This window comes from Artemia sp. Qi Xiang Cuo, chromosome 9 (genome assembly GCF_049724085.1).
Source record: "Artemia sp. Qi Xiang Cuo chromosome 9, ASM4972408v1, whole genome shotgun sequence".
NCBI lineage: Eukaryota > Metazoa > Arthropoda > Branchiopoda > Anostraca > Artemiidae > Artemia > Artemia sp. Qi Xiang Cuo.
In genome coordinates, this window is record NC_142802.1 from 308,384 (window position 1) to 566,280 (window position 257,897).

General features: G+C 35.4%; 3 protein-coding genes across 8 annotated transcripts; 2 read left to right on the forward strand and 1 right to left on the reverse strand.

Moving 5' to 3' along the window:
• The first annotated feature begins 8,715 nt into the window (after positions 1–8,715).
• On the forward strand, positions 8,716–101,155 carry LOC148948194 (uncharacterized). The gene is made up of 10 exons (XM_089093809.1): positions 8,716–8,850; positions 19,184–20,179; positions 28,561–28,744; positions 33,052–33,198; positions 34,258–34,448; positions 38,402–38,527; positions 63,972–64,083; positions 93,835–93,948; positions 97,147–97,240; positions 100,991–101,155. The coding sequence occupies exons 2-10, from the start codon at positions 19,226–19,228 to the stop codon at positions 101,082–101,084; spliced, it is 2,016 nt and encodes a 671-aa protein (XP_088949935.1). The 5' UTR covers positions 8,716–8,850; positions 19,184–19,225; the 3' UTR covers positions 101,085–101,155.
• A 4,323-nt stretch (positions 101,156–105,478) lies between these two features.
• Positions 105,479–203,759, forward strand: LOC148948195 (GATA-binding factor 3-like). 3 transcript variants are annotated; one of them, XM_089093810.1, is made up of 5 exons: positions 105,479–105,559; positions 128,607–129,083; positions 177,407–177,570; positions 178,567–178,825; positions 199,727–203,759. In XM_089093810.1, the coding sequence occupies exons 2-5, from the start codon at positions 128,648–128,650 to the stop codon at positions 199,888–199,890; spliced, it is 1,023 nt and encodes a 340-aa protein (XP_088949936.1). In that variant the 5' UTR covers positions 105,479–105,559; positions 128,607–128,647; the 3' UTR covers positions 199,891–203,759. The 3 variants fall into 3 exon arrangements, with proteins under 3 accessions (XP_088949936.1, XP_088949937.1, XP_088949938.1); XM_089093811.1 differs by lacking the exon at positions 105,479–105,559 and adding an exon at positions 120,208–120,329; XM_089093812.1 differs by lacking the exon at positions 105,479–105,559 and adding an exon at positions 120,406–120,529.
• Positions 203,760–211,028: 7,269 nt separating this feature from the next.
• Positions 211,029–231,619, reverse strand: LOC148948196 (mitochondrial coenzyme A diphosphatase NUDT8-like). 4 transcript variants are annotated; one of them, XM_089094197.1, is made up of 3 exons: positions 231,566–231,588; positions 218,140–218,176; positions 211,029–211,860 (listed from the first exon to the last, which is right to left on the reverse strand). In XM_089094197.1, the coding sequence occupies exon 3, from the start codon at positions 211,851–211,853 to the stop codon at positions 211,161–211,163; it is 693 nt and encodes a 230-aa protein (XP_088950323.1). In that variant the 5' UTR covers positions 211,854–211,860; positions 218,140–218,176; positions 231,566–231,588; the 3' UTR covers positions 211,029–211,160. The 4 variants fall into 4 exon arrangements, with proteins under 4 accessions (XP_088950323.1, XP_088950321.1, XP_088950319.1 ...); XM_089094195.1 differs by lacking the exon at positions 218,140–218,176 and having other exon boundaries at positions 231,566–231,605; XM_089094193.1 differs by lacking the exon at positions 211,029–211,860 and having other exon boundaries at positions 216,678–218,176; positions 231,566–231,619.
• Between the last annotated feature and the right edge of the window lie 26,278 nt (positions 231,620–257,897).

Here is a 257,897-nt window from a genome sequence, read left to right on the forward strand (position 1 = left end):
TCGGTTTGAGAAGGGGGAAAGCGTTGCAGCCGTCATCGTTTTTCTGTACTTGAATCAATTCGCTCAAAGATTTTGGAAAAAAGCTGAAGGAATCTAAAAAGCGAATTTTATTCGTGTACTCAACGCCGTCTTCAACATATTTCCACATAAATTCCAAAACAAGCAATTTTTCCGATGACTTTGGTATGATTTTGTAGAAAAAGCTGTCTTCCACCCATGCATCATCTATAGCTCCATTTCTTTGAAGTTGTGACATTGCTGGTAGCACAAACTTCAGATCATAGTTGGAGTTGTGTATAAAAACCGGAAGAAAGAGGTGTTGTTTAATTTTTAAATTACAATTATTATGAGCCCACCCCCGAAAGTTACTTTTCCCTGTGGAATTAGCATCAATAAGATGATTGTGATCTCGTACTTGATCGTTCTTGGCAAGAGCACCCCTACAAACCCAACAAATTGATCCTATTTCTAGAGCACATTCTTCCTCATCTGTTAGTGACATGGGATAGTTGGTATGACGCAATCTTGATATAGACTTATTCGCGGTTTTGATTAGTGCTACAAGTGTTTTTTCCATGTTACCCTCCTCTCCCATAGTCTCAAAAAACTACCAGTTTCATTTTGTTGTTGTTGTGGTCTCGCTGAGCATGTGCATAGGACACGGCTACAAGTTTATGTTCTTTGACTATATTTGGCTTTGATGAGTCAGATACATCCAGCAATCTTGCTTCACAATCCAAAGCCACCTTATCACTCTGTAATAGGGAATTTTGAAAGTTTTTAAATTGTAAAATGGCTTTGTCTCCTGCCGGCATTTCTACTCTTTGATTGCCGTAAATATTGCAATATTTCATATGATCATTGAATGTTTTCTCAGTTTGAATTGAGGAAAGACACATGGGACAGTAAAAATTTTCCCCTTTCTGAACACGCTGAGATAACAATCTACTAACTGCAGTAATGGGGAAAAAATGACCATATGAATTTATATCTTTGGTAGACTCATATATGATCCAAACCAAATTTTTTATATTATCTACTGCCGGTGTCCTGACTGAATACAAAACTCCTTTTTTATTTGGTATCTTCCCCCCATCCACAAATTCTGTGTCATATTGAAGAACCACTGCTCCCAACCCAAGGTTTTTATTTGCTTTTTCAAACATAGTTATTTCTTTTAAGGACACCGGATACTTGCCCTCCAAACAATCAAAATTTACTTTTGGGAAATTTTCTCTACCATTATGTGCAAATTCATCCAGTTTTTTCATGCTAGCTTCCGCTGCAAGAGGTCTGTGTGCAGCAGCTAAAAATTCATATTTAAAACATTTCAAACCTGCGTCAAAATTTAAACCTTGAACTCTCCTTGTAGCCGACACATCTGGATGACATTTTATTCGTCGGTGTCCACCCGCCCCTCTTAAATTAAATTGTTTTTTCAATTTACTGAGTTTCAGATCCAGATGCTCCATGAATAAAATCGTGGACCCGCTACCCTTCTCATTAAATGTATTCAAAGTGGATATTAATTTATTTACCCAATTGAATAAATTATCATCAAAATTATTTAAGCCAGGGTAAAATGTGTGATTCCCGGTTGAAAAATAAAAATGAAAAATATCACATGACTGTCCTTTTAGCAAATATACTTTTTGACTAATTGAAGCTTTAATACCATCTCCTCCGCCCCAGCTCTGGATCTGACTCTCAATAAGTGCTCGAATTTTGTCGATGTATGTATGGAGAGTTTCAACAGGGTCGATTAAAATAATACCTCCGTCATTTAAACTCTCCTCGGGGGGATAAAAAACTACCCTTTGTGTTTCAATGTGACCTAGAGCAGATTCTAACAGACTAAATTCACGTAATACACTTTCTGGGGGCGTTACAATGTTTTCAAACCCTGCACCATTTTGCACAGGGACTATATCACTAATAGTATTAACATTGCCCCCAGAAACATCACTATCACTAATTTACATAAGCTTATTAAGATCTTCCATAGTGAACTGAAAATCAGGGGGGGTATTTTGCGACAAACCTTCACTAATATCCTCTTCTGATAGTTCGTCCTGTGAAATAGGATTTTTTTTTCTTGGGTCCTTTCTACTTCTGCACCATGGAAGTCACATTCACCTGAAACTAAAAGAAATGAATTTAGTTTTTCCCTTTGACTGGATATCTCTTCAAATACACACACATACACACACACACTATACAATTGTAATTGAGAGAGAGAGAGGATAAAATTAATTCTTTCTCTGAATGGATTGTTGTTTTTTGTTTTTATAGAGGTTTTGGGGGGGGGGGGTGTTGGGCTTATCATACACACACACGCACATTCTCCCCTCCCCTTTTTTTAGATACAATTTGTACTAATCCTATTTAAGTAACAAAAGTATAATAAGAGGCTTATGTTCAAACATACACATGAAAGAGAGAGAGATTTTCTTACGTTTTCGTTAGAAGAGCTGATCATAGCTTGTGGAGAGTCCATTTTCGTTGTCAGGAGATCTTGTGTCATCCGAGAACTAGGGATGGTTTCCACTATATTCAAAAGTGTGTCCATAACTGTACAATCAACATGACCGGGAGACTGACTTTCATCTTTGTCTTCCACTGAATGTATTTCGTGTGACATAGATTTCCTAGGACTTGGGATGGTCTCAATCAGCCTCAATAAACTATTCATAACAGAAGGATCAACATGTCCTGGTGATTGATTTTCTTCTTCATTTTCCCTCCGATTGACTGTACGTGGAACCTCTTTCAATTCAACAATTCTTATATTTTTTGTTCTCCTCTTCTTGGCATCGGTCTAGAAAATAATAGCAAAATCAAATTATTTGCTACAAATATGTAATGTCTTTTTAATCCTGAGAAAAAAAGTATCAGTTTTAATTTCTAAGTCATGGAATGCTAACAAACAATTGTTTCTTGTAGCTGATTTTTTTTTGTATAAGAATGGGGGGAGGTCTTATCATACACAAACATATTTATTAAATTCCCCTATTATTATTATTATATTTTTTAATGCATTTTTTACTAAATCTATTTAAAAAACAAATGCATAATAAGAGGCTTGTGTTCAAACACGCACATGAAAGAGAGAGAGAGAGGATAAATTAAATTTCTCTTACGTTTTTGATAGAAGAGCTGATCGTAGCTTGTGAAGAGTCCACGTTTGTTATCGGGAGTTCTTCTGCTATTCTAGGACTAGGGATGGGCTCAATTAGGTTCAATAAACTATCCATAACAGAAGGATCAACATGTCCTGGCGACTGATTCTCTTCTTCATTTTCCCACTGATTGACTGCTCGTGGAACCTCTTTCAATTCAACAAGTCTTATCTTTTTTGGCCTCTTTTTGGCATCGGTCTAGAAAAAAATATAGCAAAATCAAATTATTTGCTACAAATATATATAGTCTTTTCAATCCTGAGAAAAAAACAGTCTATGTTTTAATTTCTAGAGGCTTGTGTTCAAACATACACATGAAAGAGAGAGAGGATAAAGAAATCTTAAAGAAAATATTTACATAAGTAAAGAAACAGTTCCTATGAGGTAATAAATAGAAGCTCTTTACCATTACATAACAAACAGCTTTATTATAATATTGCATGCGATCCTGGTATGCGTAATAAAGTCTTTAGGGGGTAGTAGCTCTAATAGTATGCCCCTCCCTATGGGTAACGTGGAACTCAGTGGACCCTCACTACTTTTACCTTTTTTTTTGGGGGGGGGGGCATGAGACTGATTTATTATAGCAGAGTGAAACACAAAGCTAAAAAAAATGTCTTGTCTCTTCGAAATAAAGAAGTCCTTTTTAAATCTGCATGGTTATGATTTAGAGTTGGCTCCATGTTATTTAAATGAAGTTAGAAAAAAGTCTCCCCCCTCCCCCCTACTATAGTGTTGCACAAGACTCAGGTACGTGTATTAGTCTTTAGGGACTAGTGGTTAGATTTTCCATACAAACTGTTCCTATTGTTTTTTTTTGGAAAATATATGTAATGTTCAAAAGCAAATCTACAATACTATTTTGCTTTGTTTCAATTAGTATGTCAATAAATTGAGTGAATGCATTGGGACCACGATGTAAAAGCCTCATACAATAATCCAAGGTTGGAGAGTCCCGTTTCATGATGTCATTAACCATTCTTTGACTGAAGATTCTCCTCTGCACCAACAATCTCTTAAACTGATCATTTAGATTCAAACATTTTTCCAAAGTGACAAGGTTCTGCATGATTGTTTCTTTCTCAAATACATTCATTTTTTTTTACTCTTGATGTTTACCCTGTTGAATACATACTAACTAACAAATATTGAAGAAAGAAAATAGTCTGTTTCAAATAATCTCTCATTAGCTATTGGTTTTTCTGGAAAGAGTAAACAACTCGGAAAAATGTTTAACTACAAAAAAAAGAAAATGATCATCAATATATTTGTTCAGCCAATTTATATATAAATATATAACACAATATTATGGCTTTTTCAGTAAATGACTCAGTCCATTTTTCTCTATATGCCCAACAATTGCATTCAAACCTGTTTGTAAGGTAGATATATTCATTATATTCACTTTGGCCGCAAAACATAACTGTCCATCCATCTTGAATCGACTCAGAGATTTTACATATCTACTGAACATCTCATCCCACTCGAAAGTTAATCTGCTCCCTGGTGCTATTTCTACTGCAACATTTGCAGCTCTTATCTTCACTTCATCACTATTCTCTTCCTCCTGTCTCTTAATGTTCAATACAGTGAAATTACTCATTTTTGTAATACTCCAAAGAAAACAAAATAATATTCACAATAAAACTATCGAACAAAATCTAACTCAGAACTGTGGCCCTAACTAACTCTTTCCCACTTTATAAAGAGTATTTTCCAAGGCTATGGGTTTTTTCCTCAAATCCTGTTGACAAATCAGTTAAGTAACTAGGTTTTCCCTTGTTGAGAAACTAATTAGGTTTTCCCAAAATTGTTCACAAACATGTTATGTAATTAGGGTTTTTCCCAAGGCCTCTGTTGACAAAAACATTTCTGGGTTTTCCCCTGTGACCTTGACCTCAGGGTTCAGGGACTTCGGACTCCCTAGCAAACGTGTATAGCAGCAAGTATTATAGTACCTCATATACTACTATTACGTCTCTCGTTGGGGTATGGATTTAGTGATCTACTCAGAATGTCATTGCATACCATGGAGTGGATGACCTCTATTCCCTTTGAATCAAAATACTTGACCGAATACCTTCCTGGGACATGTGTTGAAAAATGAGAGCATCACATATACAATAACAGTGAAATTATCTGAAAGTGGTCGTAAAGAAGGGAGAAGACCACGATTGAAAAAAAAACAAGCAAGAGTTGAACGCAAGCCACTCTAATTCGAAATCGAATGTAAACCAACAAAACAACACCTCTAATAATCTAATTTGGTATATTAGTGCTTGTACCTTAATTGCGTAGCTTAATAAGGGAGCTTGGATGAGAAAAATACGGGAGGTGCTCTTGCAAACTTCCGGTTAAGAGTTTTGGACCATAATTATTACAATTATGATATCGTTTTATACTTCCAAGTTTTTCTACTTAAGAAAGGGCATCAAAAGTGTTGTTTTTAGTGCTATATTACATTTACGGATGGTATATTTGATAAACATCATATAGATATGAACCATAGCTTTAAAATGGTCTATTTAATATCACTGTAAAAAGTTCTAGTTGCCCATTTGTCCCAGCTTTAACCCTTGAGACATGGGACGAAAGGTGCTGTGTTTAGTGCCACTTGAAATTTCTGATGGTGAAATTTATAGGAAGGACGTATAAAGGGGCGTAAAATGTTATAAAGCAGGGGATAACTGCCCCCTCCAGACCCAAGTTTGCCCCCTCAGACCTCATTTTGCCCCCCCCCCCTCCCCAGCCGAAATTCAATCTCTGTAAAAAGAATTGTCCAAAATAAGATAAGCCTGCATAATTCAAGTATTCAGAAACACTGATCAAGTTTTCTTAAGAATATATTTGCCTTTATGGTAATATATGGCTAATATTTCACTTTTCATGCTCATTTGCACTTGATTTGAGACAATTGGCCCCAACTTTGCCCCACCCCCTTCCCCCAGGATTTTGACGAAATTACGCCACTGGTCGTATATATATGAGAAATATCTTTCATATGAGCTATTAAAAATTTGTCTAGATACCTGCGATACCAATACGCCCAATAACAATACACTCACATTGATACACATGATATAAATTCGTCCAATACCGATACAGAGTGCAGCCCTTTCCCCAGGGAGTACGGAGGGCATATCATCACCAAAACCAAAGATATTTGACCTTTGAACTATGTTGAACAAAAAGGGCTATCTTAAAATTGTGATTGGATGACTTTGGGGGGAGAGGGCCTTTAGGGAGTTCTAGTTGCCCTTCAATCTTATTGGTCACTTAAAAAAGAAGCACCAGAAAATTTAATTTCAATTCAAATGCTCTATTATACATCTCTCTATGATGTTCTGGTAACCCCCTAACCCTGCTAGAAAAAAAAAAAACAAAAAAGAAAAAGAAACGGTATAGATCAGTGCTACCCATGCAAAAAAGTCATTTTCCTTGTTGTTCTAGGAGGGGGTTTTAATTTCCCCTTACTAGGTTTTCAACCGTGCTGATTCCAATGGTAGACTTTTCGTTCTGATCTGGTACCGTTTTCGAGGGGTTTCATATTTTTCTTCGAAATAACCATAATTTTTTTTTCAATAAACTTTTTTTTTGAAGACTAACCGAAATAATGGTTATCATTCCTGAATCATTGTCAGATGGCAATTTTTTCACCAGGTTGTTTTCTTTTCTAAACACTTTTTTTAACTTTTCGTTACTATGGACTATGGTTCGCTCTTTATTAGGTTGCAGCTCCCGCTGCAACAATTATTATATATGACAAGCTGGAAAAAGTATTTCGATTTTTTGTAGCTGGATCTAGTAAAGAACAAACCCCAATGTGACATCATTTTCTGTTTGAGGATACAATTTTGTAAAAAAAAAATAATATTTTTAATATTATGATTTTTATTTACAAAACAAAACACATAGATAAAGCAATTTCCTTTCAAATGAGCCCTGTAATAGCGTTCTATGGTGCTCCAGGGCCACGCTAGTGGCATAAAAAAATAATAAAAAAGAGAACGTGTTAGTGCTACCCATGCACAAAAATTCCCTAGTTATATGTTTTTTTACTATGGACATTCCAATGGTGCATTATTCATATCAATCAAGCGCCATTTTGAGGTTTTTTGGTTATCCTTTGAAATCCCTATAAATTGTTTTGGCAATAAACTTTTGCCATTAAATTTAAATTAAATCATAGTCGCTGTTCATGAATCAGCTTCAAATGGCAGTGTCTTCTCACCTGAAATTATTTTTCAAAAAGGGCTTTTAAATTCTTGGTTACTATGGGCTGAACTTCGCCCCAGCTAAGAAAAGGCCCAAGTATTTTTTTTCTGGGTATTTCTAGTAAATAGTGTAAGAAATGATGTAATAAGATCTTTCTATATATGTTGCAAATTAATGCAGGTTTTGGGGAACAAGTTTAACCTTATCATATACAATCTAATCAAAACACCATAAAAAGCAGATTCTTTTGGTGCATACATTGTTATCAATTGTTTTTTTCTAGTTTTTCGGTTACTATTAGCAGGAGTTGCTCCTTGTTTACATACGTATTCACGAATCGTTTGATTTGCAACAATCATACGACTGCTCTTTTCATATCATTCTGTATAACTAAAACAAGTGCTCAGGTCTAAATGTGTTTCACTTTTCATTTTTGCGATTTCATTTTCAAGGATAATGGAATTAAGCGGTACTGGTGCGTTATATGGACACTTTTATATATTGTACAAGGAAACCAGTCACGAATTTCCCGTCAAATAGGCTATTCTCAAGAGACCGATAAACTCACTAGACTGGTTATTTTCAAGAGACCGTTATTCGCTATTGAGAAATAATTGAGAGTAGTTTTCGTAGCGTTTACGATATTTAAACTGTTTTTTTTGGGTGGGGTTAAGGGGGGAAAATGTACCTAGGCTAGGTTAGGTTACGTATTTAATATATGCTATGCTTTACCCCTCGCCCCCCACCCCCTTCTAATGTGCAAATATATAGCCCAAATTTGTTTAAAAACTATTATATATTCATCTTATTTTATTTTATTTCATTAGCATTAATCAAACTTGACTTTTCAGAAGTGTTCATATAATGCACCAGCACCAATTAAACTCGCGTAAAAAGCAAATAGCCCCTGTCCAGGATTAATAATGTTTGAGGAATTTGTTTCGGGTTGAGTGAAGCCTAAAAATTTTTGACAAATGAGCAAAAACACTTAAAAAATAGTAGGTGAATTCATAAAAGATTAAGGATTTTGGGTGGAGGAACCTTCCCCTCTTTGTTCTTGTTTTACGACAGCGCAAGTGGCCATGTTTCAGACGAAAATATAGCAAACCCATTATTTCTACTGAACAATTAAATCATTTCGAGACAAATGTTTATCTGAGTCATATACATGGATTGCCAAAATTTCTCCTTCTTTTTCTACCAAAAGCCTGATCTTATGACTATAGAAAAGTAATGATCTCATTACTGTGTCCTAGTTTACTAGGAATCATAGTCAACTTGAGGCTGGCAATTTTAGTTGCTTTTTATTGGCTGACGGCTTATGAGTTCCAAGGTAAAACTGAGAAGGATTCGGTCCGAATTTACGTAAGCACACAAACGCTTAGTGGGGACTTATCAGTAATGTAAAAGATATTATCAGTTAATGTTCTATATCTGACTCTGGAGTTAAGGAAAAGTTAGTATCTTTTCGTTTTGATAATAATTTTTCTTTTGATTAAAGTTATCAGCCTAACTGATTATCAATATTATTTGAGTATGTGTGAACTGATTAGGGTATAATGATAACTTATCAAGTGAAAAGGTTCACATTACGATAAATCTTGTTTGATGACGGCCTTGTATCTGTACAAAGATTTATTCAATCACTTACCAATTTTTGTACATAAAATTGCTTTTATGCTAATAGATTATGCAATATGCATCTTCCTGCCAAAGGAAGATGCACATTAAAGTAAGAAAAATAAGTAAAATACTGGATCCTTCGGTGTTTTATTTTCCTGAGTCAGTCGAGGTGTCTAGAAGAGGGACCCTACGCAAGAGAAAGAGGGTATTGAGCCCCCCTGAAATAATAAATTCTCTAGAAATTGTGCGTATTTACCTAACCCAGGCCATTGGGATGGTCCGGGCTCATAATGTCCATTAAGTTAATTTTAGCCTCTTTTAAATTTTTTTTTTGCTTCTAATGCTTTTCTTTATAAATTACTTTGCACATTGGTTAGTAAGTTTGTTTAGTTTGTTACTGTTTTTATGAACTAAAAAGCAACAATAAAAATTTTAACAGCCCGGTCCCCACCCGCGGTTTTGATTGAATCGCCACCTGCAGTTTGTCTCAGTAGTTTGTTTTTGAGGTACCTCTGTTTTCCTAAAAAAAGTGAATCTTTTTTAAACCTTAATAATGTCTAAAGATGCATCACCAACAAATACCCAAATCATCGTGCCTTACTTTAGGTAGGTTTCTAGGAGTGCAAAACGCAAAGCAAGGGCTTATAAATTGCAAGTTTATAAGATGGTAATACAAGGATGTCATTTGAGGACGGCCAGTTCGGACATGAGTCACCTAGACGTAAAATTGATAACCTATTTAAAAGCGAAAATATTATTGGAAAGAGATTAAACATGGATGTTTTCTAGCAGCACTGCCCTCCCCCATCCAGGTACGTCCGCTATAGAAAGGGGGAGGGACTTGCCTTCTAATGAGATTCTAAAATCTTTACGAGTTTAACATAATTCCTATATCTTTCATTGATTCTGTCTCTTTCAATACGGTCTTTCAGATTGGCATTCTCCCCCGCCAGTTTCGTTGGCTCCGACAAAATCGATTCCTCTTTACTCAAACGAATCACAATCAAACTTCTTGGCTCTTATCATTTTCCCCTCCAGAAATCTATTGAGAAGGCTAACAAAAGTAGAAGAAGAAGGAAAGCAAGTGACACAATACAAAGGATCAAATCTTTAGTAAATTTTGGGCAAATTTTGAACAACCCAGTCCCCTATTTATTATGAACTTCTTTCTAGATATTTCTAAGAAAAGAGCTGGCTAAATGAGTGCACCCTTAAATCTCAATTTCAAAGGCATATCCCAAAACCTTTGAAAAGTATTTAACCATGACCTGATTTTGTGGAAATCAGGTCATATATTTGTTGTGATAGTTCAGAAAACTAGGCCCCACAGTACAACTTCAAAATGATACCTATTATTGCTAAACGTCTATGACTACAGGCTGGCACATGTAAATTAATTTGAAGAGAGGGGAAGGGCAGAGGTTGGAAAGAAACAACAGATTTACTATATGAATTATATTGGTAATCATGTGTAAAATCTTGGAAAATCAGTGGAAACCATTTGCTGTAATTGTTGAGTGGTGGATCCAGGGGGCGAGGGCCCCCCCAACGTAGTTTAAAGTAGTGTAAGTTACTTAATTAACGCAATTTGCGTTAATTAAACTTGATAATACACCCCTAACGGAGAGCTCAGCCCGCACATGTTGGGCACAATAATTTAACTTTTCAACCTGAATGAAAATCTAAATAACGAAGTAAAAAAAAAATAGAAAAGGAAAAACTCAACAAGAAATGTAATCCTGGGAGAACTATGCACAAAAGATAACCTCGATATGGTTGACCTTCATGGGTGAAATAAAAACATAAATATTTTGCAAATGAAAGGAAAGAGCAAAATTAAAACTTAAATCGAACAAAAATTATATTTTATAAGAGCCTTTATATTGTTTATCTTAACGAAATAAGTTCCTGACATAGAAAATTTGAAAACATGGTACTAAAATCACTTTTTGTAGGCCTTCGGTACCCCTTTCCCCACAATGGAATCTGCTGGCCTCCATTCTGACAGGTGGTGCTATTAGAAGTTAAATATATAAAAACAATTTTCTAACTGAAAGTAAGGAGCATCATTAAAACTTAAAACGAACAGAAATTATTAAAGAGGGTTGCCTCTTCCTCAACATCTCACTCTTTACGCTAAAGTAAAGAGCCTGGTGTTAAGGAGGAGGCAGCCCCCTTCATATACGTAATAATTTCTGTTCGTTTTAAGTTTTAATATTGCTCCTTGCTTTCAGTTGAAAAAACTTATTTCTTATTTAATTTCTGATCGTTTTTTTTAATAGTCTAAGGAAATCTGGCCCCATCTTCACGGATAAATACACTCCCTAAGGAAATATTTTTTGGACAATTCGATCCCGGTGAAAATTTACCCAGGACAATTACCCTTAACAACTCCACGCGCAAAATTGAGACGAAAAAGAGAAAGTAAGACTTATAAAAATAATTTTATATAGGAATTCATGCAAATTCCCCTCAGTGTATAAATTTCCCTGAGAATTTCCCCCCCCCCCCCGAAAACTTCCCTTCCATGTAAAATTCCCCCGCAGAAAAAAAAACCTGCAGAAAATTCGCTCCCCACCCTAAAATGTATGCATGTTTCCCAATAACAAATACTATGCGTAAACAATGGGCAAATTTTATAACTTAAAGACCTTCACCCTGGGGCTGTGGGGGGAGTATGTTATATACAAAGGCATAGTTATTGAACCTTTCAACTATGATGAACAAAATGTCTATCTCAAAATTTCGTTCGGACGATTTTGGGAAAAAGGTTAGGGGAGGGGCCCTTGTTGCCCTCCAATCTTTTTTAGTCACCTAAAAAGGCACTAAAACTTTTCATTTTCGTTTGAATGAGCCATAAGACGATACTCTAGAACCACTGCGTCGAACCGGGCAACCCTGGGGGAAAAAAAACAAAAAAAAATAAAATAAAAAAGCATCCGTGATGTTTCTTCTGGAAAAAAAAATCCACATTTGTGCAGATAGGAGCTTGAAACTTCTACCGTAAGGTTTTCTGATACGCGGAATCTGATGGTGTGATTTTCATTGAGATTCTATCATATTTAAGGAGTGATTCACATTTCTTCGAAAATCAGGTGAATTTTCTCAGGCTCGTAGCCGTTAATGGGTGAAAATAAACTTAATAACACTTATATATTTGAAATCAGTATAATAAGTTTATGCTTTTGATATATCTATTGGTATCAACATTTTTTAGTTTTGGTTACTATTGAGCCGGGTCACTCCCTACTTACAGTTCGTTACCATAAACTGTTCGACTCTGTGGTACTCTATAACCGTTAGTTTTATTGGATAAACAGTGTCTAATAACAGTACGTAATTATGGCTCCGTGCATGTTTAGGGACGAGGGTCATACTCCGCACCCAGGTACACATGAGAGACTGTTCGGCCATATAAAAGCCCATGCAGCAATTCTTAGACTTTTCTTAGGATTAATTAAAAAAGCTTTTCCACAAAATAAGTTTTTCAAAGAAAAGTAAAGAACTCTATTAAACAAAAATGAGCAAAAATAAAATCAAATAATCTACGAAGCGTGAAACCAACTCAAATCAGCAATGATTAATAAATGAAACCCAAAACAAACGGTAATTACAATAAATAAACGAGTCAAACTCAAAACGAGCAGATATTAACATAAGTAGGGCTCAAAACCCCTATGCCTTCCCAAGGCCAGAACATAATTTGCACTTTACTGAAAAAAATATAAATGTTCTTACTTTTATAACTTTAATAAATCAAATAATATTAACATTTTGATTACTAAATATCAGTATATGTATATTAAACTGACAATGCACATTCATTTGTATTTTTTCAGTAAAGTGCAAGTTATGTTATCTAAGTAAAGGGCAAAAATGGTTATCTAAAAATTTTTATTCGATGTGTTTGGGGAAAATATGGGCATGAGAGGGGCGTTAATTGTCTTCAAATCACTTTCGACTATTAAAAAGGGCACTAGTCCTTTGCATATCCAATCAAATGATCCCTTTCAAGTTTCTATGGCAAATATTTCAATAAAATCTTATAACTTATAACCCTTGCCCTGAAGACTGTGGGGGGGGGGTGTCCTGCTCAAAGGTATAATTCTCTGATCTTTAAACTGCATGAAACACAATGGCTATCTCAAAATTTTGATTGGATGTATTTGGGGAAGTAGTGGGCGTGGAAGGGGTATTAGTTGCCCTCCAATCACTTTCTACTATTAAGAATGGCACTAGCCATTTAAATTTACAATCGAATGTGCCATTTTTGAAGTTTCTACGACAACGCTTTCTATAAAAACCTTATATGCCCCCAGGGCATAACTTACAACCCTTTCCCTGAGGGCTGTTGGGAAGTTCCTTCCTCAAAAACATAATTTCTATCTGGAAATCAAATACGCTGAACAAAATGGCTATCTAAAAATTTTGATTAGATGTGTTTGGGGATTAGATGTGTTGTAAGTTATGCCCCCGCGGCATAACTTACAACCCTTGCCCTGAGTCTATTGGGGGGTTGTCATCCTCAAAGACCTAATTTCCAGAACTTAAAACTACGTTGAACAAAATGGCTGTCTCAAAATTTTGCTTGGATGTGTTTGGGGAAATGGTCGGCGTGAGAGGAGGGTTAGTTGCCCTCCAATCACTTCCGACTATTAAAAAGGACACTAGCCCTTTGCATTTCCAATCGAATTAGCCATTTTTGAAGTTTCTACGACAACGCCTTCTACAAAAATCTTATATGCCCCCAGGGCATAACTTACAACCCTTGCCCTGAAGGTCCTGGGAGAGTGTCATCCTCAAAAACATAACTTCTATCTGGAAATCAACTACGCTGAACATAACGGCTATCTCAAAATTTTAATTGGATGGGCTTCGGGAAATGGTGGGCCTGGAAGAGGTGTTAGTTGCCTTCCAATCACTTTCGACTATTAAAAAGGGTACAAGCCACTCCAATTTCCAATTGAATGAACCCCTTTTCGAAGTTTCTACGACAACTTCTTCCATATGAAGGGCCCTGCTCTAAAAGAAAAAAAAAACAAATAATGTATTGTGCCAACATCGTTCTTATATGCCCTCAGGGCATAACTTAAAACCCTTGCCCTGAAGGTTGTGGGGGAGGGTTATCCTCATAAACGTATTTTCTATCTTGAAATCAACTACTCTGAACAAAATTTTGATTGGATGCATTTGGGGGAACGATAGGCGTGGGGGGCGCTAGTTGCACTCCAATCACTTTCGACTATTAAAAAGGGCACTAGCCGCTCCAATTTCCAATCGAATGAGCCCTTTTCTAAGTTTCTACGACAACTCCTTCGATACAAAGAGCCCGGGAATTGAAACAAAAACAAAAAAATAAATAATTATTTTTTATAAAATAACATAAGTTGGGCTCAAAACTCCCTACGCCTTCCCAAGGTCAGAACATGTTTTGCACTTTACTGAAAAAATATAAATGTTTTTACTTTTATAACTTGAATAAATAAAATAATATTAGTATTTTGATTACTAAATATCAGTATATGTATATTAAACTGACAATGCACATTCATATGTATCAAAATCTAAAATTTTGATTGGATGTGTTTGGGGAAAAGGTGGGCGTGAGAGGGGGGTTAGTTGCCCTGAAATCACTTTTGACAATTAAAAAGGGTATTAGCCCTTTGAATTTCCAATCGAATGAGCCCTTTTTCAAGTTTCTACGACAAAGATTTCAATAGAAACCTTATATTCCCCCAGGGCATAACTTATAATCCTTGCCATGAAGACTGTGGGAGGGAATGTCCTGCTCAAAGGTATAATTTCCTGAACTTTGAACTGTGTGGAACAAAATGGCTATCTCAAAAGTTTTATTGGATGTGTTTGGGGAAATGGTGGGCGTCGGAGGGGTGTTAGTTGCCTTCTAATCCCTTTCGACTATTAAAAAGGGCACTAGCCATTTCAATCTCCAATCGAATGAGGCCGTTTTGAAGTATCTACGACAACGCGTTCTATAAAAACCTTATATGCCCCCATGGCATAACTTATAACCCTTGCCCTGAGGGCTGTTGGGGGGAGGGGTTGTATTCCTCAAAGACCTAATTTCCAGAACTTAAAACTACGTTGAATAAAATGGGTATCTCAAAATTTTGACTGAATGTGTTCGGGGAAAAAAGGGCGTGAGAAGGGAGTTAGTTGTCCTCCAATCACTTGCGACTATTAAAAAGGGCACTAGCCCTTTGAATTTCCAATCGAATGATCTTTTTTGAAGTTTCTACGACAACGCCTTCTATAAAAACCTTATATACCCCCAGGGAATAACTTAGATCCCTTGCCCTGACGGCTGTGGGGGAGTGTCCTCCTCAAAAGCATAAGTTCTATCTGGAAATCAACTACGCTGAACAAATTGGCTATCTCAAAATTTTTTTCGATGTGTTTCGGGAAATGGTGGGTGTGGAAGGGGTGTTAGTTGCCTTCCAATCACTTTCGACTATTAAAAAGGGCACAAGCCACTCCAATTTCCAATTGTGTGAGCCCTTTTCGAAGTTTCTACGACAACTTCTTCGATACGAAGTGCCCTGCTCTAAAGGAAAAAATAATAAATAATACATTTTTCCAGCATCTTTCTTATACGCCCCCAGGGCATAACTTAAAAATCCTTGCCTTGAGGGTTGTGGGGGAGTGTCCTCCTCAAAAACCTATTTTCTATCTGGAAATCAACTACGCTAAACAAAATGGCTATTTTGAAATTTTGATTGGATGTGTTTGGGGGAATGATGGGCGTGGGGGGCTAGTTGCCCTCAAATCACTTTCAACTTTTAAAAAGGGTACTAGCCACTCCAATTTCCAATCGAATGAGCCCCTTTCGAAGTTTCTACGACAACTCCTTCGATATGAAGTGCCCTGGTATGGAAAAAAAAAACAAAAAGATAAATAATACATTGTGCCAATATCGTTCTTTACTTAGGCAGCGCAATTGCGCTGCCTATTATAATATTTTGGCCCTGATCGGGCTAAAATAATTATTTTTACTAACTACCACATCTTTAAACCCCTTTTCTAAACTTGTACACATTTTTGTATACTATTTTTTATTCCTTTCGGAAATTTAAAATTGATCAAATTTTTTACGTATTTAGAATAAGGATCAATGGTAGATTCGGCTGATGTGTATATTCTAATGTAAACTAGATTTTTTAGAGTTCTGTTAACAAGAGCCACTCTAATTACAGTTTGCTTCTACAAACTATTTGATTTGGTGCTATCTTAAATTTGGGGTAGACTTTGACCCCACTCGTTAGCTCCTTTTCTAAAATTCAATTTTGCATTCATTACCACCCTTGAAAAAATGCACTTTCTAAAGTATTTCTAATTCTAAGAATTTTATTCTAAGTAAGATTTTAAGCAAGACTTTAGCAAGATTCTAAGTCTGAAGATTTTACTTCAGCCCTTTCAGAAAATATTTTCAATCTCCCAGACCATTTCATTTTGTTCGAGAATGTCGATTTGATTTTTAGGGATCGGGGTTTAAAGCAAAAATTTTCGTTATACTCTTAAAATAAAGAAAATCTTATTCAAGAATATTGTTTTTGAATTTGGGCTGAATTCTATCTGTGATAATTTATTAAAATCTGACAGAGTAAAATTCAATTCACCCAATTTAGTTGACCTCTGTCCAAATGTTATACCATTGAACGCTAATGAACTGAATCCAAGAAGGTCAAAGAAGCTAGCTTTTGCCTTTGCTTTGAAAAGAATTAGAAAATTAAACAATATGTAGTTTTATTTGATTTCGTATACAAACGTTTGTTTTAAATTATTATAGTTTAGTTTTACTACTGATGACAGCCACTGTATATCTGACCGATATATCTGGTATTTTTTGAGAATTTCTATACACTGGCTATTAAAAAGTATTTTATCCCTATTTTTAAATTCTAGTTTATCGAACTGAAACCACAAGGACGGCTGCCATTGTTGACGCATTTGCACCAACGACCATGGTGGCTTCCCTCAGTTCAGTATGTGGTTCTATTGGTATTTGGTCATGCTTTAACCAATAAAATCAAATTTCTGAAAATTAATCAATTAGAAGACTTTCAAGTAAAAATAAATAATAAAATACGGGGTATTGCAGGGTATGTATATACGAGGGCTATTCAGAAACTAGGGAACGTTCCCGTCCGACGCCGTTAGGCGCGAGGCGATCACATACGTTTTGGTGTGCGCGTGCTCGTAGCTTCAGTCGGCATCCGGCCGTAAGAACGAAAATATTTCTGCGCTGCCCGTTTGCCCCATATTCCAATTTAAAAGGTGCGATGCAATTTCAAATCTCGCCAGTTGTGAAGTGCGGTCCGTAATACGGTTTTTGTTAGCAAAAACCAATAGAAATTCATCGACAACTGTGCGAAGTGTATGGCAACGACGTCAAGAATAAAAGTTCAGTGCGAAAATGGTGCATCCGGTTTAAAAATGGTCGAACCAACGTGCATGATGAAGAGAGGAGTGGACTTCCGAGCATTGGGAAGACGATCTTCTCGCCAAAGTTGATGAGAAGATTCGTGAAAACCATCGCTTCACAATAACGGAGCTTTCGCTTTGATTCCTACAAGTTTCACGGACTTTGTTGTTTGAAATCGTGACTCTCAAGCTTGACTATCATAAATTTTGTGCAAGATGGTTGCCAAAAATGCTTACAGACCTCCATAAGGGTCACCGAATGGGAGCAGCCTTAACATGTCTTGACGCTTACCACACACATGGTGATTCTTTACTGGATTGAATCGTAACGGGTGATGAGACATGGGTTTAGCACGTCAATTGCGAAAAAAAATTGCAGTCCTGGAGTGGGGGCACACGAATTCCCCCCAAAAACCAAAAAAAAATCGCAAATCTTGTCAGCGAGGAAGATTATGGCTACTGTTTTTCGGGATAGGCAAGCTGTGCTGCTTATTGACTTTCTTGAGCATGGTGCAACAATCAACTCTGATCGGTACTGCTAAACATTGAACAAGATTAGACGAGCATAGCAAAAAAAGCGCAAAGGAAATTTATCATCCAATATTTTGTTTTTTTCATGAGAATATCTTATCTCACACAGAAAATCAAACTGCAGAGCTTCTTGTCTCATTTAAATGGAGAATTTCCTCACATCTAGCCTACAATACGGACTTACCACAGAGTCGTTTTCACTTGTTCCCAAAGAAGACGAACTGGCTAGCGACACAGCGTTTTGATGACGACGACGAGCTCCGGACGTGCGTCACTGAGTGCCTGAGATCCCAGGCGGCGGATTTCTATGACGAAGGAATTTTGAAGCTTGTCCACCGCTATGATAAGTGCCTTAAATTGTTTGGTGACTATGTATAAAAGTAGCATTTTAGTTACTCTTTCAGATTTATATAATAAAATATTTTTCCTGAACCTAGTTTTTGTTATATTACAAAAAGTTCCCTAGTTTCTGAATCGCCCTCGAACTATGAGTATATGTGAGTATACGTTGCTTGATTTCACGACACCATAATTGACTAAAACTTGGTGCTCCTTTGAGCATATTAAAGTATGTATTCCCTCTGAAATAAATGATTTTGTGACAAGTCTGTAGTTGTAACTTTCACAAAAAGGACAAGATGCTTATACCATCAGATTCGTTCGTTTTTTAACGATTAAAAAACAATCATTTTTAATCTAAAAACTCTGTATTAAAATGCCAAGAATTTAATTCCGTTGACAGATATAACTGAAAATCAGCTATAAGGTGATTGGCAAGCTTTTGTCTCTCGTTGATATATTTAGACCAAAGGAGAACAAAAATAACATACCAGAATTATCATACATACCAAAATTTAAATAGCATACCAAAATTATCATACATACCCCAAAAAACCTAACATACCAAAATTTGGGGAACTAAAACTTAAAGGGTAGTAGTGAAAGTTAGAGTGATGGTTAGTAAGCCAGTTATCTAAACAGACTGCCCTTGTAAAAGAGCCTTAAAGCGTCATAAATTTTGAAGTGGGGTTTTTTAGGGTTTTGAATTCGATGGCTTCCTTTGGATGGTAGTATTTACAGAAATAGTGTTTATTATTGGATGTTTGATCGATCTAAAAATATTCCTGAATGATTTTATAAAACAAACGTACTCGAATTGACAGAAAGTCAAAATTTAATGATTTTGTCTATTTTAGATACACTTCTTGATTTCTTCTGTCATTTACTCATAAGACTAAATGGAAGATCAAACCAAGCCCGAAAATGATCATGTTCTGGCTGAGAAGAAAGAAAGATTTGAAAATCCTGACACTGAAGATGTGCTATCAGCTCATCAATTAACCCCAACAAAAGTTGAACCTGGAATCAACAGTGATATCCAGAGTCAGAACGAAAGTGTATCAATTAATGAAAAAAGAAGTGATGAATGGACGTCTCCAGCCCCTTTAGAAGACCAGAAAGAATTAAGAACAAGTCCTGTTGAGAGAAAATTTATTGATCGTAGTTCTTGCCAAATCAAAAGTATAAATTGTGGCCCTTACACTGAGCAAAGCTCTTCTCACTTAAATTTTCAGCAAAGAGATAATATTCCAGAATCTGTGAAAGCCTACCTTCCAACTGAAAACGATATACCACCAACACCAAGGCCAGTTACGCCAGAAACAGCAGTCCATAACCTTCACTACCCCAATACAATGCGTGCAGAAGACGAACATGAATATATAGAAAGATTTAGCAATAGTGATGTAAGGGGTAGGGTGTACGAGAGTAAAGATGAAAATGATTACTATGAAGGCTCTGTTGTTGTCAGTAGTGGAGGGCGACTTGAAAACTTTAAACTCACACTAGCTCAACATCTCGACCCAGTACTTATGGACGAACAGTACCAATCACAGTTTTCTGATAATACTTATACCAACCAAGGAGAGGATGATATGCGATTATTACGTCATCCCGAAAATTTTCAATATGATAATCTGGACAATATGCACACAATGCCATATTATGATCAGAATTCGTCCTTGTCAGTATTACCGGAGATATCATATTTGACAGATGAAAATTTTATGCAATCACAATTTTCGGCATCACAATACTATAAGGATAATCCAAAAATCGATATATACTCATTTAAGCATCAGACAGCTCATGTATATAGTGTCCCATCCCCTCCAAGGACGACTGATTGTCAGGTAAGTTGGCCTCTAAATTTGAAGTTTTTCTGAAGACATTAATTATGATATATTTTCTTATTCTTACTAGACAAAGAAGGAAGCCACTTCACAAGCTCTCTGTTTATTAAAATTTCTAGAGCAAAATCAGTGGTGTCAATTAAAAGGCAGGGGGAAGGGGATGGGTGACATGTAACTCCCTATATCGTCCCTACCCCCTGGGGTGTGTCATTCCGAACTTGCAAAGATTCTAATGCGCCTAAAGTTAACAAGATCTGTGCGCTAGAAGTTAGAAACGTTCAAATTCAGCAGAATTTATCAACCATATCTTGAAGTAGGTGGGGGAGTTCAGTGTGTGTGAACTGATGTCTGCAAGTATACAGAAATGAAAAAACCAACGGGATTAGTCTGCCCAAGAATTTCTTAAGGACCCTCTCCCGCATCTTAAAAATATAAAAATAATACAAGAGTATCGTCGAGCAAAGAAAAATTATCTTAGACATTGGAGTCCTGCTCGCTCTACCCACAAATCTCAACATCTGTCTCTGTAGAGGTATAATTAGCCGAAATTTTTAAGTACCTCTGGCTTATACTTGTCTCATAATGCAAACGCTTAGCTCAAAATTGAGGATCAACATCTGTTACGGCATATTTAGCTCTTGAAGATTCTTCCCACAGTTGTCAATTTTGTGATAAACAGGCTTTCTCGAGCCCATCTCCTTCCATGTTGCCTGATACAACTACGAAGACTAATTTTGGACTTTATAGTTGGTAACCGGTTTTTTTTTGTTTTTTTTAATACCACAAAAATTTTTCTTGTAAAACTATAATGAGATTCAAAATAAAAACGTTCGTGGAAATAAACTTTACTTAAGTATCGACCCGGCTCTATAGTAACCGAGATTCTAAAAAACAGGTATTTTGATACCAATAGATACATCAAAAGAATCTTATTTTTATGCTGATTTTCAATATATAAGTTTCATCAAGTTTAGTCTTACCCATCAAAAATTGTGAGCCTGAGAATATTTGCCTTAATTTCAAAAAAGGGGGAAATATCCCCTAAAAGTCATAGAATCTTAATGAAAATCACACCGTCAGATTCAGCGTATCAGAGAACACTACTGCAGAAATTTCAAGCTCCTATCAGCAAAAATGTCGAATTTTGTATTTTTTTTTTTTTTTGCCAGAATAAGTATAACGGTTGCGTAGTTATTTGTTTGTTTTTTGTTTTCCCCAGGGGTGATAGTACCGATCGATTAGTCGAAGAATATAGCAAAATGGCTCATTAAGACGAAAATGAAAAGTTATAGTATCCTTTTTAAGTCACCAAAAAACGGGAGGGGAATTAGGCCCCCTCCAACGCTCATGTTTTTCCAAAGTCACCCAATCAAAACTTTGAGATAACCACTTTGTTTAGCATAGTCGAAAAATCTAGTAACTATGTATTTGAGGATGGCTTAGTCCCCCCATAGTCCCAGGGAAAGGAAAGCAAGTTGTGAACTTCGTCCATTGTTTACATATAGTATTGGTTATTGGGAAGTATACAGACGTTTTCAGGGTTTTTTTTCTGGTGGGGGGGGGGGGGGGTCGAGTGGAGAAGGTTACGTGGGAGGATCTTTCCATGGAGGAATTTTTCATGGGGGAAGGGCATTTTCCATGAAGGGGGCGCCAGATTTCCCAGCATTAATTAAAAAACTAGCAGAAATTAAATAAAAAAACAAGTTTTTTCAACTGAAAGTAAGAAGTAACATTAAAACTTAAACGAAAAAATTTATGTATATGAGGGGGGTTGCCTCTCCTCAATAGCTCGCTCTTACGCTAAAGTGTTTTTTTAACTTCAAAGAGGTTATTATTCTAATTAAACAGCCTTTATGATTCAGGAGTCATTCTTAAATGACTAGAACAGAAAATCAAACTTAGGTTATTATAAAGTTATTGTTAGTTAAAAAAAAGTAAAATTGATATGCAAATTTCGTTTTAATTATTCATGTACGGTAATAAATCTTCAAAACCTACATTAATTCAAAAACGTTCAGAAATTAAATAAAAAAAAAGTTTTTTTTAACTGAAAGTAAGGAGGGACATTAAAACTTAAGATGAACTTAAATGACTCCGTATATGGGGCTCTCCCCTACTTGGCACCCCGCTCTTTACGCTAAGGTGTGACTATTTCTCACAACTATTCTTTTTAAAACAATAAAAAACTTTAGCGTAAAGAGCGAGGCGTTGAGGAGGGAACATCCCCTTTCATATATGGAATAGTTTTGTTCGTTTTAAGTTTTAATGTCGCTCCTTACTTTCAGTTAAAAAAAACTTTTTTTTTATTTAATTAACAATAAAGGGTGACAATTGAGCTAAAATCTTTGTGCTGCAATTTAGAAGACTAATAAATTTTTACCGATTGAATGAACATATTTAGGAGGGGATAACTTTTCCTCTTATCCCCTATGTGAATGTTTATGCTTCTATATCACTTGAACACTCTGTTTAAATGGTATAGCTAATCATTTTCTTTAATCGTGGAATAGTATGGATTGTCTTGCTCTGTCTAAGGCTAATGAATCTTTTTTTTTATATTATCTCCTTAATAAGACTGCTCTAATTACTTCCAGTTTTCTAAAAGTATACCCAAAAACATAAAACTAAAGACTTCAACTTTCGACATTTCAACACGGGTATTTTATAAGTTTAAAAGAAATAGCACCACACGTAGTACATTGGTACTCAGTAGCACTGCCAAAGCAAAAACAAGCTTAAATTAAGTATATCTTCAACTTATTAAAATTTAGATTTGTGTTAAAAATTCGAAAGTCAAAGTAATAAGAAAAACATTAAAGTAAAAAAAATACTGTCAATCAGCAAGGTAACACCCGTCAACAGTTGGTAAAGGCTACACAAATATAAACCTTCAATTATATACTTGTTTAGGGTTTAAAAGTAAAAATAACAATTTTAGTTCTGTGTTTCACTTCCACGCTTTTGAACACCCAGATCATTAAGAAGATAATTTCTTAAACCACATTGGCTTGACATAACATAAAGAAAGAAAAACGAGAAAAAATGGGGTTTTAAAGGCCAAATGATAGTACTAACAGAATACAACAAAGCAATTGTTTTAAGGAGAGGAACTCCTCTCTTCTTCAGCGCGAAACGAAAAAGTATAATCAATGAGAGGGCCGAAGAAAAAAAACAGCAAAATAAAACGCGGAAAGTCAATGTAAAAAAAAACTATATTCACTTATTGAATATATTTTTTTGTTTCGCACTGAAGAAGAGAGGCGTTTGTCCTCTCTTCAGAATCATCTTTTCTCTTCTTTACAGTTTCCTAACAAAAAAACGTTATTTTCTTTCCTTGTTTACTGAGGGTGGCTTAGCGAAAGACTTTGCTGAAATATCAGCTTTGTCCTTTCATTTTATAAATTAAAAAAAACTTTCCGAAAAATAAGTTTTTAAAATAAAAGTAAAGGCAATTTTAAAATTAAGCTCAGTAGATATGAATACCTTTTAAAATTCAAACTCAAAACGACCAGAAATTACTATTAAAGAATAAATGAAACCCAAAAAGAACAGAAATTAAATAAATAATCATAGCAAAAAACATACAACAAGTAATAATATAATTGAATAAATCGATCTTAAAGCGAGTAATGCTTAGATTGAATATGCAAATCAAGTTTGAATCTAATAAAAATAACTACAAACAAGAGTTTGGGTATCGTCTCACTGCAGAAGCCTAAAACCTACTGCGTCATTGGCACTTTACTGAAAACTATATAAGTCTTGAACAGTCTTGGAAAGTATAAACAAGGTCAAATTCAATATTAAATATAGAATGATATTAATTGTTGAAAGATCCATCAGTTCAAGATTTTTTTTCACTGTAATTTTTATTTTCATTTTCAATACTGTAAGAACTGGAAAAGAATAAATTTGTAATATAAGAGTAATTCATTTTCAGTGAAGCGCCAATGACGCAGAAGGCTTTAGGTTTTTGCAGTTAAAGAAAGGGGCAGTATCCAAATTTTGTTTGTAGTGAAACTATATTTGTCTTGACCAATCATGGAAAGAACTAATAAATTAAACTGAATATTTGATTTATAATGATATTAATTGCTGAAAGCTCATCAGTTCAAAATTTTACAGTAATTTTAATATTTATTTTCAATATTAAGTACAAAAGAAAACATTTGTAATATAATTCGTTTTCAGTAAAGCGCCAATGACGCAGTGGGTTTTAGGCTTCTGCAGTGAGGCGATACCCAAACTCTTGTTTGTAGTTATTTTAATTCGATTCAAACTTGATTTGCATATTCAATTCAAGTTTCACTCGTTTTAAGATTTATTTATTCATTTACATTAATATATATTGTACGTTGGTTCGCATTGATTGATGTTTGTTCGCATTGATTAAGTTTTTTTTAAATTAATTTTTGTTCGGTTTTGATGGCAAAAAGTTTCAAGTTTTTATTGCATGGGGGGGGGGTTGCTTACTGTCCGATTATTATTGATTTTAAAAAACGGATCTAGAACTTTCATTTTAAATCGAATGAGGCTTTTTTCAAAGTCTATACGATTAAATCTTTGATAAAAAACTTACATATGAACAATAGACAGCATGCATAACTTATGGACAGCGATTTGCAACACTGGACGGATTGAAAAAATAGCTCCAATAAGGATGTTTTGACCATCTCACTTGCTGACACAAAGGGATAACTATTGTTTAGAATTGATCTTAACAGGATTTTGTGTGCCAAAGCAATTTTGCATCTATCACAGAGTATGTATTTTAACCTTATAATTGGATAATTATAATAGATTTACTAAGTGTTCTTCCCATACAAAACTTTACCTTATTAAAGTCTTTGGGGTGAGGGCGGCGTAGTTGGCAGAAGGAAGAAAACTTTAGTGTAGACAGTAGGAGATGGGGAGGGCGATATTGGAGACTCATCCAATACGGGGCGGAACTTCACTTATCTCCTCCGATCCCGATTTAGGAGATTAGACAGACTCTTTGGGCTGTAGAATGTTGGAACGTTTGAGTTGTGGAAGTCGTTAAAATACTCAAAAATACTTTATATTTTCAGTTATTGCAGGATTGATTTCATAGATTGTGGAATGGTGAGCCCCCTGGTCCATCATTTGGGTGAGCCTCAACTCATAATATGCAATTTTGATTAATTGTTCCGTGTTATGTGCATATATTATTCTATACATGTTATTTTGAGTTATACTTTTATCGCATTGCGTTCATTTTTAAGGAAAGAGATAAAAACTGAAACCTTAGCGGAGACAGGGGGGGAGCGGGAAGTCTCCCCCCTCACATGCATAATTGAGCAGCCACAGAGAAAGTAAAACAAATGAAATTAATCTGTCTTTTGAAAATGTCTTTTTTCAAAAGACACGAACAAAATCGTCTAAAGGAACCTGAATTGCTATCTCTAACATTTCCATTGATTCTTTATTCCCGTTACTTTCAAATGTAAAATTTAGAATATTATCGAATGGGTTTAGTCGTCCCCTCCCTGAATAATTCACATTTGGAAAACTCACCCCCTGGGAAATTCCTCCCCCCTCCAAGAACATTTTCTTTTCCTGCTGACAATTCCCCCGCGTTAAATTCCACCCAGCAGAAATTTCCCAGCCGTGGAATATGCTCCCCAAACATATTCCCATAAGATAATTTCAGATATTCATAAAAATGGAAGCTGAAATTTCTACTCAACTTTTTAGGTCAGAAGCCATGCTACATCGTTACCTAAGTAAAGAGCCATAAGGGTTCAATGAATTAATACTTATTTATTTTTCCAGGGGAACTTTATGTAGAAGAGGTGGTCGCATAAACTTTGGAACGGGGTTCAGTGAATTACAAATTAAAATGTATAGTGCCCTTACACCAGGGGCAGATCCAGGATGGTTTAGGGGGGGCGCAAAAAGGTTGATCCGATAAACTTGCGTTAGGAGCAAGTTTGATTGACGCAGTCTTGCGTTAATTAAGTTAATTTCATTACTTTAGACTAGGTAAGGTGGGGGGGCGCCCCCCTCGCCCCTCCCCTGGATCCTCCACTGCCTTACACTCTCTGTTTCTTTCCTTGTTAGGGAGGAGAGCAGACGCCTAATAAGTGTGTGTTAATACCAAATAATTCTAAATCTCATTGGGCCTTCAGGTATAAACACAATTAGTTCAAAGGGCGGGGTGGGGAAAGTGGGTGTGGGGGGGGTATTTGCCCTTTGATCGATTTTTACTCGTAAGAGATGGACTAGAACTGCCAATTTCCAATCAAATGAGCCCTCTCTGAAGTTTATACGAGAATCCCTTCCTGCCCCCGGGCCCGGGGGGTTTTGTCGACGCCAGAGTTTTGTTACTTAACCTTTCAACTATTTTTAACAAAATTTTTATCTAATACATTTAGGGCGTGGAGGAGGTGGGGGGGCTAATTGCCCTCCAATCTCTTTTGACTCTTAAAAAGTGAACAAGAACTTTCAATTTCCAATCAAATGAGCCCTCTCTAAAGTTTATACGAGTATCCATATAAAATAATATGAAGGATTCGGAGAATCCTTAAATTACAACCCTTGCCCTAAGGGCTGTGGGGAGTTGTCATCCTCAAAGACCTAATTTCTAGACCTTAAAACTACGTTTAATAAAATGGCTGTCTCAAAATTTTGATTGGATGTGTTTGGGGAAAAGGTGGGCGTGAGAAGGGGGTTAGTTGCCCTCAAATCACTTTCGACTATTAAAAAGGGCACTAGCCCTTTGAATTTCCCATGGAATGATCCTTTTTTGAAGTTTCTACGACACCTATAAAACTTCTATAAAAACCTTATATGTCCCCAGGGTATAACTTAAAACCCTTGCCTTGAGGGTGGTGGGGAAGTGTCCTCCTCAAAAACATATTTTCTATCTGAAAATCAACTACGTTGAACAAAATGGCTATCCAAAAATTTGTATTGGTTTTGTTTGGGGGAATGATAGGCGTGGGGGGGGGCTAGTTGCCCTCCAATCACTTTCGACTATTAAAAAGGGCACTCGCCCTTTGAATTTCCGATCGAATGAGCCTTTTTTGAAGTTTCTACGACAACGCCTTCTACAAAAACCTTATATGCCCCCACGGCATAACTTAAAATCTTTGCCCTAAGGGTTCTGGGGGAGTGCCCTCCTCAAAAAACATATTTTCTATGTCAGAATCAACTACGCTGAACAAAATGGCTATCTCAAAATTTTGATTGGTTGTGTTTGGGGAAATGATGGGCATGGGGGGGGGGGGGCCTAGATGCCCTCCAATCACTTTCGACTATTAAAAACGTCACTAGCCCTTTAATTTCCAATCGAATGAGCCTTTTTTGAAGTTTCTACGACAACGCCTTCTACAAAAACCTTATATGCCCCCACGGCATAACTGAAAACCTTTACCCTACGGGTTCTGGGGGGGTGTCCTCCTCAAAAAACATATTTTCTATGCGAGAATCAACTACGCTGAACAAAATGGCTATCTCAAAATTTTGATTGGTTATTTTTGGGGAAATAATGGGCTGGGGGGGGGGGGGCTGGTTGCCCTCCAATCACTTTCGACTATTAAAAAGGTCCCTAGCCCTTTTAATTTCAAATCGAATGAGCCTTTTTTGAAATTTCTATGACAACACCTTCTTTAAAAAAAAAACGTATATGCCCCCAGGGCATAACTTAAAACCCTTGCCCTGAGGGTTGTGGGGGAGTTTCCTCCTCAAAAACATAATTTCTATCTGGAAATCAACTACGCTGAACAAAATGGCTATCTCAAAATTTTGATTGGATGTGTTTGGTGGAATGATGGGCAGGGGGGGGGGCTAGTTGCCCTGCAATCACTTTCGACTATTAAAAAGGGCACTAGAACTCTCGATTTACAGTCGAATGAGCCCCCTTTGAAGTTTTTACGAAGACCCCTTCCATATGAAGTGCCTCTGGAAAAAACATAAAAACATTGGAGCCGTATGGCCTTTACTATAGGCAACGCTACAGCGTTGCCTCTGATACCCTGGCTGAAAATAACTGATTTGATTTTATCTTTTTATATTTTTTTTCCTTCGTTTCTTGTCGCGTTAAAGTGAAGAAAAAACTGAAAAGGTATAAATACAACAAAAAATAAATACACAAGTGTAAAAATATTTCTCTTGTTTCCTATTAGATTGAATTCTAGATTAAATTCTTTATCTTCCTTCCAAAACTATATTTTCTGTCTTAAGCCCTAACAAAAATAATAGTTTTATTCAAGTTCCTATTCTCAGCTTTATTGTTATTCTAGATTGATCTAGATGGAATTAATTGTTGATTTTCGGGGGAATCGAAAATTTTCCCTTTTATCAGTTTCATCTACCCTTTGAAATATACAGCAACTCACGGTAACATACCTCTTTTGCAGGGGTTACCTGCCCCATCTGGAACTTTTGACTCAGCATCAAACTATACCACGCTTTCATCAGCTGCGGGTTCAAAAATAGTCGAAGAAGCATGGTCCTCCGCAGCTCTGGACACTCACTTACCAGCATTCGGTACTTATGGAAGAAATCCTATTGGACATCATTATTTGGATGTTGACGTAAAAGGTAAGACAATAAATAGGGATACAAAAGAATGCAAAATTTGAATTTTGCTCTTTTTTGATCCGTTGATTTTTGAATTAAAATAAAGTTGCTAAAATCCACCCATGACTAATTGGAGAAAAATCCAAGACAGATAGTCTGAGTAGAGAGGGACAGCTGGCATAAGCGTTTTTCAGGAAAGTATTAAATGATGTCATTTTCCTTTGTTGATAGATAGTGTATCATCCATCCATCCATCTTGGGGGAGAACTAAGGCAGATAGTCATAGAACTTTAGGGATGTTTAACATTTCTGGGTTGACTCATAACAGACAATGTTGACTGGACTTGTATGACTGAATTGCTTGGAATCAAAGGCGAACAAATGAACTAAGCCTAATAGGCCTAAGCCTATTAGAGTCTCAGGTAGACTACCATGTCCCTTGGGGTCCCAAATGTCCCCTGGACTCGCAGGCAAACGGATAAACTGAAATAATCGCAAGTAGGCTTCAGATTGTATATAGTTTACAGGAATGGGGCATATTCCTTAGGAATGAACCTAATCTTTTATTTAAAGGGAATGCTTTATTTTTCCTTTCTTTTATTTAACATCAGCGACAAAACGACTCAAAATCCCTTATTGTAAATATTGACGATATTCTCATGATTTCCAAAAGCTGAAAACTATTTTACCAATAATATTTGACTTCTTCTTCGAAAAAAGCGTTTCTCTAAAAGTGAGTTTATAAGAATTAATTTACAACACTGTGGCTCTCAAAAAAAGGAAATGATCCTTGGAGTTGCATACAATTTATGCATCATAATGGTAAAGAAGATGGTGCGAGGACAACTGGGTGGAGGCAAAAGGGGCAAAGCCACACAAAATACTCGAGCTCAATGAAAAATTATGTGAAAGATCAAAAGAATCTGATTCAAATCCTTATTTGTATTTGAGCTTGAGAATGCCATTCAAGGAGAAACAGAAAGTTGTGGCATCTATTTGCAAGGAATATTCCTAAATTATATTATATTTTATTAATATAAATATTATATTTCAATGTACATAAAACGAAAAATTGTTATAAAAGAATGTTTGGCGAAACACTAAACATCTAGTGATTCAACTCTCCATCAGAAAAGATTATGAAATTCAGGAAACTGCATAAATACCTCCCAAAATACTTACTTATATCACTTCTAAAAATGCTTAGTTTTGCTTGACATCCCCTCCCCCCTAATGAACAGATAATAAACAAAATTACATATAGATACATACTACAAAATTGAATATACACCACACTACCTTTCCGTCATCAAATCTGGAAGCTTTTAATAACGGGAAAAAATAGAGACAAGAGAAATTACTTAACTTAAACAAAAAATAAAAAAAGAAAAACACAGAAACGTTTTTAAAATATAAAAACAAAACTAAAAAGAAAAAAACCAAAAGAGCAATCTTACATATATAACTAATTTATTCGATTTTAATTAAATTTCACTTGAGTTTTTCATTTCTGATTCAAGGTTATTTCAGTCTTTCTGAAAGCACCAACTAAAAGGGAAATTTTAAGAATTAACTATTCAATCTTTCATATGTTCTAGACTATAGCACCATCTATATTCGCTGCTCTTAGTTGGTTTCTTGCAACGGGAGTTAAAGTTGTTCGGAAAGTTCACTTACTTTAAGCAAAACTTTATAGGCTCAGTCTTAAAACAGCTTGTCATGCGTAAGGTTTCTTAAAACTTATAATCTTAGAAACTTGACTATTAGTATTAGCTTAAAATAAAGCATCAAAAATAAGGTGGCAATAGCTCCATAACGTCAATAACAGCATAACGTCAATAACTGCATAACGTGACAATAACAGTCTAACGTCATTTTGCACTGGCATAAATTAAAACAAAATATTTTGTTGAAAAAGAAAAGACAATTATAAGTTCTCTTTTCATAATTAAATATATACAAGATACCTAATCAATAAGTTAGAAATAGTATTTAAACTTAGAACTTAGGACTTAAAAATTCATGGTGTAGATTTAATCGTATTTTATAATCAAGTCCGCCAATTAAAGTTATGGCAAAGAGAAGGGCCAGTGAAATAAGGTAAAACAGTATTTTCAAAATCTTCCTGATGTTTTGAATTGAATGCATTTAGACCGCCAAAATCTTTTGGTACCAGAAAAGATGAAGATAATTTTCAAAATTTCCTGCCTGTTTTTCATTGAAAAAACAATTTATCCAATGAAAAGTAAAGGGCGATTACCCCGTGTGTACTGGATGGTTATTAATACTTCAATGAAAACTAAATCCATTGTTTTATTCAATACCAATTGTTTCTTGAAGTTTTATTAAAATAAAATAAGATAAGATATTTATTTCGAAAGTGTCTATTACGAAGCAAGATGAGCCAAATTCGCATTTTTGGCTTACAATGAGAAACACAATGAGAAAGAAAAAAAAAGAAGAAAAGGCAGATACAGCAAAAATGCCTGCAAACTAAAAGAAATTAGAAAACTTTGCATCAAATCAATTAAATCGTTTCAATTTATTAATTTATTATAAATTTAAGAAGTGAACATTGAAAACGGAAAAAAGACCCAGAAAATTAAGCACATTTTAAAACAGCAAATCTTTATCTAATAAATAGAAAATTAATCTCATAGCCTTTGTTATTCCCGTTACGTTTGCTTGTAAGAACTTAAAAGCTTAATATAGCTTTTCATCTGCTACTTCTTTTCATTAACGCTTAATTTCCAACAAATTTCAGACAAAATGAATCTCAGCCCAGCAACACTGGACAAACAGTCTCGTACGCTTTGAAAAGACATTTCGAAAAGATTTCAATAAATAATCGATTGTTTTTTTTCTTTATTCTTAAACATCTATTATACCTTATCATCCCATTTCTTAAACTATATGTTCACTGAAATGAAGATCATTTAGCTTAGTATCATAAATTAATTTGACCTATATGAGAGAACGTTCCTGAAAGGAACAAAAAACAGTTGAGATGATAATAGAAAGAAGCTAACCTTTCCTCTTTTTAAAGTAACATCTCTTGATGCAGTAGTTGATAAGCAGAAACTTAAAAAAAAATTTGTCTTCAAAAATTGACCTTTCATACTTCAACATAGTTAATTGTAACAAAAAGTAAAGACGCTCTAATTTTTAAACTGTAAAAGTCTGTGAAAAAACTACGAATTTAAAAGTTAATCAAAAGTGCCGAAAATTGACTCGGACAAGCTTAAGATTTGAAGCTTTTCAGGCAAATCATAGGATAGAATTTTGACAGAGACCTAACCGGCAGAGTACTAACATGATGAACGGAGAGGAAAAAAGACAATATTAGAATAAATATATTTTAAAAAAATCTTAATTTTTATTTAAAGTCTATAGACCTTTAATGATCCAGTGATTTTTATTTATTTGCTTATTTTATCTTCAACGAATATAGAACATTATTGAATACTTTAATCTTTGATAGAAATATAAAACTGACTTGTCTGTTTGTTATCGTACCAAATGCAGCGCCGCTATAAACTGAGTCAATGGAAGCGCTGAGTCTCTAGTGAAAACACTGACGAGCATCATAATTAGTAGTTAAGGTCTTTAGATAGAGCATTGTAAACTAATTTTGATTTATTCAGTTATCTTTTCGTCAAGGAAGATAGAAAATTATCAAGTATTCCAGTTTTAATGTTAATATGAAGTTAGTTTAACTGTTAGGCATCGTACAAGATGCAGTGCTATCATGGACTGATTTATGGAAGTGCTGAGTTTGTGGCAAAACTTCAGTAAAAATGGAGATGTAAATATTAATCACTACTTAAGATCTCCAGACATGGTATACTTAATCAATTTTTATTTATTTACTTCGTTTACATTTCAGAAACATCAAGTTTTCCCATTTTTGATGATATGTAACTGACTTTGGCATTATTGCAGATATAGCTCTGCCACGGACTGAGTCTGTGGCAGTATCGAATATGCGTAAATTTCAGTTAGAAATGTAGAAGTAAATCTTAATTACAATTTAAAGTATTTAAATACTGCAAAATCAGTTAATTTTTAACTATTTACCGGCTTTGGCTTCAAAGAACATCAAACATTGCCGAGTACTCCAATCTTCAGCTGAAACTTGAAATCACAAATTCATCAGTCGCTTAGGTACCATATTCGATGTAGAACTGCCACGGCCTGAGTCTGTACCAGTACGGAATGTGTGTTTAAACATCAGTTACAAGCACAGAGGTTTATCTTAACTATTATGTAAGGTGTTTAAACATAGAATAATGAATCATTTTTGTTTATTTGATTCTTTCATCTTTTAGGAGCATCAAACATTACCGAGTACTCCAGTCTAAACTCTTTAAGTCAATATCCAGAGCCATGTCAATATATTCAAGACAGCTCAGCAGTCTGGTACCAGGAAAGCCCAGGAAGTTGTGAAGGACAGTCAATGAGGTATCTAGCCGATGGTAAGTAATCATCCTTTTAACTTGGGCCGAATTTAATTTTCTGTAATTTTATTTACATGTATAGGAATCTTACGTTCACCAATGGGGAGATCCACCCTCCTATGAATTGAGTGAAGTTTCAATTTGTACAGTTTTTATTTAAAACATCAATCTGGCGACAAAAGAAGTAAGAAAATTGGTCAACCCACCACCAACAAGCCACCGCAGCGCCAAGCCACCTGAAGCCAACACAGCTATGCACGATCTCCCTCCATCCCAATCTATCCAAGGCCATACTCTTTAAACCCTCCGAGGAAGATTCTATTTCCCTTAAATCTTTTTTATGACTTCCTCCCACCCCGACCGCGGACGACATGCTTTCCGTTTAGCCCTAGAAAGTTGGCTGAAAAGGACAATCTTTGGCAATCTGTCATCCTTAATCCGCAGAACGTGCCCTAGCCATCTCAATCTTTCTCTCATTAGCCCTAGAAAGTGGGATTGAACCAAAGAGAAGAAAACTGGTCACCGAAAATTTCAGCTAGAGCATCAAAACGGGTCATCATAACTTATCTTCAAAACTTATCTTCAAGTATATAAAACAGTAGAGAACTTGAAATAACTGAAAGTATAACGCAAACATTACAGAGGAGGTATAAGAGATAATCTGGCATAATCGATAAAATCTATAGCAGCCTTTCCATTTATTCAGAAAAGTTGTAACTTGCTTTCGAACGCCAAACACCATTTGTTATTGAATGGTTGAGATTAAATATTTAGTAAAAATGATAGCTTCATATTCATCAAAACAGTTTTTGGAAACAGTAACATTAATTTTTTGGTTGCAAAATGGGCAAAGATAGATAGAAAAGTATAGAGAATGAGTAAAAATAAGACAAATTAATTATACGAAAAATACGGAAGTGACGGGAAAAATTGTTTCATAAAGGAGTTGAACTCTCCCCCCCCCACCTAAAAAAAATGTCTTCTACCTAATTTTAATGGCATTGTGTTATTCTGTCATGTTTTGACAAAAAATATGTTCTTTAATACCTAAATAAAATATTATTTTCATTTTATTAGAAAGTCAGAACAGCCTAGAAGGAAAAGAATGTGTCAATTGTGGGAACATATCCACCAGTCTCTGGCGCAAGGATGTATCTGGTCATTATCTGTGCAACGCCTGCGGCCTCTACAACAAAGTAAATGGAGTAAACAGACCACTGCCAAGAAGTCAATCATCAAGTAAACGACCTCCAATGAACTCCATAGTGGTATGTATTTCAATTTGGTGACTTAATCTGTAAAAATACTTTTGGCCCTAATTTTTTTTATGTTGGGAAGATATTTTTGCAAAAATAGGAAGAAGTCGGAAAATATCTTAAAATCACTGAAAAACAATATTTTAAAACCTCAGGAGATCGAAGGGAGAATATGACCCTTCGCAAGTTCTTAAACAGTATCACAAAAGCTTTAAAAGGACTTACTTCAATTAAAAATAGAAGATCTTTTAGACATACTTTAAGCTTATACTGGTTTTGTTTTCTTGTAGGCTATGAAAGGAGTTATGAATGCTGAAAAATAAGTGAACAGTGTTTTTTTGTCTCTTTTTTTATGGGAGGGGTCTTATAAATATAAAGATTTACACTTTTAGGGGGGGCTTCAATAAAAGTTCTAAGCGTCGACAGATGAAAGAGAAGTAGCAGGGATAATAAATTCTTTCAGAACAAAATTACAGATTCTAAAATCTCTGCATATTTGTATACAGGCTTTTTTCTCTGGTGCAAGAACCCTTTTTAAAAGGAATAAAGAAATAAAAATCAGAGAGAAGTAATCAAATTAATTCAACAGAAGATTCCGCACTGTCTGTTTTTTTTCTTTTTGATAACAACCAAATGGCGCTTCAACTGTCAGTTTAATCTGTTGATCGACTTTCGTTGAATGTATAACTTCCAAAAAAAACTTCAGTTTCTGGAAAAGATACAATTTGAAATGGTGTTTAGCAGGAAGTTCTACAGTTTGGACCACAAGACTCATACTAAAGGGTATGGGAACCTTACAAGAATGAAAACTGGCACTTCAAAAGAAAAGTCATCAATGTCATCTAGCTTTTAGCAAATTATTCCCTCTTTTGCTTTGTCTAAATTCATGCTCGCCTTTTCAGGTATTTTAAAATTCACGGGGGGGGGGGACAATCACAGGAGTTATCAACAGTAGGCCCACTATTTTCCCAAGCTGACCTACTTTCTATAGATAGGATTTTGTTTAAATTAGATTTTGGAAACAAAAAAGCGATTAATTATTTCTTATAAGGATTTTTGCTGGATAAATTGGGGCTGGGGGGACTCCGGGCTTCCCCTAAGATTTTTCTGGCATCCTCATTCCTTGTTTTTTTTCACCCTTTTTTTTAAAAATACATTTGTCAATTTGGTCAATTATTGGCGCCCTTGTCAAAAAGCCCCCCCCCCTTCCAGAATTTTCTTATTGGTATCCTTGTCACATTGGCCTCCCAAAGATTTTTCTCAAGATCCACCCCCGTTCTGGCTTTAGTCTTAAAACATAGCAGATTAATTTTTATCGAATATCCAATTTTGTTTTATGTTGTTAAATTTAGTATTATATTCGCTAAGTCATCAGATGGTACATGCCAATGGTGCTGGTTGTTTTTAATCTTTATTTACAACGCTGAATTGTCGAATATACAACTCTCGTAAGTTTCATAGATTTCCGCAAGCAAATGTAGACAATATAGATGGCAGTATCGGCACGATTTCCATTGAGCGCTAGTTCCAAGTTTTGTGCTTAAAATCTTATTTAAAGTAATGACCATATTCATTGAAGGGGGATGGGGTGAAGTCTCTGTCCTGAAACGATTTTTGAAATAAATTTTTTTACATATAACAAAGCAATAAGAGTGTTTTTTTTTCCTTTTTTTTGTTGCATTTTGCTGTTAAACACAGAAAGTCAAGCTGCCTCACTGCTGTTTCAGTTGACACTATCTAAAGACCATTAGATATGTTCTCACCTATCTATTATGAATAAAATGCAGAATTACAAAAGAATATTCTTATAATCTAGATATTTAGCTTTAGATTTGCTGTCTATTTGAATTTCGCCTTTAATTTGGTTTGATAATAGAAAGGAAATAGGGTTATAGTGATAGCGAATTAAAGAAAGAAATTTAAAAAAAAAGGAAAATCTAACTGCGATAGGTTCTTTTTTGGGGATTAGAAACAACCCAAAAGAATTAGCATGAACACTCAAGTTCGTTTTTGCACGAAAAATCCAACAGAAAGCAACATAAATATGATTTCAAATTTAAAAAAACTAGTATGTGAAGCACACTTTTATTAAGGATTTAATGAGTTAGAACGCATAGAGATAGAGAGCGTTTTCAAAAAAATGTTGAAAAGAACAGGCTATTTGATCTTCAGTCTAGGATAGGCCATACATTTGTGAAACTAATACTATTACTGACAACTCGCCGCAGCACCAAGCCACCTGAGGTCTATTGAAAGCCTCCCTTTTTATACCCCCTCCCCGCCCTGGAAGTTCCCATTTCCCTTAAATATTTCTTCACAACGTCCGCCCACACCAACAGCGGACGACCTTCTATCCGTTTAGCCCTAGACGGTTGGACGAAAGGACGATTTGTGAGAAGCATACATACATTTAGAGGGTTTACACTCACCAACATAACTGAAGGTTTGGAGCCTTCCAAGTGATCCGAAATTACTATGTTCTATTCTTATAAAAGAAACATTAAATAATTTATAATATCATGAGACTGCGGTAGATGCAGGGGGAAAGCTATCCTCTTAATGCATGGGCAGCATGCTTTTACATTATGTTTATAAAATGGAAAAAAGATACAAAGAAAAAAGGGAAGTCGAAACTCTTTCTAGATTCTACTCCCTGTGATTATGAAGAACCAAAAACTAAAAAAAAAAATACCCCCCCCCCTAACTACTAAATCCTTGATGTCCCAGTGAATGTGCATCCATGGGCGTAGGGAGGGGGGTTTGGCAGGTGTGTGGCAGCTGCTTCCCTAGAATTTCAAACTTATACTAGATGTGACTAAAAAAGCAGAAGGTAGATGGCTGAAAATTCAATTGACAAAATGTAAATGGTTGAAAAAGCGAGAAATAAACAGCTAGAATGACATAACAAAAGTCAAACAAGAAGCATTTGGAAATTTTTAGCTCTAATCCAAGAAGATTAAACTGAAGCCTATTGATGATTTGTGATTTTGGTGACTACTTATTAATAAATATTTCATAGGTATTATAGGACTTGCTGGTAATGTAAGGTTTTGTGAACTGCCAATACAACTTCAGCTCCTCCCCTCCCCTCATCACAGAATAGGCTGACCCCCCCCCCTAGACAAGAAGCTACGTACGTCCATGTGTGCATCATACCAATCCTTTTTTTTTTTTTTATATAGTTGAATGATTCAATTTTAGCAATATTAGACTAAGAAATAAAAAAAAATATATTTGGGCTTAAGATAAGCTAAAATTTAAGACTTCATGCGCCTAGTACTGAGCCTTTAAGTAGTTTAATAGCGAAAATTTTTCCCTAGTAGTTCCTTTACTGATATTAATGGAAAATGATCTCTTCTCAGATAATGATTAAAAGTAAGCCTTTATATTTCACTATCCAGGTTCAATCTTTTCCAAAACAATAATTTGCTTGAGCCCAAATTTTAAAATCTAAGCCATTGTCATGCTTTATCCAAAATAAGTTTTTTACTAAAAAAAAAATGAAATGGAAGAGGCCTTATTTTTTCCTAACATTCTTGATTCAATCCTCAAAATATATCGGAACAAACCCACACTATCCAGCAGCCTTATAAAGCATTTTTTTTCTTTAAATAAAACAAACATGCTCAATAACTTCGTCAAATTACAAAAATAAAAACCACAGCCTTTGGTTTTTGATACGAAGCTACGTATTTATTGAAACTACATCATTCCTGTCATGCTGTCACTGTTAATCTTACACTTTTGAGATAATTGAAAAAATTGTTCACTAAGCTGTTCTCAGAGGGAGGATGACCAGGGGTAATATAGCTCAGGAGCTTTAAGGCGTGATTGAGCATTTATTGCCCTATTGATCCTCCCTAAAGATTTTGGCAATTTTCTCAAAAGTGTGAAAATGTCTGACAGAGAATCTCAAATTTCAAACTGTATTTGTTTCTTAACATGCATGCTGTCTTGCTTTTTAGCCAATCAGCAGAAGAAATGGCCTCACTTGTAGTAATTGTTCAACACAAGTCACAACATTATGGAGGAGAAATGCGCATGGTGAGCCGGTTTGCAATGCATGTGGCTTATATTTTAAATTGCATGGTGTAAGTACATTATTTAGCTTATTAACCCCTCTTTGCTCAGTCTTGCTTGTTCTTATAAAATAGGAATTACTAATTTGTTTAGAAAGCAAAATAAAAAAGAGGACATAGTATCTTCAAAATTTTAGTTTAGACTTTCCTGAAGGAGAGATAAAGTAAGGTAAACATATAATAAAAATTACTTAGACTAATGATAAATTTAAGCTCGATTCTTTCTGACATTAATTAGATATAATATCTTAATAGTTTCAATTTAAATCAAAAATGCAAAAAAAGGCACATGCAAAAAATCAACATCGTACAATATCATTGTATTCAGAGGCTCAGTGGCTGACCTTGGTTAGGGGGGGGCAAAAAAGGGAGTGGTACAGTCATAAATAAATGTTTACTTTACTCAGGATCAGAGGCAATGCTATAGCGTTGCCTATAGTAAAGGCCATACGGCTCCAATGTTTATCATTATTATTATTATTTTTCCCCAGAGGCACTTCATATAGAAGGGATCGTCATAGAAACTTCAAAGGGGGCTCATTTGAAGGGAAATCGAGAGTTCTAGTGCTCTTTTTAAGGGTTAAAAGTGATTGAAGCAACTAGCCCCCCCACCTCCCAACGCCCATCATTCCCCAAACATATCCAATTAAAATTTTGAGATAGCCATTTTGTTCAGCGTAGTTGATTTCTAGATAGAAAATATGTTTCTGAGGAGGACACTCCCCAAAAACCCTCAAGGCAAGGGTTTTAAGTTATACCCTGGGAGCATATAAAGTTTTTATAGAAGGCGTTGTCGTTTTAGTGCGTCATCTTTTCGTCCAATATTTTTAAAATCTCTTCAATCTAAATCTTGACATATAACTAGCACGGCCCTCACCCTCAGCACTGTAATTCAGATTAAAAACATATAATTTCCTCGAAAATCCTATTACATTTCTAATTTAGAATTGTTCAGACTAATTATAATCATAAAAAACACATAAAAACACAAAAAAATTATCTCGTAAACACAATAAATGAGACCGTACCAACATAAGAAACCTAGGATATTATGCACTGTCCCTCTCATGGGAATCCAGACCTCCAGCTCTGTGTTCTTTTCACCAAGCCTGTATTTGGGCCCAAATCCTTGCATCTGTTCCAGCCTCACTGTTATCTTCCTTCCAGTAAATGAAAATTGACCTATTACAAGACCCCCGTCCTTGAATGCAAAATCTTCGTAATGATAAAAGAGGTTAGCGTTTCTAACTTACATTTAATTTTCTAAATATATTTAAGTCATGAAAAACGATGCTACAAAGACTAAATTACTCAGAATAGGAATAAATGAGAACGAACAGGTGTTGCTAGGGAACAAGAAAATTGATCAAGTGAATAGCTTCACTTAATGTTACTATCTACTACTAAAAGCTCATTACATGCCTGGGATTATTACAGCTGCGTGCGCTGCTCCTTCATCCCAATCTATTCAAAGCCTTCCATTTTACCCCCTCAGAAGAAATTCCAGTTCCTCTTAAATCTTTCCTTACCACCTTTTCTCACCCAATTCAGGTCGAAGTCCTTTTCGTTTGACCCTTGATGAGTTGCCGAAAAAGATGATCTTTGACATTCTGTCGTCCTTCATCTGCAAAACATGTCCTAGACATTTTAACTTTTCTCTAATTATAGCAAAGTAGGATAGAACCACCTTTTCCTAGAGGCTCATGTTTGAAATTATGTCAGTCAAACAGATATCCAAAAATGTCCGTTGGCAGTTCCTCTGGAAAACATCTGAAAAAATCCACCTCCGTCTTTCGCATCTATGCTTCAGATCCATACATGATCACAGTCATCACTATAGCTTCTAATATTCTATTCTTCGTTCGCAGACTTATCTTCCTTTTGTTTGAAACTTTTTTCCACTTCGAAAAAAAAACCTGAACTTTGGCTATTCTATTTTTATGGCCTCACTGCATCCACCATCCTTACTAATCATATTGCCGAGGTAAGTAAAGCTATCTCCTTGATCCATCTTCTCGTTCCAAACATCACCTCTTTGCCTTCATTAATCCCAATTCTAAGCAACTTAGTCTACTGACATTAATTTTAAAACATAATTCTTGCACCCCAAAATATCAAAACCTCCAAAAAATTATTCAAATAGTTAATATTTAATATTCACCAAAATCATTCATATTCATTTGGTCAAAGACACTCAAATCATCTGCAAAATCTAAATATAGGAGAGTTTTATCTTCCTATTTGATTCTTTGTTCCTACTTCATTAATAATTGCATTTCCTATCTTAACCAAAGCAATGCAATATTGTTTTCGTTCATAGTACTAATTACTTTAATGTATGCGCCTGGTGTACCACACAAAGAAAGAACCCTCTTGAAAGCTCTTCTACTGGCTGAGTCAAACATTTGTCCAAAATCTATAAGACAGAGAGGCTCATAGGGGTCTTATGATTCAGACATTTCTCAATTATTAACCTAAGAGTAGAAATTTGGTCAACGCATCCTTTTCCTTTCCTAAAACCACACTTCACTTACCTGAGTAGTAAAGAGTAGAAATTTGGTCAACGCATCCTTTTCCCTTCCTAAGGAAAAGAAATTTTTCCTTTCCTAAGAGTAGAAATTTGGTCAACGCATCCTTTTCCTTTCCTAAAACCACACTTCACTTACCTGAGTAGTAAAAATAGTGGATACAGTCAAGATATACAAAATGGATTAGCCAGGTCACAGTTGATTTTTCATAGTTGAACAAAGTTTGGAACAATAGGAAGATAATTCTGCAAACTAAGATCGTAACATTGACATCCGCAGTAACGACAATAGTCAAGTATGGCTCTGAATCGTGGGCATTTTGAAAGGTTAAAGGAGACGCTTTCCAGAAGAATCGTCTAAAGACAGTTGTAGGTAATCGTTTGACCGACAAAATATGAAACAATAAACTGTGTGAAAAATGTGGTTTTATCCCGCTTTCAAGGGCTATAACGAAGGAAAGGGCAAGATGGCTAGGTCACGTTTCAAACAGTTCGTGGTAACAAACTAAAAGGAGCGACCCGGCTCAATAGTAACCGAAACAAAACGGAATTCTGATTCCAATAGATACATCAAAAGAATCAGATTTTCATGCTGGTTTAAAATATATAAGTTTCATCAGGTTTAGTTCTACCTATCAAAAGCTACGAGCCTGAGAAAATTTTCCTTATTTTCGAAAAAAGCCGGAAACAGCCCCTAAAGGTTAATTGATCTCTATGAAAACCACACCATCAGATTCAGCGTACCAGAGAACCATACTGTAGAGGTTACAAGTTCCTATCTGCACCAATGTGGAATTTTGTATTTTTTTGCCAGAAGAAATATCACGGATACGTGTTTATTTTTATTTTTTTCTTCCCCAGGGGTAATCGTATCAATCCAGTGGTCATATATTTTACGAGAGGGTTCATTCGAATGGAAATTAAAAGCTCTAGTGCCGTTTTTAAGTGACCAAAAATTCGAGGGCAACTAGGCCCCCTCCCACGCTCATTTTTTTCCCGTGAACGGATCAAAATTTTGAGATAGCCATTTTGTTGAGCATAGTCGAAATATATAATAACTATTTATTTGAGTACGATTTAATCCCCCACAGTCCCCGGGGGAAGGGCTGCAAAGACGTTTTCAGGGTTTTTTTTCTAGTGGGGGGGGGGGGGTCGGGTGGATTGGGTTACGTGGGAGGATTTCTCCATGGGGAATTTTTCATGAGGAAGATCCTGGATATCCCACCATTAATTAAAAATAGATCAGAAATTAAATAGAAAAAAACAAGTTTTTTCAACTGAAAGTAAGGAGTAGCATTAAAACTTAAAACGAACAGAAATTATTACGTATATGAGGCTGTTCGTCCCATCGTCAATATCTGGCTTTTTACGCTAAAGTATTTCTAGTAACTTCAAAAGTGCTATTTGTTCTAATTAAACGGCCTTTGTGATTCAGGGGTCTTTTAACTTAAAACGAACAGAAATTATTCCGTATATGGAAGAGGCTGTCCCCTCCTCAACGCCTCGCTCTTTACGCTAAAGTTTTTTATTTTTTAAAAAAATAGACTTGTGAGAAAGTCAAACTTTAGCGTAAAGAGCGAGGCGTTGAGGAGGGGACAGGCTCTTTCATATACGGAATAATTTCCGTTCGTTTTAAGTTTTAACGTCGTTCCTTACTTTCAGTTAAAAAAACTTGTTTTTTTATTTAATTTTTTAACGTTTTTCAATTAATGCAGGTTTTGATTTTGGCTCACCGTATATGAATAATTAAAACAAAATTTGCATATCAATTTTACTTTTATTTGGTTAAATGGCTTTCTCTAAACTTGTTTAATTTTATTTACGAACGTTTTTATTTGTAATAAATATACGTAACTTACGAATTACCTTACGTCACGCACTTCTATATTCATATATATTTTTTATACGTATATTAGGGGGTTTCGCCCTTTAGTCAATACCTTGCTCTTTAAGCTAAAGTTCCAATTTTGTTCCAATTCTTTAAAAATGACCCCTTAATCACAAAGGCCGTTAATCAAACAGTTCGTGGTAACGAACTGTAAGTAAGGAGCGACCCGGCTCAATGGTAACCGAAACTCTAGAAAACGGCATTTTGATACAAATAGATACATTAAACGAATCACATTTTAATGCTGATTTCAAATATATAAGTTTCATCAAGTTTAATCCTACCCATCAAAAGTTAGGTGCCTGAGAAAATTTGGCTGATTTTCGAAAAAAGGGGAAAAGACCCCATAAAACTTATAGCATCTTAATGAAAATCATACCATCATATTTCGCGTATCAGAGAATCCTATTGTAGAGGTTTTAAGCTCCTATCTACAAAAAGGTGGAATTTTGCATTTTTTGCCATAATAAAGAACACGGTTGTATTTGCATTTGTTTGTTTGTTTGTTTGTTTTTTTTTGTTTTTTTTTCCCCAGGGGTGATTGTATCGAACCAGCGGTCCTAGAATATCGTGGAAGGGCTCAATGGAATGAAAATTAAAAGTTCTAGTGCCCTTTTTAAGTGACCGAAAAAAATAGAGGGCAACTAGGCCCCCTCCCACGCTCAGTTTTTTCCCAGAGTCACCTGATGAAAATTTTGAGATAGCCATTTTGTTCAGCATGATCGAAAATATTATAAGTATGTCTTTTAGGATGACTTAATCCCCCTAAGTTCCCGGGGGGAGGGCTGAAAGTAATGAACTTTACCCAATGTTAACATATAGTATTGGTTATTTGGAAGTATACAGACGTTTTCAGGGGAGATTTTTCCTGGTAGTGGGGGGGGGGTCAGGGGTTATATGAGAGGATCTTTCCATGAAGGAAGTTTTCATGGGGGAAGGGACATTGCTATGAAGGGGACGCCGTACTTCCAGCATTATTTAAAAAAAGATCATAAATTTAATATAAAAAAACAAGTATTTAAACTGCAACAGCAGCAACATCGAAACTTTAAACGAACAGAAAATATTACATATATAATTGGGTTCACCCCGTAGTCAATGCCTCGCTCTTTAAGCCAAAGATTTCTTAGTACTTTCATATGAGCTATTTATTCTAATTAACGGCCTTTGTGATTAAGCGGTCATTTCTATAGAATTGGAACAAAATTTGAACTTTCACTTAAAGAGCAAGGTATTGACTAGGGGGCGAACCCCCTAATAAACGTATTAAAAATACATGAATATAGAAGTTCGTTACGTAAGCTAATTCGTAAGTTACGTATATTTACTACTAATAAAAACGTTCGCAAATAAAATTAAACAAGTTTCAAGAAAGCCATTTAACTAAATAAAAGTAAATTAGTATGACAATTTTGTTGTAATTATTCATAAACGGTGAGCCAAGATCAAAACCTGTATTTATTCACAAACGATCAAAAATTAAATAAAAAAACACGTTTTTTAAACTGAAAGTAAGGAGCGACATTAAAACTTAAAACGAACAGAAATTATTCTTTATATGAAAGAGACTGTCTCCTCCTCAACGCCTCGCTCTTTACGCTAAAGTTTGACTCTGTCTCACAACTTTATTTTTTAAAATAATAAAAAACTTTAGCGTAAAGAGCGAGGCGTTGAGGAGGGGACAGTCTCTTTCATATACAGAATAATTTCTGTTCGTTTTAAGTTTTAATGTCGCTCCTTACTTTCAGTTAAAAAACTTGTTTTTTCTATTTAATTAGAATAAATAGCTCTTATGAAAGTAATAAAAAATCTTTGGCTTGAAGAGCGAGGTATTGACTAGGGGGTGAACCCATTCATATACGTAATATTTTCTGTTCGTTTTAAGTTTTGATGTTGCTCCTTACTTCCAGTTGAAAAACTTGTTGTTTTTTATTTAATTTCTGATCTTTTTTTTAAATAATGCTTGGAAATCTGGCCACCCCCTTCATAGCTATGTCCCTTCCCCCATGAAAACCTCCTTCATGGAAAGATCCTCCCACATAATCCCCGACCCCAACTACCAGAAAAATCCCCCTGAAAACGTTTGTATACTTCCCAATAACCAATACTATATGTCAACATTGGGTAAAGTTCATAACTTTCAGCCCTCCCCCTGAGGACTTCGGGGACCCCCTGAGGATTACGTCATCCTAAAAGACATATTTATCATATTTTCGATTATACTGAATAAAATTGCTATCTAAAAATTTTGATTGGGTGACTTTGGGAAAAAAATTAGCGTGGGAGGGGGCCTAGTTGCCCTCCATTTTTTGTCACTTAATACGGGCACTAAAACTTTTAATTTTCGTTCCAATGAGCCCTCCCACAATATTCTAGGACCAATGGGTCGATACGATCACCCCTTGGGGAAAAAAAACCACAAAAAAAACAAATAAACACGCATCCGTGATCTTTCTTTTGGCAAAAATGCAAAATTCCACATTTTTGTAGATAGGAGCTTGAAACCTCTACAGTAGGGTTTATCTGATACGCTAAATATTATGGTGTGATTTTCATTAAGGTTCATAGCTTTTAGGGGGTCTTTCCCCCTTTTTTCAAAAATCAGCCAAATTTTCTCAGGAGCGTAACTTTTGATGGGTAGGATTAAACTTAATAAAACTTGTATTTTTCAAATCAGCATTAAAATCTGATTCTTTTGATGTATCTATTGGTATCAAAACCCCGTTTTCTAGAGTTTTGATTACCATTGAGCCAGGTCGCTCCTACTTACAGTTCGTTACCACGAACTGTTTGATAATTTTTATGTGATAATAAATAAAAGATATTGTATGTCTTCGGCTTGTGGTTCTTACCCAATAAAAAAAAACATTTTTTTTTTCCAATTGGATGTAAGGAATAACATTAATACACAAAAGGAATAACATAAATTATTTCTAATATCTTTTAAAAATCTTTTCTTTCATTCATTTCAGTCATTTGAAAATTGCTCAACTTGTGACTTTCATTTTCATCAAAATAGTTTCGACCTCTTTGGCCGTTTCGTTACTATGCCTCACAAAATTAGTTCCGCAAATGTTGCTAATTTAAGGTACGTGAGAGAATCTTTCCATCGAGAAATGTCTCGTGGGGGACTGAAATTTTCAATGGAGGGGAACTGGATTTCCCAAAATTATTAAAAAAAGATCAGCAATTAAATAAAAAACAAGTTTTTTCAACTGAAAGTAAAAGGCAGCATCAAAACTTAAAACGAACAGAAAATATTACGTATATGAGATGGGTTGGCTCCCCTCAGTAGCTCACTCTTACGCTAAAGTTTCTTTTTTAACTTTTAAAAGAGGTTATTATTCTAATTAAACAGCCTTTGTGATTCGAGAGTCCTTGTTAAACAACTGGAACAAAAATCAAACTTGTTTTACTATAAGCTTATTATTAGTTTAAAAAAGTAAAATTAATATGCCAATTTCGTTTTAATTATTCATGTACGGTGAGCCAAATTCAAAACCTGCACTAATTCCAAAAAACTCAGAAATTAAATAAAAAAAACAAGTTTGTTTTAACTGAAAGTAAGGAGCAACATTAAAACTCAAACCGAACAGAAATTATTTGGTATGTGAAAGGGGCTGTCCCCTCCTCAACGCCCGCTCTTTACGCTAAAGTTTTTTTATTGTTTTATAAAGTGGAGTTGTGAGAAAGAGTCAAACTTTAGCGTAACGAGCAAAGAATTGAGGAGGGGACATCCTCTTTCATATACGGAATAATTTCTGTTCGTTTTAAGTTTTGATGGTACTCCTTACTTTCATTAAAAAAAACTTGTTTTTTTATTCAGTAAAACAGTTCGTGGTAACGAACTGTAAGTAAGGAGCGACCCGGCTGAATAGTAACCGAAACTCTAAAAAACAGAATTTTGATACAAATAGTTATATTCAAAGAATCGAATTTGTATGCTGATTTCAAATATATAAGTTTCATCAAGTTTAATTATACCAATAATAAGTTACGAGCCTGAACAAATGTGCCTTATTTTTGAAAAAAAGAGGGAAACGCCCCCTAAAACAAGGGCACCGGTAGAAAAGATTCCAGAGGGGGGCTAAAGGCCAAAATATCAATGATGGTTGGGTGACAGTTTTAGTGGCTTAGGGTTCCAAACTGCTACTTTACCCCGAAGAGAACGAATTTCCAATAAATTTAAAATTCTGAGAAGCTAATTGATATAAAAGCATCAACAGCTATATTTTAGGCTTCCCACCTGTAGAAAAGTAATGCCAAACGGTGGCAGTACTGGACTCAACCAAGTTGATTCACTTTATTTGTAATGAATTTAGGCTACGTTTGGTGATATATAATTGCATATCAGCTATAATGAAGGGGGGTCAGTCATTGTCTTGGTGGGAGTAGGGTAGATTCCTATAAAAGTACATTTTAATGGACAAACTGCTTACTCTGTCTGAGGCTTCAGATAGATGTTGAAAGAGTTAGGGGGGAGTAGGAATTAATTAGAATGTTTCTCTATACAGCTAAAATTTTGCATTCCCATATCTAAAAGCACATAGGTGGAAAAGGCAAGGCAGATTATTATCATCCCCGTCAGGAAATTTCTTTGGGGGGGGGCAAATACTGCTAGGAACCTAGTTTTCAGCAATTTTAAATGGTAATATTTTTCTTTTTCAATTTAGATGAAGTACTTCACTGTATTTAAACGGATGTATGTAATTTATTTACCGATAAGAAAATCCTATTCTAGAGGCATTGATGGCTTCAGTTATGTAGAAGATGGAAAGTCTCACAGAATTTTTATCCACAGTCATACAAACAATAATACTCCTTTTCATCCAACCGAAATTCTTTAGTAGTAATATTAACAAGGACTTTTCACCAAAATTACTATTCATCGCCAATTTTTTAAGTATATTCAAATTTCATCCAAAATTGAAATTGCAAATTTCAACATAGGGCGGTACTAATCAATGTACAATTATTGATTTACACGTTTTAAAAGCAATTAACCCGGGATTTAAGGGACTGGTACCTCAAATTATATCATGGTTAGGCCTGGGTATGATTTGGATAATAATCAGAAATTAAATAAAAAAGAGTTTTTATCAAGTGAAAGGAAGGAACAGATTTGGAACCTAGGTGAACAGAATAATTTTTGTACGAAAAGGGTTGTCTGCTCATACTCTTTACAATGAAGTTTGGCTTTTATCCAAATTTTAAAGAAAACATGCAAGTGGAAGAAAAGATTTTTCAAAGCACTAAAAACTTTTGTTTAATGAACAAAGTGTTGATAAGGCGCAGTCCCCCTTACATACAGAGTAATTAATATTTATTTTAAGTTTTAAACTTGCTCCTTACTTTAGTTGAAAAACCTTTTCTATTTGTGTAATTACATTTCATGAACATGTAAAGTTTTATGAATACAATGCTTTTGGTTGCGCAGAAAAAAAAACTGTCAATATTTCAATGCTCTCTATTCGGATTTTGATGGATAACCAAACAGTTCGTGGTAGCGAACTGTAAGTAAGGAGCGACCCGGCTCAATAGTAAGTGAAACTCTAAAAACGGAATTTTGATACAAATAGTAATTAGATCGAAAGCATTGGCTTTTTAAACAGATTCTAAATAAATAGGTTTCATCAAGTTTAGTGTTGCCGATCCTACGGAACGAGCCTGAGAAAATTTGTCTGATTTTTGAAAAAGGGGAGTCATAGAATTTTGATGAAAAACACATCATCAGACCCTGCGTATCAAAAGAACCCTACTGTAGAGGTTTCAAGCTCATATCTGCAAAAATGTGTAATTTTGTAATTTTTTCCAGAAGAAAGATCATCGATGCGCGTTTATTTGTTGTTTCTTTTTTGTCTATTTTTTTTTTCAGGGGTGATCGCACTGATCCAGTGGGCCTGGAACCTCGGGAGGTGGTTCATTCTAGTTCTAGTGCCTTTTTTAAGTGACCAAAAATTGGAGGGCAACTAAGCCCCCTCCCGCGCCACTTTTTTCCAAAATCGTCCGATCAAAATTTTGAGATAGTTTTTTTGTTCAGCATAGTTGAAATGCCCAGTAGCTGCGTCTTTGGAAATAAAATGACCCCCTAAAGCCCCTAGGGAAAGGTTTGTAAGTTATTGGGAAGTATGCACATATTTTTTGGGTGGGAGGGTTGGACGAATTTTATGCTTGGAGAATTTTTCATAGAGAGGGAAGTTTCCAGGGGGTGAATATTTTAGGGGAAATTTTTATACTGGGTGAATTTTCAAAAATTCCTATACGAATTTTCTTTATATGCCTTGCTTTCTCGTTAGCGATTCAAATTATACGCGTGGAGATGTTAAGGGAAACTGTCCAAGGTAAATTTCACCAGAATTTAATTGTCCAAGGGATATTTCTATAGGGAGGGGGATTTTTCCGTGGAGGTGGAGCCAGATATCCTGACGATCAGAAATTAAACAAAAAAACGAGTTGTTTCAACTGAAAATAAGAAGCAACATTAAAACTTAAAACGAACAGAAATTATTACGTATATGAGGGGGGTTGTCCCCTCCTCAACACCACGCTTTTTACGCTAAAGTTTAATGTTTGTCCGAATTCATTAAAAACGACTCGTGAAACTTAAGGGTCGTTTAATTAAAAGAATAAGGAACTTCTTTTTAAAGGGCCGAAAAACTGTAGCATGAATAGCGAAGTGTTGAAGAGGGGGCAACCCCCTCATATACATAATAATTTCTGTTCATTTTAAGTTTTAATGTTGCTTCTTATTTTCAGTTGAAAAAACTTGTTTTTTCTTTGTTTCATGAAGCGTAGAGACTAACATTTTTCTAAGACAATGGAAAAAGTATGTCAATTAAAGTAAAAGTATATAAAAATGAAAAAAGTAAGAAATTACAAAAAATACACAAACAATAGCCTACTCAAAAAAAACTGAGATATAAACTCCTAGCATTCAGTTCTGTTGAGCAATGTTGAAGTGTTGGACGGATATTTTTTTTTAACAATATTGACAATTTTTAACTTAGTTATCAAACACCAAAATATTTAATGCCCTTAGACTCAGTGTTTATTAAAAGTAACGCATTATCAAAGTAGTTTGTTCAAAGTAAAACATTAAAACTAAAATAAAGAAAATCAGCTAAAATTTTTTAAGTCAATGTTTTAAATTTAATTTTAAATACCAAAATCTCATATATTTGCACCTTTTACTTTATAACTTTAAAAAGTTAAATCTATTTCAAAGTGACAACTAGATAAATATAATCACTCCCGGAAAAAAAATGATAATAAAACACAAAAAACGTGTCCATTCAGGGGGATTATACAGAAATTCCCAGCATTCCGTTCAGGGGAAACATTTCTAATTATAGTGGCTTCATATATCAGCTCATGGGTACTTTTGCAATGCAAGCTTAAGTTGACGGCAGATTTTTACCGAAATTGACCCTAATTAAGTTGTTTTTTTTGTGTGTTTTCTATAAGTAAACGAACTTTCTTGTGTACTAATAACTGCACTAATTACTAATAAACAAATACATTTTTAGGATCACCATGAAAAGCTGATTCTTCAATTGAATGTTATCAATAGTTAGGCTCTTATACTTTCGTTATTGACAAGGATCGTTATTTACTTACCATTCATTACTAAGAAGAAACTGAATTTTTTTGTTGCTCCAACCAAATTATAGAGAAACAATGTTTGTGGAAAACTCTAAAGGGGTCACTCAGTCACAAGTTAGAACTTTTATTTTCCTTATTAATGGTCAAAATCTATTGGCAGGCAGCTAACTATGGGGCAACACACATTTTTTTCCATTTTCCTTGTAATTACTGTATAGTCCCAAATTTCCAGGGGGGTCATGGCCCCCTGCCCCCCTGCCGGAGCCCATGCCCTAAAAGTGATAGAATCTTAATTAAAAATCAACCCATCAGATTCAGCATAAAAGAAAACCGTATCGTACATGTTTAAAGCTCCTATCTGCAAAAATGGGGAATTTTGTAGTTTTTGTCAGAAGAAAGATAACGGATGCGTGTTTATTTGTTTGTTGTTTTTTTTCCCTGGGGTGATCGTATAGATCCAGTAGTCCTAGAATATGGTGAGAGGGCTCATTCGAACGGGATTAAAAGTTCTAGTGCCCATTTTAAGTGACCAAAAAAATTGGAGGGCAACTGGCCCCCTCCCACGCTAATGTTTTTTTTCCAAAGTTACCGAATCAAAATTTTGAGATAGCCATTTTGTTCAGCATATTCGAAAATCTAATAAATATGTCTTTGAGGATGACTTAATCCCCCACAGTTCCCGGGGGAAGGGCTGCAAGTTATGAACTTTTTCCATAGTTTACATATAGCATTGGTATACAGAAATTTTCAGTTTTTTTTTCTAGTGGGGGGGGGGGGGGTTGGAGGAGGGAGTGACGTGGGAGGATCTTTCCATGGAGGATGTTTTCTTGGGGGACGGGACATTTCTATGAAGGGGCGCCGGATTTTCCAGCATTATTTGAAAACAATGAGAAATGAGAAAGTTTTTTTTCAACTGAAAGTAAGGGGCAACATTAAAACTTAAAACGAACAGAAATTATTACGTATATGAGAGGTTCGCCCCCTAGTCAATACCTAGCTCTTTACGCTAAAGTTTTTTTTTGCTTTCAACAGAGCTATCTATTCTAATTAAACAGCCTTTGTGATTCAGGGGTTTGTCATTTGAACGAAATTCGAACTTTAGCGCAAAAATCGAGCTATTGACTAGGGGGTGAACCCCCTCATATATGTAATAGTATATGCGTAAAAAAAAACAAGTGATACGGCTAAATAGTAATCGAAACTTTAAAAAACGGAATTTTGATGTCAATAAATATATAAAAAGTCTGGGTTTATAATGCTGATTTAGCATGAAAATGAAATAACCTTCTCATTGTTCCAATTAAACGAACATAGTGTTTCAGAAGTTGTTCTTAAAGAATTGGGAGAGAATTCGTAAATTATGTATATTTATTACTAATAAAAACGTTCGTAAATAAAATTAGAAGTTCTAGTGCCCTTTTTAAGTAACCAAAAAATTGGAGGTAAACCAGGCATCCTCCCCCGCCCTTTTTTCTTAAATTTGTACGATTAAAATTTTGAGAAAGCCATACAGCCAAAAAAAGTAAAATTAATATGCAAGTTACGTTTTAATTATTCATATACGGTTAGCTATTTCAAAGCCTGCATTACTTCAAAAATGTTCAGAAATTAAATAAAAAAAACAATTTTTTTTAACAGAAAGTAAGTAGCGACAATAAAACTTAAAACTAACAGAAATTATTCCGTATCTGAAGGGGTTTGCATCCTCCTCAACACTTCGCTCTTTACGCTAAAGTTTAAATTTTTTCCCAATTCTCCAAGAACGACTTCTGAAATATTATGTTCCTTTAATTGGACCAATGAGATGCTTTTTTCAAGAGTAATAGAAAACTTTAGCTCAAAGAGCGAGGTGTCGAGGAGGAGGTAAACCCCTTCATAGGTCACAGAACTAGATGAAAAGAGGTAATAAAGAAGTGTTTAAAAGAAGCTAGAACTTTATTGGAGGGGGTAAAGAATGAGTTTTCAATAGATTAGGGTCAATAAGGAGCGTGTGTTGCTATGCTGGCCTCAGGTGGCTGGGTGCTGCAATGAACCGTTATTGTTAGCAGTGGTAACAGCGGTGCTTATACTGCTATCAACGGCTCAGTTTCAATGAATAATTTACAAGCCAAGTGATTAATTTAGAGATTATTAATCTGATTAAAATCCGATTATGAATCTGAAATAATCTGATTAGAAATAATCAGACAATTCAATGCAAAAAAGAAAATGTTTTCAAGATCTTATTCTCTTTAGCATAAAAGTAGACATGTAAATGCATTAAAGTCTTCATCTTGTATTACCTGACTGACTTGGCACTACTAATCATTGCAATTAATAATTATTTCTTATTTGAATTGCAGAAGAAAAATGAGCATTTTAGTGCAAAAAAGGGTTACTAATTTTCCTTCTATAACATAAAAGCACGTAATTATAATTACTTTCGTCAGTTAAATATGGATCATGTTTTCGCTGTCCCTTGAAAAAATTTCGGCTACAATTTCAACAATAAAAGCACTCCTGCTTAAATTCAAGGAAGTATCCAGGAGGGAAATGGGGGCTTGACCCCCCCCCCCGAAATCTTTGTCTATCTTGTAAAAAGGTAACAAAAATGAATACAAACAAATTTTGATACATTTTTAAAAATTTTTGTAAGCACCCCTAAAAAAATCCTTTTGTACCCCCCCCTAAGAAAACATGGATATGACCCTAATCAAATTGCCACCGATACTTGCTTGCGAATCTCTTTAGAATAATGAAACATTGCTGGAGACAAGTGTTGATTGAAGTAGCACATGGGATTAAAATTTTCGAAGCATGAGAATAACAATTGTAAATAGCTTCTTTGAGAAATAATTGTTGACTGCTTTTGTGTTTTAATGGTTTGTATTTTAGTTGTATGCTTCTTTGTGCTTTAAAAACTATTAGAAGTTTTTTTGTTTTTGTTTTTTTATTTTAGGCTCTATTTATAAACTTTACTGTAAACCATTTGTTTCTCCATTTTTTTTTTTTTTTTTTTTTTTTTTTTTTTTTTTTTTTTTGGTAAGAAATATTTTCGACAACTCTTATGTTTTTCGGCTATCTACAAAAAGCTCTTGCTAACAATTTTTACTTGCAATCAGAGTCATGGAAACATGTCTTTAGTCTAGGAAAACTGTGAAAAAGGGGTCAACCTAAAACAAATTGCTATACAAATGATTCATTCATCACCTGACCAATAAATATGTGCTAATTCTGAATTCGAAAAGTTTGCCGCTCTAGCTCTGTCACAAATTTGAGTTTTTTGAGATTGAGGCAAAAAATGTTTACTGAGCAAATACCAGCAAATGTGATTAGATCTGTCATATCTATATACGCTCTTTTTTTTACTGATGAACATGAAACTGAATTTTTAAAGTCACAAGGATTGTTTGGGGCTTAAAGCTTTGAGAGAGAGTGAGGTTGGGGGAGAGGTTCAGCCTGCAGGTGTATATTCAATTTGGCCTATGGCAAAACATTTGTAGCCTCGCGCCTGGGTAACAACCAGAACTGGGTCCAGGTAAAGTTCAGTGTGCCTGAAACCTTAGTTTTGTGAAAGTGAGTAAGAATGAGGAGGAGGAGGAGGGGAAGTTTAAACGCATATGATATAATCTGTATTTTAAAAAAAGCCTTTTAAATCCATATACAAAAAACACAAATACTAAAGAAAAATTACACTCCATTTGACATCCTTCCCATCAGTACAAAGATTCCTACTGCCACAATATAACGGGGAGTCCTAGACCTCATTAACTGACGAAGTAGCCTATCTTTCCCATCCTGGATAATTGATCCCCTTAAATGAGAGAGTTGCTTACACCAGAGTAGGAAATGGCCCAGCCCATAATCATTGTCCCCACATCTCAAGAAACTGCACCCGGCCTCCAGACCTTCCCTCATTTTTCTTACAACCTTATTATAAATTGGAAGACAATTTGCTCGAATCTGAATCCAAATCCTCAGATATTTAATGGGCAATCCCAGCTTGAAATAAAAATCCTGACCAAAATTCTCTTTTACTTCTCTATACAAAGTAATACTCGGAGATTTATCCACAGCTGATTGCCACAGTTGCACTTCTTGGTCTTCAAGTCTTGCACTAAATTCCTTGAAGAACTTTTCATGATCTTCTGGCCCTTTTCTCCTCTCCCACGAACTTGAAAATCCATTCTCATCTAATATCCTTTTGATTTGTGCTGTCCATGATGTTTTGTAACACTGAAGGAGAAGATCTTCATATGCTGCTCGGGGGAGTCTAGTCTGGGGAAGTTCGAGGAGTCTTAACCAAAATTTGATGATTTGGGTACATCTTTTCAATTTCAGGTTAAATATACCAAGATCACCATTTAATACTAACGTATGTGCTGCATTGTGTAGGCCAAAAACTCGTTTATAGTAATGAAGTTGAAGGGTTTCTAGTTGCTTTGTCGGCTGATACCCCTATATTTCTGATCCGTGATGTAGGATAGGCATAACTTTAGTATTAAATATATATTTTTGGAGGCTTAATTCACTTATTTCTGATGTTAGTGTGTTTCTATATATACCAAATAATGCATTTCTTCCTTTCTGTGTCATTGTTGAAATATGACTTGCCCATTTTCCATTTCGACAAAGGATGAAACCTAAATGTTTGGCTTTTTCCACCACTTCCAGCATTTTTCCATTCAGTAAAAATTGTGGTACTGATTCCAAGGGTTTTTTGCTAAAAGTCATGATTTGGGATTTCGTGACATTCACCTCTAGTTTCTTCCCTTGCATATATTTTTCAAGGAGATTCAAGAGAGTTTGTAAATCATATTTGACAACAACAAAAAAAAAACATTATGGAAAAGAGCTTTCCTTAGCTGAGACGAAACACTAGTTCCAAATAAGAAATCAAAACGCTCAGATATAATGCAGCACAGAGATCAATTACATAAGGCAGATAAAAGTCGCAGTAACACTGAGATTCATTGGATAGTGGCAAAGCGATTCAAATATTCGGTTTCCTTCTTTGCTGCTATCGTCTTCAAGGTTTCCGGCATCAACTGTTTCGCAGTAAGAACAGTTTGTTTCTTTATAATTGCCACAAGTCCAGGTATATTTTAAGCCATGCTTTCTGCAAGAAAATTGCAGCGTCGAACACTCGCTCTTGCAATTCCAGTGACACAGTTAGAGAAGAGAAGGCGGTGCCAGTGATCTGTCTGAAAACACAGGTCGTAATTCTCCTTTCCTCACAATCCAGCCAAACTCCAAAGGATCCAGTCGACACTCAATATTTTTCCACACTTCTACTTGGAAGTATGCTCAAAGCGAATTATACTTGCAAACATCGCTTGTTGGTGGGAGCGTTTTTGCCTCTACATACTTCCCAGAACTTCTAACTTTTTCTAGGAATTTCCTGTAGCGGACCTGGTCAAGACTTGTTCCGTTTTCTGCACCCTTAAATAAAATAAGCATAGCCTTCTCTCCAGCTTTTCTAATGTCGTCTTTTGTAGAAGCTGAATCTAGAAATAGTCCAGCGATATCCTGGAAGTTTTCTTCTTTTTCGGGTGGTTCAGTGGTGTAGATTCTCCTATGCCATAAACTCGCGAAGTCGAATCATATCCGAGAAAGGCATAGAGGAAAAGAATTTGGTCGCAAAGGGTGTCGCCAAATTTCAGTTTAGGTGCCAATATATCCCACGGACGGCCTCCAGTTTTCAGTAACTTTGAATATGAATGATAAAATATCGGTTTACAGTATCGCTTCGTGTGGTGCAGTAAAAGGACTAGTAATTCCGTATATTCTCCTATTGAGACAGTGGGCCGGCGTTGTGCCGACTCGACCGCAGTCATCACAATCAGCAGGTCAGCATCGGCTGGTGACTGGTACACTTTACATCCCGCATCATTAAGGTGGCCAGACAGCATGCTGAGGATTGCCAGCTTGTTTTCTGCGTTGCTAAGGAAATCATCGTTTTTTTTTACTAAACAAGGCATCTGCGGCTGAATGCTGATCTTAGGGCAGCCTTTAAACTTGCTCCTCCTTACATGTGTCACGTCTTTGATTAAGGGTCCAAATAAATACCCGTCAAACGCTATGAAAGCGCATCCATATCTTCACTTCACATAGTCGACGTATGTGGTGCAGATATCCGCGTACGTGCTGCATTTCTCCCAAGGCAAACGATGTATGATTTACAACAGCTCAGAATGACTTGTGAAAACAATCCCCCACAACAGCCAGCCGTCACATCAGTTCGTTTTTGCTTTTACTTGATTCGTTTATGCTTCACGCTCCTTCTTCAGTCACAGTTTTACAGTTTGCATAATAACCTTAGCGATTCGGTTAAAATTTTCAGGAATTATTCTAGTTTCAATTGACAAATCAGACCTTATGTTAAACCCTAAAAAAATTACTGCGTTTGCTTTTTATAATGTTGAAAATCCTATTTTGATCTTCGCATGCGAGATTATTTGCTACTTCAGAGTTGAACAAAAAGTTTAGAGTGGACGATGACGATTTTCGAAAAAGTCAGACTTTTACGTACCTCAGATTGGCCTCAGAGACTACCTCACCCTCTCCCTCCTCACTTCAAGTTGCTGTAATATTCTAATGTATGTAGGGATGTTAAATAAAACCACTTCCTAAATTAGGATTTGTCTTTTCAGGAAGGCATTCTTTGCGTTAAAAGAATTCACCCTCAACATCAGCCTAAAAAATACTCAAATTTATGAAAGAGCTGCAGCGGCAAACTTTTTGGATTTGGAATCAACACATATTTTTTAGTCGGGAAGTGAAAGAATCATTTGTATAGCAATTTGTTTTAGGTCAAACCATATTTTTACTAGACTATTTTTGCTGTGAACTAAATGATAATTTTGTTGTAATATATAATTCTCAGAAGCACAAAGAAGCTTGGAATGGCCTGTCAGCTCGATTTTAGGCATGGCACTATATACATATAATATACAAATCAATTGGAAAAAGAGGTGCTTTAGACCAAGCAGTTAATCCACTTAAGAGATTCCTGAAAATATGACACTTTCCTGAGAAAAAGACGTTTTTCAAGCCCTTGCCCCTTGGAATAAAAATTGCCCAAAAAATTTAAAAAAAGGAGGACAATTTCTGTGCTATTCCAAAAATTTGTCAATTTTCTTATAAACGATATACCACAACGAAAAAAATGTCAAAGAGTATGAAAGTTTTCTGGGAAAAGACTTTTCTAAACCCTCGCCCCACAGAACTACCAAAAAAAAAAAACTACTGTGATTGAAAACTTCTATATTCAAATAAAATATTTCACTATTAAGAGAAAATAGACCACGACGGTAAAAGAATGACAGTTTTCTGAATTTTTTTTTTCAACCCTTTTCCTCTTGTTTTTTTTTAAATCTTTTTACCCTCCTCTCTCCTCCGGTAAAACTTATAAAGACATATATGCATATATACATTAAATTCATTTAATGAATTCCTTATTTCAATGCTCATTATGTCCATTAATTTTTTTTTTCATTGGAAACAGCGAACAAGAATTCCCACAGAAAATTGAAATAACATTTTCGCTCATAGTACCAAAGTATGTGCTCTATCTTTGTCCCTTGAATATAAGGTACTCAGTGGATGTGCAAATGCAAGTCCAAAGTATTAAGATTTTTGAAATTTTAATTTTAGTTTATCATATTTTTATGTGCCTTTTGTATTCGAATCCCCATTAATTTTCTACATAAAGAAATAAATTGGTGTATATACGCCCAGGAATACACTTAGGGAGAAGGGCTCAGGACTTCCCCCTCCAAAATCCTAGATTTCTCCAATTTTCTGGGCACTTCAACTTGAGATCATAAAAACTATTTTTGTTTGTTATTATGCCCATGACAAAAAATTAACATAAAAATTACAAAAGGTTTACAAAAAATTGCTGCTAATTACGTGGAAAACTCTCCCTCTCTAAAAAAAATCGAAATAGTTTTATATCATGTTTTCTAGTTACATTCTTGAACCTTATGTATAATCATTTATTTTAGTGGATTGCTTTCAACATGTTTCTGTAGATCAAACGCACTCGCGGGGAGGGGATTGGGGCCTCCCCCTATAAAATCCTCTTGGTTCCATTTCCACGCATCTGAAAACAACTCTTACTATTAATTGGCATGCAGATTGTGCTCACGCAATCTTTGGTTAAAATAAATGTTCCAAATATTGAAAGCGTAAATATTTTATTCATAACATATCATTGTGATACTACTGCTACTATCAGGGCCGTATCCAGGATTGTTTTGATGGGAGTGGGATTACGAAAAAAACTATAAAAACGCATCAAAAATTGGTTTGTATGAATTTTTGTAATGGTTTTACGAGTAGGATAGAAATTTCGGAGAGGAGGTGGTTAAACCCCTACCAACAAACTCCCCCATTGGATGCAGCCATGGCCACTGCACACACATAAGCAAAATCAGGTTTAAAAATTAGGCAAATATATTTTAGTTCAAAGAAATAAAATCTTTTCATTAGTGAAGGATATTTGAGATAGGTTGTGTTTTGTTGCTGCATTTGAGAGTAACAACTTTGATGAATTCGAGAAAAAAAATATGCAAGTAGTTGAAATTTGCCCCTTTTCTAAACATAATTACTTATTAGTATTTCTTTATCTATATTTCAATATATAAAAGATATCAAACTTTCTCTAATCGAACCTAAATTGACTATGGAAATTCCATTTGTATAGAAAAACTGCCATGAATATAAAAAGCAATGTTAAAATCTAAATAAATATAAATTAAGACAAACAGTTTGATAGCACTTATTCTGGGCTAACTAGTACCCGCTCCATAGGGACTTAGGTTTAACTTGAGAAATTCAAATTGTGATTACTACTACAACTACTACCAACAACCCACCGCAGCACCAAGCCACCTGAGGTACGCACGCTAATCTTCCATCCCAATATATTCAAAGCCTCTCTCTTTACATTTGTCTAGGAAGCTCCCATTTCCCTTAAATCTTTCTTTACGGCATCCTCCCACCCGAACCGCAAACGACCTGCTCTCCGTTTACCCCTAGACGGTTAGCTGAAAAAGACAATATGTGATATATACTAAAGTGTCACATTGTGACACTTTAGAATATTTGCATATTTGAATTGTACACACCTAAAACCACTGGATCAGTTTAATGTTGCAAACGCCGAAAGCTTGCTCATACATAAACAAAAACAGGTTCAAAAATTTGGCCAAAAAATAAAATTAAAAAAAGAAATCTATTCAGTCATCAAGGAGCCATAGACTGATCGCATTTTGTTGTAACATTTAAGATTGACACAGTTGATTAACACAGTCTTGCTTTATAGTAAAAGGTCGTTAAATTGACTAGTTTCCAATCGAGATGAAAGGTATCTAATGTTCTGGTAAAAAGGATTGACTAGACGAAAGTAACAGGTTTTTTTTTACTGAGGTATGTAATTGATGTGCGTATAAACACGTTTTTTTTTTTTTTTAGAGATAAATCACAAGCTACTAAAATGCTAAGGGAGCTATTTTTCGGGTTAATTAGAAGAAGAAGAGAAGGTGCATATGGGCAATAATTTAAAATCGCAAGAAATTAAGCGCTATTTAGTGCTTGCGTAGGAAAAAAAAACTAACATCTTTAAAATTTGAAGCCGTAAAAAGAAAAAGAAAGTAAAACCTGACCAAACAATTTTATATGCATACACTGAAAATTGTTAACTATCTAAAGGTGTGGAAAAAGCACTAACATTCAAACTAAAAATGTACTACTAAAAAATGGTGTAGACTTTTAAATCTACTTAAAAAAAACTCTATTCGCATCAAGAGTCCTTGAACTGACCGAAATTTGTTGCAACATTTAGAGATGGTTACTATGCACCGAGGCATTCGGCTTTTCAGTAAAAGTTCGTTTAATCGGCCAAGTTCTAATTGGAATGAAGGGGATGCAGTTTATTGGCAAACCAAATTTGTTAAACGGAAAGAACAAGTCTGTTACTATTATGGCTAATTTCCGACATCAGGGAAATACACAGAAAGCACCTTTTTGGAATTAACCCCCCCCCCTTCCCAAACAAAAACTAAAGATACAGCCCTATCTGGCATGTAGTCAAATTAAAAAAAAAAACCTGCTGTAATGTTTATCTCTATGCTCTGTTTGAGCATTCACTATCAGACCAAAAAGTCTATATTGATTCTTCTTCCTCGATTATAGGGTCTGTATAAAGAGAAAAAGAGCAGTGACCCTACTATATTTTAGTAATGAAACTGTGCTTGAACTCTGTTGGTTTATATTTGTGACGTAATTTCGCAAGCCAATCATACTATTCCATTAAGGCCCATTCATTATGATATTTTACTATACCAAGATTTAGCTAGTACTCATATTGGGAATGAGCCGAAACCAAGACCATTCACAATAGAGGTTAGCTAACGATCAGAACTGTGTCAAGCCCAAACCAAGGTTCAATCGGCTTGAACTTAGTTAAGGGCGAGGCAATTAAAATTTTTCATAGATATTACAACCCAAACCAGATAGAAAAAAAACTGCAAGCAAAAAGCATAGCATATTTTAAATACGTAACCTAACCTAACATAGATACCTTTTCCCCCTTAAAACCCAAAAACCAATCGTTTAAATATGGTAATTCATTGTGAAACCACGGCTTTGCAGTCATTTATGTATAGCGGTCTCTTGAGAATAGCCTGTTTGATGGGTTTTTCGTGGCTGGTTTCCTTGTACAATATATAAAAGTGTCCATATGACGCACCAGTACCCAAATTTGTATAGCAATAGCTTGAATTAATAAGACATAGAGGTAAGAAAACCGTCTTCCTAAGCATTGTTTTCTTTAAATAAGTTGTTTTTTTTGTATGAAAGGGGTTTATAATACTTATATCAAAACGTTTTTTAGTCTGACCCCTATATTTTTTTTTATCGAGAAAAAGGTTAAAACAAGTGTAGACAACATATTATATATGTAGACAAACATGATCATATTACATAAATCCAAGACCGTAACTAGGATTTTTTTTTTCGGAGGGGTTTTACTCAAAGATTTTTTTCGGAGGGGGGGGGGGTTACACACAAAAAACCCTCAAAAACGCATGCAAAATTTGTTTATTACCATTTTTGTTACGTTTTTACGAGTCAAACAAACATTTTTTTTTTGGGGGGGGGGGGGTTCAAACCCTCCTGGCCCCCCCTCTGGGTACGGACTTGCATAAATCTGGTTGATTTCCCAAATGAGTAAGTGTCCAGCTTCAAGATCTAATAGTTTCTAGTAACCCATTTGAAATTTTTCTGAAGTCCTCTGCTATCGGCTAAACATTCCTTACTTTTTTGAAAAAATTTATTAAGGTTCAGTTTTATTCCGACTGCAGTAAAGCCAACAGTCAATTGAGGAAAAGGGGTTAATAGCTTTGCGGATCGCTTTATCAGGTTTATTGACGATGTAGGAGTCATCTATAAATAACATCGTAATTTTTTACCTATGCTATGTTTACCAGCAGTGGCGTAATTTCATCAAAATCCCGGGGGGGGGGAAAGAAGCTGGATCCAATTTTCCCAAATCAAGTGAAAATGACAGTGAAAAACGAAAAATGAGTCATATAGCACCATAAAGGCAAAGATACATTAAAGGAAAGTGACTTGTTTCTCTGAATGCTTGAATTATGCAGGCTTATCTTAGTTTTGACAAGATTTTTTTTGCAGAAATTATATTTCAGCTGGGGGCGGAGGGAAAGTGGAGCCTATAGGGGGAATGGGGTCTGAAGGGAGTAGTTGCCACCCTACCTCATAGCAATCTGCGCCTCTGTTTACTCGTTTTTTTGCCGTGTCAATTTTTCAGCCAGTTGAAAAGAATTAAAAACATGATTTTTTTTTATGGAATTTTTAGCCAGTAAAAAGAACGGTTTTTTATGGTATTTTTAGCCAGTAAAAAGAACATTTTTCTTATGAGATTTTTAGCCAGTAAAAAGAACGTTTTTCTTATGAGATTTTTAGCCAGTAAAAAGAACGCATTTTTTTTATTTGATAAACATTTATTTTGTATTTTTAAAAGTAAACTTTCTGTTTCTCTGTGGTCTACGGCTGCATATTTAGGCAGTCGTCTTCATGTCTTGTGCACCAAAAAATGAGTTTCTTTTTATGAATGTGAATAGTGACATTAAAACTTTATTTAAAACAAAATTGTTGTAAATATAAGAGGAACTGCCGTCCCCTCAGCGTCTTGCTATTTCTGTTAGAGTTTAACCGGCACTTCAGAAGAAATTTTAACAATTAAGGTCAATTTCAGAAAAATATACGTTTTCAAACGTGTTTTCTATGTCGAGATATTTAATTTAAGTGCATTTTATTTAGAATGGAAAATATTCAAGAAGAATGTAAAGGGAAAAGTTTTTTTTAAGAATAATAGGTAAATAAAACCTTAGTAAAAGAGCAAGGAGTTGAAAGGGGTGGAGGCCCTCCTTACATTTCGGAGAATTTCTATTTGTTTTGAGTTTTAACGTCGCTCTTTACGTTCATGTGAGTTTTTTATGTTCATTTCCTGTTCGTTTTTCATTAATACGTTGATAATACGCCTTACTCAAACTAGCTTCATAGCAAAATTTACAGTCACGTGAAAGTGTATTCTTTGGGACTAGGACTTTTCGAACAATGGCCCTCTTGTCATTTTTGGTCCAAAACCTTAGGCCCAACTTGGGCTAAAATTGTTCCCTTGCCATCGGGAACAGTTTTTTCGGAAAATTCGAAGTTCTTGGGAGATGTACCAAGTTTTGACCTGAAAAACTACGTCTAAAAATGCTCTAAGCGAAGTTTTAGATTCCCCCTCCTGTTGAAGATAAAAATAGAGCCATTTCTCAAAGAACATACAAAAAATTTAAATTAGAATATAGTGAGAGGGCAAAAATGTGAAGGAGGCCATATACCACCTTCACTGTGGTAGATGTTTCCTGGATCTAGGCAGAGTTTTCCTAATTCTTTTTCCTTTAAATTTTCTTCTGAAGGACAAAAAAAAACTTTCAAACTGAGTTACGAAATTTTTTTAAAAACCTTTAATCCTCACCTGATTGAGACTCTAGCAGCACTGCGGTCCCTCCTCTTCTGGACTAAACAATGAAAAAATGATACTTCTATAAACCAAGAAAATTTCTATTCATTGGATTTTAAGAGGCGCTTCAGAACCTTCAAAAGGTTTGGTGGGAAAAAAAGTTGAAAAAAGAAAAAGGAAAAACAACACATGAATGGGTGACTTTAATATGTTTGTGGCTTTCGTGATTACTTCTCTAGCTTTGTGATTCTTAGCCGATTGGGTCAGAGAACTCTCTTATAAGTCAGTGACCACGCTGCGTGCAATTATTGAGGCAAACTTGACTTAGGCGTCCATTCTAGACTTCCTGTTTATAATTTGTGGTTCATGGCTTCATTTGTTTATTTATGATAAAATTTGTTAAAGTAAAAATTGATATTAGGTAAATCAGCCGATAACGATGAAGAAAGAAGGGATACAAACTCGAAAAAGAAAACCGAAGAGAGAGTCACAAAGTGAACGATTGAAAAGTAGTTCGAGTGGTAAAACGTGGAGTAAGTCAACTAGTCAATATGCTTGTGTTTTGTAATTTACCAATAAATGTTTATCTATTTTTTCTATTTTGTTTAGTACTTTGTCTTGCTTCCTGTGGAAGGAGTGTTAGCAGTCGAAGGAATGGTCTGTGCAGTTTAGAAAACAGAATGGAAAAATACTACTCCTAATGTTCTGTTATTGAGATGCTCAATTTTTACTACCCCCCTCCCCTGTTCTTGTTTTACTTAATACATGCTTCCTAATTTCGTAAGCCACATTAAACTTTAGCCTTTTAAAACCCCGTTCTCGCTCTTCTTTCTCTGTTTTTTATTCTTGTTACGTTCTTTAACTAGGACAAATAGATTTTTTGGTAATGCCAGAAGCCCTAAGAAGGTATAAGGCACAATCTTTGGCTTTGGATGAGACGTATTTTTCTTCATACCAGGTAAATTGCCGACCATTTAAATCCACACCAGCAAAATCAACTCTACACACTTCACCCCATTCAATTCAACATTTGTTTAGTTCAAACCCTAGGTAGCCCAAACCTTGTTCAACTCGATCTCGTGCATTTCCCGCTCTGTTCAACTTGCAGCAACTCGGCTCAATTCCGTGCCGCTGAATCCTATTCAAGTCAACCTCATAAAAAGGGAGCCTCATTCAGCTCACGTTCATTAAGTTTCAGTTCATTAAGTTTGCTAGTCTAATCAACTCATATGTGGTAACAAAATATGCATCCCAAACTGATTCCTCAAAGGGGAGTTGTATTTTTAGGTGTTCATAAAACGCTAAAAATTTTCGGAACTGTTCTATTATCTGTAACACACACGCGAAGTGAAGTTTGGTTAATGCTAATGAAATAAAACAAAATAGGATGAAAATATAATAGTTCAGAAACAAATTTGGGCTATATATTTGTACATTAGGGGGGGGGGGGGTAAATCATAGCATATATTAAACACGTAACCTAACGTAACCTAGGTGCCTTTTCCCCCACTAAACCCCAAAAAAACAATAGTTTAAATATTGTAAACGCAATGACAAACCACGCTTTGCAATCCATTTCTTTATTGACAGATACCCGTTTGACTAGTTTCCTTTAGCATTCTCCTATGACGTGTTACATATAATAGAACAGTACCAAATTTTCTCTACTTGATTCCCTTAAAAGTATTATACCTAAGTCAATCAAAGTACCATAAAATAGGAAACAATAATTAACTAACAAATCAAAACAATTGCATTCAAGTCAGACTTGTATTACCAGTAGCAAAAAATACATTGTTTAATTTTATTGTTCAGTAAATTAGAGTTAATTTAAGTGGAAGTCAAGCTGCGCCAGTAAGGGTTGGCTTGATGGGTACTTTGAGTTGAAAGAAGTTGAGTTAAACGGGTTGTTTGGTAGAATGGGTTTATTTTGTGTCAGGGTTATACTGAAAATGGGATGAGTTGCATAAAGGTTAAGTTGAATGGGTTTGATATAAATTGGGTCGAATTAAACGGGATTGAAATGAATGAGACGAATTAAATGTGGGTCGAGTTGAATAGAGGGTTACATGCACCAGGATTATATGAGTTCCATAAAGTTTGAATTGAATGGAATTGACTTAATTGGAGCTCAAGTAAACGGCGTTGAACCAGAGTTTGAGTTGAATGAATTAAAGCTGAGTGGGATTCACTTACAAAGGAACCAATGTATGTGCCTAACAGATCTTTAGGACTTTTTAAAGTTGTTTCCTGGAAATAAGCAATTCAATTTGTTATTGTGCTTTTGGTAGGCTGTGTAAATAAAATAACAATAACTTAGAGTGGGGAGCGTTGGAGTGCTTTCGGTAAGGGAAAGGGGGCTTACGGGGACTTCTTGCTTATGAGAGTTTACTTTGTGTCTGAAACCAAAGCAGCTTGAAATAATTCTGCAGAATCGACAGAGGCCTATATTTTAAAATAAAATTAAAAAAAATGTTTCAAATAGAAGCAAAGAGTGAAGTTGAAACTTAAAAAAATTATTGATTCGCAGTTTATTCAACAAATTTTGGCGGAACTAGCAGAAATAAACTGACTCGTGATATTTCCTTACATTTGAAGGATTCTGAACAACTAGCTCTTTCATGAATTAAACAAAAAAAACAAGTTTCATTCTCAATTGTAAGTAAGGAGCAATATCAAAACTTTAAACAAACAGAAATTATTCGGCATAGGAGGAAGGTGCCCTTTCCTCGGTTCCCGCTCTTTACGCTAAAAACTTGAAGTTATTTAAAAACTCTTCTCATTGAAATTCAAGGGTTTTTGAAGTGTTTCAGAAGTCGTTCTTAAAGAATTGGGATGGAAATTCAAACTTTAGCGTAAAGACTTGAGGAAGGCTTAGGTGGAGGGTGAGTGAGCCCTCTACCGTCATATACGGAATAGTCTATTTTCGTTTTATATTTTAATGTTGTTCGTTACTTTCAGTTGAAAAAAACTTCTTGATATTTAATTCCTGACAGTTTAACAAATCTGTCCAGGGAATCCCCCTCTGGATAAAATTACCCCCAGAAATTTTTTTACCCCACCAAGAATTTATCCCGTAGAAAATACCCCTCCCCCATGAACAATGCCCGTGTATTTTCCGGTGACAAACACTATGCGTAAGCAATAGACAAATTACTTATCTTAAAGCCCTTTCAAAAGGGTCTTTGATGGGTCATGTAATCCCCAGATGATTAGCTATTGAACCTATCAATTATCCTGAACCAAATGATTAACTAAAATTTTTGATCGGATGTCTTTGGGGAAAACAGCAAGAGAGAAGGGCTAGTTGCCCTTCAATGCTTTCGGTCATCTAAAAAGGGTACTAGAACTTTTAATTTCTGTTCTAATGAGCCATCTCCCGATTTTCTAGGGCCACTCGTTGAATAGGATCACCCCTGGAACAACAAACAAATAAACACACATCCATTATCTTTTTTCTGGCTAAAAATACAAAATTCCACAGTTTAGTAGATACGATGTTTGGAATCTCTACAGTAGTGTTCGTTGATATATTGAATCTGATGGTGTTTTCATTAAAATCGCTTTTCTGTTTTGGGGTTTTCCCCCCTCCCTTTTCCGAAAATTAAGCAAATTTTCTAAGGCTCGTAGCTTTTGATGGGTAATATTTAACGTCAAAATTTTATATATTTTGAATCAGTATAAAAATTAAATTGCTTTTGATGCATTAATATTAAAATTCATATTTTTAGAGTTTCAATTAGAATTGGGTCCAGTGGCTCCTTACTTACAGTTTGCTACCTAAAACTGTTTGAAACATGAAATTGACTAAAAAACAGGATGCTAGGAGCAGAAAGTCTTTAAGTAACCTGCAGAAAATAAAGACTAATTTATAAGACTCTCAATAGCCCTTTACCGCTCATGATGATCAAAAAATTATTCTGTATATGAAAGGGGCTGTAACCTCCTCAACGCCTCGCTCTTTACGCTAGAGTTTTTTGTTGTTTTTAAAAGAATAGGGTTATGAGAAAGAGTCAAACTTTAGCGTAAAGAGTGTGGCGTTGTGGAGGCATAGAGTGAGGCAAACAGTTCGTGGTAATGAAGTGTAAGTAATAAGCGACCCGGCTCAATAGTAACCGAAACTCTAAAAACGGAACTTTTATACCAATAGATACATCAAAAGAATCATATTTTTATGCTTATTTCAAATATATAAGTTTAACCCCGTTTAATCTTACCCATTAAAAGTAATGCGCCTGAGAAAATTTGCCTTATTTTCGAAAAAAGGGAGAAACACCCCCTAAAAGTCAAAGAACCTTATTGAAAACTACACCATCAGATTCAGCGTATCAGAAAACCCTACTGTAGAGGTTTGAAGCTCCTATCTGGAAAAATGTGGAATTTTGTATTTTTTGCCAGAATAAAAATATACGAATATAAAAGTTCGTTACGTAAGTTAATGCGTACGCTACGTATGTTCATTACTAATAAAAACGTTCATAAATAAAATTAAACAACTTTCGAGAAAGCCATTTAACCAAAAAAAGTAAAATGATATGCAAATTTTGTTTTAATTGTTCATGTACGGTGAGCCCAAATCAAAACCTGCATTAATTCAAGACGTTCAGAAATTAAATAAAAAAACAAACAAGTTGTTTAACTGAAAGTAAGGAGTGATATTGAAACTTAAAACGAACAGAAATTTTTCCTTATATGAATGTGGCTGTCTTTTTCTCAACGCCTCGCTCTTGACGCCAAAGTTAGACTCTTTATTACACGTCTATTTTTAAAACAATAAAAAACTTTAGCATACAGAGCGCGGCATTGAGGAGGGGACAGCCCCTTTCATATATGGAATAATTTCTGTTCGATTTAAGTTATAATGTCGCTCCTTACTTTCAGTTAAAAAAAAAACTTGTTTTCTTATTTAATAAGTTTCAGGAGTCAGTTTCTTTTGGCTAGTTTTACATACAAGTCCGTGTCCAGGAGGGTTTAATGGTTTGGACCTTCCCCCACCCGCCGAAATATTTGTGTGACTTTTAAATATGTAAAAAAAATATAAACAAATTTTTGATGTGTTTTGAGGTTTATTTTTGTAGCCTCCCGAAAAATCGTTTTATACCCCCCCCCCCCCGAAAAAACCTTAAATATGACCATGGCTACATACTTCTACTGCCCAAACTGTGAGGCCTAAACAATAATTACAAAGGCCCAAATGACCTGCCTGTGTGTTATGTAAAAATCAGTCACCAACTCACACTGAAAAACTAAAGAAAACTCAGTTTGAGTTTTTGTTAAAATAGGGCATTAAATATAGGTTGATCCCTCTTCCTGTCCCCAGATGGTGAGCCTTTGTGTAACTTAAAAACCATTTGGATTAGGATATTTGGATTTTGATGTGTGTTTGTGTGTTTTTTTTCTCTATCTTTTTGTTACTTTAGTGATTACTCCGTCTATGTACCTTTTTTTTTGACGGGCAATAAATGGATAATAATAATAATAATAATAACCAATTCACACACATCCGGTATAAGTGAAGCAAAACCCTGGTTGCAAAAATTTCAATGGGTTACCCATTTCAACACCCCAATGAGGTACCAGCACTCTGCCAGCGACGGATAAAAAAAAAGAAACAAAAAATCGACATATTAGGGTTTCAAGCTCTTTTACAGATTTTCTTGAATATGTGTTTTGTTATTAACTTTAACTGTTTGGATAAACATATACAACCCATAAGAGTACTATCATCCTTGTTGTTGTTGATATCCCTGTGAATTTTCTGGGATGATATGTCTCCGCAAATAACTATTTGCTGTTGCTGTTTGTATGCAGGTAACAACAATTATACGCAGCACAGCAACAATACTGACAACCTGGTAGTGCGAATGTTGATATAAGGTTATGAAGATACAACGCAGGTAAAACCCAGCTTAAAAATATGAAAAAAAATATGTTGCAAGTTATTATCATCCCTGAATCAACCTTGAGCTTGAGCGAAGACAATTTTCGACTATACATCCTTCTTTCTCTAACCTCATTTTTATATTTTTACTTCCTAAGGGAACTGAGAGAACGAATAATTAAGAGGGGAGTTTTAAGCATTCGGTTAAGGATTTTTGACCATGGAGATATCCATGGTGCACTGTTTCTGTGTAGAAGCCTATCCACTCCGAAAATGATACAAGTCCAGTTTTCAGTGTCATATGCCACGTTAAAATGGTGTTGTTAGACAAATTTATATTAAGTATATAGATCTGAGAAATTGGCTTTCAAACTAGTTCTTAAAAGCTCTCAAAGAATTTTCAGTTTCTAGCCAAAGCAAAAAGGAGGCGCACATCATTGTCTCATTCTTTTCCAAAATTCCTAAAAATTTTCTTTTGTAATTACCTTTTACTGTTAAGATAAAAATAAAAACATTTGTTATTACTAAATTAGATTTAAATGGATTCTTTTTCATCAGAAAGTTTTTTCAAAACACTTTTTAGTTTTCGCTTAATAAGATGGCTGGGGGAGGGGGGCATAAAAGATGGGAATTGTGATTCTCTGGTTAAAGAATTGTGACCATGGAGATATGCTTCCCAGCTTTTCAACTTTAAAATTGACTCCAAAAAGGAACATTTTTGTGCCACTTTACTGTGACGTTATCAAAACGAATTTACAAAAAGCACGTATATACGATTAATAACCTTTAAATGAGCCGTTAAACATCTCTCGATGATCTTGCGGTAGCCTCCTAGCCCTGGTAGAAAAAAAGGAGATGCATCACTGCCATCCAAGTAGAAAGGCGGTTATCCTCTTTCCTTAAGATGGGGGTCTCAAAACATCTATGAATAGTTTTGACCTATGGTGATTCCAATAGTGAACTTTTCAAGTCAATCCCCCAGAATTTCTTAGGGGTTTGAAGCTCTTACCTTTCTGTGGTGGACTTTGTTTTATTGAGATGACTTGCTTAGACCTGGTTTCTCCAACGCCTAGTGGTTCATAGGGCAGCAACGATTGATTTCCACGTTCAACGATTCTGAATTAATGACCACAGCTCGTTGAGGGAAGTTCACTCGTCGAGTGAACTCTTCACTCGACTTGAAGGGAACGACCAATATGTCATTCGTTGTCTACCACTCTGCTCAAAGCCCGAAGGAGTTAAGCACTACACGCTGTAGAAAAATTGTCCTTCTTTCATTCACGTCGGGTGAGCCCAGTGTCACCACCTTCCCGATTTACCTTTAAATGGAAAATTATACTGGAAAGTTTTTTGAAAAATACATTTTTAAAATTTCTGTTGTCACCAGTAGTAAGGCCATAGGCACTTGAAAACATACCCGCAAACCTACGCCTGAGGCATAGATATGTGTGTAGGTTTTCAACGAATTGCGTTCCTTCCGGTTTTTCTGGTAGGTAATTCTAATCTAGAGGTCAATACATCTTTCAAAGAGGAACGAGTACGCAATACCGGTCCTAGTGTGATTGATTTTTTGGACAATTGCCTTTAGTCAAGAATAGTTTGTTATGAATGTGTCGTTGCTAAAGCTAACTCTCATTGGAAAAAAGGGGTATAAAGCTTTTTGTTTTTGATAAGAATTGCACAATGAACGTATCGTTTGACGTGGACGTTTTTTATGAGCCAATCAGAGGTTGTTCAATATACGATAACTTGATTTGTGGTTGAGATTTGAATAAAAGAAATGGTTATGTTATTTGCTTGCATGTATAGGAATTCCCATGTTATTTGCTTGCAGGTATAGAAATTCCCTTGTTATTTGCTAGCATGTATAGGAATTCACATGATATTTGCTTGCGTGTATAGGAATTCCCATGTTATTTGATAGATGTTCTCGAAATTCACAGGTTCTTTGCTTGCGTGTATAGGAATTCCCAGGTTATTTGCTTGCATGTATAGGAATTCCCATGTTATGTGCGTGCATGTATAGTAATTCCCATGTTATTTGCTTGCATGTATAAGAATTCCTATGTTATTTGCTTGCGTGTATATGAATTCAAATGTTATTTGGTTGCTTGTATAGGAATTCCCTTGGTATTTTATTGATTGTATAGGAATTCCCAAGTCATTTGCTTGCGTGTATAGGAATTCCCATGTTATTTGCTTACTTGTATAGGAATTCCCCTGTTATTTGCTTGCTTGAATAGGAATTCCCATGTTATTTGCTTGCATGTATAGGAATTCCCATGTTATTTGCTTGTGTGTATAGGAATTCCCAGGTTATTTTCTTGCATGTATAGGAACTCCCATTTTATTTGCTTGCATGTATAGGAATTGCAACGTTATTTTGCTTGCGTGTATAGGAATTCCAATGTTATTTGCTTGCGTGTATAGGAATTCACATGTTATTTGCTTGCTTGTATAGGAATTCCCATGTTATTTGCTTGCGTGTATAGGAATTCCTATGTTATTTGCTTGCGTTTATAGGAATTCCCATGTTATTTGCTTGATTGAATATGAATAACCTTGTTATATGCTTGCATGTATAGGAATTCCCATGTTTTTTGCTTGCATGTATAGGAATTCCCAGGTTATTTGCTTGCATGTATAGGAATTCCCATGTTATTTGCTAGAATGTATAGGAATTCCAATTTTATATGCTAGCGAGTATAGGAATTCCCATGTTATTTGCTTGCGTGTATAGGAATTCCCATGTTATTTGCTTTGCATGTATAGGAATTCCCAAGTTATTTGCTTGCGTGTATAGGAATTCCCTTGTTATTTGCTTGCATGTATAGGAATTCCCATGTTATTTGCTTGCTTGTATAGGAATTCCCACGTTATTTTCTTGCTTGTATAGTAATTCAGATTTTATTTGCTTGCTTGTATAGGAATTCCCATGTTATTTGCTTGCATGTATAGGAACTCCCATGTTATTTGCTTTCATGTATATGAATTTCCACGGTATTTTGCTTGCTTGTATAGGAATTCCCATGTTATTTGGTTTCTTGCATAGGAATTCCCATGTTATTTTCTTGCATGTATAGGAATTCCCTTGTTATTTGCTTGCGTGTATAGGAAACCCCAGGTTATTTGCTTGCACGTATAGGAATTCCCAAGTTATTTTGATTGCGTGTATAGGAATTCCCCTGTTATTTTCTTGCGTGTATAGGAATTCCCATGTTATTTGATTGCGTGTATAGGAATTCCCACGTTATTTGCTTGCGTGTATAGGACTTCCCATGCTATTTTAAGGGCTTATGTGCCTCCTTCCTATGCTATTCCAGGAGCTTATGTTCCTTTCTATGCTATTATAAGGACTTTTCCGTGTGGTTTTTCTTTACTTGGCCCCGAAGGAACCCCCCGGTCCTCAAAGGTTCTCTAGGCTCCCAAAGGAGCCGTGGTTTACCTTGTAACTTTTACATCCTCTTCATTTTCAAAGTTCCGTTTGAAGCACTCAGTTGTTTTAAGCCAGTGTTATTTTTTCTTTACATGGTGTTCGTTCAAAAAAGCAAGAATTTCTGTTAAATAAATAATTCTTATATTTTTTCCGTTCAATTGAAGGCGAGGATTTCTGTTAAATAAATAATTGTTATACCTTTTAAAATGACTTCACGGGGGTTTGAGGGGGCTCTGTTGTTTAGAAGGACTAATGTTTTTGAAAAGGGTAATTACTTCTTTAGTTTACGAGATTTGCGAATTTTTTGCGAAAAGATATTTGCGTAAAGGTATTGCGATGGTTAAGAATGCCTCACGGGTAATTAAAGAATGGGATGCTTGCATCAACAATACAAAGAATATGCTATTATACTTAATAGATTTGACGCTTACAAGAGACATTGCTAAAAGGTATTCAATAGCTTAATTGAAAAGTAACGATAGAATGACAGTGTGACTTGACCTAGCTTTACCTCGCCGATGTGGTCTGTATAATACATAAGTAACGTTTGAAAAGTATTATCAATTTAAAAAGAAATGGCTGAAAAGTGTTTTGAGGGGGATGGGTTGCATGGAGGGTTAAGTTGCCCGAGGGTTCAGTTAAAGGGGAGCCAGGTGCCCGGGGGGTTCGGTTATCCAGGGGTTCAGGTACAAGGGGGATTCAGTTGCACGGGGGTTGAGTTAAATGGGAATTGAGTTCCACGAGAGTAGTGCTTTGTCGTGGTTTAGCCGTGAGGTCCCTTACCACAACCCCAAAGGGCTCCGCTGGCCCCCCCCCACCCCCGAAGGACCCCCCCGGGCCTCAAGGATTCCGTGGGGTTTGTCTTTACTTGGTGTTCATTAAAAACGAAATTTTTGTTGTAAATAAGTAGTTCTTGTATCTTTTAAAATAACTTTACGGGGTTTAAGAGACTCTGTTGCCTGATTCCATGTGGTTTTTCTTCTTTTCAGTAAATAAACTCAATATCCTAAAAGTGTTTAATTCAAAATTTTTTAAAACTTCGAAATTTTTAGACTTTATTTATTTTTTTCTTTTTTTAAATAACTTAAAATTTCAAAATATGCTTACAGTTCTAACAATTGCGCTCTGTGATTGGTCAGAGACACGATGTGACTTTCCCACTGGTATTCTATGACCGGTTATTGACACTACCTAATCGATTGCATGTATTAAATCAGTATTTTTTACGCAGTGGAACGATAAACACACAAGTCATATCTTTAAAAAAAAAGTGAAGATGGAGCATTTTAATAAAGTGTGTTTACATAACAAGGTTATTGTAGCATTGAGTGCTGACAAAGAGAAGTATTTAAACTTTGAAACAAGTACAGGCGGTAGCACTATTGGAAATGTATGCATGCATTGTCATGACAGTAAGGAATTAAATTTCTTTGGAATACCGAAAAAATTCAACTCTTATGTTGGTGGTTATGCGAGATTGAGATCTCCAGTGATGATTGCACTCAAAGAGAATGCCAACATAAAAATAATCATTGATGATAGAGGTCAACTCCTTGCTACTGTTGCAGGTAACACATTACCTACTGATACATCCAATCGTCACCTTTCGGGTATTAGCATTCAACTTAATGTCAACAAAAGAAAGGCCTACTATTCTACTAATATCTTAAACCATATCTTATCTACGTGCATAAACTGTTACCTGTGTAATAATAATGTGATAATAGACAGTGAAATTGCCAGAAAAATAAAAATGGCATTGTCAGAAAATATAACTATGGAATATAAAGATGAATCGATGAAAAACAAAGCACCAGCAAACGTTACTGCCATTGATCAAACAGTCATTGAACCAAATAATACCAAAGACGAAAAGCATATTGAGCCTGTTGATGTGACACCGGTAAAAATTGTGTATGACGCAAAATGGAATAATGATTATTCTACTGATTACGAACTAAGAGAAGACAATAGCTATAAAATCAAGAGAGAACATGGTGAACTATTTTATGGAACAGATTCAAAATGTCCAAAGTTAATCATTGATATTAATAATGTATCATAATATATTTTTTGTATTAATATTCTACATAGCATTATTTCATTAAAAATATATTATGCATTACATTGTTATGTGTTCATTATTTTTAGAGTAAGCTAGCATATTAAACGTTTAGAATGTCTAATAAAACGTCGGAGATGTAAGAAAAGGAATTTGGATACATCTATTGTCAGACACATGGGAACAAATTCTTTCTTGAATTCGCCTCCTGGATAAATAAGAAAAAGACATTTCATTCAAGAAATTATGACGAAACTCTAAGTAATCAACAAACTCTTTCTTGAAGTTACCTAATGGATACACAATGCAGAAATTTCATTTAAGAAATTATCAAAAATTGTAAGTAAGTAGCAAATTCTTTCAAAAATATGTTAATACGTTTAAGCAATAAATATCTTTAAGCTTAACCCGTCTTTATTCTTTAGAATAGTTTTATTCATCTCATTAAATTATGAAGAAATTGTAAGTAACAATAGCTTTCTTGAATTCGCTTCCTGGACACAATACAGATATTTAATTCAAGAAATCATAATAAAATCGCAAGTAAGTAATAAAGTCTTTATTGTTTTCACCTATTGGATACACAATACTGAAATTTCATTCTAGAAATTAGGAAGGAATTGTAAATAGGTAACACACTCATGTTACCTCATGGATACACAATGCAGAAATTTCATTTAAGAAATTATCAAAATTTTTAAGTAAGTAGCAAATTCTTTCTTGAATTCGCCTCCTGGGTAAATAAAAAAGACAGTTCATTAAAAAATTTATGAAAAAATTGTAAGTAAGTAGCAAATTCTTTCTTGAATTCACCTGCTGGATAAACAAAAAAGACATTTCGTTCTAGAAATTACGACGAAATTCCAAGTAAGTAACAAAATCTTTATTGTTTTCATGACTTAGATACATGATGTAGAAATTTAATTCAAGAAATTATGAAAAAATTTCTCAGTAAGTAACAATTTCTTTCTTGAAGTCAACTCTTGGATACACAATACGGAAATTTCATTCAAGAAATTATGAAAATATTTGTAAGTAAGTAACAAACTCTTTTTGTTTTCACCTCTTGGATATACAGTACAGATACTTCATTCAAGAAATTATGAAAAAATCGCAAGTAAGTACCTTTTTTTTCTCTTTATCAAAAACAATTTTCACTTAGCTACACGATGTAGAAATTTAATTCAAGAAATTGGGAAAAAATTCTCAGTAAGTAACAATTTCTTTCTTGAAGTCAACTCATGGATACACAATACGGAAATTTCATTCAAGAATTTCATGACTTAGATACACGATGTAGAAATTTGATTCAAGAAATTATGAAAAAATTCTCCGTAAGTAACAATTTCTTTCTTGAAGTCATCTCTTGGATACACAATACGGAAATTTCATTCAAGAAATTATGAAAATATTTGTAAGTAAGTAACAAACTCTATTGATTTCACCTCTTGGATATACAGTACAGATACTTCATTCAAGAAATTATTAAAAAATCGTAAGTAAGTAACTTTTTTTTTCTCTTTATCACAAACAATTTTCACTGAGCTAAATGATGTAGAAACTTAGTTCAAGAAATTATCGAAAAATTCTCAGTAAGTAACAATTTCTTTCTTGAAGTCAACTCTTGGATACGCAATACATAAATTTCATTTATGAAATTATGAAAAAATTGTAACTAATTAGAAAATTCTTTCTTGAATTTAGCTGTTGGACAAACAAAAAAGACATTTCGTTCAAGAAATTATGACATAATTCTACGTAAGTAACAAACTCTTTATTGTTTTCACAAGTTAGATATACGACATAGAAATTAAATTCAAGAAATTATGGAAAAATTCTCAGTCTAAGTAGCAAATTCTTTCTTGAATTCACCTGTTGGATAAACAAAAAAAAAACATTTCGTTAACGAAATTATGACAAAATTCTAAGTAAGTAACAAACTTTATTGTTTTCACGAGTTAGATATTTCACCTCTTGGATATACAGTACAGATACTTCATTCAAGAAATTATGAAAAAATCGCAAGTAAGTAGCTTTTTTTTTCTCTTTATCAAAAACAATTTTCACTTAGCTGCACGATGTAGAAATTTAATTCAAGAAATTATGAAAAAATTCTCAGTAAGTAACCATTTCTTTCTTGAAGTCAACTCTTGGACACATACAATACGGAAATTTCATTCAAGAAATTATAAAAAATATTTGTAAGTAAGTAACAAGCTCTTTATTGATTTCACCTCTTGAATATACAGTACAGATACTTCATTCAAGAAACGTGATTAAACACGTTTTGAAACTACATGCTATTTGTATGCCTTTCCTTGGCACCTTTCCAAACGAGCGGGGATTCCCCACTGGTTCCTACACATTGCAAAAAAGTGAGCAGTATGAAAACTCCACGTTTTCAACCAGACTGGTTTTTTAGGGACCAATCAGGAGAGATATTCAAAGTCGACATAGCTTTATTTCATTTTCTTTAAGGTTCAGTTAGACGAGGTTACGTGCGCGCACGTAACTACGTCTAAATGAACCTTAAAGAAAATCAAATAAAGCTATGTCGACTTTGCATATCTCTCCTGATTGGTCCCTAAAAAACCAGTCTGGTTGAAAACGTGGAGTTTTCGTACTGCTCACTTTTTTGCACTGTGGAGGAACCAGTGGGGAATCCCCGCTCGTTTGGAAAGGTGTCCAGGAAAGGCATCCAAAGAGCATGTAGTTTCAAAACGTGTTTAATCACGTTTCTTGAATGAAGTATCTGTACTGTATATTCAAGAGGTGAAATCAATAAAGAGCTTGTTACTTACTTACATATATTTTTTATAATTTCTTGAATGAAATTTCCGTATTGTGTGTATCCAAGAGTTGACTTCAAGAAAGAAATTGTTACTTACTGAGAATTTTTTCATAATTTCTCGAATTAAATTTCTACATCCTGTAGCTAAGTGAAAATTGTTTGTGATAAAGAGAAAAAAAAGCTACTTACTTGCGATTTTTTCATAATTTCTTGAATGAAGTATCTGTACTGTATATCCAAGAGGTGAAATATCTAACTCGTGAAAACAATAAAATTTGTTACTTACTTAGAATTTTGTCATAATTTCTTGAACGAAATGTTTTTTTTGTTTATCAAACAGGTGAATTCAAGAAAGAATTTGCTATTTAGACTGATAATTTTACCATTATCTCTTGAATTTAATTTCTATGTCGTATATCTAAATCGTGAAAACAATAAAGAGTTTGTTACTTAATTAGAATTTTGTCATAATTTCTTGAACGAAATTTCTTTTTTGTTTGTCCAACAGCTAAATTCAAGAAAGAATTTGCTAATTAGTTAAAATTTTTTCATAATTTCTTGAATTAAATTTCCGTATTGCGTATCCAAGAGTTGACTTCAAGAAAGAAATTGTTACTTACTGAGAATTTTTCAATAATTTCTTGAATTAAATTTCTACATCATTTAGCTAAGTGAAAATTGTTTGTGATAAAGAGAAAAAAAGTTAGTTACTTACGATTTTTTAATAATTTCTTGAATGAAGTATCTGTACTGTATATCCAAGAGGTGAAATCAATAAAGAGTTTGTTACTTACTTACAGATATTTTCATAATTTCTTGAATTAAATTTCAGCATTGTGTATCCAAGAGATGAGTTAAAGAAAGAAATTGTTACTTACTTAGAATTTTTTCATAATTTCTTGAATCAAATTTCTACATCGTGTATCTAAGTCATGAAATTCTTGAATGAAATTTCCATATTGTATATCCATGAGTTGACTTCAAGAAAGAAATTGTTACTTACTGAGATTTTTTTCCTAATTTCTTGAATTAAATTTCTACATCGTGTATCTAAGTGAAAATTGTTTTTGATAAAGAGAAAAAAAAAGTTACTTACTTGCGGTTTTTTCATAATTTATTGAATGAAGTATCTGTAATGTATATCCAAGAGGTGAAAACAAAAAGAGTTTGTTACTTACTTACAAATATTTTCATAATTTCTTGAATGAAATTTCCGTATTGTGTATCCAAGAGTTGACTTCAAGAAAGAAATTGTTTTTTTTTCATAATTTCTTAAATGAAATTTCCGCATTGTGTATCCAAGAGTTGACTTCAAGAAAGAAATTGTTACTTACTGAGAATTTTTTTCATAATTTCTTGAATTAAATTTCTACATCATGTATCTAAGTCATGAAAACAATAAAGAGTTTGTTACTTACTTGGAATTTTGTCATAATTTCTAGAACGAAATGTCTTTTTTGTTTATCCAGCAGGTGAATTCAAGAAGGAATTTGCTACTTACTTACAATTTTTTCATAATTTCTTTAATGAACTGTCTTTTTTATTTACCCAGGAGGCGAATTCAAGAAAGAATTTGCTACTTACTTAAAATTTTTGATAATTTCTTAAATAAAATTTCTGCATTGTGTATCCATGAGGTAACATGAGTGTGTTACCTATTTACAATTCCTTCATAATTTCTAGAATGAAATTTCAGTATTGTGTATCCAATAGGTGAAAAAGATAAAGACTTTATTACTTACTTGCGATTTTATTATGATTTCTTGAATTAAATATCTGAATTGTGTCCAGGAAGCGAATTCAAGAAAGCTAGTGTTACTTACTTACAATTTCTTCATAATTTAATGAGATGAATAAAACTATTCTAAAGAATAAAGACGGGTTAAGCTTAAAGATATTTATTGCTTAAACGTATTAACATATTTTTGAAAGAATTTGATACTTACTTAAAATTTTTTTTAATTCATTAAATGAAATTTATGAATTGTGTATACATGAGTTAACTTCAAGACAGATTTTGTTGCTTACTAAGAGTTTCGTCATAACTTCTTGAATGAAATGTCTTTTTTTATTTATCCAGGAGGCGAATTCAAGAAAGAACTTGTTCCCATGTGTCTGACAATAGATGTATGCAAATTCCTTTTCTTACATCTCCGACGTTTTATTAGACATTCTAAACGTTTAATATGCTAGCTTACTCTAAAAATAATGAACACATAACAATGTAATGCGTAATATATTTTTAATGAAATAATGCTATGTAGAATATTAATACAAAAAATATATTATGATACATTATTAATATCAATGATTAACTTTTGACATTTTGAATCTGATCCATAAAATATTTCACCATTTTATCACTTGATATTGTAGATATTTTATTATCTTAGTTAGTAATCATTATAATAATAATTATAAAATTTTTTGTAATACAAAAATTTTACTTTTGTATCATAAAAAGGCTCAATATGATTTTCTTCTTTGGTATTATTTGGTTCAATGACGGTTTGATCAATGGCAGTAACGTTTGCTGGTGCTTTGTTTTTCATCGATTCATCTTTATATTCTATCGTGATATTTTCTGACAATGCCCTTTTTATTTTTCTGGCAATTTAAATGTCTATTATCACATTATTTTTACACAGTTAACAGTTTCGGCACGTAGATAAGATATGGTTTACGATATTAGTAGAAGAGTAGGCCTTTCTTTTATTGATCTTCCGTTGAATGCTAATACCCGAAAGGTGACGATTGGATGTATCAGGAGGTAATGTGTTACCTGCAACAGTAGCAAAGAGTTGTCCTCTATCATCAATGATTATTTTTATGTTGGAATTCTCTTTTAGCGCAATCATATCTGGAGATCTAAATCTATCATAACAAACAACATGATAATTGAATTTTTTATTTATTACAAAGAAATTTAATTCCTTACTGTCATGACAATGCATGCATACATTTCCAATAGTGCTACCGCCTGTACTTGTTTCAAAGTTTAAATACTTCTCTTTGTCAGCATTCAATGCTACAATAACCTTGTTATGTAAACACACTTTATTAAAATGCTCCATCTTCACTTTTTTTTTTTTAAAGATATGACTTATGTGTTTATCGTTCCACTGCGTACAAAAATACTGATTTAATACATGCAATAGATTAGGTAGTGTCAATAACCGGTCATAGAATACCAGTGGGAAAGTCACATCGTGTCTCTGACCAATCACAGAGCGCAATTGTTAGAACTGTAAGCATATTTTGACATTTTAAGTTATGTACAAAAAGAAAAAAATAAATAAAGTCGAAAAATTTCGAAGTTTTAAAAAATTTTTAATTAAACACTTTTAGAATATCGTTTGTATCTCATTATAATAATAAAAACGACACGAAATCAGGTAACAGAATCTCTCAAGTCCCATAAAGTTATTTTAAAGGATAAAAGAACTACTTATTTAAAACAAAAATTTTGTTTTTAATGAACACCACGTAAAGACAAACCACACGGAATCCTTGAGGGCCGGGGGGTTCCTGGGGGGGTAGAGTGGGGGGATCGGAGCCCTTTGGGGTTGTGGTAAGGGACCTCACGGCTAACCCACGACAAAGCCCTACTCTTGTGGACTTCACTTCCCATTTAATTCAAATCCCGTGCAACTAAAGACTCATTGGACCAGAACCACGGTAAGCACAAAACCTCCGTACAACAGTATCCCCGGGAACTGGCCTCGCGTGCACCAGCACCCTCCAAGCCACACCAATTATTCCAAAAACATATCAACAATTTCATTTTAAATTGACAATACTTTTCAAACGTTACTTATGTATTATACAGACCACATCGGTGAGGTAAAGCTAGGTCAAGTCACAATGTCATTCTATCGTTATTTTTCAATTAAGCTATTGAATACTTTCTAGCAATGTCTCTTGTAAGCGTCAAATCTATTAAGTATAATAGCATATTCTTTGTATTGTTGATGCAAGCATCCCATTCTTTAATTACCCGTGAGGCATTCTTAACCATCGAAATACGTTTACGCAAATATATTTTCGCAAAAAATTCGCAAATCTCGTAAACTAAAGGAGTAATTGCCCTTTTCAAAAAAATTAGTCATTCTAAACAACAGAGCCCCCTCAAACCCCCGTGAAGTCATTTTAAAAGGTATAACAATTATTTATTTAAAAGAAATTCTCGCCTTCAATTGAACGGAAAAAATATAAGAATTATTTATTTAACTGAAATTCTCGCTTTTTTGAACGAACACCATGTAATGAAAAAATCACACTGGTTTAAAACAACAGAGTCCTTCAAACGGAACTTTGAAAATCAAGAGAATGTAAAAGTTACAAGGTAAACCACGGCCCCTTTGGGAGCCTAGAGAACCTTTGAGGACCGGGGGGTTCCTTCGGGGCCAAGTAAAGAAAAACCACACGGAAAAGCCCTTATAATAGCATAGGAAGGAACATAAGCTCCTGGAATAGCATAGGAAGGAGACACATAAGCCCTTAAAATAGCATGGGAAGTCCTATACACGCAAGCAAATAACATGGGAATTCCTATACATGCAAGCAAATAACATGGGAATTCCTATACACTCAATCAAATAACAGTGGAATTCCTATACACGCAATCAAAAAAACGTGGGAATTCCTATACATGCAAGCAAATAACATGGGAGTTCCTATACATGCAAGCAAATAACATGGGAATTCCTATACATGCAAGCAAATAACATGGGAATTCCTATACACGCAAGCAAATAACATGGGACTTCCTATACACGCAAGCAAAATAACGTGGCAATTCCTATACATGCAAGCAAATAACATGGGAGTTCCTATACATGCAAGCAAATAACATGGGAATTCCTATAGACGCAAGCAAATAACATGGGAATTCCTATACAAGCAAGCAAATAACATGGGAATTCCTATACACGCAAGCAAATAACATGGGAATTCCTATACATGCAAGAAAATAACAAGGGAATAACTATACACGCAAGCAAATAACATGGGAATTCCTATACATGCAAGAAAATAACATGGGAATTCCTATACACGCAAGCAAATAACATGTAAATTCCTATACACGCAAGCAATAAACATGGGAATTCCTATACATGCAAGAAAATAACAAGGGAATTCCTATACATGCAAGAAAATAGCATGGGAATTCCTATACACGAAAGCAAATAACAAATGAATTCCTATACAAGAAAGCAAATAACTAGGTAATTCCTATACATGCAAGAAAATAAAAAGGGAGTTCCTATAAAGGCAAGCAAATAAGTTGGGAATTACTATACACGCAACCAAATAACATTGGTATTACTATAAAAGCAATCAAAATAACTTGGGAATTCCTATACATGCAAGCAAATAACATGGGATTTCCTATACATGCAAGAAAATAACATGGGAATTCCTATACAGGCAACCAAATAACCTGGGAATTCCTATACATGCAAGCAAATAACAAGGTAATTCCTATACACGCAAGCAAATCACCTGGGGATTCCTATACATGCAAGCAAATAACAAGGGAATTCCTATACACGCAAGCAAATAACATGGGAATTCCTAAAAATGCACTCAAAGAACAATGGACTTCATATACACTCACTCAAATAAAATGGGAATTACTATAAACGCAAGCAAATAACATAGGAATTCCTATACATGCAAGCAAATAACATGGGCTCATTGACCTTCCACCGCCAGAAAGCGTTACGTGCGTTGCATTAATTTTACCTTGTATTTGCCGGATTTGAAGAGGGTTTTTAAGTTTCAATTCGGATAATCCCTGATGTCCTCCAGCAAATATTCTTTTAACCTATCCTTATCTTGACTGAGAGGGTGATACCTGCGGTAAGTGTTCTTAACGAAGCGCAACATATTACTACCCAATTTGGGTTGGAGTTGCAATTTTTTGTTTGACTCTTTTGAAATTGTTTTTTTTTCTGTGTCAACTCACTAAATTCTGTGTTTTTTTGTTTGTCGTATAAATTTGTTAGTTTTGAGAACCATATTTTTACCCCTTTTGAATGTTCAATTTATTGCTATATGCCATTCATATGACAGTGGAATAATGGAACATCAAAATTAACCCATCTCGTATACCCCTCTTTCCAGCCCCCTTAGGACATAAAGGTGGGATTGGGCAGAGTAAAAAGTCTAAAAAGATATTGTCATAGGACAACTGTTGGCGAAGCGGTAAGGACACTTGCCTGTGGCAGGGCTAACATATGTTTTAATCTTATATGGGACAATTTTTCCCATATATGGGGCAAATTGTCCCATATATGGGACAATTTTTTTACACATTCTCTTTCAAGTGTCCATTCATTTATAATACTCAATTCTCCTAAAATAAAAGAGAACAAAATATAATAATAGTTTTTTCAATGCAATTTTCTTCCTCTATAGGGGAATAAAACCACTTGTCTATTCACTTCAACAATCAGGGGTCAACATTTCTATTCTCCCAATTATTAATCTATTTAACATTACTTATTATGAAAAATCTACTTAGAAGCTTTATCAACTGGACGAGTTTTCTGAAATAAGACTTTTTCCTTCTCGTGTCGATTTCTTTTGAAGATATCTTAACTCTTTCTAATTCATAGCACTTTGATTTTATCAGCCTACACAACATAGAATTCTTTTTGTTATTATCATTTTAGGTAAAGTGGGTCACAAAATCAAACAGTTCGTGGCAACGAACTGTAAGTAAGGAGCGACCCGGCTTAATAGTAACCGAAACCGTAAAAAACGGGATTTTGATACCAATAGATACATCAAAAGAATCAGATTTTAAAAAGATCACGTTTAGTCCTACCTATCAAAAGTTACGCTGAGAAAATGTGGCATATTTTCGAAAAAAGGGGGAAAGACCCCCTAAAAGCTATAGGACCTAAATCAAAATCACACCATCAGATTCAGAATTCCTATACATGCAAGCAAATAGCATGGGAATTCCTATACATGCCAGAATAGAACAAGGGAATTACTAGTCATGCAAGCAAATACCTAGGAAAGTCCTTTACACGCAAGCAAATACAGAGGGGATTCCTATACATGCAAGCAAATAACATGGAAATTCCTATACATGCAAAGAAATAACAATGGAATATCTATACCTGCAAGCAAATAACTCGGGAATTCCTATACGTGCAAGCAAATAACATAACCATTTCTTTTATTTAAATCCCAACCACAAATCAAGTTATCATATATTAAACAACCTCTGATTGGCTCATAAAAAAATGCCCACGTCAAACGATACATTCATTGTGCAATTATTATCAAAAACAACAAGCTTTAGACCCCTTTTTCCCAATTACAGTTAGCTTTAGCAACGACAAATTCCTAACAAACTTGTCTTGACTAACGGCAATTCTCAAAAAAATCAATCACACTAGGACCGGTAATGCATACTCGGTCCTCTCTGAAAGATGTATTGACCTCTAGATTAGAATTACCTACCAGAGAAACCGGAAGGAACGCAATTCGTTGAAAACCTACACACATATCCATGCCTCAGGCGTAGGTTTGCGTGTAGGTTTTCAAGTGCCTATGGCCTTACTACTGTCACCCTTTACTAAGTTGCAGCTATTCTGTAACAATGGTATCGAAATTTTATTAGATTCAAAAATGTGTATTCAAGCCCCCTTTGAAAAAAAAATGAAAACTTGGTGCCCATATATGAAATAAGAATTTAACATTAAACGTTGAGTAATAAATAAAGGTTTATTGCTGATCAAATTGGAAGATTTTAGTATTTGTCTATCAGTACAATTATAATGGTTTGTCAAAAATAGCATTTTGTTGAAAAAACATGACACGTGGGAGGGAATAACATGCATAAATAATTATTGGTAACAATGTTCATATTCTGAGCACGGAGCCCGATGTATTGTACAAGACAACCTGTGAAAAAGAGAGAGAGAGAGCGCGAGAGCAGAGAGTGAAAGAAAGAGAGAGAGAGTGAGGGAGAGACAGAGAGAGTGAGAGAGAGAGAGAGAGAGAGAGTTTAGATGCTTAACGAATTGGGAAGAGAACAATAAAAAACCGGTGAAATAAAGCAATTTTGGTCTCAACTATAATACTGCGCAAAATTGGCAATTTTATGGATAATATAAACCCTGGGGTCCAACAACTGTGTTTTTTGTTCAAAAAAGAGAGAGAGAGAGAGACTAAACCAAGAAAGAGATGAAAAGTATTAGATTGTTTTGAAATGTAAGGGGGGGGGCAAAATGGTCTAGTAGGAAATTGCCTCCTGTCCTCCTCAAATTGGTGCCTCTGGATCATGATTATATTCTAGTCTCCCCCCCCCCTCCTTGGTCCGAACCTAATAAAGAACTAGAGGACAAGTTCCACGGAAAACGGAAAATTGCACTCTCTTAAGATTCTTTTCAGTTTTGAATTTTTATAATCCGATTTCTTTATGGAAGAAGAAACTTTGATGCAACTAGGGTAAGTACAATTTGCAGTTCCTTATCCTTCTGGGTGACGTCGAGAATTAAACGTAATCTATTTTCAGTATTTTCGAATTTCACTGCGAGGAGAGGAGAGACAATCATTGGCGTAAATTCAAAAAAAAAATCCTGGAGGGAAAAAAGTATTTTCCAATAAACAGGTTAAACCGGGGGAACAGTAAAACCCAACAAAGAGGTATAGTTAAGACAAAAGGACTGTTAGACAATTTGTACTTTGTTGATATTAAGGTATATAAAAACGGGGGCACACTCAGATCTGGTTGGAGCAAAATATACTCCCCGGGAGTTAACTGTTCCCTTTCCTCCAATGCAATTTATGCCCCTGCGAGCAATTCAAAGAAAAGGGATAGATTTTTTGTCCCAATTCTTTGAAATAAGAATTCTAAGAATAACAATTCCCAATTCTTGAAATAAGAAGCTTTTTCAAAAGAATAAAACAAACTTAAGTCTGAACGTCGAATGGGAAATCCCCCAATATACGGAATAATTTCTGTTCGTTTTAAGTTTTATTATTGCCCCTTAATTTCAAGTGAGAAAAATGCGTTGCTGTTATCATAGGCATAGGCAGTGCGCTAGCGCTGCCTAAGTAAAGAACGATGTGGGCACAATGTGTTATTTTTTGGTTCTCCATGCCCGGGCACTTCGTATCGAAGGAGTTGTCGTAGAAACTTCAAAAAGGGATCATTCAATTGGAAATTGGAGTGGCTAGTACCCTTTTCCATAATTGAAAGTGATTAGAAGGCAACTGGCCCCCCCCCCACGCCCATCATTCCCCCAAATACATCCAATCAAAATTTTGATATAGCCATTTTGTTCAACGTAGTTGATTTCCACATAGAAAATATCTTTTTGAGGAAGACACTCCCCCACAACCCACGGGGCAGAGGGTTTAAAGTTATGCTCTGGGGACATATAACGTTTTTATAGTAGGCGTTGTCGTAAAAACTTCAAAAAAGGCTCATTCGATTGGAAATTCAAAGGGCTAGTGCCTTTTTGCATAGTTGAAAGTGATTGGGGGGCAATTAGCCCCCCCCCCCCGCCCAACATTCCCCCAAACACATCCAATCAAAATTTTGATATAGCCATTTTGTTCAACGTAGTTGATTTCCAGATATAAAATATCTTTTGAGGAGGACACTCCCCCACAATCCTCGTGGCAAGGGTTTTAAGTTACGCCCTGGACGCATATAAGGTTCTTATAGAAGGCGTTGTCGTAGAAACTTCAAAAAAGGCTCATTCGATTGGAAATTCAAAGGGCTAGTGCCCTTTTTAATAGTCGAAAGTGGTTGGAGGGCAACTCGCCCCCCCCCCCCACACCCATCATTCCCCCGAACACATCCAATCAAAATGAGATAGCCATTTTGTTCAGTGTAGTTGATTTCCAGATAGAAATATGTTTTTGAGGAGGACACTCCCCCACAACCATCGGTGCGAGGGTTGTAAGCTATGCCCTGGGGGCATATAAGGTTTTTATAAAAGGCGTTGTCATAGAAACTTCAAAAAAAGCTCATTCAATTGGAAATTCAAAGGGCTAGTGCCATTTTTAATAGTTAAATTGTGATTGGACGGTAACAAACCCCCCTCTCACGCCCACCTTTTCCCCAAACACATCCAATCAAAATTTTGAGATAGCCATTTTGTTCAACATAGTTTAAAGTTCTGGAAATTAGGCCTTTGAGGATGACAACCCCCTCACAGCCCTCAGGACAAGGATTTTAAGTTGTACCCTGGGGGCATATAAAGTTCTTATAGAAAGCGTTGTCGTAGAAACTTAAAAAAGGGCTCAATCGATTAGAAATGGAAATGGCTTGTGCCCTTTTTAATAGTCGAAAGTAATTGGAAGACAACTAACACCCCTTCCACGCCCACCATTTCCCCAAACACATCGCATAAAGATTGTTTCGTTGCCAGTTTAGCATGTACTCTTAAAGTGGACGACAGTATTCCATATATCAAAGCATCCTGTCCATCTTCTTTATGGCAAAGGGTTATAAACCATACCCTGGAGACTTACATGTTTTTATTGAAATCTTTGTTGTATATTATAGAGACAGGGTTCATTCAATTTGAAATTAAAGGATGTAGTGATCTTTGAAGTAGTTAAAAGGGATTTGACGTTAACTAACCCCCCTCTGTCGCCCACCTTTTTCTCAAACGCATCCAATAAAAATTTTTAGATAGCCATTTTGGTCAGTGTTGTGGATTTCCAGATAGAAATTATGTTTTTGAGGAGAACACCCCCACAGCCCTCACGGCAAGGGTTGTAAGTAATGCCCTGGGGGCATATAAGGTTTTTACTGAACGCGTCGTCGTAGAAACTTCAAAAAGGGTCCATTCGATTGGAAATTTAAATGGCTAGTGCCCTTTCTAATAGTCGAAAGTGATTGGAAGGCAACTAACACCCCTTCTTAACCCACCATTTTCCACAACATATCCAATCAAAATTTTTAGATAGCCATTTTATTACACGCAGTTTAAAGTTCAGGAAATTATACCTTTTAGCAGGAGACTCCCCGCACAGTCTTCAGGGCAAGGGTTGCAAGTTATGCCCTTGGGGCATATAAGGTTTTAATTGAAATCTTTTGCGTAAAAACTTGAAAAATGTTTCATTCGATTGGAACTTTAAAGGTTTAATACTCTTTTTAATATTCAAAAATTAGTGAAGGGCAATTAACCCCCCTCTCACGCCCACCTTTTCCGCAACACATCCAAACTAAGTTTTGATATAGCCATTTTATTCAACGCAGTTGGAATTTTTGGACATTAGATCTTTAAGGATGACAACCCATCCCCCCCCACAACACTCAGGGTAAGGGTTTTAAGTTATGCCCTGGGAGCCATGGGCGCCAATTCAGCTCTTTACGCTAAAGTTTGACTCTGTCTCATAACTTTATTTTTTAAAACAATAAAAAACTTTAGCGTAAAGAGCGAAGCGTTGAGGAAGGGACAGCCCCTTTCATATACGGAATAATTTCTTTTCATTTTAAGTTTTAATATCGCTCCTTACTTTCAGTTTAAAAAACTGTTTTTTTTTTATTTAATTATAGTAAAGATCGATGTGGGTATAGTGAAGTTTTGACTTCAAAACCTAGAAGTTTTGAAGTTTTTTGAAAGATTTTATAACGGGTGCGTGTTTATTTCCTGTTTTTTTTCCTGAGGTGCTAATCACATCGAAATAGTGGTCGTAGGATAATGGTTGAGGGGTCATTCAAACGGAGGCACTGTCTTTCTTAAATAATAAAAGAGATGGTGCTGCAGGAAACTGCTTGTTTATGCCATATTTTGCTGCAAATCCAAATGTTGACCTAAAGAGGGATACAATGCTATCCATAAAATTTGTTATTATTGGTGATCGATACTAAGGGTGATTTGATTCCCTACTATTACAAAGATCTTTGTAAAGTGAAGTAAGAATTAAATGTACATGATACAATCAAGGGACTGGGAAGCCCCCTCAGAGTAACTACGGAGCACGTTGAAAATTCACGGACGTCGAAGGCTAGAATTTACGTAAATCTATTTTTATTGGTAAGACTTTCATTTATTATTTGATTTTCATTATATTGTGCGTTCCGATATCGTGTTGGTCTTTTTCGTAAAATTAAATTAAGAAGCTTTTTCCACAAAATAAGTTTTTCAACAAAAAATAACTACTCCATTAAACCAGAAATGAACAGAAATAGAATCGAATAATCTACCAAGCGTAAAACTATCACAAATCACCGTCAATAAACAAATGAAACCCAAAAAGAACAGAAATTACAATAAACAACCGAGTCAAACTCAAAACTAGCCAAAATTAACAAGAGTAAGGCCGACAAACTCCATGCCTTCTCAAGACCAGAACATAATTTGCCCTTTACTGAAAAAATGTGCATTAATACCAATAAATTCCTTAAAGTCTTAATAATTTTCGATTTATTAAAGTTCAAAAAGTTAAAAAAAATTAAAATATGCCCTCAAATTTGCCCTCATATGTTCTCTCGAATTCTCAACTTCATAGACTTAGTTTTAATAGTAACAGTATCAAAGTAGTTGTGGTGATAGCGGGAGAAGTAGTAGTAGTATTAGTGTTGTGTTTCTGGTAGTGGTAACAGTAGTAGTAGCAGTATTAATACCAATAGTAGCATGTACATGTTGCCTCTTAGTCATTTGAACACCCCCCTCATGATGCCCTGGAAGTCTGACCTTGATATGGCAAGCCTTTCCAGATATATTGTTGATGTGCTCTTTTTACCCTCTTTTGACACCCCTTTTTCATCTCTTACAAGTTTCAAGTCTTACAAGCTTTTGCAATTGAAGTAGTAGTTGTAGTAGTTTAGTAGCAATAGTGTAGTAGTAGGCTACTATTAATAAAAGTGAATGAATGAATGAATAGTTTTTATTGCCCATTATCAAGTAGAAAATTACAAAGATGGAGTAGAAAATATATATAAGGAAAGAAAACTCACACACACATAAACAAAAGAAAAGAGAGACGTCTAACAACACTGTACAATAAACTGAGAGCGCCACTAGTCAGGTACCATGGCGTGACACATAGTGTGGTATGGATCTAATGTGTGCTTGAACCGGCTAACTCGGTCTTTAACCCCTGCAAAGGTATCTGCTATTTTATACTTTTCTGAAACTTGCGAGTTTTTTGTCCACGAGGGCAGATTCAGTAGATATTTTCCATATTTGAAAAACGTTAAACAGATCGTGCGTTTATCCTTATCAGACATAATTGTCCAGAAAGGGGAAACCCCAAGAACATATGGCAAGTACAATAGAACCTTGCTAGGACAAGGCGATTGTACATACGTTTACACCGTACCAGCATATCCTACTCCTTACAAACTTCCCCGGAGAAACTAGAGATATGTAGTCTGTGCATAGACTCAATATCTGACGTAAACAGTAGGCCAAGCTATATTAGTTGTTAGGAAGAAGCCCCCTCTGTATCACCAAAAACGAGCGGTAACCGAACGAGGCTCCATAACTTTACGGCTAAATACTATAATATCGCTTTTCGATGGGTAGAAGGCTAAGACTATCTTCTCATATTGCACGCTCGGAATACGATAATTATTTTCAATCTACGACACGTGCCTGCTAATATTAAAAATGTCATCAGCAAAGTTGACAAGTGAAATGTCGATACCATCATAAATGCAACATATTAAGGATGGCTGCTGAGGTTCAATAATTCTGTTATTATACAGTGGGGGCAATGTGATTGCTCCCTGTTGGATACTTTTCCGTACAGGAATTACTTCATTGGAGACTTTTGGACAATGATGACCCTGCAGCACCTTAATTTTAACTTTCAGATTACTGAACAATTTCCCAAAAACATCAATAATAGAGCGATTAACACCACGCTTAGAAGCAGAAAGCAAAATTTGTGCGTGAATACCCGAGCAGAAAGCTTGTCGGACATCATGTCCCGCAAAATATAGTGTTTCATCAGACTCATGGGAATCAAGCAGAAGGTTTGCAATTAGACAATGTACATGTTCAGACTAACTCTTTTAAAATCCGAACTGAGAATCTGGGGAACTACTTAATCGATTAATCTGGTCAATGAGGAGGAGCTCAAGTATTTTGTAAAGAACCAGAGCGACAACTATTGGCCGAAATGAAGAGCAACTTCTTGGATATTTTTCCTTTTTAATCACGGGGGTTATAAGGCCAACACAGGAGATATCGGACAATAAACCACAGGTGAAACATGGTGAAATAATAACTCACTACCGAAAACCATGTTCATGCCGCAAATATGATCAGCACCTATTGAGTACTTCTTTTTTAATTTTCGCACCAAATACAGAATCTGTGAAACCGACACAACAAGGCCAATATTATTCAAAGTGCACCGTAAATGGGAATCTAGTTCTTGTTCAAATTTAATTTCCAGATCAGGGACGGGCGGAGAAAATTCAAAGCTAAAGTACGAGTTCCACTCAGTTTCCGAGGGTTGGGTTTTTTCGTGGTTGCACTTCTCACTTTTTTTTTACAACCTTCCAAACCCTCTGTGGGTTGTCTTTAAGTGATTCAGAATGCTTATCTATAAGATCAGCTCAATTGTTTTGATAAGCACTTTCCAAATTTGCGCTTAGTTTCCAGTCTGATAGCAGTAACAATACCAACACGGGGGCGTCCACATTCGTTCCAAATCTGGCACCAGAGCTAAAGAGGAGTGGTAGTAGTGTTAGCAGTGGCATACACTCATTACCTTTTTGTTAATTCATCTTCGCCTTTCAGTATTCTCTGAAAGTTTCAACTTAATACCAAAATAAATCCTCGAGATACGCCCTTTTGACAATCTGCATGCACATAGTGTGCTTTGATTTAGTTCAAATTCCCCCTCAATATTCTGTCAAAGTTTCACCTTTGCACGCGTAGCCTTAATATTTATTAGAATCCTAGTGATAGTGGCAGCAGTAGGAATAGTAGTAGGAGCAGTATTAATAACAGTACTAGCAGGTGCAAGTTGCCTTTTGGTCAGTTGAAGATCCCACTCATGATGCCCCAGAAGTTTACTCTCGATACGGTAAGCCGTTCCAAAAACATTGCTGATATGCCTGTATCAGCAATCTGTATGTATTGAGGAGGGGGCAGTCCCCCTCATATACGGAATAGTTTTTTTTTTTTTTATTTATTTTCCGATCGTTATCCAAATAATTCCACGAAATCAGTCCCTCCGTGGAAAATCGTTTATTATGAACAATTCCACCTTAGAAAATTCCTCCCGGTAAAATTCTTTTGCTGGGAAATTACCACCCGGAAATTCCATCCTCGCTGCAAATTCACCCCCCCCCCCCTCCCAAAAAAAATCCTTGCTCCCGATTCCACTCGAAAAATACTCCTTAGCATACTTTCCTTTGAAGAAATACTTATTTTATTTAATTTTTGGTCCTTTCTAAGGACATGGGGGAATCCTCCCTGTGAGGAAAATATTTCCCAGAACCCTCTCCCCCCACCAATGGAAAGTTTCTCCCGTAGAAAATTTACCGATGGAGAATTTCTCCAGGTGATATTTCCCCCATGGAGAATTTCTCCCTTGGGAAATCCCCCGGTTAAAAAAGGCATAGAACTTTAAATCTCTGTTCGAATGAGCCCTCTCCCGGTATTATAGGACCATTGGTTTGATACGATTACCCCTGGGGGAAAAATAACAAATAAATAAGCATCCGTGATCACTCTTCTGTCAAAAAAGAATACAATATTCCATGTTTTTTCATATAGGAACCTGAAAATTCTAGAATATGGTTCTCTGATACGCTGAACCTGATGGTGTCATTTTTATTAAGATTGTGTTTACTTTTAGGGGTGTTTCTGCTCTTTTTCGAAAATCAGGCAAATTTTATCAGGCTCATAGCCTTTGATTGGTAACAATAAACTTAATGAATATTATATATTTTGAATCAGAATAATAAGCCATTTTTTGTATGTCCATTGATATCAAAGTTCCGTCTTTTAGAGTTTCGGTTACTACTGAGCCGCGTCGCTCCTTGCTTACAGTTCAATACCACGAACTGTTTCATAAAAGATCAAAAGATAATATCCTTCTCCACAATAAAAAGGTTTGACAAGTTATCTGCCATCTGATTCAGACAGTTTGTTTTCTAATCTAGGTGTGAGATTACCAACCACTCAATATGAGCTGCCGTCATTGCCTCTCGAATTCGCTGTCGAAAACGGAAAGATTATGAGCATCAGTGGGGAGCATTCCTCCGACAGTTCACATGGTAAGGTTTTCAACAAACAGTTTTTATCCCTTAAACCCCCCTGCCCTTCCCCTCCCCTAACACGCAAAATTAACGAAAAGTATTATAATAAGCTTAGTGCATAACAAGGTTTAGCCGCAGGGAAACAGTCTACTTGTACTGCTTTGCAGGCCATTGAGCCTTTGTGGGAATCAGTGCGTTATATTCTAGTGTATACTGTAGCGTCTTCTTTTCTCGAATATGATTTATATAATACAAATTGCATACCACGCGTACTTGCTCTGAGCAAATACGTCACAACCTTAGTTTAGTTGGTAGTGGTCGGACAAAAAAAAAGAAGGTTTTTTCCCAGGCTTCTCGTGGTGTGTTCATCGAAATCGCGCGTGCGCGAAGGCGAAGTATGAATCTTGTGTGGTTTTAATGTGTCTCACTTTTATTTAGCGGAGACGGAGAGTATAGCCTTTGTCGATACTGTATTATTTCTCTCTACTAAAGTAATATTTGTTTGATGTTTTCTTTTTTGGAAATACTTTATATCTTGTCAAAAATGTTCTAACTCAAATAATTTTGCTCCATTTACTGAACTAATATTTCTCACAAATGAATCCGACAAGTTTTGAAAAAGTGGTTGTTTGTCTCTCCAGAAATTACATTTCCTTGCCTGCCTATATTTGTCGCTCAGGGTATGTTGAATCGAGGCAGTAGTTTAATAAGGTGGGGCTAATTTTCTCTCTAGAAATAAGGAAAAATGTGGTTAAAAGACATCTAAAAAATATAATTTTAACATAGAATTACAAGAACGTAATCACTCTTTGGTTTATTTTGAGGATAGAGGGTAGAGAAAAGAGAAAATTTCCTTTTTGGACAAAATTTTCTTTGGCAAATATTTTTGTCACAAAGATAAAATAGTCGCAGAGCACTCTTAAAGTGAATTGATCCTTGCAGTACAGAAACCCCATTAAATGCTGAAATGGGATGTCATATGCCTGCCCCTAGGACATATAACGCGTTACATCCGAAGGAAAAAAATATACATATTAAATAAAAAATAAACAAGTTTTTTTCACCAGTATCAAATTGTGGATATTTCAAAGAAACTTGATTTATAACAGTTGCTGTTTTATTCTACACAAAACAAGTTTAGCAATTTTTTTTCAACAACACGGTGTCAAACAGAGGTTAAAGTATAAAGTAAAAATTATTGAATTTAGGGCTTTAGATATACATAAGAAGGTGTATTTTTTAAACTGATTCAGAAACTACAAAAAATCTTTGACACAAAAAATATAAAGTTAGTTAATTTACTGGGGCAGATCTTTAAGACTAAACACATTTCAATAGAATACTCTCATCCAGCAGAAACAGGTTAAACGAAAAAAAGAAAAAAAAAAGAAACACAGAAAAATATGATAAATCGTTACATAAGAAAATTTAGAATTCAGAAGCTTATTCTTACTTTAACAAAAAATGTGTTTCATCAGTTTCTACGTTCCAGAGAGGTATTAATAGCATTTTACAGAATGTCGCGTAACTTTCATTTAATTCATCAAGCAAAAAACCTTAATTTTGTTTTAATTGATCAGGTACCCCAGGATTGGTGGAAATACCCCCCTTGAAGCTTTGGGTAGATACTGCACTTTCAGCGTGCTACGGAATCAATGACAAAATTTTTGAATTATTAATAATGCCTGGGATGTATGTTAAATGCCGAAGTGATAATTAGGGAACTAGAAATAAAGTCCAAGTGACAGGATTCATAGCGATTGATCATTTTAAATGTTCTTCAGTAATCAGTTTCCATTGCAAATCATATAAAATGTGTATAGCCCATGTGTTTTTTTGTTGATATTCCTCCATAGCATTTGTAACATTTTATTTCGAAGCGTTAAAACTCAAATATGGATAGAAAATTTTTTTTTCTTAGCTAAATATGTATTGACGACTAGATTTTGGCATGTTGGTACGTACGACAACGTATGAGATTATGAAACAAGACCAAAAAATACAAAAATATTGCAGACATAAAATAAAATGTGCAATATTTGTTTTCTGTAAAATTAAAATTTATTGACCGTCCCATCAAAATTACAATTTGCTGGAGGGCAATGTCTTTTCTCCTATTCTACTTAGTTCGAAAAATATTTAGATTTTTTTCTCAAACACGTTATATACTCTTTTCCCAGCTACAGAACTAGTTTATAAATGGAGCTTTTGATATTAATTTTCTTGCCATAGCTTGGATTCCTGATTGTTGTTCCTTGTTTTGAAATAACAAGATTAATTTATCATCTATACGAGAGTCCCCACTAGACCCTTGGCAATAGATGTTATGTAAGGTTCAGAAAATCCAAATTCCAAGTCAAAATAGGAAAACAAAAACAAAATGCAGCAAATAACTTTGCACTTATCCGGTTTTATTCTGTGACAATTAGGGCACTGTAAACCCAAGGATATTTGGCAATGCGTACGGCGTATCTTTGGGTGTTACTGCGGCAGACAACCGTACAACGATAGGGCGGGGCAGGCGAAATTACAATTTATATTAGAGTTCAGTTTTGCGCTTGCTTTTGAGTTTTTCTTATAAGGGGTAATGATTTGGAGAGAGAGTGTACTAAGCATACGTAATTCTATGCCTAGGGTATTAGCCCCTCCTCCCAATATAGGACTTGCGCATCATAAGTGTTCCTTTTTTTAACTCGATATTTTGTTAACCTCAATTGTCTAGTTTGCTTTATGATATAATAAACACAGTACTTATGCATTATATATAACACAGCGCTATAGACTGTACTAGGAAATACAAAAGGAAACTCGCCAAACGAGTGTTTGTAAGACATAAATGGATTGAAAAGCGTGATTGCTTATTGCGTTTACAATATTTAAATTGTTGTTTTTTGGGGTTTAGGGGGAAAAGGTACCTAGGCTAGGTCAGGTTACGTATTTAATATATGCCAGGCATTACCCCCTACCCCCCTAATGTGAAAATATATAGCCTAAATTTGTTTCTAAACTGTTATATATGCATCCTATTTTATTTTATTTAATTAGCATTAACCAAACCTGACTTCTTTCGTGTATAGCGCTGTGTTATATATAATACATAAGTACCATAAACACTTATAACTGTGAATTTGTTGCTTACGACCATTTGATTTTCTTTCAAATTCTCAATTTCAAATTTCAGCTGAATATATTTTATGATCCCTAATTTTTTTTCAGGACGATTCGGACAAGTAATCCCTTACTGTGATACGAGCAGTGGCTCATCCCCGGTACTGCCTTCAACTGCCACACTGAATAAACAAATTAGCAGGTACACTGAAAAAGAATAATGATGATTCCGGCTAAAGTTTACACAACCAAATTGTTCTAGTAAACAGCGTAACTATACTTTTTACCATTAATGAGAAATGAGTTGTAGTCCACTTCTTGTTTATCTATTTAAATACGTGTTTGATCAATCAATCGACATATCACAATCGCAGCTGAAGACTGGGCTAGGAAGCTTCTATATTATCTTACCTTAAATATTAGATCCTACTGTACTGTCACAGGTGGCCAGAGCGTCAAAGCGAAGCTTCCAGTCATCTCTGCAGCTTGCAGCATCTACTATGTCTTTCCACTTCGGTCGCAAAAAGATGTGAAAGCGTCGTAGATCATTTTTGTAGGGACGATGGAACAAATTGGGTCTTCCTCTGCAGCTGATGCCTTCTAGTAGCCAAAAGGATATTTACTTGGGGGAATCATCCCTTTGCAGTTATCCGATTTGCATATACCCCTACTTCTAGTTTTCGTATTTGTTCGTATAAAACAACTATGACACTTATCTTTCAAAAGCTTAGCAATTACCTCTGCTGGAAGGTTCTTCCAATTCGTAACTTAAAATGGATGGAAACCTTTAGATAGACTTCCCCGTTTTATACATTTGTTAGTCCAACTAATTGGTAGGAATTAAGTTACAAGACGCTATGACCGGCGTAAAAACTCTATCATGGATTCCTCTGAAGAGGGACTACTTATCTCCCCAGTAGGAGGGCATATATATATGATATATATATATATATATATATATATATATATATATATATATATATACATATATATATATATATATATATATATATATTTTTTTTTTTTTTTTTTTTTATATATATATTTATATATATATATATATATATATATATATATTTATATATATATATATATATATATATATATATATATATATATATATATATATATATATATATATATATATATATATATATATATATATATATATATATATATATATATATATATATATATATATATATATATATATATATATATATATATATATATATATATATATATTTATGTTTTTTTTTTTTTTTTATATATATATATATATATATATATATATGTATATATATATATATATATATATATATATATATATATATATATATATATATATATATATATATATATATATATATATATATATATATATATATATATATATATATATATATATATATATATATATATATATATATATATATATATATATATATATATATATATATATATATATATATATATATATATATATATATATATATATATATATATATATATATATATATATATATATATATATATATATATATATATATATATATATATATATATATATATATATATATATATATATATATATATATATATATATATATATATATATATATATATATATATATATATATATATATATATATATATATATATATATATATATATATATATATATATATATATATATATATATATATATATATATATATATATGTGATATTTTTATATCCAAATATGTCTTATATAAGACTAGGTCCAACTTGATTCAGGTAGCTGAGTTTGCAGCCAGAACCAGGTGGGGATGGGACAATTTATTGATTTTTATAAAAAAAATCCTTCCCCGACTACTCTAGGCTAACGCTTCGCTGTTTCATTTTTGATTCTCTCGTTAAAAAAAAAAAAAAAAAAAAAAAAAAAAAAAAAAAAAAAAACTAGGAAAATTTAAACTTTTTATTTATTCAAGCAAGATTTTTCATTTCAAAAGGCAGTGCATTACATGACACAATTCCATAGGAGAGTCGAAAAAAAAATGTCGGCTTTTCCGATCGTCGCTGATGACCAGTTTCAACAAGGAACGTTTTTTTAAGCCGTTGAATTAAAAAAAATCACTTAAAACTTAACAAAAACAATAAAACGCAATCTTTTGTCAAACAAACTCTTCAGCAGGTTTCAAAAGAAGTTTCAGGTTTCAAAAGAAATTGTCGAAAATTTAATTTTTGTAGCGTGAACGTATCTTTCAAGTTGATGAACCTTTATTGATAAATATGTGAACAAAATAATAAAATATTGCTTTAGCTCATTTTATGCTTTTGTTTTTACTTAATTTCAACTTATCTACAATGTTTGCTCAATTTCATCTAAATATAATGTTAGCTTTCTGAACTAAATTCCGGGAAGTAATTTTTCATATTCTGTTTATTCTAACACTTGGATTATGGTATATACATTTAAGGGTTCATCTTTAAATAGTTTGTTGTTAAAAACAATGATCGTAAAAGCGTTTTTCTTTTCTACTACAAAGTGAAGACTATTTAGTACTTGATCGACAGGTAATTTAATGTGACTTATGCAGGCATATCATTCCCAAATTTCTCAGTTTTAGTGCTGTTACTAGCTTTTGTTATTTTTTTAGACATAGATAGATTGGAATATAAGTTTTACGAAAATTTTAATATCTTGCGATTTACGAATTCTAGTAAATTTTTCTTTAAATTAGTAATAAAATCATTGGCTATTTTGCTGTAAATTTATTTTAAGAAAGTTTGTTAAACTTACAAAATTATTTGTTGTGATTTTACAGATCTTGCTAAATTTTAATTTATTTGTTTTTTTTCTGGATATTTAGAATGTTACGAAGCAAACTTCGTATATCTAATAATGTTTTGTATATCTACCGATTTTTTTAAATCTATTATTATTAAGTCTGCAGTAAGATTAAATGTTGTAAGTGAGTTTACACAAAATTTGGGGTCAGTGGCTGCACCGATCTTTTTTCACCAAAACTCTTTTTTTGTGCCCATTAAATAGCCTAGCACTGATAGTTTTTAAAAATTTTCAGTGACTCTTAAACAATTTTTGAAGTTTTTAATTAATAGTAATATTTGACCATGTAGTAGTTTTATTCCATAGTTTCAATTGCAATTCAATGTTTAATTGCTTTAAAAGTTTCGATAAAGAAGATGGATTTGAAGTTGAACTATAGTCAACAATAACTAAACTTAATTAAAACAACAAGGAAAATAAAAAAAAATCGAGAGACTTGCAACTTTGTGAACGAACACTATATTATAATCTTAGGCAATTTTTAAATCTTTAATCTTTCTATAACGGGATCGAGGCCTAAGGCCTCGACCGAGTCCGTTGATTTTGAATTGAAGTTATCAAGTATTTTGCAGTAGGTTGCATAGGTTGCATCAACGCATGGCTAATTGTAGACAGAGAAAAGCCAAGACAGATAGTCCAAGTAATTGAGAGGCAAATGTTTAAATGGCTGGGGGACGGGTAAATGGCGGGAGTATGCATGACTCTCTTATTGGACAGATACTTGTTTGTTAGTTATATTTCACTTGTTTGGTGAAATATACAAATTTAGTGAGCTTGTGAATCCGTCTTTCTCTCTTTAGGAGAAGCTAAAATGAAACCTTCTTTTCACATCTTTTGGACTTCCTTCATGGAGCAAAGCAAGCACTGAAAGGTTAAGGCCAGAATTGTGTTTAGTTTGCCCCGTTGATTTTGAATTGAAGTTATCAAGTATTTTGCAGTAGGTTGCATCAAGACATGGCTAATTGTAGACAGAGAAAAGCCCAAACAGATGTAATTATTGAATTGAAGTTATCAAGTATTTTGCAGTAGGTTAGGTCAGCATGGTACTAACTGCTTTTTTTTTTTTTTTTTTTTGTCTTAAAATGAAATAGGAATTGTAATTATTGTTTTTTTCTTCTAGCTTCCCAACTTTAGATTCTGCTTCTCTGTTGTCAGAAGAAATGGACAAAGAAGCAGAAAATAAGAGAGATTTAGAAAGCAGCTCTTTTTCCTAGACATGTAAATAATTATAATCAGATATATTATTATATTTTTGAATATTCTACAGAGTTAATAAAGTTTAGTTAACAAATTTCATAGCACAGTGAAAATTTGTAGTGATTATGGCTTTCTCGTTGCGTTAATTGGGGGGGGGGGGGTCGGGATTTAAATTTGTCAAACATCATATATTGGTGGAATAACCAAGAGATAAGAAAATACGTAAGAAATGAGAGAGTTTTGAGGACATGAGGCCAGAACCCTTCTGGAAACATGCCTTGAAGACTCACCTTTGTACCACGATATCCAAATTTGTAACGATTACTGTTTCTAGCAAAAGCTGAGGCTAAAGTGCAAGTTTCCTTCCTGTTGGAAGAGTAAGGAGTTGATATCCTAGATATATCACTTGGTTCATCATCTTTCCTTTTTTAATGCCTCCTCATTCTACGGTCCGGCTGCCACAAAGGATCAGCTGTTCAAATGTAAGGATAACATTAATTTATTTTTAACCACCTACAAAATTTTAATGCGGAATAAAAAAATAAAACTTTTCAATAATGAACAAAAACAAAAAACTAAATCAGACTAGTAAGAGCACAAACAAGGAAGACAGACTTAAATGTGGACTGAAGAACTAAAACAAGCTCCGTAGATTTCAAGGTAATTATATGTAAGTCCACTAAGGGACGTCAATTTTCAATTTTTACATCACAAATTTCGATTTTTGATTTTTACATCATCAAATAAAAATAAAAAAACAAAAAATAAAAATATACGATTGTTGTTATTGCCGAAAAGCTTAAACTGAGGATTATTAAGAGAGAGTTCATTTAAACGGAAATAGGAGGTTCGAGGCCCTTTTAAAGTAAGGGAAAAGATGGGGCCACTGAAAATTGTTTTATATGCCAGGTTGTACCACAAAACATAATATTTTAACCAAAGAGGGACAAAAGCCTTGGAAATTTGAAATCTAAGACAGTCAATCAATTTTTCATGGTCTAAACCCCTTAATTGGAGGTTGCATTTCATCATCTTTAAAATTGAGGATAACCAGATTTTAATATGGGTGGTATAACTGCTGGTTCTCCTCATTTTCTTTTTTTTCCCAGAGGGGATTCTACTGGACCTTCTGCCACAGATAATTGTGGCCAGTAGCAGATCCAGGGAGGGGGGGGGTGCCCCCCTAACGTAGTCTAAAATAGTGTAATTTACTTAATTAACGCAATTTTATGTTAAATAAACTTGCTCCTAACGCAGGTTTATCGAATTAACCTATTTTGCCCCCCTCCCCTTAAAAAAGTCATGGATCCGCCCTTGATTGTGAGGTGGCTCATTTGAACGGAAATTAATATTTATAGCGTACTTTTAAGTACGCTAAAAAAAGAGATAGCAACATAAAGAAATAGCAGCATAACAGACTGCCCTTTTTGGGCCAGAGACCACAGCGTCAGTGAGCAAAATTCTGAGATAGCCAATCAAATAAAAAAGGCTTAAAAACTCTCCATAAAGTCAACCCTTCTCCTAAATACACCCTATCTGAAATCTCAAGCTTCTCTTACAGTTTGTTTATAGTTTATCATCCCATGAATTCTCCAGACGATACTCCCCAAACCGTACTTCAGTTTTCAGAAGATCTATCACCACCCCTTCTCCCTTCAAAGTGCATTGGGCCATTCTGGAGTTTGTCACTGAATTTGGTCGGCCATATCTGGAGCAGATAGGCTCGGAAGAGTAAATGAAGGACACCATCATAATCTCCCTGGCTCCAACTCTTGACTGGAGGTTCATAATCCCCTTCTGATATAGCCTCTCCTTTTTAGTAAGTAAAAAGCAAGAAATATGTTTTGAAAAAAATTCTTATTGAAAAAAAAACTTTCAATTAAAGTTGTTTCAGAAATAACAACCTTTACTTGTGATTATATCTTAGTAGTAAAAGTTAGTTACAAAAAGAATTTTTTCCGAAATTTTGACAAAGAACTGGAAACGCTGATGGGTGTAATCTTCTTCTCCTTCTTTTACTTCTTTTAGAGCTTATTTGAAAGCCAAATCCAGTTCATTGATTCAACCTTATCAAGGGATGCATGAATTGATTAATTGTATTTATTTATTATTTATTTTTTTATTTATTTATTTATTGAAAAACCCGTCAGATCAACACACAACAAGACGGAGCACACAAACTACGACATATATCACAACAAACCCTTCATTTTGGCATAGGGAGAGGGCAATGCCCCCGTCCTTGTTTTTTTTATTATGTTAGTGTTGTATTCTTTGTAGTAATACATTTTAAGTGATCAGTTTTCCTATAATGTCAAAGTCTAAGGAACAAAAGTAACGAAAGTATGCATTCTTATGAAAAGGTCAGAAGTATTTGTAGCACAAGGCCGTATCCAGGGGGGTTAGGGGGTTTGGCCCTCCCGACCCCCACCCGAAATGTTTGTCCGACTCGTAAAAACGTAACAAAAATGGATATAAACAAATTTTTTATGCGTTTATTGAGTTTTTTTTTTTTGTAAATCCCCCGAAAAAAATCCTTGTACAAAACATCCCCCGAAAAAGAATCTTGGATACGGCCCTGTTGTTGGGCAGGAAAGTTCAGTGTTACCGATTTTCCTCCCTCACGTAGTCTTGCAATATTTTGTGATGATGCCATATTTTAAGCAAGGCCGTATCCAGGGGGGGGTTTACCCGGTTTGAACCCCCCTCCCCCTGAAATTTTTGACCGAGTCGAGAGTAAGTCGAAAATTAGTAAAACCTAGGTAAAAATCAGTAAAATTAGTCGAAAACTGAGTCAAAAATTAGTAAACCCCCCTCCCCCGAAAAAATCCTGGATCCGCCCTTGATTTGAAGCATTAGAATTAGCTTCTAATTTTTGTAGGTTTGTAATTGTCTGCTGCTAAGAGAAAATTCTGTTTTTTCTTCGGTTTTCAGTAAGCTCTAGCTTTATTTCCTTAAATAAATGTCACGAGTCAGTTTAATTGTGTTAATTTTTAGATGCACTTTGTATAAACTGGGAGGCAATACTTTTCGTTCGTTTCATTTTTCAATGTAGCTGTTTCCATTCATTTGATTTTTTATTCATTTGCAGTAAAGAATCTAAGGTTAACGAAGGTTGCGCCGCTTTGCCTTGTGCCGGGTCTTAGAGGAAAGCAAAAGAGAACTTTGTAAAAAACGTAATATTAAAACTTATTTCAAATCTGTTTAGTCTTTTTTCAAATTCTGAGAAACATAAAATTCATCACAATTTAGGTGAACTGATTGCATTTTGAATTCTTGCGGTAGAGTTTACGATGTCCAAACTTATCAGCCATTAAGGGAAGGATTTGTTGAAAACCACTAGAAAAAACTTTCCTTTTTAAAAAGTCTCTCGACTCTTTCGATTTGGCTTTGGTTGAGGATTTTTCTTAGAACTTGTGAATACTTCATTTATTTCTAGGGACAGGGAACAAGAAAGGCCATACAATATTTTCCCAGGTTCGGCAAGAAATTGAAATAATAGAATTCTAAATAGTGATTTAATCGATTTAATTGTGTGTTAATTACGACAATTGACACACAAAACCCCCAAGAGAATCAACTAGATAATTAAAAGACAAGTTGTTGTAGATGGCAACAATAAGATTATTTCTCAACAAACTAATAAGTATTTGTTTCCTTTCAACTTTCGCTACTTTCTAGATCTAACGGAAGTAACTTAATTTGTATATTTTGTTATTGACTAGATTTTTCCATGGGGTAACTATTAAATATTTGTTTTATTATATTTGGCACTTTACTCATTTTTAGCTTTAAGGTTTTTGGCTCCTCTTGTTGATTTGGTTCCCCCTTTTTTGGCCTTCTGCAGTTCCAGTTCTATGTTTTCATCCACACAGAAGATATGCTGTCACAGGCAAAATACTTGCGCTGCTTTTTCTCTTGACTTGTCTTTTTTCAATAGCCTCTATTTTGCCATGAATATTTTTTTTTTTCGGTTGAGGACCTTAGTCATCTGCCAATGGCCATGGTGGTTACTAAAATATTCTATTAAAGCTACTCATCATACTTACCTCGCTTAGCAAAACTTGGAATTATCCATTTACTATCCGGAAACGAATCAAATAATGTTTTACCATTAAAAGCTTAGGTTCAGGTCATATAAAAAAACTGAGTATATTAAGATCGCCGCTTTTACAAAGTGTACCTGGTTTTTCGTAGACTAAAAGCCTAGGCGCCGAATAAATCATTTTAAGACCTCACATACTCATTTAGTGTTCCTTCATTATTCTTGTCAGATACCTTGATGACGTCATAGAAAAAGAGGTGGAGCTTTGGTTTCTGATTGGTTGGAACCTAACGATGTTGGGTTTTGGTTTGATAATAGAATCTCTAAGAGATTAGAAGTACCTTTAGTTTAGAAATTAAGGATACGCTGGAAAGTTGCTAATTGGTATAGATAAAGATAGGAAAAAATTGGAGCTTTGAGTGAGCAAAAAGTTGGAAAACTGAGGAAGTAAGAATTAGTTTTTTCCGTACAATTTTCTTATTGCCAACTTAAAGATGATGACAAATTTTAAAATAAAGCTGCTTATGCCAAAGATTGCGGAAAAAGTGGAAAAAATACATTAAAGTTTGAGTTTTAGTCAACATTTTCTGTGCTTGTGCTATAAATTATAATTCTATTTAAGAGTAAATCCAGGATAAGGGGGGGACATATCAACGACGAGATATCAATGATACTAATATAAAGGGTCTCTCTAAATGCTAGAGCACCCGAAGCTAATATCCTTAGATATTGTTTAAATCTTTTGCTTTGAACACTAACTGCAAAATCATCAGAGATTTCCAATCATTTTCTTCTAAGGCTACCCTAGTCCAATATACCCTAGGCCTCTCTCTCCATTTTCCTCCTTTGTTTCTTTCCTTCTCTCATCTCTTTCCCTCTCTTATGAGAGGGAATTTAATTCTAACTTGTTAAAATTCTCATGCGATAAAGGGGGAAATAGTAAGTTGCAAAAAGCCATTAAGGCGACAAAAAACAACCCATATTGCAAATTTTTTTAGCTCAAAATTCACCACAATTTTCAAGGGCCTACAGGTTACCTGCAACATTTATCAAAGGTGGATTTATTTCTAAAAAGTGATTTGCATAAGAACATTCACTCGGCTTCGTAAAACCGGAGGAGGGGAGGTATGAACACTCTCAAAATAAACAATGTAATATCCATAAATGTAATATATCAGTATAATTTAAATCAGGGTTGTGAGAGCCTCACACTCAATACTTCAATGACATCTCTAACAGAGTGATAACCTTTATGTTCTTTGTACATCGTACAAAATTCTAAATAGTCAATCGATTCAGAAGTATTGAAAACGTTAGTATGATATACCACAGTTTTAGTAATACAGGGCTGCATGTTAGAGCGTAATATCCTTAGACATTCAAACAAAATACATAAAAATGAAGGAAGAGAGACATAGGAGGGAGGCAAAAACATTTGTTAGGATTGATCTTTGTCTTATGCAGAGGGAAGATATGGAACTGCGACATAGAAAACAAAAAACTTTTGATGTTTCCAATACCAAAATTTATAGCTCAATCTCTTAAAGGCCAAACACTATATCGATTGGTTCAGTTCGTTTTTCTGTATCGTAATCGGTCCTCTGGAAATATAGTAGTTTCTATTTAGAGAGGAGAGGGAAACAAGCCGCCTAAACTCCCCTATTTAGATACAAATACAGATTGGGGTCTCTTAATTTTAAAGAGAAGACTGACACCCTTCGCTTGATGTTTCATTTAAGCCTTTTGGAAATACAGAATATATCTTTTTTTTCTTCAGGGCCAATGCAGATGCGGTAATATGACTACGACCGATTAACATCAACACTTTATCGATAATTTTGAAGGCAAAATACCTCACCCTTGACATATCAAGCAGTTTGTGGTAACGAACTGTAAGTAAGGAGCGATGAGGTTCAATTGTAACCGAAACACTAAGAAACAGCGTCTTGATAAAATTAGATACACCAATAGAAGTTCATTAGTACCCATCCAAAGTTACGAACCTAAGAAAATTTGCCAAGTTTTTGAAAAAGAGGGGAGAGGGGGAAATCCCCTAACCATCAAGTAATCTTAATATGAAAATAACACTATCAGATTCAGCATATCAGAGAACCCTACTGTGGAGGTTTCAAGCTCCTATATACAAAAATGCGGAAATTTGTATTTTTTTTCCCCAAAAGAAAGATCACGGATGCGTTTTATTTGTTTTGTTTTGTTTTGTTTGTCAGGAGTGATCTTATCGAACCATTGATCCCTTACGATCGGGAGAGGGCTCGTTTGATTGGAAATCGAAAGTTCTAGTTCCTTTTTTAGGTGACTAAAAATATTAGAGGTCAGCTACCTCCTCTCCTTCGCTCTTTTTCCCCAAAAGTCACTGGATGATCAAAATTTTGAGATAGCCATTTTGTTGAGGATAGTCGAAAAATTCAATAACTTTGTCTTTGAGGATGACTTGCCCCCTAAAGTCCCCAGCAGAAAGACTGCAAGCTATGAACTTTTCCCATTATTTAATATAGTATTGGTTAGTGGGAAGTATACAGACATATTTCAGGAGTGGTAAATAATTTCTCAGACCACACTGGCTAATCATGATAAAACATAAAATCGCGAAGATAGGAAGAAAACAAGGACAATTATATATCAAATAAAATCCTTGATAATAATCTAACTGGAAAGCGATTGGTCTTTAAGAGTGCTTTACGTAAAATAAAATTGTGAAATGCCATTTAGACTTGTGTTTTTTATTCAGTTACCCTTTCACCGTTACTAAGAAAGGGTCGTCCAATTTTAGTTTTTTGTTTTTATTTTAAGGTTTGGTTTTTTATATTTCTGCCAGTTTTATTTTGCACTGAGGACGGTCAAGCGGAGGTCTTGACCGAAATATTTGCATAATTTTTCGATTTTTTCACTGGCTGTTAATTGTCCTCGTTTTCTTCCTTTCTTCGCGAGTTTATGTTTTATTCAGGAGTGGGAGATTTTTCTGGCAGGGAAGGGTTACGCAGGAGGATCTTTCCATGGAGGAGTTTTTCGTAGGAAAAGGGAAATTCCCATGGAGGGGAGCCGGATTTCCCGTTATTATTTAAAAAACGATCAGTAATTTTAAAAAAACAAGGTTTTTCAACTAAAAGTAAGCAGCAACATTAAAATTTAAAGCGGACAGAAATTATCATGCATATGAGGGTCTTTTCTCCTCAATTCTTCGCTCTATACTGTAAAGTTTTTTTTTGAACTTCTAAAAGAGCTTATTATTCTAAGTAATCGGCTCTTGTCTTTCAGAAGTAAATCTTAAAGAATTGGAACAAAAATTTAAACTTTAGCGTAAAAAGCGAGGTGTGAAGGAAGGGGCGAACCCCCTCATATATGTAATAAGTTCTGTTGGTTGTAAGTTTTAATGTTGCTCCTTGCTTCCACTTGAAAAAACTTGTCTTTTTATTTAATAAATAGGATTGGGCCTGGAACCTAGCAGCGTCGACCTGCTTGTAGCCACAACAAGCTTTTCAAGTATCTGGTTTCAAATTCTAGCTAACCAAATGTGATCTTATTTCCATGCACTTCGATTATTTCTATAAATCATAGTTTCACTGCAAACCTGAACCAAACCGTGTTCCGGTATGAATTATTATACTTCTACTTTTGGAGGTCATACTACCACGCGGTGTTGCATTAGCTCCCATAAAACATATATTCCATACAAAATGAAGGGTAGTGTGAAATAAAAGTCAAATTTATATACTTACCTGCATTAAAGTGGAAGAAAAGCGGGACAACCCACAGTACCAGTTGTTGTCCAATTAAGCCTATACCTTCAAAAAATTGGCATTAAAAAATCTTTTTTGGCGCTTCAGATCCCCACCCCCTCAAAAAATTTTAAGGGTGCATTTTTTAAGAGGGCTTTTATTTTAGAAGTGCCATAATTAAAAATTTGAACTTTAGCAAAAACACTGGGAGTTGAGGGGACAACAGTATTCTCCTTATAGTCAGTAAGGAGAATGGTATAGGCTACCCAAAAATCAAAAGTACATTTTTAAAATTATTTTCAAATGCATAAGTTATGTCATTTGACGCTGATTCAGGAATGGTAGCTAAAATTTTGAAATTTTGTGCATTTATACTTAGGAGCAAAGTAGGCCCAAAAACGTTGTATTCTCTTGGTTACGTTATTTCTTTCTTTTTTGTGAATGAATGTTTTGAACGTTTTATACAACCAACAAGGACAATTTATACATATTAACTTGTAAAAAGGCAGACAGATACGTCGAACCCGATGCGTCAATTTACCACAAGATGGAAAACAACAAGAGGAACAAATAATGCAAACTTCTCAAAAAGAGAAAGAAGAGAGAAGAAACAATCTTCTTTTAAAAATAACTGAAGAAAGAGAATATATTCACCAAATAGTTTACAAAGTATTAGAATAAATTATTACTGTAAGCTGAAGGAACCATCTTCTTTAAATAATTTTTAAATGTGGGGAGCGGTGGTTATTCACTTGCTAAATCAGATACTTTTTATTTATTCGCAATGAAAGGAAGTTGATATTTTGCACTTAATCTTTGTTCTTCATTCGTGAAAATCAACTTGCCCCTAGGTCTTGACAACACTGTTGATTTTCATCAAAAGTTTTGGTCCATTCAAAAAGTGATCTTCGAGTTGGACATTCAGAAACCTACATTTTAAAAATATATATTCCTAATTTAAAATAGTAAATTTGTCCTAGATTAAGAATTTTAAAAATCAATAAAGATGTTTTAGTTTTAGATAATTTTTCAGTTTTCCTACAAAGTAAAATGGACAACATATAATATGAACTGCTAAATGAGGGTTAGTCATTTGACAAGTCAGTATCGAATAAGGCAAAACTTGGACCAAATTAGAACCGGTTGCTTAAATGTAAAACATGTTTTCTTATAGTTTAAAAAAAAGCTGAAAATTACATATTACATCTCTTTTTCGACGGATTTGGTTTGTACAAATGGAGCTATTATTATTACTACTACAACAACTAACAACCCAATGCAGTATCAAGTCACCTAAGGTGGACATAACTGCGCACGCTCATTCTCCAACCCAATCTCATGAAGCTCAAATTTTCTTCAACTCTTTCTTATGACCTGTATACGCTCAATTCGGGGACGATCTACGGTTCGATTAGTCCCAGATAGATTTCCAAAAAGCGATACGACGTGACCTAGACATCTTAAACTTTTTTTTTAAATTCTAACCCTAGAAAGTAGGATCAACCACTATTTTCCGTACAACTTATTGATTGATATAGGGTCTGGTTAGCGAGCAACTAAAGGGAAGGGAATTAGCCTATCTTTTGCAACCTTTACAATCAGCGCCATGTTCCTAGACAAAGCTTGACCACTGTCATCACCATGGCTTCCAATATCCTAATCTCAGTTCGAAGCAGGCAAATCGAGAGGGTTGAATGCTAAAAAAAAAAATCTAAGCGAGATACGCCCAGAAATTTGAAAAAATAGGATTCCAGGGTATGAATACTTACCTGATATCCTTTAACCCCACTTTTTAACTCCAATAAAATCACCCTCCCCCTTTCACTATTCTACCTTTAGATTTTTACTGCACCCACCATCTGTTAATAATGGCTAATCAATTCGTTTTTCTTATAATTTAAGGATTCAAACAATCAAACAAGTCTTGGTAACGAACTGTAAGTAAGGAGCGATCCGGCTCAACAGTAACCGAAACTCTAAAAACCGGGATTTTGATACCCATAGATACATCAATAGAATCAAATTTTTAAGCTGAATTCAAATATATAAGTTTCATTAAGTTTAATTTTACCCATCAAAAGTTACGCACCTGAGAAAATTTGCCTTATTTTCAAAAAAAGGGGGAAACACCCCAAAGAGTCATATAACTTTAATGAAAATCACACCATCGGATTCACCGTATCCAAAAACCCTATTGCGGAAATTTCAAGCTCCTATCTGCAAAAATGTGGAATTTTGTATTTTTTGTCGAACAGTTCGTGGTACGAACTGTAAGTAAGGAGCGACCCAACTCAATAGTAACCGAAACTTTAGAAACAGGATTCTTTAAACCCATAGATAAATCAGTAAAATAAAGTTTCTATGCTGATTTCAAATAGATAAGTTTCATTAAGTTTAGTTTTATCCATCAAAAATTACACGCCTGACAAAATTTGCTTTATTTTCGGAAAAAATGGGAAAAACACCCAAAAAGTCATAGAACTTTAATGAAAATCACATCATCCGATTCAGCGTATCAGAAAGCCCTGCTGCAGAAGTTTCAAGCTCTTATCTACAAAAATGTGGAATTTTGTATTTTTTGTCGAAAGAAAGATCACGGATAGGCTAAGTGTTTATTTATTTATTTTTTTTTTCCCAGGGGTGATCGTATCGATCCAGTAGTCCTAGAATTTCGTAAGAGGGCTCATTTGAACAGAAATTAAAAGTTCTAGTGACCTTTTAAGTGACCAAAATAATTGGAGGGCAACTTAGCCCCCTCCCATGCTCATGTTTTCCCAAAGTAACCCAATCAAAATTTTGAGATAGCCATTTTGTTCAGCATAGTTGAAAATCTAATAACTATGTCTTTGAAGATGACTTAATCCCCAACAGTTCCCGGGGGAAAGGCTGGAAGTTATGAACTTTGCCCATTGTTTGGTTATACATAGGCCAATAGTATTGGTTAATGGGAAGTATAAAGACGTTTCAGGAGGGATTTTTGTCTGATAGGAGGGGGGGTCGGAGAAGGGGGTTACGGGGAGGATCCTTTCATGGAGGATGTTTTCTTGGGGGAAGGGATATTTCTATGAAAAGGGCGCCGGGTTTCCCAGCATTATTTAAAAAACGATCAGAAATTAAATAAAAAAAACTAGTTTTTTTAACTGAAAGTAAGGAGCAACATTAAAACTTAAAACAAAGTCTTTCGTGAATGGAATTTTCCCTGAATCACTCAAGCGAGCTAAGGTTATAGTACTGTATAAAGGTGGGTCCCGGAGTGATCCTGCTAATTATAGGACAATTTCTCTTCTATCTGTTTTCAGGAAAATTTTTGAGAAGGCTATGCTATCCAGGCTTCTTAGTTTTCTGGATGTCAAAAATTTTTTCCATGATTTCCAGTTTGGATTCCGAGCGAATCACTCTACAGAGCATGCTTTTGCATCTCTCTTGAATTTCATTCATTCGGCAATAGATTTTGGTCTTATCCCGGCAGCTTTATTTTTGGATGTTCGTAAAGCTTTTGATTCTTTGACTCATCAGATTCTTCTTTGGAAATTATTGCATATTGGTATAAGATCAAATGTTTTCTCTTGGTTTGAATCATATCTTTCTGGTAGACTTATTTCAATTGATCCGCTTTTCCAGAGCCCTTCTGAAGTAGAATATGGTGTCCCCCAGGGATCTGTTCTTGGCCCCGTTTTATTTCTGATTTATGTCAATGATCTTATTTCAGCAGTCAAGAACACCAGTCCTCTAGTATGCTGCAATCTTTGTCATCCGGATGTTCCTTTGTTTCCCAATGCTACTTCTAATGGAGATTGCCTCGTTGCTTTTGCTGACGACAGCACTTTTGGAACTTTAGGGAGGACGGAATGTGATGTCAGATCTAATCTGGTGGCAATATTTGAGAGAGTAGTTTCATGGTTTGAGGCGAATTACTTGGCCTTGAATGTTACCAAGTCATATTTTTCTTATTTTTCTCGAATTGATGTAGCTTTCCCTCAACTGACACAGCTTCAGGTGTCACAAGGCTCCTTTTGCAGACCAAAGAATCGGTTGGTCCGGTTTCTTGGTATCCTGCTTGATGAGAACCTTTCGTTTAGACACCATATAGCCATGATTAGGGTTAAGGTTTCACGGAGTTTGGGCGTCATTCGAAAACTCAAACACACCTTTCCTGGATCTATACTGAAGCTTCTTTTTTCTGCCTTGTCCAGTCATATGTCTCTTATTGCCCCATAGTATGGATGTCTACTTTTCCTTCTACACTGCGGTCGCTTTTTGTGATTTATGATAAAAAACCGCGGCTGGTTATTGAAACCAACCGTTCTTAACCAATACCGCGTCTAAATATACAGTCTATCTACATTCTTTCTTGTGCTTATTTTGTTTTTCATCAGCTTCATGGCAATCTTCCAAAATCTCTTCAAAAAACTCCTCAGTCTATTTCTGATTCAGCTCCATATAACCTTCGTTCGTCACATAATATCTGCATTCCTCCTACTCCCACTGTGCGGTCAGATTTCAATCCCCTCCTCGCTTGTCATCAGGTTTGGAACTCCCGGCCTTATTAATTAAAGAAATGCCCCACTTTTGGCACTTTAAAGTGTTTTATTAATTACAATTTTTTTAAGAAAAAAAATTAATAATTTTTTTTTTTTTTTTTTTTTTTTTTTTTTTTTTTTTTTTTTTGTGGAGTTGATGTCCCCTGAATGTTTAGTTTTGTTTTATGGTGGTCTTCTCTGCGCTATTACTCCCTGACCTCAGGTATGACTATCAATATTTATTGCTGAAACTTGTATAGTTCACTAAGGAGTAGCATTCATGAAGACGGGTTAAATTTTATTGCTTTCGCACCATTTTATTACAGTCCAATAATTATAAGCCTTATGACTGAAATAACCCATAAACGTCAATTTTGCTACCTAGCCTCAGAAATAAGCAGAGCTGATTGAATTGGAATTTATATAGTTTTAAATACAAGTTAAAAGGGCTGTACATGGCTTAAGTTTTGATTTTTTAATATTTTGGATAAGAGTTATGAATAATATCGTAACAGCTATTATGATGTTAGTTTTACCTGACAATACAAATAATTCTGTTTCGACGATAGGGATTCGCTTATAGTAATAATAATATTTTTTTTTTTTTTTTTTTTTTTTTTTTTTTTTTTTTTTTTGAGTCTATTTAATATAATTAATAAATTTGGTTTATTTATTCTAATTTTTTCTATAGTTTCCAGTTTATCTATATTTTCTTTTCTTCTCCTTCATATGTGAGTAAGTGATCATTTTAAATTTTCTTTTGTTTTTTATCTCTGAGTATGTAATTCATATGTCGTCCCTCTTTGTACAGGCCAATGAGCCTTTGAGGGATTAATATCATGTAATATTATATGTGTATTTCATGAAGAATAAAACTTATCTTATCTTATCTTATCTTATCTTATTACGTGTATGAGGGGGTTCGCCCCCTAGTCAATACCTCGCCCTTTTCGCTAAAGTTTTTTTTAGTACTTTCAAAAGAGCTATCTATTCTAATTAACCGGCCTTTGTGATTCAGGGGTTTGTGATTCAAACAAAATTTGAACTTTAGCGTAAAGAGCAAGTTATCGACTAGGGGGAAACTCCCCAATATACGTAATAAAACATACGAGTATAAAATTTCTCTGCATAAGTTAATTTGTAAGTTACGTCAGAACAAAATTTCCGGAAAGATATTTAACCAAAAAAGTAAAACTAACATGTACACTTTATTGCATTTATCAATGCAAGGAGAACCAGAATCAAAACCGCATTAATTCAAAAACGTTCAGAATCTAAATAAAAAAAAAACTTTTTTAACTGAAAGTATGAAGCGACATTAAAACTTAAAAAGAACAAAAATTGTTTCGTATATGAAAGCGGCTGTCCCTTCCTCAATGCCTCGCTCTTTAAGCTAAAGTTTGAATCTGTCACACAACTTTATTTTTTAAAACCATAAAAAACTTTAGCGTAAAGACCAAGGTATTGAGGAGGGGACAGCCCCTTTCATATATGGAAATGTTTGTTCGTTTTAAGTTTTAATGTCGCTCCTTACTTTCAGTTAAAAAAACTTGTTTTTTTTTATTTAATCAAGTACTAGATCATATTCTGCTTCCGCTGAATTCTAGTGATATTTTAAAATATGACATTCAGGTTATCTTCATTCACTTGTTCAGTATTTTTTTTTTTTTTGCGAAACAGAATAGCCTATATATTGTATATGATAATATACATCAAAATAAGGCGAATTTTTCTGCAAATGACTATGTTTGCAAAATACTTAGGGAAATTGAAGAATCATTTGATGTTAGTCAAGTTAAGTAATTCAGATGGAGAAAAAGGAAAATTTCAACAAAAAGTTTTCAAAATTAGTTACAGTTTATGCCCTCTTGCTAAATTTGTACCTTAATAGTAAATTTTTACTTCACTGCATTCATAAAGCTTCTATGTATTCCCGTCTGAGTGTTTCACAGTCCTTTCCCCCTTATGCCTGGATGTAGTCCTAGGCTATATATGAAAGTTTTTTTTAATAACAAATTATTAATATATTATACCTAGTATATTATTGGTATATTATACCTGTGGGGTGTGAAATATCAAAAGTCGATTCTAGGACTCTTAATTTCGAAGGTTTTTGAGCTCAGTTCTTCAAAGATAACTTTTTGTATTGACGTCCCCATTTACACCGTCAGGGTGACCAGGGGGGCAATTCTCTCTAGTAAACGATGTACAGGTATATTATTAACATATATACCTGGCGTTATGAACCAACTATCGACGAGAAATTAGTACAAAAAATAGTGAAAACCTTAAAAACAAATCTTAAGAAAATCTTAAAACTTGTATGCAGGGCCTAAGGCCATGGGCACCCATATGGGGGGGGGGGGCAGGGGGGGCACTGCCCTCCCCCCCCGGCTGAATGATGCTGCCTTATTTTTATACTTTTGTTCTGAGATTTTTATTATATAGCAATAAAAGTAGCAATTAGACGAAGTTTGCCCCCCCCTAGAATTCAGCTTATGGGCGCCCATGCCTAAGGCTATATTTAGGCATGTAATGGGAGGGGTGGGGTCGTGTTAGAATTTAGTTAAACTGAAAACAACTCAATAATTTGATAATATAAAATTTATGAATGCAATGAAGTGTGAATTTTGTAATTATTATTTGAGAAAAGGTGATATCAAGACTATCACCATAAATCATATGACAAAACAAGGCCGTATCCAGGGAGGGGGGGGGGTTACCCCGTTTCAACCCCCCCGAAATTTTTGACCGAGTCAAAAATAAGTCGAAAATTAGTAAAACCTTAGTAAAAATTAGTCGAAAACCGAGTCAAAAATTAGTACCCCCCCCCCCGAACAAAAATCCTGGATGCGCTCTTGTGACAAGAACATATTTTTATGATCTTTCAGTTATGTTATACAACCCTACTTGAAGACTGTTGTGTGCGCGTTCGGGAAGTTCATTTAGGGTGATTCCAGTTTATTGAACAGTTTGGTCACATTCTTTCCTTGATTAGGTCGATAGCCATTACTCAATGTCAGGGTATGTTAGGTTGTTAAGGAAAGATGTTTCACACATGTCCATGAAAAGAGGACGTGTCAAATTTTTGCTAAATATATGCTCCTAAGCTGACAAAAAAGCGTAAGACAAAAAATAGAACATCAGTGTTAGGGTACTCGGCTAGAAGACCCCCGCTTCACTTTCCAAGCTATTGGTGAAATAACAAATATCAGGGATTTTGAGTGGGATTTCCAGCACAAGGGATAACTTTTAGTTTATTTTTGTATAGCTTAGGAGGTATTTTGGCAAAACAAAGGTAGTGTGGTAAGCTGACAATTCTAGTCAGGATTTGATTTTAATAAAATAAGTTAAAAGACAAAAAATCCAAGTTACTAAATCTGAAATAGCTAGTTAATTATTTGTAACTCACAGTTCCATATAATAGCTAAATTTTAGTTTCCTTCTTACCAGCAAAACTTCATTAAATGTTCAGTAATAGGCCTCTCAAATTTAATTCAAGATTCATCTGTTTATGGCTAAACTCTTTAAAATTTTCAAATGAATTTCAATGAATTTTCCCCATACAGTCAACGGCAGCAGAATTTTTTTTTTTAACAATGGCTGCAGACATTTTTCAGAAATTTTTAGTACCAAAATATCTGAAAATAAATGAAAAAAGACAGTTTTAACCGCCTAAACATAGTCAGTTTTCAGTAGGTTTGAAGCACATTCACAAGAACATCAAATGAAGTTCGTCATGCAGGTAAGGATTTGGTTGCTATCATGGCCGTATCCGGGGGGGGGGGGGGTTACCCGGTTTGAACCCCCCACCCCGAAATTTTTTGACCGACTCGAAAATAAGTCGAAAATTAGTAAAACCTAGGTAAAAATCAGTAAAATTAGTCAAAACTGAGTCAAAAATTAGTAAACCCCCTCCCCCAAAAAAAGTCAAAAATTAGTAAAAAAAAAAACCTGAACAAAAATCCTGGATACGGCCCTGGTTGCTATTGTCATTTTTTGGGGACTGGAAGTTACCAAGGGTACCAGTTCACAAAAATAAAAGAGGCGGGGTAGGGGAAAGGCTGTATCCAGGGGTTTAGGGGGTTTGACCCCCCCCCCCCGAAATTTTTGTCTGACTCGTAAAAACGTAACAAAAATGGAACCCCCTCCCCTGAAAAAATACTTTTATAAATCCTGCCTCCTCGAAAAAAAGTCCTGGATGCGGCCCTGGGTAGGGACTTTTCGTCGGCTTTTTCTAAAGAAGATAAATAAAAAAAAATATTTTTCATAATCCACGGAGTAGGGAGAGGGAGGTAATTTTCTAATTTTTTCAAATGAAAATGCAGCTTAAAACAGGTATTTTCAATCTCTAGGGTGCTTGGTGGCAGCGGACCCTAATTGGTATCCCCTGAAAGTGACAAACAACGATTAAAGTGGAAAAAAGTGCTCAAGATGATAATATTAATTAAATATATAAGATAATTTTATTAAATAAAAAAGATATATTAATATTAAATATTAAATTATTAAATATGAAATATTAAAGATAATAAGATTAATGAAATTTAAAGTAGCCGTTTTTGTAATGCTCAAGAAAAAAAAAACACACACACAGATTGGGCTATTTGGGTATGTAGTTGGGTGACAGACTGAAAAGTCGGGTGCCAAACGGTTATTAATTACTTCAATCTTCACGAAGAAATAGCAGCGGCAAAATTTTTATCGTTTGAAATATGCTGAAATTGCCGCTGATAATTCACAAGTGGATTTGATTTTTTTTTGGATATGGACAAATCCGCCATGGTTTCTTCCTATAGTCATATAACGAAAATATTAATATGTGCATTAATTTCCCTGAGCAATACTAACTTAGACAAGACATACATATCAAGGAGCAAGTGAAGTGAGGATGTGTTCACTATAGTCCCCCCTTTTTTCCTCAATTCCTTTAAATTGGCTTAGTATAGGATATGCCTGTTTCTTAATTGGTTTTAATCATGGTTGGCAGGTTGGAAATTGCTTGTGACTTTTTTTTCACACATTTCAAGGGCTCTCCCTTGAAAACAATTTTGAAAGAAGGGGAGAGGCGTGTTGACCAGTGACTTAATTGCCAGTTAAGTGTTACATACTTACAAATATCACAGAATCTGGCAACTATTACTTTATTTTTGGTTCTAAAAGTGGAGGGGGAGGCAAGTTCCCACCCTCACATTTATTCATAGTCGAAGTCACAAATTCTGAAAACTTAATATTTTGGGATTGTAGTTAACTTTTCTTCTGAAAGATCAGGTTATCGAAAAAAAGGAAATATATGTTTTATTATATTTAACCTGTTGCTTTAATGTAATAGAATGATTTATTTTTGTTAAATGACGTTACATTGTGACAATACTATATATTAACAACACGATTATTATATGCAGATATTTCCGCTCTTACGTATTGCTTTCTTATAGTCTTATTTCTCACTCGCAATTATTTCAACCTTAGAAATAATTCTAAATAGCCCCACTGAAAAAAATAGCTCTGGCCGGATTTATGTCATGAAATAAAATGCATAGTAAGAAATGCTGCCAGGATTTTACTTGCAAAGGGAGTGGCGGGATCTTTGTAAAAGGTCAAGGACGTATCCATGATTTTTGTTCAGAAGGGGGACGTTTCTTTGGGAGAGGGGGTTACCGGAAACCCCTTTCCCCTCTGGATACGGCTTTGTAAAGGTTGCAATTGCGCATGACTATTCATGTGTGTTATACAAATAAAAATTATAATTTTAAAACTATATAAAAATTATAATAACCATTAACGCGAGATCAGCAAGTAATGCTTGTACATTTCAATAGATTAGTTAATATCATCTAATGATGCTCCTATACGAAACTCAATGATGTTTTTCCGCAATTTAATCGAAAAAAGTAAACAGTGAAACTTTAAATAAAAGGTAGTGAAATCAAACGTATAAAAATAGTAAATAAGAAACGCTCCCCAGTAAAACCCTAAATGAAAGGCCCTGAAATCACACCTTCTTGGCCCAAGCACGTTTTGGGTGGTGAAGGGGGATAGGACCTCCTTAAAGTCGTGGGATTTGTATAATAGCTGCCGTGTCTTCACACGCACTTCCCTTACAATAAACTATGACGCATTTGACTTTTCAAAGGTATTAAAGTTCGATAGCCTAATCTTATCTGTTCCAAAATTTTGTCCTCGCCAAAAAATTCTGTTTCATCTAATTCTAATAACCTTGCGTAGGTGGTAGCATTTTTGCGATTCGTTAACAAGCATAACATCAAGTTTTGTCTTTTTAAACACACTTTTATAGCTAAATTATATAGATAAAAAACAATACCATCTATCATGATAATTTGTTCCTAGCGAGTTTTGCCATGATACCATAATATCTTCTTGACTTTTTTAAGTCGCTCGTATCTTTTCCCCCCAAAACCTGATTGAGTATCTTCAAATTACGTCCTGATCATTTGGCACTAATCACTTAAATCAATCACACCTGCCTACCTGAATTTTGATCATATACACTTGTCATCAATGATAAATACTGATCGCTTATTGGCCAGTTAAACAGGTAAGGGAGGGGCTTCTCTTTCCTGCCTTGGGCAAAAATATGCGCACGAGACAAGAATACGAGATAAGGATAATGAAAAATGGGATGAGGAAATCATAAGTGGTAGATAAGAAAGATGATTTGGTTTGGTGATTGCGGCCAAAAAGTTGGGAAGTAATGTTCCGTAGCCTTGTTGACTTTTTGACAGGTTTCCTATGATGAATGTGACAATATAACAAGAAAATAGTATCTTAAAATAGAGTTTGGATGCTCCTTCTTAAAGACAGGAATATCAAATGGGGAAACTACAGCTCATGCCAAAGTCCAACAGTGGCTCTACTATTATATTTTTTTCTTCTGAAAAGTGGCCATCGACGCATTTGAGTACAACGTAAATAAAAAAGAAGTGAACTAGATCCACGGTATTTTCATAGTATATATTATATTTGATAAACTGGTGGTTGTCGGGAATGATAAATTAATTGAACAAGAAATGGAATTAAATCTTCATCTCCACAAAAAAACTACGTTATTTTTAATTCTGGCGATTTTTCTAGTGTGGGCAAAATATTTTGTAGGGTAGGCACTGCCCACCCGTGCCCTCCACTAGCTGCACCCATCGGTATATTCTCATGGTTATAAGAATAGATTTATACGCAAGCAAAGTTAATAGGAGGTGTAGTGCATATATATACAATATATAAAATATATATATATATATATATATATATATATATATATATATATATATATATATATATATATATATATATATATATATATATATATATATATATATATATATATATAAAAGGTAATATTAGTGCTGAAAACCGATTTTACTTCAGGTTTTCAGAGTATTAAATTTTATGCTAAAATTTACTGGTTTCTTGGCCCCTGAAAGACTGTTGAGAACCTTATAAATTAGTCTTTTATTTTTTGCGGGATACTTAAGGACTTTTCTACTCCCGATCGTGTTTTTTCGGCGATTGTGGGTCAGTTTATTTGAATATTGCGAGTCAGTTTATTTGACGCTATCTTGCAGATAAATGTTCCATGAACCACGAAGCAAAAAATTAGTTTTTCCTAAGTAGCATCTTCACTCTTTAAATCCATAAGAAAAACTATGTTTTCTTTGATTGATTTTTGTTCCTTTTAAATGTTAAAAAAAAAACAAAAAAAAAAACAGTAAACCTTACATAAATATTTTTGTTTTGAGGTGCCGAATTAAAGAAGTAACATGAGTTTTTATTTGAAAAGGGCGGTGTATATTATATAAAAAATATATATATATATATATATATATATATATATATATATATATATATATATATATATATATATATATATATATATATATATATATATATATATATATATATATATATATATATATATATATATATATATATGTGTGTGTGTGTGTGTGTGTGTGTGTGTGTGTATATGTGTGTGTGTGTGTGTGTGTGTGTGTGTGTGTGTGTGTGTGTGTGTGTGTGTGTGTGTGTGTGTGTGTGTGTGATAGTGTGTGTAGGTAGTGTGTGTGTATATAGGTATATATATATATATATATATATATATATATATATATATATATATATATATATATGTATATATATATATATATATATATATATATATATATATATATATATATATATATATATATATATATATATATATATACATATATATATATATATATATATATATATATATATATATATATACACACACACACACACACACACACACACATATATATATATATATATATATATATATATACACACACACACACACACATATATATATATATATATATATATATATATATATATATACTATATAAACATACATGCAAGGGGTGGAGGGAAAGAACAGGATCCCGAAATTTCAAAATCTTTCTGAAACTTTACAATGATTTCAGACACTCTAAAACCACTTTAGCCACAGAAATACTAGGAAATAGCAATTGCTAATATTTTAGTTTTCAAGTGACAGTATTGCAATATATTTTCCATTAATTTTAAGGGTGTATTTCTTTCATTCGGTTTTTCATCCCATTTTTCAAATACCTCACTAATTAAATGTAACAAAACCCTTTCACACATTGTTATTTCACATCTGTTTTCTATAGTACTACCCCCAAATTAGTCTGCACTCCTTTAAGTTCAATAGGGTGGCTCTCCACTGCCGATTCGGGTTAATATCTTCTTCTTCGGGAACAATCGACTCCGTTCAAAAGCTCCACTCCGGAGGTAACCTTCATCTGACCTCAGTCGTAAATACGGATTTAAAAGCTTCATTATCTGAATTAGAATGTTACAGAAACCTTAATGGAATGTTTCAAGCGTTCATGTCCTTTTTCCTTCCGGCACAGTAAAAAGAGATGTACAAACATGATAGGATTAGATAAAAGAATTGTCATCCTGATAAGTGGCTTTTGGTTTTAAGGCATTTATTTAAGGGGACATGATATGGATTAAATTGCAATTTAAGGAGACGCAACTTTAATCCTCCAACTGTCATCACTTATACTTTAATTAGGAGCAACCAGCTAATTCCACAAAATGTATGAGAGAGGGGCCAGAATTTGTTTTATATTAAGCCAGAAAAAATATATTTTTCCAAGGCTAGGGGGGAGGTTTTTTTAAATATTTTTTCCAATTCAAATACCCAAAATAGTATTCTTCAAAATTCAGGGGAGCAATTGCCCCACCCTCCAATTGACGCTTCTGTGAAAAATATTTTGCTAATCCTCTCGGCATAATTGTCAACCTAAACGTTTTTTTTTGTCACTAAAATATCCTGGACAAGAGATAGGCAGAGTTGTTCCTAGGGTTGGTGGTACCCGGGGCCAAACTAATTACTGCACACCGCTCCCGATTAAAATATAAGCAAAAAAAGCCGAATGAAAGTGAAATTTTCATCAAAAGGGGGAACCCCCAAGTGGTGGCACCCCTTCCCCCTGATGAAATTACTAGGTGTTGGGGAAACATAGCATCTTGTAATTTTTGAATTACTTATTATAATTCAATGTTTGAATCTCCTTGTTTTAAATACACTCTTTTATATTTCCAACAAGGAATTTCAAAACGGAATTTAAAGGCTTTCCATTTACTTTCTCCTTTTTTATATTTATTTATTTTAGTCTTTACATATAACGTCAAAACTTTTGCTGTCACTGATGATGGCCCTCTCATTAGTTGTCGTGAACTGCTACTACTAACTACCCCTATAGCAACTTACTGAAGCATCAAGCCGCCTGTGGCCAACATAGCTGGATACGCTCCTCCTCCATTCCAAACTATTGGAAACTTCAAAATAAGTTCCAATTTCCTTTAAATACTTATTTATTACCTCCTCCTACCCCGTTGGAGGCCTTCCCACCCCTTTTCACCTGATTTTCCTTTGGCCCAAGATGGATGACCAAAAAGAACGATCTTTGACAATTTCTAATCCTTTATCTGCAAAACGTGTCCTAGCCATCTCAAATTGCCTCTCATTACACCCCTAGAAAGCTGGACTCTCGTGAAATGGTTCTAGGCGTTTATCCCCTCGAAAATTACCCCCCACCCCCAGCGATTAACCCCGGGAAATACTCCCCCCCCCTAGGAAAATACCCCCACGGAAAATACCCCCCGCAGAAAATACCCCCCCACCCGCGGAAAATAGCCCCGCGCTGAAAATACCCCCCGTGGAAATTGAGGCTTTCCAAATTTGAGAATTTTACTTGAGTTTTATTTTTTATTTCCATAGGGGGAAAAAATTTTGGTATTTGTGTATCTTGCGCCACTCACTCAAGTTTACGCTGTGTAAAATTCGAGAACACACCAGTTTTTTCGTTAGTTTAGAAATAATTTGGGCTATATATTTGCATATTAGGGGGGGGGTGTGTTTGGTACAGTTATTATGCATATTAGATAGATAGATAGAGAAGTGTATTTTAAAGCCAAATATACGGCCAGGAACATAGTAAAATAACATAAATGAAAGGTACAAATAACATAAACTTTGAACAGCGATCATCACAAAACACTTAAATGAAACACTACATTAACCTAATAATAGTTCTTAATACTTGGAAAATCGGTAATTGAAATAAGCAACGCTTAACACTTGGAAAAAACACTTAAATGAAACTTTTTTTTTTTTTTTTTTTTTTTTTTTTTTTTTTTTAGTTAAAAAATTTCCAGATACCTCGCTATTCTTTTCAGTGGCCATACCTAGAAGGAATTATTTTCTGACTTTAAATTGTCCAAATACTTTATCACCACCCCTTCCCCTCCCCCTATGTGCAAATATATAGCCCAAATAATATATTTCTCATCTATTCTGTCACTTGTCTTAGTCTTGTCTCATGCTAAGATGAAAGAAACTAGCGAAGAAACGGGTTTGTTCTCGAGTTTTACACAGCGTAAACTTGACTGAGTGGCGCATAATATACAAGTACCATAATTCCTTCCCCCCTACGAAAATACAAAAATAAAACTCAAATAAAATTCTCAAATTTGGAAAGCTTTATTTTCAACGGGGGGGGGGGGGTATTTACCGGGGGGTATTTTCCGCAGGGTGGGTATTTTCCTGGGGGTTGTTTTCTGGGGGGTATTTTCCGCGGGGGGGGGGGTATTATCCGCGGGGGTATTTTACGAGGGGTATTTTCAGGGGGTATTTGTTGCGGGGGGGGGGCGTATTTTCCGGGGGGTAAACACCGGCCACCTCGTGAAACGGTTTAAAACTTGTTCAAGTTTAATGAACTTGCTTGAGGGGGTTTTATTATAGTTTCATACCAATTACCTTGTTCTAATTATTCCCAAGTCGGATGGTTTCTAAACCTCAAATGCGTGAACAATGATCAGGGTCTTAAATACAAATAGCGATCCTCGCTCCAATCACTGTTATCCAATACGCTAAATTGTAGCTTAAGATATTTTTTTTTGGCCCAGCACTGACAATTCTGTGGTCCAGCGCTGATGTCTTGTAACCCCCTTCCCCTCCACACACACACAAAAGAAAAATTCAGAGTTTCAAATGCCCCGTCCTCCAAACAAAAATCAGTGGGTTTAGAATCATGTATTTAATATCGAAGTGTGGGAATCCCCCCCCCCTACCAAAGATAATCATTATCCTTACGATTTGTCAAAGTGGGTTAAGGCAATCAATATAATGAGTAGCTTATTATGAACAGTTTCTTCGATGATCCAGATATTATGGTATGTCTTCTGCGTGGAAAAAGACAAAAAATATGGTAGGGACAGGGGAAAAAATTGCCATCAAATCAAGATTAAAAGAAAAAAAAATATAATCGAATGGAATACGGAGTAAAAAGCAAAAATCAAATCTAATTGGAGAGCTTGAAATCTAAAGAAATGCCAAACACTAGAATTTGATGAAATATTAATATTTAGTCTTAATATACTTACTCCCAAATTAAAGCATTTTACGATATATTCAAAGAGTTTAGTTTCAGTCCAGTAAATAAGTATTCATGCAAAAATAAATCAAATTCAAGAAAGAGGGGGACTATGAATGAAAAGAGTGTATGTAATAGGTCCTGTTCCTGGGTACCCCACCCCCACAAAAAAGGACAACAAATCTGGAGTGGTGCCTTAACGATGCCATGTCATGGGTGCGAATCAGAATGGTGTCAAGGGGACAATCAGTGGCGTCAATTGGTGGGGCAGGGGAGTTAAAAATACCTTTTTTATATTGGAAAATGCTTTTTTGGTGCTTATATTTATATGTCAAAAATTCTATTTGCTTCCACCCCCATTTAATGTTTTGCGGATTGAAATGACAGAGGACAATTACCCCTTAGGTTTTGAGAGAAACCTTTTTTAAGAAAACCTAACCCCTCCCACTATATTTTCGTGTATTTCGGACAGGGGACAGGCCCCCCTTTCCAATGCTGGGCGAAACACCACTTCAGGAACACCAATTCACGAAAATATAGGACGGTAACCCCCCCCCCCCCATTGGAGTGCGTTTACCCCTCAACCCCTAACGCTCTTGTCTTCGTATTCTTGTCCTACAATCGTCATTTCTGCTTTTCATAGACAATGTTTTTATTAAGGACTTCCAAAGAAAGATCAACCCAAGAGTAAAATTCCGGAGTCAAGAAAGTGAGAAAGTAGTGGAATCATTAAGGTCAATTAATCAAACAAGCTTACGGAAGTGTCTTCTTGTATGGTGACAAGTCTGGCCTCAGCAAAATGTCGGTATTGGTTTGAGCGTCTAATTACCACAGAAAATTAAATTGAAGTGGATTCAATTGAGCGAGCTGACAGGTTCACTGCGGGAATCTATTGGTCCATCCTTGTAATTAAATAAAAAAAACAAGTTTTTTCAACTGAAAGTAAGGAGCAACATTAAAACTTAAAACGAACAGAAATTATTAAATATATAAAGAGGGTTGCCCCCTCCTCAACACCTCGCTCTTCAATTGAATTCAATTTATTAAACATTACACTAAATACATAAATACACTTAAGCGCTAGAGGTCCCAAGAAGCATAGCATATAGAGGACCTCGTATTCTAAAAATACAACAAAATAAACACAATATCTAAAATACAACAATATCTCAAAAATATAAACACAATGCGAGAAAAATCAACAAAAAAAACAACAAAAAACAAACAACTGCTACACAATAACCTTTGACTTAATTTTATCCAAACTGAAAATGTCCTGTAATTTATTAAAATTCAAAACCATTAATAATATTATTAAGCAACGGGGCTCTTTAAGCTAAAGTTTTTTAGTACTTTTAAAAAAGCGTCTTATTGTTCTAATTAAACAGCCCTTGTGTTTCAGGAGTCATTCTTAAGGAATTGGGATAAAATTCAAACTTTAGCGTAAAGAGCGAGGTGTTGAGGAGGGGGCAGCCCCCTTTATATGCGTAATAATTTATGTTTGTTTTAGGTTTTCATGCTGCTCCTTACTTTCAGTTGAAAAAACTTGTTTTTTTTTATTTAATTTTTGATCATTTTTTATAGTGCCAGGAAATCTGGCCCCACCTCCACGGAGAAACCTCCTCCCGACGGAAATATGCTCTAGAAAATTCAATCCCGGGGAAAATATACCTCGGACAATTACTCTTAACCACTCTGCGCGTAAAATTGAGAAGGAAAAGAGAAAGCAATACATAAAAAGAAATTTGTATAAGAATTCTGGAAAATTCCCCCTATGTACAATTTCCCTTGACAAGTTCACCCCTTAAAACTTCCCTCCCCATGGAAAATTTCCCCGTGGAAAAACACACAGCAGAAAATTGTCCCCCCCCCAACCCGAATATGTATGCCTACATCCAAATAACAAATGCTATGCGCAAACAATGGGCAAATTTTATAAATTAAGTAGCTTTCACCTGGAGCTTGGGGCAGGGGGGTCGTGTTATAGCCCAAGGCATATTTATCGGACCTTTTAACTATGATGAAAAAAATAGCCATCTCGACATTTTGATACGACGATTTTGGGAAAAAAGCGGCGGGAGAGAGGGCCTAGTTGCCCTTCAATTTTTTCGGTCACTTAAAAGGACACTAGAACTTTTAATTTCCATTCGAAAGAGCCGTCTCTCAATATTCTAGGACCCCTGGTTCGATACGATCACCCCTGGGAAAAAAAAACAAATAAATAAACACGCATCCGTGATCTTTCTTCTAGCAAAAAAAAATACAAAATTCCACATTTTTGCAGACAGGAACTTGAAACCTCTACAGTAGGGTTCCCTGATACGCTGAATCTGATGGTGCGATTCTCATTGAGATCACTTGACTTTTAGGGGCTATTTCCTCTTTTTTCGAAAATCAGGAAAGTTTTCTCAGGCTTTTAATGGGTAAGACTTTTAATGGGTACAACTTTTAATTGGTAAGACTATACGTAATAAAATTTGTATATTTGAAATCAGCATAAAAAGCCAATTCTTTTGATATTTCTATTTGCATCAAAATTCCTTTTTTCAGAGTTTCGGTTAGCCTACTATTGAGCCGGGTCGCTCCGTACTTACAGGTCGTTACCACGAACTGTTTGACGTCTTTGGATAATTAAAAAAGAAAAAAACTTTCAAAATAAAGGCATTAATTCACAAAAATTAGAGGGAGGGATATATTTTTGAAATTCTAGGCGGGTAGTAATTTTGGGGTTTTCTCGATTAGTTCATTGAAAATACGCAAAAAAGGTAATCTTCAATAAGAACATGAAAAAATAGGACATTTCTCAAAATTTATAAGGGAGAGCCTTGTGAGGCACAATAACCCTACTACTCCTTCTCTGCCCTATCTCCTTTCAAATTGACGGGCTTAGGTGAAAATAAATTATAAAATAGTTAAAGAAGGAAAAGGGCAGATATTTGCTATGAAAAGAACCAATTAGATATAAAATGGGTGAATTTTATAAAACAATCCCATTCTCAAACCGAAATAATTTTTCGTTGAAACTAGCCAACAATGCATAAACTCAAGAATTTACCTAGAAAAAGTTTAAACTCTCATTTGGTGAAAATAATCTTATACACCCAAATATTTTTATGGATATAACTCAAGATATATATCACCTTTGCTCCCCTCTCCCTAGCCAAGCATGTAGATTAACAAACGCTACTCGACTGGATATGTACTGTAACAATAGATTTATAAAAAAAAAAACTACGAAAATTGGTGTTTAAAAAGTATTGAAAATATGTTTTTCACTTCTTAGGTACCTTTTAAGTTGATTTGGTTGCAGAAGTCAGACCAGTTATGTTCCAAGGTTTTCCAAATAGTTCAAATTCAACTACTTATCAACAAGACTTGACAACAATGTACGCATGTGCTAACCTTTCAAGACCTATGCTGCCAATGCCCTTCAATAGTCCTGTCCTTGCTGGAACCACATCTTCCACATCAGCTAATCCCTATCCAGCCAGTATGTGGCATAACAGTGGCTCTGGGAACTTTAGTGGATCCTTTCATGGTGCAAATGATAATCAAGGACAAAGTTATGCTCAAAATTATGACGCTTTTGCATCAAGATTTGGTTCCTCAATACAGCAGCAATTTGGGACACATCGTGAGGCATCTTTCCAAGCGATGCCAACAACACCATTCCAAGCAGCAGCTTTATCAGCAGCTTATGCAGCACAGAATAACCCTTGGAGAGCTTACGATTTTCAAAGCTTCCAGCCAGTGCCATATGGTGAGTACATTATATTTTTTTTCCTTAAATATTTATTTTTGTTCTAAAGACAACATCACCAGCAACTTTGTCATTGCTTATGTAGCTCAGGGGTGGATCTAGAGAAAAATTTTGGGGGAGGCCCAATGTAATAAGGGCACCAATGAGCAAATTCCTTGGGGGGTCGAATGTGAAAAAGCTGCCAAAAATTGACCAAATTGACAAATTTAATCTAAAAAAAAGAGTAAAAAAGAAAACAACAGAATAAGAGGCCGCCAGAAAAAAATCTCGGGGGGGGGTCCGGGGTCCCGCCCGGCCCACCTGGATCCGCCAGTGATGTAGTATTTCATTTTCATAAGAGACTCCCTGGTGATGGAGATTTCCTGCACTGACCCTGCCAGAGTTGAGAACATAAGAGTAGCTCGCGATTGCGCTCGTCATAGTGATGTTCACGGGGAGACGTGGAAATAATGAACTTTTCAAACCACATAAACTAACGATCAAATACCGAGCGGGAGAGCTCCCAGCAGTGGCAATAGCAGAGATGCATTACTCAGGTTGTTATAAGAAGTTTCAGCCTTTTTTATATTCGCTGTATGAAACAGCAGCTGCGTATTCGTTGCTAAAAAGTAATGCTTCACCTCATGATTAAGCCAGGGGCGTAATTTGCTATGGGGAAGGGGGACCAACTACCCTAGTTAGACCTTGCGCCCCCCCCCGCTCCCGACGACTCCAGTTTACTCCCTCAGCTGAAATTTAGTTTCTTCAAAAATCTTGTCAAAACTAAGATAAGCCTGCATAATTCAAGCATCCTCAAAAACGGGTCGGTGTTCTTTAGTATAATTTTCACCTTTATTCCCTTAGCCTTTACTTTTTAGGTTTTTACCGTCATTTTCACTTGATTTGGTAAAAGTGGCTCTAACTTTGCCCCCCCCAGGATTTTGACGAAACTACGCCATTGGATTAAGCCTTATGTTTTTTTACATTCTTTTTCAACCGTTTTAAAATGTTTCTTGAGACTATCGGTATTCAGGGGGGTTAGAAGGTTTGAACTCCCTCCGAAATGTTCTTCCGACTCCTAAGAACCTAACAAAAAGTGAATATAAACCTATTTTTGATGTATTTTTACCCCCCCCCCACCCCGAAATAAAAATTCTTTTGTACCTTCCCCCCTCCCCAAAAAAATCCTAGATATGTCCCTGATCAAGCTGTTGATGCTGCTGCAGATTTCGCCATAAAAAAGACACTAAATATCTTTAACACCACCGCTGTAAAATTTAGAAGGGAAGAACCTTATAACGAATTTCTCGTATAGTATGTACATTTTAGTTATATTCGCCTTGCCAATTTTTACTTCCGAAACCCTTCAGGTCAAACAGTTCGTGGTAACGAACTGTAAGTAAGGAGTGACCCGGCTCAATGGTAACCGAAACTCTAGAAAACGGGTTATTGATACCAATAGATATATCAAAAGAATCAGATTTCAATGCTGATTTCAAATCTATAACTTTCATCAAGTTTAGTGCTACCCATCAAAAGTTACGCGCCTGAGAAAATTTGGCTGATTTTCAAAAAAGGGGGAAAGACCCCCTAAAATTTATAGAACCTTAATGAAAATCATACCATCATATTCAGCGTATCAGAGAACCCTACTGTAGAGGTTTCAAGATCCTATCTCCAAAATGTGGAATTTTGTATGTTTTGCCAGAAGAAAGATCACGGATGCGTGTTTTTTTGTTTTTTGTTTGTTTTTTTTGTTTTATTTTTCCCCAGGGGTGATCGTATCGACCCACTGGTCCTAGAATATTGCGAGAGGGCTCATTCGAACGGAAATCAACAGGTTTAGTGCCCTTTTTAAGTGACCGAAAAATTGGAGGGCAACTAGGCCCCTTCCCACGCTCATTTTTTTCCCAAAGTCACCCGATCAAAATTTTGAGATAGCCATTTTGTTCAGCATGGTTGAAAATATGATAAATATGTCTTTTAGGATGACTTAATCACCCGAAGCTCCCAGAGGGAGGGCTAAAAGTTATGAACTTTACCCAATGTTAACATATAGTATTGGTTATTGGGAAGTATACAGAAGTTTTAGGAGGTTTTTTTTGTGGTAGTGGGAGGGAAGGATGGGTCGGTGGTTATGTTGGAGGATCTGTTCATGAAGGAAGTTTTCATGGGGGAAGGGAAATTGCCATGAAGGGGGCGCCGGACTTGCCAGCATTATTTATTGGTTATTGGGAAGTATACAACCATTTTCAGGAAGTATTTTTTCTGGAGGGGGGGGGGCTAGAGGAGGGGGTCAAGCATGAGAATAGGGCAGGGGAGTAGGGGTGGGGGGGGTCCGGGCCACGGATAGGTCGGGGGCGCCGGCTTTCCAAGCATTAGTTAAAAAACGATCAGAAATTAAATTAAAAAAAACAAGTTTTTTCAACTGAAATGTAAGAAGGAATATTAGAACTTAAAACGAACAGAAATTATAACGTATGTGAGGGGGTTCTCCCCCAAGTCAGTACCTCGCTCTTTACGCTACAGTTTTTTGTTAGTGCTTTCAAAAGAGCTATCTATTCTAATTAAACTGCCTTTGTGATTCAGGGGTTTCTGAATCAAATTTTTTTTTAACTTTTAATGTAAAGAGCGTGGTAATGACTAAGGGGAGAACCCCTTCATATAAGTAATAACATATACGTAAGAAAAAAAACAACAAAAAAACAAGCGATACGGCTCAATAGTAATCGAAACTTTTAAAAACGAAATTTTGATGTCAATAAATGTATCAAAAGAATGTGTTTATAATGCTGATTCTAAATATATAAATTTTATTAAGTTTAGTATTACTCATCAAAGGCTACGAGCCTGAAAAAATTTACTCAATTTTTTAAAGAGGGGGGATATATCCCCAACAAGTGAATGAATTTTAATGAAAATCACACCGTCAGATTCAGCGTTTCAGAAAACCCTATTAAATAGGTTTCAAGCTCATATCTGCAAAAATCTGCAACTTTGTATTTTTTGCCAGAAGAAAATTATACGAATATAGAAGTTAGTTACGTAAGTTAATTTGTAAAGACATCCATTTAGCAAAAGAAAAGTAAAATTTTTATACAAATAAAAGCTGCATTAACTAAAAAACGATCAGAAATTAAATAAAAAAACAAGTTTTTTAAACTGAAAGTAAGGAGCGACATTAAAACTTAAAACGAACAGAAATTAGTCCGTATATGAAAGGGGCTGTCCCCGCCTCAACGCCTCGCTCTTTACCAAAAAGTTTGACACTGTCTCACACCTTTATTTTTTAAACCAAAAAAAAACTTTAGCGTAAAGAGCGAGGCGTTGAGGAGGGGACAGCCCCTTTCATATACGGAATAATTTCTGTTCGTTTTAAGTTTTAATGTCGCTCCTTACTTTCAGTTTAAAAAACTTGTTTTTTTTATTTAATTCTCTCTTAAGGACGTAACAAAATGAAAAGCGATTTTCGCTAAATGCAAACAGAACATGAAAAGGAATCTTCGAGGATTTCATGAATTTTGGTACGTAAAACAGTGGTCCATATTAGCCCAATAGTAGCCGAAAGTCTAAAAAAAGAATTGGTACTTACCTATTATATAAAACACACCCGATAAGTGAAAAAAAGAATTGGTACTTGTCTACTACACAAAACACCCTCGAAAAGTGAAGTTTGGTGAATGCTAATGAAATACAACAAATATGATGAAAAATACAATGCTCTAGTAGCAAAATTATATAAAATACCACAACTTTTTGTGGAAGGGGGGACGCCCAGAGCACGTAACCTAAAATAACCTAACCAAAATACCAACTAAATATTTAATTTAAAAAAAAACTATAACATGGTTTCTCAACGAGCCGAAGGTTAGTGTCTGGTATAAACAGCATGAAAAACCGGGTATTCGCAATACAAGCTCTCAAGTGTGTTTTATATTTTAGACAAGTACCAAGGAATTTCTATGACAATTATTACATCAAAACAAATGTTTTTTTTTATGCTGATTCCAAATATGTAAAGCTCATTACGTTTAATTTTACCCATCCAAAGCTACGAGCTTGAGTAAATTTGCCTGCTTTTCGGTAAGGGAGAAACACCGCCTAAAAATAAGTGATCTTAATGAAAATCACAGCATTAGATTGAGAATACCAGAAAATTCTACTACAAGTTTCTAAGCTCCTATTTAAAAAAATGTAGAATTTTTGATTTTTTGCCTGAAGTAAGATCGCTGATGCGTGTTTTTTTGTTTTCTTCTTTTTTCTCACGGATGGTTGTATCGAATCAATATTCTTAGAAGATCGAGAGAGGGCTCATTCAAATGGAAATTACAGTTTCTAGTCGCCTTTTTAAGTAACCAAAAAAATTGGAAGGCAATTAACCCCCCTCCCACACCTCATTTTTTCCTGAAGGCATCTGATCGAAATTTTGTGATAACCATTTGGTTCAACATATTTGAAAGGTTTAATAGCTACGCCTATAGAGAAGACATGATCCCTCTAGGTCCCTGGGGAAAGAGCTGTAAGTTAGGCAATTTACTCATTGTTTACATATAGTATTCGTTCTTGAGAAATATACGAAATTTTTTTTCGGGGAATTTTCTGTAGGGGATTTTACAAGAGGAGAATTTTTCTTTGGAAAGAACGCTTCAGAAAATAATTTTGCAAGGGATTTCAAAGGGGGGTGGATGGATTTCCTAGCTTTACTTGAAAAACCGTTAGAAATTAAGTAAAACATTAAAAGTTTTTTTCAACTGAAAGTAAGGAGCAACATTGAAACTTAAAACAAACAGAAATTATGCCGTATATGAGGGGGAGGGGCCGCCCATTCCTCCTTCTTTGCTTTTTACACTAAAGTTTGACTTTTGGTCTAAATTTGTAAGGTCGAACCTGAATGAATAGTTTTTTTTTTACAAAAGTTTAGGACTTTAGCGTAAAGAGCGAGGGACGAAGAAGGAGCAGCAGCTCTCACGTTTTAAGTATTAATGTGGTCCGTATTTTCATTTGAAATTATTATTCTTTTTTAATTTCTGATAGCGGATGAAGATTTGAGTGTAGAAAAAAGTTTGCTTGCGTTTCAGTATTATTTTACCATTTTTGTAAAATAGAAACTGACATCAAGTGGTGTGATATACTACAAAGAAACTGTTGTGGCACAAGCTCGGTTAAAAAAAAAACCGGTAACACCTTTCTCGAGGCACTGACAACGCTGGTGGACAAAATCCGTTGTAATTCAGTTTTATTTATCTAATAAGCAAGGAGAAGCAAAAACTTGGTTGAATTTAAAAAAACTTAATCCTGCATTTTCGGTGGTGATATCTGACCCAAGAAAATAAGGGGATATCCGGTACTTATTTAGTATCCAGTAAACACGCGATAAGTGAAGTTTTGGTAATGCTAATGAAATAAAACCAAATAGGATGCAAATATAATAGTTTAGAAACAAATTTAGGGTATATATTTACACATTAGGGGAGGGAGAGGGGGGTAAAGCATAGCATATATCGAATACGTAACCTAACCTAGGTACCTTTTTTGCCCCTTCAACCCCCAAAAACTCAAGTTTAAATCTTTGTCACGTAATACCTTACTAGGCAGCCTCACTAGTATACCTTACTAGTAATACCTTACTAGGCAGCAAAAACTTGTTTTTATATAGCATCTTTAAGATTTCGATGCAGTCTTTCTCGTGTGTTTACTGGATTCTAAACAAGTACCAAATTTTAATATTTAAATGAACTTTAGTACAGATATCCTCGTCCATTTTTGAACAGAGGGCTGAATTCCAGACAATTTTTGGGGACTATGGATCTAAAAGCCACATGAGGGTATTGTTTTAGTTATTTTTTTTTTTTTTTTTTTTTTTTTTTATAGTTGATATGGAAGATGTCCCAAGAAAAAATATTTGGTAAGTACAAGAGAAATTGAGATAAGCAGAAGCACATAATTTAATTTTAACTTGTTAAAATTCTCATGCTAAAGGGGGAAATGGTAAGTTGCAAAAAGCCATTAAGGCGACAAAAAACACCTTATTTTGCAATTTGTTTTAGCTGAAAATTCACCACAATTTTCAGGGGCCTACAGGTTCTCTGCAACATTTATCAAGGGTTGATTTATTTCTAAAAAACAGAGTTGCATAAGAAAATTCACTCGGCTTCGTAAAACCGGAGAAGGGGAGGGATGGACACTCTCAAAACAAACAATATAATATCCATAAAGTTACAGCAGTATATTTTGCATCAGAGTTGTGAGAGCCTCATGCTCAAAACTTCAACGTCATCTCTCACAGAGTGATAACCTTTATGTTCTCTGTACATCGTATAAAATTCTAAAACAGTCAATCGATTCAGAAGCATCGAAAACGGTAATATGATATGCCACAGTTTTAACAATACAGGGCTGCATGTTGGAGGGTAATATCTTTTGACATTCAAACAAAATGAAAAAAAATGAAGGAAGAGAGACATGGGAGGGAGGCAAAGCTGGCATAACTTTTTAACCGATCCCTAACCTCTTTCTGTACCAAAACCTACACGTGTCAGTTAACTTGCAATTTCTTTTCGTTATTGTCTTTGTTTCTTCTGACAAAGATTTTAAAGAATCCCGCAAAATTTAAAATTTAGTTTTTTTCTTTATTAGGTGAGCATTCATAGAAACAATGCCCCCGGTGGTCCTGATGACATTTGCCCAGTCTGCTGGCTCGTTAAGTTGAACGTAGGGTTGTATTCCTCTCCCCCCAGCCATCAAGAGAAAACCGCTCGAAAATCTCAACTCCAGGAAAAGTAGGCGGGTACGAAAAAAAAGAACTTTCTAGACACCCATCTGCCTCCCTTGGAAAATTCTTTTAAGCCCCTTACAATTGTAAAGTTCTACTGTCACCACTCTGTAAACCTCTATTTAAGTTCTTTCTATATGCCCTTTTATATTGGCAGATGTAATGGTTTACGTAAATTCCAAAGATAGACGATAAACGTTGGTACATGGTCTTTATTAAATAACGTGAGAATACACATAGAGGAAATAAGGTAGCACAAGAACAACTAACTAGGACGAAGGCGAAAGATGGACTCCCTTTAGAAATGAGCGAAGAATGTAACTTTCCTGGAACGGAAGTTCCAGCCCTGGGAACGACCCCTTTCCCACGACTAGCTTTTAGTCCCAAGAGCTCCCCCTGGACCGCTATCGTTGACGCATAAATGCCCAACTAACTCAGAAAGGAGATACCCGGAAATGCTTCTCGAATTGATGTTAAATACTTTACAGATTCTCCCCCTGTTTTAAGTTAAATTTCCCAAATTTGGCTTATCCCCTTCTCATTAAACCCCCAAACTTTAATTGAATTCAAAACATTCCCTTCCCAAATTATTCACTTCTCGCCTACTAACATTCTACAGCATGAACTAGTAAACAATTACATATTACAAACACTACACAATACTTGCATAAGTAAAAACTTACATAGTATAAACGAACCACACTAACAACAGGAGTCGGAAACTGGATATTTTAACGCTTCATTTTTCTTTGTATACTTTAAAATAGACTTGTTCCCCATACCCCTGAATTTGATGAGGACAAGGAAAGTTGGGATTATGTATAAACTTCGAATTAGGGCAAAATGAATGACCGGGAAAGGCTAATTAATCCTGAAGATACCAGCGACAAATAAATGAAATTGCAGAAACTCTAAAAATCATACCATGCTGCAATGACGTTAAGATACTATTCCCAATAAAATCCTCGGGGTTTTATTGCTGCGGAACGCCTCGGTTTAGACCTATTTGGTTTTTCTCTACTAACTTGTGGTTCGACAAATGGCAGTACTACTGTTGATATCTCTACATAACTATTAGCGCTACGCATTAAAACCATCCCGTGAGGCATCAACCTCATCTCGCGAGATATTACAACCAGCTCCCTGTACCTGGGTAGCCAAACCGCCCTGCGAGGAATCAGTAACATCTCGCAGTGCAACAAAAAAAAACCATCCCGTGAGGCATCAGTACCATCCCACGGGACCTTAAAACCAGCTCCCTTTTCCTGGGTAGCCAAACCGCCCTGCGAGGAATCAGTACCATCTCGCAGTGCAATAAAAAAACCATCCCGTGAGGCATCAGTACCATCCCACGGGACCTTAAAACCAGCTCCCTTTTCCTGGGTAGCCAAACCCCCCTGCGAGGCATCAGTAACATCTCGCAGTGCAACAAAAAAAACCATCCCGTGAGGCATCAGTACCATCCCCCGGGACCATAAAACCAGCACCCTTTTCCTGGGTAGCCAAACCACCCTGCGAGGAATCAGTACCATCTCGCAGTGCCACAAAAAAACCCATCCCGTGACGCATCAGTACCATCCCACGGGACTTCAAAACCAGCTCCCTTTTCCTGGGTAGCCAAACCGCCCTGCGAGGAATCAGTACCATCTCGCAGTGCCTTCTCATTATCATTGAGTCCAAATTTCACCCTCGTCAGCGCAGAAAGAAATTCATCGGAAAAAGAAGACGTGTCTCCTTTCCCCACTATCTGTTCTATCTGTTCATATTGTATTGCAACCTTATACGCATCACCTAAACAAAAAAAAATTCTGCACTATTCTCTAACAAATACCGTTTGTAGGACGGTCTGATCCACTCCTTGAATAAATTTAGAGCAAATCTTCCAAGAACTACACCATCATCCCTGGCTTCTAAGGACACCCTACATGACCTTCCTAATTTTTGCATCCTTCTATAGAATAGATATACCCTTTCATCCTTAAATTGAGCCACGCCTAAAAACTCTGCAACCATTTTGCCTACTATTTTGTCTGGTGTATATACTACAAGTAATCCACCTTTTAAACTTGACAAATTTATAATCGTGGGATCCAGATTCCCAAAAAAGGAGCGAAACAAATCATGGGCCAAAAATGACGCAAAGCTTTTGAATCAGACCAATTTAACAATAACTGAAATTTTTTTAACTTTGCAACAAACTCAATTTTTGTAACTTTGTAACAAATTTTGTAACAAACTTAATTATTTTTCCATTTTCTGACTTTGTGAATGGCGTTACAACGTTAAAAAAAAGGGGTCAATTAGCGATCCTATTACTTGGGACAGTTGAGGCTGTTCTATTGGAGGATTAATTGGGCTGGTGCTCAGGGGAGTTGGAGGGTTTGTTGGGACCCATGTCTTGATCTTTTGAAGGTAATCATAAAGTTCATCTTGATCGAAATCAGGATCATTTGAGTCAAATAAAAGAGGTGGAACTATGCCATTTCCCCTCCACTGTTTTACAAAATCAAAAGCAACCTTTTTGTTATATCCAGTTTCCGCCGGATCGAGAATAGGAATAAAAACTGACATATTGAGATTAAAATTTGAAAAGCAGTTATTCTAAAAATTTAAATATTTGTTTTAAACACCGTTCTTTAATTACGGACGCTAAATTTTGGGCAATAACTTCACTTCTAACAGCAAGGGTATAATAAAATTTACTGGGTTGTTTAATCGTGGTAAATCACTTACGAAAGATAGTCCTTTCCAGATCCAATTGTAGTTGGTTTCAATTAAATCACTAGCGTCAAATGTAGTCACAAATGAGAATTAATTTTCGATTATCGAATTCAAAATGTTAAATTTTGGTTGGAAACTGTCAAATGTAGATCACACGTCAACTGTATAAAATCAGGTAAAATAAACCACCAAACGTAAAATGGCTAAGTGAAGGTAGAAATCAACCGGAGACTTTCAGTTGTAGAAATTTGAATTAGTATGTAGAAGCTATCGCAAGGAAATCCATATTAGGCATTGTGTAACAGCCTATTTCAAAATGTTCATTTAAAAGAAAATGTTTCTCAAGAAGGCGCTTTGAATAGAAAAAAGTTCAATACCTCGTAACATTTCGATGTCTTTTTATCAGTCTTTTGTAGTATTTGCGGCTCAATATCACAAACAATTTTGGTAGCGGGCGAAATAGCTCTTCAATATGTTGCCAGTATTTAGCGTAAGATGTCGTAAGTACTTATAACGGTCACTCAGATGTCACTTGGAGGTTTTCCACTAGTGATATATGCTCCACTAATCTTAACCGCTTGCCACCACTCTGTAAAGTTCTACTGTCACCACTCTGTAAACCTCTATTTAAGTCCTTTCCATATACCCTTTTATATTGGCAGATGTAATGGTTTACGTAAATTCCAAAGATAGACGATAAACGTTGGTACATGGTCTTTATTAAATAACGTGAGAATACACATAGAGGAAATAAGGTAGCACAAGAACAACTAACTAGGACGAAGGCGAAAGATGGACTCCCTTTAGAATTGAGCGAAGAATGTAACTTTCCTGGAACGGAAGTTCCAGCCCTGGGAACGACCCCTTTCCCACGACTAGCTTTTAGTCCCAAGAGCTCCCCCCTGGACCGCTATCGTTGACGCATAAATGCCCAACTAACTAAGAAAGGAGATACCCGGAAATGCTTCTCGAATTGATGTTAAATACTTTACACAATGACCAGTGTGAAGTGAACGCGTATAAGTCTTCATTATAAAAAAAAACAGCAGAGAGAAAAAACTCAATGGAAAAAAAAACACAACAAACGAGACTGCGTCCAGTGGAGAGAAAAGACGAAAAATGTAAAATAACGCGGATATTTTGCCCATATCAAAACAAGGCGTCTTCAGCGCAAGAGAAACACAAGAAGAGCAAGATAATAATAATAAAAAAAAAAACTTAAGATAAAAACAAATAAAACCACCACCAATAAAATACAATTGACACAACTAATCCACCAGCGAAGGGAAAAGACGCTTTTAGAGTTACTTCAGTAAGAACACTAAAGCAACTGAGATAAAAATATTAGAATATCTTATCTATTATTATTTTTTACCTCAGTTGCTTTGGTGTTCTCACTGAAGTAACTCTAATAGCTTTTTTTCCCTATTTGTATATAGTTTTAGTTTTTTTTTATTATCTTGTTCTTCTTGTACTGAAGACGCCTTGTTATGACACAGGCGAAATATCCGCGTTGTTTTACATTTTTCGTCTTTTCTCTCCACTGGACGCAGTCTCGTTTGTAGTTTTTATCATTGAGTTTTTTTCTCTCTGTTGGATTTTTCCATGGCTGGCCAGTTCGGCTTAAGATCATTCAGTCTTCATTATTGAAAAGAGGCTTGGTCTTACAGGCCCCCGCTCCCTATGAATAATATTTTGTAATTTAATGATGAACACATGACCAATTTTAGTAGCAAGTACTCATGGGAAAATTAATTCTTATACAGATTTTCCTTACTCCGCACCCTCAAACTGAACTGTCAATATTTTTTATGAAATCTTTCAAGCCTTGAAATTTGATAGGACTGTAGGCTCTTGCCCACAAAAAGAAACACAGATCGGCATCACTCCTTCAAAGAAACACCCCTTTGCACTAACCAAGAATGTTTTAATTGGTGTAGAGACATTTAGCGCCGAAAAAGGATACTGGAATCCATTTTGGCAATAAAGACAAAAAACAGATCACTTTCGAGTGCAGCCTTAAATCTACTAGCAATGAAAGCCGACAATAATTTGGAAGTCTGGATTTTAAATCTTTTGCTTTTCAGATTAAATAAAAAAAAGTGATAGCGCAAACAAGCGCTTGGGCACCCACATGGAACTTTTGCAGAGGAGGGGTAGTCCTGCAAATAACTTCAGAGGCGTATTCATTTCTTTTCTCAATGCTATAATAATTCTTAGAATGTCTATGCGTTCTTGGTTTCAAGGGGGAGGGGAATGCCTCTTCTATGTTCACCACTGAACTTTAGGGGGGAAGGTACCTAAAGTTTTCTCTGGAGAGAGCCCTTTGATTCAAATAATTGGCCAGATATCCAAACCGTCAACCTTTCCAACATGTTTTCCCAAAATTTATCTACAGGTGTCATTATTTTTTTTCTAAACAAAGAGCAAATTTCTTAAAATACAACACAGTCTAAAAATCTCGTTCGTCCCGAGGTTAGGCTTAAAGAAGATAAAAGCGCAAAACAAAATTTTTTTCTCGTGAATTTTACTTCAAAAGGTTATATTTTGTTTTCGTCTTCTTTTCTGAGGACTGAAGACGACTTGGCGGAGGTCCTCTTTGAAATATCAAAATATTGAGGTATTGAGAAGGGGTAACCCCCTCATATACATAATAATTTCTGTTCATTTTAAGTTTTGATGTTGCTCCTCGCTTTCAGTTGAGAAAACTTATTTTTCTTTATTTTCATTTCTGATAATTTTTAAATAATGCCGGGAAATCTGGCTTCCCCTCCATGGAAAATTCCGTCCCTCAATAAAAATCCCTCCATGTAACTTTCTTCCCACATAAAATTTTCCCCGTCCTCTAGTAAAAGGTGCTCCGGCAGAAAATTTCCTCTGGAGAATCTATCCAGTGGAAAACTCCCCCATGGAGAATTTTCCCCGTGGAAAATCTCCCCACCTACGGAAAGATACTATAAACAATTCCGACCCGGTAGATATTTCCCTTGGACAATTCCCCTTAATATCTCCACATGTAAAATGAAATATGTAAAGAGAAAGTAAGGCAAATAAAAAGAGTTTTGTATAGGAGTCTCGGCAAATTCCTCCACTGTAAAATTTCCTTTGGAAAGTTCACCTTCTCGGGAACTTCCCTCCCTACGGGAAATTATCCCCGCAGAAAATCCCCCCGCCGAAACTTCTCCCCCTCCCCCAAAAATGTGTGTATACTTGCAAGTAAAAAATACTATACGTAAGCAATGGGCAAATTTCCTGACTTACAAATCTTTCCCCAGGGGCTGTGGGGGGTTATGTTATCCTCAAAGACATAGTTACTAGGCTTTTCAACTATGCTGAAGAAATGGCTATCTCAGAAATTTGATCAAATGAATTTTAGAAAAAAAGATGGGTTGGAAGGGGGACATCTGCCTTCCAATCTTTTTGATAACTTAAAAAGCGCCATAAAACTGTTAATTTCCGTTCAAATGAGCTCTTTTCTTGATATTCTAGGACTATTGCATCGCTGGGAAAAAAACAGACATCTTTCTTCAGGCAAAAAATACAAATTCAACATTCTTGCAAATGAAAGCTTGAAACCTCTACATCAGGGCTCTCGGATACGCTGAATCTGATGCTGATTTTCGTCAAGATTCCTTGACTTTTAGGGATGTTTCCTCCCTTTTTCGAAAATCAGGCAAAAATTCTCAAGCTCGTAACTTTTGATACGTAACACTAAACTTCATGAATATTATATATTTGGAATTAATATAATAAGCCGATTCTTTTGAGTACTATTGATAGCAAAATTTAGATTTTTAGAGTTTCGGTTACTATCACTCCTTACTTACAGTTCGTTACCACGAATTGTTTGACTGAAATAAAAAAAAAATCAGTAAAATTTTGGTAAATTCTATCAAACTCTGTAAAATTATGATACTTCTCACCGTAAATTTAGTAAAAATATATTTTCTATCTTACCGGTTGGCTCAATGAATTTTGATGGATACATTCAAATATAATGAGTTTTACATATTTGAAAATACCAATACAATCCAGTTTTTTTTATGTTAGTAATCAGAATCCCTATTTTAGAGCTTCGGTTACTATTATTACAGGCCGCTCTTTGTTTAGAGTTGGTTACCCTGGACTGTCTGATTTCCAGACCCGTTCCTAGGGTTGGTGGTGCCCAGCCATAGGGAAAATTAGAAATTATACACCCCTCCTGACTCAAATATAAGCACAAAAAGCATAACCAAGTTTAAAAATTTGATCATAGTGGGCAGCCCCAAAGACACGGCCCTCCAGCCAAGCCGTCAGGGGCAGCTGCCCATGCCCCTCCCCTTTGAACAGCTCTGCTGACTTTACATTCTTAGCATATAAAAATTGCTTTCTTTTTGTATGAAGAGTAAGCCACCTTATCTTTATTAAATAAAAAAAACACAAATTTTTTCTGCAAATCCCTACATTGCTGTTGCACAGTTTTTTTTGGCTACTTAAAAAGGGCACTAGAACCTCCAATCCTTTCTGAGTAGCCATCTCCCGATACTTTAGGACTATTATTTCGATACGATCATCCTTGGGGAAACATCCTTAGGGGAAATATCCTTGGGGGAAATCAAAACAAACAAACTACAAATAAAGACGCATGCGTGACCATGCTTTTCGGAGAAAAGAACACAAGCTCCTATTTTTGTAATTAGTGGCTTGAAATCTCTTCAACAAGGTTTGGAGCTCAATTTAAAAACTCAATTTGATGTTTCAATTTTCATCAAGATCACTCACATTTTTTTCGGTCCTTTCTTCCTTTCTTCCTTTTGAAAATCAAAGATCTAAAGCGAAACTGACCAGCCATGACAAAAAAAAACAAACAAAGAAACGCATATAAAGACTACAAACGGGTCTATGGCTCGTAAATGGAACCCCCCTTTATTCCAAAATATAGGCAGAATGCATGGTGTAGGATATTCTATAGTTTTCATTTTTCCATTTTTATTATTTTTTTTTTCTTGTTTTAGGGGTTTGAGTTATCTTAGAAAGCAGGGCGGATTTTGCCAACGGGCTGCTCATTTATACCAAATTATTTGGGTGATTTTGCTCTTAAAATTATTTAATTTTTTGTTCTTTACCAACTGGGACTAATCTTGTGTTTATTGACTTTTATATCACATATTTCCATCAGGTCCTTTGCCCTAATAAAACAATGAGCTAGTACAGTAATGACGTTTCACGCCACTTTTCTAACGAATCAAATTTTTTATCTGACTGGCAGAGAGAAATTCGAGAGGGGCCCTCTCCCTCCCCCATACGTGACGCTCCTGCAGACAAGTACAGTGCATGATACCAGTTCATCCCGGATATCGAGAACTTGTTCACTAGGCGTATATCGGAAGGTTTTCTAGTTTGAAGTACCTTTATGGGGCCCTTCTTAATAACTTCGTTTAAATAACATGGAGTCCAATTCTCAGCCAGGACCAAGCAAACATAAAACTGACAGAGCTCATTATTCCAAATAAGAAAGCAATAGAACGCTTTCAAAAAATCATAAAGCCCTGTCAAACAGTTCGTGGTAACGACGGTAAGTAAGGAGCGACCCTGCTCAATAGTAACCGAAACTCCAAAAAAATGTTATACCAATAAATGTATCAAAAGAATCGGCTTTTTATGCTGATTTCAAATATATAATTTTCACTAGGTTTAGTCAGTAGGGAGCATCTATTGAATTCTGGGCCTTTATGTTCCCTGGCAGCTTTCCATGACGGGTTACCAGACTGGTTATTTGGCAGTGTGTAATGTGGTCAAACAGGTTTTTTTCTGTTTTTGTTGTCAATTGCTAAATGAATGTACGTCATGAGTTCACATTCAAATTCTTAAAAAAACTGGTATGATATAAAGTAGTCAAACATGTTTTGAGGGCATGCATGAAATTATGTAACTCAACCAAACTAGTTTTGAGGCACCATCCGTTTTTTATGAGCCAATCAGAGAGCGGAGGTTACTCCATATACGATAACTTGATTTGTGGTTGGGATTTGAATAAAAGGACTGATTTTCATTACAATTCATATTAGTAAGATAATTGAATTCAAAGAGAATAGTTTATTTGAGAGGATATTAGTGGAGAAAAAAAAAATGAGTCGTGCATTTACATTGTCGGATAATAATGATGGAGCTGAAAACAGCAGCAACGATATAGAAGTACCCAATGTGGCTGTGGAGATAACCGCTGGCTCTAGAATATGTCTTGAATGGGACACCATGTATGCTAGATACGTGATATCATTAAGCAAGTTTAAACAGGAGGAGCAACTATGTTTTGCTGGAAAAGTGAATGTTCTCCATATAAATAAACTTCGGTCAGCATTAGATGTCCTATCGAAATATATTGATGAGAACAAAATGCATCAGTGAATACTGTTATTGTAATTATTTTCAATAAAATTGTTTCTAAATCAAAGGTATTTTTCTTTCTATAGTAGAATAGAGTACAAAAAGAAATTCTTGTTAGTCTGAAGTTGGTTGTGAGAGTGTTAGGACTCTACAAAATGGATAGATTTGAGAAAGAGCGAATCATGGGGAATCTAGTGTTTATGAAAAAACGTTTGATTCTAGATGACGATTTTCTAGAGCTGTCTATTCAAAGAAATATATTTTCTCAGGGACTGCTTGTCGATATAATGAAAACTGATTCTTCATCCTTAGACTATTGTATGAGGCTTCTACGTCGTGATTCAAATGCATTTAGGACTTTTTTTTCATGAGAAAGATGGTGCTCAAGGATGATTTACTCCTCTCTCTCTCTCTCTCTCTATCTCAGACAATTTTTGTTGTTGCTAGCTTAGTTTCATTGTGGCAGTGAGAGTGTCAACACATGAAATAATGTTCCATACATGTCCGCTATGTATGTACACACTGGGCAGTTGTTCATTATGTGAGAATTGCACAATTATTGATAAGTATAAAGAAAAGTGTAGATTATGCTACCCGGGTAAATTCCATAGAGGATATGCTGTACAAACTTAAGATTGTAATTTCTGTATTAAAGAAGTGTCTGACTCTCATCCTAGAGTGTCCTCAATCTCCAATTGCAACTATGATAAATGTAATCAGTGGGAGAATAAATAACCCGTAATAGTTGGAAAGAATCCTAAGCGTGATTTTTGTTGATTGCTACGAGATTGGTATCGTCGTGGTTTTAGATTGTTCTGGGAGGAAGAGCCGGGTCAGCGATTCAACTGCTGGAACAACAAAAGAATATGGTTTTTACGTCATCGTTGTAAAGACAATGGATCTTATGATTAAAAGCCCACTGATTTTTTGTTGGCTATGAAGGAATGTGATTCGCCACTTGAGGACACTGTTTGTAAAATCGATTCAAATAAGAAAATTGAGCAATGTGAATTCTATAGAATGAATGAAAATAGTGCCATTGACTATGCAAAGAGATATGACAAGCGTGAAGTTGCACTCTACTGTAGAAAAAGTGACCCTGACATTGCAGTACATCAGGATCAGTACACTGTGAATTCGGATAATCTACCTGCACTAGTTGTTGTCGACAAATACCTAGTAGAAGATGAAATCTAAAGAGTAGAAAAGTCGTTTTATCATGTATATAAATTTTTATTAATAAACAATTTCACATACATTTTTAGAAAATTTTATTCGTAGGGCACTAAAATCAATATTAAATACGCTTGTAACTATATTTTCCACTAGAAAGTCATTCAATCGAAGTAAGTCAACGTAGATGTCGAGAAACTGCTTGTAGGTGTAGCCACGACATCTGAACATGAAAAAGAATAGTGCATGAAAGCCACATGTCTTAGTCGTTAAATCTTGTACACTTCGTTGATTTTTAATAATAGTTTTCCCACTGCTTTCAATAAAGTTGCTGATGTATGGAGTATAGAATTAATACGATAGGCCAAGAGGATCAAAAAATTCAATATTCTTCGCTGTTTGAAACATACATAGCCAATGGCCGGTCTTCAAAGTCGATGGACTGCTATTAACAATGATTAGGGTATTGTTAACACCTGGAAATTTTTTCAATGAAGTCCGAAGGTATGCAATAGGACTTGTACTGAGATATTTATGGATCCATACTAAATATACTGATTATTTGGGTTGTGTTTATGGTGCTAATTCTAGTAGAATACTGCCGTCGGGTTTGATTTCCCAATAGGTTTCAAATTGACTCAGTGATATTAGAATGATACTCTCAGTCAAAGCATCAGCAAATGTACACTCTAAACCTACATTCCCTGTTCTTACTATGCTCAAATCCGGAGTCCCCGACAAGTCCAAAACAATTACTCCATGATTTTTAGAAGACATTGAATCAGTTATTCATTTTCAAATAGTTGAGATTCATGATCTAAGGATTGCATGGTCAAGTCGTACAGAGTTCTATAGGATTTTTGTCAAATGATAGAGTGTACAATGGAATACCATTCACTTTGCACACAAGGCTAGATAGACCGAAAAAATTAAAATCGTGGTGGGATTCAGTCCAGGATCCAACAGCACTGCCATCCTTTAAACAGACCAAATTCGCTTTCGACGGGATATCCTTATGGATAAATGATGAATTACAATAATTACGAGAGTTGGTGCCAATGTGACGTTTATTGGCGATCGTAGAGAGGAAGATAAGTTGGATGTTATCTCTATAAGTACTTAGCCTTCCAATTACTAATGTACCAGAGCTCATAACTTGTTGTTTTCGGACGTGGAGAATTGCCGATTTGATAATGACATTTGCATCGGGTGCTGCAGGAAGTGTTTTTCTCAAAATGAAATTCGATGGGGGCCAGCTGTAACTTTATGTCAATCTTGACATTGGGGGTAGCCATTGGGATATATTGAATATCTCATGATTTAATTTTCCAACAAGATGATACTCTTGGGTCACTGCAGTAGTCAACTCACCATCAGTATCAACACCTGATCGATATTCATAGCCCAATGATTGTCCTCTCAACTCCTTGTATGCCTTTGGTGTCATCATCATAAATTGTATGTAGCTTGCATAGTTTGATCAATTATTGCTAGTGCTCCCCAATGTTCCAGCAATAAAAACATTAGTTTGTTCAAATAGGTTGTGTAAAATACATTTTTCGCAGAAGAGACAGTCGGCATCATTTGGAGTTGTACTATCTGTTCTTTTCTTCACCACAACATTTACATCAATAAATGTTGATGACAAATCAATGAAATAGTTTTCATTGAAAAATTTTTGAAAGTGTATATTTTCCGAGAGGGGTTGTTGGGGATGAAATTGTTCATAGTAGCCGTTCTTGACACTGACAGCAACATTTTCAGCATTGAATAGATTCAATGAGGAACTAATTGATGGATATGCTTCCTTGTGGGGGAGATAAGTCATCTTAAGAGAAGAAATCCTTCTTTGATCTAACAATCTTTTTCTTTTTGTTCTTCTGCTTATTGGTCTTCCTTGTTTTATTCCTCAAAGTCCTTGTTGATGTCCTTCGCATCCCGCCTGGGTTGAGACTGAGGAGTGAATGATGCTCTCGCGTCTTTTTCAACCCATCCCCATTTTGTCGAGATTTTAATTGCTCACCAACGGCTCTTTCTGAAGATCTAATATTTTCCTTAACACTTTCCTTGAAATTCTTGCCCGACCCCCAGTCATGTAATGTGGGGGCAGCAAAATTTGATGCAGCAGGCACAAGATATTTTCTGGCAAGAGGTAGTGAAGAACGAAAGAACCTAGCAAACCAGCTACCCAGAACACATCCAGAACTTGTAATACGAACCTTTTAGTAGTCAAATCTATTGCTTATTTGACGTGGATTCAAAGCAGCGACAGAGCAATCGATATCGGGGTAGACAAATGGAATTCTTCTATTGTTCATTTTAGGTGATGGTGCTGGTTTCGCCGACAAAGGGTCGAAAATGACATGTAACCACTGCTAAGCCTTTTGTTATTGCTAGAGTATCACCCAATTCACTTCTTAGTGTTAACTGACAGAGTTCCAAATACGAAGTGTTTACAGGAACATACTGAAGATGCTTTATATTATAGTGATGAACAAGTTCATGAGTTGTTTTTCGTTCAAGAACACGTAGGAGGGGGACATTTGAATTACCAACTCTCGATGTTTCCACAAAGGATGCATAGAGAAATATGCAAGAGTCCGAGGCGAAACCAGGTGGATAATCAGCAAAAATAACTTGATCCATCCCGTAAACGGCCCCAGCATTTTTCCCATTGATCGTATTCTGTTTAAAGCCAAGAACGTTTCTCAGATTATCATTGAGAATAATTATTTCAGTGTCAACAGGTGAGGTAATGTAAATCCTATCATGTTCCATTGAATAATTAAAAAGGAATTTACCATTCCTACAATATGAGATTTTTCTATTGATTGTACGACACAAATCTGTCATATTATCGTATTCAATATATTTCATTTTGGCATGTGGAAATTCGCTAAATTTAAGTGCTTCAACCCATTCATAGTCTACAAAGAGTGACCAATCTAATGGTATAACTTTAAAGTCATACATATGATCATTTCTGAGGATATCATGGGTATTTTTGAGAATATAATCGACAAGATCAACTTTATACGCACTGTCAAATTCGATGGCGGGGGACAGTTTCTTCTAAAAATCACTTGTCGTATTCAAGTTGTTGTAGAGAGGATCGGAAACACTGGACATAAAAGTTACATAGAAATCACTGGGCATTGTCAATATCTTCAACACAGATCTAAGAATCAAGCTCAGAGTTGTACCCTAGCCCCAGAACAAGTAACTGTTTCCTACCCCTGCGAGTACGAGTCTTTAATATCTTTTCAATTTGATAGATTTCACTATTATTTTTAACTTTTTGTAGTTCATAGTCATAAAAGCCGCTGAAAATCTCTTCTTCTTTGGTATCACGCAGACGATAAGTTATGAGTTTAGTGTCTAGTATGTTTGCCACTTTATAAAGTTCTGTAGACCACAAGTAAGTCCCCTTTTCAATAACATTAGTTGTTCTATTTATTCGAACAGTATCACCAGCATTTAATTTTTTTTCTTCTTGACAATCGAGTCTTTGGAATATTGTTTACGAAAATAGTCAATTTCATCATGATACAACTGATAGAATTCCATTAGCGTTTGTCTGTACAATAATCGATGAGCTCGCTGATTATGGATGAGCATGATTTTAGCCAGATATTGAATAAATGCTAGTTTGATATTCAATGTACAATATCTTGAAATTAAAAGTCGAATAGTTCTTATCAATCGTTCGGCCAATGCAGTCTTTATAGGACTATGACTATCATAGAGCAGTGTACTAAATTTTACTAGTACTTTTGCAACATGGGGGTTAACAAATTCACTACCGCGATCCATTTAAATTTTTTATATGAATCCTGTTCGAGAATACTTTCAATGGCCTTAGCAACTTCAACGCACCTCTTTAAGCGCAATGGAGTTGCATATGAATAGTGACTAAAAACACCGATTGTAATAAGAATGTTCTTTCATGGTGTATTGTGACGTCGTTGAATCTCATCTAGAGTTAGGACATATTCTTGCATAATATGCAATGGGAAAAGGCTATAGTTTTTCGATAATGATTGGCACGAAGTGTATGATTTCTATTCAGAGTGTAACTTAATTCATTTTGTAGATAGTCTTGTACACTTTTAGTGTGAACACCAGTGACCTTGGAAAGAGTGGTGGGGGAACTTAAACTCCCCACCTCACCAATTTTTTCTTAAACACCTTTCAGAACTTCAACCATCTTGAACGTAAACACGTTGTGTAACGTCCGCTACCCTTTTGTATACTGGGGGCTGGTGGTGGTGGTGACGTTGACTTGATACGTCTTCACTTTTGTCTAGCTATCAGTGGTGTGCTAGTATTTTCCAAAATTGACTTAAAATTTTCTTCTTCTTCCTCTTCACGTTTTAATGGTGTTGTTGAAAATGGTACATTTTCATTTAATTTTTTTTCGAATTTGTCTATTGTTAATAAGACTTTTGGGGAAGTTTAATGTATTTAGAAAGTTGTATATATGAGAGTAAAATGATAATAGTCCTTTATGATTTTTAACCATACCAAGTATTAAAAAATACTACATTGAAAAAAAGCATATTAAACATGAAAAAAATACATTTTTTTTAAAATTTATCTATAATAAAAAATACAACATTTACATAGGCACAGAGAGAAAAAAAACACTTAAATAAATACTTTTTTTTTTATTTACTTATAGAAAAAATACAACATTTATTAGATTAAAGCACTTAAAATAATATCAATTTTTTTTAATTTCAATGAAACATTTACAAAAGCACAAAAAAAAAATCTGCTCTAAGTAAAAAAAAAAGATAACTTTGGTAGTGGCTGGCGGTGCCCCCCCCCCCACTGGCGGCCCGGGGAGGGGGGGGGGGGCGGCCGCCAGCGGGGGGGGGGGGCGCACCGCCAGCCACTACCAAAGTTATCTTTTTTTACTTAGAGCAGATTTTTTTTTGTGCTTTTGTAAATATACATGTTTCATTGAAATTAAAAAGTGATATTATTTTAAGTGCTTTAATCTAATAAATGTTGTATTTTTCCTATAAATAAATAAACAAAAAAAATGTATTTATTTAAGTGTTTTTTTTCTCCCTGTGCCTATGTAAATGTTGTATTTTTTATTATAAATAAATTTAAAAAAAAAAGTGTATTTTTTTCATGTTTAATGTGGGTTTTTTTTTTAATGTAGTATTTTTTTTAAGTATTGTTAATTTTTTATGCATATAATAAAATAAAATATGATTCTTTATTCGTCTTCTTCTTATTATTATTATTATTCTTTAATGGAGTAGTAGTAGTAGTAGTAGTAGTAGGGAAATTATTGAGTCATTAGACAGCTATAGTCTACAGTTAGTTGTTCAGGTGAACTGTTGAAGGGAACATGTATCAATTTGAAACACTGTTCAGATCGTTTCTGTGTGGACCGTCAATGTCCGGCAAAACAACACTCTTAACCAAAATAATTAAAAATTGCGATAAAATATTTGTGGAAAAGCCGAAAAAAATCTACTATTGTTACAGTATTTGGCAGGAGTCATATGATAAAATAAAAGCAATTGCTGCCACCTCGGGATTGGTGCAGATACAATTCATACAGGGACTTGATGTTTTCAGCATTATTGAACCAAACTCTTCACTGATCATTGACGATCTGGCTGAATCTTTTGAACAATGGTCCCAGGAAATGCTACAATTGTTCACTGTTCGCTCTCATCATGAACAGATTTCCGTTACTCTGGTTCTACACAAAGTCTTTCATCAGAGCAAATGTATGCGAACACTTGCATTGAACTGCACCTACTATATCATCTACAGAGTTGTTCGAGATTCCAGCTCGCTAATAACACTCAATACACAAATCTATCCAGGTACACCAAATTTTCCGCTCTCGAAATAAAATCAGGAAACTAATGAACCCCACGGCTACATCCTGTTAGTTCTGAATCAAAATACACTCATAGATGTGACTTCGTTCAAATATATTTTGACAATAAAATCACATAATATCTCCCCGTGAACAGTAAAAAGACCTATTAGTCAGTATCATGACATCGAAGAAACTACATGAAAATAGACATCTGTTTTCAGTTCTAAGTACTTCAAAACACTCGCTTAGGAAAACAATAATCAAACATGGTATTGACAATGATTTCATTAATCTAATATCTGAACTTTGTTTAAATTTGACCGAGGGTAATGTTCAACTGCCAGAAGCAGTTAAGCAACAGGCAAAGCAACATCGTTCCATTGTACGTGCATTGGCCTCTAAAAACAAAGGAAATAATTTTAAAAAGAAACGACTTCTTCAGACGGGCGGTAGCTTTTTCAAACTTTTACTGCCAATAATTTCACGACTTGTAAACAGTTTTCTCTAGAGAATGGCAAAACCCTATAAATTGACTCCAATAGAACTCGCTCTCTCACCCGTGGAACACTTTGAGAACAATCTGAGTAAATTCCTTGACAATGAGAATATTGAGGATGATAAAAAAACTGCTTTTACTTCAAGATGCACTTCGCCGAGTGGACAAACATAAGCCCTATCGTGTGAAGGTCACTGCTGCTGCTGCTGCTGCTATTGATCACAAAAAAGAATCATCTCCTCAAAAGTCTGCTGGAACACAATTAAAGACGGAAGAATTGTATTAATTTGTATTGAAATTTGTAAATCTAATCCCCAACTAATATCGGAAACAACGAAAACGGATCTTTGTTCACCTCTTGAATTGGGGTCAAGATCAAGTTATGGTTGAGAGCATTGGGGAAAGGATCGTAATCTTGGGCGAGACTCATAATCTACTCGTCGTAATCAACGACTTGGTTGCAGCCTGCACAAGACATTTATCCCTATGAACTCAACTATGCAGTTTTATACATACATTAAACTTCCCCATAAGTCTTATTAGCAATAGACAAATTCTAAAAAAAATAAATGAACATGCATCATTGTCAACACCACCATTAAAATATGAAAATGAAGAAGAAGAAGATTTTAAATCAATTTTGGAAAATACTAGCACACCACTGATAGCTAGACAAAAGCGAAGACATATCAAGACAACGTCACCACCACCAACCGCCAGTATACAAAAGGGTAGTGGACGTTACACAACGTGTTTACATTCAAAATGGTTGAAGTTCTGAAAGGTGTTTATGAAAATATTGGTGAGGTGGGGAGTTTAAGTTCCCCCACCACTCTTTCCAAGGTCACTGGTGTTCACACTAAAAGTGTAAAAGACTATCTACAAAATGAATGAAGTTACACTCGGCATAGAACTCATAGACTTCGTGCTAATCAATATCGAAAAAATAAAGCCTTTTTCCCATTGCATATAATGCAAGCAGATCTCCTGACTCTAGATGAGATTCAAAGACGTCACAATACACCTTACAAGTACATTCTACTTGCAATCAGTTTTTTTAGTCGCTCTGCATATGCAGTTCCATTGCGCTCGAAGAGAGGTGTTGAAGTTGCTCAGGCTATTGAAAGAATTCTTGAGCAGGATTCATATAAAAAAATTCAAACGGATCGTGGTAGTGAATTTGTTAATCCCCATGTTCCAAAAGTACTAGTTAAATATAGTACACTGCTTTTATCATGGTCATCGCGCTATAAAGGCTGCATTAGTCGAAAGATTGATACTAACTATTCAGAATTTAATTTCAGGATATGGCGCATTGAAAGCTACATCTACTTTTATTCAGGGTCTAGATAAAATCTTGTTGATTTTTAATCAAAAAGACCTTCGATCACTGTCCAACTCAACGCCAACAGAAGTTCATGATTCTGAATATGATGCAATTGACACCTTTTTTAAACAGTATTCCAATGAAACGATTTTAAAGAAGAAAAATAAATTCAATGCTGGTGATACTGTTCGAATTAATAGGACAACTAATGTTATTGAAAATGGGAATTACTTGTCTTCCACAGTACTTTATAAAGTGGCAAAAATATTAGCCACTAAACCCCTAACTTATCGTTTGTGTGATACAAAATCTGAAGAGATTTTCGGTGGCTTTTATGACTATGAACTACAAAAAGTTAAAGATAATAATGAAATCTATCCAATTGACAATGTATTCAAGAATTGTACTCACTGGGGTTAAAAATAGTTACTTGTTTGGTGGTTAGAATACAACTACGATTTTGATTCTTGGATCGGTGTTGAAGATATTGACAATGCCCAATGATTTCTATGTAACTTTTATGTCCAACATTTCCGATCCTCTCTACAACGAATTAAATACAACAAGTGATTTTTGGAAGAAAATCTCCCCCGCCATCAAATTTGACGGTGCGCATGAAGTGGCTCTTTTTGATCGTATTCTCAAAAATATCCATGACATCCTGAAAAAGGACCGTGTGTGTTCTATAAAAGTTATACCATTCGATTGGACACTCTTTGTCGACTATGAATGGGTTGGAGCACTTTAATCTAGCGAATATCCCCATGCTAAATTGAAATATATTGAATATGATAATATAACAGATTTGTCTTGTACAATCAATAGAAAAATCTCATATCGCTGAAGTGGTATATTCCATTTTAATTATTTATTTGAACATGACAGGAATTACATTACCTCACTTGTTGACACTGAGATAATTATTCTCAATGATAATCTGAGAGACGTTCTTGGCTTTAAACAGAATACGATCAGTAGGAAAAATGCTGGCGCCGTTTACGGGATGGATCAAGTTATTTTTGCTGATTATCCACCTTGTTTCGCCTCGGACTCTTGCATATTTCTCTATGCATCCTTTGTGGAAACATCGAGAGTCGGTAATTCAAATGTCCCCCTCCTACATGTTCTTGAACGAAAAACAAATCATGAACTTGTTCATCACTATAATATAAAGCATCTTCAGTATGTTCCTGTAAACACTTAGTATTTGGAATTCTGTCAGTTAACACTAAGAAGTGAATTGGGCGATCCTCTAACAATAACAAAAGGCTTATCAGTGATTACATGTCATTTTCGACCCATTGTCGGCGACAGCACAATCACCTAAAATGAACAATAGAAGAATTCCATTTGTCTGCCCCGATATCGATTGCTATGTTGGTGCTTTGAGTCCACGTCAAATAGGCAATGGATTGGACAACTACAAGGGTCGTACTACAATGTCTGGCTTGGTCTTGGTAGCTGGTTTCCTAGGCTATTTCGTTCTGCACTACCCCTTGCCAGAAAATATCTTGTGCCTGCTGCATCAAATTTTGCTGCCTCCACACTACAGGACTGGGGGTCAGGCAAGAATTTCAAGGAGAGTGTTAAGGAAAATATTAGATCTTCAGCAAGAGCCGTTGGTGAGCAATTAAAATCTCACAAAATGGGGAGGGATTGAAAAGGATGCGTGCACGTCATTCACTAATCAGTCTCCACCCAGGCGGGATGTGAAGGACATCAACAAGGACTTTAAGGAAGAAAACAAGGAAGACCAATAAGCAGCAAAAGAAGAAGAAAAGGATTGTTAGATAAAAGAAGGATTTCTTCTCTTAAGATGACCTATCTCACCCACAAGGAAGAATATCCATCAATCAGTTCCTCATTAAATTTATTCAATGCTAAAAATGTTGATGTCAGTGTCAAGAATGGCTACTATGAACAATTTCATCCCCAACAACCCCTCTCGGAAAATGTACACTTTCAAATATTTTCCAATGAAGACTATTTCATTGATTTGTCATCAACATTTATTGATTTAAATGTCGCGGAGAAGAAAAAGTCAGATAATACAATTCCAAATGCTGCCGACGGTCTCTCCTACGAAAACTGTATCTTACACAATTTATTCAAATAAATTAATGTATTTATTAATGGAACTTTGGTGAGCACTAGCAATAATTGATACGCCTATGCAAGCTACATACACTTGATGTTGATGACACGAAAGGCGTACAAGAAGTTGAGAGGACAATCATTGGGCTATAAATATCGATCAGGTTTTGATACTGCCGGTGAGTTGATTACTGCAGTGACCCAACAGTATCATCTGGTTGGAAAATTAAATCATGAGATATTCAATATATCCCAATGGCTACCCCCTAATGTCAAGATTGACATAAAGTTACAGCTGGCCCCATCGAATTTCATTTTGAGAAAAACACTTCCTGCAGCACCCGATGCAAATGTCATTATCAAATCGGCAATTGTCCACGTCCGAAAACAACAAGTTATGAGCTCAGTTGCATTGGCAGTGGAAAAGCTAAGAGCCAGTGGCAACAACATTAAACTTCTTGTACCCCATACGATCACCAATCAACGTCACATTGCCACCGACTCTCGTAGGTATAGCGTCTCATCATTTATCAATGGAGAAATCCCATCAAAATTGGCTTTGGCCTTTGTGAAGTGTGGCAGTGCTGTTGGATCCTGGACTGAATCCCACCATGATTTTAATTTTTCGGTCTATCTAGCCTTGTGTGCAAAGTGAATGGTATTCCATTGTACACTCTATCATTTGACAAAAAATCCTATAGAACTCTGTACGAGTTGACCATGCAATCCCTAGATCTGGACTCTCAACTACTTGAAAATGGAATAACCGATTCAATGTTTTCAAAAAATCATGGGGTATTTGTTTTGTACTTGTCGGGTACTCAGGATATGAGCATGGTGCGAAAAGGGAATGTAGGTTGACAGTGTACATCGGCTGATACTTTGACTGAGTATGTCACGCTAATATCAATGAGTCAATTTGAAAACTATTGGGATATCACACCCGAAGGCAGTATTCTACTAGACTTAGCACCATGAAAACAAACCAAATAATCAACATATTTAGTATGGATCCATACATGTCCCAGTACAAGTCCTATTGCATACCTTCGGACTTCATTGAAAAACTTCCAAGTGTTAACAATACCCTAATCATTGTTAATAGCAGTCCTTCGACTTTGAAGACCGGCCATTGGCTATGCATCTTTCAAACAGCGAAGAATATTGAATTTTTTGATCCTCTTGGCCTATCGTATAAATTCTACACTCCATACATCAGCAACTTTATTGAAAGCAGTGGGAAAACCATTATTCCAAATCAACGAAGAGTACAGGATTTAACGACTAAGTTATGTGGCTTTCATGCACTACTATTTTTCATGTTCAGATGTCGTGGCTATACCTACAAGCAGTTTCTCGACATCTACGTTGACTTACCTTGATTGAACGACTTTCTAGTGGAAAATATACTTACAAGCGTATTTAATATTGATTTTAGTGCCCTACGAATAAAATGTTCTAAAAATTCATGTGAAATTGTTTATTAATAAAAATTTATATCAAACAGTTCGTGGTAACGAACTGTAAGTAAGGAGCGACCCGGCTCAATGGTAACCGAAACTCTAGAAAACGGATTATTGATACCAATAGATATATCAAAAGAATCAGATTTCAATGCTGATTTCAAATATATAACTTTCATCAAGTTTAGAGCTACCCATCAAAAGTTACGCGTCTAAGAAAATTTGGCTGATTTTCAAAAAAAGGGGGAAAGACCCCTTAAAAGTTATAGAACCCTAATGAAAATGGCACCATCATGTTCAGCGTATCAGAGAACCCTGCTGTAGAGGTTTCAAGCTCCTATCTACAAAAATGTGGAATTTTGCATTTTTTGCCAGAAGAAATATCACGGATGCGTGTTTATTTGTTTGTTTGTTTGTTTTTTTGTTTGTTTTTCCCCAGGGGTGATTGTATCGACCCAGTGGTCCTAAAATCTCGTGGGAGGGCTCATTGGAACGGACATTAAAAGTTCTAGTGCCCTTTTTAAGTGACCAAAAAAATGGAGGGAAACTAGGCCCCCTCCCACGCTCATTTTTTTCCAAAAATCACCCGATCAAAATTTTGAGATAGCCATTTTGTTCAGCATGGTCGAAAATATGATAAATATGTCTTTTAGGATGACTTAATCCCCGAAGTTCCCAGAGGGAGGGCTAAAAGTTATGAACTTTACCCAATGTTAACATATAGTATTGGTTATTGGGAAGTATACAGAAGTTTTCAGGAGGTTTTTTTTCTGGTAGTGGGAGGGAAGGGTGGGTCGGTGGTTATGTTGGAGGATATGTTCATGAAGGAAGTTTTCATGGGGGAAGGGAAATTGCCATGAAGGGGGCGCCGGACTTGCCAGCTTTATTTATTGGTTATTGGGAAGTATACAACCATTTTCAGGAAGGATTTTTCCTGGAGGGGGGGGGCTAGAGGAGGGGGTTACTCTGGAGAATATTTCCGTGGAGGATGTTTCTTTGGGGTAAGGGACTTTTCTATGAAGGGGGCGCCGGATTTCCAAGCATTATTTAAGAAACGATCAGAAATTAAATAAAAAAAAACAAGTTTTTTCAACTGAAATGTAAGAAGGAATATTAGAGCTTAAAACGAACAGAAATTATAACGTATGTGAGGGGGTTCTCCCCCAAGTCAATACCTTGCTCTTTACGCTACAGTTTTTTTTAGTGCTTTCAAAAGAGCTATCTATTCTAATTAAACGGCCTTTGTGATTCAGGGGTTTCTGAATCAAAATTTTTTTTAACTTTTAACGTAAAGAGTGTGGTATTGACTAAGGGGAGAACCCCTTCATATAAGTAATAACATATACGTAATAAAAAAAAAAATAAAAAAACAAGCGATACGGCTCAATAGTAATCGAAACTTTTAAAAACGAAATTTTGATGTCAATAAATGTATCAAAAGAATGTGTTTATAATGCTGATTCTAAATATATAAATTTTATTAAGTTTAGTATTACTCATCAAAGGCTACGAGCCTGAGAAAATTTACTCGATTTTTTAAAGAGGGGGGAAACATCCCCCACAAGTGAAAGAATTTCAATGAAAATCACACCGTCAGATTCAGCGTATCAGAAAACCCTATTACATAGGTTTCAAGCTCATATCTGCAAAGATCTGCAACTTTGTATTTTTTGCCAGAAGAAAAATATACGAATATAGAAGTTAGTTACGTAAGTTAATTTGTAAATACATAAATTTAGCAAAAGAAAAGTAAATTTTTTATACAAATAAAAGCTGCATTAACTAAAAAACGATCAGAAATTGAATAAAAAAAACAAGTTTTTTAAACTGAAAGTAAGGAGCGACATTAAAACTTAAAACGAACAGTAACTAGTCCTTATATAAAAGGGGCTATTCCCTCCTCAAAGTCTCACTCTTTACGCTAAAGTTTGACTCTGTCTCACAACTTTATTTTTTTAAACAATAAAAAACTTTAGCGTAAAGAGCGAGGCGCTGAGGAGGGGACAGCCCCTTTCATATACGGAATAATTTCTGTTCGTTTGAAGTTTTAATGTCGCTCATTACTTTCAATTTAAAAAACTTGTTTTTTTTATTTAATACATGATAAAACGACTTTTCTACTCTTTAGATTTCATGTTCTACTAGGTATTGGTATTTGTCGACAACAACTAGTGCAGGTAGATTATCCGAATTCACAGTGTACTGATCCTGATGTACTGCAATGTCAGGGTCACATTTTCTACAGTAGAGTGTAACTTCACTCTTGTCATATCTCTTTGTATAGTCAATGATACTATTCTAGTTCATTCTATAGAATTAAAATGTTTCAATTTGTTTATTTGAAGCAATTGCACAAACAGTGTCCTCAAGTGTCGAATCACATTCCGTCACAGCCAAATAAAAATCAGTGGACTTATAATCATAACACCCATTGTCTTCACAACGATGACGTAAAAACCATATTATTTTTTTGTTCCAACAGTTAAATCGCTGACACGCCTTCTCCTCCGAGAACAATATAACATTGTGTCGATACCAACCTTGTAGCACTAAACTAAAGTCACTGATCAGGATTTCATCCCGTCATACTTGGATATGCATCCTGGCATTGATTATATTTATCGTAGTGACAATTGGAGCAGATATGTCACCATGGATGGGAGTCACAAGCTTCTCTAAAACAGGAATTACAACCTTTGATTTGTACAGCATATCCTTTATGCAATTTACACGGGTTGCATAATCTACACTCTTCATCATGCTTATCAATCATTGTGCAATTCTCACATAATGACCAACTGCCCAGTGTGTACATACATAGCGGACATGTATGGAACATTATTTCATGTGTTGACACTCTCACTGCCACAATGAAACTGAGCTAGCAACAACAAAAATTGTCTGAGAGAGAGAGAGAGAGAGAGAGAGAGGAGTAAATCATCCTTGAGCACCATCTTTCTCATGAAAAAAAAGTCCTAAATGCATTTGAATCACGACGTAGAAGCTTCATACAATAGTCTAATGATGGAGAATCAGTTTTCATTATATTGACAAGCATTCCCCGAGAAAATATCTTTCTTTGAATAGACAGCTCTAGAAAATCGTCATCTAGAATCAAACGTTTTTCCATAAGCACTAGATTCCCCATGATTCACTCTTTTTCAAATCTATCCATTTTTTAGAGTCCTAACTCTCTCACAATCAATTTCAGACTAACTAGAATTTCTTTTTGTACTCTAGTCTACTATAGAAAGAAAAATACCTTTGATTTAGAAACAATTTTATTTAACATAATTACAATAATAGTATTCACTGATGCATTTTGTTCTCATCAATATATTTCGATAGGACATCAAATGCTGACCGAAGTTTATTTATATGGAGAATATTCACTTTTCCAGCAAAACATAGCTGCTCCTCCTGTTTAAACTTGCTTAATGATATCACGTATCTAGCATAAATAGTGTCCCATTCAAGACATAGTCTACAGCCAGCGGTTATTTCCACAGCCACATTGGGTACTCGTATATCGTTGCTTCTGCTTTCGGCTCCATCATTAATCTCCGACAGTGTAAATGCACCACTCATTTTTTCTCCACTAATATCCTCTCAAATAAACTATTCTGTTTGAATTCAATTCTCTTGCTAATATTAATTGTAATGAAAATCAGTCCTTTTATTCAAATCCCAATCACAAATTAAGTTATCGTATATGGAGTAACCTCCGCTCTCTGATTGGCTCATAAAAAACGGATGGTGCCTCAAAAACCAGTTTGGTTGAGTTACATAATTTCATGCATGCCCTCAAAACATGTTTGACTACTTTATATCATACCAGTTTTTTAAGAATGTGCACGTGAACTCATGACGTACATTCATTGTGCAATTCACAACAAAAACAGAAAAAAACCTGTTTGACCACATTATACAATGCCAAATAACTAGTCTGGTAATCTGCCTTGGAAAGCTGCCAGGGAACGTAAAGGCCCAGAATTCAATAGATACTCCCTACTTTAGTCTTACCAATCTAAGGTTACAAGCCTGAGAAAATTTTCCTGATTTTTGAAAAAAGGGCGAAACAGCTCTTAAAAGTCAAGTCATCCCAATGAAAAACACTTCATCAGATCCAGCATATCAGAGAACCCTACTGTATAGGTTTCAACCTCCTATCAGCAAAAATGTGGAATTTTGTATTTTTTGTCAGAAGAAAGATCACGGATGCGTGTTTATTTGCTTGTTTGTTTGTTTGTTTGTTTTTTTTTCGTTTTTTTCCCTGAGAGGTTATCGTATCGACCCAGTGGTCCTAGAAAATCGCAAGAGGGCTCTTTTGAACGCAAATTAAAAGTTTTAGCGCCATTTTTAAGTGACCAAAAAGATTAGAGGACAACTAGGCCCCTCCCCCGCCCACTTTTCCCCAAAATCGTCCGATCGAAATTTTTGGCTAGTCATTTTGCTTATCATAGTGGAAAGGTCCAATAAATACGCATTTAAGTATAAGACGAACACTCCCCCCACAGCCCAAAGAAAAATGTCTTTAAGTTATAAAATTTACCTATTGTTTACGTATAGTAGGTCATTTGGATGTAGGCATACATTTTGGATGGGGGGGGGCAATTTTCTTCTTGGGGTTTTTCCATAGGGGAGATTTTCCATGGTGAGGAAAGTTCCCAGGGAGCAAACTTGTCAGCGGAAATTATGCACTGGGGGAATTTGCCAGAATTCTCATTCAAAATTCTTTTTATATGTGTTGCTTTCTCTTTTCTGTCTCAATTTTACACGTTGAGTGGTTAAGAGTAATTGTCCAAGGTAATTTTTCACTGGGATTAGATTATCTATATTTCCGTGAGGGGGGGGGGTTCTCCATGGAGGTGGTGCAAAATATCCAGGCGTTACTTAAAAAACGATCAGAAATTAAATGAAAAAACAAGTTTTTTCAAATGAAAGTAAGGAGCAGCATTAAAACTTAAAACGAACAGAAATTACTAGGTATACAAAGCGGGTTGGCACCTCCTCAACATCCCGCTCTTTACGCTAAATTTTGAATTTTGCCCTAATTATTTAATAATGACTCCTGAAACACGAGAGTTGTTTAATTAGAACATTAAGACGCCTTTTTAAAAGTACTAAAAAACTTTAGCGTAAAGAGCGAGGTTTTGAGGAGGGGGCAACCCCCCTCATATACGTAATAATTTCTATTCATTTTAATGTTGCTTCTTACTTTCAGTTGAAAAAACTTGTTTTTTAAAAATTTAATTCACAAAAAAAGTACTTAGTATCGTCCACTTGACGTATATCAGAAGGTTCAAACCCTGTTCACTAAAAGGAACTGGGTATCGTCCACTAGTCGTACATACGAAGAATTCTAGTTAGAAGTACCTTTACTTGTATGGACAGCTTGACTTCTCAGGAATGAGTGCGCAATCGCGAATTATTACTTCCTCCGCAGCTGACAAGCCTAGTTTTTTTTATACTTGAATGAATTGGTTATCTCAGAATTTATGATAGATAGTAACTGGGTCCTTCATGGGGCAAAACTATAGTTTGGTGCCACAAAATAGAAGAAAACACGATTTTCCCGTGTGACAATCTTTTTGGCTATACTGTGTATTAAAAGAGTTATAGAACCTTTAACTTCCGTTCAAACAAGCCCTCTTCAGAACTTTGATGACAATTAATACAACAAAAGAATTTTTTATGCTGATTCCAATCTATAGATTTTTATTTTTTTTTTTTTTTTTTTTTTTTTTTTTTTTTTTTTTGCAGAAGAAAGATCAAGGGCGCGTGTTGGTTTGTTTGTTGTTTTTTTTCCTGGGGGTGATCGTATCTTACCAATGGTCCAAGAAGATTGGGAGAGGATTCATTCAAAAGGAATTTAAGAAGTTCTAGTGGAATGTTAAGTGACCAAAAATATTAGAGGGCAACTAGCCCCCCTCCCAGGCCCCTTTTTTCCAGTAATATCCGACCAAAATTTCGGGATAGAGATTTGTTTCAGCATAGTTGAAAGATTCGATAATTATGCCATTAGGGATGGCATGACCCCTTCCAGCCTCCATCCCCCCCCAAAAAAAAAACAAAAACACGCATCCGCGGTCTTTCTTATGGCAAAAAAAAAATCCACATTTTTACTGATCGCTTGGAGCTTGAGACCTTTACTGTAGAGTTCTCTGATGCGCTGAATCCGATAGTGTGATTTTCTCTAAGACTTTTTTTTGGGGGGGGGGTTCCTCCTTTTTCGAAAATCAGGCAATTTTCTCAGGCTCGAAGCCTTTGATAGGTAACAGTAAACTGAACGAATCTTATACATTTGGAATCAGCATAATAATCCGATTCATTTGGTATATCTACTGATATCAAAATTCCCTATTTTAGAGTTTCATATTTTTAGAGTGCTGATTTATTTTCACTGTTCAACACAGCAACACTGTAAAGAACCTCAAACTTGCGTTAAAACTTCATTATTTTGGAACAACCAAATTCAAAATCTTAGAACAATCGTGCTTTTTAGATGTAAATAGATCTAAAATGGGCCACAGGACGAACACGTTTTTCTTTTGGTATCTTTGGTAGCTTACATTAAGTTCCGTAAGAATATAAACGTTTTTCTGATTGGTAGATTATTTATTCATTCGTCATTCTGTCGTCTCAGCCAGAGTCGACCCAGCTCTAAATGAGTACCTGTGAAATCTGGGGAAGGTTAACACGAATGGTGTAAGAAGGCACAGGACAGAATAGGCTGTATATATATAAACAAACAAAATACTTATATCACTAATAGTTATAGATAAAGTGATATGCGGAAGTTTTTGGTTCCAGAGGAAATAGGTATCAAGTCACACTCCTTTTTTCCAACGTTTCCCTCTTCACCAATTTATCTGACTGAACTAAGATATTTTCATCGGCTATAAAAGTGAGATAATCTCACATGACAGTTCGGATTTCAATACCGGCAACAGGGTCGCACGCCAAAATTTGGAAGGAAGGCGCCCCCCTCTAATTAATTAAGACATTTGAGTGCCAGGTAATTAAGCTCTCGTAATGACAGCACCAAGAGGGTTGACATTTTGTTTGTACGCTCCAAAACTCAATATGAAACAAATGTGAGAAACATTTGCTACTTGAGATGTTCGGTGACATGGATATGAGCAAGAGTGGGAAAAAATGATTGGCTGGATATGTGTATATATATATTAGGGTTTATATTTTATCACTGACGCCATAGTTGACATTAACGATGATGGAATGAGTCATAGACAAAAATTTGACGTTAGATTTATGCACATAATAAAAGCCTTATCCAGGAACGTTTTTCTAGAAGAAGATTAAGCTTTAAATAAAGATTTAGACTCAATAACATAGACGTGCAGAAGTAACCAGAAAACTGAATTTTCTATACCTCGTTTTCCAAAAACATCAAAATTTTGCTAAAATGTCAAAATGAAAATCTAGATCTTATCCAAGACTTCGTCAGCAGTGGAGGCAGAGAAGTATAGAGACAGGACTCAGTTTGTAGTCAAGCGAGAGGTTGCAAAAACAGGTAAAAAGGTGGTTATTTGGTTTCCCTATTTGATATACAATTAAGGAATAATATGATTGGCTCACAGATGTACGTCACAAAAATAGACCAATGGAGTGAGAGCACACATGTTAACACGGGATCTCTTTTTATCACGGAAGCATATTACAGCAATCTTTCTTTATGTCTTTGATTCTACTGAAATATTAACAGATTAAAAGGCCAGATCATGGCTGCAACGATAGCTGCCACCCAGTAAAGAGCAAACTACGGCCCATAGTAACCAAATTTGCTATTTGTAGCTGACTAAAGAACGGTAACTATCAGTTCGATTAATTGTAATAGTGAAATATGTTTTTTTTAATATATTCCCTCAAAAATGACATCGGGTCAAAATGAAAAGCACACTATTGGAATAACCATTGTTGAGAACATTCTGCAGGTAAACTACATTTCCCCCTCACCATGAACAACAGCGAAGGTCACTTTGTCCCATAGGTAGCACTGATGTATCTTTTTTTTGTCACCGCTGGAACATCATAGAAAATTGTTTAAGTGCTTATCAGTAATTTTATTTCTAAATCTAGGGGCTTTTGAAAATTCGACTTGATAACACCATTATAACGTGTCATATAGCGCCCAAAAAACGGCACTTTAGGTGCCATTTGTGCAATGGAAAGGCTGGGAAGAACAAAAAGGGTACCATGATAATCTCCATGGTTGAAAAACCTAAGCATACATACAACCCACCCTCTAATAAATTTCCCTCCCAGTCCCCTTAATATTTTCATAAGCCGTCAACTGACAAACATAACTAGCAGACCTCTGTAACATCATACAGAACATTTTAAGGTCTCATCTAAAAACTTATTTTTATATCTACTTGCTTTTTATGAATTGGTCCTGATAATATCGTCATAAAGGGCTTTATGGGACCAAAAATGACAGGTTTTGGTGCCGTATCTTGAGTGGAAAGACTAGGAAGCGTGGAAGGAGTACCGACCCAATCTCCATGGTCAAAAACCTTGAGTCTGGGTTTTAGAATCCTCATAAATGACTTTTTGCATACTGATCAATGGTCTGTATAGTGTAGGTACCGATCGTATGATTTTCTGCTCTCGGCAGGGGGTACAATGCGTGGCTAGGGGCAAATCATCCGACGCATCCCGTGTTTTCCACCCAGGTTTCTCAAGGTACAATACAATATATATATATATATATATATATATATATATATATATATATATATATATATATATATATATATATATATATATATATATATATATATATATATATATATATATATATATATATATATATATATATATATATATATATATATATATATATATATATATATATATATATATATATATATATATATATATATATATATATATATATATATATATATATATATTTTTTTTTTTTTTTTTTTTTTTTTTTTTTTTTATATATATATATATATATATATATATATATATATATATATATATATATATATATATATATATATATATATATATATATATATATATATATATATATATATATATATATATATATATATGTATATATATATATATATATATATATATATATATATATTTATATATTTATATATATTTATATATATATATATATATATATATATATATATATATTATATTATATATATATATATATATATATATATATATATATATATATATATATATATATATATATATATATATATATATATATATATATATATATATATATATATATATATATATATATATATATATATATATATATATATATATATATATATATATATATATATATATTTATATATATATATATATATATATATATATATAATGCCCCATTTTAACGAAAACTCACGTGACTTCTTTAGTTTCATCGCCTTGAAACAAGAATATTTGCGTAAGGTTTACTGTGTATATTTCAAAACCTTAAAACGAAGAAAAATCAATTAAAGAAAACAAAGTTTTTCTGATAGAAGTACAGAGCAAAGATGAATTCAAAGATGAAGATAGAACTCTGAAATCTAGTGCTTTATTAAAAAATTAATTAAAAAAAAAATTCTGAAAAATAAGTTTTTCAAAGAAAAGTAAAGGCCATTTTAAACTTAAGCTCAGCAGATACAAATACCTTTTAAAATTCAAACTCAAAACGACTAGAAATTATTATTAAAGAATAAATGAAACCCAAAACGAACAGAAATTAAATAAGCAGTCACAGCAAACAGGTATTAATATAAATGAATAAATAGATCTTAAAGCGAGTAATGCTAAAATTGAATATGCAAATGAAGCTTAAAACAAAAAAAAATATTTTCCTGTTGAAGTATAAATGAAACTTAAAATAAACAGAAATTAAATAAACAATCAATGCAAACTAACATACAATAGATATTAATGTAAATTGATAAATAAATCTTAAAACGAGTGAAACTTAAATTGAATATGCAAATCAAGCTGGAAACGAACAAAAATCACCACAAACAAGAGTTTGGGTATGACCTCCTTCTCTCACTGTAAAAGTATAAAACCTACTGCGTCATTAGCGCTTTACTGAAAACTATATGCGTCTTGAACAGCCTTTGGAAGTATAAACAACATCAAATTGAATATTTGATGAATAATGATAATAAATGTTGAAAGATCCATCAGTTCAAGAATTTATTTCACTGTAATTGTATTTTTATTTTCAATACTGTAAGAACTGGAAAAGAAAATATTTGTAATATAATCCGTTTTCAGTTAAGCACCAATGACGCAGTAGGCTTTTGGTTTTCATTTACAGTTAGGAAAGGAGGCAGTATCCAAACACTTGTCTGTAGGGAAACTATATTCGTCGTTAACAATTTTAAATAGAGCTAATAAATTAAACTGAATATTTTATGTATAATGATATTAATTGCTGAAAACTCATCAGTTCAAATTTTACTATAATTCTAATGTTTATTTTCAATATTAAGTACAAAAGAAAACATTTGTCATAAAATTGGTTTTCAGTAAAGCGCCAATGACGGAGTAGGTTTTAGACTTTTACAGTGAGGGAAGGAGGTCATACCCAAACTCTTGTTTGTGGTGATTTTTGTTCATTTCAAGCTTGATTCGGATATCTAATTTAAGTTTTACTCGTTTTAAGATTTATTTATTAATTTACATTAATATCGATTGTATATTTGTTTGCATTGATTGTTTATTTAATTTCTGTTCGTTTAAAGTTTCATTTATGCTTCAACAGGAAAATTTTTTTTTTTTCATTAAGCTTGATATTCATATTCAATCTAAGCATTACTCGCTTTAAGATCTATTTATTAATTTATATTATTAGGCCTACTTGTTGTATGTTTTTGCTATCATTGCTTATTTAATTTCTGTTCGTTTTGGGCTTCATTTATTCTTTAATAGTAATTTCTGGTCGTTTTGATTTTGAATTTTAAAAGGTATTTGTATCTGCTGAGCTTAAGCTTAAAATGGCCTTTACTTATCTTTGAAAAAATTTTTTTAGGAAAGTTTTTTTTAATTAACTTTTGTTCGTTTTTAATTGCAAAAGTTTCAAGTTTTTAAAAATTCCTTATTTTAAAATAAAACTTAAAAAAAATCAAATATTCATCAAAGTATCAAACTTGGTATCAAAGTAACAATACCAAAGTAAAAAAATGGGTTTGTGTCAACCTCGGAGTTTTTATTATCTGATGTTTGAACTATTTTTAACAAAATTGCTATCTCAAAATTTTTATCGGATGGGTTTGGGGAAAAAGGGCGTGGGGGTACTATATTAAGCTTCGGTCTCTTTTGACTCTTTAAAATTGAACTAGAACTTTCTATTTTCAATCAAATGAGCCCTCTCTGAGGTTTATACGAGTATCCCTTCTATAAGAACCATATATATATCCACAGAGTATAACTTACAACGCCTATCCCTGGGCCCTGAGGGGCTGTGTCGACCCCGGAGTTTTAATATCTGATGGTTTAACTATTTTTAACAAAATAGTCACCTCATATTTTTATCTGATGGGTTTATCCATCCAATGCGCCCAAAGGCGTTGAGGACGGGAAGGGCTAGTTGCCCTCTGATCTGTTTCACTCTGAGAAAATGAACTACAACTTTTAATTTCCATTCAAATGAACCCTCTCTGAAGTTTATGAAGTTTATACGAGCATACCTTCCATAGGAACCATATATGCCCCAGAGCGATGCTTACAACGCCTTCCCCGGCCCTGGGGGGGTTGACACAGGAGTTTTTTTTTTATCTGATCTTTGAACTATTTTTAACGAAATGACCATACATAAAGGTGTTTTGTTATATGCATTTAGGGTGTGGAGGAGGGGGGGGGGGGCTAGCTGCCCTCCGATCTCTTTTTACTCTTAAGAAGTGAACAAGAACTTTCAATTTCAAATCAAATGAGCCCTCTCCAAAGTTTGTACGAGTATCCCTTCCATAAGAACTATATATGCCCCCAGAGCATTACTCATAACGCCTGCCTCCGGGCCCTGGGGGGGGGGGGGTGTGACGACACCTGAGTTTTTGTTATCTGACTTTTGAGAAATTTTTAATGCCTATCTCAAAATTTTTATTGGATACATTTGGGGAAAAATGGGCTTGAGGGAGCTAGTTGCCCTCCAATTTCTTTTGACTCGCAAAAACTTAACTAGAACTTTCAATTTTCAATCAAATGAACCCCCTCTGAAGTTTATACTAGCATCCCTTTCATAAGAACCATAAACGCCCCCAGGACAACACTTACAACGCCTATCCCCCTGGCTCTGGGGGGGTGTTTTTGTTATCTAATTTTTAAACAATGTCCAAAACACTGGCTATCTCAAAATTTGTACGAGACGGGTTTGGGGAAAAAGAGCGTTGGGGGGCTAATTTAACTCTCTAGACTTGAGTTCCGTCGACACAGGAATTTTTCTTATCTGACCTTTGAGTTATTTTTAATGAAATGGCTATTATAAAAATGTTATCAGATAGGCCTGGGAAAAAAGGATGTTTGTGGGGGGGGGGCTAGTTGCCCTCGGATATCTTTTGACTCTTAAAAATTGAGCTAGAACTTTCAATTTCCAATCAAATGACCCTCCTCCGAAGTTTATACGAGCATCCCTTTCATCAATCAATCAATCTATCAATTTATTCAATTAATAAACACAACAAAATACACTTCAATATAAACTCCCCCTATGACCATGGAAAATTTTTTCCTATGACCAGGAAAAAAAAAGGGGAGAAACAAAAATGAAACAAATTCAAGTATTTTCAATATAATGCATTGCATTTCAACCTTTCAAAGACTCAACACACACACACAAAAAACAAAACAAAACAAACAAAAAAAAAAAACAATAATTAAAAGACCCAAACAAAAAGCGATTTTATGAGACCCCCCCCCCCTAAAAAAAAAAAATGTAGGACAATCCAATAAAATAAACCAAATTCCAAATATATATTTGAAACCAAACCACAAAAAAATATTATACAAACTCAAAACCCCTCACAACAAATGTTTCCAACCCAGGCTAGTGTCCCCCCCCCAAAATAATAATAATAAAAATTAACAAAAATATAATAAAACATGAAAAATCAAGACATTAAAAATTTCTTAAGATTCTTTTGAAAGTAGCAAACGAGTGACATTCTTGAGCTGACTCAGGTAGGCTATTCCAAACGATATGACAAGTAGTTAATGAATTAAAGTCAGACCTCACTAATAGAGTAAATAGAATATTAATATTCCTGGAATTGCGAAGATGATGCAAAAACCTATCAGTGACGAACGAAGGAGCAGTTTGAGGGGCTGTGGGAACATCACCAAGAATTTGATGAAAAGTGAAAGATGCACACGAAAGAGTTTAGAGAGACTGCAAATCATGTAATAGGCTATTTGGGTTAATTGTAGAACAATTTGTTTACTGTATTAACATTCTTGCCCTATAATAAATCTTACAAATTGGTTTCAAAAAAGAAGAGAAAGTTGACATCCATATTATAGGGCCATTAGAGATGTAAGTCTCAACTAAGAGTCAATGGAACATAATTTTTAGAATTGACGCAGGACAAATGTGTTTTAGCTTCCTCATAATTCTAAGAGTCTTTGAGATCGTCATTTTAATTAGTCCAATATGATGATTGAATGAAAGGTTTTCATCGAGAAGAATACCGAGAAATCGGACATATCGTTCCTTAGGTCTACTGAGAGAGCCCCTTGAAAGCTGGATTTTAGTTAACTCAAGGCACGTCAGAGAAATACGGGAAAAAATTAAAAAAACTTGACTTAGCAACATTTAGGGCAAGGCAATTTGCATCAAACCAGAGAACGACCATCTCAAAAAAGCCAGCTAATTTGGGAAACATATCAGACTCAGTGTCTACGACGGTACCAATGCTACTGCCATCAGCGAAAGCAACGAGTGTCCACATCCTGTGAAAACGATGGATTTTTTTTAGTATTGAAAGATTCGGGATGACATTGATGACAGCAAACTGTAGTTTTTTTATTCATAACCGCAACTATAAGGTCATTAACATAAATCAAAAACAAAAACGGCCCAAGAACAAAACCTTGAGGAACACCAAACTCAACTTCAGACGAAAAGTGGGAAAGGGAATCTACGGAGATAGTTCTACCTGACAAATAGGAATCAAACCAAGGATGAGCCCGTCCTCTTACACTATTGTGTGATAGCTTATACAGCAGAATCTCATGAGTTAAAGAGTCAAAAGCCTTACAGACATCTAGGAATATAGCTGCAGGGATCAAACCAGAGTCAAGTGCGGTGTGGAGAAAATTTAAAAGAGCTACACACGCATGCTCCGTAGAATGTTTCGCTCAGAAGCCAAACTGAAAATCAAGAAAAAATCTCTTAGCCTCTAGAAAAGCAAGTAGACGGGAAAGCATGGTCTTTTCAAAAATTTTGCTAAAAACCGACAGCAAAGATATAGGACGATAATTGACTGGGTCACTTCTTGGTCCACCTTTATATAAAACAATTACTCTAGATCATTTAATATAAATGGGGAAAATACCATTTTTAAAAGAAAGATTTATAAGCTTCGTCAATGGAGAAATAATTGAAGGAAGAATGAATTTAACTACCATAGTTGGAATACAGTCAGGGCCAGACGACGAAGAACCCTTCAAGCTATTTACCACAGTTTATAGACAGTAAGCTTATCGCAGATCATTTCTGGTCTTCGGTCTCGGTGCAAACAAAAGGCTCCTCCCACTTATTTCTGCCTTAGCGGATTAGTCTGTTATCGTCAATCACTGAGAAATGGTTACCAAGTGCATTATTCGTAATTGCGAAAGCAGAAAAAAACTTGGTGAGCCAGCCAAGTGGTTTGCAAGTGTCCAATATCACATTTATTAATTAATTTATATAAAAATTATTACTTAATATTTTATTTACGTGGACTCAACTGATCGGCATTTTTAGTATTTTATAACACAGGGGGCGGGGGGGTTGATGAAATTTGTGAAAATAAGGAATTTTTTCTTCTTCTAATAGCTGGTGGAGTAGGTGTGATGGTTGCAGGGGCAGATCCAGGATTTTTTTAGGGGGGGGCGCAAAATAGGTTGATCTGATAAACTTGCGCTAGGAGCAAGTTTTATTAATGCAAACTTGCGTTACACTACTTTAGACTACTTTAGGGGGGTAACCGTCGCCCCCCCTCTGGATCCGCAACTGGATAGTTTATCATTTTTTTTTTTTCACGTCGTGATATTTATTTTCTCAGATCATAATCAAATGTCATCGCTTTATGGCATTGTTCAAATAAAACTTATTTTTTACTTGATTATTGTCGTAAATTTATTCCTTGTCTTTCTTTCCATTCTTAAACCAATATTATATTTACCTTTTGCATTATTACAGCCCACTATATACACATTCATATGAATTTATATGCAGTGTTACCGCCATACCAATTATTCTCCTTTCCTTTTTTATTCTTTAATAATAATTTATGGTCCTTTTGAGTTTGAATTATTGAAGGCTTCTATTTCTACTGATCTTAAGTTTAATATGGCCTTTACTTTTCTTTAAAAAAAACTTTCTTTTTCGTAAAGTTTTCGTAGTATATATATATATACGTGTACAAACAGCTCCTCTCATTTGATCTGCCATCAGCGGTCCAATTACCCTGGAACACGTATATTGACAGAAACTTTCTCAAAATGCCTTTGAAACCAACTTGAGACTTCGAAACCTATTTTTAATTCCTAAAAACATCTAATAATAACATTACACTGCTAACTACCGGTTTTCATGTATGTATTGGAATAAATTAATTTAAAATTAGTTTCTTCAGAATTAGTGTTCCAACGTTGAAGCCAAGTTTTGCGTCCAAGAGAAATCTGACTTGTCTACCCGTGAAAAGATCTGATACCGACTATGTTTATATCTGCCAAAACGTTCTCCGGAGCACTCGCATCCCGGTCCGGAATTTTATAATGGGTGAGATAGAGAATGATCATACTGCTAATTATATAAACTGTGCTATTTACAATCCTGGTTACTTCAACTTCAAAAGCAGGATATAGCACCATTGATTTCAGACAAGGCGGACTAAGATAGGTTTGTAATCTGGATGTGACTATGAAAACCTGATTGATGAAGCAGTGGTTTTCCAAATATTGTAAAAATATGATGTAAATGCTTCATAAACAAAAAGAATACCCTCAACAACCACATCACCAACTACAATACTTGGAGGGAGAGAACGAGCCGGAGAAGAACGTTTGAAAATAGAATTGATCACTTGCCAAGTTTTTTGAATATCTTTCCCACAATTTGCGAATTTTTTGGAGTAATAAATGAATTTAGCCTTCCGGCATAAAGAACTTACAACATTCCTGTAGAGTTTGATTGCTGAAGAAAATAAGAACCATAAACTCCCCCAGGACAATACTTACAACGCCTATCCCCCGAACTCTGGGGGGCGTTTTTGATATCTAATTTTTGAACAATTTCCAAAACACTGGCTATCTCAAAGTTTGTAGAGGACAGGTTTGGGAAAAAAAAGCGTGGGAGGGGCTACTTAAACTCTCTTGACTCTTGCAAATAGAACAAAACCTTCCGATTTTAATTCAGACGATTCATCTATGAAGTTAACACGTGCAATTCATTTATTCTGACATTAAAAGAATTTAGAGCATAACTAAGATCACCAGCCCATGGGCCCTGGGGGGGGAGGCTGTATTGACACTGGATTTTTTCTTATCCGACCTTTGAACTATATTTAACAGGATTTCTATCTCAAAATTTTCATCAGATGGGCTGGGGGATAGCTGCCCTCGGATCTCTTTTGACTATTAAAAAGTGAGCTCGAACTTTCAATGTCTAATCAAATGAGCCCTCTCTGAGGTTTTTACGAGCATCCCTTTCATACGAAAAATATATGCCCCAGGGCATAAATTACAATGCCTGCCCCCGGGCCCTGAGGGGTTTTTACAACACCTGAGTTTTTGTTATCTGAATTTTGAGAAATTGTTCACTTTATGCCTATTTAGAAATTTTTATTGGATGCATTTGAGGAAATATGGGCTTGGGGGAGCTAGTTGCATTCCAATCTCTTTTGACTCACAAAAACTTAACTACAACTTTCAATTTTCAATCAAATGAGCCATTTCTGAATTTTTTACGAGCATCCCGTCAATAAGAACCATATATTACCCAAGGGCATAACTTACAACACCTGCCCTCGGGCCCTGGGGGCTGTGTTGACCCCTAAGTTTTCGTTATGTGGTCTTTGAACTATTTAAGAAAAAAGTTATCTCAAAGTTCTTATCGGAAGGGTTTACGAAAAAAAGGGCGTGGAGGGGGGTGGGGGGGCTAGGGCCCTCCAATCTCTTTTGACTCTCAAAAAGTGAACTAGAGCTTTCAGTTTCCAATCAAATGATCCCTCTTTGAAGTTAATACGAGCATCCCTTCAATAAGACCCATATATGCCCCCAGGGCATAACTTACAACGCCTGCCCCCGGGCCCTGGTGGGTTGTGTCGAAACCGGAATTTTTGTTATATTATCTTTGAACTATTTTTAACAAAATAGCTATCTTAAAAATTTTTATTAGCTGCATTTGGGAAAAAAGGGTTTGGGGGGAGCTGGTTACCCTCAAATATCTTTTGACGCTTAAAAAGTGAACTAGAACTTTAAATTTCCAATCAAATGAGCCCTCTCTGAAGTTTATACGAGCATTCCTTCAATAAGAACCATATATGCCTCCAGTGTATAACTTATAACCCTTACCCCTAAAGATTGGGGGGGGAATGTCCTGCTCAAAAACATAATTTCCGGAAATTTCAACTACGTTTAACAAAATTGCTATACCAAAATTTTGATTGGATGTGTTTGGGGAAATGGTGAGCTTGGAAGGGGTGTCAGTTGCCTTACAATCACTTTCGACTATTAAAAACGGAACTAGCCATTTAAATTTCCAATCGAACGAGCCCTTTCTGAAGTTTCTACGACAACGTTGTCTATACAAAACCTTATACACCCCCAGGACATAACTTAAAACCCTTGCCCTAAGGGCTGTGGGGGAGTTGTCATCCTCAAAGACCTAATTTCCAGAACTTAAAACTATGTTAAATAAAATGGCTATCTCAAAATTTTGATTGGATGTGTTTGGGGAAAAGATGGGCGTGGGGGGGGCTAGTTGCCCTCAAATCACTTTCTACTATTAAAAAGTCCACTAGCCCTTTGAATTTCCAATCGAATGAGCCTTTTTTGAAGTTTCTAAAGACAACACCTTCTATAAAAACCTTATATGCCCCCAGGGCATAACTTAAAACCCTTGCCTTGAGGGTTAGGGGAGAGTATCCTCCTCAAAAACATATTTTCTATATCAAAATCAACTACGCTTAACACAATGGCTATCTTAAAATTTTGACTGGATGTGTTTGGGGGACGGATGGGCGTGGGGGGGGATAGTTGCCCTCCAATCACTTTTAACTATTAAAAAGGGCACTAGCCCTTTGAATTTCTAATCAAATGAGCCTTTTTTGAAGTTTCTACAAAAACACCTTCTATAAAAATTTTATATACCCCCAGGGCCTAAATTAAAACCCTAGCCCTGATGGTTGTGGGGAGTGTCCTCCTCAAAAATGTATTTTTTATCTGGAAATCAAGTACGCTGATCAAAATGGCTATCTCAAAATTTTGATTGGATGTGTTTTGGGAAATGATGGGCGGGGGGGGGCTAGTTTCCCTCTAATCACTTTCGGCTATTAAAAAGGGCACTAGCCCTTTGAATTTCCAATCGAATGAGCCTGTATTGAAGTTTCTAGGACAATACCTTCTATACAAACCGTATATGCCCTCAGGTTATAACTTACACCCCTTGCCCTGAGGGTTGTGGGGGAGTGTCCTCCTCACAAATATATTTTCTATCTGGAAATCAACTACGCTGAACAAAATGGCTATCTCAGTATTTTGATTGGATGTGTTTGGGGGAATGATGGGCGTGGGGGGGCTTGTTGCCCTCCATTCATTTTCGACTATTAAAAAGGGCACTAGAACTCTCGATTTCCAATCGAATGAGCCGCCTTTGAAGTTTCTATGACGACCCCTTCCATATGAAGTGCCTCTGGCAAAAAAATAATAATAATAAATAAATAATAAAATATTGGAGCCGTATGTCCTTTACTATAGGCAACGCTACAGTGTTGCCTCTGATACAAGATCCACCCAACAATAGACGATCAGGACCAGAAAAGCCCTCAAGTACCCCGCAGAAAGTCGTTACTTAGGGATTGGCCTTTGGGTGTTCCTTTATTAATTCATAAAGCTCTCAATAGTCTTTCGCCAGCCATGCAGTTGGCCAATTTTAGTGTTACAATTTTAATTCCCAAAAAATCTCAAGTAAGACCAGTTTTCAGTAAAGTGCAAGTTTTTCAGGCTTCTATGAGTTTGGGGGAATATTTTTAGTCAGTTTATTTGAACCAATATTTCAGATATATGTTGCATAAACTGCGAAGCACTAATTTTTGTTCGTTAGAAGTTTCATCTTCACTCTTTACTTCTATCGGAAAAACTTTGTTTTCTTTAGTTAATATTCAATTAAATTGGTTTAGTCGTGTGAGGGTGACAAACATATAAGGACTGTTCCTCCATTACACCTGGTTCTTCAAGCTTTGTTAACTTATAAAGAAAATAAGAACGCAGGTCTGCGAATTTCTGCCTGTTAAACCAGTAAAATAAAGAAAAAAAAATATATACTGAAGTCTAGACCATCTTTTGTAAAATTAGGAAAACTAGAAACAGAGTTCAGCCCCCTTAAATCAGAATCCTGACATGCCCAGAAGAAGAAAATTTATTTCAAACAGAGCATTAATAAACTTTGAGTTGTAGTGCCAGCCAAGCTCACAAAAAGCCTTCTGACAGATATGTTTCAATTACGGAGTAATTAATCTCACAAACGAGAGTTTGCAAGATGCAAACACTTTTCAGTTCCACTCCTAATTACCTAAGCGCTGCCTAATAGCATGTAAAATACATTATTAAATCGTATGTCAGACTTTTTCTTATTCTTCTCTTTATTTTAGACGAAATGGGCTATGAAGAAGGAAGAGAATGTGTTAACTGTGGAGCTATATCAACACCATTATGGCGCCGCGATGGAACGGGCCACTACCTCTGTAATGCATGTGGGTTGTATCATCGGATGAATGGGCTTAATAGACCTCTTCTTAAACCTCCAAGGAGATTGGTGAGGAAATATCTGAAATGTACAATCTTTAAATAAACAAAACAATAATATTAATATTTGACGTTATTAAAAGAAATAAAAGAGCTGAAAAACTATAACGCTGTGATTATTTTGAAAACGAAAGATTTAAAACTATCAAAATCAATAAAAATAAAGACAAAATAAAAGTAGAAAAGACTAGAAGATAAATACCTCTAGAAATCCTCAAAAGTAAAAGCTGGAAAAATTATAAATTGAAGTAGTTTAAGATATTTGCATAGAATCAATAAATAAGCATTAGAAAATAAAGTAGAAAAAATATATCAGAAATAAGCATAAAATGAAAACGAGAATAATTAAAAAATGAAAAAAAAGAAAATACAAAATAGAACAGAATAATTTTAGTATAGGCTTAGAATGACTGGAAGCTGTTCAATAGTAAGATATAATTAAGTCTCATGTAGATCTTACTCTGAGAATAAACCACAGGCAAAAATATTTTGGGGTTAAAAAATTTTAGTGATTTTTTTTACTTTTCTCCTTTATATTTTTTTTTAAGTTCCGTATTTCCAAAATTGTTTTTTTTATTAAATACATTTTCATATATTTATATAGAATATTCTTTATCAGCAATAAAATTAATTCTTTATCAGCAATAAAACATCAATATTTCAAGATTTTCAGCAACGATCTAAGTAAGGTGAACATTTTTGTTCAAAAATGTAAGATCTTCGCAAAATATATATTTTTGGCTTAAATCAGCATTGGACCTATATGCCTTAGCTCTACAGGGGTCTAAAATCCCAGTCAACTGGATACTATGTACCCTAGGACACTGTGTATTGCCACCCCTGAACAAGAATCAAGATTCCCCAAAGGTCAGTCGAAAGCTCCCTCCCATAAAGTTAAAATAATAAGTGATTCTAAGACGCTACTAACGAATCCCCTCAGTTCCGGATACAGCAAAACTTCATCTAGTCTTTACATGAGTCAATATAAAAGTTTGTTTTTTAATAGACCGCTTCTCGTCGACTTGGCCTATGCTGCACAAACTGTGGCACATCAACTACCACTTTATGGCGACGGAATAATGAAGGAGAGCCAGTTTGTAATGCGTGTGGTCTCTATTACAAATTGCATGGTGTACACAGGCCCCTGGCAATGAGAAAAGATGGCATACAGACCAGAAAAAGAAAGCCAAAAAGTGGGTCTAGTACTCAAGAAAATGAGCTGAGTGCTATTAAAGAAGAAAAGTCTCGCAGCAGCACCCCGGCAGGTAGGCCCCTTCCCCTCCCCTCACTATTTTAGTCAGTATTTAATGTCTATTATCAGGCATAAAACTTCAAATTTTAAGAATAAAATTCGAGTATGCACAATGAACTAATGAGCATTAAAATGTACCTTCTTTAATGAAAAAAATGAATCGGAATAATTCTGTTAAAGAGGTCATCAATTCACCCGGAGAACCTGAAGAAACTAGCAAGCGGAAAAGAGGTTCACTAAAATGTGCTTACTCCAAACAAGTGCTTCCCTAACGCTATCACCAAGTCATTACCTAATTTGCCTCCGCACTCTTACATGACATTGGGTCAGAATTCCAAGATATGCAATATAATCAGAACAATTGAAAGGTCCAATAAATTTACCCCAGGGAAGATGGTAAGTGAAGCCGGGTGTCCAAGGGACTCGACAAATTTAAACTTCCGAAAGGGTTCATTATTCTCACTAAATCCACAATCTCTAATTTTTCGGAGCTTCCTGACATCACTCTGTCAATAATCAAATGCAATTTTCTGCAACTCTATCCCCCCCCCCCGGGTAGCCTCCTCATTGACCTTCCACCGCCAGAAAGCGTTACGTGCGTTGCATTAATTTTACCTTGTATTTGCCGGATTTGAAGAGGGTTTTTAAGTTTCAATTCGGATAATCCCTGATGTCCTCCAGCAAATATTCTTTTAACCTATCCTTATCTTGGCTGAGAGGGTGATACCTGCGGTAAGTGTTCTTAACGAAGCGCAACATATTACTACCCAATTTGGGTTGGAGTTGCAATTTTTTGTTTGACTCTTTTGAAATTGTTTTTTTTTCTGTGTCAACTCACTAAATTCTGTGTTTTTTTGTTTGTCGTATAAATTTGTTAGTTTTGAGAACCATATTTTTACCCCTTTTGAATGTTCAATTTATTGCTATATGCCATTCATATGACAGTGGAATAATGGAACATCAAAATTAACCCATCTCGTATACCCCTCTTTCCAGCCCCCTTAGGACATAAAGGTGGGATTGGGCAGAGTAAAAAGTCTAAAAAGATATTGTCATAGGACAACTGTTGGCGAAGCGGTAAGGACACTTGCCTGTGGCAGGGCTAACATATGTTTTAATCTTATATGTGACAATTTTTCCCATATATGGGACAAATTGTCCCATATATGGGACAATTTTTTTTACACATTCTCTTTCAAGTGTCCATTCATTTATAATACTCAATTCTCCTAAAATAAAAGAGAACAAAATATAATAATAGTTTTTTCAATGCAATTTTCTTCCTCTATAGGGGAATAAAACCACTTGTCTATTCACTTCAACAATCAGGGGTCAACATTTCTATTCTCCCAGTTATTAATCTATTTAACATTACTTATTATGAAAAATCTACTTAGAAGCTTTATCAACTGGACGAGTTTTCTGAAATAAGACTTTTTCCTTCTCGTGTCGATTTCTTTTGAAGATATCTTAACTCTTTCTAATTCATAGCACTTTGATTTTATCAGCCTACACAACATAGAATTCTTTTTGTTATTATCATTTTAGGTAAAGTGGGTCACAAAATCAAATAGTTCGTGGTAACGCACTGTAAGTAAGGAGCGACCCGGCTAAATAGTAACCGAAAACGTAAAAAACGGGATTTTGATACCAATAGATACATCAAAAGAATCAGATTTTAAAAAGATCACGTTTAGTCCTACCTATCAAAAGTTACGCTGAGAAAATGTGGCATATTTTCGAAAAAAGGGGGAAAGACCCCCTAAAAGCTATAGGACCTAAATCAAAATCACACCATCAGATTCAGCGTATCAGAGAACCCTTCTGTAGAGGTTTCAAGCTCCTATCTGCAATAATGTGGAATTTTGTATTTTTTGCCAGAAGAAAGATCACGGATGTGTGTTTATTTGTTGTTGTTTTTTCCAGGGGTGATCGTATCGACACAGTGGTCCTATAATATCTTGGGAGGGCTCATTAGAACGGAAATCAAAAGTTCTAGCGCCCTTTTTAAGTGACCAAAAAAAATGGAGGGCAACTAGACCCCCTCTCACGCTCATTTTTTCCCAAAGTCACCCGATCAAAATTTTGAGATAGACAATTTGTTCAGCATGGTCGAAAATATAATAAATACGTCTTTTAGGATAACTTAATCCCCCAAAGTCCCTGGGGGTAGGGCTGAAAGTTATGAATTTTACCCGATGTTTACATATAGTATTGGTTATTGGGAAGTATACAGACGTTTTCAAGGGGGATTTTTTTTCTGGTACTGGGGGGTCGGGGGTTTTGTGGCAGGATCTTTCCATGGAGGAAGTGTTCATGGGGGAAGGGAAGTTGCTATGAAGGGGGTGCTGGATTTCCCAGCATTATTTTAAAAAACGATCAGAAATTAAATAAAAAAATAAACAAGATTTCAACTGAAAATAAGGAGTAACATCAAAACTTAAAACGAACACAAATTATTAAGTATATGATTGGGTTCGCCCCCTAGTCAATAACTCCCTCATTAAGCCAAAGATTTTTTAGTAATTTAATAAGATATATTTATTATAATTAAAGGCCTTTGTGATTAAGGGGTAATTTTTAAAGAATTTGAAGAAAATTCAAAATTTAGGGTAAAGAGCGAGGTATTGAATAGGGGGCGAACCCCCTAATATACGTATTAAAAATATATTGATATAGAAGTTCGTTGCGTAAGTTAATTCGTAAGTTACGTATATTTATTACAAATAAACACGTTCGTAAATAAAACTAAACAACTTTCGAGAAAGCCATTTAACCAAATAAAAGTAAAACTAATATGCAAATTTTTTCTTAATTATTCATGTAAGGTGAGCCAAAATCAAAACCTCAATTAATTCAAAAACGTGTAAAAATTAAATAAAAAAAACAAGTTTTTTTAACCGAAAGTAAGGAGCAAAATTTAAACTTAAAACGAACATAAATTATTCCATATATGAAAGGGGCTGTCCCCTCCTCAACGCGTCGCACTTTACGCTAAAGTTAGACTCTTTCTCATGACTCTATTTTTTAAAACAATAAAAAAATATAGCGTAAAGAGCGAGGCGTTGAGGAGGGGACAGCCCCTTTCATATACGGAATAATTTCTGTTCGTTTTTTTTATTTAATCGGAATCAGGTATAAATCTAAGAGAGGCATTTGGAAACCTCTAAACATTAGAAATATTTAAAGCTTTGAATCTAAATAGAACACACTCCAATGAAATTGTTAAAATCGGTCGTCTTAAATCATCTTATAACAAAAAAATTTGCATATTGAAATAAACTAATTTTAAATGTACAATACATTGCTAATAGTTGGAAAATACTTTTAACTGATCATCATTTGATACAGTTTTAATGAGGACATTAATAATATAATTAATTGAAGACAACAAAGTTTTTTCTGACGGAAGTAAAGAGCGAATGTGTAAGTTCTAACGAACAAAACTTAGTGCTTCGTAGTTTATGCAACATATATGTGCAATATCGCTTCAAATAATTGACTGAAGTTAACTAATTTCACGGCCGGTGAAAGACTATTGAGAGTATAATAAATTACTTTTTATTTTCTGCAGGGTGATTGTGGACTTCTCTGCTCCTAATCATATTTTGTTGAGTCGATTTTGTGCTTTCAGTAAAGGGATGGAGGAAGAGTATACAAGAGGGAGGATTGAATAACCCAGGTGGAAGGTTTTTGACCATGGAGATTATGATGGTCAAGGCCGTACCCAGGATTTTTTTTGGAGGGGATTTTACTCAAGAATTTTTTTTTTGGGGGGGAGGGGGGGGGTTAAACAAAAAACTCAAAAACGCATACAAAATTTGTTCATGTCCATTTTTGTTATGTTTTCACGAGTCAGACAAACATTTCAGGGGGGGTTCAAACCCTCAAACCCCCCTCTAGATACGACCTTGATGATGGTATGCTTTTCATGCTTCCTAGCCTTTCAACTCCACGTACGGTACCAAAAAGTAAAATTTTCGGTGCTATATGGCACTTTTTGACGGTGTTAATAATGTGAATTTATAAAAAGGACCGAAGATGTAAAAATTAGCTTTTAAATGATATCTTAAACAGCTCTTTATGATGATGCAGAAACATGCTGGTTCTGTTAGTCACCTGGCAATTTATCAAAAATATTGAGAGGCTGCATGCAAGAAGGAAACATACAAGAGGGGGTCGTTTGTAAACCTAATTTTTAGGGTTTTCAACCATGAAGATTGTGATAGCACCATTTTCATTCATCCCCACCTAATTATTCCAGAAATGGCACAGAAGATGCCGTTTTTGGGTGCAATATAGCACTTTGTGATGGGGTTATCAATTCAAATTTTAAAAATCGGGCAGATATAAAATTAACGTTCAAATGACAACTTAAAAAGCTCTCTATAATGTTCCAGTGCCGTGCTACCGGCGGCGATAAAAAACAAGAAAAAAAAAGAAATATTGCTGCTACCAATACAAAAAAGTGATAGGCTACTCCTTGTTGTTCATAGTTGGGGGCTGAAGTTTACCTACATCGGGTTTTCGACAATGGCAGTTCCAATGGTGTTTTTTTTTAAATTAATCTCCAAGAAGGATCAATAATTCTAATAAATTGTAAGATGCTAATGCAGTAGTAGCAATAATTGCTTAAGAGCCATTCACACTGAAATTTTATTTTTCGTTGGACCATAGACTTACTAACTTATAGCTCGTTAATACATTAATAATTTATTACATAATTAATTAAGTGGTACAGCTTACGTATTTCATGGGCGAAATAATTATAAATTCAATCAATTCAAATAACATATCTATGGTTTGAATTGTGGATAGTTAAACCCATTTTTTTGTAAGATAAGTGGTAATGTACGGATTAATTTTTGAATCCCTTAGTTTTGCCAAAATATTAGTGTTAAAAATTCCAATTTGGAACTAAAACTGGGTAGAAATACTTCATGCTTCGTTTGAAGCACTTTCAAATCGTGTAGCCCTCTCTGACCGGATAAGGTCAAGAGGAGGGGGAGCAAGGGGTAACTCAGGGATTATCCGGTTAGGAAAATACAGTTCTCTTTCTATACCTGGATACTGGACAGAGGGATATCTAGAACAGATAAACCCTTCTGGCAGCAGAAGTTCAATAGATAGGTGTTTGAAGGGAGGGAGAGGTTTCAGATATTCGTTTTGAACTATTGGTAGGATGATGTCAGGAAGCTCTGAAAAAAGGGATTTGAGGTTGGTAGAGAACTGTGAATCCTTCAAGCTTTTTGTATGGTTTGAGTCCCTTAGCCCTGTAACTACAATTAACATTTTTCCCCCGAGGCAAATATTTATGGCCTTTAAACTGTTCTGATTAAACTATCCATCTTGATATTTTGACCCGATACCACGTGAAGGTGGGGGGGGGGAGGTTCTTAATAGGGCGGTAGCCATGGTAATCCTGCTATCTTGAAAAGTTAGCTATCTTCAGTATGATATATTATCTGGGATTATCATGGTCGAAGGGATAGTTGCAGCCTAGTGAAGCGCGACCAGTGGCCCATAGTAAGCAAAAGTTTAAAAACGAGTTTTTTAAATAATCGTCTGGTGGGGGAAATGCCATTTATACCTAATTCACGAATGGTAACTATTATTTCGATTAAATGTGATAGTAGAATGTTATTATGGAAACAAGTTCATTTTGGAAACAAAACGAACAGAAATTACAGTAAATAACTGAGTCAAACTCAAAACTAGCAAAAATTAACATGAGTAAGGCTGAAAACCCCCATGGCCTCACAAGACCAGTGTAAAATTTGCACTTTAGTGAAAAAAAAAACAACAAATGATCGTGAATTATCAGTTTAATATACATATCCTGATATTTATTCCTTAAAGTTTTAATATTTTTTTATTTATTAAAGTAAATTATTTATTAAAGTTTTTTTTATTAAAAAAAAGGGAAAATATTTTAAGTTTATTTTGTTTTCTGCTCATTTTGAGTTTGACTGGGTTATTTGTTGTAATTTGTGTCCGTTTATGAGTTTCATTTATTTATTGATGGTGATTTGTGGTAGTTATACGATTGGAAGGCTATTTGACTGTATTTCTACTCATTTTGGTTTAGTGGTGCTCTTTACATTTCTTTGAAAGACTTGTTTTGTGGGAAAAGTTTTTAAAATTTATCTCTGTGCATTTTTTACTGACATAGTCTTTTCATGAAAAAAAATAGCATTTTACATCTTTTCGTTTTTTTTCTATAAGAATCCATAGTTTGGCTTGCTCTTTGTATGTTGGAGAAATATTTTCAACCATTTTTAATCCTGACACAAATAGTATTGTTTAATTTAAGTTTATACCTCATCAAGTTGACCTGAAAAATAAAAATTAACATCACTCCCAAAAAGTTCTATCTATGCTTTTTGACAACCTGGATACATTTGCATTTTTTGATTTATTTAAACTGTAAGAGCAACAGCAGTAATAGTAATAGCCCGAAACTTTCAATTATAGCCCCCGGTCGTTCTCGATATATTGCTGAGGTTCCTTATTGGTAAACATACAGAAAGTGCCTTTTGATTTAGTTTTAAAGCACAATGGACCAATTTTTTAATTATGGGGGGTTGACATACCCAATATACCTAGACATAGCCGGTGGAATGTTCTACTATGCTGAACAAAATGGCTGTCTCAAAATGTTGATTGGATGTCTTTGGAAAATGCTTGCCCTCCAATCTCTTTTTACTCTTAAAAAGGGCACTAGAACTTCTAATCTTTAATCGAATTAGCTCCTTTAAAAGTTCCAATGATGTTTTTAGCTATTATAGAGCGGCGCTGTCCATGATGTTGCTTATAAGTCCTTTTGAAAAACTGCATGTAGTTTTTTTTTAATTGATACCCCCCTAAACGTTTACTAAAAGTTTCACCTTAATACCCTTAAACTCATTAGTTACAGTAACTATATTGGTACTATTAATAGTATATGTATTGCCTTTTGATTATTTCAACATCATTCCCATCAAGTCCTGGAAATTTCAACTTAATGCAATTAGCCGTTTCGAAGATATTGCTGATATATTCTTTTGATAACCTATATATTTATATTCTTTTTTGAGTTGCAATAGAGGTGGTAGTTGAAGTAGCAGCAGTAGTAGTAGTAGTAAAAGTAGCAGTGGTAGTAGCATTAGTAGTAGCATCCACATATTGGCTTTTAGTCAATTGATCTCCCCCTTTAAGCATTTTCTGAAAGTTCCAACTTAATACTTAAATCCACTCTTCAGATGCGCTCTTTTGACAATATGCATGCACATAGTGTTTTTTTGTTCACTTCAAATTTCCCCTAAATATTTTAGATGTAGTACTGTCCTTGTAGTAGTAGTAGCCTCCATTGCCTCCATTTATGGAGATTCCATGGACTTCTTGCTGTCCGGTTCTAAGCCGGCTTCAGCACTTCGGTGTAGACTTGAGAAGATATGTGATCCCCGTCCTGCACTGGTATCCGGGATCATTGCTTTTCCCGAGGCCAAAATAATTTCAATGATTTAAAGAACATGAAATTGGAACTTGGAATGTTACGACGTTAAAAAATGACCATCGTATCTACATTTTGACTGACGAATTCAGACGATTCGAACTGGACTTATTAGGAGTTTCAGAAACTCATATCCCAGGGGTAGGAAGCATGAAATTAGGTGACATAGAATTTGTTTACTCAGGCATGAAGGATGGGGTACATAGACATGGAGTAGGGCTCATGATGAATAAGAAATCTGCTAAGTCTTGTTTAGGGAAGATATTAATAATAGAATACTAATTGCTCTTTTATGACTGAAAAGTTCAGGGTATCAGTTATAGTAGTATATGCCCCTGTAGAACCGACTGACGGAGATACCAGTGACTCAGATGGATTTTAATTACAGTTATAGGAGCAAATAGAGAGCGTCCCAGGTAGAAATATGATGATTTTACTAGGAGATTTTAACGCCTTGGTCGGTAGATATAGGGATAGATGGTATCCTAGCTTAGGTAAATTAGGTACAGGAAAAGAAAGCAGTAATGAATACAGACTTTTGCAATTTTGTAGGTATAACAATCTAGTTATAACCAATACGGTGTTTGGTCATAAATGGCTCATAAGTTAACATGGTATTCACGTGATGGTAAAACAGTAAACCTTATTGATTATGTTATTGTAAACCGAAGACTGGCAGGATCAATACAAGATACTACGGTATATTGGAGTGCGGTTATTGATGTTAAAAGTGAAGATCATCATCTAGTAGTATCAAAGGTTAATTTAAAGCTGAAATTTCGGAAGGGTAACAACCTCCCGGTAAGTTATGATGTTGGTAGACTCCGTGATGAGAATTTGAGAGAAACTTTCCAGGAACAGTTGAATACTAAACTTAATAGTTTAAAATTTGATAATGTGGAAGTTGGTTGGAATAGTTTTAGAAAAATAATTTGTCAAGCTGCTGAAGGTGTCTTAGGGAAGAAAGCTAGGACTGCAGCTAAGAATCATAGGCAGCGCAATAGCGCTGCCTAAGTAAAGAACGATGTGGGCACAATGTATTGTTTATTTCTTGGTCTTAGACCAGGACACTTCGTATCGAAGGAGTTGTCGTAGAAACTTCGCAAAGGGGTCATTTGATTGGAAATTGGAGTGGCTAGCGCCCTTTTTAATAGTAGAAAGCGCTTGGAGGGCAACTAGCCCCCCCCCCCCATGCCTATCATTCCCCCAAACACATCCAATCAAAATTTTGAGATAGCCATATTGTTCAGCGTAGTTGATTTCCAGATAGAAAATATATTTTTGAAGAGGTCACTGCCCCACAACTCTCAGGGCAAGGGTTTTAAGTTATGCCCTGAGGGCACATAAAAACGATGTTGGCAAAATGTATTATTTATTTTTTTTTTTCTTTAGACCAGGGCACTTCATATCGAAGAAGTTGTCGTAGAAACTTCGAAAAGGGCTCATTCATTTGGAAATTGGAGTGGCTTGTGCTTTTTTAATAGTCGAAAGTGATCGGAAGGTAACTAACACCCCTTCTACGCCCACCATTTCACGAAACACGTCCAATCAAAATTTTGAGATAGCCATTTTGTTAAGCGTAGTTGATTTCCAGATAGAAAATATGTTTTTGAGGAGGACACTCCCCCACAACACTCAGGGCAAGGGTTTTAAGTTATGCCCAGGGGGCATATAAGGTTTTTATAGAAGGTGTTGTCGTAGAAACTTCAAAACAGGCACATTCCATTGGAAATTCAAAGGGCTAGTACCCTTTTTAATAGTCAAATGTGATTGGAGGGCAACTAGCCCCCCCCCCCCGCCCATCATTGCCCAAAACACATCCAATCAAAATTTTGAGATAGCCATTTCGTTCTGCGTAGTTGATTTCGAGATAGAAAATATGTTTTTGAGGAAAACACAACCCTCAGGGCAAGGGTTTTAATTTATGCCCCGAGGGCATATAAGAACGATGTTGGCACAATGTATTATTATTTTTTTTTTCCTTTAGAGCAGGGCACTTCGTATCGAAGAAGTTGTCGTAGAAAGTTCGAAAAGGGCTCATTCAATTAGAAATTGGAGTGGCTTGGGCCCTTTTTAATAGTCAAAAGTGATTGGAGGGCAACTAACACCCCTTCCACGCCCATCTTTCCCCCAAACACATCCAATCAAAATTTTTAAATAGCATTTTATTCAACGTAGTTTTAAGTTCTGTAAATTAGGTCTCTGAGGATGACAGCTCTCTCACAGCCCTCAGGCCAGGGGTTGTAAGTTATGCTCTGGGGGCATATAAGATTTTTAAGATAGGGGCATATAAGATTTTAAGATAGAACGCGTTATCGTAGAAACTTCAAAAAGGGCTCATTCGATTAGAAATTTAAATAGCTAGTGCCCTTTTCAATAATTGAAAGTAGTTGGAAGGCAACTAATACCTCTTCCACGCCCACCATTTCCCAAAACACATCCCATCAAAATTTTGAGATAGCCATTTTGTTCCACGCAGTTTAAAGTTCAGGAAATTATTGCTTTGACTAGGACGCCCCCCTCCCCATCACAGTCTTCAGGGCAAGGGTTATAAGTTATGCCCTGGGGGCATATAATTTTTTATTGAAATCTTTGTCGTAGAAACTTGAAAAAGGGCTCATTCGATTGGAAATTCAAAGGTCTAGTCCCCTTTTTAATAGTCGAAAGTGATTTGAGGGCAACTGACCCTCCTCTCTCGCCCACCTTTACCCCAAACACATCCGATCAGAATTTTTAGATAGCCATTTTGTTCAGCGTTGTTGATTTCCAGATAGAAATTATGTTTTTGAGGCCTCCCCACAGCCCTCATGGCAAGAATTGTAAGCTATGCCCTGGGGACAAGTAAGGTTTTTATAGAACGCGTTGTCGTAGAAACTTCAAAAAGACCTTATAAATTTGAATAAAGCAAAAAAAAATCCTTTGAGAAATTTATGACCGTTAATGAAAATATTTATTAACGTTATAGTTTCATACTGTTTCATACTGTATTGCTAAAAATAAAATGCTCTTCGCCATTGGAGATGATCTTGTATTGCCTGCTGCTATTTGTAGAAAAATGGTTGGAATACTAGATGAAAGTAAATAGGCCAATGGTAAATTCAAAATTTCTTTGTCAAACGACACTGTTTCGAACTGAATTTCTGATATAGACAAGGACCAACTAGTGCAACTTGTTCCAAGAATTAAAGAAAGCCCAAAATTTTCAATTCAGTTGAACGAAACAACTGATATTACTAAATTGGCTCAGTTGTTAGTAAATGTCAGGTACATTTATATAGATTCGTGGAGGAAGAATTGTTGTTTTTTTGTCCTATGAAAGACCATATTATAGGGAAAGACATATTGTTAAGTTGACAAATTTTAATACTGAAGGTTTGGAAAGGAAAAATTGCTGTTGGATATGCACAAAGGGTGTAAGAGCAATGACGATTGATTTTGAATAATATTTTTCAAGCTGCTCATTATGGTCATACAACTTTTACTCACTGCATTATTCTCCAAGAGGCCCTTGCAGCAAAAAAATTAGCACCAGAATTAAACGATGTGCTTCAGGATACTGTTAATATTATAAATTTTATAAGAGCCCTTAACCGCCGTTTATTTTCAAATCTCTGTAAGGATACGAATTCCAACTACACAACTTTTTTATTACATGCAAAAGCATAATGGTTGTGCAGAGGTTGAAGTTTAAGAATATTATTGTTATTAAAGGACGGAAACAAAATATTTTTAACCTAACGAAAATGTTTAAAAATGACTTATGACTATCCAAGTTGTGTTATTTGTCGGATATCTTTGCAAAATTAAACAATCTCAACTTGCCTCTCCAAAAAAAATTAATTTATTTACTCCAAATGATAAGAAGAATGTTTTATAAAGGACAACATCAACATTTGGTAAGCTATCTAGAAAAACAATTGTGGTAGAAAATAGTAGAAAAAACCTAATAAATAAATAATCAAAAAATATTTATTCTTCTTTTTGTTTTACACTTATACGGGGTCGCCAGAAAACTAGGAATCATAAATGAGGCCGTGAATGAAAAAAGTTTAAGAAGCCCTGTTCTATACGAAGAACATTGTTATTGGTAATAAAAATAACAAACGAAAAACATACCATAGGCAGCACAATAGCGCTGCCTAAGTAAAGCACGATTTAGCACATTGCATTATTTTTTTTTCTTGGTCTTAGACCAGGGCACTTTGTATTGAAGGGTTGTCGTAGAAACTTCGCAAAAGGGCTCATTCGATTGGAATGCCTAATGCCCTTTTTATAAGTCGAAATTGATTGGAGGGACGCTATCCCCCCCCCAAATGCCCATCATTCCCCCAATAACATCCAATCAAAATTTTGAGATAGCCATTTTGTTCAGCGTAGTTGATTTCCTGATAGAAAATATGTTTTTGAGGAGGTCCCTCCCCCACAACCCTCAGGGCAAGGGTTTTACGTTATGCCCTGGGGCATATAAGAACGATGTTTGCACAATGTATTTTTTTTTCCTTTAGACCAGGGCACTTCGTATCGAAGAAGTTGTCGTAGAAACTTCGAAAAGCACTCATTCAATTGGAAATTGGAGTGGCTTGTGCCCTTTTTAATAGTCAAAAGTGATTGGAAGGCATCTAACACTCCTTCCACGCCCACCATTTCTCAAAACACATCAAAACAAAATTTTGAGATAGCCATTTTGTTCAGCGTAGTTGATTTCCAGATAGAAAATATGTTTTTTTGGAGGTCACTCCCCCCCCCAACCCTTAGGGCAAAGGATGTAAGTTATGCCCTGGGGGCATATAGGGTTTTTATAGAAAGTGTTGTCGTAGAAATTTCAAAAAATTCGATTAGAAATTCAAAGGGCTAGTGCCCTTTTTAATAGTTGAAAGTGCTTGGAGGGCAGCTAACCCCCCTCTCACGCCCATCTTTCCCCCAAACACATTCAATCAAAATTTTAAGATAGCCATTTTCTTCAAAGTAGTTGAAACTTCTGGAAATTAGCTCTTTGAGGATGACAACCCCCCCCCTTCCACAGCCCTCAGGGCAAGGGCTGTAAGTTATGCCCTGGGGGAATATGAGGCTTTTATAGACAGCGTTGTCGTAGAAACTTCAAAAAGGGCTCATTCGATTGGAAATTGAAATCGCTAGTGCCCTTTTTAATAGTCGAAAGTGATTAGAAGGCAACTAACACCCCTTCCACGCCCACCATATCCCCAAACTCATCCAATCAAAATTTTGAGATAGCCTTATTGTTCCACACAGTTTAAAGTGTAGGAAATTATACCTTTCAGCAGGGCACTCCCCCCATAGTACTCAGGGTAAGGGTTTTAAGTTATGCCCTGGGGGAATAAAATAACGATTTTGGCACAATGTATTAAATTATCTTTTCCTTTAGACCAGGGCACTTCATATCGAAGAAGTTGTCGTAGAAACATCGAATAGGTCTCATTCAATTGGATATCGGATTGGCTTGTGCCCTTTTTAATAGTCGAAAGTGAATGGAAGGCACCTAACACCCCTACCACGCCCACCATTTCCCGAAACACATCCAATCAAAATTTTGAGATATACATTTTGTTCAGCATAATTAATTTCCCGATAGAAAATATGATTTTGAGGAGGACACTCCCCCACAGCCCTCACGGCAAGGGTTGTAAGTTATGCCCTGGGGGCATATAAGGTTTTTATTGAAAGCATTGTCGTAGAAATTTCAGAAAACGCTCATTCGATTAGAAATTCAAAGGGCTAGTGCCCTTTTTAATAGTCGAAAGTGCTTGGAGGGCAGCTAAACCCCCTCTCACGCCCATCTTTCCCCCAAACACATTCAATCAAAATTTTAAGATAACCATTTTGTTCAACATAGTTAAAAGTTCTGGACATTAAGTCATTGAGGATGACAGCCCCCCTACAGCCCTCAGGGCAAGGGCTGTAAGTTATGCCCTGGGGGAATATAAGGCTTTTATAGAACGCGTTGTCGTAGAAACTTCAAAAAGGGCTCATTCGATTGAAAATTGAAATCGGTAGTGCCCTTTTTAATAGTCGAAAGTGATTAGAAGGCAACTAACACCCCTTCCACGCCCACCATATCCCCAAACTCATCCAATCAAAATTTTGAGATAGCCTTATTGTTCCACACAGTTTAAAGTGTAGGAAATTATACCTTTCAGCAGGGCACTCCCCCCATAGTACTCAGGGTAAGGGTTTTAAGTAATCCCTGGGGGCATAAAATAACGATTTTGGCACCATGTATTAAATTATCTTTTCCTTTAGACCAGGGCACTTCATATCGAAGAAGTTGTCGTAGAAACTTCGAAAAGGTCTCATTCAATTGGATATCGGAGTGAATTGTGCCCTTTTTAATAGTCGAAAGTAAATGGAAGGCAACTAACACCCCTACCACGCCCACCATTTCCCGAAACACATCCAATCAAAATTTTGAGATAGACATTTTGTTCAGCGTAATTAATTTCCAGATAGAAAATAGGATTTTGAGGAGGACACTCCCCCACAGCCCTCAGGGCAAGGGTTGTAAGTTATGCCCTGGGGGCATATATGGTTTTTATAGAAAGCGTTGTCGTAGATATTTCAAAAAACGCTCTTTCGATTAGAAATTCAAAGGGTTAGTGTCCTTTTTAATAGTCGAAAGTGCTTGGAGGGCAGCTAGCCCCCCTCTCACGCCCATCTTTCCCCCAAACACATTCAATCAAAATTTTAATATAGCCATTTTGTTCAACGTAGTTGAAAGTTCTGGAAATTAAGTCTTTGAGGATGACAACCCCCCCCCACACAGCCCTCAGGGCAAGGGCTGTAAGTTATGCCCTGGGGGAATATAAGGCTTTTTATAGAACGCGTTGTCGTAGAAACTTCAAAAAGGGCTCATTCGATTGGAAATTGAAATCGCTAGTGCCCTTTTTAATAGTCGAAAGTGATTAGAAGGCAACTAACACCCCTTCCACGCCCACCATATCCCCAAACTCATCCAATCAAAATTTTGAGATAGTCTTATTGTTCCGCACAGTTTAAAGTGTAGGAAATTATACCTTTGAGCAGGGCACTCCCCCCATAGTACTCAGGGCAGGGGTTATAAGTCCTGTCTTGGGAGCATGTAAGTTTTTATTGAAATATCTGTCGTGAAAACTCGAAAGAGGGCTCATTTGACTGAACATCCAAATGGATAGTGCCTTTTTTAATAGTCTTGAAAGTGAGTTGAGGGTAGTAAACCCCCCTCTCACGACCATCTTGTTCAAAAAAACATCCAAGCATAATTTTTTGATTGCCATTTTGTCTAGCGTATTTGATTTCCAGATAGAAAATATGTTTTTGAAGAGTACACTCCCCCACGGCCCTCAGGGCAAGGGTTGTAAGTTATGCCTTGGGGGCGTATAAGGTTTTTATAGAAAGTGTTGTCGTAGAAACTTCAAAAAAGGCTCATTCGATTGGAAATTCAAAGAGCTAGTGCCCTTTTTAATTGTCAAAAGTGATTGGAGGGCAACTATCCCCTCTCACGCCAAACTTTTCCCCAAACACATCTAACCAAATTTTAAGATGGCCATTTGTTCAACATAGTTGAAAGTCCTGGAAATTAGGCCTTTGAGGATGACAACCCCCCCTCCCCCCCACAGCCCTCAGGGCAAGGGTTGTAAGTTATGCCCTTGGGGCATGTAAGGTTTCTATAGAAAGCGTTGTCGTAGAAACTTCAAAAAGGGCTCATTCGATTGGAAATGAAATGGCTAGTGCCCTTTTTAATAGTCGAAAGTGATTGGAAGGCAACTGATACCCCTTCTATGCCCACTATTTCCCCAAAAACATCCAATCAAAATTTTGAGATAGCCATTTTGTTCCACGCAGTTTAACGTTCAGGAAATTATAGCATTGATTAGAACACTCTCCCCACAGTCTTCAGGGAAAGGGTTATAAGTTATTCCCTGGGGGTATATGAGTTTTTATTGAAATCTTTGTCGTAGAAACTTGAAAAATGGCTCATTCGATTGGAAATTCAAAGGGCTAGTGCCCTTTTTAATAGTCTCGAAAGTGATTTGAGGGTACATAACCCCCCTCTCACGCCCACCTTTTCCCCAAACACATCCAATCAAAATTTTTGGAGAGCCATTTTATTCAACATAGTTGAAAGTTTTGGAAATTAGGTCTTTAAGGATGACAACCCCTCCACCCCCACAGCCCTCAGGGCAAGGGTCGTAAGTTATTCCCTGGGGGTATATGAGTTTTTATTGAAATCTTTGTCGTAGAAACTTGAAAAATGGCTCATTCGATTGGAAATTCAAAGGGCTAGTGCCCTTTTTAATAGTCTCGAAAGTGATTTGAGGGTACATAACCCCCCTCTCACGCCCACCTTTTCCCCAAACACATCCAATCAAAATTTTAGATAGCCGTTTTACACAACGTAGTTGAAAGTTTTGGAAATAGAGTCTTTAAGGATGACAACCCCTCCACCCCCAGAGCCCTCAGGGCAAGGGTCGTAAGTTATGCCCTGGGGGCATATAAGGTTTTTATAGAAAGCGATGTTGTAGAAACTTCAAAAAGGGCTTATTTGATTGGAAATTGAAAGGGCTAGTGCCTTTTAATAATCGAAAGTGACTGAAGGGCAACTAACCCCCCTCTCACGCCCATCATTTCCCCAAACACATCCAGTCAAAATTTCGAGATATTTATTTTGTTCAACGCAGTAGAAAGCTCTAGAAATAAGGTCTTTTAGGATGATAGCCCTATCAGGGACCTCAGTACAAGGGTTGTAAGTTATGCCCTGGGGGCATATAAGGTTTATATAGAAAGTTGGTGTAAAAATTTCAAAAGGGGTTCATTTGATTGGAAATCTGAAATTGCACTTTTTAATGGTCGAAAGTGAGTGGAGAGTAGTTAACCCCCCTCTCACGCCCACCATGTCCCCAAACAGATTCAGTCAAAATTTAGTGATAGCCATTTGGTTCAACGTAGTTGAAAGTTCTGAAAATTATGTATTTTAGGATGACAAACCCCCCAGAGCCCCCAGGGCAAAGGTTGTAAGCTATGCCCTGGGGGAATATACGGTTTTTATAGAAAGAGTTGTCGTAGAAACTTCAAAAGGGACTCATTCAATTGGAACTTGAGAGTGCTAGTGTCCTCTTTAATAGTTGAAAGTGATTGGAGGGTAACTAACCCCCTCTCACAACCACCATTCCCCCTAACACCTCCAATCAATTTTTTCTGAGAGCCATTTTCTTCAACGGTGCAGAAAATTCTGGAGATTAGGTTTTTGAGGATGACAAACCCCCCCCCCCTCCCAGCACTCAGGGCAAAGGTTGTATGTTATGCCCTGGGGGCATATACGGTTTTTATTGAAAGCGTTGTCAAGCGTTGTGAAATTGAAAGGGCTAGTGCCTTTTTTAATACTTGAGAGTGATTGGAGAGCGACTAACGCCCCTCTCATGCCCACCATTTTCCCAGACACATCCAATCAAAATTTTGAGATGGCTATTTTGTTTAACGTAGTTGAAAGTTCTGGAAATTAGGTCTTAGAGAATGACAATCACCCTCACGCCATTAGGGTAAGGGTTGTAATTTATGCCCTGGGGGCATATAAGGTGTTTATAGAAAGTGTTACCGTAGAAACTCAAAAAGGGCTCATTCGATTGGAAATCCAAAGGCCTAGTGCCCTTTTTGATAGTCGAAAGTGATTGGCAGGCTTGACAATTTTATAGTAAAGATCGATATGAGTATAATGTATTATTTTGTTGTTGTTGTTTAGACCAGGACGCTTTGTATCGAAGGAGTTGTCGTAGGAACTTTGAAAAGGGCTCATTCGATTGAAAACAGAAAGGGCTGATGCCCTTTTTAATAGTCGAAAGTGATTGGAGGGAAACTAATCCCCCTCCCACAGCCACCCTCCTATTTGTCCATTATGTTTAAAAACTAAAAGTTGCCATAAGATTAAATCAAAATGAACTGTATTAATGCTAATCCTCAATAAGGCATCTTAGCAGTATCCCAACAGCAACTGAGGGTATTATGTTCAAACTTTCGGGGTTACTTCTGCTCTTAAAATATAGCCAAATCAAAATAGCGTAAGTGTATCCAAGCTATCAAAGAAAGTAAACAGATTTTTTTCGGAATGGTATCAAGTTTTCCATTTAAGGCCAACTAGAGGAGGTATTAAACTAAGTTAAACACTACTATTTGTGTCCAGATTTTTAAAAGGGTGTATGTTTTTAAAAATTGCTGAAAATTTTTCTCCAGCATACAAATAGCAGGCCAAACTATAAATTCTTAAAAAAAGAAAAGATTTAAAGCGTTTTTTTCTTATTCCCTGAAAAGTAGATTTAAAAATAAAACTAAAAGAAATTCGTTAAAAAAACTTTTTCCACAAAATAATTTTTTCAAAGGATATTAAAGAAATCCATAAAACAAAAAATGAGCAAAAATAAAACTAAATACTCCACCAAGCGTGAAACTACCACAGATCAAGATCGATAAATAAATGAAACCCAAAACGAACAGAAATTACAATAAATAACCGAGTCAAACTCAAAACGAACAGAAAGTAACATAATTTGGGCTCAAAACCCCTATGCCTTCCCAAAGGCAGAACATAATTTGCACTTTGCTGAAAAAATACAAATGAATGTGCATTTTCAGTTTAATATACATATACTGATATTTATTAATCAAAATGTTAATATTATTTGATTTATTAAAGTTACAAGAGTAAAAACATTTATAATTTTTTTTCAGTAAAGTGCAAATTATGTCCTGGCCTTGGGAAGGCATAGGGGTTTTTGAGCCCAAATTATGTCAATTTCTGCTCATTTTGAGTTTGACTCAGTTATTTATTGTAATTTCTGTTTGTTTTTGGTTTCATTTATTTATTGATGCTGATTTGTGGTAGTTTCACGCTTGGTAGATTATTTGATTTTATTTTGCTCATTTTTTGTTTAATGGAGTTTTTTATTTTTCTTTGAAAGACTTATTTTGTGGAAAAAGTTTTTTTTAATTAATATAATAATAATACAATGTCTCCAAATTGCTCTTTACGTAGGCAGCGCAATTGCGCTGCCTATGATAGCCAAATTTATCTTATGCGTAAATATCCTCTTAAACAAAAGCAAAAGAAAATTTTTAGATTTTGTCCGTCATGAGTCAGCCCAAAAATTTCGATCATCCCTTAGTTGTATGACTATCTACCTTAGTTTTACCCAAGGATGAATGGATGGATAGATGATAGAGTATTTATTAACAAGTGAAGATAACATCTTTTTTTTATAAAATCCCGAAAAAGGCCTTTTCTCCAGTTAGTAGGCTTGATAGCAATTTGATTTTAATTAAAAAAACTGAAATAACCAAAAAGAAACTGAAGCTAACCAACAAATATCAATTCCGCTTGTTAAATTTTTGCTATTAAAAACGAATACAACGGAAATTTTAGAGTCGACAAACTAGCGTGTTTAAAGCACTTATGACAGCGCACTTATTAAAAAGCTCTTTTTTTTCCTAGTCACTTCTCACATTCTTGGGGGGATTCGTTTAATTGGAAGTTCTATTGCTCTTTGTCAGATTCGAAAGCACATAGGAATATTAAGCACAGAATTAAAAGATTTAATTTTTAATAGGCACTTTGAGGCAGTAATATTAATAAATTTGAGATGTTGAAATCATAGGTCATTGAAAATCTTAAAATTAATTGTAATAAACATATGGAACGCCCTCTAATTTAGCAGCCCTAGTATTATTTACTAAAGAAAAATTTCCTAGTAAAATGAATCTACAAGACGTTGCGTGTGTTTTCTCGATCAAAACTTCGTTGTTCTACCACCAATTGATTTAGGACATATTCTCAATTTTGAATATTTCAGGTTTTTCCGTAACACTTTGAGTTTATCAGCCTACTAGACCTTCAATCTTACTTGATATTAAATAAAAAAGCAAGTTTTTTCAACTGAAAGTAAGGAGCAACATTAAAACTTAAAACCAACAGAAATTATTACGTTTATGAGGGGGTTCGCCCCCTCTTCAATACCTCGCTCTTTGAGCTGAATTTCGAATTTTGTTCCAATTCTTTAAGAATGGCCCCTGAATCTCAAAACCCGTTTAATTAGAATAAATAGCTCTTTTGAAAGTACTAAAAATTTTTAGCGTAAATTATTACCTCATATACGTATTAATTTCTGTTCTTGTTAAGTTTTAATGTTGCTCCTTACTTTCAGTTGGAGAAACTTGCCTTTTTTATTTGATTTCTGGTCGTTTTTTAAATAATGCTGGGAAATCTGGCGCCCTCTTTATGGAAAATTATCTTCCCCCATAAAAAATTCCTCTATGGAAAGATCCTCCCACGTAACCCCTCCCCCTACCCCATTAGAAAAAATCCCCCCCTGAAAACGTCTTTATACTTCCAAAGTAACTAATACTATATGTAAACAATGGGCCAAGTTCATAAATTGCAGCTCTTCCACGGGGACAGTGGGGGACACAGTCATCCTCAAAGACCTAGTAATTAGATTTTTCGACTATGTTGAAAAAAATGACTATCTCAAAATTTTGATACGGTGACTTTAAGAAAAATGAGCCTGGGAGGGGACCTAGGTGCACTCCAATCTTTTTGGTCACTTAAAAGGGGCACGGCACTAAAACTTTAAATTTCTGCTCAAATGAGCCCTCTCGTGACATTCTAGGACCACTGGGTCGACACAATCACTCCTGAAAAATAAACAAAAAACAAAGAAAACACGCATCCGTGATCATCCTGGCAAAAATACAAAATTTCACATTTTTGCAGATAGGGGCTTGAAACCTCTCCAGTAGGGTTCTCTGATACGCTGAATCTGATGAGATACGGAATCTCATTAAGGTTCTATAAATTTTAGGGGGTGTTACCCCCTTTTTTCGAAAATTATGCAAATTTTCTAAGGCTCATAACTTTTGATTGGTAAAACTAAATTCGATGAAACTTATATATTTAAAATCAGCATAAAAATTAGATTCTTTTGATGTATCTATTGGTATCAAAATCCCGTTTTCTGAAGTTTCGGTTACTATTACTATTGAGCCGGATCGCTCCTTACTTACAGTTCGTTATCACCAACTGTTTGATTATTATTAACATAGTACCTCCCAATATTAGAGTGAGCATTCATTGGCTTTAACTAAATCAACATTTTTTTAGTCAGATTTTTGTCTATTCGTGAAGCTACTGCACATGTAAGCTGTTCAGTCACCACACGTTCCGTATATCAATGCAAGAATTACAGCTATTTATTTTCGTATACGAGCCTCCTTAAATGAGTCTTATTTTGATAGACTCAACAAATTAAGATACTCAATCTAATTGAACGCCTCAATCCAGACTGATCTTCTTACAAATTGGTCTTTTACTTGTTTTCATTTGTGCAGAGTTCCACTCTGAGATAAACCTTGGTAAGACATTTAAGTTGATAACTCTTCTTTCAGGTTCAGCCTCGCCAGAATTATCGAAACCTGAACCTCAGTTATCTCACCAATCTGTGATAACCACCAATCAACCAACACCAACTTCAATAGTATCGCCATCTGAAAACACCTTTAATCCGTCCTCACAATATTATAGCTTTACCTCGTCGTTAAGGTTAACTTAGTTTTATGAAGTTCTTAAGTTTACGTTCTTAGTTCTTAAGTTTTGTTTTGAATGTTTCTCTAAGAAATAGTTAATTTGCTCGTTAGTGCCTAATATTTTAGATTTTATTGCGAATATTTTAGTTATTTTTCAAGTGTGAAAAAAGCTATCGAAGGGCCATAAAAGGTGAATTTTCAAGTACCCAACAAATCTTGGTCTCTTAAGGTTTATGTTGCCTGTGAAAAATGGAATTTTGCGACAAACCTAAACAGAGGCGATTTTAGGGGAGAAGGGGGAATCAGAGGATGAACTTGCAAAGGGCGCACAAATTTTAGAGGCACAACACTTTAAATAAATAATCTGACGGTTATAATCATTTTGTAATTTAAAAAAAAATATTATTATTAAAATTAAGTAGAGGGCGCAGTTAACAAATGAAAACAAAAATTTAAAATATTAGTTAATTAATAAAATAAGTTAATTAAGAATAACTACATAATAATAATCAAAATAATAAATAATGATTAAATAATAAATTTTAAAAAATATTAATTTATAAACTGAAAATAATTTTGTTAATAAATGGAAATTTTGTTAAAATTTGGCCTCAAAATTTTTTTTGGAGCCAGGAGAGTAAGCACTAATCAAAATTTTGCTCTGGGCGTAAGAGAGCTATAACTTCCCCTAAATTGAAAAGTTAATTGGATTCATTAGTTTCAAGTCCATCCATTCAAGGAGCTAAAATTACAATTATTTCGACTTATTGGTTTAAATGTAAATTTTCCCTTATTCGCATGTTTCTAACGTAGTTGCAGCATATTTTTAAATCTAATTAAAGTTCGATGCAAATTTCAAAAACTTGTTCGATATATTGGTTTAGAAAAACTTGCACAGGCAGCGTAAATCTTAAATAGCACCTTTAGATACCTTAGACCTTAGTTCCTCCAGTGCCTCCGGGGACACACGGGGCTATAATATGACAACGATAAAATGATTTAAATATAAAAATTAGTAAAATTTTGTCTTCTATAGAAATCAATGTTAATCCTCTGTTTTTCAGTTTTCTTATATTCTAAAGATCCGATTGCCCTCCTATTGTAGAATTAATAACTTGGGCATGTAACACCACAATGCAGAAAGCATCCAAGTCATATGAACATTAAAAGAAGAAGTGTTTTGTTTTTTTAATTCTAAAAGAGCATAAATCAAAATGTCTTTAGTATCATATCCCATGCCCCTAGGATACACCATAAATATTCAATAATTCCGGATCAGTTCTAACCAAAGGTCTTATAAGCAGACTCCAAATAACGTAATTTTAAGGATGCGACTTGTCTTCACGAACCATAAGCAAGACGCAATCTATTGTCAATTAAAGGATATTGCTACTGAAACCCAGTTTTTTTTTTTTTTGGGGGGGGGGGTCTAATATCCATTTCCACAGTTCTTTTATGATTGTCGTTCACGGGATATCTAACTTCCTTTGGCTTTCCTGGAGCAATTCTAATGAAATTTGGTATCTAGTAGCATATAGTTTTTTCTTGTAAGTTATGTAAGACCTCCAAATCGCTTATTCAAGATAGAATTCCATGATGCGGGATATCATATTAAAGGAGACCTTCAGACGAAAGCCATTTGGTCAGGTTAGGTATTTGCAATCCCAGCCTTATATCTTATCTGCAGTCAAGTGGCTTTTAAACTACATGCAAACTTTCATGTTAAGTCGTTAAGTTACGCTAAGTTACGCATAACCTTTCACACTAAAACACGTCTTTTCACACATGAGATCTATAAAATGATCATAATCACCAACTACAATAATCACAATCATCATAAACAAACTATTTGTGATTCAAGTTGTGATCAAACGTGAAAAACTTTCTAATAAAAGTTTAAGTTATTTTTCCAAAATTCACTAATGGTCCATCCAGAAATTCGAATGTGTTTTGGCCATGTTGAAATGTCAAACTATTTAAAAGTCAAAAAAGGAATTGAGGTGGGATTCAAGCTGTGATCAAACGTGAAAGACTTTCTAAAAAAATTCAACAGTTTTTTTTTCAAAACTCACTAATTGTCCATTCAGAAATTCAATTGTGTTTTGGTCATGATCACCTTTCCCATAACTGAACAACATTTATGCGACATAAAATTTTAAGTAAAGCCTGAGTCTATTTAAGTAATTTGCTTGGGTTACAAACAAAATTTACCTCGTAAAATTACATAACCTAACACGAGGTCTTAAATTATGCCAGGGTGAAAGGTGTTGCGGCTTAGCGTGAAATAACAATTATGTGGAGCTCCCACGGCATCAATAAATTTAATAACAAGCTGTTCACAATGTTAATAAAATGGTTTTCCTGGCATAACTTTGTTGACTTTATTGCTTAACTTGAACTTTAAAGAACTTTCTCAAGAAAGTCTGCAAACTTCCGCCAATAGCACAAGACTTTTGGAATATTGCAAATAAAGAACACACAAATAAGCGTCTACATATATAATATTGTATACTTGCTTAAATATTTTGTTTGGTAAAATAATAAGGGATAGACATAAAAATATTTTCATCGAAGCCTTACTAATTCTTGTGTGTGCGGGACAAACTTTATGATGCGCAATTTTAAGAAAAACTCTAACTTTATTGACGCTGATGGAGCCGTGCATTACTACTCTCTCCCAAAGACACAGGTTCAGTAGCGCTACAAATCGGATGGAAGAAGAAGTTGTGACAGATTCTGCTGGCAGCTAGATGTATCTGCAGTCTTTTTGAATAAAGAAGCTGCCTTTTCTACTAAAAAATAAGATCCATCAGTATTCTTGGTGCTTTGAAATAGAAAACCTCACAAATAGACCACAAAAGTTGAAATACCTGATGCTTATGAAACCTGTATATTGTCTATTTCTTTTTCAGTTTTCTATAATTTTAATGTTAGCACAGCTGCACAGTGCCTCTTCAAACTCAATTTTTTTCACAAATTTGTTTCCATACGAACAATAACAAGATAATATGTAATGATCAGTTCTTTGTTTCTGTGATGTTGAACCGTTGAATTTTACCGTTGAATTGTTATTTGATTTCTTAAAACACGATATTTTTTAAATCCTTTGATACTAGCAAATAACATATTTATTGGCACTTCTAAGATGGAAAATGTAACATATATAGCACTGAGACGCTTAAGGGAGCTGAATACAGATTGCGGCCTCTTTTAAACCATATTTCCATCAACATCTTAAATTATATTCTATAAAATTTTATTTTTAACAGAATTAAGCTTAATAAAACAAATACTGGTCTGGGATATGGCACTTACACATGGGGGGGGGGGCTACAAGCTTGGATCTCTCCCCATAATCTTGAGTCTTAACTATTTTTACCCTAACTTTCTCCCCTTTTTATGTAATTTGACATTTATTTCAAATTACCCTCCCCCCTTTCTTTAAAAAACTTATGTGCACGCTGAAAGCTATCCACACCAAAAAAACTCGTAGTGAGATTATGTCTGAAAAACCAATGTTTTTGGTTATTTTGTTCGTTGAATTCTGCATAGGTAAATCAGACTGATTGATTTATCTTTTTATTGTTTTTTTTTTAAATGAAATTGTAAATGCAAGTACTACTTTTTGAAAACCCTCAGTTTTTCCATTAAGTAGAAAAATTTGTATTATTACTATGGTGATGTAAAAGTGTTGCTATTCATTTTTAACACGGTGACGAAATTTGTTTCAATAGCAGGGAATATAAAAAACTTTATTTTTGTTAGTCAAGGAGCAGTGGAAACGTATAACTATGCCAAAGTTAATTTGATTTTATTTGTTAAAAAGTGTGATTAATAAAATTATACTAAATATTTATTTTGTATGGCTTCTGTAGGGTTTATGATTAATTGAGTATTTTTTTTATTTTTTATTGAATTTCTGACTGCAAAAACTATCGCCAGACTGTATAGATCAACATTGAAAAGCCCATAGCCCCCCCCCCCCAAAAAAAAGAGTTATCAATTTTTCTAACTTTCAAATTTATTCTTCAGCAAAAACCTAGATAGTTTGAATGCAAGCAAAGTAAGACAGTACAAATCATGAAATAGACTTGAGATGCTTAAAACTTAAAAATAAGGTCGAACTGTAGTATTGAAGCTCCAAAGTTTGATTAAATCCTTTCTGGCACCAACAGCTTTAATACAACATTTATCAAAGATTTTTTTTAACTTCATTTGCGAAAGTAATTTGAGGATCTAATTTAGAAAATCCTTAAGCAAATAAATTGGAAAGAAACAGGTTGTATCTTTGAAATCAATCACAATAAGCTAACTTCCTTAATTATTGAGCAATTTTTTTAGACTCCGAAAATACCTAAGATTCTTTAAAAAAAATACTACAAACAATTCTCTTTAAAAATAGTCTTTAAAAATAGCAATTTTAAGAAAAAAAAACTCTATAAGAAAAAAAAACTATTTTCTATTATAGATTCAGGATCCCTAAACATAGAAACTTAGTAGGTGGAAATCAATAGGAAAGGATTTTTTTCTTACAGACAACTGCAATGTATCTTCTGCAAGGTCTTTCAAACTGACAAAACTCCTACCGAGCACGATAAACTCAAATTTTGCTGTGCTTACTAATAAAATTCACACCATTCCAAGCAACAAGTCAAAACTTTGCAGCGACACATAAAATTCAAATTTTAGATATACCATGTAGCAAGGTTAACCGTGTCTCTCTAACAGGGGACGACCAAGAGGGGTGAGGATGTTTGAGGAGGATCTCAGAGATTTGTTTTCAATCATATACACTTTACTTGTAACTCATTTAACATGAAATACCATTATTCTCGAGATACTAAATCATGAGTAACGTAGATAGTTCTACAGTAAACATGACCCTTACTAGCGACACTATATGAAACGACTGATCCAATAATTGATTAAAGTATTTAATTAATTTTAGAGACATAAACTAATCAAAGAACAAATTCTGATTTTCACAAAAGACAAGCATTTTGGGGAAGGTAGTTTTACCATATAGATCGCACTGTTAGATTAATCCTGGCATTGTTCAAAACACCAATGCTGCGTTTTGAGACACCAGGTTCCAACACGGGTTAAAACCCAGCTGTTCACCAGTCGTTTTCAGAAGTCTGGGTTCTACACGAGTCTGCTATCAACCGTTTTCAGCCATTGTGTTCAAACCCAGGTTTCTCAAATCTGGAACCTGCTTTAGTACCAACATCAAACACGGGGTTCACAATTATTGGCGCTAGGATTTAAAAATGAACAACAAAACCGAGTTTAAAGTTAATTAATTTTGTTTATTAGGATCTGTCGTTAAATGTTTTGTGGCCTTTGTCATTGTGCTGGAAACAATCCATCAATTTAATCTTTCACAATATGACCAGTTTATGCATCTCTTTAGGATACGGCTGAAATGCAATAATAGAAACAGCTTTTGAAATTTGGATTATTTTTATGAAAAACAGTAAAAATCAATGAAAATCTGAAGAATAACTAACGGACAAATATCTTTGTACTTCTTTATCTATTTTTTATTCTTCTTAAACCTCAACTGGAGTCTACATCGGTTTAAAAGTTCATATTATACAACTTTTGAATTCTTGTCTTCAATCCTACCATAAGGCGTTTTCAGCAGAGCAGGTTTCAACCCTGTTCTTTGGTGGTAGAACCCGCAGTTTAAAAACGTTTGTCGTACTACACGCGTCCAACCCGTGTTGAGAGCCGCGTTGTCTAAAAACGCGGCTCAAGACAACACAAAGAGAGAGACGTCTCAAAATGAAGAACAAACTAACGGGTTTTTGGTCAGTAGAAGGAGAGAAAGAGACAAACTAAATGGCGAATATTTCACCTGCATAAAACTAGGTGTCTTCCGCGGTAAATATAGAAGAACTAATAAGAAGAGTAAAGACAAAATAAAAAAATAATTGATAAAATTGAGAATTAAAATATAAAAATTAAGTCTAAAACTAAAAACAATAACAAAATAAAAGAAACAAACCAATATCTATATAAACGATGAATGCTATTGTGATACACTACAGAGTATTTATATGTACAATTACGAGTAACTCTCACGAATACACAAAATTAACTGGATAAAAAATAAGAAAATAAATTTGAAATTAATTATATGATTGTGAAATAATACTTCTGTTGGCATCCAGTGCTGCCATTCTTCTTCATCTTTTATTAACTTTAGTCCCCTGGTGATTTTGCAAGACCTTACTACAATTATTCACTATTGGTAATTTTTATGAATGATATCATAAATTCAGTCAATATACAAATTTCCCGTGTCTCTGTTTGTAGAAAGATTAACAAAACTATATTTTTCATTTCCATGGCTTCTCTAGCCCATTGTGTTAAGTTTTTATCGTTAAAGATGGCTTTGACCTTCTCAAACTGTACGAAATGATCATGGGTGGCGGAGAATATGTTCTGCCAAAGCCGAAACGAAAGTTTCTGGAGGTTTTATAAATTTTAGATCATTATCGATTGAACTCCGATGCTCAATAAAGCATTCCACAAACTGTTGGTGGGTTCGGCCAATGTCAAATTTTACAGATGAACAAGGAATACTGTAAACACCGGGTCCTAAATTAACAAAGTCCAGTCTTTCCCAGGATTCAGAAACTGGCTTAATGGTCTAATTGATTCAAAGCAAGTTACAGTATTATACTTACGTAAAACTTGTTTAAGTTTTTCACCTAGGCCTGGTACATAAGGTAAAGAGATATAACTATTTGACATATTGAATTTAGAAGATTGCGGCATTTTGTTTAGTTTATTAATGTCTTTGCTGTGTCTTATTTCTTATCATTTTATTTACAAATTCAATTGGATAACCATTACAAAATAAGATGTCTCTTAAATATGATAATTAAGAATCCAAATATTCCGGAGAATTAATATATATATATATATATATATATATATATATATATATATATATATATATATATATATATATATATATATATATATATATATATATATATATATATATATATATATATATATATATATATATATATATATATATATATATATATATATATATATATATATATATATATATATATATATATATATATATATATATATATATATATATATATATATATATATATATATATTAAAAATAAAATACAAAAGCACTTTGATTAGTTACAGGATATAACTTTAGGTAGCATGGGTATTAAGATTATAATCATATTGAAAGCTTTGGTTAAGGAATGCTCTTTTTCACTTCGGTTTTAGAGGAGAGTTTTATGAAGCGGTGTTTGGTTTAGGTAGACTGTTACATGCTTGAATTTTTAGGTACTTCAAAATGTAGTGGATGGTAAAGGAAGTACGACTATTATCTTCTCAAGTTACCTACGCCACTTAGCCTCCGAAAATTTTCACAACCTTATAAACCGTGAAAGAAAATGCAGATTAATTATCACCTGCAATGAATTTTCAGTTTAAATCTTATAAAATTGCAAATGCAATATAGCAGTTATTTTATTATCTACTTTACAAGAAAGTAGAATTAAACAAAAATGATTTTCCGGTCTCTCGACAATTAATAATTTCCACTTAAATGACGTTTCGAGTGAGGACTTTTTTGGATCTTTTAAAGATTATATAAAAACACGTCTTTTAAACTGAATGTGGGTTCATAAATAATATCTTACTGAATCAATATTTTAATTTCCAGTGTCTCTGATGACTGACAGAACTGTAAAAATGTTTTATATATATTTTTTTTGTATAAGAAATAATTAGAATAATGATGGTTAAAATCGAAAAACCTGATGGATAAAATCGAAACTAAAACAGGTGTTTGGTTTAGCCAAGGGATCTCCTCTTAGTCCTCTATTGGCTAATCTTTCCTTGGATTGCAGTGAAGCGTCCATCTATTCTGAGCTTCAGACTTTCCCCTTGTTTTTGGAATAGGTTCATGGACGACATCGTATGTATTTGGAAGCACGGATTTGATTCCTTAATTAAATTCAAGTTGTTGGGGCTCCCGGCCCCTTTTCTTTCTTTTTTCAGATAGATGACCTGTTTTCAATTATTATTTATAATATAATATATGATTAAATTTGATTAGATTTGCCTATAATATTTTCAATTACAAGTCAAAGTCCCGTTGTTAAGCCAGTGATGTTGCAATAAGTAAATTGTCAGGCTAAAATCTATTCACCTCTTCCTGGACTTGGCCATTGATAGTTAATGGTATTCGAAAAGTAATTGATTTTGAAGCTCTCATTTATATGATTGCCCAGGACCAATCTAGGGTCCACCCCTACACCAGGTTTCTTGTGTAAAAATAGTGATTTTGTAGTTAGTTGGTTCGTAGACTGCAAAGTCTAAGTTGTAGAGTTTAGAGTACATGTTTTGTAAGAGTTGACCTTCTGGAGATTAAAAAGTGAGTTATTTTTCTCCAACCGTGTAAGATTATTTTCTCCGAACCAAGGCAAGGTAGGAAAACGCGTTGCGAGAAGTACCGTCATCAAAATAGCGACAGGAGGGTCCGTTTACCTTCTAAAGAGATAGATAAAGAGTTTTCAGTGGTGACACAGACTGTGGCACCCCGGGCCCAATAGTTTGGCCCTTGAAAAAATAGTATACATTTCACACGCACAGTGGTTGCAATACCAGTGCCCACAGGCACTGTAGAACCCTTTTTTGGTTAAACGCTCAATCGCATTACCATATTCTAACGAGACCGCCAGTGGCACTGGTGTGGTGTTAGAGAAATCATGTGGCCGGTAGCCCCAAGTCAATCAGTACGAACAGTGGTGCCAGCGTTGGTCCCAGATATAATTGTGGTACCAGCGGTGGTCCCACATATAATACAAGACAAATGGGATTTCAGTTCTCAAAGAGCTTTTACATTGGCACCAAAGAGTACGTAGAACTGACACTTCTGTTGCAAAGAAAAAAACCACCAACGCCACCCAGCATTTGGCGACAGTTTTCTTTAATAGCGATACCTAAACTGTTGTATGCTTGTATTTTCATGTATTTTAAAAAGTAGTGGATGGTTAAAAAAGCATGACTTTTATCTCCACTAGTTTTATCAATTTGCACTTACCTAGGCCACTTGACTTGCGAAGCTTTTCACAAGCAATTCTAGGTGTAATTTGTGTGGACTAGATTTTGACTTTAGCAGCGAAAAACAAAAAATACAGATTAATTATCCCTTGCAGTGAATTTTCAGCTTTTAGTCCCCTAAAATTGCAAAAGAAGTAAAGCAGTCATCTAATTTTATTATCTACTTTACAAGAGAGTAGAATTGAAGAAAAATGATTTTCCAGTCTCTCGATCATTAATAGTTTCGACTTAAATGACATTTCGAGCGAAGATAGTTTTAGGTCTTTAAGACAGTATATGAAAAAAAAAAGTGTTTTCAACTGAATGTGGGTTCCTTTTTTAAAATAATATCTTATACCTAATCAATATTTTAATTTCCAGTGTCTCTGTTGATTGACAGATCTATAAAAATATGTTTTTTTTCTTTCTAAGGCTTCCCTACCCATTGTGGAAAACCTTTATAATGAGAACAACCATATCTAATAATAAATGTTTAATACAATGAGCTAGGGACGCTTTATAAATAATAATAAAGCATATTTGCAGATTTGTGAATCAACACATACACTGAAAAATTAAAAAAATTATTCAATTTATAATATTAATTATAAAAATGAGGCAATACTAAAAAATTGTAATAAAGTCTTGCAGAATCGCCAGGGGATTAGAATAAATACAACACAAAAAGAATAACCGTATTGGAAGCCAACAAAAACATTATTTTCCAACAGGACAATTAATTTCATTTTCAATTTATTTTCTTGTTATTATCCAGTTGCTTTTGTTACAGGCAATATCTTTAATCGTGTATACTAATCCTGTGTTAATCATGGAGTAGGAATTGTGCATACTTGGTTTGGTATTTTTTTTTTCTTTTTTGATTTTATCTCTTTTCTCTTTAGAATTGTAATGTTTCATATTATTTTTGTGTTAACACTGAAGACACCTAGTTCTATAACAGGTGAAATATTTGTGGTGATTTTCTTTTCTTCCTACTTGTCATAGATCCGGTGTTTTTTCTTCTAATGATTTTTTTTTCTTTGTCATGTCATGGTAGACCAGTTCAGCTTCAAATCTTTTATTCGACATTGTAGGTGGCGACAATCACCTCTCCATGACATATCTACCAAAGAATGTTTGTAACAATATGGGAAACTGAGAGAGTAAATCAAAAACAAAACATGATCTTTAGACTAGCGGCTACAAAAAGAATAGATGGCGCTGATCAAAACAAACAGATTATTTTAACATAAGAAATAAGTTAGTTAAATTAGAAAAAAATGAAGATGCAAAATTTGGACATTATGATTGTTCAGAGTTGCCACGCGTCAGATTTAGCTATGTCACATTAGTTATATTGGAATTGGTAAAACAGGTAGCAACAAGCCCTTTGGAGAAACAAGTTCTGTTATATAAATTATCTATGCATAATTAAGTAACAATGCATACATCTGACTCTTGACTGCAAAAAATATTCCATAGAGAATTTACTATCATTAGTGAAAACAAATGTATGACACACCGGAAAAATATCAACTCTATAGATCTACTGCGAAAGCCACTGTTGCTAATAATTTTTTGTTAAAATTTAAATTTTTGAGCTTTCGCAGCTTGTTGTACACAATCTTTGATATCTCACAATCTTAGTTGTACACATTCTCTGAAAGGCTCAGATAGAATCGAGGAGACGTGCACGGTGGGCAACCCGTTCAGGAGTGCATCAGATACCATACCATCCTTGATATCAACCACGAAACGTCTGTTGTTTTTTTTTTTATTTGAACCCATGTTGAAACAACAGTTTCCTCTTCTATCGGGTTCCCATACCCTTTGAATTTGATATTATGAGGTCTCCTTGTGACGGCAGTATTCAGTATCAAGAGTATTTGTGAGGTTGTTTTCAGTTTTTCTGGTCTGCTGATAACACTGCACTCTCAGTGCCGCTAGTAGTTTTTGCTTCCTACTAAACCCACGGTAAAGCGACGAAGTTTCATTTTTTACCTAGTTTTTGTTTCCTATATGCAGATTACTAACCAAAGCAATAATACATAAAGGCTGAACTTCGCAATTTCAAGGGAAATTATATTAACCTGAACTTCAACATTTAAATACTAAACTATTAATTGATTTTACTCAGCGTAATGAAAACAATAAAATTACTAAATAAAGTCAACATGAGTTCAATATTAGTAAAAAACATTCAACTCCTAAATTTCAACATCTTAAGCCTCAATGGGTATTCTTCACTGGTAAGCATTGCTGATAAAGTTAAATGTGTCATCATAGCAGTCAGTCCCCAAATTTTTGGCTCACCTCTATAAATTGGTAATATAAAATCCCCAAATGTGCGAAACTGAGTAACGCCGTAAACACTTTTATGACTTAAGTCAGAAACAAACCTTACAAACACTTGATCAACTTCACTCTGATTTAGTTTCAGATCCTTTAAATTGAAATTATTTATGAAACCAACAAAAGGCATTACGTAGTTGCCTTTCATACTCTGCAGTGGGTTTAACTGACCAATGACCTTGACTCGTTCTTCTTTAATGCCTATTTCTTCATATGTTTCTCTTAAGGCTGTATTTATAAGACTAACGTCGTTTTTATCTCTATTTCCTCCTGGAAAGCTTACTTCACCACGGTGTTTAGAGAGGTTTTTTGACCGAACTGTATACAACAAAGACAACTTTCCATCAGTAATGCACAAAGGGATCAATACAGCCGCTGCACATTTTTTCTCATTCTCAGAATGCTTACCGTTAGATAATTTTCCAACGGAAATTTCATTTTTAAATTTATTCTTAGTCAACGATTTAAATAGCCTCTCCAAAGCGTGTGATACTTCAGTTGAATGCGGACGATAAAGAATATGGCGATGTAACCAACACATGATGAACCTGAAAACAAATACTGTCTAGAAAACAGAAAAAAAAGCTCTAAAGGCGGGTCCAACCCTACGCTAGCCATTTTATTGACATCACTTCAGTTAATTAATTGGTAAGTTGCTTGCAATATAACTAATCTAAAAATATTTTGAAACTGATCGGGCAATTACATGTTTAAGACGGTTTTTATAGATATTTTAAATTTTCAGGACTGAACCTGAAAAGTTCCATTCAAAAAGTTCCAAAATAAGAACCGTAATGGTTGTGAAGAGAACCATAAATACCTAGTTTGAAAACGAAATTAGAATTTTCCTCCAGTTATGAAAATTAAAGTTTTGTAAAACACAGAAACAAATATTTTAACGCAAAATCAATTACATTCTCGTATCTAAATACACGTATCGTTCATATCAATCATCACGTCGATTACCGTTGGGTAACGAGAAGATCGATCTAGTGGGTAGATTTATTTACCTAGGTAGAATTATTAGTAAAGAAGGTAGGTGCAGTTAAGATGTTAAAAATAGAATAGCCAAGGCTCAAGGTGTTTTTTCACAGTTGAAAAAAAGTTTAGAAAATAGAAAGATAAGTCTGTGAACCAAGATTAGAATATTGGAAGCTAGAGCGATGACAGTATGTTTTTAAGGCGTAGGCGCTCCAAAAAACGGAGTAGGTTTTTTAGATGTTTTCCAGAGATTAATTAAAAAAACTTTTTCCACAAAATAAGTTTTTCAAAGAAAAGTAAAGAACTCCATTAAACAAAAATGAGCAAAAATAAAATCAAATAATCTACTAAGCTCGAAACCACAACAAATCAGCATCGATAAATAAATGAAACCAAAAACGAACAGAAATTACAATAAATAACCGAGTCAAACTCAAAACGAGCAGAAATTAACATTGGTCGCAAAACCCCTATGCCTTCCCAAGGCTAGAACAAAATTTCCACTTTACTGAAAAAAATGTAAATGTTTTTACTTTTATAACTTTAATAAATCAATAATATTAACATTTTGATTGCTAAATATCAGTATATGTATATTAAACTGACAATGCACATTCATTTGTATTTCTTCAGTAAAGTGCAAATTCCCAATCGTGCGTATTTCCAATCGAAGTGCGAATTTCCAATCGAATGAGCCTGTTTTGAAGTTTCTACGACAACGCCTTCTATAAAAACCTTATATGCCCCCGGGGCATAACTTAAAACCCTTGCCCCGAGGGTTGTGGGGGACTGTCATCCTCAAAAAGATATTTTCTATCTGGAAATCAGCTACGCGAACAAAATGCCTATCTTAAAATTTTGATTGGATGTGTTTGGGGGAATGATGGGCAGGGGGGGGGGGGCTAGGTTCCCACCAACCACTTTCGACGATGAAAAATGGCCCGAGCCCTTTTAATTTCCACAAGAATGTGCCTTGTTTGAAGTTTCTACGACAACGCCTTCTATAAAAACCTTATATGCCCCCAGGGCATAAATTAAAACCCTTGCTCTGAGGGATGTGGGGGAGTGTCCTCCTCAAAAACACATTTTCTATCTGGAAATCAACTACGCTGAACAAAATGGCAATATCACAATTTCGACTGGATGTATTTGGCGGAATGATGGGCGTGAGGGGGGGGGCTAGTTGCCCTCCAATCACTTTCAACTATTAAAAAGGGCAGTAGCCCTTTGAATTTCCAATCGAATGAACCTGTTTTGAAGTTTCTACAACAACGCCTTCAATAAAAACCTTATATGCCCCATGGGCATAACTTAAAACCCTTGCACTGAGGGTTGTGGGGTAGTTGACACCCGGCAGTTTGGTAACTTAAAGAAAACTTCCACCACCCATTACCTTGTGCACTTAATGCATACCATCGTAAGTAACCTTGATAAACCAAATGTTTGGCTGAACCTTGTCTTAGTTGATTTCCAAAAAGCTTTTGACCTGGTTGACCACACCACCCTAATTCGTTCACTACTGGTTAACTTTAAACTTGATCCTCTGTTAGTAAAATATTGTTATATCGTTTCTTTCACATAGATCCCAAGTTGTTAAATACAAAAATATTTTCTCTAACCCCCTCCCTATATATTGTGGAATTCCTCAAGGAACCTTATTGGGACCACTTTTATACCTAGTCATGATTAACGATATTGGTAAGGACTTCCCCCAAAGGTGGAAATACGTGGATGACTTGTCGATCCTCGAAGTATGTCACAGGAATATTAAAAGTGACCCCCTTGAAATTCTATCCCACATTTCGGATGAAGCTAAGAACCTAAATATGAAAGTAAATTCCACTAAATCAAATATAATGACGATAAATTTCTTGAAATCTATTCCCGCCTTCCTTGACCCTAGACCCACAGATATTTCTGTGTCTTCCTTTAAATTACTTGGGGTTACAATTTCTTCTAATTTAATGTGGGATATCCACGTGAAAGATACTGTCCGTAGAGCTAATGTGTCCATGTCTCTCCTTAAGCTCTTGAATAAACTTAATATCCCCCCATCCCATTCTTTAAGGATTTATACCTCCTTTGTCCGCCCGCATCTTGAATATGCTTGTCCAGTTTGGCATCCTGGCATATCCCGTGATGAATCAGACAAAATTGAATCTATTCAAAAAAGAGCCCTAAGAATAATTTTTAAAGAAACTTTGGTACCATATTCACTCCTTCTAAAAAAGGCCAAGCTGGAAACTCTTGAGCGCAGGAGAGGAAGGCTGTGCCTCCGTTTTGCAAAAAATGCAATACTAAATCCTCGCACGGAAAAAATTTTCCCCAAAAAACACTCCCTATCCAGACACCGTCTGCCACGTACTGTTTCTGAACCCATCCCTATCTTGTCCCCCATCCGTTGTTTAACCTCCAGATATGAAAAAACCTTTGTTTCCTTCATTACTGATCAAATAAACCACTAGTTTTTTCGGTTTTTTTTTGTAATGGTGATACCCATGCTGGTGTACATTTGGCTCTTCAGATCCCGCTCCTATTTACATACTCTCTTTTAAACCTTTTTAACACTATTTTTGTCTCAATTTTTTTTTGGTTTTGTTTTAATTTGTGCCTTTTTAACTTTCTTACACTTGACCCTTTTTGTTTTTTAGACTAATGAATGGCTTTGCCTTTCTGATATTGTTGTTTTTGGCATTGTTTAGCCAGTTTTTTAGTTGTTGTGCTATTTCTATGTCTTTTTTTATTATATGACCCCGAAATGCGAATTCGGCCCTTTGGGGCTTGTGATAGTCATTTTTTGAAATAAATATCATATCATATCAAAAACACATTTTCTATCTGGAAATCAACTACACTGAACAAAATGGCAATCTCACAATTTTGATTGGATGTGTTTGGGGGAATGATGGACGCGGGGGGAGGAGGGGCTAGTTGCCCTCCAATCACTTTTGACTATCAAAAAGGGCACTAGCCCTTCGAATTTCCAATCGAATGAGCCTGTTTTGAAGTTTCTACGACAACACCTACTATAAAAACCTTATATGCCCCAGGGCTTAACCTAAAACCCTTGCCCTGAGGGTAGTGGGGGAGTGTCCTCCTGAAAACCATATTTTCTATCTGGAAATCAACTACGCTGAGCAAAATGGCTATCTCAAAATTTCGATTTGATGTGTTTGGGGGAATCATTGGCGCTAGGGAGGGGGGGGGGCTAGTTGCCCTCCAATCACTTTCGACTATTAAAAAGGGCACTAGAACTTTCGATTTCCAATCGAATGAACCCCTTTTGAAGTATCTATGACGACCCCTTCTATATGAAGTGTCCTGCTTTAAAGTAAAAAATAGTAAACTGTACATTGTCAACATTGATCTTATATGCCCTTAGGGCATATCTTAAAACCCTTGCCCCGAGGGTTGTGGGGGAGTGTCCTCCTCAAAAAGATATTTCCTATCTGAAAATCAACTACAGTGAACAAAATGGCTATCTCAAAATTTTGATTGGATGTGTTTGGGGGAATGTGTGGGCGTGGGGGGGCTAGTTGCCCTCCAATCCCTTTCGACTATTAAAAAGGGCACTAGCCACTCCAATCCGAATGAGCCCCTTTCGAAGTTTCTATGACAACTCCTTTGATACGAAGTGCCGGGGTATGGAGAAAAAAACACATTGTGCCCCCACCGTTCTTTACTTAGGCAGCGCTAGCGCGCTGCCTATGAAATTGCCTACGGATTGTCTTGGGAACCGGACTGACTAACCGTATCTCAAACAGCAAGCTGTAAGAAAAATGCGATTCAATCCCTCTTTCTAGGGCTATAATGAGAGAAAGAAAGAGATAGCTGGGGCACGTTCTGCAGATGAGGGATGACAGATTGTGCTTGTCGAGATCGACGCGGTTGATATTCTAATAGTACAACAATTTTAAGGTGTCAGTCAAAACATGGAATTGTGTACCAACTCATTTACCCATTTTCTATTCAACTAAAATGGTAAAATGTGGCAAAACAGCAGTAAATCCCAGAAGTTGCTAAAGAAATTTATAATTTATAAGCCATGAGTGTTTGAGGCTACCAGGAAGAAGCACACATACATTTTTTTTTTTCGAGGGGGGGGGGGTATAAAAAAAAACAATGATATGATAACTTGAATTAGTAGTAACAAGAAATTCAGCAACACTGAGGAACTGGGGGGGGGGGCACGCTCCTGCATACGTCCCTGGCCAGGATGTTTTTTTAATCGTTTACCAAGGTTAAGCCTCAGTTAACCTTGTGCTTATAGTAAGTTGGTTTTTGCTTTAAACTCCCTTTTCCAGAATGAATGTACCTAGGAGCATTAGCACACATTTAGCCCTTGTTTTCCAAGCAAAATACAGTATCTGTCAATTCTATCAAACAGAAACAAAATTAATTCTATTCAATATTGTAAATATCAATAAAATTATTGATTTCATTTTATCAGAAACTGAAACCACAGATACAAACATAAATACTTTCAAAATTGATTTCAGTAGAACAATAATACAACTAGTGTCACATTTTAAATTTATGTCAATAAGACATTTTAGAAGTTTAAAATATTTCAAAAGTCTCTAAAGTAACACAATCATCAAAATAATCATCCACCATATCAATTGGAAATGGGTTAGGTGTAGGAACGTTTCCGACAAAAGAAGTAGCATCTTTCTGATAGTTAGCGGATTCTACTCTGGACACTTCCCCAGACTCTTTCTCCACTGCCTCCATTACTGCATCAGCTCTGGCCTTTCCTTCTTTCCTAGAAATATGAGCGTCTTTATTCATTGCTTCCAAAGTTACTGCATCAGTTCTAGTCTTTCCTTCTTTTCCAGCATTTTTGTTCATTGCTTCAATTATCACATCAGTTCTTGTCTTTCCTTCCTCAGGTAGCTTCAAAAGAAACTTCTTTTTTTCTATTTCTTCTTTAAATTTGTTTATCTTCTTTCTCTTTTTTACATTAGCTATTTTCTTATTATGTGGCTTAAAGATTTCTGTCACTAAATTCATTGGAAAGTTGTCATCTTTCCTAACTAAGAAAAAGAAAACGCCACCAGAAGTTCGCCTCCTATAGTTGTCTGCAGTTTTAAGCCCGCCCATTTCCTCCACATCACGAGTTTCATTGTAAAGTCGAATTGCTGCCTCCTTCCCCAAAGTCTTCACAACCTTTTCAATGAGATCATAGTTACTTTCAAAGAGTTTCGTTTGTATATCTTTGGCCACTTCTTCATTCTCACTTTCTGCTGTAGTGACAAGAGGTTGTAAATAACGAGCACCATCATTCTTTGATTGGATCTTTTTCTTCGGTTTTCTATGCTCTCTTTTTACTCCTCTTCTTTCCTTCTCTTTTGTCAATAATTGATCAAAGTCCTCCCTGACAGCTTCAGTTTTAACTTCTGCTACATCCGCTTTCCAGTCCTCAATTTCTACTTTTTCACCATTTTCATTAGTTACATCATAAAAGAAACTTTCAACATCACGTTTAACCTCATTAGCTTTTCTGGAGATATTAAAGGACTTAACGTCTTCCTCAAATGTTTGTTCTAGTATAGCATTACTCCAAATATCATTTCTTTGCTTAGGCACTTTTGTAACAATAGGATGTTGAGAATAAAGAGGGGCACTAATCATTCTACGTTTTAGAGGAGCTGGCCCATCTTCATCAGAATCACATGATGTTGGACTGTCAGATTCAGAGTCAAATTTAACTGTCGGTTTTTTAACTTCATACTTAAGCTTCTCTTGGAGGTTTGGAGTATCTAAGGTTCTTCTAGGTTGTAGCTGGGGTCTATCTAAAGGGACGTATTCAATATTTTCTTCATCACTTCCATCAGACAACTCACCTTCTTCAACTTCAATTTCATTATCCATGACTTTCTCCTAAAACACAAACAGGTATTGAGCCCCTTTAGTTAAAACTCTGAGATTTTTGTATGGCATGGTATTAGAATAAGCAGTCTCTTACTTACAACCCTTCATTATTGTTTTTAATTGTCAAAAACAAAAATAGCACTCTGTTTTTTTTATCAAGTATTATCTCTAAAAAATACCAGATTGTGTCCTTAAGAATTAACAAAATCAAATTTCCCCTCTAGCATTTTCCATTGAATCTTAGAAAGAATAGTGTTCAGTTCACTCCTGTATTTTGGTAGTCAAGCCTGTGCATATCTGTGAAAGGTGAGAAATTGAAACTCTAAGGTTATAATTTACTGCACCAGAACAGAAACCGTATAAAAACCATCTTCACACAGAAGTTAGCAACAACAAATCATAAGGTTTATTGATTCTAAAATAGATAGATGCCATTTGCAAAGTTGTGAAAACAGAACTTGACTGAACTAGGAGTAACACCATAGTAGCAGGTGCAGATATTCCTTACTGGAAAAGTATTACAATATTAGCATGTGAAGACAAAAAAAAACTGAACAGGCAAGCTACCACATTCTTCATCTTCTTAAAGTAATCATGGTACCTGTTTCAGACAATAGCTTATGCAAGAAATATTCCTGAATATTCAGGAAAATGAAGACACCCTCCACAGCTAAGACTGACTTGAAGAACCATATTCCCCCCAAAAACAAAGAAAAGGAAAGTCTCCTGAAAATACTTCCAGTGCCGAGTATCACTCCTCCCCCTCCCTACCTAGAAACAATTCTACAAAACCCTTTCTCCTAAAGTGTGGCCAGGTACACCTAGATGAATAAGCAATCCCTAAGTAAGATTAAAGTACATATTGCCTTTAATGAAATGAATGAATTAATGATTGTTTAAAACTTTAGGCTGTTTATAACTGTGTGTTTGGTTAAGAAATGTACTTTCCTTTATTTTTCTCATACTCTCCAACAGTAATAATTCATTTATACCCCACTTTTAAATAAAACAAAAAAAGTAAATGACACTAAAAAGAAAGAGAAAGAAAATACAGAGACACATAGATAACTTAAACCTTTATCTCAGACAAAAACACATGGATAATATTATGGTTTGGACCTAGAGACACAAAGCCATGTCTTGTTAAATTAGCACTGAACAACTCAAACAACTGAATATTGTCAGTAGCACCATACTTCTCAACAATACATGCATTATGATATAAAGTGGGAAGATACAGCAAAAAATTGCAATATCTAAAATAGGCAACACGGATCCAGTGCAAATCTTTCTAATTCAATAACAAATACATACCACTTAAAAACCAGACAGAATGATCACATTATGTGGATTAAATTTTAGCTAAAGCTAGGTGTGAATATTTTCCATGGTTAGGTACAATTTCACATATCCAATCTTACACTTTTCTTTAACATCTCTCAGAACCTGGAGTTGCACAAAAGGGAGTGACACTGAGACATCTAGATTGTCACTGAAAAAGCTTGCCTAAAGTATTTTGGTGCATTCACACTCAGAAGTATCCTGGATATGCACAGGCACCACCATGGGATACAAAAAAATTCGTGGAAGTATTAGGCTGTTTTATTGTAGATACTAAGCTACACTTAGTGCTGTAATATGTTTTATATATTATATATATATATATATATATATATATATATATATATATATATATATATATATATATATATATATATATATATATATATATATATATATATATATATATATATATATATATATATATATATATATATATATTAATATTGTTGCACATTATTTCAATATTGTACAGTTAAATTAATGGTATGTGTATATATATATTGCAAGCCAAGCTCATCAATTTAAATTATCATATCCGCCAGTTGTGTTTGAATTGTAAATATGGAGGCTCAAATGTGACATCATTAGACATAATTGAATAAAGCTTGCCATTAATTTAATGGATTTTGCCTTGAGACTCTTCAAAACCCCTCTCTAACCACAGTGACAAAAGCCAGATGGCAATTCAAATTGTTTGACCCTTGGTCATGACAGAACAACAGCTGGGCAGCTGAATTTTGACATAGAAACTCTTTCACCCTGAAAGGCTCCAATAAAATCGAGGAGACATGCACAGTGGGCAGCCTGCCCAGGAGTGCATCAAACAAACAACAACAAAGGGAGTGTAGAACAAATAACAACCATAAACTCCCTAACAACCATAAACTCGCAACATTACAAACTATTGAGGAACCACAGAACAAATTATGACTTTGACTTTTATTTACATAACAAATAAAAATACAACTATTACTGATATAAATCACTAAAATTGGGGCAAATTTTCAAAAAAGACAATCCCCTTCTCTCAAACACCCCCAGGGCAACAACAACCATCCAAATACAAATCTGTCCACCCCAACCCTTTAACCCACTCCTCTCTCCATCCCTATAACCCACTCACCCACCCCCCCAAAAAATAATTATTCCCCAAGAAATACTCTTTTAACCTTTTTTTTAAACTGTGGGAGGTGCTCAGCAGCCTTAACACTCACAGGAAGCAAATTTCACACAGAAGGGACAAGATACTTCAAGTAAAACCAGATTCACACTATTTTCAATATCCACAACCAAGTTATTACATCTTCTTGTATGATGCTCATGAACAGAACTTCTGAAATGGTAAAACTCATAAAAAACTTCTGGGACTAGATTATGCATACAATTAAACACAAACATTGCCACTTGATAGTCCCTGAGGTGAGGATTGGGTTTCCAACTAAATATTTGCAAAGGCTAGGTATCATATAGAATTGAACCTAAAATCTTATGTTCATGGTAGTACCCAATAAAATGTTGAATCTCAAATTGGTTTGAGACTTTAGCAGTTTGTTCAAGAATATATGGGAGCAGAACATGTTCAAAAATCTTACTAATATTGCATACATTGGTGATTGGTCTATATGAATTGCAATCGCAACTATATGCCAGACAATCGCAACGAAAATGATGAGTGCTAATATCATCAGGATCACTTGATTTAGATTTAAGTTTAACCAAACCATTAACAATACTTTTAGTTGATATAGGAATACATGACATTGCAAAAGTTCAGGTGGAAAGCATTTAGAAACTAAGCAGTGAAAATGATAATAAACCCTACTAAATTTTACTAAAAATATTTTGTATTAATGCCTACACCCAGACAAATCTGGGATAACATTACTGGCCCAAATGTATCAAATATAGACACATTTATGACTTCCTTCCATTTTACTGCACTTTTAGGGAACTCAGCACCATTATAACAGACCAAACAAAATAACACTTAAACTCCACTTTTGTCTTACTTTTCATATCAAATGCTTGGCCTTGCAAGGGCCATTCATACACAATCCAGATGTGAAGCCAGTGTTTAATATGAATTTTTGGCAGCTTTAAGACTGGTGGCTTCTTTCAGAATCAGACTTTGAGTTTTCAGCTTAACCTGGACAAGAGGACAACCACACTCTCAGCTTGTTTCATGCACTCAACTAAGTGAAGGTAATAAGCATTCAGTTGCACTCTGGCTTGTCACAAAAAAACACTCATGCACAGTAGATTAAAATGGATCTTGATGCAAGACCACAGAGCTGTTGCTCTACTCACATTTCACACATTATTTTTTTTTTAGTAGCAACACAAGGATCATTAGATAGATAAGCAGTTAATGTCACAGTAAGAGAGAGGGGAAGATGGTCAAAATCATTTTTGTCTTTGTCAACATGAACAACAGAACAGGGAACATTGGCAGAGAGATGAGCAGACATTATAAAAATTTAGCAAGTAAAGCTAGATGTTTCTATTGTAGGAAAGATATACATTTATAAATACAAGGTTACCAAGTTGTACTGCCATAATATTATCAGAGGAATGAAATAAGACTGGTGACAAAGATGTAGCTAATTGTCTGATAGCACAAGACATGCCTTTTGTTTTGTGGGCATTGATAGTAAGCATAATATGCTGGCTGCATCTTTGTAGAGATTTAATGGAGATGGCAAGAAGTAAATCTTCTTGCACAAACAAAATGTCATGATTGTTAATTTTTTTTTTGTTTATTGAGTCATTTTTATCTTTTGTGCCATTCATACTAAACAAGCAGATTGAGACAGACAATTCAAAAGTATTTTTGAATCACACACTTGCTCAGGATATCATGCATAACAAGACATTTTAGTATATACAATACAAGACTACCTACACAATTAGGACACTTAGATCAACATCACAGGGAGAATCATGGGATGATACACAAGGGCCAGCACAGCAACTGCATTTTATTGGCTTATCACATTTAGCTTTCATGTGGTTGTTGGGAGATTGACATTTATGGCAGCAACAGGGTGAGCATAGGAATTCAGAGACCTAGAAAAATTCATAACCTACCCTGTGCACAAGTCATAGGCTATTACTTAAAGCTACAGCATCAGCAAAGGTTATTTTCACTGCCAGGGATATTTACAAACGTTCAGCATCAATAACACCTTCACATTCCTTAAAGATCACATCATAATTAGTGGGTACCCCCTTAAAAATGCCATGAAATTTCTTTTTGCATTTTAAGACGTCATAGCTATTCAACATGGTTGGAACAGCATTGCTGAAATCCTTTCCTGCAGATTGACTAACAGGACTCAGAATGATTCCTGTTCATTAGAAAAGAGACTTGACAACATGTCAAGGGACTTATAGGGGTAAAAAAAGGACCAAAGTGGTAAATGATTTTGACTGTCATTCATGGTCAAAACATTCCTTTGCTTATGAATCAGAAACGGTGGCCAAGTCACCCTAAAAATATCACATTCATGAGCCTCGGAAGAAAATCAGTTTTCCCTGGACGGTTCAGTTATCTTTGTTTTTACATTTTCTTTTTGTTCAAACTTTCAATTATGTTTATTTAAAACATAAAAAGAAAAGCAACTTCAAGACTAGAAACGAAGAAAAACAATTCATAAGACTTCAGCTTGCAAGCTAACTCAATCACTTCTTTCACAGATTGGTGAACTTAATTATCAGGTCCAACTTGCTATGTCAGCACTGCTGTGCAATAATATCAATGTAGCTTTTACAAGCTTCAACACAAGCATATACTCTTGCCCAACAAAAGCATCCATCATTGAGAAGATGTGTTCCAGCAATGGTTGGCACATGATGGTGTTGGTTCTACTGCGTTCTCAGCTTGCAGCAATATCCACTCACTTCTAACATTTTCAACACTTACTCCTACTGGGGTTTCTCAAGCAAGCACAACTATATCTGATAGATTTCTAGCAATTTTCCTTTCTGTGGGATCCAGGCACCTAAGTGCCTCAAGAAGACTATTAGAAGAGATAGGGCACTGCTTCATCAAGTCAGTGGGGGATCCAGGGGGGGCACCCCCCTAGCATAGTCTGTAGTAGTGTAACTTACTTAATTAACTCAAGTTTGTGTTAACTATACTTGCTCCTAATGCAAGTTTATTGGATCAATCTATTTTGCCCCCCCCCCTAATTTTTTTTTTTGATCAACCTATTTTGCGCCCCCCCCCCCCTAAAAGAATCCCAGATCTGGTGGGTGTCAGCTGCCATGAAATACCTTTGCACCTTTTGACAAAACGCTTGCCTTTCAGCAATGGTGAATTTCTGAGTATCTAATGCAAGCTCAACCTACTCACCAGCAATAGTGTCCTGAAAATAGTTGTCCAAGTTCTCAAGCAAACTGGTAGAAATTTCATCAGCAGACATGAGAATGGCAGGTTTTAGAAGTCTTGCCAAAACAGTGGGAAGTAGCCTAAGTTTTTGAGCTAACCATGACCAGTGTGCACATGGGAACCATTCTTTGGAAACTCTGCAGTGAAGTTTTTACAAAGCTCTGACAATGAATACATGAATACCAGCTCTGCAAGCATATTTTGCCTTTTTAGGTAACTTACAATCCTGAGGTACTTTGCTGACTAAACAACATTTTTCAGGATTGCTGACTACACAACATTTTTCAAATGTTTCTTCAATGGCAAATAGTGTAAAAAATACTCCAAAAGTGTCAACCACAGATCAATTGCTCTGCAAACAGCAGGACCCAATGTCGGCCACCTTGTTGAGATGTGCTGAACAAAACTAAAGTGTGGGATGCCTTTCTTTTTCTGGCATTTTCGAAAATCCTCACATTGTGTAGGCCAGCCAAGAAAAAATTACAACAAAATTGGATGACTCCTTGTCAAATTCCTGGAGCCCTTTCATGAATGCCTTGTACACAACATGGATGTTACACATTCCAAACTTCACAAGCTCTTTTGAAGACTTTTTGTTCTCCCATGCACTCATTTGCAACCATACCTTTTTACTGATATTAGGCCCATTGCTACCTAACATTATTAGTCTCTCAAGAGGTAAATTCTTGTTCCCAATGCATGACATCAGCTTTTATACAATGTCCTCACCAGTTACATGTTCCACAAAATGCATCACCAGATGGCTGCTCGCAACTTGATCTCTTAAAAAGGAACAAAAGTCCACTCTAATCTGTAGCTCTTTTTTTTCCTTCACTGTATATGGTTTCATCATATTCAAAGACAAAGTGAGCTTATCTATCAGTTGACAAGTACATAGCTTACTTTGCACTCATCAACATTCTGGGAGGTAGCTTACCAGGGAACATGGGTTTCAAACACATCAATGTTTCTGTCACATGAAGCTGCAAACATAGACGTTTGCAAGGACTCAACTACCCAGATAATTTCTCCTTTGTATGCAGCATCTTTGTTGCAAAACATCTCAAAAGTTCTACTTCCATTGCTAGCTAATGGCTTTTCAAACTGGGACCATTGCCTAGCAGATCCACGCAATCATAATTCATAACTGTAACAAATTGAGATGGATCACAACCTGTTCCTTGTGCTCGTCCGACGAAGCATGCTGATTCAAGGTGTAAAAACCATTGTGACAGCTAAGGTTTTTCTTGCATATTTTGCAGTAAAAAGAAAACTCATCATCACCAATCCTACACCCCATGTTAATCTTTTTTGCCACTCCTGTCTTCTTTAGTTAACCAGGAACAACAAAATTTGTAACTGCCTATTGTCTTCCCCAAATGCACTTGGGAGGCCCAAAAGACAAGTAGGTTTAAACACAGCAGGAAATGGCAAGATTTTTGCCATCTGAATGTTCCACCCATGGTGCTTGCCTCTTCTCACTCAACCTGCTATTAGTTTGTTAACTAACCTTTAGAAAGAATTAACATATAACTTGTACTATTGGAATACAAGTCAATTCAAACAAATTCATACTGGTGTGGTTCATTTTATGAAGCTACATGATATTATTTTTTCTTGAATGTTACTGCAATATGACCAATCTATTCCAACAACTCTATAGTCCAATGTTACTTTCTATCCTTCAACAGTACCACAATATGACCCATCTATCCAACCAACCATATAGGCCAATTTTGTGCTGTTATTAGCTGCCTATGTTTATGACAATTAGTAGACACTTTGGCCACAGACAAAATTCCCACTGTTTTGGTGCTTCTTTCTGAACTGTGAATGCATAACCAAGAGACAACCAGATTTGTGGAGAAGCTATATTATCTAAAGAGCATCTTTCAAATATATCAGGCTTCTGTTTTAAAATATACCATGCTCCCAAACAGGGAGTTTTAGGGACTTTCTACATAAAGAAGGACTTGGAAGGGACTTCAGCCAAAAAAACAACTTTTAGGGACTAATTCTGAGCCCTGGACTCATCTGAACAAATAACTTATTGCCAGGGGGTTTTATACTGTGAATAGCTTCATGACCCCAAATTTTATTAATAGCATGAGTCTGTCTTGAAGGGTTTTCAAGTTCAGTGGCACTTTTGAAATGACAATGGTGGTGGTGCTTTCAGTATGGGGACTAGCACAAAGAATGGGAAGTGACAGAAAATTTAAACCATAAGCTTTTATGTTTACATGTACTTCAGTCAGTCAAATAATCATGTACATCAGCACTGTTAAATAATCATTTTCACACTTCTAAAGCAAATCAATCAATGTCTTTCACATGCCAAATGGAGGCATTATCACCTTATATACTTGGTGCTGCTTAGCTACTAGGGTATATTTCTGCACATAAATCAATTTGAGCATCTTTGGAAATGTTTTCAGAAAAAAACTTCACTGCATGATTAACTTCATTGTTCATACCCACCAATCAAATTTTTGATTGTCTAACATTAAGAATATCTGAATGTGCAAACATTATCATTTTTGCATAGCTCAGCTAAAAACTAGTCTAGGTCCAAAGCATACTAAAAATCAATGCCTAATCCAGGTAAAAAAAAACATCCAAATTTTATATGCAATCACTAAGACCAGCATTATAAAGTCCCTATTATATTATATAATAATATAATATATTATTATTTATTGAAAACCTATTTTCATACAAACAGAAAATGACAGAGAGAAAAAAAAACAGAAGCAAAGACAAAAATAGAAACAAAGAGAAAAGCTAAACTAGAATTTTTCCAAAGATTGCCTACATGACAGGTATACTTGTCTAAATTTTGCCTTAAAATGTGTTACCTTAATTTTGGGATCTTAATTTCTAGTGGCAATTAGTGATAAGGAAAAAGCTAAAGCGAGATGGGCCGAACATTTTGAGAATTTGCTAAACCGAGATAGAGTTGCAGGAAAAAATATAGAGGAAAGTCAAAAAGTTTGTGATACCTTGGATGTGAAGGAAGATTTGTTTTGTGATGAGGAATTAGCAACAGTACTAAAAGGATTAAAAAATAATAAGGCTCCAGGTGCTGATAGGGTGCTAAATGAGTTTCTTAAATATGGTGACTTAGATAACAAAAACAAGCTACGGATGATTATTAATATAGATTTTGAAACAGGTAAATTGCTTTACGAAAGCAGGAATATGTTAATCCAACCACTTTACAAGAAAAGTGATAAGAATGTTTGTGGTAATTATTGAGTCGTTGCTCTGATCCCTGTAGGTAGTAAATTACTTTGTAATATTATACTTTTTAGACTGAGAGATGCAGTAGACAAAGTTTTAAGAGAAGAGCAGTGCAGTTTTAGAAAAGGTAGAGGATGAGTTGACCAAATTTTCACTCTTAGGTTAATAATTGACAAGTGCCTGAGTTTTCAAACACCTTTGGTCCTCAGTTTTATAGATTATGAGCAAGCGTTTGATTCTATTGAAAGAGAAGCTTTAGTAAAGGTTTTATCCTTGTATGGCATACCAAATAAATACATTAAAGTGATTATTGCTATGTATGAGAATAACACTGCTGCGGTTAAGGTAGGAAATGAGGTTAGCAGCTGGTTTTGTATTAAATCAGGGGTTTAGCAGGGTTGTGTTCTATCACCCTTTATATGGATTATTTTGGTGAACTTTGTATGAAGGAGCACTGGAAAGGCAATGGGAGACCACATAATCAAATGGGGAGGAAAAAATCTCCTGGACTTGGATTATGCTGATGATTTAAGCATCCTAGATGAAAGTGTGAGCAAAATGAATGAAGTTTTGGAGGTTTTGCGAGTTCACGGTTCTAGAATAGGTTTAAAAATTAATGTTAAGATGACTAAGTCGCTAATGCTAGGAATAGGCGAAGATGAAACGTTAAAGTTGGGTGATGAAAAGATCGATCAGTTTGGCAGCTTCACTTATCATGGTAGCATTTTGATCAAATATGGTGGAAGCAATGAATATTTTAAAAGTAGAATAGCAATGACTCAGGGTGTTTTTTCGCAGTTAAAAAAGTTCGGTAGAATAGGGAAATATGTCAACAAACAATAATTAGAATATTAGAAGCTATAGCGATGAAAGGGACCAAATGTTACTTTATAGCATGGGTATTTCAAAAAGCGGATGAAGATTTGCTAGATGTTTCCCAGAGGCATTGCCTTCAGATTATTGTAGGTACCTAGCTGACTTACCTTATTATAAAAATTAGGCTATACGAAAAATGTAGTTCAATACTGCTCTCTAGGTCTATAATGAAAGAAAGGTTGAGGTGGTTAGGGCATGTTGTGCAGATGAAGGATGACAGATTGCCGAAGATTGTTCTTTTCGGCCAACCATCTGGGGCTAAACAGAAGGCAGGTCGTCCCCATTTGGGGTGGGAGGACGTCATAAAGAAAGATTTAAGGAAAATGGGAACTTCCTGGGCGGGTGTAAAAAGGGAGGCTTTGAATAGATTGGGGTGGAGGAGGAGCGTGCGTAGCTGTGTTGGCCTCAGGCGGCTTGGTGCTGCAATGAGTTGTTAGTAGTAGTAGTAATTTCTGCAAGTAAGATTCCTAGTATTATAGTGAGTTTTTGAGCCTCATCAAGGGTTTCAGCAAATGTCTAGAACAGTGGCTCTCTAGAAGGAGATATGCTAGAACAAAACAAAGACATTTTTGGATTGGTAATTTTATGCTCATTTTCATGATTTTGTTTGTGTTTTTGACAATTCATCCCTAGCCTCTCTCCCTCTCCTCTAATGTTCTCATACAGCCTAGGCTATATTAAGAAACCAAAGACTAGAAATGATGAAATTCAACTGTATCTGAAACACAGATATCAGACATGACACACAATGCTATTTGACCAACAGATTTGCAATGTATATTTACAAATGTTTAAAAATGGTGTTCTCCACAGGTCCCAAAATATCTGTAAGAGGCGGCTGTATTGTTTTGGCTTTACCCAAAGTTTGATATTGACAAATATTTAAAACTTTATAAGTAAGGATTAAGCAAAGCTATGAGGCTTAACACATTTTTGTTGTGTCTAATTTGAGTAGTACTGTTTTAGCACCTTTTATCAGGAGAGGATAACCACTGAATAAGGTCCTGCACAGAAAATAATGGCAAAGCTACAAAATCAGCAGGCTCCCATTTGCCTTTACCTATGAGCCTAGGCCTATGGCTGTACTTGGCCCCAAACATGAAAAAGAGATCAATGTCAATTGTGAAAGTATTAATTAGCCCAACATTTTTGGAGAATCTTTTAATAAAGAGTTTTTCCTATCTGATTTCAGGTAGAAAATCACACACAAATCTCAAGTGTCTCATATTGCCTTAGGTTATATAGAAAACACAAACATTATAATTACTAAAAACAGGTTAAAAATCAGATGAAAATGGGAAAAAAACAAAGAAATATGATTCAATGATGCTTGATGTATATAATCAGTACCTTTCATTAGGGCTTCTGATGAGCCCTAATGAAAGGTACTACTTAGAGATATTTTGCTAGATTTAAGGTGCTTTTGCTTGTAAATTTACAATGACTTACATTTATTGATGATGACTTTTCATGGATTTGGACATTTTGATTTGGTTGATAAGTCAGTTATACTGTTTTGTACTAGGTAATTGGATGGATGAGAAAGGTTAAAACCTCAATCAAGTGCACATTTATCTCAATTACTGGATTAGGATGACAGTCCTGTTCTGCTTCTTTTCTCTCTCTCTCTCTTTTTCTCCCCAAGTAATTGCCTCTAAAACATTGTAATAAAGTAATAAACATTGTAATAAACATTCTATATATTTCTTGGTTACTTTTTTTGATAAAATTCTACTTTTGGCTACCTTGGAAAGGGGTTAGGTTAGAAAAATTAAATTTTCAGGGATGGGTCTACAAGCTGAAATATGTTCTGGGAAGGTAGCCTATTTCAAAGTAGACCTACCTATCTCCACTCCTTCCCCTTTTAGAGGGTCATGAAATTTGCCTACATGACAGGTCTCTAGGCTATCAATTTTACCTTAGTTTTCAGTTATTCAAAATTTAGGAAATGTATTTGCATATAGCCTATATAAAACCTTATAAATTGGGATTGAACAAAGTTGTGAAGATGCAAAACAATTTTGTTGTAGTTAATTTAAGCAGAAGATCTATTTTGCAAGGTTTTACTTTCATAAGACAGATTTTTAAAGGTTATCAAAGGTCAGGGCCCTCTAGAGGGAGAAGGAGTGGAGGTACATACTTCAAAATACCTTCCCATTACATATTTTAGCCTGTAGACCCATCCCTGAAAGTTTCATTTGGTAAAATTCTACTTTAGTTACTTTTAGGGTAAGACACCCAGTAGTCGGACACTTTAATCACTTTGAAAACTTTTTGACATTTAAACTACTCTAATTACTGTATTATACCACCTAGAAACTTAATTTTTGTATCAAAAAATTTCTGAAGAATTTCTGAACAAGTAGGTTACTAATTCAAATAGTTTCACTTGTACAGTGCCTCCTATTTTTGAATTTACTAACAAGAGACAATTCTGCCTAAACTCAGACATACAAATGGCTCATTGTAAATTGGTTATTAAAATAGTATAAAAGATTCTGTCTGAGAATAGGCAGGTGGCCAACTACTGGGTGTCTTACCCTACCTATCTTGGAAAGGGGTGAGGCTAGGAAAATAAAACTTTCAGGGATGGGTCTACAGGATAAAGTATGTCCTGGGAAGGTATTTTGAAGTACACATCTCCTCTCCTTCTCCTTCTAGAGGGTTCTGAAATTTGCCTACTTGACAGGTCAATACCTACTGAAATTTTTATAAAACAATATTTTACCTTAATTTTCAGTCATCAGATTCCTTTTCTGTGGCTTTAGTTCTGAAAAATGCAATTCCTGTTATTTGAGTAGGCTAGTATTTTAAGCCATATCAATGTTAATTTTCAAAATTTAGGAAATGTAGCCTATTTGCATGTCTTTAAAACTCTATAAATCAGTATTGAGCAAAGTTGTGAAGCTGAAAACAATTTTGTTGGACTTCATTTTAAGCAGAAGGTTTCACTTTTACAACACACAGATTTTTAAAGGTCATCAAAGGTCAGGACCCTCTAGAGTGAGAAGGAGTGAAGGTAGGTACTTCAAAATACCTTCCCGGGACATACTTTAGCCTGTAGATCTATCCCTGAAAGTTTCATTTTCCTAACCAAACTCCTTTCCAAGATAGCCTAAAGTAGCTAAAGTAAAATTTTACCTTTCATTTTTCTAACCTAACCCCTTTCCAAGATAGCCAAAAGTAGCTATAGTAGAATTCTGCCACATATGGCTAGCATATGAGACAGTTAGAGGGACTGGGGATGAATTGTCAAAATGCAAACAAAACTAGGCAAAAAAAGAGCATAAAATTAGCAATTTAAAAATGAACCTCTCTTTCTCCTAATATGTCTCTGTTTTAAGAGCTGCTATTTTTTGCCTTTCCCAGATAGCCTATCAGCCTTGATCATTTGTTTTCCTGTTAGCCTAGGCTGCTGTTATTTCCAGGTTTTTGGTGTTGCAAGGAATAAAGCCTATCATTTGCCAGATTAATAGAATTCAAATTAAAGCATTTTTAAAGATGAAAGCAATTTCCAGTATTAAGGTTATTAAACCTTCCCCACTCACAAAAACAATAATAATCTTTTCAGGCTTTTGTTCTTCCTAGGCTTTCTTTTTTTTTCTTCTAATGGTTTGCTTTGTGCATGCAATTGCGCTCTCTAGTCTGAACATGCATTATATACAGTGGCGTAATTTCGTGAAAATTCTGGGCGAGGGGGGGAAAGTTGGAGCCAGTTTCCCAAATCAAGTGAAAATGAACGCAAAAACTAAAAAAAAAACAACATTTGGTACCAGAAAGTTACTATTTAGTACTATAAAGGTAATTTATAGTTCTGTAAAGGTAAATATGTACTAATAAAACTATTCTGTTTCTGTTGATGCTTGAATTATGCAGGTTCATCATAGCTTTGACAAAATTTTGGAAGAACCTAAATTTCAGCTAGGGGGCCAATTGGTGTCTGGGGGGACAAAACGAGGTCCAGGAGGGGAATTACCCAGACCCCAATATCTTGATCCTTAGGAGATGAATAGATACAAAATTGTTTGTGGAATTAGAAATCCCAGAATACGTGAAAAACTATTTGTAGAAAGAAACAGCCTAACACTAGAAAAACCATAAGAACTTTGAAGAGTGTACGAAACGACCCAGGCAAAGCTCAAATTATTTCAAAATGAATATAATCGCTCCCCCTAGACCCCGAAGCCGCGCCAAAAAGTCGGCGGCGCGCCGCCGAAAAAAACGGCGCCGCGCCGCCGAGCTTGCATCAGCACGCTGACGCCGCCGTTGTTTTTGTTTTTTTCTCTCTTTTTGGTTATCAATATCGACCTCCGGGCTTCAACCGTCATCCCGGCTAATCTGTTTCTTAAAAATAAATACTGTCATCTTGGGCTCGCCATGTATATCGGTTCGCAGGAAGGAGAAGAAGAAATTTTTTTTGAAAAAAAAATTTTACCTTCCACTGTATAATTCTGTTCATTTTTCTTTCTGATTTTTCGGATGAAAAGAAGTAGGTAAAAGAGCATTAGGCAATTCAGGATGTTTTCATAGGCAGCGCAATCGAGCTGTCTAAGCAAAGAACAATGTTGGCACAATGTATTTTTTTTTGTTTTTTTGTTTTTTTTTCATACCAGGGCAATTCGTATCGAAGGAGTTGTCGTAGAAACTTCAAAAAGGGCTCATTCGATTGGAAATTGGAATAGCTAGTGCCCTTTTTAATAGTCGAAAGTGATTGGAAGGCAGCTAACACCCTTTCCACGCCCATCGTTTCCCCAAACACATCCAATCAAAATTTTAAGATAGCCATTTTGTTCAGAGTAGCTGATTTCCAGAGAGAAAATATGTTTTTGAGGAGGTAACTCTCCCACAACCCTTAGGGCAAGGGTTTTATAGTTATGCCCTGGAGGTATATGAGAACGATGTTGGTACAATGTATTATTTATCATTTTTTCCTTTAGACCAGGGCACTTCATATCGAAAAAGTTGTCGTAGAAACTTCGAATAGGGCTCATTCAATTAGAGATTGGAGTGGCTTGTGCCCTTTTTAATAGTCGAAAATGATTGGAAGGCAACTAACACCCCTTCCACGCCCACCAGTTCCCGAAACACATAGAATTGAAATTTTGAGATAGCCATTTTGTTTAACGTAGTTGAAGGTTCTGGAAATTAGGTCTTAAAGGATGACAACCATCCTTACAGCCCTTACGGTAAGGGTTGTAATATACATCCTTGGGGCATATAAGGTGTTTATAGAAAGCGGTGTCTCAGAAACTCAACAAGGTTTCATTCGATTGGAAATCGAAAGGCTTAATGCCCTTTTCAATAATCGAAAGTGATTGGAATGCTTGACATTTGTATAGTAGAGATCGATGTGGGTATAATGTATAATTTTTATGTTGTTGTTGTTGTTTAGACAAGGACACTTCGTATCGAAGGAGTTGTCGTAGAAACTTCGAAAAGGGCTCATTCAATTGAAGATAGAAAGGGCTGATGTCCTTTTTAATAGTCGGAAGGGATTGAAGGGAAACTAATCCCCCTCCCACGCCCACCCTCCCTTTTGCCTTTATGTGTAAAAAGTAAATGTTGCCTTAAGATTAAATCAAAATTGCACTGTGTTTATGCTAATTCCCAATAAAGCATCTCAGCAGTATCCCAAGAACGACTGAGGTATTATGTTCAAACTTTCAGGGTTTCTTCTGCTCTTAAAATTTGACCAAATCAAAATAGCGTGAGCGTATCCAAGCTATCAAAGAAAGTAAACAAATTTTTTTGCGAATGTTATCAAGTTTTCCATTTCAGGCCAACTAGAGGATGTATGAAACTAAATTAAACACTACTATTTGTGTCCAGATTTTTATTAGGGTCTATGTTGTTAAGTTTTGCTGAAAATTGTTTTCCAGCATACAAATAGCAGGCCAAGCTATAAATTCTTAAAAGAACGAAAAGATTTAAAGTATTATTTTTTTCCCCTGAAAAGACTATGTCAATATAAAACGAAAAGAAATTAATTAAAAAAACTGTTTCCAAAAAATAATTTTTTTCAAAGAAAAGTAAAGAACTCCATTAAACCAAAAATGAGCAAAATTAAAATCAAATAATCTTCCAAGCGTGAAACTACCACAAATCAGCATCGATAAATAAATGAAACCCAAAACGAACAGAAATTACAATAAATAACCGAGTCAAACTCAAAACGAGCAGACATTAACATAAGTTGGGCTCAAAACCCCTATGCCTTCCAAGGCCAGAACATAATTTGCACTTTAATTAAAAAAATAGAAATAAATATGCATTGTCAGTTTAATATACATATACTGATGTTTAGTACTAAGAATGTTAATATTAGTTGATTTATTAAAATTATAAAAGTAAAAATATTTATATTTTTTCAGTAAAGTGTAAATTATGTTCTGGCCTTGGGAAGGCATAGGGGTTTTGAGCCCTACTTATGTTAATTTCTGCTCGTTTTGAGTTTGAATCAGTTATTTATTGTTACTTTTGTTCGTTTTGGGTTCCATTTATTTATCGATGCTTATTTGCGGTAGTTTCCCGCTTGGTAGATTATCCAGAGCTAGTATAGAAATATATCTATAGAAATGAATTACATTTTTTTTGCACAGTTAGCAGAGCACACTGAAGTTGAAGTAGCCTTAAACTTTGACTTGAAACGTTATAACTTTACCACTTCTTTCAGAAAAGAATTTCGGAGGGTTATTCCGTGTTGATAAGAAAAGAGGGTGCAGTTTAGTTCCTCCTGTAGTGTAGGGCGCAGGAGCCCTATGGTGAAGGTGCAGGTTTGTTCTCCCTTATAAAACAACGTATTTCAGCAGATACAAAGAAGAAGTGCATTTGCGGCATTCTGTGGGACCCCAAGGTTCAATACTAGCATCAGATCCCGCGAGTGGCAGTTAACACTCGTCAAGTTCTGGCTGTTCCGGCCACATGTGCCCCAGCTAAACGGCTTTTTAGCACGACAAGACTGATTGTGAATGCAAAAAAAATCAATGGTTCCAAATGAACAAACTCACTTTTGTTACATCAATTGTAACTGAAGTGATGTAACCGCTGATTTAAAATTGTTGGTGTTCTTAAGCCATGGAATCTGATTTGTATACAGTGTTTTTTCGATATTGTTATTTGTCTTTTTTCACTTCCTTTTCGTATTTACTTGATGAACAGGAGATATTTGAACTTCAAACTTTGAAAGTTATACACACATTAGCCCAAATCATTAACAATAAGGAAATGACTAAACACGGGATTTTATAGGAACAATGCGATGTTAAACATAAACACAACATAGGTTTCCCTGGGTCTAGTGGCTAAAAATGAGAATTCTATTTGGTCTGATAGACGGTGAACATAAACACTTTCCGCACGCCCCAACAAATTCCGGTTTTGTCATATTGTTCTTTCATGTTTTTAGCCAACCATTTAAATATCTTTACTAAAATCGAGGTTAAACATGCTTGGTGAAGTGAAGTTTTTATTATTATTTTTAATCAGAAAAATCGGCGTGCCGTGGCGTGCCGTCGGTCTAAAAACGGCGGCGCGCCGCCAAAAAAATTTCGGCGCGCCTGGCGGCGCCCCGCCGCCGATACTGAATCACACATTCGCCGCCGTCATTTCGGCATGGTGCGGCTTCGGAGACTAGCTCCCCCTCAAACAAGATGTTGACACAAGCCACAGAAGACAGCAAAAACCAGGAGACTGAAGATTACGACTAAAAGGGACCGAATGTTACTTTTGTGGTGGAATCTCTGGGCCTGGGGATACCTGCCCTGCAAAAGGAGAAGCATGCTCAAAGTCTAAAAAAACTTAATCACTTTGCAAAAGTCTCTCAAAGCAAAACAATGCATACCATTGGGGACACTGAATTTAGTAAAGCTTCAGAGGGAGTCGAAGAAGAGGAGATTCTTCTTTATATTGTCCAACAGGATGGAAATAAGGCTGAGGCTTTTGTTCCATTAAAGATGAACAATCAGCCTTAAGATTGACACTGGGGCTCCAGCAAACACCGTTCTCACCCTTCTGTGGAAAGGTATTGGGTTCAGTTGTAGGGTTGGATAGTCGTGTTTTTTCGTATGAATGGTGTTTTTACTGAAGATACAGCCAAGCCGTGCGTGTTCCTGACTCGAAAATTGTCGGGCACTAATGACCTCTGGGCTGAGGGTGTCTTTGCATCTTGTTTGGAATTGATGCCATGTGCTGTTAAGTCATTTGCCTAAAAAGTAACTATATTTGCGAAAAAGGTATAGAGAGCCGTCCTAGCCGATTGGCTAGTTGCGCTAGATTCGAGACTTTCTGTCCGCTAGGACAGGGTTTCAAATCCTGGCATAGATGGTTATTTGGAATGAACGGGGGTCAGTAGCGTGACTCTGTAAGCTCAGCATGAGTCGACCCAGAGTAGTGGGTGCCACACCCTGGCTAAAGGGAACCCAGAGGAATCTGGGGGAGTATGCAGAAAGGTGCACCTTCTGTCTATGCTTTTAATGAAATGTGCTAAAAAATATGCTGTCATTCACATTATTTAACTGGCCTCCCCCAGGCCTTTCAGCGTGTCCCCAGGTGGCAATAGGGGAACGCTCTACAAATATGTAGGGTACCTCCATAGGAGGCATGGACCTAGAGGGGACCTTGTCCCGGGGGGTCCATAATAAAAACTGGGGCACCCTTGCCCGGGGTCATAAATACAGGCGGAGGAGGAAGAAGGCCCCTCAAATGTACACTCAAAAGGGCCCACTGGTTTGTCCACAAGTGCCATGGGCTGCAAACCTTCTCCCAGTAATGGGTTAAATTGCGTGGTGATGCAGAACACCATCGTGGGAGGATCCTCTAAAGGAGGACAACTGTGGCAGGGCGTAAGATCCAGATCAATGGACAACGGCCTCTGCAAAGGGCTGCCTCGACCTTTTCGGGGTACCTGCAAGACTGGGGACCTTGCGGTCAACTCTATTCCGACTTGAGGAGTGGCGCCCCTCGAGGAAATTATAGCCTAGTAAACGACACAGCATTCGTACGGGGTTCTGACTGATGGGCAATTTTTTTTTGGCTTGGTATGTTTTGATGGGCCTCTTTGGGCTGAAAAACCTCTTCCTAGCTAATTTATCTATTATGGGCTGCCTCCCCGTAGTAGCATAATATTTGTAGGCATGAATATATAATGAGTCGGAGGTAATAGGGTTGAGACTGTCTGTGCAGGATTTCAACTCTTGTTGATAGAAGAGCTTCGCCAAGTACTGAATACCATCTTGTAACCAAGATGGGCCCAGGAATGTACAAAGCCCCCATTCATGGAGGTCCCAGGGACTTCTTGCTGTTCGGTTCCAAGTCGGCTTTAGCACTTTGGTGTAGACTTAAGAAGATATGTGATCCCCGTCCTGCACTTGTATCCGGGATCATTGCTTTTCCTGAGGCGAAAATAATTTCAATGATTTAAAGAACATGAAAATTGGAAAGAAAGGGAGTAGGGCTCATGATGAATAAGGAAGCTGCTAAGTCTTGTTTAGGCTGGGAAGGTATTAATAATAGAATACAAATTGCTCATTTTATGACTAGAAAGTTCAGGGTATCAGTTATAGTAGTATACGCCCCTGTAGAACCGACTGACGGAGATACCTTTGACTCAGATGAATTTTACTTACAGTTACAGGATCAAATAGACAGGGTCCCAGGTAGAAATACGATAGGAGACTGGGAGATTTTAACGCCCAGGTTGGTAGAAATAGGGATAGATGGTATCCCAGCCTAGGTAAATTTGGTGTAGGAAAGGAAAACAGTAATGGATACAGATTTTTGCAATGTTGTAGGTGTAACAATCTAGTTATAACCAATGCAGAGTTTGGTCATAAAATGGCTCATAAGTTAACATTGTATTCACGTGATGGTAAGAGAGCAAACCTTATTCATTATGTTATAGTAAACCAAAGACTGGCAGAATCAAAACAAGATACTAGGGTATATAGGAGTGCTGTTATTGATGTTGAAAGTAAAGATCACCATCAATTTAAAACTGAAATATCGGAAGGATAACTACCTCTCGGGAAGTTATGATGTTGGTAGACTCCAGGATGAGAATTTGAGAGAAACTTTCCAGGAACAGTTGAATACTAAACTTTAGAGTTTAAAATTGGATAATGTGGAAGATGGTCGGAATAATTTTAGAAAAATAATTTGTGAAGTTGCTGAAGTTGTATTAGGGAAGAAAGCTAGAGCTGCAGCTAACAGTATTAGTGAAAAAGCTTTATGTTTAATAGAAAGGAGAAAAGGACTTGTACAAGAATTATCTGAGTGATGGATCTTATGAAAACAAAAGAAATGTAAAGAAAGTGGGAAAAGCATTAAAATATGAACTAAGGAGGTGTGAAGTAGAGACCATGGATAAGATTGCCGAGGATCTGGAAGATGCAGCTAGACGGCATAATGGTAAAGTATTGTACTGGCACGTTAACAAATTGAGAGGGAGTAGTCAATCCGTACTTGGCCCAGTTAAAGATAGGAATGGGGTTGAAATTAGTTATAAGGAAAAAACTAAAGAGAGATAGGCCGAACATTTTGAGAATTTGCTTAACCGAGATAGAGTTGCAGGAAAAAATATAGAGCAAAATGAAAAAGTTTGTGATACCTTGGATGTGAAGGAAGATTTGTTTTGTGATGAGGAATTAGCAACAGTACTAAAAGGATTAAAAAATAATAAGGCTCCAGGTGCTGATAGTGTGGCAAATCAATTTCTTAAATATGGTGGCTCTGAGGTTTGAAATAAGTTACTGAAGATTATGGATATAATTTTTGACAAAGGGTAAGTATCTAGCGATTTTAGGAATACCTTAATTAAGCCACTTTATAAGATGGGTGATAAAAGTGAGTGTGGTAATTATCGAGGCATTAGTCTGGTCTCTGTAGGCAGTAAATTACTTAGTAATATGATACTTTTTAGACTGAGAGCTGCCGTTGACAAAGTTTTAAGAGAAGAGCAGTGCGGTTTTAGAAAAGGTAGAGGATGTGTCGACCAAATTTTCACTCTTAGGTTAATAATTGAGAAGTGCCTGAGTTTTCAAACACCTTCGGTCCTCAGTTTTATAGATTATGAGCAAGCGTTCGATTCTGCTAATAGAAGAGTTTTAGTAAAGGTGTTATCCTTGTATGGTATACCAGAAAAATACATTAAAGTGATTAGTGCTATGTATGAGAATAACACTGCTGCAGTTAAGGTAGGAAATGAGGTTAACAGCTGGTTTTGTATTAAATCAGGAGTTAAGCAGTGGTGTGTTCTATCCCCCTTTGTATGGATTATTTTGATGGACTTTGCTTTAAGGAGCACAAGAAAGGCAATGGGAGACCACGGAATCAAATGGGGAGGAAACAGTCTCCTGGACTTGGATTATGCTGATGATTTAAGCATCCTAGATGAAAGTGTGAGCAAACTGAATGAAGTTTTAGAGGTTTTGCGAGCTCAGGGTGCTAGAATTGGTTTGAAAATTAATGTTAGGAAGACTATGTCATTAAGGCTAGGAATAAGTGAAGAAGAAAAGGTGACGTTGGGTAATGAAAAGATTGATCAGGTGGGCAGCTTCACTTACCTTGGTAGTATTATTAGTAAAGAGGGTGGGAGCAGTGAAGATGTTAAAAATAGAATATCCATGGTTTAGAGTGTTTTTTCACAATTAAAAAAAAATTTGGAAGAACAGGAAGATAAGTCTGCAAACCAATATTAGAATATTAGAAGCTACAGTGGTCAAATATGGCTCTGAAGCATGGACGATCCGAAAAGCAGATGAACATTTACTAGATGTTTTCCAGAAAAATTGCTTTAGGATTGATCTGGGTACCCGGCTGACTGACCGTATTTCAAACAATAGGCTATACAAAAAATGTGGTTCAATACCGCTCTCTAGGGCTATAATAAAAGAACGGTTGAGGTGGCTAGAGCACGTTGTGCGGATGAAGAATGACAAATTGCCGAAGATTGTTCTTTTCGGCCAACCATCTAGGGCTAAACGGAAAGCAGGTCGTCCCCGTCTGGGGTGGGAGGACGTCATAAAGAAAGATTTAAAGGAAATGGAAACTTCGTGGGCGGGTGTAAAAAGGGAGGCTTTGAATAGATTGGGTTGGAGGAGATGCGTGCGTAGTTGTGTTGGCCTCAGGCGGATTGGTGCTGCGGTGAGTTGTTAGTAGTAGTAGTAGTAGTACTTTTGTCTACTAACTCCAAAACCAGCAGTACTATCTATAAAGTTAGAACTCACTAGCTTCTGTGGTACAACAATTCCTACCATTGGAACCTGTATTTTATCATGTAGCTATGGAAATACAGAACAAAACACAAATTCTTCATAGTTGGTGATAATTCTATTTATATTCTTGGATTCAAGTCAAGCAAACAACTAAACTTGATGAAACTTGTCCTTAATGTTGACAAAAGAAATGATGAGTCAATCACAGAACTTGAAAACTGTTCTTGCACCATATTTAGGGGCATCCCAAGGGGGGGGGGCGCACTGGCCCCCGACTTTTTTGGCATTCGGTAAAATTTTCGCCAAAGGCGAAAATTTCGGCAGAAATTTTGCAAAATTGGCCGAAACTTAGCAAATTGGCCGAAATTCTTGATTTCTGCAGAAAATTCGGCATAAATCAGTTAGCGATTCGGTAAAATTTACTAAGATCGCCCCCCCCCCCCTTAATAAAATGAGCCTCAGGACGCCCCTGACCATATGAACGATTGTTCCCTGGCATTGGGAAAATAGAGGGAGAGTGGGAGATTAATATCAAGGATGGTTACACTCTAACAGCTTATCTTGCAAGAAAGGTACCTTTTGCAATGCGAGGAAGACTGAAAAAAGAACTTGACAGCAAAAATATATTGGAATAATAGAAAAATAGAAAAACCTACCAAGTAGGTGAATGCAATACTCACATATCTCTTTAATCTCTGTCTCTCGTCTGGTGAATGTCCTTCAGCTTGGAAAGGAACAATTAATAGGCCGTTGTACAAGAATGGTTCATAGTCCCATATAAGAAATTACAAACCAATTTCAAATAAATTAATTTTTTCCCATATAACAGAGAAAATTGGGGTGAGCAGAATCCAGGCACATTTTGAGAATAATAATTTATGGCATTCTGCTCAGTATGGTTTCCGTAAACGGCAATCTTGTAACACGCACATTCTGGAGGTGACTCATGATTTTCAATTGATGGCGGATAATGGTATTTTGTCTGATTGTATTCATATTCGCTTTTCCAAAGCATTTGACAAAATTTCTATCCCATTTCTGACAAATAAATGTCAACTATGTGGCATTGGCCCACGAACTAAAACATGGATAACGGATTATCTTACAAAGAACCAAAGAGGTTGTGGTAAGTGATGCTCTGTCATCACCTATGTCTATCATAAGTGGAGTTCCACAAGGCAGTAGTTTGGTGCCAGTACTCTTCTGCCTTTATATCAGTGATTTGCCACGTGTTATTAGGAATTCGATCTTAAAAATGTTTGCAGATGTTGTGAAACTCTATAGGTCAGTCCTGAGTGAACAAGGGATTTCTTTACTTCAAGAGGATTTGGATGCTCTGGGCCGTTGGTGTACTACAAACTCTATGTTCATTAATGACACCAAGTGCAAAGCTGTGCACTATTTAGCGTAGACTCCCTCAACATTACCATTACTTTGTTGATGGTAAATCAATTTCAAGCGTGGAATATGTTCGAGACCTTGGGGTTTCCTTTGATTCAAGTCTCAAATTTGATAAACATGTATCGGATATCACCCATAAGACAAATTACCAATTACTACATCTAAAGCCTACATTTGCTAAGTTTAATCTTCGTTCATTCATTTCACTTTATGTATCCACCATACGTCCAATACTTAAGTATTGCTCATCAGTATGGTATCCCCATAAGAGAGATAGAGAGAGGGTTGAGAGAGTGCAAAGTAGGGCCACCAAACTCATACCTTACCTGAGATTTCTACCTTACCACCAGAGAATGCAGTGTTTATAATACCACTTTTTCAGGATACAGTAGTACCCGTTAACACCAACAAAAAATTTACCCACCATTTTCACAGAAAAGATTAGGCCAAAACTCGTTGTCTAACCGAGTGTGGAAGACTTGGAACCCACTTCCATCGGAAATACTTGCAAGTACCACTGTCCAGTCTTTTAAAAGTAGTTTAGTCTCTATAGATATCTATACTAGGTCTTATCACAATCCGTTTTGAGAGTATTTTTACTTTTGTATTAGCTGATTTGTGACCAGTATGTTTTCATTGGCTTTGTAGGCTTACTTTTTGGTATGTTCCAATTATTATCAGATATTTTTCAGTTAGTTTGGTATACTTCCGGATGTCTCAGTTATTATCTTTTCAGAGTGTGCTACTTTTCATAGAATTGTATGTCTGTATTGTCATACATTGTCATAGACTTTTTTATAATTGTTTAGTGCAACAAGCTTGATAAAGCTTACCGTATTTTAGTACTAATAAGTAAATAAATGGTGCTGGTCGAAAAAAAAGATGGGGGTGTAAGACTCTGCATTGACCCATTTGATCTTAACAAAGCTATTAAGCACCCCTATTACCCCATTCCAACCTTTGAAGGCGCAATTGTGGACCTAAGTGGTGCTAAATGCTTCTCAAAGTTCTCAAAAAGTAATAATAGGGAAACCGAAGAAAAGAGAGCAGAATAGGGAAAAAGCATGGAATTTGTTTTGTTGCCCCACTGTTGGCTGCCTGCCAATAGGGTTTGACCTTTAATAAGGAAAACATAAGTATAATTTCTGACTGAGTTACCCCTAACCAGTTAACCAGTATTAGTAATTAGTGCAGCTATTAGAACACAAGAAAGTTCGTATAATTATAGAAAATACAAGGAAAACAACTTAATAAGGGGCAATTTTGACAAGAATATGCTGTCAACTTTTGCTTGCATTACAAGAGTACCCATTAGCTGATATATGAAGCCACTATAATCAGGAAATGTTTCCCCTGAACAGAATGCTGGAAATTTCCGTATTTTCCCCTGATCGGATACGTTTTTTGTGTTTTATCATCAAGTTTTTTTCGGGAGTGATTGTATTTATCTAGCTGTCACTTTGAAAAAGTTATAATTTTTTACAGTTATGAAGTATAAACGTGTCAAATATACTGGCTTTTGGTATTCAAAATATAATTAAAAATATTAAATTAAAAATTTTTATTTGATTTCCTTAATCTTAGTTTTCAATGTTTGGCTTTGAACAAACTACTTTGATAATGCGTTACTTTTTATAAACACCGAGTCTAAAGGAATTGAATATTTTGGTGTTTGATGTTCAAAACATCGACAAGTTCAAAACTGTCGATATTGTTAAAAAATATCCGTCCAAAGCTTCGACATTGCTCAACAGACCTGAATGCAGGGAGTTTCTATCTTAGTTTTTGTAAGTAGGCTACTGTTTTGAGTATTTTTTATAATTACTTACTTTTTTCATTTTTATATACTTTAACTTTAATTGACAAACTTTTTCCGTTACCTTTAGAAAATACTTTGTCTCTAAGCTTTATTAAATTAAGAAAAAAAAAATTTGAACTGAAACTAAGGAGCAGCATAATAACTAAAAAAGGAACATAAATTATTACGTTTATGAGGGGGTTGCCCCCCTTCTCAACACCTCGCTCTTCACGCTACAGTTTTTCGGCACTTTAAAAAAAAACTAATTATTGTTTTAATGAAGTGACCCTTGTCTTTCAGGAGTCGTTTTTCAAGAATTGGAACAAAATTTAAACAGTAGTGTAAAGACCGAAGTGTTGAGGAGGGGCAAACCCCACTCATATACCTAATAATTTATGTTCGTTTTAAGTTTTAACGTTGTTCCTTACTTTCAGTTAGAAAAAACTTTTTTCTATTTCTGATTGTTTTTTAAATAGCGCCAGGGTACCTGCCTCCACCTCCACGGAAAAATCCCCCTCTCCATAGAAATATCCTCTGGACACTTCGATACTGGTGAAAATTTACCCCGGACAATTACCCTTAACATCTCCAGGTTTAAAATTGAATCGATAAAGAGAAAGCAAGACATATAAAGGAATTTCGTAGAACATTTCTGACAAATTCACCGAGTGTAAAATATCCCCTGAAAAGTTCACCCTCTGCAAAACTTCCCTCTCCACGGAAAATTCTCCCAGCAGAAAATTCGTCCTCCCCTTCCCGCTCGAAAATGTATGCATACTTCCCAATAACAAATAAAACAATGGACACATTTTTTAACTTAAGAACTTTTCTCCAGGGACTGTAGGGGGTCATTTTATCTCCAAAGACATAGTTATTGGGCCTTTCAACTATACTGAACCAAAAAGATATCTCAAAATTTTGATCGGACGATTTCGGGAAATAATTTGCGTGGGAGGGGACCAAGATAACCTATAATTTTTTTGGTCAGTTAACACTAGAGCTTTTCATTTCTGCTAGAATGAGCCATCTCCCGACGTTGCAGGCCCACTGGGTGGATACTATGACCCCTGAGAAAAAAGCAAATAAACATGCATCCGTGATTTTTCTTCTGGCAAAAGCACAACATTCCACATTTTTACAGATGTGAGCTTGAAACATTTGCAGTAGGGTTCTTTGATACGCCGAATCTGGTGGTGTGATTTTCATTAAAATTCTATGACTCCAAGGGGTCTTTCCCCCTTTTTTTGAAAATAAAAGAACTTTTCTCAGACTCGTAACTTTAGATGGGTAAAACTAGACATAATGAAGCTTATATATTTGAAATATGAATAATAAACAAATTCTTTTGATATATTTATTGGTATCAAAATTTTGTCTTTTAGAGTTTCGAATACTATTGAGCCAGGTCATTCCTTACTTACCGTTCTTTACCACGAACTGTTCGATTACCCATCAAGAATCCAAACAGAGAGCGTTGAAATATTGATCGTTTTTTCTGCCTTACCAAAAGTATTGAATTCACAAAACTTTACAGTATCATGAAATGTAATTAAACAAATAGAAAAGGTTTGTCACCTAAAGTAAGGAGCAATTTTAAAACTAAAAAAAAAATGGAAATTACTCTGTATATAAGGGGGAATGCCCCCTTCCCAGCCCCTTGCTCATCAAACAAAAGGTTTTAGTGCTTTGAAAACCTTTTTCAATTGCAAATTTTCTTAAAAATTTGGGAAAGTGCCAAAATTCACAGTAAAGAGTAAGGAGCTAAAGAAGAGACTGCCCCCTTTATACAAAGAATAATCTGTTCAAATAGATTTCAAATCTGTTCCTTGCTTTCAGTTAAAAAGCTCTTTTTCTTTAACTAATTTCTGGTTATATTCCAAATCATACCCCAGCCTAAACAAGATATAATTTGTGGTGCCGGTCCCTTAAATCCCTGGTCAATTGCTTTTAAAATTTGTAATTCAATAATTGTACGTTGACTACTATCTTCCTACGTTTAAATTTTAAATTTCAATTTTGGATAAAATTTGAACATACTTAAAAAATTGGCGATGAATAGTAATTTCTGGTGAAAAGTCCTTATTAATATTACTACTAAAGAATTTCGGTTGGATGAAAAGGAGTAGTATTGTTTGTATGACTGTGGATGAAAAGACTGTGATACTTTTGATCTTCTGCATAACTGAAACCATCACAACCTCTACAATAGGATTTTCTTATCGACAAATACATTACATACATTTGTTTAAATACCTTGAAGTACTTCACATAAATAGAAAAAGAAAAATATCACCATTTAAAATTGCTGAAAACTAAGTTCATAGTAGTATTTGTCACCACAAAGAAATTTCCTGGAGGGCTGTGATGAACTGCCTTGCCTTTTCAACCTCTGTGCTGGTAGATATGGGAATGTATCATTTTAGCTGTATAGAGAAACATTTTAATTAAGTCCTACTCCCCCCCCCTACATCTTTCAGCATTTATCTGAAGCCGTATGAAGAGTAAGCAGTGTCCATTAAAATGTAATTTTGTAGGAATCTACCCTACCCCCATCTAAACAATGATTAACCCCCTCTGATTATAGCCTATACGCAATTACAGATCACCTAACTTAGCCCAATTTCATTACAACAAAGCGAATCATCATGATTGAATCCAGTACTGCCATCGCGTGGCATTATGTCTTTTGTAACTGAGAAGCCTAAAATATTGTTATTTATAATTAAATCAATTAACTCTTCAGGATTTTAAATTGATTGTAAATTCGTCCTCTTCAGGCTAAAGTCGTAGTTGGGTTCCCTATACCACCAAACTGTCACCCAACCGCCCCTGCTATTTTGGCGTCTGGCCCTTCCTGGAAAATTTTCTGCCGGCGCCCTTGCTGGTCACTGACCCTTTCTGAAAGTGCATCAGATCTTAACACATTCAGCACAATTTATGGAAGATATCCAGTTGGATTGATATCTGCAAGAGATGAGTTCCAGCGAAAAACGGAAGAAACTTTCGAAGGGCTAGGGGGCCTTAAAATACATGCAGACGACATTCTTATCTATGGAACCACCCTAGAACAACATGACAGACAACTAGGAGATGTACTAGAAATTGCAAAAATAAAAGGTGTGAAGTTTAATAGAGCAAAATGAAAGTTTTCTGTTCAATCAGTCTGCCATTGTTTCACTAATTTCAACCTATCCTCTGTAACTAGGCACCTGCTTGTGTCAAAACAAACTCTAAATAAATAAAAAAAATATAGGGAAGAGAAAAAGTACATCCAACAAGTCACATCAAAATATCGTTCAAAATATCTTGATAATTTTTATTATACTTATTTAAAAGTTCATTATATTGAAAACTGAGTTTTTTAAATTGCCTGGCAAATTTATTGCCGGAAAAACATCTTACGATTAATTTATGGCTAATTATTTGACTTCTACTTTTAAAATCAATGTGATTAGTATAAATTCTCGCATATCTAAATAGTTGGGAATAATACGATCAATATGTTATATTTGAATGTATATTACTTTTAAGGAATGGGAAATTAACTATTTCAAAATTAAAATCATCTGTTTTATCATATATTTTAAAAACTAATGTATTATTAGGTGAAACATTATTATCTAACTCTAGAAAATTGTTTGCCTTCCCCATTGCTGGGTTCCAGATTTAACTGTGGTGGGTACATCTTATTCGAAACCTCTAAAAACTCTACACAATTTATCACCAGAAGGTCATCTAAATATCTCTTATTATTTGAAAGCAAATATTTTATATTACTTAGGTTCTTTTTATCTTAATATTCTAAATGGCTTAAAAACAGGTCCACTATAAATGGAATAGCATTAACCCCCATAAGAATTCCAACACTTTGCTTATACATCCTACCATTAAATTTTATAAAAGTATTACATAGAATAAATTCTAGTAAAGTTTAAACCATGTCTAAGCTATGCAATCTTGAACTAGTAGTACTATTAAAGAAATTAGTCCATATAGCCTTCTTATTATAATTATCAATTTTTAGGAAAACCAACTTAGACAAAAGACAAGCCTTCTTAATAATCTTTTCCTCATATCATATCATAAAAATATCAAAACTTTGGACTATTATAGTAGATACTTTCAGGTGGATAGCTTAACCCCTACTACCACTGCCCAAGTGGTTACTAAGCTGAAGGGGCAATTCGTACGTCATAACGGTACAATCTTCACCTCAAAAAATGGGCTCCAATTCAACTCCAGGGAATTTCATTTATTCACATGAGATTCGGGTATCAAACATATCACATCTAGCCCCAAAAATACTAAATTAATCTAAGCTAAGTGGACAAGATCCTTACATTGGCCTGCTTGAATATTGTAACACACCTGTGGATGGAATGGCAGCAGCAGCCCATCTGCTCATGAGCCGCCTGTTGTGGTCAGTACTCCCCGTCACAGAGAAACACTAGAAAAACAACTAGTGTCTAAAAATAAGTTTTTGGCATATAGAAAACAAAGCAGAATACGCCATAAAGAGTATTACGATAGGACTGCCAAACCCCTATCAGAAATACAAGTAGGATCAAAAGTACATGTCCAGACAACACCAAACAGTCCTTGGAAAATAGGAACAGTAACTGAAATTTGCCCTCAACCAAGATCATACAAGGTTCTTACTTATGATGGATCATCCATCTGACGCAACAGAGTTATAATATATCAAAGAAAAGGAGAAAGTTGAGAAGTATCTCGAAGAAGACATGAAAGTGACCCGAATGAAAACTCTCAGTATGCCACAACTATAATCGAAACTAACATTTTCCACAGCCCAGCTTCCACCAAATGAACAAGCGAAGTTGATTGCACGTATTTCAATCCAACATTAGACAATGGAGAAAATGCAGCTTTCCGTGCTAGTGGAAGTGCACTACAGCAGACAAGAGCATCACCAAATATAAGTGGAACCTATCAAACACGATCTGGAGGATCTGTAGTAAAACCTAAGAGGTTGGATCTCTGAAGAGTAAGAGTATGATTTCTTCAGAAAAAGCGATATGTAGCACCCTGCTATAATTTGCTTGCCCTAGTGAATTAGTTATTGCTTTGCTTAAATTTGTTTGTTTGCCTTGCTTACTTACTTGTTGATTATATTATGTTTAAAGGTGCTTGGGTCATATTACACGATTAAATCCAGACTTCTGAAACAGGAAATTAACTTTGAATTTACTGTTTTAGTTACTTTTACTAAAGATAAGTGCCAGTTTGGTTAAACCAGAGCTTTAACCAGTCTCTTGTTTCACGAAAAATAGTTTTCATAAAAACCAGATTTGACAACGTTTCTCGCAACAATGTTGATAGAGCTCAAACAGCTTGGCTGGTTGAGCTGAACCAGTCTACCTGGCGCTTAGTTCACATGGACTTGCAGTATATAAGAAAAATAAAGATAATCGCCAAGTTACACGATTTAATTGTGAAGTGGCCCCATATAATGTTTACTGAAAATTTCTGAAAATTTACTGAAAATAAAGATAATCGTCTAGTTAAACGATTTAATTGTCATATGGCTACATATAATGCTTGTTTACTAAAAATTCCAATTTCAGACTAATATTGAATATATTGGCGGAATGTTACATTTTCTGACAAAATGTTATATAAATACATGTACAAATGAAAATATTGTGCTTCAGTAAAGCTTTTCGAAATCAATGTAGTACATAACCAGGCGTTGAAGCAAATGCAGACAAATCAGAATTACTGCTATTATTGGCAAATGCCCGAACATTTTAAATGGGATTAAAAACGAGTACATGGGAACCCCGAATCTGTCGACTCAAATACACGACGTAAGTTATGTAGCTCAACCAAAACGTTTCCATTTGCGAGTACTTTTCTATCATGTGAAGGAAGATCTCCTTATTATGAATGGCATTCTTTATCAGACATAGAAACAAGCTTGATTAGCTTGTGGGCTTGGTATTATAGTAAATAGATGGTATAAAGGAATCAGCACTCTCCAAAACACCTCCTTTCAATAGTCGTTCAGAAACTTGTACTTGCATGTCCAGAAGATCCCAAAAGTCTTTGGGAAGGATTCAAAAAACAGTTGGTAGATGATTTTGTTCTGCATGGGCAAAGAAATAATATATCTGAAGATACTGCAATCAAGCATGCTTATCGTATTAGTGCATCCAAGTTAAATACAATAGTAATAGAAGAGCGGAATTTTAGTTTTCGGGTGGAACGATACGATATGGGTGATACTAAGTTACACGAAGATAACCAAAATATGGAATTTCTAAATTCTAATTAGTCAGCTGCTACTAGAGAAAGTGTGTATCGGCTTCTGCATGGAAAACAGATTGAAATTGTGAGCCGTATTTTACGTGCAGCCAATGATTCTATAATATAAAATGTTTTTTTCATAGATAGATCAGGCGGCACCGGTTAAACCTTCGTGTATAAAACCTTGTATCGCATTCTTTGTGCCTTAAAGCACAAAGTAAAATTTATGGCATTTACAAGAATCATATCAATTCTACTGCCTGTTGGACAAACAATACACAAGAGATTTGACCTGAAAGTTCCGCTTTTATCAGATTTAATTTCCAGCTTATGACATGGTTTAGTCGAATCTATAAAATTAGCTCAAGTTGATGTTTCCCGGATTAGTTGTTGCGGGCTATTGCAAATATAAACTTGTCATTTGGACGGAAAAATCCCTCCGTAGTGTCTAGTTTCGTCCAAGAATGTCATTCGTAGTGAGGCACTCGATTTGTCGATTAGAAAGTTATCCCTGAAAGTATTTCAAAAAGTTTTTCTTAAAAGGAATATATGCATTGATCCTAAACAGGAAGCTGTTGCAAAGTATATCCTGGAACTGGAAAATATAAATCTTCAAAAAATGGCTTCAGTAAATGGCTTTAGAAACTCGTTATTCTATATTTCGCTAAAACACCCTCTTTAGCATTTTCCATGATCTACATTTCCCGCAATACTATAATATAATATACCAACTATCTTACTTCCTATTTCCAGAAAACATAAGCACAATAAAAGCGATTTGACACAAATCACATTATGGTCAGATAACTGCTTTTCACTCTAAGATCTTAATTCAAAAGTTTAAAGTTGGACAAAACCAAATATAAAAATTTGTACAGGGGAGACCGGCCCATATTTAGCCAAAGCAAATAATCATAAAAACCTATGCGGACTTCTAGTGGATCGTAAAAGCTGCGACAGATGGCAAGGTATGTTTTTAAAATGCCCGGCATTGATTAATATTTATACCAAAAGTATCAGTTTAGATCACGTTTTATGGTGATTAAAACTGGAATTTTGTTCAACTTTTGTCTGAAGGTCTACGCCTAATTACGAATACCAGAAAAGCCATAAACTCACGTTATATTCTGTTATTATTGTCATGTCTTTTAGCAGCTTCCGAGACGTGCCATCTTCACCGGTTTGCTGTTAGTATTTTTCATCCCGTTGAATGGCGAACTCCCACGTTCGACTACAATGCCCGGGGTAGATTTGGCATGCCTTACCAAGGTGTCCGAAAGTGGGCTATGCTTGTAAAAGGGTAAACAGCATATTTTAAGTTTGAAGGCAAGCTCAAAACCCAAAACTTGATTAATTCTAGCGTTGTTTAATCCTGTCAGACCAGTAAGTGAACTGAAGTTCCATTTTTTCTGAAATTTTATTCAAGATAGAATGCTTAAAAGTGAAACAGAAGAGAAAAGAAAAAAAGGTAGCTGCAATCCAGAGAAAAAGAAAACAGCAGTTTTTTTCAGTCTTAGTCGACAAAAATTCAGTTGGATTCTCTGGAAGTGCCATGAATAAGCTGTAAGACTACCTGCAAAATGTTGAAAAGCTGAATATCCGCCTACAAAGTCTGGACCTAAGTTTCGTTACATCCTGTTACAACACATGATAGATATTTACAGAGGAACAAGAAAAGGACTAAAAAACTACCTTGAGAACAATAGCTGATACGTATTTTGACTGTACTCCCCTAGAAGCATGCATGTTTGCATACACATATACCCTGATTAAGAGTATAAAAGTACCGGATAACTTGAAATAAAAAGACAGTGGAGACAGTGGAGGAATTGCAGGTAAATACTGATACTGTGGTTTTATGGATCGCCTTACAACTCTATCGATAAGAACGCCAGAAGGTACAAGCTTATGACGGGCAATTGCTTTCAACCGTCCCAGTGTAGGAGCTTTCTTTAACAACCTAGAGCGAAGTCTAGATAAACACATATTCAGACCACAAGACATTCGGAATGTTGACGAATCGGGTCTGAAAACATCCACAAGCCTGGTAAGATCATTGTATAGCTAGAAGTAAGTAGGGAAGGCGACATTTGCAGAAAGAGGTCAGTAGACCACGATTTGTGCTTTTGTTAATGCATTGGAAACAAAGTCCCTTCTTTACTTAATTGCCCAAGAAAATTGTTTTCAGAAATTTTACTCGAGGAGCATTTAACAAAAACCATCGTGATCGGCTCAGAAAATACTTCTGACTGGTTGTTTGCCTCTCATTTTTTGCCAGAATTTTATCAATCGAGTCAAATCCTCCAAACAATCACCTGTACTTCAAACAATAGACGACCAGGTCAGCCAATAGACCATTAAATGCTTGATCTAGCTAAAAATAATGGTATCGTACTTTTAACTGTCCCTCCCCTCACAACTCACAAACTAAAGTCTCTAGAAATGATCGTCATGGGGTGCCTTAAGGCCTACTACAGCCAGGAAACCGCAAGTTTTATGACTGTCCGTAACTGTAAAACTATTTCAGTGTATAATGACTGAGCTGCATGGCAAAGCATACTCAAAGACTTTTACATCTGAGAATATAATCAGTGGATTCAGAGCAAGTGGGGTCTACCCCACCAACAGAGATGTCTTCAAAAATTATGAGTTCCTCTCGTCATATATCTCAGACAGAATGCCTACCACATCTAGTAAAAACTTGCCAGGGAAGTTTCTATGATCAGCGCAAGTCCTGTATGACATTTAGACTCCTTCTTTAATATAGACCCCGAAACGGATGCAGCTCAGGTTCTGCCTCTAAATGAGAAGCAACGGTCAGCAGATGATTTGTCAAAAGACATCGTCCTTGCAAACCCCTTTCCAAAAGGCTCAACACGAAAAACCAACAGAAAAAAATATGAAAAAGTCAAAAGTCCACACTAACATCCTTGTGAAAGAAGGCATGGTTGCTGGGATAAAAGCTGTATCTGCCAAGAAGAAAGTCATTCCTGGTCCTGGTAAGGAAAAAAGTCAGAGAAGTGAAAAGACTAAAAAACAAATTTTGTTCATTTTGTTGCTTTTTATACTGACCATATTCTTTCTTGATTTTATAGCCGAAAAACAAGTTTTGATATTCCCCTGGCTACTTTTTTGTTTCTTTTATCAGGTGGCCGAACATAAAGCAGAGATGGCCAAACCAGTACCGGGAGGCCCAAGTTCAATACTTTTGACTACTTGGATAGAGAGGGATCAAGATGGAAAAGTGGTGGAGTATTTCTAATCGTCTTTTTCGGAGATGGTATTGAATGAGTTACCTCACGCTTTTTCAGTCATCTACCGGTGAACAACCAACAGAGGAATTCCAACATAAGAAAAGTTCTTGCTAATATCTACTGTAAGTTTGAAGTTCTAGGGAGGAGCAGCTGGTTTCCCCCCTTTTCTACGCCCATGCTTACATGAGATCAAATTACCTGGTAATATGATTTCGGTGGTTATTTAATCAAACAGGTATTAAGAAACTGCCATGCGAAGCAAAATCACAATGGAATAAAGGAACACATTATTTTGGTGCCACTCAATGAGAATTAAGCAAAGTAAATGTGAAGATCGTCGATAGTCTCCATGGAGAATACATATCGTATAAATTCTATGAGTCTAAGAAGAATAAACAAAAAGGGAGCCGAATTCATGCCAGAATTTCTTAATTTAATTGTAACTACTGATTTGACACCCATATCGTAAAACTATAGAATAACACGATAATATGGTAACACGTAATTCTGCTGTTTCCGAGGTTGTATGCAATGGGACATACCTGTTTGTTCCTGAATTGTATAACAGCGTAATTAAAGTGAATGATGATGAACGACTCCCCACGAAACTTCTATCAATTAATATATATATAAATAAATATGTAACTCATGAAATTAGTAACTTTCTAATCAGTGGAAGCAAATAAAATACCAAGGCGTCATCTATAATAATTCTCAATAGTGGATTCTAGAGTGCATGATATTATGATACATATATACAGAGTCCTTGAATAGTGAAATTTACCTACAATTAAAGTGAAGATCTGATGCTAGAGTAAAGAAACATCTTCAGGACACTGTTCTCTATTGTTTAAATATATTAGACCGTCTCATGCTATGATAATTGGACTGTACAAGGACCGACCAAAATAGGAAGATTATTTTAAATCCGTTACTGAACTAAGTCACGAGATCTATGCATGATGGTGCGAAAATTGATCTGATTGTCGGAAAAGCTGTATGTTTTTTTGATCATGGTACTATTATCAGTGCTAAAGAGTTTCTGTATAAAGAGCTGAATATTCAGAGCCGGTGTGTGGAAAATGCAAAGGATGAAGATAATGTATTTGACATTTGTAAACAGTTAAATCAGGCAGCAAAGGATAATTTGCCTGTTCCCACTTTTGTTATATTCTCACCTTCTGAAACACAAACAATCGGGGAGGCCTTTTCGGCTACTTTAGTCTCGAAAGTTAATGAACTCTCTCGGAAAATTGACGGCTTTTTAGAGAATGCGACGCATTCAGGCCCTGTTTGGCCAGCTAGAATTGATACCAACGTAACAATTAGCCCTGCCCCAGCTCCTACGTTTGCCGTTATACTAAAAAACTGTCCTGCAAACCTGACCTCACCTAATGCTCGTAAGTACTTCGTCGATAAACTTGGCCCTGAGGCCTCAGGTGAAATAAATGAACTTAAAAAATCGGCTTCGGAATGGAAACTAATTGTTAAGTCAAAGCGTGCAGTGAATAAAATTGCCGAGAATGCTAAAAACAGTACCTCAGGCATCTCGGTGAGTGTGAAATCCCCACTGTTTATAGGGATCCTGAAAGGTGTACCGATCGAATACGATGAGAATCAAGTAAAATCTCTTGTACCAAATTGCGTGAAAGTTTCACAGTGCGGAAAGTCCCGAGTGTTCAAGGTCTACTTTGAGTCAAAACAAAACCTGGACCAGTTCTTAAAAGTGTCTGTGAAAGTTGGCTACGAAAAGCTTTCTGCACAAGCATTTGTATATCTCCCAAAGTGTTGTTTCTCGTGTCATAAGACTGGGTATCTGGCCTTGCAGTGCTCTAGTCGGGCCCTCTGCTCTCGCTGTGGATCATGCGATCACACCTCAAACAGTGCCTCTCCGTGTTCCGAAAAAATGTTCTGTCTAGAATGTAAAGTTACCGGCCATACTTCTTACAGTGTAAAGTGTCCCAATAACAACAGTCAACTAGCAAAGGCCATGGAATGACATGGATGTGTCTACTACTACGCAAGCTGTACTTTCGTGGAATATTAATGGTGGACTTTTAGTCAAAATTCCTGTGATAAAAGGTTTGCTTTCGAATTGTGACGTATTGTGCTTGCAAGAGCATTTTTTTATGAGTCATAGTTTAGGCCTTCTGAAAATTGACAGTAATTTTACTAGCTATTCGGTGCCCGCTAAACGATCCTCTTCTAGTGGCAGCCCCTCGGGTGGTATTGCGATGCTTGTTAGGACCTAGTGCCGGTCGAGTATTTTTGATTCATGTGATTTTTTTCTTGCAGTCCGTGTAAAAGAGTATGTTGTCGTAAACGTCTATCTCCCAGCAAATTACTGCAATGACCAATCAGAATTTTTATTTACTTCAGCGCGTGAGAAACTAGGGTCTTGCCTTTCAAAGATTTGCCTGTTAGGTAAGTGTTGCATTATCAAATGAGATTTTAACTTTAATTGAAATGACACCTTCTTATTGCGTACTTCTATTTTGTCTGGTATATTTGATGATTAGCTTAGGATCTCGCCGAAAGATCTCAATTACACTTACAAACACCATTCAAGTCACGTGTTGAATCTCGCCCATGCAGTTTCTTCTATAAATTTCCAAGTGTCACCTATTCACGTCGTTACTGATTTCCAACTATCAGACCACCTTCCAATATCTGCATCTATTTATTGTTCCTCTGCTCAGTCTACTCCCACTACACAACCACATCAGCCTCAAGCCCAATTTTACAGGGATTGGGAAAATATCCAAGATGACCTCTTTGCTGCAGTAACTAATTCTGTCCTTCATAAAATCCATGTTCCGTTCCAGCTGCTCATGGAAAATCCGCAAGTTGATGCAAATGAAATACGGGTGTTGCTAGATATCTATCTTGCACAAATTTGTCATGCCCTGCGATGCGCAGAAAAAGCCAGTATACCTCTTAAATGTATACGTCGGGGTGTCACAAAGCACTGGTCCAGTAATCCGAGCCTAGTTGAAGCTTGGAGAAAATCCAAATTTTGGTACCATTTGTGGCTCCAGTGTGACCGTCCTCACTCTGGCTGGGTTTCTGAAATTCGACTTTCTACCAAAAGAAAGTTTGCAAAAGAAATATCTATCCAAATGAACCAGATAGTTGAAGAGACGTCCCAGCAAGCTTCTCTGTCCCAACCTTCCTTCTGGAGACATGTATCAAGAGACCCTCCTAGGGCCCACCTATCTGCTCAAGTTTTTCCTGATTCCGAATGGAATTCATACTTCTCTGCTGAATTCTCCCCACCAGATGCCGCCCTACAGTCCAAATATGAAGATAAGCTCGATAAATTTCTGTCTAGGTGTTCAACCGACAATTTTGTTGTTTCAGCTGATTCTGTACTGCGAGCAATCCAACGCCTAAAGCGTAAGAAATCTTCTGGCATCGATAAAATAAGCGCCCTTCACATTCTGCATGGAAGCGAGCTGCTGGTAAACCATATTGCTCTTTTGATGCAGATGATTGTTACCCAAGGAGTTGTACCGTCTTCTTTCTCAATTGGAGATCTCACTCCAATTCAAAAGAAAGGTAAACTCGCTACACAGTACTCCTCCTTCCGCCCTGTAACAGTGACTACTACCTTCTGTAAGCTTTTTTAACTTCTGGTCCTTGACCATCTGAACGCGAAATGCTATGTTCAATTTTACCAATTTGGATTACAACCACGGCTCGGTTGTGCCCACGCTTTGTCGGTTATCGCAAACGCATTGGTCGATGCTGATGCATCAGCTGAAACTCTCGTGTTGGCTGGGCCTGATGTTCGTAAAACGTTCGATTCTCTCATTCACGCCGCTATGCTAATCCATACAGCAAAACGTGGAGTGAGCCCTTCATATATCAGAGCTCTTCGAGACATGTATTATCGTCTTAATGTTCGCCTAATACTTCACCCATTAGCTAAAGTTGACGGGACTCAAGTCTATGCACCAACCCCTAATATTTTTGTCAATGTTGAAAAAGGTACCCGTCAAGGTGCTGTTTCTTCCCCTTCACTCTTTAATAATGTAGTTCTCGATGCACAGTCAGCTGTTCCCACATCATTCATCTTTGCCGGTCTTGATTTATCTCTCGTATGGTATGCAGACGACATTCTGAATGTGAGCCGCACTATCCAGCGCATAAGCGAGACTTTCGCAACGCTACAATCTGAGTATGCGAAACTAGGTCTTCAGTTCAATGCTGAAAAGTCCGAAGTTGTATTCTTCAATTGGAAGCAAGCGTCACCGAGGGATATTCCTCTCGGAAATAGTAGGATTAAGCAAGTAGATCATATCACCTACCTTGGTCTTCTCATTGGCTCGTCAGTAATGCACACGCGAAAACTATTAATTGCTCTCATTGAGCGTAGAGTTGGGTTATCATATGCTTCTTTTGTAACTAATAAGTTACGGTTCAACACCAATCTTCTTTCGAAACTTTTTAACTCTGTCGCTCTACCACATTATTTGTACATATGGCCGTTTTGGAAAATGCTCACAAATTCTGACAAGTCAAAAATTCGTTCCGTTTTCTTCCAGTTCGCAAAATATCTTTTACGTTTTCCCCCTTGGACGCGTAATTCTTATCTGATTAGAAAATTTAGCATTGCTGACCCCATTATAGCCGTGGAAAAGCAAATTCGTGCTTATAATTCCCGTTTAATGAGGTTGAATCATCCCTGGTCGTCAGTATTAACCCATTAGTTAAGATGTATTTGTTGTGTTTTTTTTATTTATTTATTTATTTTTAAGTGTTTGTTTTCGCGCTTAGTGTAATTAGTGTTTTTTTTTTTTTTTTTTTTTGCTTTGTTTTTTTCCGATTACGGTTTGATGCAATGATTTTACTATTATTTATGTTTTTTCAGTATTTAGGAGCCTAAAAAAAAAGAAAAGAAACATGTCGCATAATTAGAGAGCAGTGTATAATTGTTTTTTTCCTTATC

Excerpts from the sequence above, each read along its gene's own strand:
- LOC148948195 (XM_089093810.1), top strand. The coding sequence starts at position 128,648 with ATGTTCCAAGGTTTTCCAAATAGTTCAAATTCAACTACTTATCAACAA. Across the intron at positions 129,084-177,406 it reads CTTCCAGCCAGTGCCATATG|ACGAAATGGGCTATGAAGAA; the intron begins GTGAGTACATTA and ends TCTTTATTTTAG. Across the intron at positions 178,826-199,726 it reads TCGCAGCAGCACCCCGGCAG|GTTCAGCCTCGCCAGAATTA; the intron begins GTAGGCCCCTTC and ends CTCTTCTTTCAG.
- LOC148948196 (XM_089094193.1), bottom strand. The coding sequence starts at position 218,167 with ATGGATAATGAAATTGAAGTTGAAGAAGGTGAGTTGTCTGATGGAAGT.
- LOC148948194 (XM_089093809.1), top strand. The coding sequence starts at position 19,226 with ATGGAAGATCAAACCAAGCCCGAAAATGATCATGTTCTGGCTGAGAAG. Across the intron at positions 28,745-33,051 it reads TTTGGATGTTGACGTAAAAG|GAGCATCAAACATTACCGAG; the intron begins GTAAGACAATAA and ends TTCATCTTTTAG. Across the intron at positions 34,449-38,401 it reads CTCCAATGAACTCCATAGTG|CCAATCAGCAGAAGAAATGG; the intron begins GTATGTATTTCA and ends CTTGCTTTTTAG.